General features: G+C 50.0%; 6 protein-coding genes and 1 long non-coding RNA gene across 13 annotated transcripts in view; 3 read left to right on the top strand and 4 right to left on the bottom strand.

Moving 5' to 3' along the window:
• Positions 1-69,106, top strand: part of Casz1 (castor zinc finger 1) — a 117,043-nt gene extending 47,937 nt beyond the window's left edge. The window contains exons 1-20 of one of the 4 annotated variants that reach the window (XM_048350218.1): positions 18,063-18,235; positions 18,684-18,722; positions 37,117-37,173; positions 45,988-46,482; positions 49,540-50,374; positions 51,159-51,227; positions 52,597-52,687; positions 53,263-53,427; positions 54,405-54,577; positions 55,004-55,836; positions 57,840-57,975; positions 58,232-58,295; positions 59,364-59,518; positions 59,605-59,727; positions 60,543-60,881; positions 62,335-62,533; positions 63,405-63,576; positions 65,309-65,460; positions 65,579-65,720; positions 67,795-69,106. In XM_048350218.1, the coding sequence (XP_048206175.1) occupies positions 18,187-18,235; positions 18,684-18,722; positions 37,117-37,173; positions 45,988-46,482; positions 49,540-50,374; positions 51,159-51,227; positions 52,597-52,687; positions 53,263-53,427; positions 54,405-54,577; positions 55,004-55,836; positions 57,840-57,975; positions 58,232-58,295; positions 59,364-59,518; positions 59,605-59,727; positions 60,543-60,881; positions 62,335-62,533; positions 63,405-63,576; positions 65,309-65,460; positions 65,579-65,720; positions 67,795-68,975 (5,469 nt within the window). In that variant the 5' untranslated portion in view covers positions 18,063-18,186 and the 3' untranslated portion in view covers positions 68,976-69,106. Of the gene's footprint in view, positions 1-6,430; positions 6,483-12,780; positions 13,293-18,062; positions 18,236-18,683; positions 18,723-37,116; positions 37,174-45,987; positions 46,483-49,539; positions 50,375-51,158; positions 51,228-52,596; positions 52,688-53,262; positions 53,428-54,404; positions 54,578-55,003; positions 55,837-57,839; positions 57,976-58,231; positions 58,296-59,363; positions 59,519-59,604; positions 59,728-60,542; positions 60,882-62,334; positions 62,534-63,404; positions 63,577-65,308; positions 65,461-65,578; positions 65,721-67,794 lie in introns of those variants that run through there. The other 3 variants (XM_048350220.1, XM_048350221.1, XM_048350219.1) reach the window with 3 other exon arrangements.
• A 7,056-nt stretch (positions 69,107-76,162) lies between these two features.
• On the bottom strand, positions 76,163-225,172 carry Pex14 (peroxisomal biogenesis factor 14). Of its 4 annotated transcripts, none has more exons than XM_048350213.1 (10): positions 225,062-225,172; positions 207,855-207,902; positions 167,261-167,366; positions 164,219-164,303; positions 104,025-104,153; positions 86,430-86,515; positions 82,269-82,371; positions 81,109-81,206; positions 78,138-78,229; positions 76,163-77,267 (listed from the first exon to the last, which is right to left on the bottom strand). In XM_048350213.1, exons 2-10 carry the CDS (start codon positions 207,875-207,877, stop codon positions 76,811-76,813), a joined length of 1,179 nt encoding a protein of 392 aa, XP_048206170.1. In that variant the 5' UTR covers positions 207,878-207,902; positions 225,062-225,172; the 3' UTR covers positions 76,163-76,810. The 4 variants fall into 4 exon arrangements, with proteins under 4 accessions (XP_048206170.1, XP_048206171.1, XP_048206172.1 ...); XM_048350214.1 differs by lacking the exon at positions 225,062-225,172 and adding an exon at positions 224,459-224,532; XM_048350215.1 differs by lacking the exon at positions 167,261-167,366.
• On the top strand, positions 193,313-196,852 carry LOC125354565. The gene is made up of 3 exons (XR_007211504.1): positions 193,313-193,323; positions 193,865-193,872; positions 196,629-196,852. It is a non-coding gene; the product is annotated as an uncharacterized LOC125354565 (long non-coding RNA).
• Positions 225,173-226,969: 1,797 nt separating the features above from the next.
• Dffa (DNA fragmentation factor subunit alpha) lies at positions 226,970-237,953 on the top strand. The gene is made up of 6 exons (XM_048350217.1): positions 226,970-227,185; positions 229,992-230,153; positions 233,191-233,333; positions 234,623-234,812; positions 234,994-235,145; positions 236,227-237,953. Exons 1-6 carry the CDS (start codon positions 227,050-227,052, stop codon positions 236,437-236,439), a joined length of 996 nt encoding a protein of 331 aa, XP_048206174.1. The 5' UTR covers positions 226,970-227,049; the 3' UTR covers positions 236,440-237,953.
• Positions 237,954-247,146: 9,193 nt separating this feature from the next.
• Cort (cortistatin) lies at positions 247,147-248,879 on the bottom strand. Its single transcript, XM_048350212.1, has 2 exons — positions 248,578-248,879; positions 247,147-247,446 (listed from the first exon to the last, which is right to left on the bottom strand). The coding sequence occupies exon 2, from the start codon at positions 247,441-247,443 to the stop codon at positions 247,213-247,215; it is 231 nt and encodes a 76-aa protein (XP_048206169.1). The 5' UTR covers positions 247,444-247,446; positions 248,578-248,879; the 3' UTR covers positions 247,147-247,212.
• A 3,854-nt stretch (positions 248,880-252,733) lies between these two features.
• Positions 252,734-266,116, bottom strand: Cenps (centromere protein S). Its single transcript, XM_048350211.1, has 5 exons — positions 265,952-266,116; positions 259,603-259,726; positions 258,497-258,530; positions 255,806-255,872; positions 252,734-253,644 (listed from the first exon to the last, which is right to left on the bottom strand). Exons 1-5 carry the CDS (start codon positions 266,000-266,002, stop codon positions 253,507-253,509), a joined length of 414 nt encoding a protein of 137 aa, XP_048206168.1. The 5' UTR covers positions 266,003-266,116; the 3' UTR covers positions 252,734-253,506.
• A 5,362-nt stretch (positions 266,117-271,478) lies between these two features.
• On the bottom strand, positions 271,479-282,836 carry Pgd (phosphogluconate dehydrogenase). The gene is made up of 13 exons (XM_048350210.1): positions 282,752-282,836; positions 282,333-282,408; positions 281,216-281,395; positions 278,790-278,855; positions 278,426-278,544; positions 276,459-276,528; positions 275,009-275,143; positions 274,404-274,593; positions 273,739-273,869; positions 273,323-273,456; positions 272,423-272,522; positions 272,218-272,340; positions 271,479-272,132 (listed from the first exon to the last, which is right to left on the bottom strand). Exons 1-13 carry the CDS (start codon positions 282,757-282,759, stop codon positions 272,013-272,015), a joined length of 1,452 nt encoding a protein of 483 aa, XP_048206167.1. The 5' UTR covers positions 282,760-282,836; the 3' UTR covers positions 271,479-272,012.
• Positions 282,837-283,742: the final 906 nt, after the last annotated feature.

Below are 283,742 nucleotides of genomic sequence, written 5' to 3'. Positions count from 1 at the left end.
CGAGAAAAGGGAGCCCACCGGCCCACTAACTCCAACCTGTCTTCTTGAGGACAGAACAGGTTCGCCCAGGAAGATCTGAAGCGGCTGTGTGGCAGAGCCACTGGGAAATGGTGGCCTGTCTTTCTCCAGATGAATCCCAGGGAAGGCAGGGAGCCCCGCTCTTTGCCTAGGGCCTGGAGAGGAGGAGGCAGGGCCTCAATCACCCTCAAGTCCCTAGCCAGACATGGGAACCCTCCGCAGACCTGAACTCCAGGGCCCTCCCTCTGGACCCCAGACAGGAATTTGAAAATTCTGCCTCCATTCAGTCTGGAGGCCTGCTCCTACTCCTGGCCCTGGACAGCCCCACCACCTGCCCCTCCCTGCCTCGGGCCTGAGGCTGTCTTCCCAGTGTGGGGACCGGCTGCCCGCCTCTGTCCGGAGCTGGCACCTGCGGGTCTGCGGCGAGCTTGCGGCCCTCATTGTCCTCCTAACCACTGTGTAAAGATTTCAAGCTTCCTTTGACCTTTCTGTTTTGCCTGGTTATGCTGCGGTGTCCCACTGACACCAGTCCCCTGCCGTTTGACGGAGGGAGGCGGGGGACAGAAGGGGGACCGTCCCCTGCCTGTGGCCTTTCTCTCCCCAAGCCCTCCTCCCCTGTGGCACTTTGTATTTTCTTTCTTTTTCCCCCCTCTGTGTCTGTCTGTCTGTCTGCCTGTCTGCCTATCTGTCTCTCATTCACACGCACACACACACACACTCTCTCTCTCTCTCTTTTACTCTTTTAACATGGTTTTCCTAAAAAGTTTTTTAATCAATCAAATTTGAGGCAGAAAATAGGTTTTGTCACGCCTGGTCCCGGGATAGTGTGACTCTCACTCAGGTTCCTGACAGCTCTTCAATGGAGGAAGGAGGCCAAACAGAATATTTCTCCGTGAAAGTGCCCGTTTCCATGACACCGCCCCCTTGTTGTCTGTGCTGCCCCCCACCCCTCCTCAAACTACCCAGCTGACATAGCCCCAACCCCTGTGAAAGGCCTGGCCAAGGAGAGGGTGTGAGAGGATGGGAGGCGGCCCAGGGCAGCCTGGGCTAGGGGGTGGGGAGCCCGGCGACCCGACAGCTGCCCTGAGCCTCTGTGGCCTGAGAGGGCTGGGAGAAGGTAGGATCGTAGATGGGACGGGGGCTGGGAGAAGGTAGGGTCGTAGACGGGACAGGGGGCTGGGAGAAGGTAGGATCGTAGACGGGACAGACGGCTGGGAGAAGGTAGGATCGTAGACGGGACAGACAGCTGGGAGAAGGTAGGATCGTAGACGGGACGGGGGCTGGGAGAAGGTAGGGTCATAGACGGGACAGGGGGCTGGGAGAAGGTAGGATCGTAGACAAGACAGACAGCTGGGAGAAGGTAGGATTGTAGACGGGACAGGGGACTGGGAGAAGGTAGGGTCGTAGATGGAAGAGAGGGCTGGGAGAAGGTAGGGTCGAAGACGGGACGGGGGCTGGGAGAAGGTAGGGTCGTAGACAAGACAGATGGCTGGGAGAAGGTAGGGTCGAAGACGGGACGGGGGCTGGGAGAAGGTAGGGTCGTAGACGGGACAGACGGCTGGGAGAAGGTAGGGTCGAAGACGGGACGAGTTCTAGGAGAAGGTAGGATCGTAGACAAGACAGACGGCTGGGAGAAGGTAGGGTCGAAAACGGGACGAGTTCTAGGAGAAGGTAGGGTCGAAGACAAGACAGACGGCTGGGAGAAGGTACGGTCGAAAACGGGACGAGGGCTGGGAGAAGGTAGGATCGTAGATGGGACAGACGGCTGGGAGAAGGTAGGATTGTAGACGGGACAGATGGCTGGGCGAAGGTAGGGTCGTAGACGGGACAGGGGGCTGGGAGAAGGTAGGATCGTAGACGGGACAGATGGCTGGGCGAAGGTAGGGTCGTAGACAGGACAGGGGGCTGGGAGAAGGTAGGATCGTAGACGGGACAGACAGCTGGGAGAAGGTAGGATCGTAGACGGGACAGACGGCTGGGAGAAGGTAGGATCGTAGACGGGACGGGGGCTGGGAGAAGGTAGGGTTGTAGATGGGACGGGGGCTGGGAGAAGGTAGGGTCGTAGGCAGGAGGCGGCCTGTTCTGCAGAGTCAGAGCCTTCGTGTTTAGGGAGCATTTGGGCTGTGGAGAGGGGCTCCTGAGTCCAGCCCCGCTCCAGCCAGAGGGGTTTGTGCATGGACTCTAGAGCTTCAGGTCCTGGAACGCTGGCCCCGGAGCCTGTACAGCCTTCACTGTCCTCTCTCTGCCTTCCTGGTCTTTCCCCTCACTCCTGGGCTTTGTCCTTGCCTTCCTTCCGAGCCTCCTCCGACTCCAAAATCTCTGGTTCCCTCCACTCAGCCCCTTGCAGGCCTTCAGAGTCTTCCCTCCTGCTCCTACCTCCCTCTTCCTCCATCCGGTCCTGGTCTTTCACCCTCTCCTCTTCCCTACTCTTCTCACTCTGTTTTATAATTAATGATTAGTTTTAATTGGTTTGCTTAGGCAGCCTGACAGCAAATTAACAGAAACCAACCAAGGCTGCTGCCAGGCTTGGGTGGGAGACCACTGCACTTCACTCTGGCCAGGGGGAGGGAGGGCAAGGCTGACCTACAGACGCACTTCCTGGCCAGGGGGCTGGGCGGGCTCCAGGGAGGCCACGCCTCACCTGGGCAGGCGCGGCAGTTCCAGGGGAAGGAGGCAGCCCTGGAGGCCTCGCTTGGCCAACGTTCCATGTGCTTTTGCTCTTACTCACCTCAGTCTCCTTTGCGCCATGTTTTCACACCAGTGGCCTAGGCCTATAATCTTAGCTTAGGAGGCTGAGATTTGAGAATTGCAGTTCCAAGCCAGTCCCAATTAACTACCAAAAAAAAGCGCCAGAGTGGAGCTGTGGCTCTATTGGTAGGATGCTAGCCTTGGGGACAAAAAGCTCAAAGACAGCACTCAGGCCCTCAGTTCAAGTCCCAGGACCAGCTGCTCCCCCCCACCCCCCGAAAAAAAAAAAGAAACTAGGTTGGGTAGAAGGTGAGAAGGGCTTCTGCTTTTAATCTAGGGCAGGGTTTGCTTTTGTTTGTTTGTTTTCTTAACTTTTTTTTGGTCTTTTCTGGGGATCTAACCCAGGACAGTTCCCTTGCTAAGCAAGCACTTTGCCACTGAGCTACAGGCCAGCCCAGGATTTGCTTTTGAAACCACTGTCCATACTTACGCTATGGCTTGTGGGGTTGGCAGCTTGACTTCTCTGGGGCCAAAGATTCAATTCTTTCACATGGACAGAGAAGAGGCCATGAGGCTACTGTGAGCTCTGCTGCCTGCCAAGAGTCAGCCCATGAGAGCCTAAAGCTACCGGACCTGGCCCTGCTTCTAATTTGCCGTATGCCTCTGGACAGAGCCCTCAACTTTCCAGCCTCAGCTATCTGGTCAGAGTAGTTAGGATTAAGAACATTGCGTGGATGGATGGATAAATGGATGGATAGATAAATGGATGGATGGGCGTATATGTATGGATGGATAGGTAGGTGTATATGAGAGTGGATAGATGAATAGATGGTGGATGGATGGATGGATGGATGGATAAATGGGTGGATGGGTATATATGGATTGGTGGATAGATGGGTATATATGAGAATGGATAGATGGTACATGGATGGATGAATAAATGGATGGATGGGTGTATATGTATGCATGGATATATGAGAGTAGATGGATGGATGGATGATAGATGGATGAATAGATGACGGGTGGATGGATGGTGGATGAATGGGTGGATAGATGGATGGATGGATGAATGGATGGATAAATGCGTGGATGGATGGTGGATGAATGGGTGGATAGATGGATGGATAGATAGGTGGATGAATGGATGTGAGAGTAGACGGATGATGATGGATGCGTGGAAGGGAGGGTGGAAGGAATGGATAGATGTGAATGGGGATGGATGGGTGGGTGGATGGGTAGATAGATAGATGGATAGGGGAGAGGGGAGTGATGGATGGATAGATGGCAGAATGGGTATGCTGAGATCTCTTGGACATTTTCTTCCATGACCTCTGAGCATATTCTTTTTCTCTTAGCCTAGAAGGATTTCGATTAGCCTCAGCCTTCTCTAGGGTAAGACCTCCATCCTGGGTTTTTCTAGCTGCTGTATACCACCCCGCAGTCTGACAGAATCCTTCCATGATGGTGTCGACTTTCTCCTTCTCTGCTCATCTGTGGGTGTGCTGTTCACTCACTGGCAGTGTCAGGCACAGGGAGGAGCAAAGACAGGAAAAGATGATGTCCAGGAGGAAAAGAGAACCGGCGAACTGGAAACCCAGAATACACCCAGAGTCCTAGATACCCCCAAGAGACAATGTCCATGCCGCCATCGGCCCAGCCCCCTGCCCCAGACAGGTGCGGGATGGGCCTGCAGGGCTGGCACGTCCAGGAGACCCGGATGTGCGCGTCCCCGCCCCTCCCCCGCCCTCCCCCAGCCCCAACCAACTCTTAGAAAGTTTCCTCCCGATTGTTCTGTGTGATCAGATCTGCAAGTTGCTCTCTAAGCTTCTTGTCACATTTTGACTTAATGAAGTGCAACTGCTGAGGGATTTGGGTTCAGCGCTCCGGTCTCCCGCGCTCCCTTGTTGTCAGAAAACAGGGGTGGTTGGGGACGGCAACACCGCACTGCAAGTCGTTATCATTCCGGTCAGTCTGTTTAACACAAAATTAAACAAAGAACTAATTAGTGCCTCATGAATTAATAAATGCACAGTTGCCGGGGAGGATGGGAGGGGAGAAAAAGGTGGTAGAAGAGAGATATTGGAGTTGTGGAGTTGGGGGGCTTTGGGGGTTCAAGGGAGGCTGGCCCATCCGCCTTGACAGATCTCAGGCAGGAGAACTTAGGATGGACAGGATTTAGAGGAGACTTCCGGCCGGAACACGAGCCCTGCCAGCCGAGCCCGCCCAGCACCTCCCAGAGGACACTTAGGGGTCTCCACGCTGGGCCCCAAGGCCTAGACCACGGTCATTGTACTTCGCCCCGTTGCCTCTCTCCCCAACTCTGTCTCTGACTCGCCAGGCCTCTGCCTGCCTTTCCCACCTCTGCACAGACTCCCCTTTTTCCCCCCTCTACTGCCCCCTATCTCAGTTGCCCACCTCCAGTGCCCCCTGTCCAGGCTGTCGGATGCCCCACGGGGCAGCTTTCCCCAAACCACTGGGTGTTTGGGCCTCGGCCCTTTCGAAACCTGCATCTGGCAAGGTGAACTCTGCCCCGGTGGGTGCCCTGTGCCCAGCAGCCCGGCACAGGCGGCACACGCTGGCAGAGAGCAGAGCCTTCCTTAAGAGGGCATGTCAGGTACAATTAGCATGATGTGTCTAAGTACGTCCTGGGAACGGGAGAGCAGGGCGGTGGGACTGGGTGGCATTCCGGAAGCCCTGTACAAGGTCACCTCATTTCTCCCAATCCCCCCAATCTGATTTGGGGATTACATGGCCTAAGGAAATTGGTGTTATTCTTCTTGCATCATTGATAAGCCACAAATGAGAGAGAGAGAGAGAGAGAGAGAGAGAGAGAGAGAGAGAGAGAGAGAGAGAGAGAGAGAGGCAAACGGAACAAGCAGCAACCCTTCCCGGAGCAGGACAGTGCTGAGGTTGGCGTACAGAGCCTGGCCCAGGCAAAGGCATCCAGGGCCAGTTGGGCAGGCAGAAGGCTCCATGTGTCTTTCCTCAACCAAGTCTGTTCCATTTGAACTTGGCTCCCTAAACTCCTGCTCCGGTAGAGGGGTCAGCCCGAAAGCCAGGCTAAGTTGTATGTTGGACAAAGGCCCTCCGTGTTGTTGAGAGATCCCTTGCCCCACGTGGACCCCCCCGTGGGGGCTGGCATGACCCCAAGTGGAAGGTCCTGTCCACAGCATGTTGCTATGGACCTGGGCCTCCTGGTGCTACTCTGCTCTTGCCTCTCCCATATGTCCTTGCTATAGGTAACAGCAGGGAGTCCATCATTTTTACTTTCAGGAGCCAGGAGACAAGAATAAAAGAGTGGTTGACACTATATTCTGTCGTTGTCCGCGGGCCTCCCCGCTCAGTCACTGTAGCTTCACAGCAGCCTGGGGGCCCATAACCGGTGCCTCCTCCCATCACCCCCTCCCGCAGCCCCACCTGCGTCTCTGCCTCCACGGAGGAGTTTGTGAAGCACGGTCTGTGCCTGGGTAGGGGTCTCCTGAGGGCTGTCCTTCCCTCCATTCAGTCCCTGCTACTTTGTGAATTTGCCAACTCTGGCACCGAAATGGGCCGCAACCGGGACTCACTGAGCACGCCCGAACCACTGGGCCCCTCTAGTTGTCCCTGGGTGATTCGCCCTACTGCCCATAGGTGACAGGGAGTCCTGAGACACACACAGAGATTGGGGGTGAGGGAGACCATCGGCTTCCTCTGCAAATCCTAACAGGCTCCTTTCTTTCCCCAGGATGAAGTGACAGCCCAGCTGGGTTCAAAGCACCTGCAGGACCTGCTATAAGGTAAGTCACTGATCTTATGCGTCCCCCCCCCCCATAGTAACCATTGGCCTGACAGACATGTCCCTTTGGGCTGGGTTCAGTCGCAAAGTTGGGGAACAGGAGCCATGCCACCCATTGCAACTGGACATGACCAATCTTGCATGGTTCTTTGTGGGGTTGTTTCTGTCTGTGTGTGTGTGTGCGTGCGCGCTTGCGCTACTCCTGGGGCTTGAACTCAAGGCCCAGGTGCTGTCCCTGAGCTTTTGTGACTCAAGGCTAGCACTCTCCCATTTGAGTCACAGCTCCCTTTCCGGCTTTTTGGGTGATGAGGGGGTTGGGTCTCACGGACTTTCCTGCCCAGCCTGGCTTCGAACCGCAATGCTCAGATCTCAGCGTCCCGAGTAGCTAGGATGGCGGGCGTGAGCCACGGGAGGCCTGGTTCGGGCTTTCTCCAGCTGGCCATGCGCTGGGGATGTGTGGATTGCACTTGGGGCAAGGCAGGCGCCCCAGGCCGTGCAGGGTGGTTGGGCGCGGTGGTGCCTGGGCTCAGGCTGCCTGGAGGACCACGCGGCTCTTTGCAGGCTGGTTCCCTTTGGCTCTCCTAGAAGCTCCGCTTCGTGCCCCGCAGGGAGAAGCCAGTGGGCTCTGGAACCCTCTCTGCCTTCTCTGGTTGAGACGGTGCCTCTAAGGCCGTGTCTTCCTTCATCACTGAGGGGAAGGGGCCGCCATGTCCTGTCTTGCCCAGGCCTTCCCAGAGGCTGGGCCCATGAGGCTGTCACAGTCCTCCCGGTGGCTCGAGGAACCACAGGGCCACCGGGCCTCGGCCCCAGGCAGTGCCGTGTCAGAGGTGACCGGTGGAACGCCAGTGTTATGTAAATAGAGGGGCCTGCCTGGCGGGCGAGCTGGCTGGCGGCAGCCATCCATCATCCCGGCTCTCGGCGGGGCAGGGCACAGACAAGGCACCGTGCGCTTGGCTCCAAACCTGTTTGTTTTCCCTTTGTCTCTTGTATTCCGAGAGGCCTCGGCTGAACGGGCTCCGGGTTTTGTCCCGTTGCCCTCCTCGCGCTAGGGAAGATGGGGGGAAGGGAGGAGAGTCCCCGGCTCCCACCGCGGCATCCCTTTCGGACTTCAAAGGCTCCCCCAGCATTGTCTGCGACGGCGGGCAGTGGCCCTGAAAACGTGATCAGAGGCGGCCCGGTGTAGGGCAGGCCCGGCCTGCGCCCTGCGCTCTTGCTGGGGCGCATGGATTCCTCCCTTTGCTGCCAGCACCACCCTGGTTACAGCACCAACTCCCGGGTCCTCCCTGGCCGGCCTTTCTCTTCCCAGACCCCTTCTCGCTCCCTTGGAGCTGCTCCTTCCAGGCCCTTCCCACTCTCTGAGACAAACTCGCGCGTCTGTCTGGAAGGGCTTTCCAGGGTCCTGAGAGCTGGAACTTGGCTCCCCACACCCGGCCTTGCTCTCGGCCTTCGCTTTGTCCATGCGCTGCACCCCAATCTTGTTCCACCCCCATCCGGAGACAACAGCGTAGGGCAGGCGTCCTAGTCCTCAAAGTCAGTTCCAGGGGCTTTGATTTTCCCGAGCAGTCCTGGGAAAACTATTGCTCCTAGCTTACCTTTAGCCACACGCCGCCCCCCCCCCCCCGCCACCTTTTAATAAAGTTTTACTAGAAGCCATCATACCACCCGCACACTGGCAGCTCACACCTGTCTGTCCTCCTAGCCACTCAGGAGGCTGAGATCTCAGGAACCATGGTTCAAAACCAATCCTGGCAGGAAAGTGGTGTGAGACTCTTATCTCCAATGAGCCCGCAAAAAGCCGGGAGTAGAGAGGGGGTACGGCTCAAGGGGCAGAGCACCAACCTGGAGAGGAAAAAGCCAAGTGAAAATAGGAGGCCCTGAGTTCAAGCCCCCGTGTCGGCACAAAAGAAAAGGAAAGGAAAGGAAAGGAAAAGAAAAGAAACAACCGTGTTCATTCGTTTTCATATTGTCAGTGGCAGAGCAGCGTGGCTACCTCGGAAACTGATCAACAAAGCAGAAACTATTGATTATCTGGTTCTTCACAGAAAACGTTGGCTGGCCCCGGCCTGGGAAGGTGTCTGTCCTCATTCCCCCCTCTCCCAGCGCCCCCCCCCCACGTGTGGGTGTGCAGTTCTCCAGTAGGACGTGTCTGTGCCTGGGTCCTCAGTGGGATTGTGGAAGGGACCCCGGCTCTTATCTAGGAGCCCCATGACGTGACATGGCAGGCCTCGTGAAGCCCCGGTATGTGGGGGTGCCCCATGCCTCCTCTCCTCGGGGCCCCATGCTCTGCTCAGACCCTTCTTCCTGGAAGTCCCGGCGCTTCTCTTCTGCCCGCTCCTACCCTCAGCCTCCCTGTGTGTTTCTATTGCCTTTAACTTCCGATCTACAATTCCTTTTTGCCAAGAAATGGCGTCCTGGGATGGGGATATGGCTTAGTGGTAGAGCGCTTGCCTTGCATGCATGAAGCCCTGGGTTCGATTCCCCAGCACCACATACACAGAAAAAGCCAGAAGTGGCGCTGTGGCTCAAGTGGTAGAGTGCTAGCCTTGAGCAAAAAGAAGCCAGGGACAGTGCTCAGGCCCTGAGTTCAAGGCCCAGTATTGGCAAAAAAGAAAGAAAAAAGAAAAGAGAAATGGGATCCTGCTTTGCTGCCAAGATGCAAAGGTAGAAAGAGTGTAGGGTCCCTCGCTGATTCCAGGGTCCCGTGGAAGAAGATCAAGCCCCCGGGGCATGGACTGGGCAGTGCTGGGCTTCTCACTCCTGTTGCTGAGCCCCCGTGAGGCACCCCAGCCTCTCCAAGGGCTGTCTTCTCCATCTGTAATACGGGGTCCTGCCTGCCCCGTGCTGCAGGCCATGGCACGGAGGACCTGGGGTGCTGGGGGGGGCAGACGGGGAGGCGAGGGGGGAGCCTGGGGGGCCATGCTGCGGTTCTGGCTGAGAAGGTTCTGGAGGTCACTCCAAGAGCACTTGCTCTGTCTGGAGGCCCCTGGTGTGGCATCACGGCTGGGGGACGGATCTGGGAGCCGGACTCCAGTCCCTAGAGGAAAAGCAGACAGGGAGGGGGGAGGAAAAGAGAGAAGTCTGCAGCTCGGCTCACTGGCCGCCCTCTCCTGCCGGCTCTGCCACCGTCCAGATGCCGGGCCTCTGGCCATCTCTTCTCCCCTTCAGACCTCCTCTCCGCACCCCGGAAGTTTCTCTTTCTCCTGGCCTTCCCACCGCCCATGTCACCACCACCACCACCCCCAGAACTCAGGCTCCCTCTCTCTTCCTTTCCCTCTCTCTCTCTCTCTCTCCTTTTCATCTACTCGGAAGGCTTTACTTTACTTCCTTGTCACCCTAATTGATTGCATTAACCTTTCAGCGTATTGGATTTCCCCGGCATCGTGCAGAGAGCCCTGTGCAATATGCTTATAATCTGAGCCATAATGGACAGTTTGCAGTCAACAAGCCCCTTCTCCCCTAGGCCCCGTTGACATCTCTCTTGCCCAGGCCATGCTGGCCACTTCCCTGGCTGGCAGGGGAAGGGCAGCACCATGGAGCCGGGAGGAAGTGACCACACACTTGGACCTGCTGATGTGTTTCCCTGCCTCTCCCCTCCCTCCCTCCTGCCTCTGGCCTTGCATCTCCCTTTCCAAGCTCCTTGGCCCAGTGCCTGCCAGGCCTTGGGTCCTTGTGAGTCCTCTTGGCTTGGCTTTCTACTCCTGGGGATGGTGAATAAGTAGCTGCTGGGGCGGGCTCGGAGTTGGTGAATGAGAACTCCTTATCCTACGCAGACGGCTCTCAGAGCAGACTGTCCCCGAGAGGAGAGATCTCGGGTCTACACTGGCGTTTGAGGCGATGGAAAGGGCTCCGCGGACTTTCTGGAAGCTGGGCCACTCCTGGGAAAGATGTGGACGCACAAGGAAGACAAGGGGGAAGATAGAAAGGACAGTCAGGGCTGGCTGGGAGTGAGCCAAGCAGCAGGACTTCCCCTCACGAGCGAGGACACAGCCCCCGCCTCCTGTGCTCAGGTCAGCTTCGTGGGATTTCAGTTGTTGGTGGGCCATGTCGCAGGGTCTTCACCGAGCGATGACAGAGGAAATAAAGCAGTAAACCAGGAGAGCCCCCCCCCCCCCGCCTCAGGCAGGAGACCAGTGGAAGACATGGAGGGAGGGAAGGAGGAGGGAAGGAGAGGATTTGGTAGGACCGGCCTCCTCGATGGGCACTGCTAGGCCAGCAGTAGGCCGAAGAGCCAGCCCCAGGCCAGCATCCTGGTCCTGGGAGCTCAGCCCCAGGCTCAGTCCAGGCCCCCCGTCAGTCCTGACCACAGCCTCGGCCCAGGAGCCTGATAGACGGAGGCGTCACTCACGATGAGACAGGATGTCAGGTTGAATACATTAGTGTCAGGCTGGAGGAGCGGGACGGAAGCTCCCATTAGCCCTGGTGGTACTTCCTCTCTCCCACTCGGTCCTCCCCCCGAGTCCGCGCCCCGTCATCGTCTTCTGCCGACCACCCCCACCTCCTTCTATCACTCCATCACTCCAAAGGGCATGCTTTGGCACCAGAGGGCTGGACCTTGGTCCTTCCCATCCTCTCCCAAGGATTTTGGGGTGGGAAGAGGGCACGGTAGCGAGAAGCCAAGCAGCGAATTAAAGTTTGTGATTGTCAGTGTCAGAAGATGCTAAATAACCCTGTAACTAGTATGAAGGTGAATTCACGGTCTGCTGCACACGGAGAATATGAATGTCTGTGAGACGGGCAAGTGCGCTGCCCGGGAGGCCGCCTGCCACGGTGGGCAGCCTCCTCTCCAGGGACTGGAGGGAGGCGGGAGGAGGCCGTGCCCTCTCCCACCCCTGCCAGGGAGCAGCTGCCCAAGAGCCCCCACCAGGCCCTTGGGGGCAGCTGAGCAGCTTGACAACCTGCCGGCCCTAGCCAGGGGCCCAAGGAGGCGTTTGTAAGCTTGACTAGTGTGTGCCCACGGATCCCAGCTCAGGCTTGCTGTTGACGGACAGCGGGTCCTTTATTGAGCACTTACCTTGTGCCAGGTCCTGTGCCCGCCCCACAACGCCACACAGTCAGGGTTGTGATGAGTCCTCCCTTTTCTCCTCCCTTCCCACCTTTTTTTCCCCCATCACCACTTGGTTGAAATGTCACTCACATACCGAAAGATTCACCCTTTTAAAAACACACCGCTTAGTGTCATTTAGTGTATTCATGAGGTTGTGTTAGCCATTGCCACTATCATTTGTGAGTGTGTGTGTGTGTGTGCGTGCGCGTGCGTGTGTGCAGGTACAGGGGCTCGAACTCTGGGCCTGGGTGCTGTCCCTGAGCTTTGGTCACTCAAGGCTGGTGCTCTACCATCCACTTCTGACTTTTGGGTATTTAATTGGAGATAGGTTGCCTCACAGACTCCCCTGCCAGGGCTGACTTCGAACCACAATTCTCAGATCTTAGCCTCCTAAAAGAAACTCAAGACCCCTCGCCACCCTACTCCTTACAAACCTAAGCCCCCCACTCATGTAGGTGGGAGGCTCTGAGAGTGTGGGTGGCTTGGAGATGATGGAGCTGGGGTTGGAATCCAGATGGAGCGACTCTAGAGCCAGTGCTCTTGTGAGGGATTTTTCAGTGTCCTGGTTGCACACACACACACACACACACACACACACACACACACACACGCCCCACTCCCTAGCACGCGTTTCTGACGGTTTGGGCTTGGGTCTGTACATGCCCCATCCAGACATCATAGCCCAGGCAGCAACATGCACCTCTCCTCTCCCCAGGTACGCTGGCGACTGCAGAAGAGCTTTCCACACACCTCTTTCAGAACAGCCCCCTCCCGCCCGGCCCCGCCCCCGGCCCCGCCCCCGGCCCCGCCCCCCTGCCCACCTCCACAGCCAGGCTCTCACTCTCGGGAGGCTGGCTTGGCACAGGAACTGGTAGCAACCAGACAGCCCAAGTAGCCAATGAGGCTCAGGTGGTTTGGGAGTTTTAAAAATGAGAAATCCCCATGTCTTGTGATAATTGTAAGTGTAATGAAGTGCCAACACAACATTCCAGAACAGTCCCTGCCCAAGTCAGGGCCAGGGGCAGGGCTGTACCCACAGAGCAGGCCCCCAGCCCCTTCCCTGTGTCCTGCCCATCCTAGGGGCCCCCTTCGGTTTCCCTCCTGCTCTCTCTGGCTTCTCTTCTGCTGTTTCTCACCCTTTTTTTGTCCCACCTGCCTTTTTCTTCTCTCACACCCCAAAACAAGAAAGAAAGAAAGAAAGAAAGAAAGAAAGAAAGAAAGAAAGAAAGAAAGAAAGAAAGAAAGAAAGAAAGAAAGAAAGAAAGAGAAAGAGAGAGCCAGCTTTGTCACACAAGCTCTTGCATTTGCAAAATTTAGGAATTAATGTGAAACTGTCACTGCTTCTGATAAGAGATAAATACGAAGACCAGAGACAAAGGGAAAAGTAGACAAGAGAATGACTCTGTTGGGTTGAGTGTGGGTTTTTTTTTTCCTCCTTCTTCTCTCCCTCTAAAGCGGAGGATCCGGCCGGGCCAGTTTGGATATTTATTAAGAAAAAGCCAAAGATAATTAACTTTTTTGTTTTTGTTTTGTTTGCGGGTGCCTCCCCTACTGGCACTCCTGGCTGCCTGGCAGATCAGACTTGCTCGCTGCGCCCTGGGTGCTGGGCTGCCGGCAGCTCTGTGCTGACTGCCCTGGGCCTGCCGGGGCCGTCGGCCGCCCTCCCCCCACCCCCTGGCTGGGGTCTTAGACCCTGAGCCACCTTATGCCACCACCGATGCCACTTCCCCAGGCTCTCCTGGCTCACAGAACACCCTTTAGAAGCGGGTAAGTGGTATGGGGGGGAGGGGCTACCGTTGGGATTTGGGCTAGCTCTTCCCTGGGTAGGGGGGGCACTTAAGTGTGACTCCCCAAGGGGGCCAGCGGGGACCAGCAGACTCCTTCTGGCCTGTTGAGGGTGGCTAGCTTCCCAGGGGCAGGAAAGGGCTGGACGCATAGGGTGAGGCCTGATTTGAGCCATGCCCATGCCACTCTTACCCCGGGAGTCTGGTCCTCTGCCAGGACCTATGGTTCCTGCGAATGCCTTGAAGAAGACTGTGGGCGACGGAACCCTCCTGTGCTATCTGTTTACTCGCAATACCTGGCTCCTGTCGTTCCCATCTCTGATCCAGCCTGGGCTATCAGATCCTGGCTGATTGGTCGGAGAGCTGGGGCCCGGGCAAGTTGCTGGCTACATCTACCCAGCTGCCCTGGAACTACATGGAGTCCTGATGCCAAGCGGTGGCCTGAGCCCAAGCCTAGCTCACGGGCCAAGAAGATGGCCCTGAGAATTAGAGACCTCCTAGGAGCAAGGCAAGAGCCGAGGGCCACGGAGAAGCCGGGTCAGCCAGGAGAAGGAGAAAGGCTCGCGGGCCCACGCTGGTCCTGGGTAGGGGCCCAGACTGCCCCTTGTTAGGCTGGTACGCCATAGTCCCTCCCCTGCCCACTCCCTCTTCTCGGTACCCTGGCTTCATCCCAGCTGGGCAAGGAGACAGCCATTGAAAGGTCCCTCCAGGTGAGAAAGCTGCTTTGGAACTGGACAGAGGAAGACATTTTTCAAGGATTTTTGCTGGCCCTTTTTTTTTTTTCTCTGAAATATAAGGATGTGCAATTTTTTTTGGTTTCAATTTAGCATTGGAGAATTTTATAATTTAGTAATTAAAATCTCTGATAGGCTTTAGAAATTGCGGCTAATTGAATTTAATGGGAAGATGATTTTCAATTTTATTTGATTACCGGGACCCCTGGCATCGGTATTTATGGGAAAAAAATGGGAAATGTGCTGTGTGGGCTAAGATGGCATAATTGAATTAGGGATAATCGGATTTCTCCGTCATGAATTTCACTATAATTTTCCTATAATTTTCCATTAGATATCTAGTTTACAAATATTCACAAAGAAATGAAGCTCTTTCGGAATGGAGATTGCTGGCTAACAGGATTATGGGCCGAGCGTGCGGCCGTGCCAGCCCCGGTCCTGCCATAATGCAATCCCTGTGTCTGCCTTACACTTAGCGCGGCCTCGGCTCCTCTCTCCGCCACCCGCTCTGCTGCTCCTTCCTCCTCCGTTTCCTCCTCATCCTCCATTGCCCCCTGTTCTGACACCCGCCTGTCTGTGGCGCATGATCTTGGCTGCATGCAAGCCATGGCGCTTCAGCGCTGCCCTCTTGTGTGCCCCCCCCGCCCCCACCCCCTAACACTTCCGGTCCATCCACACGGCTCACTGCCGTGCTTTCTGACACCCTCTTCCATCATCAGCCTCAGGAGCACACTCGCACACAAACACGCGGGCTCCCTCGCAGGTGCGAACATGCTTGTTCTCATGCACACGCAGTCCTCTGGCCAAGGCTTCTGTACCCTGGCCCAGTCGCTGCAGAGGGAACCAGTTTATTGGGATCCTGGGGTGGGGTGCAAGAACAAAAGGAGCTTTGTTCGAGTTTATGTGAAAGTTACCAATTCAAAAACGAGAACAGATAAAGCATGAGATACCTGGTGTGTAAACAGGTTGGTGAGTTAGAAGGCCTGGGGCTCGGGAGGGAGAGGGAGTGAGTGGGCACACTGCGGGTGCAGAAAGACGGGAGCCAGGGTGGCAGTTTGCCTGGGGAGAGGGGGTGACCCTGTGGGATCGCCGGGTGGGTAGGATTGCTAGGGGTGTCCCTGCTCTACTTTTTTTTTTTTTGCTTGAGGTGGGTGTCCTAGCAGGAGCAGAAAGCTCGAAGCCAGGGCCTAGAGTCCAGGAGGAACTCTCGTAGAGCATTGGGTGTTCCATTCGCTGAGCCGGGCACCAATGGCTTCGTGGTGGCCTGGCCTCTGCACCTCAGAGGTCTCTCGCATCCGGGTCACGGAGGCAAACGTGGGTCTTCATCCTAATTGATTCTTGAGCTCCAGCTCTCTCCCCTTGCGGTGAGCGCATAAGCAGAGGCAGAGAGAGGAAGAGAGCTGGGGATCTTCCATCGCCAGCCTGACGCCTCAGCCCTCTGCCTAGGCCTCAAATGCCAAGTTGGCCTGAGTTTGGTTTTTTTTGCCTCCTTGATCTGTTCACTTCCACCGAAGGCGTCCTGCTTGGGGACAGGGCCTGCTCTGCCTACGGTGGCTGAGGGTGGCCACGGCTCTCCAGGCTGCCCACAGGGTGCTACCAAGGGTGGCAGCATGATTGCACCTCTAGCTGGCTCTGGTGCACTGTCTTCTCCCAGCTTTCTCCAACCTGTCCTGTCAGCCATTCCTCCCCAGCCCGTACTCACTCGAGACCAGAAGTTATTGGGTAGCCAATCCAGTTGGCCCTACTGGGAAATGGAAGGAAAGATGCTCTCTCTCTCGTCTTCCCAGACCCTCCTCAGAGGTCAGCGCTGCCCAACACCAAGCCAGCCAGAATCGGTGTAGGTCCACTAGGCAGGGAGTTCCTCATCTGTGCAGATATCTTCAAATGCACTCAGATACCACCCATCTGTCCCTGGCATCGGGCTTCCTTCTAGAAACCTAGTGGCCTAGAAGGGAGGCAGAGGCTCCGATCTTGGGTGTGGGATCGCTTTACAAGGCAAATCTGAAGAGAGCAGAGTCTTGCTTTGGGGAGTCCTGGGTGGCAGCGTCCACAGCAGGCCTGTGCTCTAGAGGATCTCTGGGTGTAGATGTGCCCCTCCAAGGGCCCGTGGAGGCCTAAGGGGGAGACGGTGGATTGGTTTAAGGACCCGTGTTCCCTTGTTCAGGGCTTTAACCTCAGTGAATCTGGGCCTCTCCAGCTGCTGTTTGAGCCTAGGAATGGGAATGGTCTGCAGGGTGCGTGGAAGCCAGGAATGGGGGTGGGGAGGGGGCTGCCAAAAAGGCAGCGGGGAAGGAGATGGAAAGAGGGAACGAGGCTACGTTCTTTGTGAGGCCATTTAGAACTCAAGAACAATTTGAAACAGAAAAAGAAGGAGAAAGTAGGAGAAAGAGTAGATTGTTAACTCCATTGACGTCTTTGCCCCAAGGCCTCCTTGGGCCCCTCCCTTTGCAAAATAGAAATATTGCAAAAATAGGCCAGCGCCATTTTGCGGAATGCTTCCCAGACCAGGGAGAGCCTGGCCCTGCTCTCCCTCCCCGCCAAGGCAGGGCGGCCTCTTCTGAAACTGGGGAGAAGGACGGAAGGGAGAGAAGAAGGCAGGGGGAGAGAGGGCTGGGGACGGTGGCACCACAAAACTTAGTTGGTCCTGCTCCCCACAAGGCGCTCTTCTCGAGCCCTTCCAGGCCAGATGGCTAACTCGGGCCATTAACATTTATGGCTACAGCAGGGCCTTCAGGGATGGTGGTGAGGAACCGCGGAGAGGCCCATCAAAGCATCTCCGGGAGGAACAGTGTTTGGTCCAGCCGCAGGCTGGCAGGGGCTGGAAATGAGGTCCCACGTCAGAGGGGCCAGGGCCCTTCCCTGGGACCCCGGGGAAGCAAGTGGCGGGGCGCTGGGTCCCTGGCAGCGGCCCCAAGGGCCCCGGTGGAGGGAGGCAACGCTGGCCGGGATGGGTGGATGGGGAAAAGGCGGGAGGAAGGGGCGCGTCGGGCAGTGCCGGTGGCCCCCACCCCACCTTCGGGCTGGAGCAGGAGGGGGAAAACCCGGGGCCCAGGGTCGTGGTCTCCCGGAGGGAGGAGCGCCCCAGGGCAGGCGTGGAAGGGCGCCCAGGCCCATTTGAAAGGCAACCCCAAAGCCAAGCGATGGGAAGCCCAGAGCGGGTGCCCGGGCGCGCGCGCGCGGGAGCGGGAGCGGGGGCGCGCGCTCTCCCCGGAGCGCGTGGCCGGCGCGGGGGTGCGCGCGCCGGGGAGCGCCCGGCGGACGAGCGACTCTCCCGGACACGCCCAGCCCCGCCGGCCCGGGGACGCCTTTCTTCCTCCAGCTCCCAGTGACAGCGGCGAAAGGACGGGCGCGGGTGGGGCGTGGGGGAAGGAGGCGAACGCTCCCTCGATACCCGCCGAGTCCCGACAGCGCCCTGCCGCGCGTGGGCTCTCACCCGCGCCTGCCCGCACCCGCCCGCGCGGAAAAAAAAAGTTTGCGGGTGCGGGCGGGTGGGCGCGCGGGCGCGCGCGCGCGAGCTGGCGGGGCGACCGTCGGTCCGCGCTCGCGGAGCCGGAGCGGCGCGGGCGAGTGTGCGCGCTCCCCACGGCCGCCCCCCCCCCTCCCCGCCCCCGCGAGCGGCCGGCGCGTGCCCGAGCGCCGTCCCCGCGCCCTCCCCGCCCCCCCCCCGGGCCCAGTCCCCGCCTCTCTCCTCCTGAAGTCAAAGGTTGGGGGGGGGGAGTGACGGAGCCAGTAAGGAGGCCGCCCGGCCGCGCGCGCCCCCGGCGTGTGAGCCTCCCCGGGGCCGCGCGGCGCGCTCCGGGTGCGGCGCGTGCGCGCGCCCATTCACCTCCAGCCCCGCGGGCCGGGCCGGGCGTGCGTGCGTGCGGGCGGGCGGGCGGGCGCGCGGGCGCGCGGGCGGGCCGAGTCTGATCTTTCACCTGCCGGAGCGGCGCGGGCCCGGCGAGGGGCGGGGCCGAGGCCGCCCTGCCAATCACCTCGGCGCCTGGCAGCGCCCCGGCCGCTCCCGCCCGCCCGCCCGCCCGCCCGCTCCCTCCTGCCAAACTGTTACCCTGAGTGTTACCGTCAGGAGCAATGACATCAGGGTTTTAAAACAACTTGTTATTCGGGGAGTAATCAGTTGCAATTAGGCATTAATTAAGTATTATGAAAGTTGATTATTTAAGTGAATTCGGCTTTCGACTCTCCGACTATGGTGAGTACTGGGAGCGGGCGGGGAGGGCCGGGCCGGGCGAGCACGGCGACCCCCCCCCTCCCCCGGGCGGAGTGGCGGGGCCGGGGCCGGGGCCCGGGGCCGGGGGCGGGGGGGCGGGGGGGCCGGGAGCTCGGCCTCGCCAGCCCCGCCGGGTCCCCCGGGCCGCCGGGTGGATCGCGGCCGCCCGCCGCGCTCGGAGCTCGGAGCTGCGGGGCGCGTGCGGGCCGGCCGGAGCGTGAGAGCGGGCGGGCGGGCGCGAGGCGCCGAGCAAACTTTCCGGGTCCGATCGGGGCCCGGGCCGGCCCGCGCCCCGCTAGCCCGGGATGCGCCGGGCCGGCCGGGGGGCGGGGGGGGACAGCGGGCCGGCGGGGCCCGGGAGCCGGCCCGACACTGAACACCCCTCTCTTCTCTCCCCTTCTCCCGCTCGGCGTGCTGCTCCTCCTCGAAGAGTTTGGGACCAAGGAGCGCAGGATGGATCTCGGAGCAGGTACGGCCGGTGGGCGCCCGCGGAGGCCCTTTCGCTTTTCTTTCGGCTCTTTCGCGGAAGTTATTCTTCGTAGCCCAATGAGCGGGCGGCGGAGCGGGGTGGGGGTGCGGGCCGGCGCCGGGGAGTCGGTCGGGCCGCTCGGGGCTGCGGGCCGTCCCCGGGGCCCGCCTTCCCGGCTTGGCTTTCTGGATGGCGATAGTGTGATTATTTGCTACTTGCTTAGTGACTGTGACTAATTTGATACTTGTCATTATGAAAGAACTGAGAGAGGACTAGGAGCTGGGGGGGCAGAGAGAGAGAGAGAGAGGACTTAGGGGGTTCTGCTGGGGGTTTTTGTTCTCCTGTTTGTTTAATATATATATGTGTATATATATATATATATATATATATATGTATGTTTTTCCCCTTGCAAAGATCTCTGTGTGTCTAAGCTACGGGGTGTGTGTTTTTATTTTTATTTCTTTTAGTGGGGGGTGGTGGTTTAGTTTTTGAAACAGCGTCCTGTTGGGAAAGGTGGTTAGTCTGGTTTCGGGGCGACTGTCTCAAGGTAAAGGAATTTAATTTATTTGGGACAAGGCTGTGTCGGATGATCAAGCTGCTTATTATGGCTAATGAGTGTTTTTCACCTGAGAATCTGTGGGCTGAGGCTGCTGTTATCAGTTCAAAGTGAGGGGCCCAGGACTCTCTCCCAGTCCCCTTGTTAGCCCCCACCCTGGGAGGTGCTGATGGATCAGACCTAAATTTAGGCTTGTGAGTTTGGGGAATCTGGTAAGAAGCTGTTGGTCAAGCTCCAGATAGCACACGGCTGGCCTGTGGGGCAGACTCCGTCCTGAGAATTTGGTATCTTACTAGTTTTGGTCTAATTTTATTCAAGAGTTCCCTGGAAGTGAGTTGAGTGAGGCTTGCTTTAAGGCTCTCCTTGGGCTTCCTCCAGCCCTCTTTTATTAAAACCTAAGTTTTGACCAGGACCCCTCGCATCTTCAGGGGTCAAAACCATCTCCCTTCTTCCTACAAGACACAAACTGGTTGCTAACTCATCAAAACAGACCTCCATCTGTCTCGCTTAGGAGAATGAAGGACGGTGAGAATGGCCTGTGTTAGAGTTGGTCTTAGAACTGTTCCTGATAGGTCCAACTTCATGGTGAATTCAGGAGCTGACCCTCTGACCCTCCGAGGTCAAAGGAAAGACCGAAAGGTCAGGAGGGGCAGTAGATGTGGGCAGTGTGGGAAAGATGGCATGGTGGCTGGCTCTAGGAAAGGGTGTGTGATCTAAGGGATGGGACAGGACTTCCAGAGTTCTGACTCTGTCCTGACAGGTGTGATCTTGGCTAATGACATCTGGAGGTCCTCAAGACCTCCATGCCCAGGTAGAGTGTGACACCCCCTGCTGGGCAAAGTGTTGAAGGTATCTGAGGCCGCCCTGCCCTCCCCCCACCCCCGCCCTCCCCGCCCACAGAGAACAGACCCGCCCCTCTCACTAATCAGGTGTCTCATCGCCTCCCTCTCAGACCCCACCCCCTTTCTTCAGAAAGGAGGCCCCCACCCATCCCCGCCAAGAAGCAGACCTCAGATGGGCCAGGAGTTGGGCACCACCCCCTGCCTTGCCTGGAGCTGGCAAACCTGCTTGTGGGCGGGCACAAGGGACCCAGGTATTACTCAGCTGGAAAGCAGGCCCTCCTGTTTTCCTCCTAGCCAGGGAGCCAATTGGAGCTGGCACCCTTCCTCCTGCCATGCCAGTCCCTCCCAGGCCACCGCCGCCGTGGGTCACAACGCCACAGCTCTTCTGGGAGGGGTCCTGAGTGCCTGGCAGGAAGCACGGGACAGAGCCTCCTGTGGCATGTCTTGGGGCCCTAGGAAGACTGACTGTTCCCAGCACTCCAGGGAGCATCTTTGGAAACTTTTCCTAGAAGCCAGAAGGGCCCTGGAGGTTAGTGGAGCGGCCACTCCCACTCCCAGTGGGACCCACGCCTGGACTCTGGCCATGCCGAGAAGGGAGGTCCAGGATGTCAACGTTCTGTTTCCTAGAGAAGGCATCTGGTAATACTGTCTGCCTCTTCTCTGAACTTGGAAGTTTCACTTAATCTCAGCACTTCAGAAGAAAAGCACTTTTTTCGCACTTCTAAAAAAAAAAAAAAAGGGAAGCAGATGGGGACTCAGATCTGTCTCCCCCAAGCCTGACTCTAGGGCAATTCAGTGCCCATCTGCGGGACCTAGGGACGTCTCCCTTGACCTCCCGAGCCCACAGGGGACACAGCCAGGCCCCGAGCCAGGCGCAGTGTGGGGCTCTCTTCCTTTGGGGACAGCCCAGGGACGGCTTTGGCTGTCAGCACAGTTTGAGGCTGGAGACACAGGCCCCCAAAAGGTTGCCAGCCCCAGGGACCGCCAACAAGTACTAGATCAGGCTCGTGCCTGACGGTCCTCCAGCTCCGGACACATGGCCTGTCCCAAAGCACTCTGGTCACAAGTAAATCAGTGGCAGGAGGATCCTTCTCTGGAGGGGACCCAGAACCTCAAGACCTTCAAGACCGTGTGGACCCCTTTTCCTTCACCACAGTTCAGCCAAGGGCTGGATCAATCTGGACGTCTTTAGCAATAAAAAATGCCGATGTCGTCCTAATTCACCAGGCCCCGAGATGACAGCAAATTTACATTTTTTAATTAAACTAGCAGCCAGTTTTTATGAGAGGGGGTTGGGTTATGCAAATCAAATGGTTGTGTACGGAAGATTAGGAGAGTTTGGGAATAAATTCCACAAATGCTAATAAAAAAAAAAAAGGAGGAGAGCAAGGGAGGGAGCAGAGAGAGGAAGAGAGGACATAGTTCCATTAGGCCCTTTTAGAGTGATTTCCCTTGGGGAGGGAGCCGGGGGGAGGGGAGCAGGAAGCTTTCAGACACAGGTAAATCCATCCTGCAGTTGGGAAGCTCCCTAAGAGTACACTCCCCCCAACACACACACACACACACACACACACACACACACACACAGAGCTGATTCCTGGGCCTGAACACACTGGGAGCCAGGATCCACATAGCTATAAAGCAACCGTTGCCCTTGATGATCTGGGATCTGTTTGTAATGCCCCCTCTCCCAGGGGAAGCTTGACGTGAGGAGCTGTCCCAGTACAGGATCCAAGGCAGGCCTCCCCCGGGGAAAGGGCCAGATAGACAGGGCAAGTTCAAAGACATGACTCTGTGTGTGTGAGTATGTGCGTGCGTGTGTGTGCGCGCACGCGCGTGTGTGCACGCATGCGCAGGTGCGCGCGTACCACCCACACATGGCTGTAGCCACATCATCTGGGAAAGTTGGATGTCATACTTTGAGTCAGGCCTGTTCCTTTATCCTACTGAAGCCCCAAGCAGAGATTCTCTTGTGTCATAGCAGAAGCCCCTGCCCACGGCATATTGGCTCAGCCTTCCACGGTGAGAAGGCCAGAAAGGGTGGGGTTAGAGAGCTGGCCAAGTAGGCTCCTTAGCCTGGTTCTTGGAGTGGAGTTTCCTGGTAGCACAGGCAAAAGGAGAAAGGCCGCAGACTTTCCTCAGGTGATGTCCAACCCCAGGAAGTAAAGAGTCCGGCTTCCCTAGCTCAGCCACTGTGGCCCGAGTGTTTGCACACCTGCCTTCACACCCGAAGAACCTCTGTGAGATGAGACTGCCAGGAGAGGTTTTTGGAACCCTCACTTGCTTTGGTTCTCCTCAACCCAGCCTGCCGCAGGAATGGAGAAAGATCTTGTGTGTTTCTGGACCATAGGATTTCGGGGGCTTGGCGGTAGTGCAAGACGGCCCTTGTGCTTTTCCTGCCTTCAGATTGCACTTGGCCAGAGGTACCCACTAAACCAGTCTAAGCTTGGCCCGGTCCCTGCAGCCAAGCCGGGCACCGGTTTTGCCAGTCTGCTCCAGGGGGTAAGTGCATTGGTGCCATCTTGGCAGAAAGGAGCTTTCGGAGCCCAGGGCGCCATGGGCTGTCTTGGAAATAGTGAGTTTCCTGGTACCATCCAGACAGGCCGGCTGTGCACTGGGCAGTGACCCTGGTAGAGACTTGCACGTCTGAGGACTTTCAAGATCTTTTGTTGTTTGCTCGGTGGTGGGGCTTGAACTCAAGTCCTCTTTGAACCACAGCGCCACTTCCAGTTTTCTGGTAGTTCATGGGAGATAAGAGTCTGACAGACTTTCCTTCCCCGGGCTGGCTTCAAACCGTGATCCTCACTCAGATCAGCCTCCTGAGTAGCGAAGGTTCCAGGCGTGAGCCCACAGGCACTTGGCTCTTTGAGATCTTTGACTGTCCCGTTCCTAACTTGACTTGGTTCAGTGAGGCCGGTGCCAGGAGAAGGGTCACAGGGCAGACAGGACGACGTCACTGGGACCATCTCCTTGACAGGAAGTGTGTTGAGACGGATCTCTGGACAGCGGGGGGGGGGGGGGGTCTTGCGCCCCGATCTTGTTAGAAGACAGCAAAATGCAGGCTGACAGGCCCTTCTTGTGCTGTGGGGGGCAGAGGCAGTGTCCCTAGGGAGATCCCCCCCAGGCCCTGTTCCCATAGGAGGAACCGGTGTGTGTAGGGGGTGGGGGGACCCATGAACTCTCCAGGAGAGGCGCAGTGGAGAGAGGCTTTTCCTGGCCTCCTCAGCTCTGCTGACGCTCCCCACCCCCACGGGGAATCTGGCTGCGTTGCAGCTTGGGTTTTTATGATGGAAAAATAAAATAAATGGAGGCACCTTTGGAGGGCTGAGTCACAGCACCAGTATCTCCTCATTAACGCGGCTGCCCCTGGCTCAAGTCCCTGCCCACTGCCAGGGCCGTGGTTGGGTGGGGCTCCCGAAGGCTCTTGGCCTGACGGCTCCTCTCCCTGATCCACAGGCCACCCCACTGCGTTTCTGGGGGTCAGCCGTTTCTCCAGGCCTGAGGCTGGGCATCTCACTCTGCCCTTTCTGAACTGGGGTTCAGACCTTGACTACCCTGGCTTCTACCACCATTGACGCCTCCTCCTCTTCTTCCTCTTCTCCTTCCTCCTCCTCCCCTCCTCCTCTTTTATTCTCCTCCTCTTCTCCCTCCTCCTGTCCTCCTCTCTCTTCTTTTGCTTCTCCTTCTTCCTTTCCCCACTTTTCTTCTTCCTCCTGCTCCTCCTCTTCTCTGCTCCTCTTTTACTCTCTCTCCTCTTCCCCTTCTCCTTTCCTCGTCTCCTTCCTTCTCTTCCTCCTTTCTTTCCCCACCATTCCTCCCCCTCCTTTTCTTTTCTCTCTCTCTCTCTCTCTCCTTCCTTCCTTCTTTCTTCCTTCCTTTCTTCCCTCTTTTTCTTTGTTGTTGGTCATGGGGCTTGAACTCAAGGCCTGAGCATTATCCCTGAGCTCTTTCGCTCATGGCTAGCACTCTACCATTTTGAGCCACAGGCCAACTTTTGGTTTTCGGGTGGTTCATTGGAGATAAGAATCTCATAGACTTTCCTGCCCGAGCTGGCTTTGGACCGTGATCCTCAGATCTCAGCCTCCTGAGTAGCTGGGATGACAGGCGTGAGCCACCAGTGCCCAGCAGTCTTGCTCTTTTTCCTTAAGTTGCTCTGTAATGATGATCACCAGTACGGCCCGTGTTGCGGTGGCTGGGCCTGGGTCCGGCACGTGTCGGAAGGCTGAGGAGCAGAAGGACCTGTGGGTGGTGGGGGGAGGAGCCCATGGTCCTGTCAGGTGCTTGGGAAAGGCTGCAGCCCAGGGGCCAGTGTGCACCTCTGTCTGGCTGACCCACACCTCATACTTGGGGCTCTCAGGATGTACACACCCCATCATGGAAGAGCCCCTGGGCAGATGGCGGGGTTGCAACCCAGCGAGCCTCGGATGGGTTTGGAGGCGCAGACACTCAGGCTGCCTGGACACCCCCTCCCCTACGAGTTTGCAGGCCTGCCCCGTGGAGGAGTGAGCTGTGAGACACAGCCGCTGGGCCAGGGAACAGGGTGGCAAGGGACAGGGACACCCCACCCCCCCCCTTGCCTGGTCCTCCCCACTCCTGCAGAGAGCAGCATTGTGTGCCCACTTTGGGGTGTTTTTCTTGGCCACCCAGCTTCTGCAGGCTGACCTTTCTTATGCCCTCCTTTCTTGATGCCCCCCCCTCACCCCACTCGCCATCTTGCCAGCTTCATACCCCGGAAAGAGATAAGAGGCTGGCCAGAGCCCCCTGCTCTGCAGATCTGGGGTGCCCAGTGCCTCACTGGCTGATGGCCCCCGTCTCCCGGGACCTTGTTCTCGTCCACTCCTTCTCCTAATGGTGACCATTAGGCATGACCATTAGCCATGCCAGCGTCTTCTCCCAGGCCCGGGATGGGCACACCTTCCCGCTGTAAGTGCCAGTGCGGGGCTCCGGTGCCTGCTTGGCTTCTGAGTGGAGTAGAAGGAGAGAAGCAGGAAATGTCTTGGCATCTCGGGAACTTTCTAGAGGTTGATTCATAGGAAGGAGGAAGGCCGGTATCAAGGTTGGCGAGCGTCGGCAAGGAGGCCTAAGGACTAAGATAGGAGTTGCATGGTTGAATGGGAATCCCAGCCGCTTCTATCCTTGACCACGGCTCAAAGCAGGGAAGGCCTGAAGCATGATGGGTCAGGCCGCTATCCCGGGGGACAGCAGGGAAGTAGCCGGTGGGGGGGGGGGGGTCTGGGCCCCTCTTCTCCTTCCTCCCTTGCCCCACCTCCACTCCTGCATAGTAGATTCCTCTAGGCCAGGACTACTCCTGCTGGGCAGCCAGTGCAGTGAGGTCCTAAGAGGCCTCACGCACTCAGGCTGAGTCCATGGTCCTGGGCTGGGCCCAGACCTCCAGGGTTGCAGACCTTCGCTCAGCCTGAGATGTTCGGGCGGCTCCTGCTAAGAACAGATCCTTCAGGTCCCTCGAAGGTCTCTTCCAGCAATGGTGCCCTCGCTAGGGTCCCTTCCTCCAGCCTGCTCCTTGGCTTCTGGCCTCAGGCCAGAGCACTGCCTGAGAAGTGCATCTTCTCTCCCACTTCCATCCCGTCCTAGATCCCTCTACCAGCGCCTTCCTCCCTGCCGCCTGTGTTCACCGAGAGTCCGAGGCCAGGTCAGGCCAGGAGGCCTGGTCAACCACAGGAGAATGGGCAGGGTGATCGAGGCCCTGCCCAGCAGGGGGCGCCCTCTCTACCTGCCCCAGTCCTCTCAGGGGCCTGGTCCTGTGGGCCAGTCCTGGTCCAAGTCTTCTGGTCCTTGGGGGGGGAGGGGGGGTACCCTCCCCACCCCACCCCCAGGTTCCTTGGCTGAGTTTGTTTTGCCAGGGTGACCTGTTTAATCATCTCATTTTCTGGTGGCCGTTTATTCCTCGTTTCCACGGTTACGGCCCCATTAAGGGGAGAAGCAATAAGGCAGCGAGTCAAACAGGTAATAAAAACATTAAAGCCCATGTGCACCGGGAGAGGACGGTGCGGGGGAGGGGGCTCAGTGAGGTGAGACGGCCCACCCGCGGAGGTGTGGGCCCCAGCCCGCCTTGTCCTCTGGAGGTCTCAGGAAGACTGTGCCCCAAGACCCAGTACTCAGCCTTGGGTCCCCTGGGCAACAGGCTGCACGGTGGCGGGAAACCAGGACGCAGCGAAGTGAAAGGGACAATGACCCAAACTCCCCCAGGACTGTCCCCAGCTGCTGGCGTGACCTGCGCCCCGGCCCCGCCGCGCCCTTCCTGGGTGGGGGTAGGGGGTGATTTCTGACATTGTTTTGAGCTCTAGATTCTTTTTTTTTTTTTCTTTTCTGCCAACTTTATCAGAAAGCATATTTGTGGTGAGTGCTGCTCACAGGGCCAGTCTGGTGAGTAAATACTCCTGGCGTGGACGCCCCGTGACCTTGAGAAGGAAGAGTAAGGCAGTAGGAGCCAAGGGCATTTGGGGAGAAGAGGGCCCAGGGGCTCCTGTAAGGGGTCAGCCGGGAAGGGGGGGGCGGGGAGGGCCGGCGCCCGGCCCACGCAGAATGACACATAACTGAGGCTAGGTACGTGACCTGCCCTTGGCCAGTTACTGGCCCGTTTCCCCGAGGGCTCCCTTCCCTCCATAGGTAGACACTGGAAAGCAACAAGGAAGGTTCCTGGGCATCCCTTCCACTGCTGTCCTCTCCCCTCCCTTCCTGGGGGCTTCCTGCCCCCAGGGGCCACAGAGAGAGCCCCACCATAGCTGGAGGAGGAACACCAGGAAAAGCCACTGCTCAGAACACACCGAGGGCCCCGAACGGCGCCTGGGGCCCGTGGGCCGGGCAGGCGCTCTCCTTTCTTTTCTTCTTCTTTTCTCTTCCACACTGATCTCTCACAAGCACACGGAGGCCTCTGTTTGATTATTAATTTCGAAGTCGACTCTGACTCAAGAGGGGAGAGAGAAGGTATGGGGCATGGGGGAAACCCTTTTGGCTGGGAGCTGTGCCCTGGGAATGGGGCCTAGATGAGTTAATATTCCGATCAAACAATTAAAAATAGAAAAAGCTCCCGGGGCCCCAGCTGCCAGGGCTCTCGGCAACTGTCACCAGCGGGTTCAGGGGGCAGGCGGTGCTGGAAGGAGCCTTTCCACACACAGCACGTGTCAGAGGCTGCAGTGGGCACTGCTCGGCCTGGGCTGGGACTGGGCTTGGCTTGGGGCTCCTCCAGCCCGCCCCCCCCCGGCCAAGCTCCCCTGCCGCCCTCTCCCCCAGGAGCAGAACCTGCGCAGCTTCAGGGCTGCCCTTCTCTCCACCCCCCCACACCCCCAGGCTAGCGCTCTGGTGAAGTCATCACCAGATGCCTTGGTAATTGCTTTAAGAATCCAACTTAAAATAAGATGAAAACTTATATTCCTGGGTAAGGAGGAGTAATTTCCCATCTAATAGTGGATTAATGGAAGGATTATAGCAAGGAAGGCCTGGTGCGGGGGGGAGGGGGGAGGGGTTGCTCATCTGATAAATCCAAAGTCTCTCTCAAGACCTGGAGGCTCCCTGACGGCCAGGCCAGACCCCACTGTGCGGGCCTCTTGGGCTGCACCATGGCTGTTCAGGTTGAGGACAGGGTCCCTCTCCATGATGGGAACCAGCGTTTCAAAACCGCAGTGGGAGAGGTCAGGTCTGACTTCACTCCCATGGGCATGAACAGGCCCCTGTCATCAGTTTCCCCAAGAAGGAGGGACCTCCGGGGCAAGTGCCATACAGACTCTGGGCAGGCTCCACAGGTCGGAACTGTGTGCTCCGAAACACGCACAGGGCTGGACAGACCCACATCCCATTCCACCTGGTCCTGCGTGAGGCTGGCAGGAGGCGGGGGGGCTGCTTGGCATGATCGTTTCCTCAAGTCCCTGACGGCAGGACCCCATCCGGAACTCACTACGTCCAGGCCAGGAGGGGTGACTCCGAACAGGGGTGGTGGAGAATGGCCAGCCCCCTCCCCAAGGCCTGCTCCAGAGACTGGCCGGGCTCAGCTAGATGCACCGCACCTCCCAGGCCTGCCGGGACGCTGCCCGCAAACCAGGGGGCTGGAGCACTGGAAAAGGGCTTGTCCTGTGACTCCACCCCTTTTAACACCGAGTCATGGCTGGGGTGGAGCCTGGAGAGGACAGAAACCACATAAACAGCCCCCACCACACACCCCAGCCTACCCAGTACTGTGTGTGCGCGCGAACAAGTCCTGGGGCTTGAGCTCCAGGCCCAAGGGCTGTCCCTTCGCTTCTTTGTTCAATGTTAGCGCTCTGCCACTTGAGCCACAGCTCTGCTTCCAGCGTTTTGATGGTTCCTTGGAGATAAGACCCTCACCGGCTTCCCGGCCCAGGCTGGCTTTGCACAGTGATCCTCAGATGTCAGCCTCCTGAGGAGTTGGGATTACAAGTGTGAGCCACTGGTGCTGGGCTGGCACTTTCCTTTTGCGAGGTGGAGAGGATGCCAGACCTAGCACCCCATCTCTCTCTCCTCATCAGCTTCCTTGGACTTTCCCTGTCACGGGCGGGCAGGGCTGGGGTGGTGGCTCCGTGGTAGAACACCTTCCTCGAATGTGCAAGGCCCTGGGTTCCATCCCCAGTCCAGGACGGGGGGTGGGGAAACGCCCACATGTGAGGAGACGTGGGGTTTCCCTGCCGGGGGACCATTCCACGTCGCAGTGTTGCGTGGAGGATGGCATTTGCTGTGTGCCACCCAGCCCTGGTCCCAAACCTCTCTGGGCCCCACGGATGTCCCACCTGTCATGGCGGACACTTCCCTGGGTCTTCTGTTCAGTGTGTGCCGCGCTTTTGCAGGAAAGCTGCAAGTTCTGCGTGCCCCCGTGGTAGCTGAGCTCTGCAGACGGGGGCGGGGTAGCGGGGGGGGGGTACTGGGTGGGACCTACTGACCTTGGAAGTGAGTGGACCAGGCCAGGCACATGTGGAAGCCGTAGAAATGAACGGTGTTCTTTCTCCTAGGAGACAGGTGTGCAGATGCACGTTTGTGGAGGGTGGGGTGGCTCACTGGGAGACTAGCATGGAGGGGGGGTCTCCCCCTGGTGGGCCTTGCTTCTGACTGCTATCAGACAGATGTCCCCTCCCCCCAGGGGAGCCCCAGCTGAAGTGGATTCTGAGAGGACCCCATTTCTTTCCCAGAGTTGACCTCCCACCGGTTTCCGAGTGAGGGAACCGCCTCGTGTTCTTGGGGAGACTTGGTGGGACTTAAGAGGCTCCCCCCACCCGTGTCCCGCCCCCACCTGTCTCTGGATCAGAGGAAGGAGTTATGGAGCCGCAGAGCTGAGAATTTCCAGTCTAAACAACCCAGGAAAGCGTGGCCCCGGGGAGGGAGGCAAGCCAGCCCCACAGATGGGGGTTCGGGCCGCTTTCCATGGTAGCTGGTGTATGGCCGTTGCTGTTGGAGCAGAAACATCCACATGGGTGAACTGCGAGCCCTGCTTTATTGAGCTGTTCTTCGCCCCGGCTGGGGCAGTGGGTAGGATGACCGTAGAGGACAGGAGACGGTTGCCAGCCTGGAGCGGCTTCCCTAGCCGTGCCAAATACCCCAGCCCCAGGCAGTGAGGCCCTGGCCCTCTCTGGCCGGCCTGATGGCAAGGCTCACTTGGGGTGTGGGGAGCGGGAGAGCTCCCCCGGAGGCCGTGGATGTGGCGGAAGCGAGATCCTGCCTGGGCGGCTGGGAGCAGGGCTCTGAGCTCTGAGAAGGAGCCAGGGATGTTTTCTGTTTCCGGGTCCCTCGGGGGCCCAGGGGCAGATTGAGACAGGCTCCTTGCAGGGAAGGTGTTAACAAACAGCAGGTGATTAAACATGACAAGCGGTGACATTTCTGTTCAGGGTTCTCAGTCCCGGCAAAGCCAAGAATGAAGCTATAAACCCTGACATTTTGTGTTATGCACTGAGAGTTTTTTAATAGACCTCGTTCCCTCTTCCCCAGTCAACTTCGCTCCCTCTTCGCCTCCCCCATCTCATCCGCTGTCCCGGGGAGCCCCCTCCCCCCTCCTCCCACCTGGCCTTCAAGGGCCTCTCTGGGCCTCCCAGGCCCCCCCCCCCACCTCATCCCCTGACCCCTCTGTAGCCACCGGCCTGGTGGATGCTGCCCTCTGTCCGTTTCTTTGCTTGGCTTTTTCCTGTTGCTCTTCTGTAGCCCCCCTCCTTCCTCCACGCGCTCACCTCCTTTTTTTGGGCCCTGATCTCACAGCCTGTCCCAGTTGTCTGGGACAGCAGGTGGCTGTCCCGGTGCCCTCTTTGTGCTTAGAACATTTCCAGACAGACTTGAGAAGCGGGTGTAAGGGAGATTGTGGGGGATTGGTGTGGGATTTTCTCCCATCTTTTCTCTCTCTCTCTCTCTCTCTCTCTCTCTCTCTCTCTCTCTCTCTCTCTCTCTCTCGATCCCCTTTTCTCCTTTTTTGGGACAAGGACAGGAGGTAGAGGGAGAGGATTGTTCTTCCCTGCTAAGAGTTGCTGGATTTGTTCAGAAAGGAACTGGCCAGCAACAGTTGTTCCTCCCGCAGTGAGAAGCTGGAACAACTGGGGCCTCCTTTGTTCTTGGGGCAGAGCCTGCGAAGGGCATTTGGAGGTGAGCCTGGGGCTCGAGAGGGCAGGAGACCCACGAGGAGGGGTGTGTGTGTCTGTGCCAGGAGTCCCTGCCTGGCAGCCAGGGTTGGTTCCTAGAGCTCTGCAGAGTTTAGTGCCGAAGTCAGGCCCCCGCAGAGCAGGTCCCCCGCTCTGGCCTTGTGAACTCAAGAAGCACTTAGTTTTCTCTGTTCATTCAGTAAATATTTACGGAGCCAGACACTGCACTGAACAGTGTCTGTTCCATAGATCTCACCGTCTAGGGAGATGGCAGGATCGTGAGCACTACAGCAAAACTACAGGCAAAAGCAAGGCCCAGGGAGAGAGGGGGGGGGGGGGAAGGGCGGGTCCGGAGAACTCCCCTGAGGCAGTGACGCTGTAGCTGGACCCTAGGAGATGTGTAGGCAGGGGAAGCAGGTGCTACCCCCTAGGTCTGCCTGGCGTGGAGTAGGGTTCGGGCAGTGTCACCCTACAGTGGGTGCCTTTTGACCTCAGGGACTCCCAACTTGCTCACCCCGCCGCCCCTGACTCTGGAGAGGCCCCAGGAGGTCAGACAGCCCATGGATTGGGGCCACCACTGCCTTTCCCACTTCCCAGTCCCTTGCAGATGACTCACGGCTGAGGGGGCAGGAGAGGGGCCAGGCCTCGTGGAGGGCATGGTGCAGAAGGGGCAGGAGCTAACAGAGCATCACGTCTGCAGTTTCCTCCTGGCCTCTCCACCTGGGGACCTCAGGGCTCGATGGGATGGGATGGCTGGACCCCAGGAGCCTGCCCTCTGTGCTCCGTGGTGTGGGAAACTCTTGGTGCTGGGTGTCATCCCCCTTAGACCCCTGAGACCTCCAGGCATTCTCCCGGCTCCTCGGGTTCAGAGAGGAGAGTACCAGTAGGGCTCAAGCTATCGTTGAGAGATGCAGCCATACCAGGAGAAGGGTTGGATCCACCTCTTAGAGAGCCAGGGCCAGCGAGGAGGCTGCCGACTGGCCCAGGGCCTGCCTGGAGGCAGCCAGGTGCAGCTCCTCCTCCACCTGAAACTCTCCTCACACCCAGTGGGTGACTCCAGCCAAAGCCAGGGGGAGCAGCCATAGACCGGGTGTCCGGAAGGTTCTCACCTGCTGCTCTCTCAGCCTCTGCCCAGGAGTCAGGGCCACCAGATCATTCTGCCGAGGGAGGAACCAGGTTGCCTTAAAAGCAGTGTCGAGGGCCTAGGGAAGACTTCCGCCAGCACTCCCCTTCCCCATCCACCCTACCCTGCCATTCTGCCAAACTTGGCCTGGGTCCCTTAATGCTACTACCCCTGTCACCCACTTCCCAGAGTCCAGCTGGACCCCCCGAAGAGCAGAGAGGCTCAGCTTTCCTCCCTTATTTGGCCACTGGATGCAGAGATGGGGGGCAGGAGAGCATGCTGAAAGGGGAGGGGAGGGGAGTCCCAGAGCCTGGACTTGGCCTGCTGCCCCTCAAGGGTCCTAGCCAGGTTTTACTGTAATCCCTACATCCTGTTGCAGATCCTTAATCAGCTGGAGCCCAGGTTGGGCTGGACCCTGCGGTGACACTCAGGGCTGTAGCATGGAAAACCCGAAGTGGAGTTTCCGGAGCTGGGGTCGGGACTACGAGGATGAGGCAGGTGGAGGGGAGGAGAAGGGCGCCAGTGTCGTAGTACAGGATGTGGACAGAGCCCAGACCCACCACCCACCCGACCAGGCTGGGGGTGGAGGAGCAGCTGCTGCAGGCTGGGAACCAAGTCAGTGGGGGGAGGCCCCTGCAGGCCCCTCGGAGAACACTAGTGTGTGTGGGGGGGGGGGGGGCTGCCCGGTGGCCGTCCATGATCCTGAGACAGCTGGCTGAGACAGCAGGCAGGGACTCCAGCCTGGAATCAGCAGAGGCAGCCCTGGGTGACCCACCAAACTTCAGTGTGCCCGCCATGCCCGGAGCGCTGCTTCCCACGGAGGGGTGGGGACGGAGGGCTCGGGACACGGCGGGGGGGGGGGGGGGGGCGGTCCAGGATCCAGGCAGCCAGGCCTGAGGAGACCTCAGAGCGGCCGCTCTGGCTCCGAGCTCCATGTCCACCGGCAGCCCCTTACTTGAGTCCACCTTGGTGACAAGTTAAGAGACGGAGGGAGAGCAGGGCACCCCACCTGAACCCCAGGTCCCCTCCGCGTAGGGTCTGGTGGTGGAGGAGAAGGAGAGGAAATGCCTAGGCCAGGGATAGGCAGAGCGCGGAAGCCGGGAGCGAGCTGGCCGGCTGCGGACGGGCAGACGGGCGTCTGTCCTGCCAGGGGCCCCGGCTGGCTCTGCAGACAGCCTCTTTTCTATATGGAAATGAAGAATTTAGGCTAATGGAGCTCAACCATCTCTAATTTTGCGATGGCAGGAGGATTTTGATTGAAAGTAATTAAGCAAGCTAGCTGTAAAATTAATTAAAGCAAAAGGGGGGGATTTTTTATTGGATTGGATAGCGATATAGCGTCTGTCAGGCGGGGGACGGATGGGGGTGACCTGAATCCTCTGCCCTCCCCCCTCCCACCCGGGACGTTTATGTCACTTTAATCTCCTTACAGCGGCTGCTGTGCATTTGTTTGAAATAATCAAGGAAATATGGTCAGAAATTGTCAGCTTTCAGATCTAATTTACCTGACGGTCCCTGCGCGAGCCTGTGCGGCCTGGGGAGTGAGCGCGGGCGGGCGGGCGGGCGGGCGGGCGGGTGGGGGAGCCGGGTGGGCTCCGAGCACCCCCCGGGCCCGGGCGCCTCGGAGGGGGGAGGACTGGGCTGTCCGGCCCCAGGAGGCCCCTCCCTGGGCTTTGCCCCTTCTTGGAACAGACCCTCTGCTCCCCCCCCCCCCACCCACCCACCTGCTGCCTCTTCCTCCATGCAAACCAGCTTTAAGGTTTAGGGAATATAGGATTAGAGAGGTGATTGTAATTCCTTATTCCAGATGGCTGACGACTGCTAAACCCCTCCACCAGGGCCAGAGTTTTAAAAATACTCCTAAATTAGTCCCCTCATGTCCTCCTGGCTGGCCTCCGCAAGAGGATTGGAAAGATGGGCTGTGGGGGAGGGGGGGTGCAGGCCCGCCACCTGCCGCCCTTCCCACCTCTTCTGGGACTGTGCTGTCCAGGGCTTCTCGGTCCCAGGCCCTGGTCCCCGCCACAGGAAGGGCACTCTTGCCACCTCGCGGTCCCCCCCCCAACACCATGGGTAAACGGGCCCCTAGAGCCAACCGCTGCTTGCATTTCCCTCAGAGATCTGGGGTACCCTGCCTCCCAGAGGCTCTGAGCTCTTGGGGTCCTTGCCCAGGTGGGCTGGTGTGTGGCTTGAACCCTCCCGAGCTGGAGCCCTGGCAGGGTCTCCTTTAAGCAGCATTGGGTGGTGACTTGGCCTGCTGAGGCGGGGGGGGGGTTCCACAATTGCCTGCTGGGGGCCGTGCTCCCTAGAAGGCCTCTGTCAGGCCTGCTCTTGGTGCCACCCAGATACTCTCTTGTCCTCCTCCTCCTGCCCTCGGAGGGTGCCAGCGCGCTCCGGGTCAGGGTGACTTCAGTCGGCTCCTCTAGCAGCAAAGGACTCTGAGCCAGGGCAGCATCACCTGCCCCCCATCCTGAGCTTTCTGTCATCTCCCTCCACTCTCCCCCCCTCCCCGCTCCCTCCACCTGGGGAAGGAGAGGTGCCGGGGAGGAAACCCCAAAGCACTCTGCCCGGGGAACAAGGAGGAAGGCTGCTGGCTCTCGTGCAGTTCCTCAGAGCTCTCGTTTCTGTGCCTAGAACCCAGGCCCTGCACCCCCCTCCTGTCTGTACCCTCAGGACCCCTGGTAAGAGGCAGTGGCATGGTGGGATGCCCCCGGAGCCCAACCAGAGACAGAGGTCCTGTTCTTTACACCCATCAGCCGCCCAGGACCCAGACCCCACGAGACCGCGGGTTAGAGAAGGTCTCCGGTCTCAACCCAACGGTCATCACCGCACACAGCTGCTCCCGCCAGCCTCCGTCACGGAGGAACCGGCCCAGCGGCCTGCACCAGGGCCCGGGGGGGCCCCGGGTGCTGGTCCAGGGTAGGAGGCACAGTGGAGGAAGTCCTCTGCGGAAAGCACCCTGAGGCAGGTGACTGCGTCCCAGAGGAGATGGAGGAGCTCCGAGCGGGGAGGCAAGGCCGCGCCTCGCTGTTTCTCCGGGAAGTCCACTCTACATCTACAGTGACCCTCCTTGGAGGAGAGGAATGGGGACGGGCAAGGCCCACCAGGGGTGCTGGGGTTGCAAGGGCAGCGGCCAGCCTTCCGCAACAGAGCCTACATGGGTGCTAGCCTAGGGGGTCTAAGCCAGAGGGACGCTTAGGTACCTGGAAGTCAAGGGCTGCCCAGCAGGGCCTTCATGTCCACTGCCCGGCCAAGCCCCACCCCGGAGGGGGCCGGTACAGCCTGAAAGGTGCCGGCTTCTCCTCTTCCCCGGTCCCCAGGCTTCGAGGACAAAAGCGTGAAGATGGCCTCTCCCCAGAACCGACACGTCTCTCTGCCTCCCCTTAGCATCGTGGGGGTACCTTCATATCTGAGTCCCGGATGGAACTTGGGGGACAAGGGGACGCACGATGGACGATAAGGGGCCAGGCCCTTCTAACCCCAGGGTGCTCTGTTGTTGTTTGTTTGTTTGTTTGTTGACCGGCTCCCAGGCCTAGCTCTCTGCATGGCTTGGTGAATAAGGACTTCCCTCGTGCGGTGCAGTGCGGTCTGTCGTGGTGCGGGCTTCCGCCTGGCCTACTTCCTTGGGCGTTGGCCGTGCTCTCCCTTTCTGAGAGACCTGGCCCCTGTTAGGCCGGCTGATCCTCCCCCCCCCCCCCCCCGCCCACCCTACCCCTAGGACAGAGAGAAGAAAGCCTTCTCCTGAGTTCTACCTCATGCTTAATAAGGTCTGGTAGATTTGCGAGAGCTAGGGAAGGAAGTTGGGGGAAGCAGCTCCCCCACCTAGGAAGGAAGCCAGAGGAACAGGGGTGCAGCCTCAGGAACCACTCACAGTCAGTGCCAGGCACGTGGCCACCCCCCCACCCCCAGGTCCCTGCTGGTGCTGGCTGGAAATGCCGGTAGCCAGGCTGGGCTGGCCCGTCACCAGCTTCTGGCCACACCATGGCTCCCCACCTGCTCCTTGGTACGTCCTGGCTTCTCCCCTGCGCCTACCGTGTGCACCCCACCACCCCAGGCCCGTCGCTTCTTCCCTCCAGCCCGGCCTCAGTTTCTCACGGTCTCCCTGGCCCAACTCTGGCCCGGGCTCCGTCCCCCCTGGCTTCACAAGTCGCATTTTGCTGCCAGCGCAGGGCACTGAAAAACTGCTGGCACTGCCAAAAACCCTGTGTGCGCTATGACTCCCCAAACATCCCTTTATTTTTATTGTTCTGTTAATTACTGTTTAAACTTTAATAAGTCACTTCGTCAGGAGGGGGGACCTGCCGTGAGCTTTTCTGTGCAAACACGGGGCCTGGAGTGACTCGGGTGTAATATAACCCTTTATGCGATGTGGGAATGTTTAGATTGTAACAGAAACTTGTTATTTTAATGACAGTTGGGGGGAATCTGAGCTCTGGAAGGGGGAGAGGTGGGCGCTCCCCCTCTATCCCCACGGAGGGCTTTGGGGTGGCCTGGCTCTGCCAGGGCTGCCCCTGTGCTTGCTGTGAGGGTCCAGCAAGCTGCGGGCACCCCGAGCTGGCCAAGCGGGAGGAGAAAGTTGGGTTTCGGTGGCTGGGCCTGCAGGAGGGTTTTCCGATGTCAGGGCAGAGACAGGCGAGCCACGCAGGGCTGGACCGTAAGCCCGGCTGCCCCTGAAGTTGCCAAGGAGTGGGCTCCGGCACGGTCACCACCAAGCGAGCCTCGTGCCGGGTGTCCTGCGCTCTGCAGGGCCGAGTCCCTCCCTGCCGCACGCTCTGGACCAACGAGGACACAGGTCCCGGGCAGAGGAACCTGCTTAGGGTGGCAGATCCGAAGCGGAGCGGGGCCTCTGGTGTCGGCGGATGGTATTTGGAAGTTCCCGAGGCGCAGGTGCCGAGGGTGGACTCAGAAAGACGCCATCCCACGGAGGCCGGGGGCCGGGCCTCGGCCTCCACTCCGCGATCTCGGATTGTTCTTGTCGGCCGGTGGGGGGACGTGAAGTCTGAGCGCAGGGGCACCCGCCATCTTTCCCTCCAGGCCCGTCTCTGTCTCTGAGGAAGTTGGAGACTTGAGCCCAAGGCAGGGATGATAGTAGCTCCTGCCTTAGTTTCCCCAGGGACATTTGTGCCCCAGACTTACTTCCGGAGTGGGGGTATCTGGAGTGGGCATTGTGCTGTCGGAGTCTGTGGGCCCCCCCACTTGCCAAGACACTTTGGGGCCCGTCTTCTTGCTTTGTCTTCCACTTGGAAAAAATCTGTCCGGCTGGCCACACAGCCAAACTTCTGCTCTGTCCCAGGCCCTGGAGTGGCAGCAAACAAAGGAACCCCACATTGTACTGAAGGGCCCATGCCAGGTTGGTGAAGGAGCCTCAAAGGAAGGACCAGACTGAGGGGGTCCCCGCTGCTGTCCAGTCACTCTGGCCTTGCATTGTGGGAAAGCTCCGCTCTCTGGATTCCTCCCATGGAGAGCACCACAGAGAAGCCTGCCTTGCGGGGGCTGGGGCGGGGGGTGGCTCTCCAGGGTTCAGGGCCCTGGTGCCCTCAAGCTGGAGGAAGAACCCCCCCCCCCCCAGATGGTGGTGGCGGAGTGGGCGACGAATCGCTGAGGTTTTCCTTTTCCGAGCAGCGCGTTTCCCTAAATTGTCTTTGACTGCGTGCATGGGTAATGAAAGTTTATGCCCTTGTTAGAAGGACAGGCGGCCAGTTCCAGTTAGAACTGGGGCTGTCTCCCCGCCAGCCCCCCCCGCCCCCTCCCCAGCAGGAGAGAGAGAGAGAGAGAGAGTGTGTCCATGCACACACTCAGAGAGCCTTCCGAGCGTACACGTGTGCACCCATGCCCCTCCCCCCCCCCACGGATAGAAAGCTGTTAGGGGAAGGGAGAGGAGGTGGGGGGGGGGAAGGAAAAAAATTTCCATATTTGTGTAAGTTGCTTTAAAAGCATTTTATCATGTCATAAAAAAGGGAAAGTACTCTCAGAAATTGATCCTCCCCGCCAGCCCATTGGACAGAAGGACGTTGGGATGTTAATGGCCATCCTGCTCCGGGGTGGCTTATTAAAAAATTTATACATAAATGCTTAAAATTGCATAAATTATTTAAAAAAAACCAACAAAGTAAGCAATTTGAATTCCCTCTTTTCCTCCCCTTCTCTCGGTCCCCGCTTCCCCAGCCTCTCCTGGGGTGGGGGGGGCCTCCCCGACCCCCCCCCCTCCAGGTGCTTGTCTCCTCCTTGGGGCGCTCCCCCTCGGTTTCCCTGTCGGTCCCCCCTGGACGCCCTGCCCTGCCCTCCTCCGTGGGGTTTTCCCTGCCTCACCCACAAATTAATGAAATAGCCAGCCCACCGCCAAACACTCACATGCACACGCGCTAATAAAAACACCACTAATAATGCCCCAAATCGTGAAATTAAATATTAAGGCCGAAGGAGGCGGCCGAGGAGCGGAGCCGCCGCCGCCGCCGCCGAAGTTGGAGCTGATGAGTGTGTCTCTCGCAGGCGTGGAATGTCACCCACACATCCCGGAGACTGGAGTGGGGAGTTTTATGATGGTTTTTCATTGATTTGTTTCCCCAGCGCAGCTGCCGACCTCTATTGAGGGACAAACATAATCAGCACTGACGCAAATTAGATGGTTATTCGTTTTGAAAATTGACAGAAAAACAATAAAAAAGATGAAATGCTCCCAAATCAATAGATATAATGAAATTCAAATAATCCGAGAGATGAGGTCTCCATGGCAACTGATAATGTGGAAAAGAAAACAATTTAATAAAGGACAGACACACTTTGAAAACAGATTGGGCCCGGGGAGGGGGGCGGGCGGCGGGCGGAGGGCTGGAGCGCGGGCGGCGAGTGAAGGATCACTGTCCGTCCCAAGGACACCCGCCATAATTAAGCGAGGCTTTCGGCCCCAGAAAGTGCAGATTCAGGTTTTAATACACAAAATTATTTCAGGAGCAGTGAATCGGAAAGTCGTTTGTAATGACCTTCCTGAGAGGCCCGGGCGCGGGGCATGTTGGAGGCTGGGCGGCCGGGCCCGGCTGAGTTATGGCATATTTGTGTTTTTATAGTGCGGAGGGGAGGGGGCGGGAGGGGGGAGGGGGGAGAAGGTTAAACAGTATTTACAGCTCAGTTGTTTTCAGAGAGGAAAGAGAAATAGAGTTCATAAGGAGATGCAGCGGGCGGGCGGGCGAGCCAGGAGGCCTCCGGGCAGTGGGGCCGGGGAGCTGGACCCCGGAGGGTCTCCCCCAAGTAGGCTTGCCTCGCCCACATCTACCTCCTCCGGAGGACCCGACGGATGTCAGGAGCGGCCGCCCCTCCCTCCCCCCTCCCCCCACCCCCGCCTCGGTGGCTGGTGCTCGTGGCTCCGCCAGGCCTTCTACGCAGCCGTGAGGCCTCTCTGGGGACTGCGGGGTAGACGCCCACCTGCCCCCCTCCCCCTCCCCCTGCAGCCGGTCACCTATTAAGATGGTGCCTTGGGCACTGTGGGTGAGGAACCCAAATGAGCAGGTGGGGCCACTCAGGTCCCCCGTGAGTGGCCTCCTACTTTATTCTTTCCGCCTCCCTGCGCCTCCGACGGCCTGTCTTGAGCAGGCAGAAAGGAAAAGCGTGGTTCTGGCTTGCAGAATTAAGGGAGCCACGCAGCAGACGAGCTGACCCCCATCGCAGGCCCCCCCAGAGCCACTCACGTGGGGCAGAGCAGCGTGGGTACTGAGAGCCCAGCCCTGGGGAGTCCGGGCTCCCCCTGAGACCCCCCATCGGCCTCTGTGCCCTCGCTGGCTAGGTTCTGTTACCGTGACCTCATACAGCATTTGTTTCTGGACCACTCTCCACGCATGCGTGTGAATGCGATTGTGCAGGTACAGCGCTGTCCGAGTGTGTGTGTGTGTGCGCGCGCGCACAAGCATGCGTGCAGTTTATGTGTGTTTGCTCGGGGTGGGGTGGGGGTGTGTTTTAAATCTCCCCTGGGTGGTAGCTCTCTTTCTTCTCCCCTTCCTGTTTGGCTGTGACCTGGGGGAGATTGATAGCCAGCCCGGGCCGTGGATGGTAGCAGTTCCTCTGATTTATAGAGTTACTTACGCTAAGTGAGGCCACTTAGACGCGTCTGGATAGTAAACCTTTTAACTGAACTAAAAAATCATAATAAATAAATAAACAAAGGGGGGCAAGCTAGGGCCCAGCCACCGAGCCCCACCCATTCATCCCCCCTGGCGTGGAGCTGTTGAGGACCGGGGAGTAGCACCCAACTTTTGCTCCCTTGAAGACCCAGGGGTTCGTCCGTTTTGAGCTGCAGATGAGAGGACGCTCGGGAGGGAAGGACACCCCTGCTGGGCTGGAGGAGCAAGGGGCTGTTGAGATGGGGGGGAGGGGGCGGGAGGAGGGGCCCGGGGAGGCTCCTGTCTGCAGACTTGTTGCTGAGGTGGCCCCGGTGTTCCTGATGATGTCCTCCCCGCACCCCCCGTGGCGGGAGGGTATTTAACTCAGGACCCTGCTGGACAGTCACTCCACCGCTTGGGTCCTGCCTCTAGTCCTTTCACTTTCGTTTGTTTTTTCAGATAGGGTCTCAAGCTAACTTTAGCCAGGTTGCCCTCCGACATCAGTCCTCCGGCCTCTGCCTCCCGAGTTGCTGGGATTGTAGGGGGTGAGCCATGGTGCTTATCGGTTTTGTTGTAGGTTGTGGGGCTTGAACTCGGGGCCTGGGCGCTGTCCCTGAGCCTCTTGGTGCTCAAGGCTGGCACTCGATCACGTGAGCCACAGCGCCACTTCTGGCTTTTGAGTGGTTAATTGGAGACAAGAGTCTCATGGGGACTTCTCTGCCCACACTGCCTTTGAACCACAATCCTCAGATCTCAGGCTCCTGGATAGCGAGGATTATGTGCCCAGCTGGTGCTTATCTTTGTAATGCCGTGTGTGTGTGTGTGTGTGTGTGTGTGTGTGTGTGTGTGTGTGTATGACTGTGTCTATGTCTATGTGCTAGTCCTAGACTCAAGGTCTGGCACTGTCTGAGCTTTTGTGCTCAAGGCTACCACTGTACCACTTGAGCCACAGAGCCACTTCCAGCTTTTGGGTGGCTAGTTGGAGATAGAGTCTCACAGACTTTGCCTGGGGTGGCTTTGAACCTCAATCCTCAGATCTCAGCCTCCTGAGTAGCTAGGATTACAGGTGTGAGCCACCGGTGCCCAACTTCTCTGTAATGACTTTCAACCATTCATTCCCCCATTGGAACTGAACAGCCCATAATGTAAGAACTAGAGTAATGTAGGATGCAGAGCTGCTCAGCCCCTAATATCGGGGCTTGACCTCAGGGCCCACGAACTGTCCCTCAGCTTTTTTGCTCAAGACAGAGACTCTACTGAACCCTCAGTTCCATTTCTGGCTTTTTGCTGGTTAATTGGAGATAAGATTCTCACGGACTTCCTGCCAGGACTGGCTTTGAACCCTGATCCTCAGATCTCAGCCTCCTGAGTAGCTAGGATGACAGCTGTGAGCCATTGTGCTGCCCAATCCCCACAGTCTCGGGGTTGGGCTCCGGGCCTGACCCGTAGAAGGTGCCCGGCGAGCTGTGAAGCTGAAGTTGAAGGTAGCAGTGGAAACTCGTAGCAGCATGCCTGCCCTGAGATGCCGAGATAGCTGGCGCGCAGTCTGTGGGAAGGCGCGTGAGGTGCAGGCCGTGGACATCTGAGCCACTGACGGGGTGACTGAGCGTGTTTGTCGCCTCTGCTGTCTCGTCTGGAAACAGAACAGCCCATGGGGGGCTAGTTCATAGCCGGCAAGGTGGCTGCAAGGGCCCAGCAGAGGCGAGGTGTTCAGGAGATGGTCGCTGCCGGTTGGCCCCAGACGCCACAGGCTAGGGCAGCCACCAGAGTGGCCCAGTAGTGCCCATGGCCACCTGGGCCGCCGGCAAGCAGGACCCCAGCACAGCGCCAACCCCGGGGGGCTGGCTCCTGGCCCCTGCCTTCCCACCTCCTGATATACAGCGGGCATTAGGCTGCCCAAAGGGGATTCTGCATCCTTAGGAAGAAATATGTCCTCATTTTTCTTAAACACCGTTTCCACTGAGTGAAATGTTTAGAAGGGACGCGCAGGGAGAACTTTATTTCCTACCAGGGAGTTCAGAGCCACCAAGCAGAGCCCATAAAGCACCCGGAGCCTGGTAGCTGACAGGCAGTCCGGCCCTGAAACGCATTACTCATGGATGGGGAGGGGTTTCCAGGCTTGCCAGGGCCCCTGGGGCTGCACCCCCCCCCCCCCCCCCCGCAGGACAAGCAACTCCCAGACCCAGGGCCAGGGACTGTGACCTCTAAGCCTCTCTCCTCCCCTTGAGCCTGGGCTCCCTGTAGGAGAAGGCCTGGCTTTGAGCAGGTGAGAAAGGAACAGTTCTAGCTTCTTCCAGCCCGTCACCTCCCAGATCAGAGAGATTAGGGGACACGGGGCCCAGGTGCAGTTCTAGAAGCACTCCCCCCGCCCCCTCCCCCCGTTTCTCACCCAGAACTGGCAGGAGCCCTGGCCTGGCCAGCCTTCGGTGGGAGTGATGAGATTCATGCCATACCGGGCCCTTCTCCCAAGGCCCTCCCTTCATTCGATTTCTGAAGCTGGCTGATTTGAATATTTATAAATATCAGTAAATTATTTATTGTAGCAATCTGCTGCACCATTTTACCCATCACAGTTAACACTTTAGGGGGCTCTGTGGTATGGGAACAGGAAGTCGAGATGTGGGAAGGCAGGAGGCCCTGCGGGGAGGCCTGGGACCTCCCGAAAGCCTGGATGGGGACCGGGCCGGCCCCAGCCTGGGAGGGCAGCGGCAGGATCAGCTTCCTCCTCTGGAAAATGGGGGGCCATCATGGCACCTGCTCTTCTGCGTTCTCATGACTCCACCCCGACTGCCTCTGGGGGCGTGTTCAGTTTGGAGCCCTGGGAGGGAAGCTTCAGAACCTGGGCACCCGGCGGGGGGGGGGGGGGGGGAGGTGGAGGAACCACTTGCTGGGGGAGGGGGAGGGCCCTGAGGACAGCCTTAGGCCTTGGACCTGAGGCTGCCTGGCCTGGGTGTGTTGAGCCAGAGGTGGCACCACATCTGCATGTTGGAGCCCCTGCCAGGGCTCAGCTGCCTTTTCTCCGCCCCTGGCTTGCCAGGCTCTGTGCCTGGCCCAGAAAGGCACCTCTCACCTTGCAGCCTGCAGCCCTCCAGGGGGCCAAGGCTGGCGTAGGCCTGGAGCCGGTCGAGTCCGGCCGGGCGCTCAGGGGCCTGGCCGGGGCTTGCGCTTTGCCATCTCCCAGCGTCCGCCCCAGAGCCACTGGGACCAGAGACGGAGGCCACCAGGCGTGGAGTGGGCTGCTCTAGACCCATCCGGCTGTGCCTCCCCGCCCTCCCCCCTCCCCCCAGTCTGCCTGTCCCTGGGTGAGCGGTAGCGGGAGTCCCCTGCCTTCCCATCGTCCAGCCCAAGCCTGCCTCCCGGGCAGTATTGTTCCCAGAGGAAGTGTCCAGTGTAAATAGAGCAGCGGGCAGGCTGGTGGCGGGAAGGAGATGAAAGGGGCAGTGACAGGCCCGGGGACGGATGGCTTCCTCCCATTGAGGCCTGGACACGGCGTTTATGTTTTAGGGAAGAAAGTCAGGGGAATGTTTACATGGACAGGAGTCTGGGGTCAGGCCGTGGGGGTGGGCAGTCTGTGGGTCCCAGGGCCTTCCTTGATGGAGGGGGCCGCAGCGAGGGTCCGTGGGGCAGGCAACAGCTGAGCCCTTCGCCTCAGACGTACCCCGCTTTCCCACCGCCCCAGCCCCGCACGTGTTGGCACTTTACCACCATCACTCTTGCCTCTGCCCCCCCCCCCCCGTGTCCCCGGCCACCTCCGCCCTTGGGATCCGCAGGGGAGTCAGAGGGAGGGCAACATCTGGAAGGCAGGTGGGCTGGGGCCGAGCAGCAGCTGGAGGGCAGGTGTAGGGGGAGTTGGCAGGAGCCAAGGGGCCTAGGGTTGGGGGTGGGCCCCGGGTGCACAGCTGTGGCACAGCTGGTGTGGAGGGGGGGGTGCCAGGCGGGGACTCGGCAGGCACACGGCCGAGACCAGGGGAGGGCGGGCTGGGCTGGGTGGGTTCGGGAGGCTCCAGGATGGGCGGGGGCCGGGGAGGGGGTGTCACCAGCAGCAAGTGCAGCCCGGGGAGCTTCTGCTTCCCTCTTCCTTGGGATAAATATTTATAGATTCATTTGCCGTCTGCCATACACACTTGGCTGCTTACCTCCTGGTAAAAATAGTGTAGGTGTCCCCTCCCCCACTCCTGCCCTGCCCTTCCCCATCCAGGACGGGGGCCGGAGCGGGGCCTGCCGGCTGGTTCAGGTTGACCGGGGTGGGGTGATGGCCAGGGGCCCGCTGTCAGTGCCGAAGGAGACGGGCAAACTCGGCAACGCCTTGGAGCTGAGGACGGTCCTGAGTGGAATGGAAAGCCAGCATAGGCCGGGGCTCGGTCCCGGAGCCAGGGCCCCAGGGCTGGGCGGACCCCTCTGTGGCCGCGAGCCCGGCCAGGCATGGCCACGCATCTCACCCGTGGACGACAAGGCGAGATCTGGAGCAGGGACGGTTATCTGCGTGCAAGAGTCCCGTCCACGGGTGGCCCGGGGCCTCCGGGAAGCACCGCCGTGGCCCGTCTGTGGCCGTGGGTTTCCGTGGCGTTCGCTCCATCGTAGAGCAGTGCCTTCGGGTCACAGAGCTGAGCAGCGGGTCTGAGTCTCCTCTCCCATACGGAGCTGCCCATTTCCCTGGTAAGGGGTGTGCGAAGCATGGTTTGTGGGGGCTCGCACATACACAAAGGAATGAGCTGAACCCCTTCACCTGGCTACCTCCCTGTGCTCCCTAAATGGATAGATGGACAGACGACAGATGGACAGCTAGTGGATTACATGTGCTTGTGTCCACTCTTGTTGGCCTTCCTGGCTTTGTGTCCCCGGGCCCCTGTGTGCCCTGACTGGGCAGAGTGCAGGCTAAGGGGTCACCACACAGGGTCCCCCCCCGCCCCCCGCCAAAACGTTCTGATGCTCTGTGGCCACCCCGGCAGGGATTAGGGACTGTACCTAAGTGATCCCAACGTGTCCTGGTGTGGGCTCCCCTGAGTGGGGAGGTGGCTTCTCAGGAGTGGCCAGGCCTTCCGGGCTTGAGGAGCTGGCCGACACAGGAAGTCCTGGGAGGGGGGGCGGGGCCTCCGTGAGGAGCTCTGTGCTTGGATGGCGCTTGCTGGGGCTGAGAGAAAGGGAGCTGCCATAGGAAAATGGCCAGCAAGGCTGGGGGGTGGGGTGGGGAGGGGGCGTGGAGGTCTTTTGGACATCCTGAGTGGCTGGGGGCCGAGGAGCAGGGCTCTGCTGTCCACAAGCAGAGGTTGGGGTGTGTGGGGCCCAGGGACTTGACCTGGCAGAGGCATGCCAGAGGATGCCATGCTCAGGTGGACGGATGCCAGCCGGGAGCTGCCGGGTCGGCAAGGCAGGTTTGGCACAGGCGGGAAGCTGGCTGCGGTGGAGTCCTCCCGAGGGAGCTGTGGTAGGGGGAACCCCTGGCAGGGGGGGCTGAGGGGCCCCGCACCGCGGCAACGCAGCACCGTCCCCGCCAGCCTTGCCCCGCGCCCTCCGCCCTCCGCCCTCCGCCCTCCACAGTTTCCCATGGCTCTCGTGTGTTTGGATGTGCCGCCCCTTCTACGGGGCTATTTTAGGGCCAAACAAGCCCAGGAAATGGTTCTTGGAACCAGGTGCTAGAAAGACTTGGATTCGATGAGCCATTCATTCATTTGTTCATTCATCCATTCATTTTAAACCACCTCCTGCATGCCAGGCACTGTACGAGGCTCTGAGGATCAAGTGGCTCTGGAGCCTTGCCGGCCTTCCCAGCCCGGTGGGGGAGACCAGGCTAGGCCAGGGGAGACCAGGCTAGGCCAGGGGAGACCAGGCTAGGCCAGGGGAGACCAGGCTAGGCCAGGAGAGACCAGGCTAGGCCAGGGGAGACCAGGCTAGGCCAGGGGAGACCAGGCTAGGCCAGGCGGTCTCAGAACACTTTGATGGAACCGGGATTGGTAGATGATAGGATGATAGGATATGATCCGGTGTGCTACGGGGAGACCTGTGGCTTGCGGGGCGAGGACCCGTGTTCTACCGCGCGGGCCTCTCACCGCCATGTTCCCTCCCACCCCTTGCAGCTGAAGGCACCCGGTGCACAGACCCGCCCGCAGGCAAGCCGGCCATGGCGGCCAAGCGCAAGGGCGGTTTGAAACTCAACGCCATCTGCGCCAAGCTGAGCCGGCAGGTGGTGGTGGAGAGGGGAGCCGAGGCCGGGGGCCCCCAGGCCGAAGGCAGCCCCCTGCGGCCTCGGGACAAGGAGCGCAGCGGCGGCCCCGAGTCCGGGGGGGCCCGAGCCCCCCGCAGCGAAGAGGACAAGAGGCGGGCTGTGATCGAGAAGTGGGTCAACGGGGAGTACAGCGAGGAGCCGGCGCCCACCCCCGTGCTGGGGCGCCTGGCCCGCGAGGGCCTGGAGCTGCCGCCCGAGGGCGTCTACATGGTCCAGCCCCAAGGCTGCAGTGACGAAGAAGACCACGCGCACGAGCCCGGCAAGGGCGGCGCGGGCCCCGAGGACAAGGGCCCGGATGGACCGGCCTCGAAGGACGAGGCGGGCTCCGGCGGCAAGCAGGCCGCGGGTGAGTGACCGGCTTCACGTCTGGGGGGGAGGGGGGGTGAAGATGGGGAAAAGGCACGGCACCCCGGGAAAGCCCAGAAGGGGCGCTGTGTCCGGGGAACGTGCCCGCTTCCCGCTCCAGATGCCCCTCATCCGACCCGCAGTCGGAGGGCGGAGGATCAGAGACAAAGGCTGGAGGCACAGGGGGGCGGGCGGCTGCGTGGACGGAGGATGGACAGACCGAGGGCAGTTGGTGATTGGTGGCGCACACCTGCAGAGTGACCAGCCTGTCAAGGGGCCCTAATCCCTGGCTGCAGGAGCGGGGAGCCGTGGGTAGGTTTGGGGCCGCGTGCACTGCACCACGTGAGCACTCTGGGGTGCCCCCGGGGCGTCGTCTCCCCCCCCCCCACCGCCTTCCCTGTGGCCCCCGCTGCCCCTGGCAGGGTGAGGAGGCCGGTCCAGCCTAGCCAGCAGATTCCCTTACACCCCGCTGCGCAGACCCGCTCCTCTGGCTGCCCTCTCCCGCGAGATGGCCGAGGCCCAGCTTCCCCAGCGTCCGCTTGACCTCGAGATGCAGAACTGCCTGGCGCGCTTTCTATTCTGGGGCGGGCGGGCCTGGGGTTCTCCATGAGGAGCCCCGGACCTGGGCCGTGGCTCTACTCCACAGACTCCTTGCAGGCTTCTCCTGGAGCCCGGGCCCCTCCCCTGCCCGCTCCCCAGTCCCCTTCCCCCTGCAGCGAGGGGCGCATCTCCTCCCTGTGCGGGGAGCCCTGCGCAGCCACATAATTATGCATATAAGATATAAACAGAGCTGTTTAATTATCCTTCGCCACATCAGTGACAGAGTAATTAACAAACATTGCAAGATCAATGAGGAAAAGTGTGACCTTCAGTTTCCTCTGATAGGAAAAGCCCTTGCCGCTGCCAGACACAAGGTGATTGTGCGGGGCCTGAGCGAGGAGAGGGACGGGGAGCAGGCCCGCGGTCCCCCTCGCCTCCGCACGCGCTCACGCCCGCTCTGCTCCCGGCCGGGAGGCAGGGGAGTCGCCTCACCTCCCGGCAGGACGCGGGGTTCGGACAGCCCATGGCCTCCCGGCCAGCCTCGGGGAGAGCCCCGGCTGCCCACCACCAGCGTGGCTCTCCCCGGGGCCACCTCCCCCACGCCCGGGGGCTCAGGAAGGCCTGGGGGGCTCTGGACCCCCTCCCTGCTCCAAGCTGCCTGCCCTTCAGAGCCTTCTGTTTCTCTGCCATATATAGTGAGGGCTCAGCTGCCTCCAGCTATTTTTAGCCCCTCTCCCTGGTCCCCGAGCCACTGCCTCCAGCAGTCAGCGGAGCCCACTCCCCGCCAGGCCGGGCCCCCGACCTGGGCGGCTGGGGCGCAGCCCCGCACGGACCCGACGTCCCGCAGCTCCTGGAGTCACTCTGCCCAGCCCGGGGCCTGAGAGCTGCCTGTGACTGACCTGTCCTCAGTAAGGCCCCAGTGCCCCCCAGAAACGTCTCCTCCCACCCCCCGGAGCTTAGAGCCCCTTCTCCATTCGTGCAGGCTCTGTTCTGACAGGTCCCACCATGTTCCTGTAGACCCCGAGACTCCCAGACCCAACAGGCTTGGGTGTGGTCAGTAGAGAGGGGTCCTATCTGGCTTCCCCTAGCTGCTAAGACCCCTCAGCCCCCATTCTGCACCCAGATGGGTAGACCCACACTTTGGGAGAGGTTGCATGGGTGCCGGGGTCTGTGTGGGTCTCTGTGTGTGCAGAGCATAAGAATCAAGAGGCCAGGCACCGGTGGCTCCCGCCTGTCATCCTAACTGCTTCGGAGGCGGAGATCTGAGGACCACGATTGGAAACCAGCTTGGGCAAGGAAGTCTATGAGACTTTTTTTTGTCAATTGTGGGGCTTGGATTTGTAGCCTGGGCACTGTCTCTGCGCTCATTTTACTCAAGGCTAGCATTTGAGCGATGGATCCCCTTCTGGTTTTCTGGTGGTTCGTTGGAGATAAGGATCTCACGGACTTTCCCGTTCCATCAGGCTTAGAACCGCAGCCCTCAGATCTCAGCCTCCCCAGGAGCTAGGAAGACAGGCGTGAACCGCTGCGCCCAGCCACCACGAAACTCCCATCTCCAGTTAACCACAGAAAGCTGGACGTAGAGCTGTGGCTCAATGGGTAGGGTGCTGGCCTTGAGCCCCAAAAGCTCGGGGACAGTGCCCAGGCCTACAACTCAAGCCCCAGAAATGCCCTCCCCCCTGCAGGTGTTGTTTGCGAGTGGACGCGTGTGACTGTGTCCGTGGGGGGGGGGGGTGTCACTACGGGAGGTCACCCCAGGGGCAGGGCGCCCTGTGTGCGGGCTGTGGGGAAGAAGGAGGCTCACCCCTAGGCCTGCTGCCCCGGACCCATCAGAGCCGGGCAGGCCTGCTGGCCCTGGTCCTTACCCTCCCGTGAGCCCTCTGTGCGCGCCGAGGGGCGGCGGCGTGGCCGGGCACTGGGGCTGGTGGGTGGGCACCGTCCCCGCCCTGCTCAGCACTGATGCGGGGGGTCATGGCTCCAGGAGCCGTGTGAAGGAGGCCACGTCCTGTCATGGCTCAGGCAAGCCCCATCTGCTCAAGAGGTCCTCCAGGTAGGACCACCTTGTCGTACCCAGAGCATTTATTTCTCCCCGCCGGCGGGCCGGCCCAGGGCCACGGCCCCCACCCGCCAAGGTAGGCCGGGATCCGGCCTTACTTCCAGTAAAATGACTTCTCTCTCATATTAGGCCAAGGCAAGAGAGCGGAGACATTTATGAAACTTTGTTTAATGTACTGAAAAGCCATCGGCCAGAACATTTAGGAAATTGATTTTCCTGGCATTGATGAACTCGTTTTATTTTACCCCAGTATTAATTACTTTTTTTTAAAACAAATTAATTTAAGAGTCGTAAAACCTAACAAGTGAGCCAAACGTCCATAGATCATGTCCTGCTCCGCCCCCTCCCCACACCGGTCTCCTCCCCCCATGGGAGGGGTCCCCTGTGGGGGGGGGGCTCCTGCCCCTCTCCTGCTTCCCTCCCCCCAGAGGTGACCTGCCCCCCCCCGCCCCTCCCCCGCAGGAGAGGCCTCCTCGCTGCGGGACTACGCGGCCTCCACCATGACGGAGTTCCTGGGCATGTTTGGCTATGACGACCAGAACACCAGGGACGAGCTGGCCAGGAAGATCAGCTTCGAGAAGCTCCAGGCGGGCTCCACCCCCGAGGCCGCCGCCTCGTCCGCGTTGCCCACCGCCGAGGACAGCCTGGGCAAGCGCGCCCGGTTCTCCAAGTACGAGGAGTACATCCGCAAGCTCAAGGCCGGCGAGCAGCTCTCCTGGCCGGCCCACGGCACCAAGGCCGAGGACCGGGTGGGCAAAGAGGGGCTGGGCCCCCTGCCTGGCCTGCGGCTCCCCCCCAACACCGCCCACCTGGAGACCAAAGCCACCATCCTGCCCCTGCCTTCCCCCGGCAGCGTCCAGATGCAGAGCCTGGTGGCCCGCGCTTCCAAGTACGACTTCTTCATCCAGAAGCTGAAGACGGGCGAGAACCTGCGGCCCCAGAACGGGAGCACCTACAAGAAGCCGTCCAAGTACGACCTGGAGAACGTCAAGTACCTGCACCTCTTCAAGCCCGGGGAGGGCAGCCCCGACATGGGCGGCGCCATCGCCTTCAAGACCGGCAAGGTGGGGCGGCCCTCGAAATACGACGTCCGGGGCATCCAGAAGCCGGGCCCTGCCAAGGTGCCACCCACCCCCAGCCTGGTTCCTGCACCCGTCGCCAGCATGCCCAGCACCCCCAGTGCCCCAGGGCCCGGGCCCGAGGCGCCCGCCTCCCTGTCCTTCAACACTCCCGAATACCTGAAGTCGACCTTCTCCAAAACAGACTCCATCACCACGGGGACCGTCTCCACTGTCAAGTAAGCCCCCCTCCACCCCGTTCTCTGCCACCTGAGCCTGGGGACAGGACTGGGCAGAGAGGCAGAGAGGCCTGCCCCCTTCCCCGTGAAGCCCACGGCAGTGGGTACACCCACTCAGGCCAGCTTGGCCTCCCATCCTGTACACACACACACACACACACACACACACCCTCCTGTGCACTCTACATCTCCCATGTACCCTCACTTGCTGGCACACACCCAGACACATGGGCTTCCTCTGACTGCTGCAGGCCGTGGTGGGCCCGCACTGCCCCACCCTGGCCACCACGCCAGTGGTCCCGGCTTTGGGATCAGAGCCTGGACCACTGAGGAGGCAGGAAGAAGCAGCTAGAAGGCTGGAGGAGGTGCATAGGTCCTTTCAGCCATAACCCAGGGATTGAGGACTAGCCTGGACAGAAAAATGATGGGTCACACGGAGCGAATGACGTCCTTCCGTCCTCTGCGAGCCCCCACTGACCTGGGAAGGCCCCTGCGCTCGGTGCATGCTGGGGGCCAGGCCCCAGTTCCTGAGACTTCCTGCCCAGGTGGCCTGTTGGCCTGGCTGAGCCTCTGGCCTCACCTTCTCTGGGTCACCCGGTCCTCATCAGAGTTGGCCTCACTGAGCTTCTGCCAGACTTCTACCAAGAGACTTTCTCAGTCCCGTCCTGAGCCTGTGGCAGAACCCAGGAGAGGAGTGCCCGGGCGGGGAGCTGCCCACCAGCCGCCCCTGGGACCCGAGGCCACCCCCGTCCACTAATCAGCTGTGCCCTGTGTGTCTCACCAGGAACGGATTGCCCACAGATAAACCAGCTGTCACCGAAGATGTAAACATTTACCAGAAATATATTGCCAGGTAGGCCCCTGGGGAGGAGACTGTGGAGAGAAGGCGGGGGAGCCAGGAACATCCAGGGCGCGGGACGGGGCGGGCTGTGCCGCCCCCCCCCCCCAGGGCCCACGTAGTCCTTAAATAGCCTTGTCCCCAGGTAGGGCTAGGGGACCAGGGGCTCAACGGCAGGGCCTGGCCGCAGGTGAGTGCAGGCCCGCTCCGTGGCCGCCCCGGGTTCCGACCCACACGGGGCGGGGATGGAGGATGGCCACTGCGGAGCAGTGAGCGGGGAGAGGCCGTTGCCCTTGACGTGGCCCACTGGGCCCCCCTAAGAGGAGCCCTGGTGCCCCTCGACTCCAGATCCACTCTTGCCCATCCCAAAGGCAGTGGAACTGGCCAGTGAGGACCCTCAACAACCCCCCCCACACCAGGCCCCCCAAGGCTGGGGCCCCACTGGGGCCCACGGCCTGGCAGCAGTGCTTCCCGTGTCCCTCCGTGTCTCCGCCCCGTCGCCCCTCTGTCTTCCCCGCTCCGCTCGCCCCGTCCGCTCTTGATGATTATTACCACCGTCGTTATTAGCGGGGCCTTAGCAGATGGTCCTTTTGGCAGCTTCCGCTTAAATATTTATTTGTGAGTAGTTCTCCCCATCCAGTGGGCTTCTTCCCATCTCCCGAAACCCCAGCATCCACCGAGGGGACCTGAGTGAAGCCCCGCCCCCGCCCGCCCCACCCCTGCTGCCGGGGGGCCGCTCTCAGAGCCCCCCGCCCAGGGAAGGTGGCACGGAACCCCAGCCAGCGGCAGCAGGGCGGGGGGCGGGGCTGGGGGGGGCTGGGGGGCGGGGGGCTCCTGGCTGTGCACTTGGCTGCAGAGTGAGCTCCTACCATGGGAAGCCAAACAGATGCTCTGCTTTAAAAATTCATAACTCTGGACTGTTTCAAGTGTCAGGAAAAGCCCAGCACAGAGAGAGCCCTTTAACACTTCTCAGCAGCAGAGCCCTGGCGGGTGCAGCCGGGGTCTCCGCCCGAGCCAGGCCCGGGCCGAGGGTGGGTGGGCGGGACCGGGTCAGGCTGCCGCCCGCAGAAGCGCCCGGTCTTTGGTCGGGCCCTCCTCTGGCTCGTGGTTCGGGGCCTGCCCCACTTTCCTTACCCACCTGGGTGCCAGGCCTGTCTCACCTGGCACCCTGTGCCAGGCCGAGGCTGGCAGGCGGCTGGGATTCCTGACAAGCCTGGTGCTTGGCCCTGCTGCCCCCAGGCCTCTACCGCTCCCCCCGTCTCCCCCGTTCTCCCCACCCCCACCCCCGGGCTCTCTGGGCCCCGCAGTACAGGGAGGCCGCTCAGGCCTGGGCCCTAGCGGAGAGGCCTTCCACGGCTGACCCGTCCTGCGCTCCTCCCTCCAGGTTCTCTGGCAGCCAGCACTGCGGCCACATCCACTGCGCCTACCAGTACCGCGAGCACTACCACTGCCTAGACCCCGAGTGCAACTACCAGGTAGGAGCCACGCCCGCCTGTCCACCCAGGGCCACCTTAGCTTCACTGAGCAGGTGGGGCGCACAGGCCGGCCCCCAGCCCCCCACATCCCCAGATCCAGCCCGTGCCTGGTGCCCGCCCCTCACCGGGAGTCCGGCGGGGACCAGCGGCCGTGCCCATCAGCCGGTGCCCCGTGCTCACGGACTCTCCCTGCTCCTCCCAGGCTGCCGATGCCGGGCAGGGCTGGTGAATTGGCGGTGCTGGGCAGGCTGCACAGGCTTGTTCTGTTTGGCCAGCTCAGCCCACATGGCCACCCTGGGGTGTTTGTCACCCATCGGAGCCCTTGACATAGGCGCCGGGGACTGCGCACCTTGTGTGCCCCCAGGGGAGGGTACTGTTGGGGAGCCAGGGGGAGGCTAGAGGGTGTCTCTGAGCCCTCCAGCTCATTCCTGCCCGTGGCCAGTGTGTGGGAAGCGACCAGGCAGTCTGGACTGCCCTGGCCCCGTCGGGGGTTATTTATAGGGCGACCTGAGGGCCTTGGGGCCAGCCCTGGCCCGGTCAGGGGCTCTTGCCAACCCAGCGCTCCCTCCTGGCAGAGGTTCACGAGTAAGCAGGACGTCATCCGGCACTACAACATGCACAAGAAGCGCGACAACTCCCTGCAGCACGGGTTCATGCGCTTCAGCCCGCTGGACGACTGCAGCGTCTACTACCACGGCTGCCACCTCAACGGGAAGAGCACCCACTACCACTGCATGCAGGTGACCTGCCGGGGGCCCCGCCCCCCGCCCCGCCCCCCGCCCCGCCCCCCGCCACGCCACGCCCATGACACGCCCCAGCCCCGCCCCTGTCCCGCCCCCAGCCCAGCCACGCCCCAGCCCCGCCCCAGCCCTGCCCCGCCCCGACCCCGCCCCGCCCCGCCCCGCCCCGCACGCGGGCAGGGGCCACACTCAGAGGCCCCGATGGGGGCCGGGGCCGGTGGCCAGCGTGGGGGCCTTCCCTGTGGCCATACTTGGTGCGGGGGGGTGGAATTCAGTGAGCTGTTTATACAGACCGACATTTTTCAGGCTTTAGCACCCAGAGCGGCATCGCGAACGATTCCTGGGGCGGTTTTTGTTTAATTCTTTGTTTTAATGCCACACCGAGTCTGGGCTTTTTCAAGGTGTCAGGCCCGAGGGAGCGACTCGGGGCTGCACATAGCAGCCCGCGCCTCCTCCGTATCTGTCAGGGGTTGTTATGGGCTCTGTGAGACAACCTGGCCCAGGAGCGGGGGGCCCCTCCACCCCCCCACCCTCCGCCCCCCACCCTCCGGGCCTGAGATGGTGCAGACGCTGGCACAGCCCAGCCCCCCCCCCCCCCCCCCCGCGCTCGGGGCCACTGCTTTTTTTACTCAATATGGCAACGTTGTCGGCCTGGCCCGGCGTCGGTGGGCGGGAGGGCCCGGTGCCCAGGAGCCATCCGCTGGGCAAAGCCCGGAATGAAAGGTGGGCACCGGGGTCCGGGCCGTCCACCCCTGGGAGGTTGTAGAGGTGCGGCTGCCGCCTGCGCCGCCCACCCCACGCCACGCGGCGTGGCTCCCTCTCGAGAGCCTGGAAGTGAGTCGAGGTCCGAGGGTGGAGAGCCCACCCCGCCCCGCCCCGCGCACAGGTCATTCGAGGGGCTCCGCTCCCCCAGCCGCACCCCGCCGCGCAGGCCGGGCGTGGCTCCCGCCCCCTGACGGCCGTCCTGGCTTGCCTAGGTGGGCTGCAACAAGGTGTACACGAGCACCTCCGACGTGATGACCCACGAGAACTTCCACAAGAAGAACACGCAGCTCATCAACGACGGTTTCCAGCGCTTCCGGGCCACCGAGGACTGCGGCACCGCCGACTGCCAGTTCTACGGGCAGAAGACCACGCACTTCCATTGCCGGTGAGGGGCTGGCCCGGGCCGCCGAGACTCCCGGGGGGGGGGGGGGGCTCGTCCACGGGGCAGCCGGAGTCCGGCTCCACCTGGGGAAAAAGGACAAGGTCGGGAATGGCGGAGGGGCTCGGTCTCCGGCCCGGGTCTCCCGTCTGTTCCTCCCGGGGTTTGTAAGTGTGCCCGTACTGAGGCTTGAACTCAGGGCCCGAATGCTGTCTCCTAGCATTTTGAGCCAAGATGGGCGCTGTACCCCTTGGGTCACAGTTCCGCTTCCAGCGTTGTGGGGGTTCGTGGGTCGTAAGTAGAGCCTCACAGAGTTGGCTTTGAGCCATGATCCTCAGACCTCGGTTTCCTGAGCAGCTGGGGTTACAGGCGGGCAGGGCTTCCCCCAAGTCCCGCGAGGCCCGGGGTTCAGGCTCCCCGTGTTCCGCGCAGGCGCCCCGGCTGCACGTTCACCTTCAAGAACAAGTGTGACATCGAGAAGCACAAGAGCTACCACATCAAGGACGACGCGTACGCCAAGGACGGCTTCAAGAAGTTCTACAAGTACGAGGAGTGCAAGTACGAGGGCTGCGTGTACAGCAAGGCCACCAACCACTTCCACTGCATCCGCGCCGGCTGCGGCTTCACCTTCACCTCCACCAGCCAGATGACCTCGCACAAGCGCAAGCACGAGCGCCGGCACATCCGCTCCTCCGGCTCGCTGGGGCTGCCGGCCTCGCTGCTGGGCGCCAAGGACACGGAGCACGAGGAGTCCAGCAACGACGACCTCGTCGACTTCTCCGCCCTGAGCAGCAAGAACTCCAGCCTGAGCGCCTCCCCCACCAGCCAGCAGTCCTCCGCCTCCCTGGCCGCCCCCGAGGCCGCGCCCAGCGCCACCAAGCCGCCCGGCGGCAAGATGGCCGGCGGGCTGCTGCCCCAGGGCCTGCCCGGTTCCATCCCCCTGGCGCTGGCCCTCTCCAACTCAGGCCTGCCCACCGCCGCGCCCTACTTCCCCCTCCTTCCCGGCCGGGGGAGCGCCTCGCTGCCCGTGGGTGCCCCCGGCCTGCTGGGGGCCGTGTCGTCCGGGGCGCCGGCCTCGGCCGCTCCCGACCCGCCGGCGCTGGTGGCCTCCGGAGCTGGAGACTCGGCCTCCGGAGCCGCCACCTCTGTCCCGGTGCCCCCTGCCTCCATCATGGAGAGGATTTCTGCAAGCAAAGGCCTCATCTCACCCATGATGGCCAGACTAGCTGCGGCCGCCCTCAAGCCCTCTGCCACCTTTGACCCAGGTGAGCAGGCCGGGCCCGGCCCAGGAAGGCAGCGCCTTCCGGACCCAGCAGGCTCCCGTGCTCAGGCGGAGCAGGACAGGGCCGGGCTGGGAAGAGTGGGTGCCCGGCCCCTGCCCCCTCACCCCTGCCCTCCAGTACCCCCTCTTGGCCCGATCTCTGTCTCCATTCTGTTTGTTTCCTCTCTGGGGCCCAGCAAGCCCGTTCCTCTGCTTCTCCACCGGGAGAGCCGGCCACTGCTCCTGCCCCCTGGGTATCTCTGTGTCCTGCTGGCTCCCTATCTGCCCAACACTCGTGTCACTCATGAGCCCCAAGGACAGCTGTTCTAGAACCTTCTTTCCTCGGGTCTTCGTCAGCTGACCTGGAAGGGGAGGAGTCTAGCCTGGTGGCAGGGTGACTGCCCGGACACCTGCACACCGGGCAGCCCTCCCAGGCTGAGGGACGCTTCTCCCCAGTAGAGTGTGTGTGTGTGTGTGTGTGTGTGTGTGTGTGTGTGTGTGTGTGGTGTATTAGTTAATTGGAGACCAGAGTCACTGGTTTTTCCACTCAGACTGGCTTTGAACTGCCATCCTCAGATCTGGCCTCCTGAGCAGCTAGGAGCGCGGGGAAGGGGCCTGGTGCGGCTGTCCTCGGGCATCCACCCCTGTCCACAGGCTGCCCCGTCGGGCAGCGCAGGCCGGAGCCGCGGGCTCACCGCTGGCGGCCGTGCCGGCCACCGCGCGGGCCGCCCTCCTCCCTCCCTTCCTTCCTCCGTCCCTTCCTCTCTTCCTGTTTCCCCCACTCCTCCCCTTCTGTGCCCTCCACAGAGCCCGTCGTGTGATCCGAGTCCAGCTCACGTCTGGGTGGGGGCTCGCCCCATTCGTCCGCGCACGCGTTCATTCAACAAGCGTGGGTGCTTACACAGAGCAGCTGGCGGGGGGCTGGCGGGGGGGGGCTGGCACGGAGCCAGGCGCTGGGGACACGGCAAGAGGCCCACACTGTCCTGGGCAGCACGGCTGTGTGGCCAGGGCCCTGCGCACACCTCCCCTCCCCCCGCCCCCCCCACCTGGGTGCTGGCGCCGCCCAGGGGTCCCGTATCCCCGGGGACCCGGAGGGTAAATGACCAGAGGCACTCGGGGCCCGCGCGGCCCTTTCCACTCCCTGCGCGACGGGGGCCACCCTGAGTTTAGCCACCGGACGGCCGACTACTTTCTTTTCCTTATGGAGGAAAACAACAAAAAATCTCCTTTCTCCAAAAGAAAGGTCAAGGGGGGAGGGAAGCCATTTTTCCTTTATTTTTAATAAAATGCCACTTTCTGTCTGTGAAGCCGCCCGCTCCGCTGTAGCGCCTTGGGGCAGATTAATATTTCAGTCACTTGGGGATTGTGGGCCAAGGCTTGGTGGACATCCCCCCCCAACCCCGTCAGCGGCTTCCCCCCTCCGCCCCGCTCAGCCTCCCGCGGCCTGTCGGTGCCCAGCTCCCCGCCCGCCCGGCCCGAGCCCCTTGCCCGGACGGCTTGACGGGCGAGGTCACACAGTTTGAACCGCCCTGATTGGCCGTCAGCCCCGATAGTCCTGACACAGCAGATGCCCTCCCCGGGCATGCTCAGAGCGGGCAGGGCCGTCGCCCGGGCAACAGCGGGCCGGGGACCGCGGAGAGGCCGCTCCCAGTCCAGATCTGCCACTTCCCCTCAACATTAACAGAGTCTTTAATAAAAGCTTAAGCGGCAGCCCCACAAATCGACTGTGACAGTCGGTGGAGAAGATGAAGGGTGCCCGCCCCCCCGCCCCGGCCCCCTCCCCAGCCTCCCCGCCCTCCTCCCGCAGGAGGCCCCGAGCCGGGACAACTTTGACATAATTTTGCAATAATTATCACTTAAAGAATTGCCACACAGGGCACCGCGTCGCAAAGCATCACGTCAGCGCGGAGAACTGCTGACCAGCAGCCAGGCCTCCCCCGGGGGGGGGCCCCTGCCCACCCCTCTGCAGGGGAGGCGCCTCTGAACCCCATCTTCCCTCCCCTGCAGGAAGCGGGCAGCAGGTGCCCCCCGCCAGGTTCCCCCAGGCCCAGGTGAAGCAGGAACCCGGTGAGAGCGCGGGCACCCCAGGCCCCCACGAAGCCTCCCAAGATCACAGTCTAGACCTGACTGTGAAGGAGTCCAGGTGAGGAGAGGCTGCTGCAGAGCCAGACCGCCCCCCCCCCGGCCCAGGAGGCCCCCCTCCCCAGAGGAGGCCTCAGAGAGGAGGCCCGCCACCCGCCACCGCACCCTCCACGCAGGCCCCCCGGCGAGGCCTGGTCGCCCGGCTCAGGCGGCTGCGGCGGGCAGGGTCAGAGCCGGGGCCCGGCGGCTGGGCGGGGCGCATCTCTGGGCCCGGCCCGCAGATGTCTAAGCCGAGTCCCTTGGTTTGTGTGTTCTAGTAATGAATCAAATGGCCACGCAGTCCCGGCAAATTCATCTCTTTTATCCTCGCTTATGAATAAGGTAAGAACCATCCATCACACGCCTTCCATTCCCCCACCCAGAGAAATTAAAGCTGTGCTGGGGGTGGGGGATGTGTTTGTTTTTTAATGTTTTCCCTCTAATAAGATGAGTTTGTACCATTTAAATTTTGAGGCCATTTTTCATCGAATATAATTTCAGAGCCACTGCTTACAAATTAATTTAATGAACTGGCTGAAGAAATATATTCCAGCCTCTGACACCTTTTTTTTTTTTTCCCCTCCCTTCGGATGGAGGACTCCAAAAGCTTTTCTAGAACCCTCTAACTTTTCTCACCCTTCGTTATTAATGTTATTTATTTATTTTATATATTTTTGTGTGTTTAAGAAGGATGGGGAGTGGGGGGGGGTCCCAAAGTGGGTGAAAAGCATCAAGTCCCACTTTTCAGATTGAGTAATGGTCTCGGACGCCTTCCAGAGAGCTTGCTCCAGAATATTTATTTTAAATAATGCAGGGTCTTTGTAAATTATACATCATCTCAAATATATTTTTCCCCCTTCACATGATAAATTTGACTGCAGCAAGATTAATTTGGTTACTCTACACAAGTGACTGCATTGAAGAGGGAGCCGGGCCCGGGCTGCACCGCCCGGGGTGGGTGGGACGCGGCCGGCCTCGCCGTCCTTTCCCCTCTGCCGCCCTCTGCCCCCGGCACCACCTCATTCCTCCCCCGGGAACCTGTGCCACCCACTCCTCCTCCCTCCATGCGTCTCTCCCCCCCCCTCCTTTGTATGCCTCCTCTTGTTCTGAAGGAATTCATCGGGGTTCCCCCTCCCCTCCTCCTCCTCCTCCTCCTGCTGCTGCTGCTGCACGTCTTTTGAAAATCTCTGGCAGGAAAATAACCAGGGAGCCGCAAAGTCTGGGGAGAGATGGGTCGCAGTGTCCCCCGAGTGGCGGCTTCCGCTTGACGGATGGATGTAGCAGCCGGGCCGTGGAGGAGCCCGGGAGGGAGGCCCTGCGCCTCCTGGGGAGATGGGGAGACCGGGAGCCCCCCTTCCCTCCGAGCCGGGCAGGGTCAGGGCCCCGCAGTCACCGCCTCTGTCCGCACAGATGTCTCAGGCCAACCCCAGCCTCGGCAGCCTGCTGAGCATCAAGGCGGACGCGGAGGGGAGCCCCGCGGCCGAGCCCTCGCCCTTCCTGGGCAAGGCGGTGAAGACGCTGGTTCAGGACAAGCTCTCCGAGCCCTGGAAGGTGTACCTGCGCAGGTGAGGCGCGCGGAGGGGCGGGACTGGGGCCCGTGGGCCCGGCCGCCGCCCAAGGCTCCTGGGTAACCGGACGGCCCCTCTGCTAGGTTCGGCACCAAGGACTTCTGCGACGCCCAGTGTGACTTCCTCCACAAGGCCCATTTCCACTGCGTGGTGGAGGAGTGTGGCGCGCTCTTCAGCACCTTGGATGGGGCCATCAAACATGCAAAGTGAGTGAGGTGTGGGGGGGGGGGGCTCCCCGGGACACTGACCCAGAGCCCTTCGTGCCCGGCCCCTGGCCGGCTCTTCAGTCAGGCCCTGGCTAGTCAGAAGTGCTGCCCAGAAAGGTTTGGCCTGGCCTCCTGTGAGCATGCTCAGTGCCAGCTCGCACCTCACCCCCTGCGCATGCCCCATCTCGAGGCCCTGAGCACCAGATGGGGGGGTGGGGTGGGCATCAGCTCTGCCCCTGCAGAGCCCTGCTGGCGAGGCGAGACTCCAACTCAGGGCCAGGACCCTGCGTGACGGCCTTTCCAACTGCGCCTCGTCATCTTCAGATTCCCTTTGACCTAAAAACAATGCGGCGCGTTGGCCAGTCACGCGGAGGCCAGGGCCAGCCCCGATGCTGCTGGTAATTGAACTCAGGACTTGTAAACATCGAAAGCAGATCGTTCCTCGCTAAGCGTTGCTCCCCAGCCGCGGGTCCACACAAACGCCTGCTGACCGTCCGGTCCTACCTAGGAAGCCTTAGAGAGGCTCCTCAGCCACGGCCTGCCCACCCGCTCGCTCCGTCCGGGGAGGGCTGGGGACGGACACGGCTCACACCAGGAAGATGGAGCCAGGGCCCGCGCCAGACCCAAGTTCAGAGCCGGTGTCCCTCTGCCCCGGTAGAAGGTCATGGCAGAACTGAAGCCCATGCTGGGCACGGGGAAGGGCCGCTCCACCCCGAGCTGGGGATGGGGCCTCTCCCCCCCCACCCCGACCCCACGCGCGGCCGGGGAGAGCCGACCCACTGCCCCCCTGAGCCGCCCTCTCGTGCCTCCCGCAGCTTCCACTTCCGGACCGAGGGAGGAGCAGCCAAAGGATCCTCCGAGGCCTCCTTCCCAGCCTCGGCCGCCGAGACCAAGCCGCCCTTGGCCCCCTCGTCCCCCCCGGCGCCCCCCGGCACCGCGGTCCCCGGGCCCTCCCTGGAGGGGCCCTCCCCCAGCCCGGCCTCGGTGCCCTCCACCCCCACCCTGCTCGCCTGGAAGCAGCTGGCTTCCACCATACCCCAGATGCCTCAGATCCCCGCGTCAGTGCCTCACCTGCCCGCTTCGCCCCTGGCGACGACGTCTCTAGAGAGCGCCAAGCCCCAGGTCAAACCCGGGTTCCTGCAGTTCCAGGACAAGTGAGTCCCTCCCTGAGCCGCCCCCCGCCCCTGCGTCTCGGGAGGGGTGTGCCGGGCGGCCCAGGCCCCGCTCCTCGCCCTGCACTCAGGCCGGCGCGGCCGCTCCCCAGGCCGCGTCCTTCTAGCCAAAGAAGCTGCCGCTAGAGCCCCTCAGCCTGTTCCTGAGCAGCCGCGGGGGGCGGCGGGGGCTTTGGGGATCCCTCGAGGACTGGCTGCGGAGGGCTGGGAGGGCGGGTCCTCGGGGCGCTAGCTGGTCAGGCCAGGGGGCCGTGCGGGCCCCCGCGTGGCTGGTGGCCTCCGTGGCGCATGCCCGGGCCGAGTAGGACGCAGAAGCCATGAGTGGGAGCGAGGGGCCAGGCCCCCCCCCAGGCCCACACCCGCCTGCACGGTGGGCAGAGCCCCCACCCCCCGCCCCCGGGGTGGGGAGGGACCTTCCTCACCCGATGGTGGTGGCTCCTTGCGGCGAGAACGGTGACTTTGTATCGTAATGTGTGCGGCTTCCTGTTCTCAATAAAAGTAATAAATTGAATTATTTATACCGCCTGAGTAGCAGCTGTCCTCCCTCTCTGAGCACCTGGGGCCGGGCCCACGGCATGGAGGGGACCAGGGCTCCTCCCTGCCCCTCCCCTTCCTCTCTTCCCCTTCTCTGAGCGGCAGCCACCTTAGTTTCCCAGATCTGCTCCGTGTTCCCACTGCGAGTCCACTCTTGGGGACCACAGCGGTGCTCGGCGGAGCCAGAGGCTCGCGCCCCACACCCCCCGGCAGCCCCGGAGGCCACCGGGCCGGGGCCGTGCGCTCGCTGGCCCTCTGCCTCCGCAGGAGCTGGGCCCCGCGTTCCCCCAACTGCCACCCGCTCCCTCCGCCCCTGTGGCTCATGGCTCCCCCTGAATGGGTGGGCACTGCAGGCCCCGGCTGACCTTGGGGAGCCCCGACAGCTGTGAGCCTCAGCAGGACCTGACAGGGGGCACATGTTCCCACTTGCTGAGGCTCCGTGGTAGCCAAGCTTCCTGGTAGGGCTGCCCACCCATCTGCAGCCTGTCAGTCAGCCACATCCAAGGCGGTGCCACGCCATGCCAGCTAGGCCCTCACTGGTCCCCTGCCAGGCCTGGCTGGCAGCACCATCCTTTATTTTCCTATCCAAGAAGTTATTGCAGCCATCCTTATCTGTAATCCCGAGGTGTGGCATTGGAAACTACATGTCCCGGCATGCAATGCTCTGCGCACCCTGCCTATGGCCACCCCGGGTGTACCAGGCAGAGCGGAAAGGAGGGAGGGATGCATGCTGGGATCTGTAGTCTTTGGCTGAATCATCCTGTTGCGCAGGAGGGCAGCCTAGGGCGTTCCTCTGGGTTGCACCAGTCGTGACTGAGGAAGGAACCCCAACACAAGCAGTCGGGACAAGGGGGGAGGGATTGGGATGCCAATGACCTTCTGGGCTGTGGTTTCCTTCTAGCGATCCTTGCCTCACCACCGACTGCAAGTACGCCAACAAGTTCCACTTCCACTGTCTCTTCGGGAACTGCAAGTACGTCTGCAAAACCTCGGGCAAGGCCGAGTCCCACTGCCTGGACCACATCAACCCCAACAACAGCCTGGTGAACGTCCGAGACCAGTTTGCTTACTACTCCTTGCAGTGTCTCTGTCCCAACCAGGTCAGTGCGGGCAGGCGGGCGGGCGGGCGGGCGAGCTGGCCAGCGGCGGGGCAGGGGCGGCTCCGGGCCCAGGATGAACTTCTCCTGGCAAACACTCTGCTTTTCACACCCTTTTGAAGTTGGCCTTCACCAGACTCTGAAAAGGACACTGTCCGTCCCGGGCCCCGGAAGGCCTCCATCAGGGGTCCAGAGTGTGGCCAAGGGGGTGAGGTCTGTCGTTTCAGACCTAATCCCCAGGGACAACTAAATGCTATGCAGACACCGCACTTGACTTCATTCCTGCCCATCCTGGAATTAGCTGGCTCCCTCTCTCTAGAGGCCTAGAATTTTTAAATGGACTCATTGAGTAGATAAAGAGACAGCATTATCCGGGCCAAGAAAGGGCAGATCAGGCTCCGTTTAAAAGCCTACCCTCAAGACTGGCAGGGACGGCCTGAGGAGTTGGATCTGAGGCCTGGGTGGGCAGGAGAAACTGCTAGAGATCGATTACTGATGTCTCCCTACATCTGGGCCTACAAGGAAGCCGGCTAGACAGGATTAGTGATGTCTGCCTAAACCTGGGCATGCGGAGGGGAGCTGGGATAGATTCGTAATGTCTACCTAGATCATCCAGGAGAGTGTAGTAAGATAAATTAGTGATGTCTGCTCTGGATGTGGCGCATTCTCTGGTTAGGGATTGCAGGTTTGCCAGGTAGAATAGTTTAGTGAAGTGACCAAAGGGACAGACAGCGTTTTGCCCTGTGAAAGGTCTCTCCATGACTGTGTTTTCTGGATGTGAGCATGAAGAACGCACGTGCAAAGGGCCTAGTCCGGGACAGGTAGGAACGCACCGAAGCCGCTGCCTGTCCTGACCTTCCGTCTTCTCCTGCAGCACTGTGAGTTCCGGATGCGCGGGCACTACCACTGTCTCCGGACCGGCTGCTACTTCGTGACCAACATCACCACCAAACTGCCATGGCACATAAAGAAGCACGAGAAGGCAGAGCGGCGGGCGGCCAACGGGTTCAAATACTTCACCAAGCGCGAGGAGTGCGGCAGACTAGGTACCAGAGGCCGGGGCCGGGGCGGGGCTCCTAGCAGGTGGCGGGACTGAGACTCTGGCCCCTGGGGACTTGGTGGCCTGGGCCACCTCCGTAGGATCAGATTCAGTGTAAAGGCCTACCCCCAAAGCTGGTGGGGGCTGCCTGAGGAGTTGTAGCTGAGATCCAGGGCTCACCACCCCCTCCCTCCTCCCAGCCCCAACTCCTGCCTTTCATGCAGCTCTGTGCTTAAGGTACCACAGATGCCACATGCCACAAAGATGCCACAGAGGGCCAAGTGGTAAGGCATCAAAACCCAAACAGCCCAGGACAGAGGTGGGGCAGGCATTCCTCTTGCCCCTCCATGACAGGGCCCCAGAACCCCACTGCTGGCATCCAGGGCTCCAGTGTTTGCAATTTCCTTTCCTTCTCAAAGGGCAGCCAGGTTAGCTCTTCAGAGTTACCCAGAGATCCCCCGTCCTGGGATTTCTTTCCAGGGCTTTAACTCGAGGTTCTGTCTGACTGGAGCCACAGGTTATTCATTCGTGGGTCCGTGTGGCCGTTCGTGCACCGAGGATTGGGCCTGGTGCTGGCAGTTGGAGGAGGGGTACCACAGACATGTGGGGCTCTGCAAGAGCCCTTGCGACGGGAGACCCAGGAAGGCGATGACCAGGGGTGTGGGAAGAAGAGGCCACCGAGCCCTCTGAGCTTGGCGGCGGCTGGGAGCTGAGGTCCCACGGGGAGCAGAGCCTCCTGTCCACCCCCTGGCCCGAGCTGCTGGGGGTGTCCAGGGGGTCAGCACGCAGAGGCAGAGCGGTCCCCGGGCCCGGGAGCGGAGCCACGTGTGTGTGGGCCTGCCCAGATGGGGCAGGAGTCTCCCGAGGCGGAGGCGTGGCGGGCGGCGGAGGCGTCAACCCGCAGCTGCCGCCCGTGGCACCCTGGCCCTTCGTAGGCACGGGGTGACTTTCTCCAAGACGACGGCCAGAAAAGAAAGGAAACAAACTTTTCCTTCAAGTATTAGTTCAAAAAGGAGCCGCAGCCCGGAGAGGCCTGGTAACCCCGGCAACCGCTGTCCACGCCCGGGGCCCTGCTGCTCCTGGGCTCGGTTTACAGCTGTCAGGGGATCTGGAGTTCCCATTATTTACTCAACTTTGGGTGTTTTGAGTGGTAGCTGGGGCCAAACAAAGCTGGGGGATGACACAGGACACCTGGGCAGCTTGCTGCCGCGGCAACGGGCAGGCCCTCACCTGCCCTGGCCGATGCGGTTCCAGCCCCGCCCGCTCTGTTTGTTCTCAGCCCAAAGCAAAGCAGAGGTGGGGGGTGGGGAGGGGGGGGGCAGAAGCCAGCCAGCCCATCATCTAAACAAGGTCTGGGGCACAGGCAGCAACCTTAGTGCCCCACGGCAGGCCGACACAGATGGAGGTGGCCGGCCTGGTGGACAGGGCCCGGGAGAGAGGCCCCTGGCTCTGGAGCTGTGTGGGGACCCAGGACGGGGCCGGCCTGCTGCTGTGCTAGGCCAGAAGGAAGGCCCAGATTCGGAAAGCTCAGTGAGAGCACCCAGGCCCTGAGTTCGAGCCCCAATACTGGTATGCACCAAAAATGCACCTCAGGAAAAAATTCCCTTTGCCCAAGTTGCAGGCCAGTTGTCCGTGGGCCATCTCTCCCTTCCCCCGTGCCCAGAACAGTGCCCGGCACCCACTGGGTGCCGTTAGCCCTGGGCAGCTGGGGGCTCACGCCGGTGGGGCCGTGTCCACAGGCTGCAAGTACAACCAGGTGAATAGCCACTTCCACTGCATCCGGGAAGGCTGCCAGTTCTCCTTCCTCCTCAAGCACCAGATGACCTCCCATGCCCGGAAGCACATGCGGAGGATGCTGGGGAAGAACTTCGACCGCGTGCCTCCCTCCCAGGTGAGACGGCAGAGCGGGCCCCCGGGGGGCGCCTGGCCCCGCCCCATCCGTGCTCCCCCACACGCAGGGCAGCCCAAACCCCCGGGCCTCCGCCTTAGGGACTCCCACTTCCTTTCAGGGCCCCCCCAGCCTGATGGATGTGGAGACCGACGAGGGCATGGACTATACGGGCTGCAGCCCGGGCGCCGCGTCCTCCGAGTCCTCCACCATGGACCGCAGCTGCTCCAGCACCCCCGTGGGCAACGAGAGCACGGCGGCAGGTGAGCGCCGGAAGCTCGCGGTCAGTGACCTCCGAGGACAGGGGGACGCGGGTCACTGAGGCCGCTTCCTGCCACGGCCACCTCCCCAGGCCCCGCCCCTCACTGCAGAGGCCGCTGGGCCGGGCGCAGGGGCGCAGGGGCGCAGGCCTCCCGTAGCAGCCCTGCTTCCAGCCTCCCCCCGGGCCCCGGGGGCCTCTGCCCGCTAGCCTAGCGCCTGGCCGGCCCCCAGGCCCTCTGCCCACACTGCCCCCCCCCCACCGCTGGCCTGGCTGCTCCGGCCCGGCCCCTCCTCCCTCTTCCTCGTGGCTCCTCTCTCTGCTCATCTGTCCACATATTTTCATATCATACTTGCTTCTGCCATCAGATTTCTCATTTTGGTTCTTTTTGTTTGTTTTTTGGTTTCCTTTTTTTTGTTTTTCTGCTTTTCTCCACCCTCTCCAGGCTGCCCGGCTCCTCCTCCTCTTCCTCTTCCTCCTCCTGCTGCTGCTGGTGACGAGGCGGCTGCCTGCGGGGCTCTGCAGCCCCCCCTGACTCCATCCTTCCCCCCGCCGGTGATCCGGCCGCCCCTCCCCCCCCTCCCATGCCTCCTCTCTCCGTCCTGTCTCTCATACTCTCTGCTCAGTGCCACTCTCGGAGCCAGCCGGGGCCTGGCCCACCCCGTCAGCAGCCCGCCCAGCTTCCCGCCCGCCACTGCCACTCCAACTCCAGTCAAAAGTGACGTCCCCCTAGTTCAGGACGCCGCAGGTAATTCACACAGGGGGACCTCACTGAGCCCCTGGTCTGTGGCCGGCAGAGCCAAGGACAGGGCCACCCCTCACCCGTGACAGCGGAGCACCTGTGAAGCGGAGCCCTGGCCCCAGGGCTGCTCCCTGGCGCTGCCTCAGGCCCCAGCATGGCATCCGAGGCTTCCCCTCTTGCCAGGTTCCTGCTGGGCGCCCCGAGGCGGTGCCCCCCTCCTCGGCCAGGGCACAGCCTGTTTCTGCTGCTCTCAGGAGCCTATGAGCCCTGCCCGCCTTTGGAGGCCTGAGGAGGGAAGGCAAAGCCCCGTGGCTCAAGCAGTGGTCACCCCCTGTCCCGCCCCCCAATGTCTAGCACCCCGCTAGGACTCAGTGCCCCCGTCTCTGGGGTGTGGTTTTCACCCCGGCTCTCTCATCACTCATTCCTGCCTTGCATTCTGACTGAGCACAAGCACTGTGCCAGGCCCCAGGTGTTAGGACCCCCGCTTGTGTGGAATTTAGCCCACCCACAGGCCCTGCCCCGGCCCACTCCATGTGCCTAGGAGGGCTGAGTTTGTCCCCCATGGGGCAGTAGTCGCTTGGAGGGCAGAGGGGGGCCATGCGTTCTGGTCCAGCTCGGGGAGGCCAGCGGCCAGCCACACGGAGAAGCCCGGAGGATGGCCAGCCCGGGAGCAGGCTGGGGGATGCTGGGACCAGCCGCCTCGCCCGCCCCAGGGCCCATGCAGCCAGCAGGAGGTGGGCTTAGCCCCCCCCAACCCCCCAACGATGTAGGGACTGCAGGCGCCTCCGGGGAAGGGGTAGGGAAGCAGTCGCCTTCATGACCAACACAGACCCCGTCCCCAGCCCAGCCCGGGTTGCAATCCTGGTCCAAGAAGCAGGGACCAGAGCATCTTTGTGCCGTGTAGCTTCCGGCGGCTCCTCAGGCCCACTAGAGGCGGAAACCCCCAACAGTGGCAGCTTCTGGTAGCAAGGCTGCCCTGCTCCTCTGGGCCGGGAGGTGCAGGTCCGCGTGGCCCCGAGGCCCTGCACACAGGCGGCCACCAGGGGCAGGTGGGCCGGTGGGGGGGGCGCCGCCTGGCCCTCATTAGCGGTGCCCCGCCACGGTGCCCTGGCCAGGCTCCAACTTGGGTAATTGGGCTCTCGACCTAGATTCCCCGCTTCAGCTCGGATCAGCGCGGGGATGCGGCCTCCCTTCCCACCCAGACGGGGCCCGCAGGCCGGGCCAGGAAGGGAAGCCCAGGGCCTGCTGCTCCGCGCGTGGTGGGGGTAGGGGGGGGCCGCGGGGGAGGCAGAGGCCCACGCCGACCCCCCCCCCCACCGTGTCCCTCCTCCCCCAGGGAACACCATCTCCATGCCCGCCGCCTCGGGGGCCAAGAAGCGGTTCTGGATCATCGAGGACATGTCCCCCTTCGGCAAGCGGCGGAAGACGGCGTCGTCGCGCAAGATGCTGGACGAGGGCATGATGCTGGAGGGCTTCCGGCGCTTCGACCTCTACGAGGACTGCAAGGACGCGGCGTGCCAGTTCTCGCTCAAGGTCACGCACTACCACTGCACGCGCGAGAACTGCGGCTACAAGTTCTGCGGGCGCACGCACATGTACAAGCACGCGCAGCACCACGACCGCGTGGACAACCTGGTGCTGGACGACTTCAAGCGCTTCAAGGCGTCGCTCAGCTGCCACTTCGCCGACTGCCCGTTCTCGGGGAGCAGCACGCACTTCCACTGCCTGCGCTGCCGCTTCCGCTGCACCGACAGCACCAAGGTGACGGCGCACCGCAAGCACCACGGCAAGCAGGACGTGATCAGCGCCGCCGGCTTCCGCCAGTTCAGCTCGAGCGCCGACTGCGCCGTGCCCGACTGCAAGTACAAGCTCAAGTGCTCGCACTTCCACTGCACGCACCCGGGCTGCCGCCACACCGTGGTGGGCATGTCGCAGATGGACTCGCACAAGCGCAAGCACGACAAGCAGGAGCGCGGGGAGCCGCCCGCCGCCGCCGCCGCCCCCGCCGCCGCCGAGCACGCGCACGGCCTGGACGGCGGCGCGCTCCCGCGGCCCGAGCCCGGGGCCTCGCTGCTCTTCCTGCACACGGCGGCCGCCGGCCTGGGCCTGGCGCTGGGCGACGCCACCGCCGCCGCCGCCGCCGCCGCGCCCAACGCCGGGGACCCCGGCCCGCCCGGCCCCGCCCCCGGCCCGCCCCGCGACGGCCCCGCCGCCACCACGGCCGCCAACGCCGCCGCCGCCGCCCCGGGCACGGAGTCCTCGCAGGACGACGACGACCTGGACGAGCTGGAGCTGCCCGAGGAGGAGGCCGAGGACGACGACGACGAGGACGACGACGACGACGACGAGGACGACGACGACGAGGACGACGACGAGGACCTGCGCACCGACTCGGAGGAGTCGCTGCCCGAGGTGGCGGCCGCGGCCGTGGCGGGCGAGGCGGGCGCGCGGACCCCGGCGGCGCTGGCGGCCCTGGGCGGCCCCGGCCCCGCGCCCGCCGCCGCCTCCTCGCCGTAGCCGCCCGCCCGCGCGCGCACGCGCCCCCCCCCCCCCCCGCCCCGGGCCCGCCCCGCCGGTGCTTCCGGACCCCCGAGTCCGTCTCAGGACCGAGGCGGGGCCCCCTCCCCCCTGGTGCTCCGGGCCGCCCGCGCCCTCTCGCCCCGCCGGAAGCCGGAACGCGGGCTGCGCTGCGGCGCCCGCCCGGGGCCGCGGGTCTTCAGGGAATCAGCAGGTGCTCTCGGCCGCGCGGGCGCCGGGGGAGCCCCCCCCCCAGGCTCGGGGCGGGCGGCACGCGCAGGGACGTCGAGGAGATCGGTCCCCTGGAACCGGCCCCTCCCCGCCCGCCGCCGCCGCGGGGCGCGCGCGGGGTCCCCGCCACCACCCCCCGTGGGGCGCGCGGGAAGGACGCGACGGTGGGGGGCGTTCGCTGTCGGGAATGGGGGGAAGAGTACGAGCTGTACAGTATTGTTCCTGTAGAGGCGATTGCGACTCCACGTAGAACAAAAAGGAAGCGGGCGCGAGGGGCGCGGAGGGCGCGAGAGGCGCGGAGGGCGCGAGAGGCGCGGAGGGCGCCATCCCCATCCCCGCGCGCGCACCCGCACCCGCACCCGCACCGGCGGAGGGAGGGGAGCTGCGAGCCCAGCTGTTAACTTGAATTCTGGGGCGCGAGGAAGGGAGGACTAGGGCTGCCACCCCCCCTCCAGCCTCCGCCATTTCTCTCACTGGTTTCGCGTGTGGCGTTAGGGTTCCCCCTCCCTCCCCTCCCCCCTCCGCCCCCCCTTGCTTCAGTTTGTTTCCTCCTTGTTTGGGATGTTTCCGTGCGGGTGAGGCCGCCCCAGAGACGAGGGCTCCCCTTCCTGGGGTGGGGGGGGCGGTGAAGCCATCCCAGCCCTGCGCCCCCTCACCCACCCCTGCCCCGGGCGTGGCTGCTGCGGTCCCCAGGGGGAGCCCCCCCCCCCCGGGCTGGAGGTGGAGGGCGTCCAGGGGGAGCCTGTCCCCACGGGGCGGGGGGGGGGGGGCAATGGCTTTTTCTTTTTTCCTTTTCTGTGTGTGTGTGAGTGTGCGTGCGTGCGTGTGCGTGCGTGTGCATGTGTCGGCTGCTCACAGCCAGCAAGCCAGGCCCGTCTGCACTGGAGAGGGAGCGGGAGAGGAGCGGTCCGATGGTGCGCACCGGATTCACCGGGAACTCCATCGAGTCCTCCAGCCCCGCCAGAGCCCCGCCAGCGAGCTCTGCCCAGACTCTGCCCGGCCACGGAGCCCCGCCTCTGGGGAAGGAGTTTTGTAAAGGAAAACAAACATTTTTCAATGTAGCAAAATCAAACAACAACAACAAAAAAAAAAGAAAGAAAAGAAAAAAGAAGATGCGACAACAGTGCGAAGTCTAGCCTTTTGTAACCTCCATATTGCACACTAGGACTATAAGCCATTGCTAGCTAGCTCATTTTGAATTTTAACGTGTAATTTTTGTTTTATTTTCTTTCTGTGGGGAAAACGATGCTTGATCCACCAATGCTCTTTTTAATGTTTTATAACTATGTATGTGTATATATATAAATATGAAATAATATGTATGCACATATGTGTGTATATATCTATATGTATATACATATATAGATATATAGAGATATATAGAGGTTTTGAGACAAAAATGCAGAACGTGAAACCGAACTGAACAGCGTGTGCTCTGATTACTTGAATCTGGTCTCCTCGGCACCTGGTTATTAAGAACTGAATATTTTTCCACTTGAATTTAGTGCTATTAGAAATTTAATATATGTGTTTTATTTATTTGATTTTCCTTTTTTTTTTTTTTTGCATGACTGATGCAAGGTTTGACATTTTCACTCAATAAAAACTGGAAAAAAAGTCCATCAAGTTATCTTTTATTTTTAAAATCACCACCAAGCGGCTGGCAGGGACCCAGATGCGGGGTTGGCTCAGACGGGGGGGGGGGGGGGGGCGCTGACTTGTGTGCCAGCCGGGGGAGAGGGGAGGGAATTGGTCACCTTCAAAAAAGGGAGGAGGGGGACAGGCCAGTTTTGCCCCAGGCATCAGGCCAGCGTCTCCCATGGGTTTCTAGGGCCTGGAGTGGAGCCGTAGGCCCTGCCCTGCCCGGCCGGGAAAGGCGGCCTCAGTCCCCCCAACACGGACTGAACCTTGCCTGAAGCCCAGGAACCCTCGGGCAGGGCCAGCTGGCACCCAAGCCTCGGGGCTCCCCAGGACTCCTGAAGCGAGCGTGCTGCCAGGGCTACAGGACAGTCACTTGGCAGGCCATCCTCCTGCCCCTCCCTGGCTCCTTCCTCCTTCCTGCAGGGACCTGCCCGGGCTGAGAACAGTGCGTACCCGGATCCGATCCGGATGCTGGCGGGGCTCCTGCCCAGAGAACATGGTGGCAGAGCCCGAGGGGCCAATTCCCGGGTCGACAGCCTCCAGGCCAGGCCCCAAGCTGCTGGCTCCGGTGGCATCCTAGCTGGGGCGCCCTTAGCAGCAGCTATGGGGTTTGGGAAAGGGCTTGGGCTGCCTCTGTTTACCCCACATGTCCGACCTGGGGCCACTCTTCATTAGCCCGTCACCAGCAGCATCTTGCCAGCCCTGCCCTGGGCTGGGCTGAGGTGCGAGGAGGGCGGCGCCCACTCTGGGCCGCGCCGGCTGGCCACGCCCCTGCTGTGGGGAATGGCACCCACTGCCCCAGCGCTGGCCCTGGGACCACAGCAGACGCGCCCCTCCCTCCCTCCCTCCCTCCCTCCCTCCCTCCCTCCCTCGGCACCAGGCTGGGTGTCATCTCCCACTGCCACGCCTCGGCCGCGGCCCCGCCCTCTCTGCGTTCCTCCTGGAACGGGGCCCACAAGCTATTTACATAAATATGTTCGTAACAGACATGAAAATATATACTTTTTTGGTCTTATTAAAATGTTCAAGTTAGAACTCGCCTATTGTTTGTGGATATCTCAATTCGGTTAAATAAAACAGTGAGTAATTTATGGGATAAAACACAAGTTCAACAAATTAAAACCATGAGTGGAGGGAGCTTCACAGGGCCTGCTGGGCCCCGCAGCCTCCCTTGGGGCCTGACGGGAGGCGGGGAGCCAAGCCGGGACCTCGGACGGGGGGGGGGGGGACTGGGGGGGCACAGGACTCGCTCGGCACTGGAGGGCGGGCAGGGGGACATCTCAGGAGCAGCTCCTTGGCTCCTGGGCCGAGGGGAAGAAGGGTAGGGTAGGACGTGGGGCAGGTGGCTGACCTGACGGCACCCCCCCACACACACACGTGCACACACGTGCACACCCATGCACACACACTACTCCCTTCTCTCCGGCCCCCAGGGCTTTTAGCTTGAACGGATCTCGGTAATGTGACAGGAGATGGCCGCGCTGGGGGCAGGGCCCAGTCAAGACGCTCAGTCTCAGGGGAATAGGCTGCCCCCCACCCCCGGGCAAAGAGCGACCGTCATGCACCGCCTCGCCACCCCGTAGTCAGGAGGGAGCCCACGGCTGTGGGGGGCACCCACCCCAGGGAAGGGCGTGGGGGAGCAGCTCCCAGCGGCATGGTGGACTTGGTCGGAAAGGCAGTAAAACATGTTCTCACTGTGGGGTTTAATGAGCTGCGGTGGGGTGACGCTCCTACACCCGAACGGGGGCAAATGCAAGCGTGCTCCGCTCCGTGGCTGTCCGCTCCTCAGGCGGAGCCGTGCGCCCCCAGGACCCCCACCCTCGGGAGGGGGGCAGGGGGGGTACATCCAAGGCACTGAGCCAGGTGCGCCGCCCGCCCGCCCTCATGGAAGGGGGAGCGGGCCGCCCAGGGAGCCGTGGGCCAGGGCCTGGACACAGGTGGGAAAGGAAGTGTTGCCTCCCAAGCCCAGGTCAGGCCTCAAGATGGGGGGCCCCAACACCCCCGGAATCCCAGAACCATGCCAGGAGCAAAAAGGCCCCCGTGACACCCTTGACGCCCCCGGGAAGGCCACAGCCCCGCGTGGCAAGCAGAGGGCAGCCCCCCACACCAGAGCGGGAACCCACCACCCGCAGCCCCTCAGTCCTGCCCGGCCTGCAGAGGCCGGCTTCCACACCCTGGGTCTCGAGGCGCCCCGGAAGCGGCAGTGCCAGGAGACGGCCCTTCCCGGGCCACGTGGTTTGGTTTACTGGTCAGCTGCAGAAACCACGACATCCACCGAGTGGGCCTCTTCCTCTGTGGACACTGCAGGACGGTCACGACGCAAGGCCGGCTGGCCCGTGTGACTCAGTCCTAGCTCACGAGACGCGTGGGAATGACGTCCACACGGCTTGCTGTGCGTTACGCATCTTCAACACGCAGTGGATTATGGGGCCATAACTCATCCTAAAGGATCAGCGTAGCTTAAAACCATGGACGGATCTGTCAGTGTGTGTGTGTGTGTGTGTGTGTGTGTGTGTGTACCACGTGAGCCACAAGTCCACTCTTGGGTGGTTGAGAGAAGAATCGTGTGGACTTCCCTGCCCAGGCCGGCCTCAACCTACGATCCTCAGGGCTCAGCCTCCTGGGTAGCCAGGGCTGCAGGTGTGAGCCAGCAGGGCCTGGCTCTTTTGAGGCAGGCTCTTATTGTGACGCCCAGGCTGGCCCTGAATCCGTGCCTCAAGCAATTCCATCAGAGCTGCCGGAGTGGCTGGGACTGAAGACATGTACCACCACACCTGACATCCCTGTCACTTTAAAGAAAGTTCACCCAGCACTTGCCGTAGAGGAAGGAAAGTCTCCAGGCATCTCCTTATAAAGTTATAATAATCTCATCTCTTCTAGAACACGAACGCTTAAGCTCGCTGAACTGAATCATTAAGGCTTGTTTCATGTCACAGGTAAAGTGACCCCAAAATATTGGCTGGAATTTCCGTCTGGCCTGGGCTGTGCGGGCAGGAGTGGGGCGGGTGGGACCTCGTGAGGGGAGGGTGTGGCGCATGCACGCGGGCCGGCTCAGGCCGGGACGAGGGTCATGGCTTCCTGTCCCCAGGGCCCCGGAGGTGTCTGCTCATTGCACCCCGTGGCGAGGGACACCCGGGCCAAGCAAAGAGGGCAAGAAAAGCGGCCGCCTGTGGGGAGGGAGGACCAGGCCTTTGCCAGAGGGGGGCTTGGCGGGTGTGGGGTCCCCGCAGGTCCTTCAGCTGACGGGTCACAGAGCACAGGTGTGTGTGTGTGTGTATGTGTGTGTGTGCGCTTGTCCTGCGGCTTGAACTCAGGGCCTGGGGGCTGCCCCTGAGCTCTTCTTAGGTTGTGGGGCTTGAACTCGGGGCCCGGGCACTGTCTCGGAGCTTTTCTGCTCAAGGCTAGCACTGTCTCTCTCGGCCTTTTGCTGGGTAACTGGAGACCCGAATCTCATGAGCTTCCTGCCGGCGCTGGCCGCAGAGCGTGATCCTCCCGAGTAACGAGGATCGCGGTTGTGAGCCACGGGGCCTGGCGTTGTTGGGGAGCAGAGCCGGGGTGGGAGCGCGCCCGGCTGGAGGCAGAGGGGCAGAGGCGGCGTGCCCCGTGCCCGCCGGGACTGACCGGGAGCGTGCGGCATCTGGGCAGCCCCGTCTGACCTAGGCGCCCCCTTTCTCAGCCCAGGGCTCCGAATGGGAGCCGCCCGTTCCACAGGGAGCACCTGCACGCTGCTGTCCCCCATCCGCCTGGGGTGACCCAAGTGCCAGCGAGGGCCCCTGCCCAAGGTAGACCCAACAAGCCAGCAGGCACTGGGGAGACCTGCCTGGGGTGGAGGGAGGCCCCCCAGGAAAGCCAGGGCAGCCGCGCTGGGGCACCGGGGCACGTTCCTTCCTACAGGACACTTTATAAAAAGACATTGTAATTGAGTTTAATAACGTCCTCCCCTTCCAGCAAGGGCCTGACAGGCGCTGCCTGCTGCTCACTTCTGCCCCATTCCAAATATTTTTACCTTATTTGGATGAAATGCATTATTTTTCTAATGAAAGGCTTTTTTTCACAGGGCCGTTTGCGCTCGTGCGGCGCTGCCTTTATTAGGCAGCGCTGGCGTTTTGGGGAGGGGTTTCCTCTCCCCGCAGGCTCGCCAGGCGCGCGGCCTCCGGCTCCGGCGGGACCGCGGGGCCCGGGGCCCATCTCGCCTCGGCCGCCCCGGCCTGCCGCCTTCCAGGTGGGGGCCCCGTGGCTCCTCTCGTAGGGGGCATGGGGATGGAAGGCCCGGCCACCCCACCCCACCCCACCCCTCCCCTCTGGCTTCATCCCTGCCGCAGGCATCTTCCCGACCTCAGAAGTCACAGCAAGGACAAAGGTCACTGAGCCGGAGGAGGCTGTGATCCCGGAAACACATTCCAGACCCAGGTGTCCCGTCTGCCACAGAGGGGGACCCCCCCGCCCCCCTCCCCCAAGGCTAGCCGGGGTGGGGCGCGGCCCGCCCTCTGCTGGTCCACCTTGGGCCTGCCTGCCGCCCACAAGGGCTCGAGGCCCGGCTGGTGGCCCCCAGGAGCTGAGGCGCGGGCCTTCCTGGGGAGACGGCGATGCAGGGGTGCTCTCACCTGGGCTCTGCTCATCCCGGGGAGCACGTGGTGCGTGGACAGACCTGAGCAGGGCCATGGGAGGCGGCGAGCGTGGGGCACGACCCTGCCGAACCCCACCAGCTGGGACAAGAGCTCCAGGCCTGTGCTGCCCAGAGGCCCGGTGGGCAGCGGGCTGGGGAGGGGGGGGCACCCCAGCCACACTGGAGGCTCCTCCTTGCTCCCCGACATCAATGGCGAAGGTGGCCCCGGTGTGTGGGCCGCAGGAGGCAGCGTGACCCCTGCAGGGCTCCACCTTTGGGTGACCACGGCTGGGTGCTCTTCCCCAGGCCACCTGTCCACGCGAGGCAGGGCGGCGCGGGGCCCCCGGGCCCCCGAGGGAGCCTCTCCTGGCTCGGGTTTGCGCCCCGTGCTGAGAGGAGGTGAAGGGGAGGCAGGGAGGGTGTGAGCAGAGACAAGAGAGGAGACGGCTCCCGGGGAATGCGCGTCCATTTAAGGAAGGAGGCTCATCAGCTCCGCACGCGCCAGGTCTATATACAGCAGGGAGGTCCCTCCGCCGCCCCGGGAATGTCGCCCTCCACACACCCGGGCGGGGGGCAGGGCTGGAGCGGGGAGGGCGGGCAGCCAGGCCGGGCCCTGGGGGTCCTCCTCTGGGAGCCGCGTGTGGAGGCTTGGCTGAACCCCAGCGCGGGGCACGGGGCACTAACAGCAGACAGGGGCCAGAGGCAGGAGTTAAATAGTGGCAACTCGTATTTATTACAATTATATACAGTCATAATCTATACATGATCACACGAATGAACATGTGGTTTTCGGTGGGAAGAGCAGGCGTGGCTGTTGGTCAGCAAGGCCCTGCGGGCTGGTCGGGGCGAGGGGCCGGGGCGAGCGCGGCGTGCCTTCGAGTGTGGACGGGCAGAGCACGGGGGCGGGGTGGGGGCAGGCGCCCGAGGGAGCATCGGTCAGGCCGGGGGGGGGGGGGCAGCCGGGCCCCCCAACAGGCCCTGGAGAGGGACAGGGGCCCAGGCTCTGCCTTTTGAGAACAGGGCGAAGAAGGGGGTGCAGGCCAGGTCCCGGGGATGGGATGGGGACAGCAGGGACCAGAGGACAGCAGCTCCTCCCCCAGGAGGCCATGCACGATGTCACATTTGACACACGCGCACACACACACGCACACACGCGCACACACTCGCACACACACACTGGACAGGAGGCCCACCGGGGAGGAGCGGGGCGAGTGGAGAGCTGGGGTGAGGAGAGGCAGGTGCGGGCTGGGGCTGGGGGACGGGCACGTGGCCCCCGATGCTGCCACGGCTGGAGGCGGCTCAGCCCCTCAGGGCCAGAGGAAGAGGCGGGGCCGGGCGCTGGAGAGGCGGCGGCGCCCTAGTCCCGCTCGTTCTCGTTACTGGCGCCCTCCGGCCGCCGCAGCTTCTCTACCTGCTCGTTGATCTGCCCGTCCCCACCTCGCCGGTCCTCCCTTTGCACCCCCAAGACATCCTCCTCATCCACGTGGCTCACGTCGTCATCCTCCTCGTCCTCCTCGTCCTCCTTGTCCTCCCTCTTCTCCTCCTCCCCCTGCACCTCCATCCTCACCTGGCCCTTCACATCCACCACCCCCTCGCCTTCCTCCTGGGGGCCCAGCAGGTGGTAGGCGGCCGTGGAGCCCTCGGGGCTGTGGCTCTCCTTCCCGGGGGAGGAGGCGGAGGACTCGTTGCTGACCGGTGAAATGTCGCTGCTGCTGTGGTGGTTCACGGCGGCGGGGCTGGAGGGGGAGGGCGACTTGACCGGGATCTGCCAGGACGGGATCTTCGGCGCTGACGGGGACGGGGGGAACTGTCTCCTGGCGGGGGAAGGAGCCAGCAGGCATTGGCGACAGCACCCAGCTCTCCCTCCTGACCCCAGGGCTGCCTCCCTCCCTTCAGAACAGCCCTGAGCTATGCCCGGCCTCCTGCCAGGGGCTGGGGCCTGTCCCTCCTCCCCCGGCCCTGTCCGCCTCCGTCCGTGGCTAGAGCAGAAGGCGATGTAGCTAGGGGCTCAAAACACCTGCGCCTCCATCAAACCTGCCCATGGCCTGAGCAGATGGGGCCATGGGGAGCCCCGGCCGCAGCCAGCCCAGGAGGGGTTGGGAGGTAGGGTCTGTGGAGCCATGGCTCAGAGGTGGTGCTCTCCAAACGCTGGGCCCTCTGCCGCAGCCATAAGGACAAGCCTAGCTCCTGACCTGGGCTGCCACTGTCCTCCACGGCCTGGCCCTGGAGACAGCCACCTACCTCACAACCACAGCCGGCATCCTTCACCACAGACTAACTCAAGTAAATTCAGCTTGCCATTTTCTTGGCTTCAGTATCACCTGACGACCTGTATCTGTCTCTTTAGCCGGAAGCAAGGCTAGGGGCTTTTTGGTGGTCAATTAGAGATAGAAGACTCATAGACTTTCCTGCCAGGGCTGGCTTTGACCTTCAACCCTCAGGTGGCAGCCTCCTGAGTAGCTAGGATTACAGGTATGAGCCACCAGCGCCAGGCTTAGGCAGTTATCTCTTGGATGGGAAAAAGGGGAGCTTTATCCTAATGTCCGTGCGACCCTTGGGTGATCCCTGAACTCAGCCACGCTTCAGAAGCTACAACCTGCCCACAACTGCTAGCCCGGCCCAGGAGAGCCCGCAGGCGGCTCAGCCCAGAGCTGGCGGGTGGAGCCCAGAGCCTTCTTTCCTACCGGTTTAAAAGAAGTGCCTTCAAGGAGTTGATTTCCGACTTGAGTTCATTGATATTCTGCGACTCCAGGATCCAATTGGTAGATGTGGTGGCCTGAAAGTGGAAACACAGGGCGCGGGTGAGAGAGGGCCACCACACAGCACATGCGGGTGGACTGCGGCCTGGGAGGACCCTGCGGGAGGCAGTGGCCACCTGCTCTGCCTCCCGGGGTGCGTCTGCTTGTGAGGACACCCCTAAGACAAACAGTCTTAGGGGTGTTTTTTAGGTGGCACTGTGGTATCCTGTGCATATAAAATTTTATTTTATTTTATTTATTTTTTGGCCAGTCCTGGGCCTTGGACTCAGGGCCTGAGCACTGTCCCTGGCTTCTTCCCGCTCAAGGCTAGCACTCTGCCACTTGAGCCACAGCACCCCTTCTGGCCGTTTTCTGTATATGTGGTGCTGGGGAATCGAACCTAGGGCCTCGTGTATCCGAGGCAGGCACTCTTGCCACTAGGCTATATCCCCAGCCCTAAAATTTTAAAAAAAGCAAATAAGAGACACAGAGGCGTGCTTGCTCTGATAAGTGACCATAGCACCTCTGGACCAATTGTACCCTAGGCGCCCCCAGCCCCCGGCCGTCTCCCCACCACACACAGACGTGAATGGAGGCTGACAGGATGCAGCTGTCTGAACACCAGTGGATTCCCAAACCTGGAAGGCCCTCTGGGTGCTGGATGCCAGGGGGCCAGGGGCACCAGAGCGCCTGCCCATTCCACAGCTCTGACTTCTGCAAGTCTAGATGGCGACTTTGCCCCATAATGCACTCCCAAGCTGCTCCTTGATGCTCTGCCGCCCAGCGACTCCTCAGAGCCATGAAGGCTGCCTCCCAACACCACCGCAATCTCAACAGCCACCGTGAGCCACCCTCTTCTGTCCATCCTCTGAGATGGCCAGAGCGGACCAGCGAGGGAGCTGCTCTGGGTCCTGACCTTGATCTCCTACCCAGAGAAGGCCCAGGACAGACACACCACTGATGGCATCCCCCAAATAAGCGAGGGTGCCAGGCCTCACTCCTGGCAAACCCCATCAGGGCAGAGGGACAGAGCTGGGTCCAAAGAGCAGTCCCCAGGTAGAACTGCTGCTAGCTGGGCTGCGCGTGGCATGGGTTCCAGACACACAGCCTGGTGAGTTCAAGTGTGAGCTTGAAAGGCCCGGCCAGGCTCTCGCTTCCCCCTGACCCCACTGTGGGTCTCTCTGGTACAAGGTGGGGCTCACTGCGGGCTGGCCTAGCAAGAACACAGCCCGTGGACACACCATAGTCATAGATCCTGCCCGGGGGGCCTCAGGTCTCGGAAAGAAACCCGGGCGGTCCCCAGGGGAGCAGGCACACACCCTCACACAATCCCCCTGGGGCCCCCACTCCAGACCACCAGACAGGGAGGGCCCTGGAGCCACTGTTCTGGCTTCTCCGAGACCTTGAAAGCTACAGCAGTCCATTAACAAGGGAGCAATTTCCACTCACTGGCCTACAAAGGACTCAGATTTCCAAAGGCATATGGTACCAGATGCCAGGATTTAGAAATAAAATCTGACATCTGGGGCTTTTTAGCCAGTCTCTTTAAAAAACAGTTGTAGAAAACTCACAGCCTTCAGTTTTATGTAGGTTTTTTAATTACTTAAAGCTCTTCTTTTTAATTTTTTACAGTGCTCCAGTAGGAGTTTGGAAGGCAGATATAAAAACTAACATTACAGCTGAGAAAACACAGTTCTGAGTCTTTGCTTTATGGGGTAACCCAAGTCCTCACACGTGGACTTGGAGGCCAGGCCGGCGCTGCGCTTTGGTCGGGAGAACGGGGCGGGGCGAGGGGCGGGGCCTGGGGAAAAGAAGCGCCCAGGCCAGGGCAGCAACTGCCACCAACCAGCCCCCTCCTCCCGTGCAACATGTGGTCTTCATCTGGCAGGGCCTGGAAACAGTTTTCCAATTTCCGGAATGGCTGCTGGCCACGGGCAGGCCACAGATCCAAAAGATAACAGAGGGCGGTGGGGGCCGCAGCCGCCTGAAGGGAGCCCACAGTGGCTGCAGCCAGCAGCACCTCCCAGACAGCTGAGCAGGAACTGAGGATGTGCCTACACAGCGTGGCTAACAGGGAGGGAGCTCCCGGGGACCCTCATCACAGGAGCCCCCAGACTCCACTGGGAACAGACAGCAGTTTTTTTGTTTTGCACTCCGGCAGGCACTCGGGTGGCTTCCCCTGGAGAGCAGCTCTGGGAGGACCCTTCAGAGGCGGCTATAGGGCCACCCAGCCTCAGCGGTGAGGCCATCACACTCCGGCCCCCAGAGCCCAGGGCTTGCGATCGTGGGTGCTGGCTGGCTGGAGCCAGGCACCCTGTAAAGGACATGAAAGCCCTCTGAAGGAGGTTCCACATGGCCCCATTTCACAAAGGAGGAAGACTCCGAGAGGCGGAGTAATGTGCACAGCTAGCAAATGCGAGAGCAAGGCCTTTAATCCAGGTACACTGATCCTATGACCTGACAGAGAAGAATGCTTCCGCCTGGGGCTTAGAGGATTCTGATTGGCTCCAGTTCTTTGACATCACCTGAGCCTGAAAGCCTGGGTTTAGGGAACCTGCCCATGTCACGGGGGCCAGGCATGCTGGTAAAGTGGCTTCACCCTTCTGTTTCCTGGACTCCTCCTTGGCAAGGAAGGCTGGGTCCTGCAACTTAACTTCCGAGCACAGACTGTCCCACCGCGCCAGCCTCCAGAGCCGCAGGGGCGGGGCTGCCCTTAGCGGCCCACCGGCAGAGGGGGGCAACAGCGAGCACGGTGACTCCTCCCTCCTGTGTGGGACAGCTGCCGCCCCTGGGGTGTCAGGCCGGGACACTGGGTGGCAGAACGACAGAAGAGAGCACATGGGCACCAGAGGACCAGGGCTTAGTGCTGTGCAGGCCACCCCTGGGCCTGGAGATCCAGGGGTTCAAAGATGAGTACCTTAGCGGTGGCCAGCTCATGGGCCAGCTCCTGGACCTTCTGCTGCTGCTGCCTCAGCAGCTCCTGGACAGAGGCCAGCGTCGTCTGTACCTGAGTCACTGGGGAAGAGAGCGTGGCATCTAGTTAGGCTCGTGTCCCTGGCTCCCTCCTCAGCCCACACACCTATGAGCCAGCCGCGTTCCTGCTACGTCTAATTTATCTGCAGGCCCCCACCCCTGCCCTGCAACCCAGACAATTTATCTGTGCCCTGGGTAATTCACCTGCACTGTATCTCACCTCTAGTACTTCTACTTCATCTTTCTATTGTGTGGTTGTCCGTGGTCAACAGTATATCCGTCCAAAACCTCTCCCCTCTAATTAAGCCTGGCTGGGACGTGCCGGCTCTCCCAGCCCCTACGACGCTGGCATCATTCACTGCCGGGGCCCCGCCACGTCCTTGGGGATGGAGGACAGCCCCGATCCCGGAAGGCTTGCTGAGCCCCACACTGTCATAGGACCCCTGAGGCTGCGATCACCAAGGCGGCTCCTAGGAGCAGCTGCATTGGGAAGAACACACTTGGAAAGGTGTGCCCAGGACAGGTGGCTCTCTGGCCTGCCTCTAAGTTTCAGACTCAGAGCCTCCACCCAGTAAACAAGTTTCTGAAGGACGAAAGCCACCTCTGGCGCGACAGGTCTCAGCTAATCTGGGCCATCACTGGGGCAGCGGGTAATGAACGCCAGCCCCGTGGAGTCGATAACAGAGGGGGTGGCCGGGGTGCTGGGAGCCACAGTAATTACAGACTCTCTTGACCCTGAGTTGGATTCTTCGAGGGAAGGGGGAAAAAAATCACTGAAAACCCCCCTGAAAACCTCATAGAAGCAGAAATTAAAAATGAACTTTACAGCCCTTAGAAAGGCTGTCATTTTATTCCCCTTATTAATATTCTGAGGTTGGGAGCCTTTCCGTAAAAACATAATTAATTGAGGCCGCGCCGACAGTAAACAAGCAATTTCAAATTAAACCGAAATGACGGCGGCTTCATTTGCAAATGTGAACAGATTCTCGGAGCAGATAAATGAAGTCACCACATAAAGTGGAGACGGAGGGGAAAGGGAGGGGCGCGAAGGGGCTTCGAGGAGAAGGCTTTGAGGGGTGACTTGATGGAGTCATTAATCTTTACCTGTCTGGGCCACGCTGCCACTCAGCTCCGAGAGGCTCGTCGCCATCCTCTCCAGCTGCTTCCTGTCCTCCCGGCCGCCCAGGATGAGGGGCAGCAGGTACTTCTGCAAGAAGCGGACGGGTGAGGATGGCCACGCTTGCTTCTCCTCCATCAGTTTCTCAAATCCCGCCTCTCAACTTGCCCTTGGTCCTCCCCGGGGTCTGGAAACCCCAGCAGAGCCCGTAAGTGAAAAGGATGCTTGAAAAAGTTTACGAGACTGAGACTAAGGCCGTGTGAAAATTCTGCCTAAATAAGGACAAGAGCCAAACAGGAACAGAGACAGGAAAACCAGGTCCCCCCTGCAATGTGCTGAGGGGGGTGGACACCTAGGGCCTTGCACAAGCTAGACAAGGGTTCTACACTGAGCTACACTCCCAGCCCACGGAAAACATGTTCATTCTTTCATGTCCTTTTTTTTTTTTTAGCAATGTTATAATACTTCTATGACAACACTTTTTAATTCTACTTTAAAAGTTATAAGGCCAGGCGCCAGAGGCTCACACCTATAATCGTAGCTACTTAGGAGGCTGAGATCTAAGGATTATAGTTCAAAGCCAGCCTGGGCAGCAAGTCCTAGTCCTTGAGATTCTTACCTGTAATTAGCTACAAAACAAAAAGCCAGAAGCGGACCTGAAGCTCAAGTGGTAGAGGGCTAGCCTTGAGCAAAACGCCTCAGGGACAGCGCCGAAGCCTGAGTTCAAATCCCAGGACTAGCTCTGTTTAAGATAAATTTGTAGGGGCTGGGGATATAGCCTAGTGGCAAGAGTGCCTGCCTCGGATACACGAGGCCCTAGGTTCGATTCCCCAGCACCACATATACAGAAAACGGCCAGAAGCGGCGCTGTGGCTCAAGTGGCAGAGTGCTAGCCTTGAGCGGGAAGAAGCCAGGGACAGTGCTCAGGCCCTGAGTCCAAGGCCCAGGACTGGCCAAAAAAAAAAAAAAAAAATAAAAAAAAAAGATAAATTTGTAGATGGATATACAAGAAAGATGCCTCCAAGAAGGGGCAGAGGGAGCTTTTCATTGCATACTTTGGGAGGGGGGAGGAGTTGGTTGTGGGGTTTGAACTCAAGGCCTGGGCACTGTCCAGTGAGCAATCTACCACTTTAAGCCACAGTGCCACTTCCAGTTTCCTGGTGGTTAATTGGAGATAAGAGTCTCACAAACTTTCCTGCCTGGGCTGGCTTTGAACCACGATCCTTAGATCTCAGTGCCCAGCTTATTGCATACTTTTCTGAATCAAATTGTTTTAAACCTGTGAATGAAACAAATTGCTTCACTCATTCAGGAACAAATAACTAAAATTATGTAAACAAAGCTTACTCAGGAAACTAAAGGAAAATCCACCACAGACTTCTGGGACCCTTGCATGTTTCTTCTGAGGGAATCCTTGGCCTTTAAACTAAGCCTGATTGCCTAGCATGCAGGAAGCCCTGAGTTCATTTCCTCAGTACCACATAAAAACAGAAAAAGCCGGAAGTGGTGCTGTGGCTCAAGTGATAGACTGTTAGCCTTGAACAAAAGAAGCTCAAGGACAGTGGCCAGGGTCTGAGTTCAAGCCCCAGGACTGGCAAAACTAAAAACATAACCAAAAAACCTAAGCCTGAAGGAGCACACGTCTCTTTCACAGATCCAGCACGACCCAGCAGCACCGCCTTCACCCAAGTGAAGGGCAACTGTGGTTCTTACTCTATTTGGGCCTCAGGTAGGAAAAAAGAAGCCTCTCCATTAAGGACTCTGTATTGGGGAAGGAAAAGGTCTCTCACAAGGGGTTTGTGGGAGAATTCATTTCAAGAGTGACTCCTAAGTGAAGATCATCATTTAGCATATGTATAGAAGCATTTTCTATTTTGCAAAGTGCCTTTCAGCCACGCTGTGAGTTATTACCCACAACTGAGCTGAAACTCATCAAATGTGCCCTGACGTTTCAGGTGGAAAATTTGCTGAGGATAAAAGCAGAGAGATTCTCCTATGTATGAACTACTTCGAAGTCCACTTCTGAGGTCATGAACAACAGGGAAGTAGTACTTTTACTCCTCTACACACACATGTAAACAAGTCCTGAAACCAGGGCCTCACTTGTTGGGCTTACCTGTTGACTGGTGCTCTTACCACTTGAGCCACACCCGGAAGCCTGCTTTTTGAGGGTTATTTTGGAGATGGACTCTCATGGACTTCTCTGCCTGGATTGCCTTTGAACCTCATTCCTCCAGATCTGTCTTCTGACCATCTAGCATTATAGGAGTGAGCCCTCTGAGTCAGGCCACTTAAATCTTGTGTCACCAAGGTGGCTGACATTTCAATGTTTCTTATTTTTTAAAAGCTAGGCGAGGGCTGGGACTATGGCCTAATGGTAGAGTGCTTGCCTCGTACACATGAAGCCCTGGGTTCGATTCCTCAGCACCCCATATATAGAAAAAGCCAGAAGGGGCACGGAGGCTCAAGTGGTAGAGTGCTAGCTTTGAGCAAAAGAAAAAGAAGAAGAAGAAGCCAGGGACAGTGCTCAGGCCCTGAGTCCCAAGTCCCAGGACTGGCAAAAAAAAAAAAAAAAAAAAGTCAGGCAAGTGGCCACAGCACTGTGAAAATGGAGGGAGCCTGCCTCCTGCTCCCTGCGGGTCCCAGGGTGGTCCTGCATGTCACCGATGGCCAAGTCTGCTCTAGGAATGTTGCTTGTGACTTATCCTGGTGCCTCTCCTTGCCTTGGGATTTGTCTACACACAAGGCACAGGGAGACATCAGCTCAGAGGGAGCCGTCCCACGCCTCAGGACATTTCACATCTGGATTTCTGCATGCAAATTTCCAACTCCAACAGACTCTGCTGCACCTATCATTGACATTTGTATTAAGTCAAAAACTAAAGAATCCTACAGGGCCTAAATATTGTGACAACAAGCCTAGGATTTCACTGGGGTCCTTTAAAAAAGCGACTATAAGGCAGAGGCGTGGGTGGCCTCAGAAGAGAAAGTGTGTTCTCTCTAGGGGGAGCACATCTGGATCTGAGACCCACCCTGGCTGTGCATCTTGTTTCTTCAAATCAAGGCTGAGCCTTTCCACGGGTAGCAAGGGAGTAAATCTTCGCTGGTGTCTACAGCTCTGCAGAGAGCTCGACCTCTGCTCCTGAGGGCTGACTCCTGCCGCCCAGGGGAAACCCCACGTTTATGCAGCTGCTTACACTCCACACAAGACAAGAAGCACATCCTGCACATGTCATCAGCTCTCCGACCGGCTTGAACACTAAGGAGGGACTAGGGCATCTCCAGCACTTCCCACAGCTCTCTGCACTCTCCTCTTGGATCCCCATGACTTCCCAAGGCTCTTCACTATGAGTGGGTTTCTGCTGCTCACCAGAATGCATGTAATTCACCTGTCCCAGAAAGTAGCTTCCTGCTCCCCGACCCTGCCTCCACAGTACTCAAACTCACAGCAGCCTGCAGTAGAGCAAAAGCACATACCTTTTTTTTTGGGGGGGGGGGGGTGGATCAATTGTGGGGCTTTTTTGCTCAAGGCTAGTTAGTGCTCTACCACATGAGCCCAAGCTCCACTTTTGATTTTCTGGTGGTTAACTGGAGATAAGAGTCTCACAGACTTTCCTGCCTGGGCTGGCTTTGAACCGTGACCCTCAGATCACAGCCTCCTGAGTATCTAGGATTACAGACATGAGCCACCAGTGTTGGGCTTAAAAGCATGCCTTCATGCCACTGGAAGTTGAGCCCTCCCGAGTAGGGGGCCATCTGTTTTCCCTCATTTTATAGATGTGAACGGGGTGCCTGTGGTCACACATTTTACTCAGGGACAGAGCAGGATTCAAACAGGCAGCTGGTTCACACGCTCTTAAGCACGAGTTTACACACACCACTCACTATGTGCCAAGCTCTGTTCTAAGTAGGTGGACTATACGGCTCGGGCCTCAAAGTCACCTGTTGGTGATGCCAGGGTGGGTGTCTGCAGGGACTGTGGGGCTGTGCCTGACACATCCCTCCTGTACTCTCAACCTCTGCCCCAGGGCTGAGCACCCACTGAGGAGTAGCAGCTCCGTGCAGATAAACCAAGAACCAGGGAAAGCAGGACGAATGGCAAAAGGGTAACAGAGATCAGCCTCTGCCTCCCTGGGAAGATAACTGACCTTGTAGAGCTGGTGAAAGCCAAATGCAATTCCTGCCATGATGATGGCCAAGGCACCATAATCTCGCCATCGGGAGCCTCCAGAGCCTGATGGTAGGAGAAGAAAAAAGTTAGGAGGGTCCCCCAGAGCCTTTCTCTAGGGACAGGTGAGCATGTGCCTCACAGTGGACGGGGACATACACTGCAGGCTTGGGATGGAGTGTACTGATCAAATTTCTTCTCCTTTAAGAAACTAACATGGTGGTGGCTCTGAAGCAAGCTGGAGGTGAGAGGCCACCCAGGGAGGAAGTCTGGAGGCTCCTGCAAAGGTCATGATGGCGAAGAGGGCCTAGGCCAGACCAGAGGCCAAAGGAGGGAGGGAGTGGAGAGATGCCTTGGAAAAGCTCTCTGCTGTTAAGGAAATGGAATCCAAGTCCCGAATCTTTGCATACAAGCTGGACGCTGGCCCGGAGCTCAGGACCAGCACCTGTGAGGTTTCCCTCCCTCTTATCCGTGGCTTTGCTTCTGTAGGTCAACTTATCACATATGAGAAAACGTTAAACGGAAAATCCAGAAATAAAAAATTCATAAGTTAAAATTTTAACTTTGTCAGCATTCCCATCCTGGGTAGCATGATGAAATCTTGACCCTGCAGGACCCGAACCACCCTCTGTCCAGTGGAGCAAGGTATACATGCCACCCGCTGAGGAGACACTGGGTAGCCTTCTTGGTTCTGGGGTCCACGGTCAGTATCACAGTGCTTGTGTCTATGTGATCCCCACCTCATTTAATAATGGCCCCAAAGACCAAGGGCAGGGATGTCAGCAATGTGGACATTCCAGAGAAGAGCCCTAAGTGCTTCCCTTACGTGAAAGTTTTCAGTATGGAAAGAAAGAAATTCTACGCCGAGGTTGCTAAGATCAGAACACAGTAAACTAGTTTGAGAGTGTGCATTCACATTAACTTTTACTAAAGCATATTGTTATAATTGTGCTATTTTAATTATTGGTTATTATTACCGATCTTGCTGCGCTCATTTATAAATTTGTATCATAGCTATACATGGGGAAAGCAGTACACACAGGCTCCGTACTGTCACTTCAGGAATCCTCTTGGGCTTGGGATGCATCCCCACAGATAATGGACACCAGAATAATAAAGTCCCCACAATTCAAATGAAATGGCTGCAAAGAGTCCCCTCCCCTACTTTGCAGCCTCATATGTGGCACCCATTGTCCCCAGGCCTCTGGAACTGGTCACCAGCCTCTTGCCTCCTCTCAGGATCTGCTGCGATACCAGGCCCAGGCCACAGTCCTCAGGATGCTCTGTGGCACAGCCACCCAACAGCTGGGGAACAAACAAGGTGCACAGTGCCTATGGAAAGCTTTCCAGAAGGAACCTGACGGGTGCTTCTGTGGAAAAGCTGAGTTCAGGAGAAAGGTGAGGAAGAGAGGCCAAACACATTCCAGGAACCTCCAGAAGAATCACTTCAACTTGCTGAGCCAGGCCTCACTGGTTCAGGAACACCTGAGCTGTCCCCTTCATTACCCCTCCCACAGGTCTGCAAGTTCACCCAGGAATTTGACCTGAAGGAGGAGGGGAGCGGGATGGTTCTTTCAGCTCAGCGCAGGATGAGGCTGCTGGTATGCAGCCAGCTATGGGGGTCCAAGTCACAAAGACCTCCAAGTGGGCAAGGAGTACCCCCTCCTCCCCGGGCTGCTGAACAGGCGCTCTCAGGAGACACAGGAGTCAGCTAGTCTCTCCTCAGCCATAACAGCCCCTTGTGTCCCCCAATCTGTGCACTCCACACACAATTCCCCGACACAGCCAAAACTGTAATCAATATACGGCCTCCCTCAGCCCTCAACACCTAGCTTTTTGTTCTTTAAACAAAATCTTAAGCAGGCAACACACACATATAGTTTAAACATCAAACAGCAGAAGTCAGACTGCCAACAAGGCAGTCACTGTTAATAGTTTCATTTTTATTCTTCCAGAGAAATCATATGAACATATAAAGCAACACAGATGTGGTCTTAGTTTCCTTTTCTTCTTCTCTATATCCGAATTTTGCTTTTCATAGCTGTCTAGTATTTCACTTAACCTACTCTCTTCCAATGGAATTTAGCTCATTTCCAATCTGTATCACACAGAGCTATTATAAAACAACCATGCACACACATAGGTATGGGGTCCCTTGCAGGCTATCTGCAAGCCTAAGAATTCCTAGAGGCCTCCTCAGGGTTCCTCCAGCCAGGACTTGGTACCTGCTTCCCCCATCACTCTGACATAATGTGTTAATCACAAGTACAGTTACCAGGAAAATGGTATCTTACACTGCTGGCTCTCACCTGTACCGATCCATTTTGAGCAAGGACTAAGTCCTTGTTGTCCATCGGTATTTTCTTTTCAATGAGTATTTCACATTCTCACCTTTCTACTTGATTTTCTTTCTGACAGTATCATGGTTTAAACTCAGAGCCTAGTGCTTGCTAGGCAAATGCTCTATTACTTAAGTCATGGCCTCACCCTTAACTTGATTTTTTTTCCTTAGCATTTTTGAGAAACTTTGGGTTTTTGTTTTGTTCTGTTTTTGTGGTGCTGAGGATCAAATCCAGGGCCTTATGCTAGGCAATACGCTATCACTGAGTCACGCTCACTTTTTGAAGACTTTGTGTGTGTGTGCCAGTCTGGGGCTTAAACTTGGGGCCTGGACAATGTCCCTAAGCTTTTTTGCTCAAAGCTAGCACTTTGTCACTTAAGACACAGCTCTTCTTCTGGCTTTTTGGTAGTTAACTGAAAAAAAGATACTCATAGAGCTGGGTGCTAGTGGCTTATACCTGTAATCCTAACTACTCAGTAGGCAGAGATCTGAGGATTGTGGTTCAAAGCCAGACCAGGAAGGAAAGTCTGTGAGACTCTTACCTCCAATTAATCATCAGAAAACCTGAAGTGGCACTGTGGCTCAAGTGGTAGAGCTCTAACCTTGAGCTGAAAAGCTCAGGGACAGCGCCCAGGCCCAGGGTTCAAGCTCCACAACCAATGACAACAACAACTAAGAAGAGTCTTACAGACTTTCCTGCTTGGGCTGGCTTCCTATCATGATCCTCAGATCTCAGCTTCCAGAGTAGCTAGGATTATAGGCATGAGCCACCAGAGCCTGGCTGGAGACTTTTTAAAATGTATCAGGGACATTAGCCCTCTGTAACATGAATCGTAAACACATTCTTGTAATTTTTTGCTTTGGGTTCCAGTTATGGTCTTCGGTGGCCTGCAGACATTTTTTTTGTGTTTGCATTTACCAATCTGTTCTGTGGGGTTGTGTTAGAAACGATCCCGCTGCTCCCTTCCTTGCCTATGCCATGACCCTACCCAGCGAGACAGCGAGGTGTTCACATCTAATAAACCAGATGGCAGAGGGGAAACACTGCTTGGCCCTGCTGCAGACATCCTCAGACCTCAGGACATAGGGCTCTGAGTCCCTCAAGGCCCTTCTCGTGTCTGCCTTTCTCTTTTTGTGTGCAAGATGCAAAATCCAAAATCTTGTGCAAGCTCATTTTGAGGAGGAAAATGTGAAGATCAAGTAACCTTGCCCTGGTGGGAGGGTCATGTGCAGATGTCCTTGGACCACACCTGAGCGTCCCTCCACGAAGACCAACCAGACCAGCCGCTCAGAGAACACCTTCACATGGTTCCCTTATTCGGTGGACCACACCTACCACAGATTCTCAAATACTCGCTGAATACCTTACGAGAAAGCAATTGTAACTGAGCTAAAAACCAGACTGCCCCCAAGTTTTTGTAAAAATGTATTTACCACCCTCAAGAAGCAGTCTTCTCCCGTGGGGTTCTGACCTGCTGAGGCCAGGCAGACAACACAGCTCAGGGATCCGGGACCCAGAACCCTGTGCAGCTGCCCACCTGCCATACTCTGCCCTTCCCCAGCCCAAGAAACACCTGTGGTTCTCCGCCTGCCCACCCTTCACCCCGCACCACTGCTCTGTTCCTGCCAGGCTCGCGTTAAGAACATTTTATTGCCCCCTGGTTTTCATTATTAATGAAAAGGGACCAGAATGATCTTTCCTAAAGTTCAGAGAGTCTATAAAGACAAGAAGCTGAAATGCCATTTTACTCGTTTTGGAGATGTGTGATACAATTCTGTCTTGTGGCAAAATGAAGAGAGAGGAAAACTCAAGACAGAAATGCCTCTTATCCACTGTGCAGCTACTAAGGGTGACAGATCAGGGTGACTGAGAACTGTGCTGGTCCTCCTGAAGTGATTCACACCCTCAGCCCCACCAGGCTAGACTCCTGCCCCTGCCTGCTCCCGGGCCACAGAGGAGCTAAAGCAGTGGTCCTGGGACAGTGGACTGTCCTATCACCAACTGTGCTCCCACATAGCCAAGGGCACAGCACAGTGGGTCATGAAAGTGGGATGAATGAGTAGCCTTTTGTTGGAGGGGGGAGACGGGGTTTGCCTGTGAAATCTAGGCTGACCTCAAACTTGAGATCCTCCTGCCTCAGCCTCCCAAGTGCTAGCAGGTATGGTAAATGCCTGTGATCCCAACCGAGGCAGACGTATTGTACAGTTTGAGACCAGTTTAGGCTATACAGCATAATTATTTTTTAAACAACAACAGCTGACCAGTCTTTCTGTCCTGTCACTGGCTGGCCAGGAAGACCAGGCAGCCAAGAAGCAAGGACAGAGAGTTCAGGACCACATCTCCAATCAGCAGTCCCACAGAACAGACCTCTTGACAGTAGGTAACAGGGTTCTGTGAGTCCCAGAGAAGACAGACGACAACATTTCTATTTCACTCTGATTCAGACTGTCTCTAGCACTTCCCTGATGAGATCAACCAACACCACATCTCTGGTGTCTTCATGGAGGACAAAGGAGAGCTGACACAACAGTATTTCTAGGGTTGTTATGCTGTAGGCAGTGGCAAGGTCAGCAGACAAACTGCTGGGAGAAAAGGCAGGGCTCTTCAATACTCACCACCACCTTCCAGGCCTTCTGACGGCTACATGAGCCAGCCTGTGCCCCAAGAGGCTCGGGCACAGGGGAGCTGGGGTCAGGAGGCTGCATTCAAACCACTCCTTCGCTATTCACCAAACACCAGCAAAGCCAACAGTGCTTAGCTCTAGTCACATCTCCACCAATCAAGAAATTCTTAGCACACGAAAACAGACAAAATTGGGTAGGAACACACTAGATATGTTCCCCACAATGTTGAGCTCGAAGCACAAAGCCACAGTCTTACCAACACACAGAAATTCCAGAACCCAGTAAAGGTTCAATAGCAGCACGGTGCTGGCTGAGGAGACAGCCCACTCCAGGGATGTAGGGGTCCCCTACCCTTGGGGAGGTGGGCAGTTTAAACAAGGGGCAGGGCAATGGCAGACACTGAAAAGGCACTGCACCCCCCCTGCTCACTCCACACAAGGTACACTTTGCTTCTCAACGTAGCCCACCAGCTTCTCCCAGAAGCTACCCTGGAAATGAAGTGACCGGACAGGCTCACTCACAGTGGGGTCTGAGACGGAGCCAGTCCACAAATCAGTGACTCCTGCAGCGTGGGTTTGCCGGGGCAAGTGTATGGGGACCAGATGAAGGTACTGTAACCAGGCAGAAGCAGGCCAGCCACAGTGTGGGCACACTGAAGCACATGGCTGTGGACAGCCAGCAGTGGGCAGAAAAATAAATGAGCCTTGAGGGCAGAAACCAGAAGTGCAACCTCGCTGCTCTAGGAACAAGCACCTGGGCAGCCCAGTATCAGTCATGTTTGAAAATACAGAGCCTGGCTTTAAAAGGTACATCCTGTGAAAGACAATCCTTTCCATTTCTCATTGGCTGGGATGCTACAGGCCTTCGCCTCTTCAGGGGGGAAGGATGCTAAGCAGTATATCTCTTCATATCACCAGATTTTAAAATAGGACGCTCTGAAGTCAAGTATGGTGGCACACACCTGCAGCCCCAGCTAAATCAGAGTCTGACCAAAAAGGATCACTTGAGACCAGAAGTTCAAGGCCAGCTTGAACAATATAGAGAGATCTTCTATCAAAAAATAAAGATAGGGGCTGGGAATGTGGCTTCGTAGTAGAGTGCTTGCCTAGCATGCATGAAGCCCTGGGTATACTTCCTCATACCACATAAACAGAAAAAGCCCAAAGTGGAGCTGTGGCTCAAGTGGTAGAGCGCTAGTCTTGAACAAAAGAAGCTCAGGGACAGTGCCCAGATCCTGAGTTCAAGCCCCAGGTCTGGCAAAAAATAAATAAGTAAAAATAAAAATGGGTTGGGGATGTGGTTCAGTGATAGGGCACATGCTTATTAGCATGCATGAAATTCTGGATTTGATCCCAACCACAACAACAACAAAAAAGCTCTAGGGTTGAAGCTTGAAGCCACACTAGGCAGAAAAGTTCACAGAACCCCTTCTCAATGAAGAGCTGGGTATAGTGGCATACACCTGTTACGCTAGCTACAACAGGAAGCCTAATATAGGTAGATCATACCCAGATGTCCATCCAGGCATCTGCCTAGCAAGTGTGAGGCCCAGAGTTCAAAAACAAATCACACCTAGTTATTCAGGAGGGCTGAGATCTTGTTCAGAGCCAGGCAGGCAGGCAAAATCACTAGACTCTTTTATTTCCAATTAACCAACAAAAAACTAGAAGAGGAGGGCTGGGAATGTGGCCTAGTGGTAGAGTGCTTGCCTAGCATGCATGAAGCCCTCCCTGGGTTCCATTCCTCAGCACCACATAAACAGAAAAAGCCAGAAGTGGTGCTGTGGCTCAAGGGGTAGAGCACTAGCCTTGTGCAAAAAGAAGCCAGGGAAAGTGCTCAGGTCCTGAGTTCAAACGCCAGGACTAGCAAAAAACAAAACAAAACAAAACAACAACAACAAAAAACAAACAAACAGAAAAAGAGGGGTGGCTCCAGTTGTAGAGAAGCAGCCATGAGTGGAAAAAAAAATCGACAAGAGTGTGAAGTGCTCTAAGTTCATGCCCTAGTACCAGGAAGAGAGGAAGGGAGGAAGAAGGAAGGCACCCGGGCTCATATTCACAGTCCTAACTATGTGAGAGGCTGAAATGGAGAGGATCACACTTTGAGGCTGGCCAAGCAGAAAAGGTCCAGAGACCCCTTCTTAATGGAGAGCTGAGTATGGTGGTGAATGCTTATCATCCTAGCTACTTGGGAAGATCTACAGGTCAGCCTGAGCAGAAAAGCCTGTAAGATTGCATTTCAACCGAAGAAGCTCAGTGTGGTGGAATGCACCTGTTGTCCCAAGCTATGGTGGGAGCAAAAAAAATATGAAGACTGAGGCCCAGGAGCTGGGAAACAGTGGCTCATTCAGGTAAGCCTAGCTACTCAAGAGGCTGAGATCCAGAGAATTGTGGTTTGAAGCCAGTCAGGGCAGAAAAAGTCTATCAGACTCAATCTCCAAAATAACCAGCTAGGACTGCCAAAAGAGTAAAACAGTGAAAAAATGGGCTGGAGGCATGACTGAACAGTAAACAGTTGCCTAGCAGCAAGCATAAGTCCCTTAGTTCAAATGGCAGTACCTCGAAAAGAAAATTAAAAAAACAAGTTATATACTGGAAAAAAAAAAACCTGCCACGCCTATTCCTGATAAAGAACTTATAACTACAATATAGAAAGTTCTGACAATTTAGCAATAATAAAAATTTTTAAAAAGATGGTGGCCCAGCACTAGTGGCTCACAGCTTTAATCTTCGCCCCTTAGAAGGCTGAGATCTGAGGATCACAGTCTGAAGCCAGCTCGAGCAGGAAAATCCACGAGACTCAACTTCAAATTAACTACAAAAAAGACCCCCAAAAACCCGGAAGTGGAGCTGTGGTTCAAGAGGTAGAGCACTAGCCTTGAGCAAAAAGAAGCTTAGGGACAGCATCTAGGCCTTGAGTTCAAGCCCCAGGACCAGTGCAAAGCAAAACAAACAAAAACCCCAAAGACCCAAGATGGTTTTTAAATGGGAAGAAAGGAAGAAAAAGATACATGAATGACCACTAAGAACATGAACACATACCTGGCACCATTAATCATTAGGAACATGCAAATTAAAAGTACAATGAGGATCTATTATATGTACACTAAAATAGCTAAGCTTTAAAAAGTGAGAATAGCAAATTTTGGCAAGAATATAGAGCAACTAAGGCTCTCACAAATCACTGTAAGGAATGCAAATTGATGCAACCATTCTGGAGAACAGTTTGACAATAGCTTATAAAGTTAAACACATGCCTACCAGGTGACTCAACCAGCCTAGGCACAGGTATCATTAATCCAAGAGCAATGGGAGGTGATGCACACACAAAGATGTGTATGTGAATGTGCACTGCAGCTTTACTGTACCAGCCACCAACTAGGACAACCACATGACCAGTGGATAGGCAAACTGGTCCCCAAACAGGGAATAATAGAGGTCAGCCAACTGGCCTGCTGGACACCTCCCACTTCAGCCTGCTTTTACACAGCTTCAGCTAAAAACTTCTGAGGGACTGTGGTGTAGAGAGAGGGAGCAGACAGTGAAGGTCGGGGAGGGGGATTCAAATATGGGACAAGACACATACAACTGACAACATCAGAAAAAGTCTGCTGACCCCTGGAGTACAACTTTAGATGTATAGCTCAACAGGGATCACTCTCTAAAGAGATTTATGGTAAGAAACTAATGCTGTATGATTCCATTCATGTGAAATTTGCTAAAAGGCAGTGCTGTGGTGATAGAGCATGGGTTGGTCGTTAATAGGAACCAGAAGCAGAGGGGGGAAAGGGTGGAGATAAAGGGCACAAAGTAATAAAAATTTTCTGTATTTGTGATTGCTGCGTGAATTAGAGTTAGAACTCAATTTGTACAACTCCTCAAATTGTATGCTTAAAACTGATGAATGTTATTATATGTAAGCTATACTTCAAAAATATGATTAGAAAGAAAATAATTAAGAGTCCTGAAAAAAGAACAACTATATCCAGCAATTTTCTTCTTAGATCTCTACCCCAAGTGGAATGAAAACACATGCCCACATAAGACTCACACAAAAATGTTCCTGGCATTATTCATGTTAGCCAGATAGAAATGGATGGAGGGTGTCTCAGTGGTAGGGCAGAGCACTTGTCCAGCATGTACAAAGTCCTAAGTTTGATTCCCAGTACTAACAAAACAAAAAACACAGGAGAACTGAACTTCTAAATTCCCAGATTGGGGACCGGATGGCGAAAATGAGGCACACACACACCTGAACACAATGGAGCAATAGGAAGCATGTCACAGCATGGAGGGAACCCCAAATTATGATGTTAAGAAAAAGAAACCACACACCAGGGGATCACTACTCTATGATTCCATTTGCCTGAAATATTCAGAAAAGGCAAATTTACAGCGATGGAAAGTAGATGAGTGGTTGCTTGGGGCTAGCAGTGGGAACAGGGATTAATAGTAAATGGGCCCAAAGGATCTTCCTGGATGCTGAAAGTGCTCTAGGCTGATTTATGGTAATGGTTGTACCACTCCGGAAAGTTACTAAAAATCATTGAATTGTACATTTGAAATGGATGTGTTTCACACTATGTAAAAATACATCAACAGCTTTGCATGTTTTAAAAAATAATTTTTAAATATGAGGAGTTGTGAATATATGGTCAGCTGATGTTTTATAAAGAGACAAGTAATTCAAGAAGTGCTGGTACAGCAGGATATCTACTCAGAGAAAAATGAACCTTGACTGTCACCTCACACCATACAGAAAAATTAACTATGAGACATTAACACAGACCTAAACATAAAAACTAACAAACACTAAAGGATGAGGGATGTAGCTCAAGGGTAGCACACTTGTCTAGCTTGTATTGAGGCTCTGGGTTTGATCCCCAGCACTTCAAAAACCAACAAACAATACCCAGAACTCACACTGTTGGTGGGAAGGTAAAACTGTGCAACTACTATGGAGAACAATTTTGACGTTTCTTATAAAGTTAAAATATACACTTAACATATAAATAAACCAACAATTCTCCCAGGCATTCAACAAAGAGAAATAAAAGCATACAAAGAAATACACACAGATGTTCACAAGTTTTATTCATAATTACTCCAAACTGGAGACCGCCCAAAGTTTATCCATCAACGAGTGAGTGGATAAAGGAGTGGTACAATGGATACCACTCATTGATAAAGAGAAGGGAACTTGGCATATGCACAGTAGTGGGTCACTCTCAACAACATTATGCCGGAGAAAGTAACCAGACACTAAAGAGCATACCATATGATTCCATTTATACAAAACTCTGGGAAAGAGACATCTAATAGTAGTGAGAGAAAGCAGACCAGTGGTTTGTTCTACAAGCAAGATGGGGTGGAATGACCGGAAATGGGGCACAAGGGAACCTTTTGGGGTATTGGAAATGTTTTAGAATATGCTGATGATTACATGGAAATTCACACTTGTCAAAACTCAAATGGTACAATTACAATGGATATATTTTGTTTTATTTATAAATTAAGTCTCAAGAAAGCTGACTCCAAAAAATAAAAATAAAAAAGTCTCCTCAGTATTTTAAAAGTAGACAAGAATGCAAGAAGAAATGGTTGAGAACAATGGCCAGCATATGGTGCTAAAGTCTCTTAAACCTGCCTAATTTACCTGCGAAAACTCTACACACTGTGGCTAGCCATGGGATCCTCCTTGGTCTCAATGTAGAACTATGTGGAGTTTAGTGTTCGTCATATTGGATAAGAAGACACAACCAACAAAACAAAATCAAAACAAGAAAAACCAACAACAACAACAAAAAAGAAGACACAACCCCAGCAGACGAAGGGCACTGTTCCTCAGCTTCTCTTACAAACAGGCCTATCTGTGTAACTAAGTTCCAGCCAACGAAGAAAAAGCGAAAGGGATGGGGGCCATTCCGGAAGGCCTCCTTAGAAGGCAGCATGGCCTTCTCCTTCCTGCGGGTGGAATGGCAGGTGGGACAGCTGGACCACAAGATGAATGAAGAGCACAGAACTTCTATAGTTTGGATGGCCTACTATTATGTATCAGAGAACATTTTGTTTGTTTTTTCCTATTTTCTTGCCTTAACTGTTTAGGACCCATCCCCTCCAAAAAGTCTTTCTGTAAGACCATGCTGGAGTTTCCTTGGTTCCTAAATTCTGAAATGGAACAATCTCAACATTACCTCCATTCTACATCCAACAGTGGCCTCCTAAAGGCAGGCGGGATCCCCACTTCCCCCTCAGCCCGCACAGGCTCAGCACCACTGGGCCACCAGGGCAGCTGTCCAAGAAAATGCTGTTACAGGCAGCTTCTTTTCAGTTCTCAATCATATTCCTATCGCCATCTATGCAGTCCACAAATACTTCTAGAATACCTGCTAAGTCTGAGCCTCAGGCCCTTGGGTTTAAAAAAAAAGCCTCCAAACTCATAGTTTAATAAGGGAAGATATTGAAACAAACGTTTAAGTGTGATGTGGTGGAGAAAAAGCCTAGGTCCTGGTCAGAATTAGTCCTTGGAAAAATGCCCTGGAGTTGTTGATAGCTGACTCTGACCTTGAAGAAAGCAATGCGATGTCAGGCAAAGAAGACAAGAAGAGCAACACTGACTCAGGCCAGCACAGCCCAGGTGTCTGACAGAAGATACAAATTAATTTTAATACCAGTCTAAGAATAATATAGTCAGATAGGCAATACAGCTACAGAAATGACCAGATGACACATTTGCAAGTTGAGCCCCACTGTTCTTTCTGTTGTTCTCTGTCCAAGTGATGGCCTGGCTCTCCCTGATCATCTCTCTGACCCCCACCCATGCTCCAGTTACCCTGAGCTGCCCAGAGCTCCTTTAGGTCATCGCATATTTCCATGTCTATATGTCTTGACCATTCCTACCCTGAACCAGACATCCCCAGGTCCAGTTAAATATCTGCTCCCTGCAGCTTCCCTTCATCTCTTCTGCACCACCCTCCTCCCTGTCCCTGTCTCCCAGGCAAATCTAAGCTTCTTACCTGCCTTTGCACAGGAGGGGAGAGTGATTAGGCCTTGTCCCATAGTTCAGATCTTAAATATTCCCAGGGGCACAGGTTTTAGAGGTTTGTTCCCAAGGGAAGTGCTATTAGGACGTAGTGGATCTTGAAGAGGTGGGAGGTCTTTGGGTCACTGTGAGTGTGCCCACCAAGAGAAGAGCAGGGACTCGGCCTCTTCTTCTCTCTCACTTGCACTACCTCACCATCACATGAGCAGTTTTGCTCTGCCATGTGTTCCCCACCAAAAGCCCACAAGGATCAGCCCAAGCAATAACTGCCTGAAACTTCTAATCTGTGAGCAAAACTGTCGGGGTCTCTAGCTCCCCACGCTCTCCTGACCTGCCTGAGAGATGGGGAAACACGCCCCGACCGGGCAAGCCAAGAAGAGGAAAGGGTCGATCGACCTCCCGCACCCAGCCCTCCCTCACTGGAGGACAGACAGCCCAGGAGCTAAGTCAGTGCAAAGTCTCGTTTATTGAGGTAGATCCTTCTATTAAATAAGGCACAGGAGCCAATCAGGTCAAAGATCAGCAGGAAGGAGAGGCGTGTACGTGCACCTATCTAGGGACTGTGAGGGGCGGCCTAAGCTGTCCGTCAAGGGTAGAGGGCCGAGGGACCAATCCTAAGAGGCGGCCTATTTTACGTCACAGCCCACAGGACCACCTCAGGTGCCATCTTGGCCACACATGGTCCCAAGGCTGGGAGGTGGTGCCAGCTAGAACTGCCTTTCTGGCATAATAGCCACACATGACCCTGGGGCTGGCAGGGCCAGCTAATTGCCTCTTTCTGATGTAACATGCCCCGGCATGTCCCACACAAAACGAAACCTTTTATCTTTGTAGGTTGATTGTCTCAAGTATTAATTACAGTAATGGTACACTGATACATTCTGTTAATTTTTGCATCCTAGAAGTATAACACAGTGCCTGGCACACAGTACACATTCAATAATGAATGCTTGCTCAGTGAATTCAGATACTACACAGGGCTATAAAAGAAGCAAACCTAAGCCAGCCATCAGTGGCTCATGCCTATAATCCTAGCTACTCAGGAGGCTGAGATCTGAGGCGCCAAGTTCAAAGCCAGCCCAGGTAGGAAAGTCCGTGAGATTTTATCTCCAATAAACTACTCAGAAAAAGCCAGAAGTAGAGCTGTGGCTCAAGTGGGAAAGTGCTCACTTTAAGTAAAAGCCAGAACTGGCAAAAAAAAAAAAAAAAAAAAAGGGCAGAAAAGAAAAAACAAATCTAGTCTTTGTAGGTATCCTAATCAAATGATTCAAACATTTCACAGCCTCAGACATCTGTATCCTATCTTAAGAGGTGGCAAATGAAGCTACAGGTCAGTCTTTGATTTGTTTATCAGAAATACAGGGAGCAAAAGGTGGATCAACTCAGCACAAGTCAATGAATCAAGTGTTTTGCAGGACCCTGTATGTAGGACCTCATGAGGCCCATACAAACTTGCCCATTGATTCCTGACTCAAGAATCAAAACAAAAAGAAACCAGAAAGAGAAACAGAATGCCAAATCTCCTCTCCGATCCCAGCTTGGCTTTTCTTGTGCTCTACCCGATTTTCTCTAAGGCCCTGGAACACTGGTTTATTCTCACACCAGGTGACACCAACCTTCTTCACTTGGGTGTCAACCTCCTGCCATCTTCACAAAGCTGCCTGACTTCCCAAGCCCACATTAATTCTTCTCTTTTCTGTAATCTTGTGGAATTTTTTTGTCTATATAATTAATTTTGGCATTAAGTCACGGTGTCTTATATTATTATCTTTTTCTTTCTTTGAGATCGTGTTTTAAATCTCTCACATGATACGCACTGAGTATCCAGTAGGTACTTTACAAACACCGAGGAGCTAAACTGTCCCCGTCTGGGAGATCTCCATCATCCTCATTGCCACTGACATTTTCTAACGTCCCAAGGTCAACACATTCACATGGGAGCAGAGGTACCAAGAGGCACCAGCAGCAGATCCAGGGAAAGAAAGGCCTACCAGAGGTCCCCAGATAAAGATCTGTGGCACGTTCTCCCAGAGGTGGTCTTAAAAGGCAGCCCTCCCCTGACACAGAAGCATTTGGGGCTACGCCTAGGGAATCCCATTTTCTAGGACTGGGCTCAGAGATGAAATGTCCTTAAGAAGTCAAGAATGGGCGGGAAGGGCTGCTAGGGATCTAGATGTAAAATCAGCAGGAACACACATGAACAGAGGCCATAAATCCCACCCAGACACAGACAATGCCTCGGTGATAAGCATGCAGATTGCACACCTAGTTCAGAAACTCCCCTGAGTTTGCTTGTAATTAAGGGGGTTAGAGAGGTAAAAAAAATATATAAACCCAATTAATCATTTAAATATTTAAAGTCAGATTTTCCCCTCACTCCAGGATTAGTATATTTCATAGCGCCAGCAGCCGACAGCCCTGGTTTTTACTGGGGTTCATTTTAGAGCGTGTTTAAACTAGTCAGATTGAGTGATGCTTCTAGCAACTAATCGCATGTCAAATAAAAGATATTTTATGTAATAAATTACCGCTACAAGTAATTCAAATGTCATTTATCAGTTTTATTATCAGTCAGGCAAAGTCTTGTTTCTCTATATTAATCAAAATCAAGCCTCCCCCCCCCCTTTTTTTTTCTGAGCAGTTTTGACACCTCTTGGCAAAAGTACAGAAGTGAAGAGGCAGAGTCACCCCCGGAGTTGAAAGAAGCAATGTAATGGTACGAGAAGTAACAACTGAAAACTTCAGGCACTGAAAATTACCATTACCACTGTTTTTATATCACTGTCAAAGAAGGAAGAAGTCTGTCTCTAAGAAGATATATTTTATTTTTAGGGCCCAGTGACTCAAAGACACCTCCTACCTAAATACCTAAAAACATGTAATGCTTTTTTACAGAGCAGGCTGGACATGGGGGTGATTTAAATGATTCAGAAGCCCATTCTTTTGCCTCAGAGAAAGAGAGAAAAAGAGAGTGTGTTAACCCTTTGTGCCTCCAGAAAGCAGGCAAATGCATGCCATTTTAGGCCAACTCTGTGACCAACCAAAACAATTTGTTCTCAGCAAGAAGTTTCCAAGTAGCCAAGAGACCTGTTTGGTATTAAGTCATGGGAGGAAACAGCTGGAACAGAACAGATGTGCATCTTAGAAAATTGTACACCCAGCTGCCACTGCCTATCCTCAACAAATCCCATTAAACGGCTGGGCTCAGGGACACAACTAAGGGAAGTGTGGAGACCGGTTAAAAAGAAACACATAAAGGAGGGTTAGAGCCCAGAAAACACAATGTTCTGCAAGAGTGCTGGCCAGGAAGGAGAAAAGAGACTTCTACTCACACTGGCAGGGACTGAGCTTGGAGCTCAAACCCCAAACTCACTTGCCATGGAGGCTCAGCTCCTGGGATCTCACAAATCTCCATGCCAAGGGGTCACGCAGGCCCCAATAGATGAGACCCATGGGTACATGTGCCCTGGCCTTACTCAGCCTTATCCAAAAAGCAAAAGGGGACTTCTAAGCATGATCTGTAACACACAAAGCGGAGTCTAACCCGTTGCCTGGCTCCTCGCCAGTCCAGAGAGAAGACCTGTTAGGGCCATATCTGCCCTGTGGAATTGTCTGCCCAGCAGCAGGGGGCTGGATGAGAGCAACACTAAAGTGAGAAGAAGGTCACTCCAGATGCTGCGTTCAGGGATCAGAACAGACCTACCATTTAAAAATATGCCCTATGTGCCAGGCACTGGTGGCTCATGCCTGTGATCCTAGCTCTTCAGGAGGCTGAGATCAGAGGATCCCAGTTTGAAGCCAGCCACAAAAGAAAAATCCTTGAGAAAAAAAAAGCCTTGGAAGTAGGAGGGAGAAACTGAGGGAGAGCAAAGGAAGGAGTGGCATTGTCCAAAAAGAATTGTCCCCATTATCTGATTTATGAAATGGTAACCCCTCTCTCTATACAACACTTCCAAAAAGCCAGAAGTGGAGCTGTGGTGCAAGTGGTACAGCACTAGCCTTGAGCAAAAAGAATCAGGGATAGTGCCCAGGCCTTGAGTTCAAGCCCCAGTACTGGAAAAATAGGTAGATAGATAGACACCCCTTAAAAACCAAAATCTGACACTGATTTTCAAGTAATTTTTAAACCTTCTGAGATAGACAATTAAAGTGACAACTATAGAAAAGACATTTTAAAAGGTAACAGAGCCAATTGTTAAGTTACATTAGAGAAATAGAATTGAGCTATTTTCCATAGCTTTGGAGTCAATTTTAACACATAAAATTTTAACATTTTATACTTTTTATAAGTGACTTAAAGATGAGACTCAAATGTGTACATTTATTGATATACTTACCACAGAAACTTTCATTTAAAAACAAAGACCCTCAATAATCATGTTCTCATGTAAAAATTCAAAGCAACATTCAAAAGGACCTTTATAATTCAATCCAAAAGTCTGTGCCAGGGCTGGGGATATGGCCTAGTGGCAAGAGAGCTTGCCTCGTATACATGAGGCCCTGGGTTCAATTCCCCAGCACCACATATACAGAAAACGGCCAGAAGTGGCGCTGTGGCTCAAGTGGCAGAGTGCTAGCCTTGAGCAAAAGGAAGCCAGGGACAGTGCTCAGGCCCTGAGTTCAAGGCCCAGGACTGGCCAAAAAAACAAACAAACAAACAAACAAAAGTCTGTGCCATATTGACAGTACGTTAATAAATATGTTACTATGTACACGGAAGGGAAGGCTGCCTGAAGCCTACAAATATTAACTAAAAAAATCATATTTATTTATTTATTTATTTATTTATTTTTTATTTTTTGGCCAGTCCTGGGCCTTGGACTCAGGGCCTGAGCACTGTCCCTGGCTTCTTTTTGCTCAAGGCTAGCACTCTGCCACTTGAGCCACAGTGCCACTTCTGGCCGTTTTCTGTATATGTGGTGCTGGGGAATCGAACCCAGGGCTTCATGTATACGAGGCAAGCACTCTTGCCACTAGGCCATATCCCCAGCCCAAAAAATCATATTTTGATGAGCAAAGGACAGTGCACTCACAGCACACACTCAGACTGTCACTCAGGAAATGGTAGCATCCAAAGTCACAGGTACAAGATGGGAAATAAAGCCAAGAGTCTTCTGTTTATTGTATATAACCAAAATACTTGAGGCAACACAATCAACTTATTTATTCTGATTCTTGGGAGAAACCCGGCTTCCCCCAGTTTGCTGAGGCTGGGAGCTACAAAACACTCCTCTTGCCAGGTGCTGGTGGTGTGTGCCTATAATCCTAGCTACTTAGGAGAGTGAGATCACAGTTCAAAGCCATCCCAGCCAGGCAAGTCTGTGACTCTTATCTCCAGTTAACCAACAAAAAGCCAGAAGTGGCGCTGTGGCTCAACTGTTAGAGTGTCAGCCTTGAGCAAAAAAGCTTAAGGACAGTGCCCAGGTCCTGGGTTCAGGCTGTAGTACTGGTGTGCAAATGTGTACACACACACACACACACACACACACACACACACACACCCTAACACCTCAACCATAGACCTGAATCCCAGGCACAGTTTAACAGGATTTGGAGTGGGTGACTTACTGTATAGCTGCGGTGTGAGGTGAGGGGGCTGAACAGGAACCACCTGTGTGACAGGGCCCAAGGACGAAGGCTCATCAGCAGCAGTGCCCGACTGCTGGAAAGCCAGATCAATCTCTTCATCTGTCAGCCCTGGAGAGAAGAGCACAGAACTCACATAAGCACCTGTCCACAAGGCAAGAGCATTTTCCTTGAGAAAAGGCCTTTGTGGCCTAGGAGTGCCTGGCATCCTAGGAAGTTGCCTCCTCAATTTCGGATTCTCCGGAACCTCTCTCAGTTGCAATTTAACCTTAAGCGACAGAATATTAGCCTCAACTCTGCTTCCAAATGTGGCTCATTCAATTTCCTTAATTTATCCTTGAGTTTATTGCTGCTTTTGAAGTCGCTCAGTTCTGCAATTCTCCATTCTTCCCCCGAAAACAGATACCATCAACTGCAAATGTGGCTCATTTTAATCTGTAATGGTGTTAAAAAAAAGAGGGGAAAAAACTAACAATAATGCATGAAAACAGACAGGGAAACAAAAAACTAATTATTGGGTGAGACGACTAATTAGTCTAGATCGTTTCCGAAGACGGGAATAATTTGCTTTATTTTATGACAAATGCAGAAATAAAAAGAAAAATCAGGACTGACTGTGATTAGTATGAATGGGATATAGAATGTAAAGAAGAAAATAAAACAAGAAGGCAGATCAAAACAAGGCCAGGCCCAAACTTTCAGATGATTATTGCTCTAGCCTATCACAGGCTGCCTAGATCGCCTTTGGCTAGTTTTTCTTTTCCCTTTTTTAAATCTTCCTGACACTCAAAACCATTCCACCCAGGGGACAGCAGAAAATCACAGGGCGCCATCTGCAGTGCCTCTAAGATGTGGAGAGGATTTGCCTATGGAGGGAGGGAAGCCCCCGTTTCCAGTGGATTCACAGCTGGGATATTTTCAATGGGTCCGCGGCTGCCTGGAGACCTTGACTCTTGAGTAGAAGGCAAGGGCATCAACCAAACCATTGAACAGGAACACAGCGTGGCACCCAGACAGGAGAGAAACTTTTCCCATGGGGCCCACTCGGGCAGTAACTGCATGTATAAAAGCGCTCTACCACCGTGAGTGGGAAACGCAGGAGGAGGTCACTGCTGATCTGCAGAAGACCACTTGGGCTGGCCAGTGTTGTTCCGGGAATCCCAATATCCAGGCGAGCCGCAACACAGAGCTTTTAAACTAGAGCCGAGAGCTTTTCCACATCTGGTCAGCAGCTCTCCATTAGAGGCCCACAGCATGGTATACTTGCCCCTGGGGGTAGATGAAGTACAAGGCGGTTCTGAGGATCAGCATCTTCAAAGCGTGGTGCCTTGCACTCTGTGCCTAGGGGCTAATAGATGGTGTACATTAATGCTTTAGAGCACAGCTCTGCCCTGCACCAGATTGGCCTGACTTGACTGCAGCCATCCCTCAAAGTTTTCATGCCCTACCGCATCCGGTCAAGGGAGTGCCTGAACTACTCAAAATGACCCTGGGCCCTTTTTCCTCTTCTCAAACGGAGTGCTTACGGTCTGTCCTCATTTAGAATAGCAGGTCGTCCCCTCTTCCCGCCTGTTCACAGCATGGCGGGGCTAGACAAGGGCAGGCAAGGCCATGCCACTGCCGGTCGGGTAGCACTTGATAGCCAGGTTGAGGGGCAGATGAAACGGTGCCAAAAACATCACCGACCCAAGCCTCCTACCTTTCAAATACAAGAACTGAAGGTGAGTGGACTGGAACTGGACAGCTTGCTGCAAAGGGTTTGCTTTTTCCAACATTTTCCCCTCAGACAAAACAGACAGGCAAGAACAGAGGACACACTTCCTTGGAGCCTGTACCTCGTGTATTCCAGGCTGCAAGCACCGCAGATCGCTCTTCCTAAATAGGAAGGGGCATTCCTCTCTGAGCAATGGGAGGGGGTGTGTGTGTGAGAAGACATTGTTTTAACCAGTTCGCAATCAGCCGCTAAAGTAAGAGGCAGCATCTGCGATGTCAGCACAGGCTGCTGGTCACTGGTACACGACAGAATTCTATAAACCTGGTGGGTCCTGTGCCTTGTCAGCCGCTGGCTGCAAATGAGGATAATTTTCCCAAAAGGAGCATTCAGTTGCATTCTCATTTTCCCCTTTGGCTCTTTCAAATATAAACAAGTACGATAATGTTTAACGCTAGGGAAATATACAGTAAGTTAGAGGCAGTGCTGCAGCCCTAAGAGCTGGAGCTGGTTAAAGGAACAGGACTCCCTCCCCACTGCTCTGCCCTCCGGCCCTAAGCTTTTAGGAAGCCTATTTTCCTAATAAAACATGTTCCTTGCATTACCGCTGCGGAGCCCACCAGTGAGGCCACGGTTTAAAGGGCATCGGCACTTCCTCCCAAGCTCTTGTTTTTCACAGACCTTATCGTTTGATGCTCTAAATTTACACGGGCTGAAATTCCAGTATCCCTAGTTCTCTGAGAGAGTTGGGGGTTTGATCTGGGAACAGTTAATGAGTCACGTTTCTTAAAAAAAAAATTTTTTTTAAACAATCTCACCAGATAAGATATAATTTTAGAGCTGAAATTTTATCCCAGTCTTTCCCTTCATTCAGTAGATTAAAATACTTGAGATCCAAGGAAGGTGAAAACTCTGCCCCAAATCATTCTTGTCCTCAAGAATTGGATGCTGGTGACAATCTACTACCAGCCTGGTGACTTGTCACGATGCCAGGGTTACAAAGCACCAGATGACAAGACTCAAAACCTGCACTTTAATTCTTCAGTCTTGTCAAAGGTCAAGGAAGGATTAGGTAAGAGTCAATAACTAGTTTGGGACTATACGGAAACCACACAGGAACTTAATCCCTTGGTCCTATCTGACAACTAGAGAACTTTCTGAACACCAGTGTATCCTCTTCCTCATCCTATTCCATGACCCCAAATCGAATGCTGACACTGGTGCCCACGCGTCTCTGAGTGTTCTTTTTGTCTGAAGTGTTCCCAGGTTAGGCAGGGCTGATACTCTTCAGGACTCGTACACGACTCAGGGAGCTCAGCTGGGACTCAGGAGACTGAACAGGGGTCATCTCTCTCTGGAGATCACAACTAGCTGTCTGCCCTGGTAGCAGCTTTTGGCACAGAGACCACCCTTCTTTGTAATAAGGTGCTGCCACAGGCCTCATACATAAGACATCCAGGTGCCCTAGTCTCATCTTTCTCCTTTCCACACTGAGATAAACAATGCAGATCTTTGATTGAGACCTTGCAGAATCCAAAAGGTTAAAAGGAATAATAAAGGAAACTGCCAATTGTAAGTGAATTATATTTGGCTCTGAAAGCTGAGGCAGAGGCTATATTATAAAAGGCATCTCTTTGCGTTGTTTACCATCACCCTGACTAATGCAGACCTTTTTTTTTTGTTTTAAATAATCTCATGCAAATTAGACACACACACTTCCTTCCAGTTGATTGCTATCTGCAAGGAATAATCTAACCGCGAGGGACTGAGCAGTGGCTGAGCGGAACAGAGATGGGAGAAGCGGGCTTCACTGTCCTGTGTGCGGCACGGAAAGCTTCTCCCTCTTCCATCTGCCTTACTACTTCCTTCGGCTGCTGCCTTTGGAAGAATTAGTCCATTTTAATAAAGCTTAAAATTTTCTCTTAGTTGGGATGTCATTCTGCATTATCTGATAATGCACATTAAATGTACTAAGCATTTAGATGTTATTCCACTAACTTCCTTATGCCACTTGGTGACTTTCAAGAGTTCCTACCCATCCACCCCCTAATCTACAGTAATGATAATTAAGATATATTACCGAGAGAATAATTCTTTAAAAAATTCCCCCTCGCTCTCCAACTTTAGCCAAGAGAAGGAGGGAACGACAGGAGCACTTGTCTGGGAAAGCAGGAAGAGCAGGTCACCGTGCCACCCTCTGCCGATGCCACTGCCTGATGCGCAAACCTGAGAGCTTTCAATTCACACTCTCCTGGGCTGAATGAAGAGCTCAAGCACCCAGGATCTAGATAGGTTTCCTGTCCCCTCAATTCTCCACTTTCGAAAGTGACCAGGCACTCAGCACTCTATGGCAGCTATCTGTTTCCCCAGCAGCACAGGGCCATATATCTTCTCCAGTACTTTCTTCAGGGTGGGCTGCTTTTAACAGAACAGAACAAGCGAGGGACATCCTAAGGATCAATAAAGCTTACTTTTCTGCCACTAGCACTGAATACCCCAGGGCAGCCATACCTGCCTATTTTTATCCTCCAGAATATAAACCTTTTTTAATTTTTTTTCTAAAGGTTTCTGTGAAAATGCAGACCAAACAAAGTCCAACTGGTAGACAGTGAACTGAGTGGTCCCTCGCTACCCTTTCCCGTGACTCAGGCTGACTTGGCACCAGAAAGAACTGTCTTTTTCTGTAGAACTGTCCTTTCAGAACGCCAACACTGTCCCCAGAGACCACTGGGGCTCTGCCCTAGGCCTAGCCCTGTGCAGGTGAAGCAGAAAGACAGATGATACAAGACAGCAGTGTTCTCTGAATTTTTCAGGTATAATAAAAGGAAGGAAAGGCCAGGAATGGATTGAACATAAGCAACTTCCCGCCCGTGCCGAATTTTATAATAAAGCTGTAGAGATAGACAGGGACAAGGGCACAGCCCCAGGGGCCACGGCAAGCATGGCCAGCAGGGAAGGGATGGGAACTCCATCACCCCTCTATTTCCCAGACTTAGGTGAATCCTCGGAGACCCTGGGAGACTGAACTGGGGTCACCTCTCACAGAACACAACTAGTTCTCTGCCTTGGCACTCAGAGAGGAGATGAGGCAGAGAAGACAGCTGGCTGAAGATACTCCCAAATTAAAAGAAAAATCAACTCTCTCAGAAAGAGGTTCGAGGAAGGGGAAGGGAAAAAGTATTTTTATTTTATTAACATTTTGTTGGAACCGTAGAGTACAATAAGGACTCTCGGAGCCTCTAAAAGTCGTTGGATGACCTGTAGACCCCTATTTCCCAGTGCCTTGTATAAAATTGAATTTTTTAAACATAAATTACACGTAATGACGACACTGTAAAAACTAACAGTAATGGAAAGCTGTGCTGTATTTCATTAGCCTGTATTATTCCGTGCCACCTGATCCAGCCGGGCCTTGTTTATGAGTTAGTGTGCGAGCAGATGCCGATGGAAGCATTTGCTTCGACCTTGCTCTTCTCATTGGGGCATGAAATTACGACGGCAGCACCTTGATATTACAGCCATAAATACAGTAAACTGCAAATTTAAGCCAACGGCTCCTATTGTCTCTGAACATAAAGCTGATCGGTATTTATTTAAAAGGAGAACAAAAAAAATATTATATATCACCTTGTTTATGGGGCCGCCCCCACCCACTTTCTTATCCCCTTCCCCAGCACCCCCAACCTGTCTAATTCACTTGGTTAAAATATTAAGCAAATAAGCCAAACACTTTCTTCTCCACTGATTAACTACTCTCAAACAAAGAAAACACTTTTTGAGAAAACTAGTTTCAAATATCATTAGCCAGAATGAAGGAGTCTTTATACAAACTGAGCTGATGGGGCTAAGGTGGCAGGCTCCCACTATCATGATATTGGCACGTAAACTCAAGAACAAGACTTGAAATGTTCCCCTCTTCTTGAATGAGCAAAGTTCAAACAACAGGAGAAAAAGTTGCTGATGATGCCCTGAAACAGAATGTCCTCTCTGTATCCTTCTAAAAATCATTAGGTAGAAATGCTATTTTCAAAAAGCAGCAAAACACTGCCTCCTGCCACCTAAGGAAAGAAGGAAAGAAAGAAAGAAAGATACGTAACCACGAAAATAACTCTCATCTCGGCACAGGGCACTGACGCACCTCTCATTAAAACTTGCACCAATCCCCTCCCTATACCAGTGAACCATAAAGACAATATATCCTTTAAATACATTAAATGTGGACAAAAAATAAACACAAAGACAAAAGGACACTGGATATCACCCAGCCATGTCTCCTAGTATAAATCACTGAGTAAAAAGCTAGTGCACAGTGTATATCACTGCCAGCTTAAAGACTGAGGGGCCCGGCAGGCCTGCGGCCTCCAAGCCTAAAGAGAAGGCAGAGCTACTGTCCTCATGTCTGAACAGCGTCTGCACCCTCGGACACAGAGAAGGGGATGTGAAGTCACTGCCATATCCCAATGAACACAAGAACTTCACGGCCAAGCTCAGAAGTCACTACTGGAGCATTCAGAGGCCCATCTCAGCAGTGAGCTAAATGCCAGTTTGGGGGAGCAGTTTGATTCCAAAGCAGGGAGGCCCTAGGGTCAAAGGACCTGGTGCCAAGTCAGGGAAGATTGCAAGTTTCTGTACATTTGCTTTTGACAAGTTATTTCACAAGGCAACGCACTCCCTTGGAGCCCTAAATTATGCCAGTCGCACCAAGCACTGAGCTTCGCTCCTTCCACATAAGGAGGAAACTTCCCTATAAAATTTATTGAGCTTCTCTGGGGAGTAGTATAACTGGTGAACAAGACAGAAGTGAGCTCCCCTCTGTGTAGCACAAATTGAGATCTCTCATAGGAAAGACTGGGAGGGGTTCCAATCAGCAGCTACAATGTCTATTTTTAGATCTAAAGTCTAAAGGTTGTTTTTTTCCCCCTTCCTTTCCTTTTAATCCCTCTCTGGTAAATTAAAGACAAAAACAAAAGAGGGGTTACTTTCCATATCTGATCATCAATTCTACTGGATTACACACAGCTGCCAGTCACAAACAGCCTTCTCTAACCCAGCAGGTCTTCAGCAACAGGCTGAGAGCCAGCCGCACAGCACAGGGAATAGGCCCTAGGCAAATGATGCTTCTCAGTGCTACTTACATGCCAGAAGTGGGGCGAGCCAAACGTATGTTTGTACTTGTGTGGAAAGGCTAAACCGGTAAACAGTGTTTTTGAGTGTGTGTGTGTGTGTATGTGAGTGTGTGTGTGTGTGTGTGTGTGTGTGTGTTGCCAGGGCATTGACTATGCTACTAGGCAAGCGTTCTATCACTTGAGCTACATCCCCAGCCCTTGGTTGTCTGTGTTTTGAGACCAGGGTCTCACCACCACCTTTTCTTGGCCTTGATCTTTTTGCCGCTGCTTCCACAGTAGCTGAGATCATAAGCATTTACCATTATGCACTACATGCAAAAAAAAATTAAATTCTGCTCCAGTTTCAGAAGATTCAGTGAACGTTTTAAAAATTCATCTTTACAAATTCAGAACTGAAAGAAAAGTCGGAGTTTATCTGGTCTACCTCCCTTTTTTGGGGGGGGGAGGAGATATTCACTTGCTGATTTTTTTTTTTAAAGGACATTTGCTGGATACCAGTGGCTCAGGACTCTGAGATCTGAGGATCATGGTTCAAAGCCAGCCCAGATAGGAAAGTCCATGAGACTCTTATCTCCAATTAACCACAAAAAAAGCCAAAAGTGGAGCTGAGTCAAGTGGTAGAGCACTAGCCTTGAGCACAAAGTAACTCTGTGACAGCACCCAGGCCCAGAGTTCAAGCCCCAGGACTGGCCCCAACAAGTAAACAAATAGCACCAATGAGGACAACGATTTGCCCCAGAGGCAGAATCGAATGCCCACCTGGAGTTCTGTGAGCAGGCACCCTGGTAAGCCTATACTTCTGCCACCTGACACAGCAAACACATTTTCAGCAAGTGAAAAAGAAGAAGAAAAACAACAACAAAAGTAGATGGAACACGGTGGGCCTCTGAGTTGTTGAAGGGCACCCACCCAGTGAGAGGAGACAGGGTATGCAGTGCTGAGATATACCCTGCATATTCTAGCAGGCTAGAAGGAAGGGTTTTGAACATTTTCACCATAAAGAGAAGAATGATTGAGAAGAGGGTATATTATATCCTGATTTCAGCATTACACAATGTACACATGTCTCAAAATGTTACACACATCTATAACTTTTTTCCATGTATAACATAAAAGGAAATTTAAATAAAATAAAGGTATAAGTTATTTTTAAAGAACATGTGCTTACACACAAACAAATATATGTAGTTGTGTACAAAAGGAGACAAGTAGCTAGGCACAGTGATTGAAGGCAGACTTTCACCTTATAGATTTATATATATATTTTTTTTCTTCTTTTTTTAGTGCTGGTCTTAGGGCTTGAACTCAGCACCTGGTTGATGTCCCTGAGCTCTTTTGCTGAAAGCTAGTGCTCTACCACTTAAGCACAGCTCTACTTCTGGCTTTTTGGGTAGTTAACTGGAGAGTCTTGTAGACTTTTTTTGTCCAGACTGGCTTTGAAACATGGCCCTCAAATCTCAGCCTCCTGAGCGAGGATTACAAGTGTGAGCCACTGAGGCCTGCTTAGACTTGTAAATTTTGTTTCTTGCTAACAATTAAAAAAAAATTAAGGGGGAAGAGATAAAAACTATGACCCTGAATAAAATCACTTAGAACAGTTATCCTTATTTTCAGAAAGAGCAAAATAATGACCAATGTACCAAGCTGTGCCCAGGAGCTGCGATGAGAAGGCCACACACAATTTCTAGTCTTACTTAACCCATTGTGGCTGCAACCACGGCAATCAAGTACATGGTGACTTTTTTTTTTTAATGTGTTTTGAAAAGGCAGACATCTGTTCTATTCTGACACATCCTGGCTGCCCAAATGTTTCTTTCAGCTCTAAATATTTGCTTCACCAATGGAAATGTTTCCATCACTGCAACAAAACAAACACTTGCTTGGGGATAGGAGGGACCGTACACATTTCTTATGCTCTTTGACTTGGGAAATAATTTCTCTGTGAGACACAAATCAAGGTAGAGTTTTTGTTCCTTAAAGAAAACCTTGTCCGAGACTTCATGCACCAGGGCAGTCTTCAGGCATGCAGCTAGAATGCTACAAATGTTCCTTCAGGGGTTTCTTTTACATCTTGAATCTTGCATCTGTGATAAGAGGGTTCATTATTTGGTATTCAACATACTTTCTAACGTTTTAAACTGCCAAGTAGTTATCAGCATTTTTTAAAGTCCTCATATTCATCTAATATTAACACATTAAAACATGCTGTGTCCCAATATGACACAGGTCAGGGCATGTCACCACCTATTCACAGAGTTCAAGTGGATGTGGCATTGGTTGTTATGGGCAACACTATTACTTTAACTGTGGTACTCAATCAAACCCATAAACATTGGGTGCTTATTTTGCTAGGCAATGAGAGAAAGAAAGGGCTAAGACTTCATCCATTCTGTCTCCTTTACATCCCTTGCCTTAATTTCTTATTTTGGATGAGTTTTCTTTCTTTTTAAGAAATTCTTTGGTCGGTTGTGAGTCTTGAACTCAAGGCCTAGGCAATGTGTCTGAGCTTTTCTGCTCAAGGCTAGTACTCTACCACTTAGAGCCACAGCACCACTTCTGGTTTTCTGGTGGTTAATCTAAAAAGTGAAGATGCGCCCTGTTTTCCAATGGGCACCTTCTAAGTACCCTGCTGGGGCTTTTCTTCCATATTTCTTGGCACCCATCTACAAGGCCCACCATGTTGTCTAGTGTCCAACCAAAGATCTGCTTCCATACGAATGGAAATGAGACTCTGATGGACTTGTGAAAAACAATGCATTAGACCCTTCTAAGAAATGTTTTACCTTTATTTATAAGTTACATTTAAAAGGTACATTCTCAATGCATAAATTCTAAAGAGACCAAGTAGACAGTGAAATGTAGCCTTCCTTCCCACTGCTGTCACCTGGTCACCCAGATACAGCCTCCAAGGGTAACCAGAGCTCCTGGTTTCTTATGCATAAAGCACATATATATGTGTGTATATGTGAGTGGGTATCATTTCTATAATGATAATACAATGCCATTTTAAACCTTGCCATTTTAATTAAGATTAGTAGGGTCTTAAAGAATATTCCATATTTGTATCTGTAGAGCTCTCTCATTCTATTTAACAGTAATATAGTTGGCATTCCTTTTGTGTGTGTTGTACTGGGGACTGAACTTAGGGCCTCATACACACTTGCTGGGCAGGTTCTCTACCATTTGAGTCATGTCTCCAGCCCTGGCATTCCATTATATGGTTGCACTATCATTTATTTCACTAGTCTCCCATTAAATATTTGCTTTTACAAATAAGACAACAAAATGTCGATTTATACATGTACAACTTCCTTAGGAACATATGCAGATATGAGCAATTTTTACTTTGTGATGTGTTGACAAGCGGTCCTCCTCGGAGGCTGGTCCTCTTAACTTTACTAAGTCTTGCCAGAGTATGGGCCGGGCTCCCACAGCTGGCCTACTCGAAGCTATCAAACTTTTCATCTTTGCCTTTCTTAAAAAAGGTCTCATTGCTGGGCACTAGTGCCTCACGCCTATAATCCTGGTGATTTAGGAAGCTGAGATCTGAGGATTGTGGTTCAAAGCCAGCCCAGCAAGAAAGCCTGTGAGGCTGAACCCCTCCCCCCACCAAGCCCTGAGTTCAAGCCCCCAGGACTGGCCAAAAAAAAGCAAAGCTCATTGTAGTTTTAAGTAAACTTTTATTGGCATGGTATTTAATAATACATAAAAGTGTGAAAATACCCGCAAGATCAACAGAGTAACAGCTCAGATCTTCTCCCAGTCACTGGCTCACCTCTAATAACACAGATTCAGTGAGCTTGTAAAGCTCAAAAGCTGAGCTTTATAGCAACAGAACAATGGAAAGCATTCCCTCATAAAGGGCTCCTTTTGCTCAATATTTTGCTATGAGTACCATCCATGTTGCTGCATGTAGACAGTTCCTGCAGCCCACCTGCTGTATAGTATTCTCCTAGTAAACAAGTGAACCACAGTTAGGGTCATGCCTATAATCCTAGCTGCTCAAGAGGCTGAAATCAGGATTGCAGTTGGATGCCAAGCTAGGCAACAAGTTTGAGAAAACCTCTGTTAGCCAATAAAAGGCTGGGCATGGTGTTGCACACCTGCCATCCTAGCTCTGTGGAAAAGTGTAAATAGGTGATCAAGATCCAGGCTAGTCTGGGCAAAAAATAATGACAGCCAACTCTAAAATCTACTAATGTAGAATGGTAGAATGCCTGCCTAGCAAGTCCAAGGCCCTGAGTTGAAGCCCTAGTTCTATGAGGGATGGGGGTGTAAGAGGAGGAAGGCTCCAGAGTAAGAGAAAGAAGGAAACAAGGAAGAGGAGGAAAAGGAGGAAGAGAAAGAGACAGGAAGGAAGAGGGGGAAAAGGAAGAGAAAGAAGAGGAGGAACAGGAGGGAAGGGTGAACAGGAGGAGGATAAAGAGGAGAAGAAAAATAGCTGCCACCACCATCATTACCACGATTTATTTATTTCTAGTTCTGGATACCATGAATGGTACTGCTGCCAACACTGCTATACATTCATACACATGTTCTAGAAGGATGTATTATAAAGTATGTAACTAGCAGCTTTGACAGATTCTGCCAATAGTTTCTAAGTAGTTAGACCAGTTGATTCCCTCCCCTCAACAATGGAGGAGAGTTGTAGTTGTGTATTTATGCAAGTTCTCAGTCCTTTCTCAGAATTATGGTGATTCTAGTAGGTATGATTTTAATTTGTATTTCTCTGGTCACTAATGAAGTTGGCAGCTTTTGTTATTCTTACTCTCTTTGTCAGGTGTGGTGTTCTACGTCAATACAGAAAATCTGTTATGTGTTGTTAGACTCTTGACTGTGTTTGTACTATCAATTTTGAGAAGGGTGTTTAAAACAACCCATTACAACAGATTTGCAGTTCAGTCCATCTGTGCTCGATGTATAGTGAAGTTGTGTTGTTAGTTCTGTACACACTTAGAAATGTTAATTGCCCTGGTGATTAGCCACTTTTTCATTTTTCTGAAATTTGTCTCTTGACTCCATTTTAAAATTTACCATTTACTAGTTGGATTAGGATTTGCATGACCTATCTTTTTTACTTTTTTTACTTTTTTTTGGGGAGGAGAGGGTGGGTTGTCGGTCCTGGAGCTTGAACTCAGGGTCTCCTGGGTGCTGCCCCTGAGCTTTATTTTTTTTGCTCAAGGCCAGTGTTATACCACTTGAGCCACAGCTCCACTTTTGACTTTTTGCTAGTTAACTGGAGATAGTCTCACAGACTTTTCTTTTCTACAAGGGCTGCCTTCGAACCACGATCCTCAGACTTCAGCCTCCTGGTAGCTAGGATTCTAGGGCTGAGCCACTGGTGCCTAGCTACTTACTTTTTTGTTTTGTTTTTTGCCAGTTCTGGGACTTGAACTCAGGGCCTGATCACTGTATCACTGTTCTTGGCTTCTTTTTGTTCAAGGCTAGCACTCTACCACCTGAGCCACAGCACTTCTCTCTCTCTCTCTCTCTCTCTCTCTGTCTCTCTCTCTCTCCCCCTCTCCCTCTCTCTGGCCAGCTGGATCTTGTATCTTCTATCTTAAACCTTATTTTCTTTTTTACCTCTTTAATGCCCTCTCTTTTCTTGCCTTCTTTTTAATTCAGTTTTTCTATTAGTATCTCTCCTAAGGTAGTTTATGAGGAGTTTCTCTACTGTATTTATTATCTTTCCTTTTCTGTTTATTACATAGTTTAGGGCGGATACTTTGCCATCTGATCTCTTCAAATTTTCACTCCAGAATTCTAACAATGGACCTTGTCAATAGTAATAATTAGTGGGTATCTGTTAATGGAAAAGCATCACTTTTTGAAAATGAAGAGGGTCCTAGGCTAAAAAGTTTGAGAACCAATGTCCTACCTATCACAATATATCCTTGACTTACAGTAGTTTCATAGAAATGAGAGATTTACCTCTTCTCCAACAATCGTAGCACCTTCCTTCCATCTTCCTTTTGTGTACTAATACTTTAAATGTAGGCTAAAACTCACAAGGTGACATCTGATACTACTAGTTTTATTTACATACATGTGACCTTTCCTTTTTTTTTTTTAAAGTAAAAAGATGAATTTATTGGGGAAGTAAAGAGTAAACTGACTGGCCAGGGTTGTGGCCGGACTCAGGAGCTGAAACTGTGACTGTAAAAAGTGGGCTGGCCGGCTGGGGGTCGGGTATAAAGGCAAATACCACATGGTCAAGCCTGCCACACGCAGGTGGCCAATGAGGTTACAACACTTACAGAGTATGCCATGTGCCCTTTCCTTTCATCTTTACCCCTCGCTGTATACTTGTGTTTCCATGTAGGATCATTTTTGTTCAGTACAGCTAAATTATGTTTTTATCTGGCACTATATGTATTTTTCCTCACTTAAAAATGTCCTATTGTGAAATAATTTCAGATATAGAGAAGTTGCAAGCACAGTACAAAGAATTATCATATATTTTTCACTCGGTTCTTCAAATGTTAAATTTATCACATTTGCTTTATTATTCTTTATCAATCTATATGACTGTCCTTAAACTGTTTACATTTCAGACACAATAAACCTTTCTTTCTAAATGTTTCAACGTATATTTCCTGATTCAAGGGTTGGGGGTGTTCACACTCAACATAATCACAATATAATTACCAAAACCAAAAGTTAACACTATTAAATCTTAATAGTTGCTCATATCTCTCTTCTGAATTTGGTTCATCTTACCTATTTGTCTATCTGATGTTTCCACTTAGATGTCTAATAGACAATACAAATTTAGTATGTCTTAGTACTGAGCTCTTAATCTGACCCCACCAAACTTGTCTGTTCCTAGTTAATGGCAATTCTGTACTTCTACACAAGCTCAAAAACTTTGAAGTCATCCTTGATTTCTACTTCTTCTTTGCAAATGAGAATATTCTGTGGGATTTACTTTCTGAGGACTTCTTACCTGAACCTGGCTCCCTGTTTCCAGCTTGCCCTCCTATTCTCACTCCACACAGCTGCATTCAGGGTGATTCTATTAAAGCTTCAGAGTCTATCACTCCTCTGCCTATAACTCTGATGACTTATCAATGTGTCCAAAGAAAATTCGAAGTCCTTGGAGGGGTCCACACTGCCGAACAGCCTCGCGTGCTACGCTAGTGCTATATGACGACCTGGCTTCTTGGTGCCCAGCCTGCCTACTGCATACTAGCCTCTTTCTTGTTCCTGCAATTTGCTAAGCACGAATTTGGTGGTTGTTCCTTTTTCATAGAACTCTTCCTCTTAAAAATCTCCATGGTGGGGGCTGGGGATATAGCCTAGTGGCAAGAGTGCCTGCCTCGGATACACGAGGCCCTAGGTTCGATTCCCCAGCACCACATATACAGAAAATGGCCAGAAGCGGCGCTGTGGCTCAAGTGGCAGAGTGCTAGCCTTGAGCGGGAAGAAGCCAGGGACAGTGCTCAGGCCCTGAGTCCAAGGCCCAGGACTGGCAAAAAAAAAAAAAAAAAAAAAAAAAAAAAAATCTCCATGGTGCTGGGCACTGGTGGCTCACATTTGTAATCCTAGCTACTCAAGAGGCTGAGATCTGAGGCTCATGGTTCAAAGCCACCCCAGTCAATAAAGTCCATGAGACTCGTCTCCAATAAACCTCCCAAAAACCAGAAGTGACACTATGGCTCAATGTGATAGAGCACTAGCCTTGAACAGACGATCTCAAGGACAGCACTCAAGCCCTGAGTTCAAGCCCCACACCAACAAAAACAAAACCCAAAAAAACTCCATGGCTTGCTTTCTGTGTTCAAAATTTTGCTCAAAATGTTACCTCAGAGGGGCCTTTCCAGACCTTTCCATTTAGAATTCTAAGAACTCTCTACTGCTCTTACTCTACTTCCATTATGTCTACCTTTTATTCTAATTATTACCATTTCTCTTCCTCCCTGTCCTTGAAACCTAAGCATTTCTTCACAGGCAGGGATCCGAGCTACTTTACTCACTATGATCCCTGAACTAACAATATTTATTTTACTGGCACTAGGTGTTGAATAAAAATGTGTAGAAAGAACAAAGAAATGAAAACCTAAAATGTGCATATAAATTGTAATGCTGCTTTGATTAGGAGGTCAGTGAAGGCCTGGAGAAAACCTAGAGTCCCAACTTCTCCATCTCTTCTTTGCCCTGGAACATATCTGTAGAATTTCCAAGGATCCCCAGAGAAAGGGATAAAAACTATTGCCAAAATTCACTGGCACACCACCCCTACACAAGTTTATTTCTCAGTACCTAACACAGCCTGTACTATGAAGCTGTCAGACAACAGATCTGTAACGGATGCCCTACCCATCAGCGTAGCTTCCTTCTAGCCCTACCTGGAGCATACAGTTCTCTAGGGGTTCTCCTTCTACCACATGAACTTTTTTTGCAGCAATTACTATCTATAAAATATCCCTCTGGGTGTTAAATATAGATTGCTTTGTAAAATCTCTTTTTTAAAAGATGAGTTTCTAAGGATTTTAATATTGTTGAACTTCTACTACCTGTTTTAATAATCACCATATTCCTAAAATATTCATGTCTATTCATTGTGGGCATTTGCTGAGTTATCTGTTCAATGTGTGAATAAAAATAAAACATACTGAGGTTTAACAAATTACAGACTTTTAATGACTATAAGGTGTATTTTTAGTTTTTTGTTTTGTTTTGTTTTGTTTGGCCAGTCCTGGGCCTTGGACTCAGGGCCTGAGCACTGTCCCTGGCTTCTTTTTGCTCAAGGCTAGCACTCTGCCACTTGAGCCACAGTGCCACTTCTGGCCGTTTTCTTTTTTTTTTTTTTTTTTTTTTTTTTTTTTTCAATTTTTTTTTTTTATTTTATTTTATTTTTTTTATTATCAATTGAACATAAATTTTTTTTTTTTACAAGGTGCTGTGCAAAGAGGGTGCAGTTACATAGTAGGGCATTGTGTACATTTCTTGTGATATCTTACAACCTGTTTTCCCATCCCTTGTCTAGGTCAGGTAGACCCATATGCAGTATACAATGTATCAAGCACATATACAGTGTTCACAGACTTGGTCTCTACTGTCTCTCCATCTCCCTTTGTTAACAGTCATATATCAGGGAGATCATGCCCCTTTGTTTTCTGTGTTCTAGGCTTGTCTCACTCAACATTATTTGTTCGAGTTCTGACCATTTCCCTGCAAATAACAATATTTCACCATTCCTAATCGCTATGTAGTATTCCATTGTGTATAAGTACCATATTTTTTGGATCCATTCATCTGTGGAGGGGCATCTGGGTTGTTTCCAAATTTTGGCTATTGTGAATTGTGCTGCGATAAACATGGAAGTACAAATGTCCTTTTGATATCTTGGGTTTTGCTGTTTAGGATAGATGCCTAGGAGTGGTATGGCTGGGTCATAGGGTAGGTCTATATTGAGCTTTTTGAGAAACCTCCATACTGTTCTCCAAAGTGGCTGTACTAATTTGCACTCCCACCAACAATGGAGAAGGGTTCCTCTTTCCCCACATCCCCTCCAGCATTTGTTGTTTCCTGAGTTCAGAGTATAGGCCATTCTAACTGGGGTGAGGTGGTATCTCAGGGTTGTTTTTATTTGCATTTCCTTTACTAGCAGGGATGTTGAGCATTTCCTCATGTGTTTCTTTGCCATTTTTATATCTTCTCTTGTGAAGTCTCTCTTTAGCTCTTTTGCCCATTTCCTAATAGGTTTATTGGGCTTGGAGGGGCTTAGTTTTTTGAGTTCTCTGTAGATGACAGATATCAGGCCTTTGTCTGTTGCTGTGCTGGTAAATATCCTTTCCCATATCGTTGGCTGTCTTTCTATTTTGGTGGCTATGACCTTAGCTGTGCAGAAACTTTTTAATTTGTAGTAGTCCCATTTGTTGAGTCTTTCCCCTATTTGTTGTGCGCCTGGGACTCTATTCAGGAAGTTCCTTCCTGTGCCTATAAGTTCTAGTGTCTTTCCTACTCTGTCCTTCAGTAGTTTCAAGGATTCAGGTCTGATGTTGAGGTCCTTGATCCATTTTGAGTTGATCTTGGTGCATGGTGATAGGCTTGGGTCTACTTTGAGTTTTCTGCATATGGCTGCCCAGTTCTCCCAGCACCAGTAGTTGAAGAGGCTATGTTTATTCCATTGTATGTCTTTAGCTCCTTTGTCGAATATCAGTTGGCTGTAAGAGTGCGGTTTTATTTCTGGGTCTTCAATTCTAATCCACTGGTCTTCCGATCTGTTTTTATACCAATACCATGCTGTCTGGCCGTTTTCTATATATGTGGTGCTGGGGAATTGAACCCAAGGCTTCATGTATACAAGGCAAGCACTCTTGCCACTAGGCCATATTCCCAGCCCCTGTAGTATATATTTTTTTTTTTTTGGCCAGTCTTAGGCCATGAACTCAGGGCCTGAGCACTGTCCCTGGCTTCTTTTTTGCTCAAGGCTAGCACTCTGCCACTTGAGCCACAGCGCCACTTCTGGCCATTTTCTGTATATGTGGTGCTGAGGAATGGAACCCAGGGCCTCATGTATACGAGGCAAGCACTCTTGCCACTAGGCCATATTCCCAGCCCCCCCCCCGTAGTATTTTTTGACAATATCCCACATACTTTTTTTTTTTTTATGTTTTAGCCCATGTAATAAGGCAGGAAATAAGATTTAAATGTCTATGAGTTGAAAAGATTTTTTTTAATTATAGGCAGTATCATTATATATCTAGGAAAATCAATTCAATCATAAACAAGTTCAATGAGATGGCCAAATATGTAGCATGTTTTGGTACAAAGTGCTTAACCACCAAAAATAAAAATAAATTCCTCTAACAGTAGTCATGAGAAACATAAATTACCATAATTTTAAAGAATGTTGATCCAATATAAAGAATCTTGTGAAGAAATACAGAGACCAAAATAAATGGAACAACTCTTTCAAATTAATTTACATTAATTTCTTTGCATTTTAAAATAGAAGTGGCTCATGCCCGTAACCCCAGCTATTTAAGAGGTTGAGATCCAAGGGTTGAGGTTCAAAGATACCCCAAGCAGGAGAATCTATCAGACTCATCACCAGTTAACCACAAAAAGCTAGAAGTAGTGGTAGAATGCTATTCTTGAGCAAAAAAAAAAGCTCATGAACAGCATCCAGGCCAAGTTCAAGACCCAGGACAGGCTCACGTGCGCACACACACGTGGTTCTTGTGGAGATTATAAAATGCATCCTTAAACTATCAATCTACTCTGAATTAATAATATACTATGTGACCTAGCAAGAATCCTACTACGACACATAGTTATATGTTTTATTATTTTTATTATGTATATCAATAACACATCTCAAGAACTTAAATAATTCCATTTCATGCTCATCTGTATTTTGTGGTATTATTGTTGTGTACATTATATATACTATGCACTTGTGACATAAAGCTAGTAATACATTTTGTTGTTATTGCTTTAGCCAAATGATTTTGGCAGAATTTAAGAATCAAAGTTAAAGTTTATTTTTATAATAATTATCCACCTACTTTAAATCCAGGCCCAGGACTCTTTAATCTTTCCTGGAAATCCAAATTTCCACTTGGTATTTTCTTCACAGAATGAAGCTATTACACTGATGTCTACTAAATGCATGACTGACTGCTGATGACAACTTCTCTCAGCTTTTGGCTTTAAATGTCTTTATTTGTTCATGATTTTTTAATTGAATACAGAAATTGAGGTGGCCAATTTTCTCCTTTCAGCATTTTGAGCACATCATTCCATCGTCTAGTAGGCTACATGGTTTCTGATTGTAAGTCAGCTATAATTCTCATCAGCGTTCCCTTTAGGATTCTACAGTTTGACAATGACATGCTCAGATGTGTGTTTTTGTTTGTTTGTTTTTAACTAATCCTTTTTTCAAGGGTGGAAGGTAGAGTGCTTGCTAGCAAGTGCAGAGCCCTGGGTTCAATCCTCAGAACCACTACTACCACCCCAACCACTGGTTTATGGCCAACATTTGTTCCTTTCTCTCCCTCTTCTTTTGGGGTCTGTAATAACCCTGTTCATCAGCTTGATTTTTCCCAAGGGTGTTCAAAGCTCCCATTCTTTTTTTGTTTTTTTCAAATTTCTTTTCTCCTTTGTACTTGGATTTAGATGAGTTGGTCACTAGTCCTTTCTTTGGTTATGGTCAATCTACTATTAACTCATCCAGTGAGATTTCAACACTAGTTTTTGTTTTCCAGTTTTAGGATTTGTTTCTTTGTTTTACAATTTCTATGTCATTTCTGCAGTTGTCTTCACCTTTTCATTCATGTTTTTCACATGAAATACTCAAGTGTTTTTCATAGTTGGCTAAAGTTCTTGTTACTCTGTAAGTTTAGTAATATTACTTTAGTAAGGGCCACAGGTTTCCATTTCCTCCTGTGCCTAGTAATTTTTCATTTCCTACCTGACCCCATGAATGGGAGCTTGCAGAAGCTGTGGGTTCTGTTTTCTTCTGAAGAAAGGAGCTTTGTTCTAGCAGGAAGGTAAATCACCAGCAGATCACCTTGAATGGTTCAGGTTCAGTTTTATACTTTATTTCTTTGTCACCCTTAGTCCTAGGGAAAAATGTCACAGTCCAAGGAAGCAGTATTCTGCTCCTCAGGATTGGCCCTTCTGGGGTTTCAAAGGGAAGTCCAAGCTGTTATCAGCCCCCAACAGCTTGACAAGTCTTAAACTCCAAAATCTGCCTCTTCAACAGCCAGTAGCAGCTGAGATCTTGCTGGGGTCCTTGACACGTCCTGTGCCTAGGCAGTTCAGGAGTTAGCCTAGCACTTGAAGGGTGTTTGTAAGCAGAGTTTGGAGTTCCCGCTTGCATTGTTTTCTCCTTTCTGGAATTCCCATCCTCAAGTTCTAGCCACTCTGATAGTCTCAAAACCCACCCTCTAGTTCTTCAAACCAATAAAACACAGCTTTCTGAGTTCTATTTGCTAACCCCTCATGGGACTAAGGAATGCCTTAAGAAAAAAGTCATATAAGCCTGCTGTTACAGCTCATGCCTGTAACCCCAAATATGCAGGAGGAGCAGGTAGGAAGATAAAAGCTTACAATCCTATGGCGGGGTGGTGGGGGGAAACTAAAGCAAGAAGACTGGAGGCATGACTCAGGCAGTACAGCACCCAGCAAGTATAATGCCCTGAATTCAAACCTCCACTATCATCAGAAAAAATAAATAAATGAAAGTGGCTCTCCTAGATTATTTCTTTCAATAATCTCACATGCTTTCTGTTTGCTTCTGGTGGCTTTTCAGTGCTTTCAAACAATGTTCAAAAATATTTTTCCAAGATATGCTTTACTGATGGGAATTTTATTGTGATACAGGTCAATCATCAATTACTGAAAGGCAGAACAATTTTGGAAGAATGATGAAGTGAACCCTGTTCTTGTATATATTAAAACTGATAATAAAGACACAGAAATTAAAGCACTGAGGCTCTTGTGTAAGAGTGTATAGGTCAATAAAGACAGCAGATACCTCTGAAAAACTTTGTTCTACATTGAGCTTTCGTATGTAATAAAGGAAGCATAACAGATAGACAGGGAAAGGAAGGATTTACTCATGAAAGGACATCCTTGGAAGCTTCACTTCAAACTACTTCAGAAATTTTACATCAAAGAGTTAAAAATAAAAATATAAATCATTATAAATGGTAACCCCTCAGTACACCATCTTAATAATAACAATAAAATTATATTTTAAAAAAAGACAGGGTTGGAAGTATGGTCCAGTGGTAGAATGCTCACTCGTATACACAAAGCCCTGGGTTTGATTCCTCAGCACCACATATATAGAAAAGGCCAGAAGTGGCGCTGTGGCTCAAGTGGTAGCGTGCTAGCCTTGAGCAAAAAGAAGCCAGGGACAGTGCTCAGGCCCTGAGTTCAAGCCCCAAGACTGACAAAAACATAAATCATAAACCTAAAATAAAATGAGTGTCTAACTTATCACTAGTTCACTGGGTATGGACAAACCACTTACTCTTTCTTAGTTTCTTAATTTCCAGAAGATGGGGGAAAAAAGTCCTAGCCCACCTAGTTTGTGATTTAATAAAAATAAGAACACTTAGCTCACAATCAGCCCTCGGTAACTATTAGCTGTTACTGTAATAATAGTTACTATTATTTTATTATTATTTAATCATTATGGGGAGGGAATCTCATACTTTAAAAATAATACAGGAAAATTAGAAGACTGATAGCTAGGATTATGTGAAAGTAACAATTCTATATATTAAAAAATTTAAAAGGCAAGGAAGGAAGGGAAAAATGTTTGCAAACATGACAAGGAATTAATATTCTTAATATATAAAGGTCATTTAAAAGTTACTAAGTAAAACATTAACACCCCATAGGAAATAGACCAAGTAAACAATGGCAAAGCTGAACTGCTGTTCCTCAAGTAAAGGCAGTGCAGGCACCTTCTCTTTGAAGTGCCTGTGGCCATGCAGCAGTAAACATTGTTCCATTCTTCCTCCATGAGCAACAACTGCTCTATCATGTTTGAAAACTATCACCAAGAACTCAGTTCTAAGTCAGTGAGGCTGTGGGTCAATACTTCCCCATTCCAGGAATCGGTGGTAAGAGAGTACCAGACCATGCTATTCACTATGCTTTTCTAATGCTTTTAAATAAACTAACATGAAAGCAAGAAAATAAATTAAGAATTCATCTCAAGAAGCCAGAAGCACATGAAAAGAAATCCAAACATGGTAGGTGGGGAGAATTTTGCAGGGGAATTTTTTGTTTTGTTTCTAATTTTTTTTCATTAGCTTACTCTAGTTGTATGAGGGGGGGTGGGGAGTTGACTCTTCCATCCATGCATACATGTATCTCAATCAAGCTCAGCCTACAGAGCTCCCTTATACCTCACTCCTTCTACCACACTCATCCTCATTCACCCACGCTTTCCCACCCATCACCCCCAACACATTACAGTGTTCTACATTTCCAAGTAGCCAAATTTTTCTCATAAGAAAAAAAATTTGATTAAAAGTTTTTATTGTAGCCAGGCACCAGTGGCTCACACCTGTAATCCTAGCTACTCAGGAGGCTGGGAGGTGAGGATCACAGTTCAATGCCAGCCCAAGCAGGAAAGTCCATGAGATCTTATCTCCAATTAACCACCAGAAAACCAGAAGTGGCGCTGTAGCTAAAGTGCTAGCCTTGCACAAAAGAGCTCAAGGACAGCACCCAGTCTCTGAGTTCAAGCCCCAACCAAACCTCTCCCTCCCCGCCGCCCCCCAAAGTCTCATGGACTTTCCTGCCTGGGCTGGCTTCAAACAGCCACCCTCAGATCTCAGCCTTCTGTGCAGCTAAAATTATAGACCTGAGCCACCAGTGCTTGGCTTCTTTTTAATAGTTAAATCTTGAATTTCTACTCTACTTGATGTTATTGACATTTCTGTGTCTTTTGCTTGCATTTATTTGCCCACAAATTTCACCCATCACTTGCTCTCCATTTTTCTATGTTTTTCTTTTTCAGGTGTGTCTCCTATTTATGCACAAAATTGGCCTACATAGTTTACAACGATGGGATGTGCTTTCTAACAAGATTTCTTAAATCCCATGGATACACATTGTGTCTGCTACCTCTTCTTTTGTCATTTTCTCCTTTCCTGACCTTTGCTGCTCTGGTCACCTTTCCCCCATCTTTGAATGCAGCTGAAAAGTTATAAACTCTACTTTCTTCTAACATAGCAATGTTAGCCCTAATTTTTAAAAATTAAGATAATATACACAATTAAATATATGAAGCACACCAATCTTAAGCATCCAGCCTGGAGGATTTGTTCACATGCACACACTTATGTGGCAACTACTCAGGAGAGCCAGAGCACTCTGCAGGACTCCATAAGGCAGCCCCTTCCTGGCCCCACCCCTCAGAGGTAAGCACAGTCAGGGAACTATGGGCATCAACAGCAATTGTGTTTGTTCCTAAGCTTCATAAAAATGAATGTGTGCATATACACACAAACAGACTAAAGGACAGTACGCTCATGGGAGGAATCCAATGGTGTAACTCTTTTAAACAACTAATGAACCCCAACTGAGATTATAGGCATCAACCATCAGTGTGTGGTTTACTCTGGGTCTTAATTTTAGTCATTGTAGAGGGTGTACAATGATGAATTCGGATGGGTAAAGGACACCTTGCAGGTGAATGACATAGGACATCTATGCTTGTTAATTTTGAAGTGTTCTTTAATAAAATACTTAAGTCATTTGCTCACTATTAAAAATTAAGGGGCTGGGAATATGGCCTAGTGGTAGAGTGCTTGCCTTGTATACATGAAGCCCTCTGTTCAATTCCTCAGCACTACATGTATAGAAAAAGCCAGAAGGGGTGCTGTGGCTCAAATGGTAGAGTGCTAACCTTGAGCAAAAAGAAGCCAGGGACAATGCTCAGGCCCTGAGTCCAAGCCCAAGGACTGGCCAAAAAATAAATAAATAAATAAATAAATAAATAAGTTATTTGGGTGGGTGTGGTATACGAGGCAAGCACTCTTGCCACTAGGCCATATCCCCAGCAGGGTGGGTGTGGTAGCTCATACCTATAATCCCAGCTACTTGGGCAGAGATCAGAAGAATCAGGTTTGAGGCCAGCCTAGGCAAAAGATTAGTGAGACAACCCCCCCCCCCCAACTCATTCTAATTAGCCAGGTGATTCTTGCTTATAAACTAGGCTAAGAACTAAAAATTGCGGCCTGAGGCTACCCCAAGCCAAAACAAACAAGTAAACAAACAACAAAAACTGCAGGCCACTACTTGAAAAATAACTAAAAGAAAAACAATTATTTGGCTTTTTATTGTGTTTGTTCTCTAAATATTCCAGACACAAGACCTCAGTCAGCTAACCATATTATAAAATTCTTCTTCCAGTGTACAGCTTGTCCTTTGGCCTTCTTATTGTTACCTTTCTGTGAACAGATTTCCAATGATGTAGCGATTTCTTTTTGTGACAGAATTAGGAGATCTGTCTAGCCCCAGGTCATGGAGCTAGGCTCTGTGTTTCTCCAGAAGCTTTACAGATTTACTTTCCTCATTTGGGTCTATCATAAGGCAAGGGTCAGGGTTCACTTTCTCAAACAGGTATCTGATTACTCCAGCAATGTTTTTCAGAGCAGTAGCACATCTATTAATTTATTTAGCCATCACTGCAACCGGAGCACTCACCAGCAGCTCACTGAGCCTAGCACTGCCCAGTGGGCACCTTGGTAAACAGAGCAGATCTCATTTGTGTCCTCAGGGAAGCCGGTGCACATGTGAAAACAAGGTGTTTCCATCAGTCCTTAATTTCAGAAAATTCTTGATCACGAACTGTGCTCACTATCTTGAGACAGTCCCTGCCACTTACGAGCCCTCAGTGAGCCGAGAGCTGCATGTCCTACTGCCACTTCTACATACAGCCCACAAACGAGGATGCTTGGCAAAGATCAAGAGCTAATCACACCCTTCACTACGTTTCTCATTATACATATTCAGAAACTTAAAAATAATATTTTAAATTGTGGTTAAATACACATAACATCACTGATGCCATTTTAATACGCACAGTTCAGTGGTATTAAGTACATCCCCAATACTGTACCACCATCCCCCATCACCAGACTCTTCCATCTCAAACCCAGTCCTGTTTCCCCAAACACCTGGCAAACACCATTTCACTGTCTTTGAAAATACTTTTTAAAAAAATACAAAAAAAATAAAAGAGCCAAAAAAGGAAAAATCCCTACCATGCACAAGCAATTAGTTTAAATATTTAGAGCAAAAAATAGAATCACATGCAGGGAGCTGGTAAATCCTAGCATCTCAGGAGGCTGAGAGCTAAAGATCTGAGCCGTGAGCGCTAGATGTAAGTGAGCAAAAAAGCTAAGAGACAGTACCCAAGCCCAGGACACACTCACACTCGCGCTCCCCCTCCCCCTTCCCCTCTCTCTGTCTAAGCCCAAAAGAATATGAAGGTAGATTACAAAAAAGAATACAAAAGGAAGATTACAGACACTTTCAGATGTGCTGGATTGCTGGACCTAATGTTTATCTCCCATGCACACTTTCTCAGGAAGCCACTGCAGGATCTGTTCCACCAGGCACCCAAAGATGAAAAGCAAAGAACACATGGAAGCCAGAGAACAGGGGCAGCAATGAAAGGACACCTAGAGCCAGGGCTGCAGCAGCCCTGGGAAACAAATAGTGCAGCCTGGAACAAGAGCTACAGGGCCCAGTAATCAGACCTGGGAGTTGGTGACAGGATGTGTGCTTTACAGATCCATCAGAGTTGGAGGTTTAAGTATTGATTAAAAAACAACCAACCAGGACTGGGAATATGGCCTAGTGGAGGGAGTGCTTGCCTCATATACATGAAGCCCTGGGTTCAATTCCCCAGCACCATATATACAGAAAATGGCCAGAAGTGGCGCTGTGGCTCAAGTGGCAGAGAGCTAGCCTTGAGCAAAAAGAAGCCAGGGACAGTGCTCAGGCCATGAGTCCAAGACCCAGGACTGGCAAAAAAGAAAGAAAACAACCAACCAATCTGTCCTCTACCCCCAAACGAAGCTCATTACTAACTCTACGAAAAGTAAGATATTTACAAGGGAGAAAGTATAATCACCACATGGCTCGTTTTGTGAAAAGTATGTACGTATTGTCCATGATTATTATAATTAGTGTCCACGATTTTACTAAAGTTTGAATAACAGTTTATTACTGTTATATTTCGAATTTGATATTCACAATGTTAGCAATGCTCAGTATTTAATGAATCAGATAGTGGTAAAATAAACCGGATCTCTATGCTCTTCTTCAATGTTTCCAAATACTCTCAAACATGGTGTAAGAGAAGGCAGGAACCCAATGAAATTCATATTTATTAGCTAGTTCTGCTGGCTGCTCCACAAAGCAATGACACAAAGAATCCAGTGAACATTTTGTTTGTTTGTTTGTTTTGGTCAGTTGTGGGACTTGAACTCTGGGCCTGGGCTCTACCACTTGATCCATAGCACCACTTCCGGTTTTCTCGTGGTTAACTGGAGATAACAGTCTCACGAACTTTCCTGCCCAGGCTGGCTTTGAACCGTGATCCTCTGATATCAGCCTCCTGAGTAGGTAGGATTACAGATGTAAGCCACCAGCGCCTGGTTCCAGTGAACTTTAAAAAAAAAATATACCGGGCTGGGGATATAGCCTAGTGGCAAGAGTGCCTGCCTCGGATACACGAGGCCCTAGGTTCGATTCCCCAGCACCACATATACAGAAAAAATGGCCAGAAGCGGCGCTGTGGCTCAAGAGGCAGAGTGCTAGCCTTGAGCGGGAAGAAGCCAGGGACAGTGCTCAGGCCCTGAGTCTAAGGCCCAGGACTGGCCAAAAAATATATATATATATATATACCACACTGACAAGAATGGATGCCAACAATACAATAACTGACTTTTATATTTTACTATACTAAGAGATCAAAAGATAATAAAGCTATGATTATTTCTACAAGTAACAAAAGACATCTGATATAATACAACACTCTTTCCTAGTGAAAACATTTAGTGGATGAACATGAATATTTCCTTAACATGACTGAGGGTGAGCGGCACCTCTGTATGTGTTATCACCACTTCCTGAGGCTGGCCTGGACTTCATGAAAAAGGATGTGAAAGATGTGCATACCATATATGGCAACATCACAATGTACAATGAATACATGCTAATAAAATACTAAAATGGGGAAGGGGAGATAAATAAAACAATAAAGATAGATTTTTAAAGTAAAATATGTAAAAAAAAAAAAAGCACATTATTTAAAGCTACAAAACGGCTAATTATGTTCATCATCATCAGTTTCACTTATTACTGTCCTGGAGGTATTATTGGCTGATGCAACTGGGAAGAAATAAATACAAGACAATACAAAAGGTAAAAGTACTCTCTCCAGATTGCTATGAATTAACCTACTCTAAAAAATTTAAGCATTTGGCTAGGTGTCTACATTCAAAATTAACATGTTATCTTTGCCTTCAAATTAAAAAGCTAGAGAGAAAGCGTAATGAAAGGGAAGATTCTATTCAAAGAATCAACAGGTGCCAGGGATATAGCTGTGTAACAGAGCGTTTGTCTTCCACAGAGAGGCAACCCCAGCACTAGGGGGATGGGGGGAACAAGAGGAGAATAGAAAAAACAAACTATCAGGACATAAATTTTAAAACAAATGTGCAGAGTCTACAAAGAGATACTGGGGACACTAAAGAAAATAGAATAAGTGAAATGACTTGTCTTTTTTCTTCTAGGAAGTGTCAATATTACAAGCATGTCATCTATCCTAAATTAATCTATAAATTTAATGTCATTCTAATTTTTAAGACATGAATAGTCTTTATTTTTCTTTTTCAGCTGGCCAACCTAATTTTATAAATCATATAGAAAGTAATAAACATGAAATGCCAAGAAAATTCTGAATAATTAAAAAGATGAGAAGGGCAGATTAATTCCAGCACATAATAAAACACATCAAGCAGTGTGACACTGAGCACAGAGAGACACAGCAAATGAATGGAGCGGGTCAAAAGAGAATACAAAGTCATCCCAAGATCAAGCTTCTCTGCAAGTCAATGGAGGACAGCCAACTGCTGGAGTATGAGCCACAGCCAGGGCTGAGATGGTCTCTGAGCCAAGATGGCCTTTATATTTTTAAATAGGGGAAGGCTTGTGACACATGAAAACTCCGTTTCAGTAGCTGGAATAGTTTTCTTTCTCTTCAGCTTACACATGATCTAAGGACACTTCCAGGCAACACCAGCAGTACTGAACTTGGGTGCAAAGCCAAACACATTCACTACCTGGCTCTCTAAGGTATTTGTTCACCTTTATAACAACTGATGCTGGACTATTTTTATTAGCTGAGGAAAAACAAAGTTGAGTCCTTACATTCCATATACCAAAACGTTCCTAGTTACTGAACCCTGAGGTACAAATTACATAAGAAATGATTTATAAATCAAAGCATCACACACAAAGATCACATGAATTTCAGACTAATAGCATATGTCTAACATATATTCCAAGACATATAAATCAATTCCAAATAATAATCACTTTATCCTAAGAAGCAATAAAAACAAGGAGCAAAAACAGGAACAAAAATGGCTCTGAGGGGCTGGGGATATAGCCTAGTGGCAAGAGTGCCTGCCTCGGATATACGAGGCCCTAGGTTCGATTCCCCAGCACCACATATACAGAAAACGGCCAGAAGCGGCGCTGTGGCTCAAGTGGCAGAGTGCTAGCCTTGAGCGGGAAGAAGCCAGGGACAGTGCTCAGGCCCTGAGTCCAAGGCCCAGGACTGGCCAAAAAAAAAGGCTCTGAAATTCATCAAATCAAAACAACATTGAGGGGCTGGGAATGTGGGTTAGTGGTAGAGTGCTTGCCTAGCATGCATGCAGCCCTGGGTTCAATTCCTCAGCACCACACACACAGAAAAAGCTGGAAGAGGCACTGTGGCTCAAGTGGTAGAGTGCTACCTTTGAGCAAAAATAAAAGAAGCTCAGGGTTGCCCCTGAGTTCAAGCCCCACGACTGGCCATAAAAAATAAAAAAAACAACATTGAGAGGCTGAGCACAAGGTTCACACCTGTAACTCTAGCTACTCAAGAGTCTGAGATCTTGACTAGCGTGGTTTGAAGCCAGCCTGGATAGGAAAGTCCATAAGACTCTTATCTCCAATTAACCACCAAAAATCCAAAAGTGGAGCTGTGGCTCAAGTGGTAGAAAACCTTTAGCAGTTCAGGCCTAGGACTGACACACACACACACACAAAAATAACAAAACAGAACAGGTTTTCTGCTCATAACTGAAATAGAGTAGCTTGTACAAGTCCAGTATATTGCAGGGAACTACTGAAAAACAAAACTATCTTAAGGCACTGGGGAGCTGCCAAGGCAACCAAGACTTGAGAGTCCAGGACCCCAGAGAGAAGGGAACTGCAGAAAGGTGAGTATCCTGCAAAGTGCTGTCAGAGACAGGACTTGCATCCGAGGGCTAAACAATGAGATCGTGTCTCCAAAATAAATGAATAAATTACTGAGTAAATGAATGAAAAAGAAGGAAGGAAAGGGAGGAACAGAGGAAGAGAATATAGTCTTGTTTTCATTTGTTTTATGTTTCTGTTTCCTTTTTATTTTATTTTTTGCCACAGAACAGTAGGTAGACAAAAAGTAAAGCTCATCCCATCATACTTCAAATTCTCAATTGGTGCCACAGAGAGACATAACTAAAGCATACAAATGTACCAGAAGACCCAGGCTTACTTAGAAACTCAGCAACACATTTGGATGCCAGTGGCTCACACCTGTAGCCCTACCTATCTACTTGGGAGGTAGAGATTGAGAGGACTGAATTTTGAGGCCAGCCCAGGTGGAAAAGTTCACAAAACCCTAGTTCAAGCCATTGCTAGGTACAGTGGTATGGGTCTGTCATTTCCAACTAAGTGGGAGGCTGAAGCTGGAAGATTGTAGTTCCAGACCTGCCTGAACAGAAAAGTCCAAAAGATTCCGTCTTCATGTAGAGGTGGTGCATGACTGTGGTCTCAACCATTATGAGAATCCTACATGAAGTAAATTCAGGTGTATGCCCAATGGGTGAGCAAGGCTCTATCCAAAAAATGATTAGTGAAGCCAGGCGCTTGTGATTCATGTCTCTAATCCTAGCTACTCAGGAGGCTGAAATCTGAGGATCACAGTTCACAGCCAGCCTGGACAGGAAAGTCCGTGAGACTCCTCTCTCCAATTAATCAACAGAAAACCAGAAGTGCACTGTGGCTCAAAGAGGTAGAGCCCTAGCCTTGAGCAGAAGAGCTCAGAGACAGTGCCCCGAGTTCAAGCCCCATGACTGACAAAAAAAAAAAAATCAGTGAGAAACAGGAGGTACAGCTCAAGTAGTAGAGTGCCATCTAGCAAGTGCAAAGCCCTGAGTTTAAAACCCAGAACTGCCAAATAATCAACTTGATTTGACCCAGACTTTGACTAGACCACGGTCATATGATCCCATTTTACCCAAACATGAAATAAACAAGAGAAAATAGCTCTTCTAGCTTCTCAATTACACATGAGTGTCATTTAATTTTTTAAAAATTATAAAACATACAAGGAAATAGTACCAAAAGAAAAATAGAGCAATAAAAGCAAACTCATTGATAATCCAGTTGTTATAGCTATAAAAGCCTATTTTTTTTTTAAGAGTTGGTCAATCTGTTCAAGAAAACAGGTGTGGCTCCACAGGCCTATAATAAAATCCCAGCACTGGGTATAGGTCATGAGGGTAGGCGGGAGGTTCTTGATCCAGCCTGTTTTAACCTCTTTCTATAAATTAACTAGCTAACTGATAAGTTCAAGAAAAGAAGTGGCAAATAGGAATTTCCTTTAAAGAAATGTGTTATACTCATTCATGTATTTAATTTATTTTTGTGCTGGACCTGCAGCTTGACCTCAGGGCCTGAGTGTTATCTCTGAGCTTTTTTGCTCAAGGCTAGAGCCCTACCACTTGAACCACAGCTCTACTTCTTGGAAGTACATTTTAGATAAGAGTCTCATAAACTTTCCTGCCCAGGCTGTTCAAAACATGATCCTCAGATCTCAGCCTCCTGAGTAGCTATGATTACAGGTGTGAGCCACCAGCATCCAGTAGAAAATTCTATTTTAAAGGAGTCAAATGAAAACACTTCAAATGCAAAATGCAAAAACTGAGAGTAAAGGTTTAACTCTGGTGCTTAACAGCACCCAGACACAGCAGAAGAGAAGAGATTAGTAAACTTAAAGAAGGGTCAGTAGACAGAAAGAAAAAAGAACAAATACCAAATAGAGCATAAAAGAAAACCTAAAAAAAAAATCTAATAATTAGAGTCCAAGAAGGGGAAGGAAATAAAAGCAACACAGAACAGTAAAGACGCAATAATCAGTAATTTTATAAAACGTAACAAAAGCAATTGAGCTAGCTGTTAAACGCTTCCATGAAACTTAAGTAATTTGAATGAAAATAACTTTAGGAATCTTACATTGTAAAACTACTTAAAAAAACAACAACAAACTAGCCTGGCACTGATGGCTCACTCTGTAATCCTAGCTATTCAGGAGGCTGAGTTCTGAGGCTCTTCTTTCCAAGTCAGCCCAAGAAGGAAAATCCAGGAGATTCTTATCTCCAATTAACCAGCAAAAAGCCAGAAGCAGAGCTATACATGGTTCTAGTGGTAGAGTACCAACCTTAAATTAAAAAGGACAGAGCCTGGGCCTTGAATACACATGTATACACACACACATACACACACACGCACGCACGCAAGAAAACAACCACACACACACACACACACACAAACTCTGAGAGAAAAATCTTAAAAGCAGACAGAAGATAAAGACATATCTTCAGAGAAATAATAACAAGGACTAAGGTTTGGCTCAAGTAGCAAGAGTTCTAACTCAAAACAGAAAAAAAAAAAAGGCAGAAACAAGACTGACAGATCACAATGGACTCCAGAAAATAGTAAAACAACATCTTTGCTAAAACAACATCCAGAAAACATTGCCAATCTAGAGTCGTCTTCCAGCAAGAACATATTTCAAAAGTGAAAGGATTGGCAAGTCACCATTCAGTAATTCCTGCAATTAAATAACTGATGTGAAAATTCAACAATCTTTGTTAACCATTTATTTTGTTAAGAATCATTAAGGAAAGCTAACAACAGTGGGAGGGAAATATAATATTTACACAGTCTCAAAGTATCTCTCCCCCAAAATACTAATTATACAGGGAAGCTATAACTTTACAGTAGAAAAACCCAGTAACCAATAGATCAGGGTGAAATCACCAGCAGTCCTCTTCCTCCTGTTTGTTGTTACAAGGCTGAGAAAGTCATGGGGATTGCTGCTTTGGCATCCTTATCAAAAATGCATAGACAAAACCTAGTCATGAGGAAACATCAGACAAATCCAAACTAAGGCACAGTGCACAAAACTGCCGGATATCCTACAAGAAAGTCAAGGTCACAAAAGACAAAGGCTGAGGTACACAGGTCTAAGTCAAAGTAGCCAGAAAGATAAGACAAGCACACACAGCTCATGGCCCTGGGCTGGACTGTGGACCAGAAGCATTTTTTTTCTTTCACTATAAAGAACATTATTAGGAGAACTGATTAAATCTGAACAAGGGCTACAGATAATAAGACTGAATCAAGTTATTGTCCTGATTTTGGTTCACACCTACTGTACATGTGTGTATGTATGTGAGAGATAAAGTAAATGTTAACATTTTAGAAATCTAGGCAAAAGGCATGTGGAAATTTCTTGTACTGTTTTTTGTTTCTTTAAAAATAATGCCGGGTGCTGGTCGCCCATACTTGTAATCCTACTGACTCAGGAGGCTGAGAGCTAAGGATCACGCTTCAAAGCCAGCCTGGACAGGAAAGTCTGTGAGATTATCTCCAATAATCTACTAAGAAAAGCCAGAAGTGGCACTGTGGCTCATGAGGTAGAACTCTAGCCTTGAGCAAAAGCTTAGGGACTGAGCTCAGGCCTTGAGTTCAAGCCTTAGGACAGATCAAAAAAAAGTATTGAAACATCTCTTTGTTTTGTTTTGTTTTGTTTGTTTGTTGTTTTAGTTCCAATCCTTGGGCTTAAATTCAGGGCTTAGACACTGTTCCTGAGCTTCTTTTGTTCAAAGCTAGTGTTCTACCACTTGAACCACAGTGCCACTTCTGGCTTTTGGGGGTAATCAGTTATAGATAAGAGTCTCACACACTTTCCTGCCTGGACTGGAATTAAACCATGATCCTCAGATCTCAGCCTCCTGAGTAGTTGGGATTACAGGTATGAGCTACTCATACCCAGCCTGAAAGGTCTTTAAAAAAACAATAGTTTATTAATTTAGAGAGAGAGAGAGAGAGAGAGAGAGAGAGAGAGAGAGAGAGAGAGAGAGAGAGAGAGAACATAACTCTACTCATTCACACACAGTCAGACTCAAGGAGGACACCAGTAGGGGAGGAATCCAAAGGCATAACTCTTTTGAACATGCCCAACACTATTTATCAAAACAAATTCCAAGAAATAGAAACATGGGTTATTTATGCTGTTGATGGGGATGTTAGTATTTGTATGTGCTTCTGTTTTGTTTGTTTTCTTTTCTGATTCTTAGAGGGACAAGGCAGTGAGGAAGGGTGGATAAATGCAATCACAGTATTCAGCAGATACTATGTGGGAATGAACTATGCCATTTGTTTTTTTGGGCAGTCCTGGGCCTTGGACTCAGGGCCTGAGCACTGTCCCTGGCTTCCTTTTGCTCAAGGCTAGCACTCTGCCACTTGAGCCACAGTGCCACTTCTGGCCGTTTTCTGTATATGTGGTGCTGGGGAATTGAACCCAGGGCCTCATGTATATGAGGCAAGTGCTCTTGCCACTAGGCCATATCCCCAGCCCTGAACTATGCCATTTGGGGGCAGGGCCAGGAGGGGGAAAGTGAAGGAAGGGGTAACACTGTCCATAAGAGAAACATACACACTGCCTGAACTGTGAAACAGTAGCCCCTCTGTATAACACCTTCATAACGATAAAATTATATTTTTAAGGCTGGGAATGTGGCTTAGTGGTAGCATGCTTGCCTAGCATGCATGAAGCCCTGGGTTCAATTCCTCAGGACCACATAAACGGAAAAGGCCGGAAGTGGCGCTGTGGCTCAAGTGGTAGAGTGCTAGCCTGGAGCAAAAAGAAGCTCAGGGACAGTGCCCAGGCCCTGAGTTCAAGTCCCAGGTCTGGCAAAAATTTAAAAATAATAATTTTTTTAAAAAAGAGAGATGTTCATCTCAGACAAAAAGAGAAAATTCATCACTAGTCTCCTCCCCCCATTTAGTGAAATGCTAAAGAAATTCTTTACACAGAAGGACAATAAACCCAGATGGAAACATGGGTATGAAGAAAATTTTAACAAAAGAAAAAAGAACTACTGAGTGTGTAAAACAATAATGCCTTGCAAGATAAAAGTCTGTAGACGCCACGATTTTCAGCCCCCAGAACACCAAGGCAGGCAAAGGGAAGTGATTTCTAAAGTGTTGGCAAGCAGTGCCCTCATTCACACGGACACAGGAGGTAAGGGTGTGTGCGGCCCTCCCAGGCAGCCATGCGCTAAGAAAGCACCAGGCACTCCAGAGAACGCTTGTCAGTGAGTATGATACACACCGATACTCTACGTTACAAGTCAAAATGGAGAAGTTTTAAAACACTGAGTCATTTGAAAATAGCAACAAAAAATGTGAACATGTCAATAAAAATAACAGTTAACCAAATAAAGAAAAACTCCAAAAAAGTAAAATGAGAAGAGTGGCATCATTAACTTTTCTGCAAATCTTTCATGTCTGGTTTAAGACAGGACAACTAGGTTCTCACGAATATCTATTCCTGTTTCAGTCAGTTGAGATATATTACTTTGGCCGAAACAAATGAAGAAATTACAGCCTAGCAGGAACATGAAGTGGAAGGAAGTATTTTCATAGCTTTTACAGATCGCTGTGGCTATTTTTTTTCCTATACCAAAACTCAACAAATGGTAGTTTCCAAGGATTAGTTTACACGGTGGAAGCTGAAATCTTACAACAAACTCTCACACCCTGCTACGTTCTGAATGGATATCTGGTATGCCTTGCATTCTGAATGGTATTTTGTTCATGCAGTCGTTAGGAAAATATCAAGGTTCACTAAGATATGCAGATCTTCTAAATGTTGGCATATTTCTTACACAATATTTAAAAAGCAATATTTAGCACCACTGATCTTTCAACGAGTCTTTAAGTATCTGGGAGCTGCCTAATTCACAGCGTAGATAAACATTTTCCAAAATTCAAACCTCATTTGAAAGTGTATGCATAGATGGACTCATTCACTCATTCACTCATTCATTCATTCAGAGACAGTGTCTTGCTATGTTGCCTAAACTGGCTTCAAACTTCTGGACTCCAGGGATCCTCCCATCTCAGAATCCCAAGCAGCTAGGACTATATGCTTGAACCATTGTACAGGGAGGGCTTCAAATTCTATTACTGACAACAAACATGGCAACAGGTTTCCCTGAAATGACACGCTTGTTTTGTTCCTTTTTCTGAGAAAGGTCTGCCAGACACTGAAATCTGAATTATCATCTTTTCTAAGTCGCCTATTCAAGACGGTACTCCAGGAAAAAGGCAGCTGCTTCCGCTTAGAACTCAAGAAAAGCACCACTTTGTCACACAGCCCAATGCTTCCTGCACACTTCCTCTCTTGTCATACAGCTCAAACATCAAGAAGATGTGGACAACAGATGAGATTTAATGTTAGTCATTTTTACTCCTCCATCAGAGACAACTCTTAAGTGAGCGGCCAGCACAGCAGAGAGCACATGAAGCAGAGGGGCTGGGCAGTTTACCTGCCGCTAGTCAGCACATCACTACAGATAGCAGGAATATTATCTGGCCCAGATAATAGTTTTACCTTTCAGATCCAAAAGAGATGTGTGTGAATGTGGAGTGGGGGTTCCCAAGGCTCCTCAGACCACATTTTAAAAGCTGCTCAACTAATCTAAGGACAAAAAAGAACTGCAAAGAAACTTGAACTTTATTCAGTAGGGCTTGAACTCAGGGCCTTGGTGCTCAAGGCTAGTGCTCTACCATACTGAGCCACTGTGCCACTTCCAATTTTCTGGTGGTTAATTGGAGACAAGAGTTTCACACACTTTCCTGCCTGGGCTGGCTTCAAACCACGATCCTCAGATCCCAGCCTCCTGAGTAGCTAGGATTACAGACATGAGCCACCAGTGCCTGGCGGTGAATAATTTTGAAATACATTCTAATACTGTGTATGAAAACAGCATAAGGAACTTCAGTGAAAGCTGTTATCAATGGAGAAAAGGGGAAAGCAATAGAGAAGGTTATTCTGAACAAAACACAATATATGCACATCTGAAATACAATGAAACCACTTGATATAATTAATAGATGCTAAAAAAAAAGAAAAGAAAGAAGGGTGACAGGAAAGTAAACCAGGCTGGAGGGGGGGTGAGGTGCCAGTGGGAGGAGGGAGGGCTAGCAAGGAGTGTAGATAAGGATGAATATGGACCGGTAGTTTACTTGCATGTATGAAAATGAAACAGTAAAACTGTTAAAATTGTTTTAAGAAGGGGAATGGAGGGATTAGAAACATAGCTCAGTTGGTAAAGCACCAGCCAATGAGCAAAAGTGGTGGCTAGTACTGAGTTCCAGTCCCAGTCTCAGACATAGAAAAAAAGAAGAGGAATGGAATGGGGAAGTGTGACAAAGGGCAGCGGCGGGGGGACGGGGTTGATCAGAATACTTTGCATGCATGTGTGGAAATGTCCCTTGCACAAATAACACAAGCTAATAAAAATGTATGTGGGAAAAAATAAAAAATGAGTTAAACGGCAAAATAAAAAATAAGCACAGCAAAAAAGGGCTGCAGGCACAACTAAAGTGGAAAAGCACCAGTTTAATTAATCAAGTGTGAAGTCCTGAGTTCAAACTCTAAGATTGCACTCCCCCAAAAAGATAAGCCTATCAATTTCAGAACCAAGGTTTTCATTGTAAGATCTAAGTATAAATTAAGAAAAGCCGGGCTGGGAATATGGCCTAGTGGCAAGAGTGCTTGCCTTGTATACAGAAAGCCCTGGGTTCGATTCCCCAGCACCACATATATAGAAAACGGCCAGAAGTGGCGCTGTAGCTCAAGTGGCAGAGTGCTAGCCTGAGCAAAAAGAAGCCAGGGACTGTGCTCAGGCCCTGAGTCCAAGCCCAGGACTGGCATGCATAAATAAATAAATAAATAAATAAATAAATAAATAAATAAATAAATAAATATAAGAAAAGCCAATACAACCTTATGTTAAACCTGAACTGCATGTATATGCACATATACACACATATCATGTGAATAATAGAAATAGAACTCTGCGGACCTGGGTCTGGGTGCATGCACTACCCACAGCAGCCTGACCAGCGTCCACATCCTCACTTCTAGTTATCTTTCTACTGAAAGCAATCTGGAAGCACAGGTAATTTAAGGGGCACCTGAGATACTTGTGCAAAAAAAGCAAAGGATCTAACCTGAATAGGTATACACTGATCAAACTTGGAACAATATAAACATAAAAAAAAATGAATGACACCAGACACTGGTGGTTCATGCCTGTAATCCTAGCTACTCAGGAGGCTGAGATCTGAGGATCGTGGTTCAAAGCCAGCCCAGACAAGAAAGTCTCTTGTGAGACTCTTATCTCCAACTAACCACCAGAAAACCAGAAATGGAGCTGTGGCTTAAAGTGGTAGAGCCCTAGCCTTGAGCAAAACAGCTCAAAGACAGCACCCAGGACTGAGTTCGAGCCCCAAGGCCAACAAAAACAAATAATAAAATAAATGACAATGACACTGGGTATAAATGGTAGTCAAATAAAAGTGTGATAGAGAAAGATTACAGAAGAACATTTGATAATATGCATGAGAAATAATCAGAAAATCACTATTTTTGGTACAGGTACTAGGGGTTGAGCTCAGGGCCTGGGCACTGTCATTGGGCTTTTTGTTGGGGGGGGGGGGACGCTCAAGGCTAGCACTCTACTGCTTGAGACACAGCTCTACCATTTCCCACACTTTGGTAATTAGTTGGAGATAACAATCTCATGGACGTTCCTGCCTGGGCTGGCTTCGAACTATCATCCTCAGATCTCAGCCTCCTGAGTAGCTAGGATTATAGATGTGAACCATCAGCACCTGGCAGAAAGTCAATTTTTTAAATCCCAAAGATACAGTCAGTTAAAGCAAAGATCTCTAGTGGATGCGAAAGTCATTGAGTGAAAGGTCGTTGAGTAACAAGATAACACGATCTCAAAGAAGCACTTCTTAGATTACTTGTTAATTAGAAAAAGGAAAGTGTACCTTTAAAATGGAGAGATCTGGCAGTCACCTCATGAACCAAATGATCAAATTAGCATCACTAATAGAAAAATCTGACATTTCTTTCCTTCTAATGTGATAAATAATAAGCACATAACATTACATATTAAGTGTTCTTGCCAAAAATGTTTCATCTCAATCTTATAAAGAGGAAATGAGACAAATTCAGAATACTCAATAGACCAACTGATCTGATTTCTTCAAAAACAGTCAATGACAAGTGAAACAAGAAAAGACAGGAGGGCAGTTCTGGATTACAAGATAAAGCAGTGATATGCTCTGCATGACCCTGGTCGTCCCCTGGAATGGGCTACAAAAGAAATTTGGGGGCAATTAAAAAATTAAATATAGAATATATATCAGATGATTTTTATGGAATTAGCACTAATTTTCTTCTGTGTGATAATGTAAGTGTGATTATGTGGAGAACATCCTTATTTGAGGAGATATGTGCTGAAGTAATTAGAGCTGAAGTGTCATAATATCTACAACCTCCTTTTAAATGGTCACCAAAAGAGATGGTGTGTGTGTGTGTGTGTGTGTGTGTGTGTGTGTGCATGCGTACATGCACACGCTAGTGTAGGTACACGTAGAGAGAAAAAGAAACAGATAAAGCAAATGTAGTAAAAACAGCAGTGGATTTGGGGATAAGAGGAAGAAGGCCAGGTGCCAGTGGCCACATCTGTAATCCTAGCTACTCAGGAGAATGAGGCCCAAAGGATTATGGTTTAAAGTCAGAGTGAGAAGAAAAGTCTTGGAGGCTCTCCAGTTAACCAGCAAAATGCTGGACTAAAGGTATGACTCAAGTAGTAGAATACCTGCCGCAAGCAATAAAGCTGAGTGAGAATGTGATACACTGCCTTCAAAGCTTGGTACAAGACACTCACTAGATAAAAGTTGTCTGGGTATTCATGCACTAGTCAGTCTTTCTGTAATTTGAAAGTATTCAATATAAAAAAGATTGGGGAGGGGGAGGCAGGTTGGAATACAGGCTGCCGGGACTTGAACAGCTAAGCAACAAAACCTATCCAGTCTCTGTGCAAAGAAGAGAGTTGACAACAAAGCTAGAATGTCACTGTTTGGAGCCAACACAGCATGAACAGAGGAAAAAAAAACTACCTGGGCCAGAGTGAACTAAGTGACCCACTATCCCTCCATTGCCTTCACCTGTCGCTGGCCTGAGGAGACAAAAGCTGCTGTTGGCAGGTGTCCTCTGGGAAAGAGAGGCCTCCAGGACTGCAGAACAAATAATCATCTGATGCCCCACAGGGTCGTGTTTTATTGACTCTCTTACTTGGACTTGACACTGCTGCTTCCAAGAAGGGATGTGGTGGTGCTGGCGGACTGCGGGAGCTGACTGTGAACCCCAAGTCACTTCAAAGTGCCCTCAGTGGCAATGCCTTTGTTCACACTGAGGTCTAAGTCACCTGAACTTGCCAAGTAACTTCGGGAGTTGTTTCTATTGCCCTTCAGCTTTTCTGCTTGAAAACAGAAATTTTTCTAATAGAAGGCAGTTATGAGCATGACGAAAAATTTTGGCCAAAGAGTAAATAGTTGCCATAACGGGTAAGAACAAAACTAAACCAAACTCAAGAGTCTCTTGAAGAGCAAGAACTTTGAAATGTCTAAGGGTCATTATGACTTATTTCTTTCATATTCCTATGGCTTTCATCTCTAAGTAAGTACTCTGGAGATAAGGAGTAGAATTATACTTATTTATTACTTTGAGCATCTGTATTTAACTAATACTGTTCTGGAACGTAGCGTCAAAATAATAATAAAATAAATCTTGGGAGTTAAAATGTCACTGAAAAAAAAATCTAAGACTGGGAGCTTGGAATATGGCCTAGTGGTAGAGTGCTTGCCTCCCATACATGAAGCCCTGGGTTCTACATTCCTCAGCACCACATATATAGAAAACGGCCAGAAGTGTCGCTGTGGCGCAAGTGGCAAAGTGCTAGCCTTGAGCAAAAAGAAGCCAGGGACAGTGCTCAGGCCCTGAGTCCAAGGCCCAGGACTGGCAAAAAAAAAAAAAAAAAAAAAAAAAATCTAAGAGTGAGCAGTGAGCTTGGTCAAGTGATAGGTGCCTGCCTAGCAGCATGCAGCCCTGTGCTCACAGACTAGAAATCTACTCATTACCCAACTCATGTAACTGTAATCATTCTGTATACCACCTCTATAATAATAAAGTAAGTTATTTAAAAAAAAAGAAAAAAGAGAAAATGAAACCAGTAAAAGCAATTAGGACCACAAAAAGAATATAAGGTAATTTACAAAATACAGAAGGGTTGGAGGCATGGCTCAGTGGTAGAGCGCTAGCCAATAAGTGAAAGCATCAGGTCCCAAGTTCAAGTCCTGGTCTCGGACCTAAAAATAAATACAGAAAGCAATAGCTTTCTTAAATATTAATGAAGAACATTTTGAAAAACATAGTAAAAATAAACATCTAAAAACAACAAAGAGTACTAGCCCTGAGCAAAAAAGCTCAAGGACAGCTGGACATGGGTAGCTCACACCTATAATCCTAGCTTCTCTGGAGGTTGAGATTTGAGGACAGTGATTCAAAGTCAGCCTAGGCAGAAAAGTCCGAGAGACTATAATCTCCAATTAACTGCTAAAAAAACAGAAGTAGAGCTGTGGCTCAAGTGGTAGAACACTAGCTTTGAGCACAAAAGCTCAGGAACAACACCAGGCTCAGAGTTCAAGCCCCAGGCCCAGGAAGCGGGGGGGGGGGGGGGGGGGAGGGGGGGGAGTCAAGCAGAGTGCCCAATTTGAACCTCAGGACTGGCATGCGCACACGCACACTAGTTCTGATTAAAGCAAACATGTAGGACCTAGGCAATAGGCAATAACTTGCTAAAACCAGGGAAGAATATATTTCACATGAAACGTGGTTCACATTTGTGGATGGAAAAAAAACTGCGTACTGCAAAGATGTCAATTCTTTCTACAGTAATTTCCAGGCTGAATGTAATTATAATCAAAACTCCAAAGAGATTTTTTGATTGGCAGAGGATGGGGGAAGGGTGGGACCAAGAGGAAGAGACATGATAAATTCTAAAATGCCTTCAGAATACAGCAAGGGTCAGAAAGCCAGAAAGAGTCTAAGAATAATAATAAAAGAGTACAACTTATGCTAACAAATACAAGAAGTAACAAATCTATAATAATAAAAACACTTTAGTATTAGCATAACGACAGACAGGTATATCAGTGAATGAGAAGAGACTGTCCCTGACCACACATCAGTATATTTAAGAATTTAGTATATCACAAAGTGACACAGCAAATGAGTGAGGGAAGAAATAAATTGTTCAATAAATGGTGCTGGAACAATCAGGTTGGTTGCCAGGAAAAATAAAGTTATATTCCCTGTTGTTCAGCTAACAACAAAACAAATTCCATAAAAGAAAACTAAATCCATAAAAGAAAAAAGGAGACACATATTTTATGCTCTTGTGGTATGGGGAAGGGTTTACTATGCTTTTAACAAAACAAGAAACCATGAATCTGGAAGCGTAAAACTCGTGCTGGAAAGCTCTGGTCCACTAGTGTGGTAAAAACCTTTTTAAGGACAGTTTAGTGGTGCATATTAAAATGAAAACAAATCCATTTTCTTTAAGCCAGGATTAGCAACTCTAAGGTTTTTACCCTAAAAAGGCAATCACAAATGTAATACCTATTTCTCAAGGATATTTAAAGAAGGGTTGTTGTAAATGGTGAAATATGAAAATAATCTAGATGTCCATCAAAGGGGCTGGTCAGAATAAATTATGGCGCATATTCCCAGCAGAACACCAAGCAGTTATTAAAATTGATGGTAGAAGAAGGAAGGGGAAGGAAGACAATGGGGGAGTAGTGAGAGGAGGTGAATACGATCATACACACATGTATGAAAATGTCATGATTAAATCCATTATTTGTACAGTTAATATATGCTAACGAAAATGAGTGGGGAAAGGGGTGGTAGAGGTCCATCTTCACAGGCCAAGGTATAATCTAGGCATAGTATCAGCAGAAGAAAAGACAGAAGAGAAGACAAAACCCAGGTTGATTCAACAAATGACTTTAAGACACACCCCAACAGATTCTAAGGAAGCCAAAGAGAGCTCTAACCAGCTTCCAGATTTGCACCCTCCCTGGGGCCCCAGTTAAGATTCTTCCAGATACCTCAGTACCTCTGTCCATAAAATGTGGATAAAAACACTGTTACCCCACCGCTGGGCCCCAGTGCTCAGAGTGTGATGTTGAACTGAGTTAGTACATTACACTATTTCCATCAAGCTCATCAGCTCTTTAAACAAGTTTTGCTGAAATGTCCCAAAGACAAGGAAGCCTGGTAATAATGAAGCTGTGGTAACATCCCAGTAACCTTCTCTTCCACTCCCCAACCCCAACCCCCACTCCATTCCCGCCATCAGCTGCAGTGCTGGCGGCAAGGCCAAGCCAGGGTTTCATCAGCACTCCCCAGGGATGAGGTCATCACACGCTGAGCATATCTAGCCCTCCTGGGGGACGATTATCACACTGTCCCAGCATCCCTGGGGCTTCTTATTAGTATAATAGAAACCTTTCATGCTCACATGAAGACCCACAGACTGTAAGCCTAAAATGAACCTGCATGTAGAGGCCCCCCACATTTGGTCCCTAAGGAGGGGGACAGGGACCCATGTGCATGGTTCCTTCTGCCACATATACCAGCCCAACTTGTGGAATTCTAGCTGTTACGCTCTGGGATGTCTAAGGAGAAGTGGAGTGGCTTCCACAGAGCAGAGCACAAGCGGTACCATCAACACCAGCCAGGAACACAGGACAAGGTGACACTGCTGAAGGGTGTCACCAATCCTGTTGTTTCACCTAAGTCTGAGCATGGTCTCATGGCAGAGGAGGAACTGCCAATGGTAGTGAAGGCTGGAGGGGCACTGCAGAGAAAGTCCTCGGCAGCAGCCTCTAGCCTCCAAGCTGTCTCTTTTGCCCGGCTCTCTGGCTCACAGGTGCCAGCCCAGTAAGATGCCATGCTTTAGCCTGTGCAGCCTGGGCCAAGTATAACCTCCCAAGTCACTCTGCTTTCTTCCTGCTTAATTCCTGGGTCTCATTCCCTATGTATCATCCTGTCTCTCAAATCTATTCCTGTGGGTCCCAGAGGGCCAGACTGAAGCAAGTTCTCTCTATATGATGCAACACCCAGCCACAGGTGAGGCCCGGACTCCTCTGAAAACCTAATGAACGGGCAACAGCAGCTCATGTGCTTCTTGACAGCACACAGGTGCTGAGAAATATCCCCCTGGGTGTTCTGGGTAAACACAGGCACCCGGCCCCTCACCCTCACAAATGCACATGCGCGCAAGCACATACAACGCGCACACGCGCACACACACACACACACACACACATAGCACCTCACACCTCTGCTGAGCCTCTGCTTCACACCTCAAAAACAAATTGCTTAACCATTCTCTTCCCCCAAGGGTTAAGCTTCTTGGCTTGCCTTTCACATATGCAGAACATTTGATAGGTTTAAATACTGCTGTTTAATTACTGTAATGAGAGGTGCTTTTTTAGGGTTTCTGCAAACATTCAGTTTTCCCTCTCATTTTACACTGAAAATCATTTTTAACAAGTTCATCTCCATAATTTCTGCCATCCTTCCTCTCCTCAATATATAAGAAAGCAAGCTCTCCAGGTCAACGTTCCAAAGAGTTACCAGAGGTGAATGGATAACAACACCAGATGTTCATTTAAATCATTCTCTTCAAAATTTTAAATATTAGTAAAAAAAAAAAAAAACAAAAACACAAAAAACAACAGGAGCTGTCAAAGTCCACCATGGTGGACCACTGTGACTCCTAGACAGAAATGGTCACTGAGATAGTGACTGGAAGTTAGCTCTGCAGGTCATTTGGGGATCCGAGGAAACAGCTCCACAGAGGCTGGAAGCAGCTTCAAAACAGCTCCAAATCCAGAGGGAGTCTGTTTACATGGAAAGGCTGGACAAAGCAGAATAAACAAGATGCCTACAAAGAAGAAATTTGCTTTCAAGCTCTACCTTATTTTTACAAGTGTACAACCTACATGCTTTTCAATACTGAAAGGTATAATTTACCATAAAAAGAGCCCCATGTTTAAGACTAGACTTTTCAAGTGGACACGGCTGCATAAGCACCTATGGGCCACAGTGCTGGAGAGTAAAACCAAGTAGCAGCCTACAGTTGGATTTCGCAGGACCACCAAAAGAGGAGGAGCTGGGGCTGGGAATATGGCCTAGTGGTAAAGTGCTCACCTTGTATACATGAAGCTCTGGGTTCGATTCCTCAGTACCACATGTATAGAAAAAGCCGGAATTGGCGCTGTGGCTCAAGTGGTAGAGAGCTAGCTTTGAGCAAAAAGAAGCCAGGGACAGTGCTCAGGCCCCGAGTTCAAGCCCCAGGACTGGCAAAAAAAAAAAAAAAAAAAAGAGGAGGAGCCTAAAATGAAAAATGCTTCTCTCCATTCTCTAAAGGTAACCTGACTGCACAGTGCTTTGGGACATCTCAGGAAGTCAGTTATTGGAAACATCGTCCTTTTCATCCTCATTCCCTTTGGAGGAGGCCTAGGGCCTCAGCACCACACATTTTTACTCTGTGATTCCGTCAATTGAAAGACAAAGGTACCAACCAAGAAGCACTTCTGCTTCCAAAAACAAAACAAAACCAAGACACATACAAGATCAGATAACTGCCACACTGCCTGATATGCAGAGAGGACCTAAAACTTGTTAAAAGCCTGATTTTTAGGGCAAGAAAATAAGTGGAAACACACACAAACAAGACACAGGGCAGGCTGGAGAAGAGCACAAGAGTGGATGACAAGGGAAAGAGGGAACTTTCTGGAAGTTGAGTTTTCAGTGGAAGGGGGAGTCATTGCTTCCGAGGGCCACAGTTCGATGTAATGGGACTCTTACAGGACAGAAGTACCTGGCAAGGGAGCAGTGACAAGGCTTATCTCGGAGAAATCATTTCCAGATAAAATAACACTTGCTTCCCAAATGCCATCCATCTTCTCTTTCTTCTAAGAGCCTCAAATTTCAGTGAGGCCACTTAGCTAGGGCCATGGGAAGTCATCCCGTGCGAGCAGCTGAGAGCCAGGAGGCCCTGCATGGTCAGTGAGCACAGGAGAGTAACAGGGCTCCCTCTTCTTCTCCACTGCTCCATCCTCACAATTGCCTCCAACACCCCATGGTCCCCACTCCTGACTGAGAGGGCTCTGAAGCATGAAATTGTCACTAACATTACTACTCTCACGAACTATCGAGATGATTTCCCCCACATCCACATTACTGCATTAGTAAACAAGGTCTTAACAATCTGGTTTCTTGCATCAGACTCAGCTCCCATAGCATCCTCTGCATGGACTCAAATCACCACCTGCTCCAAACCCTAAAGACAATTCATACTCCCACAGAGCTTCCAAAGGCATGGTCTCCCTCTGATGGACCCTTTGAACTATTACCTATCAACTGGTCACTCCCCAAGCTAGGCCCCCACTTTGCATGCTCACAGAGCCCCCCCCCCCCCCGCCCCGTGACTTTCTGTTTCCATAGTCTCAAAACTCACTCAATTGGGCTGGGAATATGGCCTAGTGGTGAGAGCGCTTGCCTCGTATTCATGAAGCCCTGGGTTCAATTCCCCAGCACCACATATACAGAAAACGGCCAGAAGTGGAGCTGTGGCTCAATTGACAGAGTGCTAGCCTTGAGCAAGAAGAAGCCAGGGACAGTGCTCAGGCCCTGAGTTCAAGGCCCAGGACTGGCAAAAAAGAAAAATGATTGAAAAAAAACAACTCAATTGGAAATAAGAGTCCTTATTTTTGTCATCTTGTATAATTCTGGGGCAAGAGAAAAGGGGCATTTGATAAATAACCAGTGGATGAATGAACAGATCATTTTCCCACTGAATCCTAGTGCTTCAGAGTGCTAAGTAAACTGTGTGGGAAGTAGAAGGTTCCACAAACACATGCACAGATAGCAGATGTAAGAAGAGGAGAGCAGACACAGAGCAAATGATTCTGAAAAGCAGGTACATTTAAAACAGTTTATGATTCATTTATGTATGCCTAAGTTGTGTTTCTGTTAGACTACTGTTAAAATTACTTTGCATCCCTGGTACCACACTGGTTGGCAGGGAAGCAAGAGCTACAGAGACATAAAGAAAACAGTGTTTTTAAGATGAAAGTTTTTGCTATGAATCATTCACAAGTGAGCTGCAGAGAGCTGACTGAACCTGTGTACTCTCGGCTCTCTGTGAAATCCTTTTAAACAAATACCTACCATTTCCCCAAAACAAATAGAGCAATTATGGGAAAGCCTTGTTAGTGTTCAGGCAGCATCAGTGATGCACGCGCCTGCCCTGGACCCACCTCCATCTCACTAATCCTGAGCCCAGTCTGCACGGCTGGGGCAAGGCGTCCTAATGCGCCGCCTTGGCGCTCTGTGTAATGGCACCAGGGCTAATGGAGATGAGCTCCGCTGCGTGGAGGTTCGACTCCTGAGGATGGATCTTAAAGGTGAGGCACAGCAGCTCAGGAGAAAGTCGATTTAATTTGTTTAACATTATAAAAGGGACATTTCCACATGGACAGCAAGGACATGAATATCATGTGTGTACGGCAGAATTATAAACGCATTTTTGGCGAAATTCAATAAAGCTGATTCTACTGCATAAGGTCAGCAATTTACTATAAAAAATGATATGATTGCAATTTTTAATATAACCCATGTATTTGCTGCAAGATGCTCTGGAAGATTGTGTAATGTAACCATTCGACCTTTCCGCAGAGCAGAGATCACCCTATTCACCCTTCATTGTCCTGATAAAAGCATCGGACTGAAAAACAAAGTCAACAGCATTTACTTAACAGAAAATGCTTTTCAAGTCCAAGACTGCCTCTTCTCATGGAAGTGGGCATAAGAAAGCCCACAGAAGTAAATACAACCACAATTAAACTCATCTTCTATTCACGATACTAAGTAGTGACGTATGTATGTAAGGAAATGAACAGAAGAAATAACTAACCTCTATGACAATTCTGGATCTCAGTGCTAATGTGATTCCTCAAGGACAGAACTCTAGTGCAGACTACACACTGAAATTTGACAGCTCAGTTGCGATAAGGCCTGCTCCTCTCAGGGACTCCCCCAAGTCCCTGAGCCCATGCACAGGAAGAGGCTAGCATGAAGGCTAATTGAGCAAATACAGCTTTTAAGCTGTAACAGAAAGTGCCTATGCCAGTAGCCCTTGCACAATCTGTACCATATCGTCTCAGACTCGCTTACAAGTCACAATAGCTGTGCTACTCGAGGCTTCTACTGTCCACTGCCAGTTCTCCCAGCATCCACAAGGCACTCCAGCTCAGCAGCACTGGGCAGGCAGGGGGCAAGGGACAGTTGGTGAATATAGCGGAGCTTCGTTAAGGGATGGCTTGAGAAAATTCCACAATGAGGTATATAAGACTTCAGTTTAACTGTTTCCAGAGACACTACGAAATGTCACTATCATTTTCATTTCCCACTATAATCCCCCATGGGTTCTGGGATCAAATCAAGCTTCTCTCCTGCCCTGGAGTCTTTGAGCATACTGTCCCATCGGCCCAGAAGCCCGCTCTTCACGTGCACACTTCAAATTCTTCTGGTTTCAGCATCCTTCCCAGTGCACACCTACCCCACCCTCTCCATTATTCTCCTCTTGCTAGTCTCTAATTATTTTACTTATTTATTCACATTTCCAGAGGAAGCTGTGTCCACACCAGACCTCGGTCTGTTCTACTTACCAGGGTCGGCACGGTGCCTTGTGAAATATACGCATTCAATAAATACTTGTCAGCTGGCAGATGGATGGATAGAATGTAAAAATCTTTCCAAATCAGGTACTAAGATCTTCCAAAGAATTATGCTATTTTTGTTATTTCTATTTTAGAACTTAGTTCTCTTCTTTTCAGGGCCATTTAAAGGAGAGCTTTTGATTGGAAAAAATAAGCAAATATCATAAATCACGGAGCTTCATATTTATTCTCTTTCAATTACATTCTGTGCAAATTATCTCCGATTGGAAGTTAAACAGATTTCCTAACAACCTCTTCTTCAAACTCAACCTGCATTCTTTCAGCCAAGACCCCAAATTTTCAATTAGAATAATTTAATTCACAATTCCATTTGTAACTCACAAAGCTGGGGAGGGAATGGCTTTGTTCTTCTTTAGCTTCCTACATTGCTAGTGGTAAAATATTTTTCTTGTCAGTCCAGAGTATTAATACAGCTTAAAGCTAAGAACAGAATAGAAGAGAGTCCCATTTCTATGCACTTTAGATTTCCTGAAAAGATGACATTTACGTGGTTGTGATATTTAATTTATCACAGAGGGTCATGTTGTTTTTTCCCTGAAATACCATGATATGGTAAACTTCAACTTTATGAATGAAAGCCTTTCTAATCATTTAGCAAACTAAACACTGTACAAAATTTAAAGACCACCATCTTACTAAAGACAATCTACTCAACAATCTAATTACAGAAAGATTACTTTAAAGGCTTTAAAACTAAAAAGAATAATCAACAGTAAGAGATGAGAGCATTCCCAAGTCCTGTGTCAGGCCAGGAGATGAGCTCTGAGAAGATGGGCTCCTATCAGAATGATTTAGAAACTAAACATACTTTTAAACTTGGAAGTTTAAAGCAGGGAAAACTACTATACTAGAAGGTTTCAACTCCCAGAGCAACATACATATAAGCCTACATGCCCCATCACTCTATTTAGCTTATCACATTTACTTACCTCAAAAATAGAAAGGAAATAGAAACACTGGGAGAGCAAGTGGGGTGGTATATATCTGTAATCCCAGCTACTAGGGAGACTGAAGCAGGAAGATCACAAGTTTGAGCCTGCTTGAACTACAAAGTGAATTCAGGGCCAGCCTCAGCAACTTAGTGAGACACTCACCATTTAAAACAAAAGCCAAAAAAATGGGGCGGGGGGGGGGGGAATAATGGCCCTGGGGATATAATCCAGAGGTGGTAGAGCACATATGTGCAAGGCCCTGGGTTCTATCCCTAGTTGGAAAGGAAGGAAGGAAGAAAAGAAGGAAGGAAGGAAGGAAGGAAGGAAGGAAGGAAGGAAGGAAGGAAGGAAGGAAGGAAGGAAGGAAGGAAGGAAGGAAGGAAGGAAGGAGGAAGCTGAGCACTGGTACTCATAACTGTAATCCTAGCTATGCAGCACCAGACAGACAATTCCAAGAGATTACTCAGCAAAGAGACAAAGGAGATATGTGGCTCAAGTGGTAGAGTACTAGCCTTGAGCAAAAATGCTAAGCAAGACTTCCTGAGTTCAAGCCCCAGGACTGGTACCAAAAAAAAAGAAAAGAAAAAGAAAAAGAGGAGGAGTGAGAACAGAGGTGGGAGGAGAAAGAAAAGTAGGAAAAACTGGAGAGTGACCAACTGAGTACGCTCACAGGAAAAAAAACAACAACACTTGTACATATATGCCCCAACAGATGACCTTATTTTTATAATGCACAGGCATGAAAATGTTGAATATAACAATGAATTACTCAATTAATGAATATTATCCAAAGATTTTTTTCTAAATTGTCTTCAAATCTTTCTAATTATAGTCCAATCAACATAAAGTATTTTTCAGTAAAGATTGTCTTATGGTGTACTTCATGTTAAACTTCATAAATCCTTACTTCCAAAATTGCCCAATACTTCCTCCCAATAACCCTACATGTTTGTTGTATAGTCCCTTTAGGCAAACCTCCCTGTCTACCCTTTGTGTGACTCTCCTTACAAATCTCCACTCAGACCCCTTGGCAGCTGGAGCTCGAGAGGAAGGTCCTGCCTATGGAGGTGCACCCACACTCACAGTGCTTTGGAAAGTCTGTCTCCACTGCTTTCCTGATGGGGGAGACACCTGCAGATGGGCAAGCAAGCTCTTGGAAACGCTAAGGCTTCCTACTGTAATGAACAGTCTCCAGCCTCCAGCAAGGATAGGGGGAAGGGGTCAAAGGTGTTTTGTTTTTGCCAGTCTTGGGGCTTGAACTCAAGGCCTGGGCACTGTCCCTGAGCTTCTTTTGCTCAAGGCTAGCAATCTATCTACCACTTGAGCCAAATGAAACCCAGGGCTTCATGCATTCTAGAAAAGCACTTTACTGCTAAGCCACATTCCCAGCCCCAAAGGTAAATGTAACAGGCAAAAGCCAAGTTCACACTCCAAGGTCCGGTCACTGTTTTTATAGGTGCCAGAAGACACCAGTGGTAGTAAAGAGTGACTTCCTGGTCCTTGGATCATAACCACAGTGTGTGCTCCTCAATGAAACAGCTCCACTGGCAGCCTCCCCTGACACCTCAATAGCACCTTTGTTCTAGAAATTCTTCATTTCTGCAGGATTAGCCTTGACAGCCCTTTCAGTAAGTGTGTAAGTTCTGCCTTACTAAATCCATATGTGCTCAAAAATTCTGGAGAATTTTAGTGCACAAATTGTTACAATACAACTAATGTACTGTGGGCTCTCTCTCTCTACTTCCCCTCGCCTGGGGGGGGGGAAGGGGCTTGTCCGCCCCTTCCTGGGTGGTCCATTATCACTCATGAGGGAGCGATGGCCACAGGTAGCCTCGGTGGCGTGTGGTCACAGGGTGCCCCAAAACCGCCAAGAACAACACAGATGCATAGGCCCCTGGAGAAAAACCTCTAGGGCTTCTGTTTATTCAAATGAGGAGCCTCCCAGATATACCCCAAAGGCGGGCACAAGAGAGGGGCCCCTGATTGGTCCCAAGGAGCTGTCCCTCAAATGATGTCAGGAGACTTCCTTTGTTGGCAGAGGTCCAGCCCCCTATGGATGGGCCCCCTGGGGTAACCCTCCGCCATAGCACACGTGCTAGCCCCAGGGACAGGGGCTTCTCTTCCTGTTAAAGACAGGAAGGGGAGGGACAGGACGAGGTCAGCTGTGGCCCCTTAAAGGTGCAGCTGACCCCAACAATGTACCTTTCAGGGTAAACTGCATTTTGTTTTAGTTTTGGAGGGGCAGTATTGGGATTTGAACTCAGGGTCTTGTACTTGCAAGGCAAATGTTCTCCCATCTGAACCACACTTCCAGATAGATACTTCCAAATAGTATCCCACACTTTTCACCTGGGTCAGTCTCAGACCTCAGTCCTCCTACCTGCACCACCCATATAGCCAGGAGCACAGACATGCACTGCCACATGGGCTCCTTCTTGAGATAAAGCCTCATCAACTTTTTTACCCAGGCTGGCATCAAACCACAATCTAACTATCCCAACCTTCCAAGTAGCTGGATTACAGGTATGTGCTACCATACCTGGCTTCAAGTTTATCATTTTAGCACAGCAATACAGTAGACTATCTAAGGTAATTCCCCCTTCTATGAGGAATCAGTTCTAAGACTCCCCAGTGTTTACCTGACCCTCAGTAGATAGTACTCTACATATGTGGTTTTTTCCTGTGATAAAGTTTAGCTTATAAGCTAATTAGGTATAGTGAGCCAGGTGCTGGTGGCTCACACCTGTAATACTAGCTACTCTGGAGGCTGAGATCTGAGGATTGCGGTTCAAAGCCAGCCCAGGCAAGAAAGTCTATGAGATTCTTACCTCCAATTAAATCACAGAAAAGGCCAGAAGTGGCACTGTGGCTCAAGTGGTAGAGTACTACCCTTGAACAAAAAGCTCAGGGACAGCACCCAGGCCCAGAGTTCAAGCCTCAGGACCAGCAAAAAAATAAAAATAAAGCATAATGAGACATTAACAATAATATGGTAGAACAATTATAATGATTTTCTATAATAAAAATTAAGTTACACGTTATAATTTATCTCTCTCTCTCCTTCCCTCTACCCTGAAAAAATATCTGTTATGCACGCTCACTCTTCATGTGATAACTGAGATGGAACATTGTTGTGGAAGGACATGAGGCAAGGCAAGGTCACTATTAGGTATGGCAATGCTGACTACCTGGATACAAGATAAAGAGACTGTGTGTCTGGAACCTGCGATGGCTGCTAAGTGACTCACAGTGTGTGGGACATACAGAGTGGATCCACCAGACAAGGAATGATTCACATCCCAGGAAAGATGGAGTAGAAAGGGTCGATTATTCATCATGCTACTCAGAATGGTACATATCATTTTCGTTTTCTTTTTGTCTTGTTTGTTCATTTACATATCTTTGGGAGGGCAAGGGAAGAACAGGAATGGGGGGGCAAAGGGTAAACAAATGCAACAGTGGGACTCACCAGATGCTATGTTGAAAATAAACTATACAACTTGGGGGTGGGAATGGGAGGGGAAAACTGGGAGAGAGTGAGAGAAGGAGTGACACTGCCCAAAAAAGAAATGTACTCTTTACCTGACTTATGTAACTGAAACCCCTCTGTACATCACCTTTATAATAAATTTTTTTCTTTTTTTTTTTTTAAGCCAGTCCTGGGGCTTGAACTCAGGGCCTGAGCACTGTCCCTGGCTTCTTTTTGCTCAAGGCTAGCACTCTGCCACTTGAGCCACAGCGCCACTTCTGGCCTTTTCTATATATGTGGTGCTGAGGAATGGAACCCAGGGCTTCATGTACACGAGGCAAGCACTCTACCACTAGGCCATATTCCCAGCCCTTGTGTACCATTCTTTAAAAAAAATTAGGGGCTGGGAATATGGCCTAGTGGTAGAGCACTTGCCTCGTATACATGAAGCCTTGGGTTCCATTCCCCAGCATCACATATATAGAAAAGGCCAGAAGTGGCGCTGTGGCTCAAGTGGCAGAGTGCTAGCCTTGAGCAAAAAGAAGCCAGGGACAGTGCTCAGGCCCTGAGTTCAAGCCCCAGGACTGGCAAAAACAAACAAACAATCAAACAAAAAGAATGGTGCACAAAAACTTATAAAATTTTATTCATAGAAATTTTCCACTTAATGTTTTTATTCTGCAGTTGACCGTACATAACTGAAACCAGGGAGAAAAACTGCAGGCAAGTGAGGAAATACTAGCTATGGCTCTAGCCTTTCATCCTAGCCACTTGGAAGGCTGAGGCCTGAGGAATGTGATTTGAAGCCAGCCTGGACAAGAAAGTCCATGAGACACTTATCTCCAATTAACCAGCAGAAAGAAAAGCTGAAGGCAGAGATGTGGATCAAGTAGTAGACCACCAGCCTGGAGCAAAAAAGCCAAGTAAGAGCTCAAGGCTCTGAGTTCAAGCCCCAGTACCAGCACACACACACATACACACAAATATACAGATCGTTGTTATCATCAATTAAGCCCTCACTTTAAGGGTAGGTACTTTTCATAATATTTTCATTTAATTCTGGTAAGAATCTTTTACAGCAACTACCCTAAACACAACTTCACAGATAAAGATACTGAAACACAGTGAGCTTAAGTATTATTTGCAATTCCACACAGATAGAAAGCAGCGAGGCTGGGGTGTGAACGGAGGCGGTCTTACTCTTGCCTCCCAGGCCAAGGTATTCAAGCATGACTGTTCAGCCTCTCTGAAGACTGCTGCCACACGGTTGTACCAGTGGGGAGTTTGACACCTGTATCTTCTGATATTCTGGATTTTCTAGGCTCAGAATGCTGGCTATACTCATGCCTGATTAGTGAGAACATAAAATGGCAGTTTGCAAGTTTCTGAAAAAGTTAAAAAACATACCTACCTCCTGCTCCAGTCTGTCTAGTTCTAGGTGTCTACCCAGGAGCTTTATACATCCTACAAAGACTTGATGTCCACAAGCTTAAAAACTAGTTTTAAAAAGTATAATTGCTGCACCCAACAGAATACTATGCAACCAAAGAAAAGAACAAAACAAATCTGCAGGTCAGCGTGGGATGATGGTCAAGATACAAAGCCAAGTACAAAGGCAAAGAGTAAAACCCACTCTAAGTGTTAGTGTTTCTGTGAGGAGAGTAACACATACTGACATGCTTTTATATGGCTAGATTATCTCTGTAATGATACATAAGGAAGTTAGCAATATCCTCTGGGAAAGAAAATGGAGCAAAGAACAGGAAGGAGAAAATGAGGAGACTTTTCTTTTCCTACTGTATAACGTACTTGACTGTTTGGATTTCTAAAAAAAAGTGGCCTAATTTTCCAAAAAGCAATTTTTTTAAAAAAAAGGTTAATAACACTAAAGACACATGACAGTGTCACATTTATCATTTGGTTTTTCTTTATAGCATCTTGCAGACACATAAATTTAAGAATCAGGCTTTATTTTCAGGGAAGAACAACAAAGTAACTGGGTAAATCCGAAAAGAGCTCTCCATAATCAAGCTGCTCTGTGCCAACCCCTCCCAAGACCCAGCCTTCTGGGGTACTGACTGCTATCCGCTCCCCTGAATGGAGAAGCTACAGCGCGTCCATGTGCAGCATTCAGCTGAGCTTGCTGCTGTGTGGCTCATCCTGGATGCTGAGAGAAATCTGTGGAGTTCAAGACAAGTTTGGATAACAAGGAGAGCGAGAAAATTGATGGGGGGGAACCAGTCAGTGTGATGAATAGGCTGGTCCAGAACAGCAGGTGACGGATATGCAGATGCAAGACTGGCAGGGAGGGAAGATGGTCCACGCACAACAGATGGATAGAGATGCTCAATCATCCTCAGGAGTGAGCACACGGCCCTGTCTGCTCCAGTCCTGGCTCCTCACTCACCTGCAGGGCACAGCCCCCACTCCCAGAGGCTCTGCTCACTGGCCCTACACAGGCAGGAGAAGGGTACGAAGAGCAGGAGGTGGAACAGAAATGTCACTCTACAACAGGCTAGACTTGGAAGACAATTGCTAATGGCTGTTTCTCACTTTGCCATCTTTTTCCAGCTTCCAAAGGCCCATTTATCTCGGTGGCCCATACTCCTGAGGACAGCTTTCACTCTTGGGGTGACCTGTTTGATCAGGACTGAGGATCTCTCACAAGAAGTACAGTATAAAACCAGCCAGTCCCAAACTGGAACCACTAGCAACCCAACTCCTGGCCTGCTCTCCCTTGATATTTTTTCATCACAGTCAGTGACAGAGAATTCAATCAAACTGATCAAGTTTGTGATGGAATAGAACCCCAGAAGTAGGGAGGAGTACTTTATTCCTCCAGTAATCTAGGAGTAACATAGAGGTAAAAATAAGAAGAAAAACTACCAGGTGCTGGTGGCTCATGCCTGTAACCCTAGCTACTCAGAAGACTGAGATCTGAGGATCATGGTTCAAAGCCAGCCCAGGCAAGAAAGGCCATGAGACCCTTATCTCCAATTAATCACCAGAAAACAGGAAGTGACCCTGTGATTCAAAGTGACAGAGTACTAGCCTTAAGCAGAAGAGGGACAGCACCCTGAGTTCAAGCCCCATGACCAACAGGAGAGAGAGAGAGAGAGAGAGAGAGAGAGAAATAAGAAAAAACATTTAATTAGGGCTGGGAGTGTAGCTCAGTGGAAGACCACATGCCTGACACTCACAAGGTCCCAGGTTTGATCTCCAGCACTCCTCCAAAAGAAAGAAAAAGGAGAAAAAATTAATAAAGACCTCACTCAAATCTAGTCTTTTCTCAGAAAAGAACATCTTTTTTTAAAAAGTTGTATTATATACTGGGTTCATACTCCAACACAGTGAGGAATCTGAATCTTAATACCACCATCCATGTCTCCCAAATGAAGACTCGCAAGGGCCAGACGACTCCTCCCCACAGGGCCAACACTTCTTCCAGCTCAGCTGCAGGAATTCGGGGAGGAGGAAATGGCTGCAGTGAAGCAAGGGATGGCGGCTGGCAAGATGTCTGCCCCCTGCCCCACACTATCTGCCGGACCCCAGCCCCAGCTCTAGGAACAAAAGCTTTGTACAAAAGACTCTGGCTTCACGAAGACACATTAAAGAATTAATTATAAGTAAAGCTGAAGGAGAAAATTAATTTTAGAAACACAAGAGGTTACTTTTTTCCTGGAGATGGGGGAGGAAATAGTTATTTTCGTTTTCATCCTGGGGGCACAAGCTGGGAGCTGTCCAGTCGATAACCTGGCCATCAGAACAAGGTTTGTAATTAAAAGGTCAGTGACCTGGAAAGCCAGGGCCCCACTCCCAGAGCTTCTCAGTAATGACGGAGCTATTAAATTAAGACTGTTATGAAATCAATGCTAAAAAAGCTTTCATGGTAACGAGATTCCATTCAAGGACATGCAAACTACCTCATGAACTGGACGTAAATGATAAAAAAAAAAAAAGAAAAGTAATAAAAGAGAGTTAAATTGAAATCTGTGTAAGAATTTACTTCCCCTTAAAATTAACTCCAGTGAGAGAAGCCCTTCACCTCTAGCCCACAACCAAGGTTGAGACCATAGGGTAGATTTCTTCCTCAAGTTCATTTCCAACCAGGAGGCAGTTTAGCTACTGGAGGTTGGTTTCCAGGAACAGAAGAAAGATAGGATCTAGATTCACATTTTAGAATGAAAAAGTATAGTAGCACATTTTACTTGCTTAGTTTCCTCCTCCACCCCAGGACTACTTTATTAAATGAAATGGGGTGGGAAGCCCTTTATGTGCATACTCTAGAATGACATAATAAGGAAACAGATCAGCCAACAGCATCCTGGCCCTACTAAGCAGGATTAGGCAGAAAAGCAAATGATGTTCACTTTTTCTAGAAGCATGGTCTCTGGCAGGTATGTCAGGGTAGTCCAAAGACAGTGTCACCACCCCCCATCCCTCCTTTTCCCCATTAACAGGCTTCACTACTTTTGCCCGCCTTGCATACAGTAGCCAAGCATAGCTGGAAGCAAACTGCTGTTTGCACTTTGTGGCTGGATAGGGTGTCAGATCGACATAAAGTTACTGGCAACAAATTCCAAGCCCTGAGCTTTTCGGACTGATTCTACTGCTCTTTTTAAGTTACCCTGGCCTCCTGGATTGCAGCCTGCTTACAGCTCCAGATATGCTACCTTCCTGGCAAGAAAGGCTTCTATATATAGACCACTTGTATGAGGGCCTAAGCCCCGCACAGTCCAATTACCGCTATGTGGGGCTGACTGTGCAGTGACTTGTCATTTGCAGAATCCAGTAGCTGAAAGGAAAAACAGAAGCATCCATTCTAATAACCTGGAAGTAAACAGCTGATTTTCCCTTTCATAAAAAAAAAAAGTTCCAATAGAAGAAATGCGGTAAATTATACAAAATGGCAGTAGAAACTTCAAAAAAATGATAAATGATTCTAATAACTTCATGATTTTCATTAATGACTCCATATGCAGACTTTAAAGCATTGAAAAGCGATCTCAAAACAAGAAACCAAAACTCAAACAAGACAGACTTCTGTGAACCAAGGTTCTTCCACCCCTAGCCCCAAGCCATGTCCCACTGTCCCCCACCAGATAGCTTAACACTTAACCTGTCAGGAACACAGGCCGATACAGCCCTGCTTGGGCTGTGGTTTCACAATAAAATAAATTCAGTTGATGTGCCCAAAGTAACCCTCATTTTCCACGGAACTGACATGTACTACAGGGACCTCAATTTCTTTATTAAATATTAAATAATATTAAAAGGAAAAAAAAACAAAATTGGATTTGCCTTTTCAGGAAAGAGATGTTTATTAAAAAAAGAAAGAAAGAAAGAAAGGAGAAGAAAGTCAAAATTATAATTCAAGTCAGTGCTCCACTGCAATTCCCTGAAGTGACATTTGCTAGGAAAAGCTGAGGCTACATACAGTAGCTGGGAGCTCTTCCAAAGCCAGCGCCCCAAGCCCAGCAACGACTCTGCAGGGAGACAGGGAGTGAAGATGCCAGAGCCTCGGTCCCTCTCGCCCTGATGACCAGCAAAGCCAACTCTCTTCCCCTTCCACTACTACAGTTAGGGACAGGAAAGCTCCTCCCACTTCCCCATCAGAGATCCTGCCAAGCTATGCTGATCATGTGAGCCTGACCAAACCAAGAAACAGCGGAAATTAAAAAAGTGAAGTTTAAATCTGTAAAGGGGATCTTCTTCCCCAGATGCTGATCAAACCTTGGAATTCTCTGCCCAGAAAAGGTCCTGCCAGAACTTACTCTATTGGGATTCAACACGGAAATGGGTAATTATGGACTGAAGCAGCATTTTAGAGGATAATGGAGATGGGTGATTAGCTTCAGTGATTCCAGGCTTAAGTACAGGGTAAACTTGTGTGGTTCTCTTTAGAGCAAAAGAAGGTAGGATAGCATCTCATGGTTCTGAATGCCCACAATCCTAAAAACTCTAACCTTAATTAGGGGTCCACCCCACCAACAAATATTCATCTCCTTACTCACATGCTGACCTCTCAGACACATCCACATGGTTATTCCACACCATAGGGATAACCCTCACCCCCATGTCATCAGAGTTATCTTTCACAGGCATTCAACACACCATGAACTTCACTTTTCCATGTGTCCACTACCTTCCCCACCATTAGAACTGAAGATGGGCGAGGCCAGGATTTTTCTGTCCTGTTCTGATCTCAGCAAATCCCCAGTAGGGAGAATAGAGTATCTCACTCTTAGGTGAACTGATTAATCAATCAGTTGGGCTTTAAAAAAAAAAAAAGGCAACAAATAATGATTGCACAAAACAGTTTCTTCTCTATAGTAATTAGGAGCCAAGTGACTCAAAAGACACACACTCTCTCTTTCTCTCTCTCTCTATGTATATGCATGTCTCTCTTTTCCCTTCTCTCTGTCTCTTCTCTTCCTCTCCCAGTCAGGGATTTATTAAAATTAAACAGATTAGATGGAGCTCCTGATACTAAAACTGCTCAGCAAAGCCTGCGGTGGGGAAGTGCCGAGCAAACACCAGAGACATTTGTCTCTAAATTGCTCTAAATACCTTCTGCAAATGAAATTCTAACCCAGCTGCGTTTGAGAGAAAATGAGGACTAGCTGGTCATTGTCGGTGGAGAAGAAGATCAGACAGTTATAATATTGCACAATATACTGGGCTAAGGATCTCTCAGCAACCATAGATTTTGTCTCAGGTTACCCCGGGTAATCGGCTCAGCTTTTAGGCTCAGCTTTCCCCAGCTTCAATGCTTTGATGAGAGAGCTGAAATCCCTAAGCTTTTATGATTAATTACTCCCCATAGGTACACATATTTCAAGGAAAAACTCTTTTATGGCATGATGCTTGCAGAGTGGAGAGGCCAGCCAACACACTCCAAATTTTAATAATCTCTTAATGATGGGGGGCGAGAATGATGCAGCCAGCCAGCAAGCATGAAGCGCCCCTCACCAACTCTGTCCAAGGAACTCGGCCTTGGGGGGGCAGCAGCTAAACAGCTGCCTGTGAATGAAATATTTGGGCTCATTCAAGCCTGGGACACAATCGAGCAAGTGACAAAACAGTCCAGCAGGACCACTTAAGTAAGATGTCACAAAAGAACTCTAGGAAATGCCACCAAAATATGACATGTTCTATTCCATCCAAAAATGACTGAAACACCAAGATTCTGAGGTCAAGGTTTCAGTTGTATGTGGGCACATACATGTCAGCAGTGAAACTTGAACTAAAGGCCTCACTCTCTTGCTTCGTTGGTTTTTTTTTTCCCATTCAAGGTTGACACTCTACCATTTGAACTACAGCACTACTTCCAAGACTTCAGCTTTAAAAAGAAACAAGTTATGTTTTCAGGGAAAGCAAGCTGACTTCCCTCACCCCTCATGTTACATAAAAGCCTTTAAACAACTTCCTAGATTTCTAGAAAATTAAATGTTCCACAAATGAAAAGTGTAGTTTCTTTTCTGTTTAGCTAGTTGGTTTTATTCCACACACATGATAAAAGAAAATATCCCAAATTCCAAAAGAACCAGAATAGATTCTATCAGCTTCAGACAATATTGAATTTGTCAGGATTCATTTTATCCCTGTTATGAAATACCATAAAAACAGTAGTTTACCACTTCAATCCGTAAATCACACTGGCCCAGGCTTGACCTCATCCTGACCTTGGTTATTCATCTTGTTTCCCCTGTCCATCACTCCTTTCTTCCTCATTCTTTACTGAAGCAGCCAGGCTCCTAGTCCAAAGCAGGTCATTCTACAGCCAGGGTCACTGACAGGAGAATGAACAACCAGAAAGGAGAAGTCCTTCACAGGCTTAGTCAATGGACCAATTTTGCTACTGTATGCTGCCTTTACCATGATGCCCTTGGCCTCTTATCTAATGCATGATTGTTCTAATTATGTAATCTCTCAGCTCCACTGTTAGGAAAGAAACCTGCATTTCCCTTGGGGGTGGTCACCTCAACCTGCCTCCTACCATACACAATCCTTGATGCAAGCAGTATGTGCAATTTCATGCTAGATTTCCACCTGCCCCAGCCCCTCCACAGGCCACTCCACACAGCCACGGAAACTCATACCTTTCTTCTTAAGAAATGCTCTCCTGGTTGCAAGCGGACTCTGACGGACCCGGGAATTCTGTAGAAACTTCACTGCTGTGGCAATCTGGTGGGCAAGATCAAACAGAGTAGAAGAGCAACTTCATAATCTAATAATAATCAGGATGAAAAATACTAAAAATTCCTAGAATTTACAGAACAAATGCGCTCTAATGATCAGATGAATAATTAGCTATACTTCAACTTAAAGTGCAAGGTTGGGTTGTTTCCCTCTCTTCATTGACTTCCTGTATCTGAGTCAATCAAATGTAATCTCCTCAGCCCCGCTTTCCAGATCTCACCTCCCCTAATTGAGCAGCTCCCCACACACACACTTTTTTTCAGTGTTAGACTAGTACCTATAACCTTGCACATCCTAGCCAAGCATTCAGCCACCGAACTATATCCCAAATCCTTGTTTTTCAGGACAAGGTCTCACTATGTAGCCCAGGCTAGCCTCAAACTCACGATCCTCTTGCATCCCACTCTCAGGTGCTGCCTGGTGTTCAAGCTGCCCCTTTAGCCATGCTCACCCAGTTACTACCTGGAGATGCATGCCCTCTTGCCTTCTCACCACTGTCTATACACTACACACACACACACACACACACACACACACACACACACACACACACACACACACACACACACACAGCACAGTCCTTTTATAGACTGTTAGGACTTCTTAGAGCCTTCCCCAAATAAGCAAGCCATCTCTGATCTCCCTTTTCTCTTAAATTCTTCAGTGCTATAGTGTGTACCATATAATGGAAAACATAATTACAATGTCTTCTCATGTTCAGGCTGCATCCCCAACTATACTGCCATACTGCAAGCAATTGAGGGAAAGCGACTGTACCCCCTGTACAGAGAGACTGGCATAGTATCAAGCACACAGAAGACAGAGGGGCTTGTATAAGAGGGATACAGGTGGCCAAAAACACTGTCCCTCCTGTGCAGTAAGTAGAGCTGAATTCAAAGGGCAAAGTTCTGGGTTTCTTGGCTAAAAGCTGACAGACTGAAAGATTACCTACCAACCTCTGGAAATGAATATTCTTTAATGAAATCTTCATATCTACAAATAAGCTGAGTAGGGGATGGAAGAGAAACTGCTGAAGACATTAACCTCCCCATCACTCAGCACACGCAGGGCATGTGCTTACATGCTACCTGCTATCCACAGCAGACACTGGTCCTACAGGAGGGAAGCACCGGTCTGCCCTAGGTAGGAAAGGGGCTGTTTTAAATGACTGGCACTGTTCATGTCATCAAAACCAAAAGAACAGGGGTGGGATGGAGCTCAGTGGCAAAGTGCTTGCCTAGTAAGTGCAATGTCATGGGTTCAATCTCTAATACCAACAGAAAAGAAAAGACAAAAAAAAATCAAAAGAATGATATGGTTTCCTGTTATAGGTAACGTCAATAGGCATTGCAGTTTACTTACAAGTTGTTGAAAGGAAACATTTCTCAGGGGCCAGATATAAGGAAATTTTCTAGGATCCTTAAACTAAGGGCAATAGTTGTACCAAGATTCACACAGAAAGTGCTGGGGCTATAAATAAAATTCAACCTAAAAATCATTTCCCTCCCCATATTTTATTTTGTTTTTTTGCCAGTCCTGGGGCTTAAACTCAGGGCCTGAGCACTGTCCCTGGCTTCTTTTGGCTCAAGGCTAGCACTCTACCACTTGAGCCACAGCGCCACTTCTGGCCATTTTCTGTACATGTGGTGCTGGGGAACCGAACCCTGGGCTTCATGTATAGGAGGCAAGCACTCCTGCCACTAGGCCATATTCCCAGCCCCCTCCCCATATTTTATATGAACTTAATCCTGAGGCTAGACAGGCTTTTACAGAAGGAAAGCTGTCAAGGCAAATCAGAAAGAAAAAGAAAGCCCTGGAAGCTCCTTTATTCTCACTATAATCTTAGACATACCCTAGGCTTTCCCCTCACTGGTAAGCTCAGGGTCCTAACCTTCCAGATCTGGGTCTGTCACCCAGGACATACGCTGGTGATCCCCAAGAGCTAGGCCCGCTCCCCATGAGTGACAATAGTCACCTCAACACTGCAAACAGGACTGATCATCACCTTGGGCTACAGTGACAATAAACCAGTTTGAGGGAATGTAGGAGCCTCTATAACCCCAAAACTGCATACCCACCCTCTTGCCCCTCAACCAGCTCATCTCAGGTTGTACTAAAAATCAAGAAAAGGGGCTGGGGATATGGCCTAGTGGCAAGAGCGCTTGCCTCGTATACATGAAGCCCTCAGTTCGATTCCCCAGCACCACATATACAGAAAATGGCCAGAAGTGGCGCTGCAGCTCAAGTGGCAGAGGGCTAGCCTTGAGCAAAAAGAAGCCAGGGACAGTGCTCAGGCCCTGAGTCCAAGGCCCAGGACTGGCAAAAAAAAATAAATAAAAATAAAAATAAATAAATAAATAAAAAGCAAGAAAAGTCTAACAACAGAAGGAAGCAAAGAAAGAAACAAGGAATAAAAGGAGGTCTGGTATGATGGTTCATGCCTGTTATCCCAGTTACTCCAGAGATAGAGAGAGGCAAGAGGATCTCAAGTTCAAAGCCACTCTGAGCAAAAAAGCAGCAAGACCTTGTTGTCTCAAAAGCAAAAAAAAAAAAAAAACCCAACAAAAGAAAAAAAATGGCTGAAGGCACAGTATAAGTGACAGAGCACTTTTGAATTCTCAGTATAAAAAGAAAAATAAAGACAGAAAGAAGGGAGGGAGGGCAGAAGGGAAAGGAAAAGAAAAGGAAACATGCAGAGGAGGGAAAGAGAAGATAGTAGGACAAGAAGAAACAAAAGAAAAGTGGCAAGGAAAAAGAGAAGATAGAATGTAGGCGGGAGGAAGAAAACAAAGCTCGAGCTCTAGAAAATGAAGGGACAGGTACACATCACAGACCCTATGGGGTCAACATCAATCTGCACAGCTAAGAAGGCTCAGGATAATTGTTCATCATGTGGAGAAAAAAAAACAACACACATGAAAATGACAGTACTGGTATCATACAGCAGTCTCTGCAGCTGTGATACATGTACCAGGTACCAGAGGAAATGTGGATGGCCATGTAGGTCTTGGGCAGGAGATGAGAACAGCACATCTCCTACCACTTACCCTGTAAAACAGAAACCTTCTTTGCATCCTCCAAAATTTCCCGTGACAGAGAAAGAAAACAGAACCCCACCACTAAAACGCCCAGGTTTCCCCTTGCTTTTTTAATATAGTCCTTGGTATATGCATTTCTGGTCAGAGAGCAAAGTTCTGATGGGTTTAATGGTGCACTCAATGCAGTGCTTGGCGCATTCCATCAATTTTTTTTTTAAAAATTGCATCTCTTATTTCTTTAAATACATTAATCAGCCTAGTGTAGGCAAAACGGATCCATCGGACAATGCAATAAACATGAATTATCATCTATCCAACACGCATAATGGCTTAAAAATACATAATAGCAGGTGTAGTTTAAATGATTAGTTATTACACCTGTGGTGGGTCTGATTCAATTGGGAAAAATCATCTTTAATAGGTTAAAAGGTTTAGATCACCATGCTTTCCTTAAAGTGGCTGCAGAGAGGGGATGATGGAGTGCTCTGTCATTAGTAATTCATTTAAGAAAAACATGGGGGATATAGCAAAGAACAGCATAAACGAGCGAATCCAATTTAAACATCAGGTAAAGTAGAAAACACCTTTTAAAAAAGCAAGATAAATGAATTTGGGAGGGAGATGAAATTGACGTATTTATTTTAACGGGAATTTGACAAAGTCCCGGCACACTTCAAACTTGCAAAAATATGAACAATTTCTTTTAAAGTTTCCATTCACTAATTTCAAGCCATATAAAATAATACTGCCAAACACCTACGTAAAGTGTTCTTGGGGCTTGTTTATGTTCCTCCCGATCTTTGTCTGAAAATGCAGTCGACAGGCAAATCACATATTTAACAGCATCAGTATCACAACACTAGATGCAAAGATAGAAAGCACCCAAGCTAATAGCCTCAAGATAATGTGCAGAATAAGAAAGATAACCAAGAAAGCAGCAACATGCAAGTGTGAGCACATGAAAATCTTTCTCCTCTTTTCACTAATTATTTCCTAGCTACTCTTCACTCTTCTCCTCTCTCCCCATAAGACACTGGCCTTACAATAGAGGGGTGGGCAGGGGTAAGGCCTGAACAATCTAGAATTTTATAGCCCCATGATTCATAGTCATTGGTAAAAGATTTCCCCAAACTCCTCACCCATAATGCAGAGATCTTCGCCCACTGAATAACTGACAGGGTGCTCAGTTTAGGCCTATTGCTAGACACTTTTCATTAACTTCATGAAGCAATTCAACTGACTTTCCTCTGCAGAGGTTCAAAACACACACACACACACACACACACACACACACACACACACCACTTTCGTTGGATTCCATGATGGGGGGCCTGCAGCCTGTCCTGTATTATCGTTTGATTTTCTAATTAGAAGATGAATGTGACTATTCATGGGTTTTATTTGTGCCCAACTAAATTACATAAATTCAGGCCAAATCTTCCGCCTCAATGTCAAAGATGTAAAACGGAGCCGGGAACTTTACTGCACTTGTTGTGGGAGTGCAGCAAGCCAGGGAAAATTCTGGCATACAGTTCCTGCTGCCACTGCCGAGACAAGTGCTGTGGAGCCCACAATAAATATGGAATCGGCTCTCCTCTCCCCCTCCCTGACACTGATTGAATTCTTAATGAGTACACCTAGACTTATCAATAGTTTAACAAAATAAGGATAACAAAGTCAAAAAAAAAAAAAGCCAAGTTTCACTCTTCCCAAGTCCTCCAGACCTATCATGTAACCTTCTACCCCCCCCCCCAAAAAAAAAAAACAACCCCGCCACCACCTATGCCATAATTTTAGGAAATTTGATAATCTTCACTGTTTATCTCTTTGAAGGTAGCCAAAAAACTGAGGTGTAAAAGAGAAGAGCAAATTCTTGTCTTTGCAGAATTGTAACAATGGCTATGCAGAAATCTCTGCCAGCAATTTGGGGGGGGGGGAAGGTGGGGAGACTTCGGGTCACAAAACACCTTAGGATCCAAGACGATTGGCCAATTGAGAGAGATTTGTGTTTGAGACCTGGATTTGTTACCATATAAATCAGTGGAGTACAGCACACTCAGGGGTTATCTGCTGCGAACTGCGCGCTGTTAAATGCACTGTGTGGGGTAAGTAATCCCTGGTGGGAAGAATCCAGGTTCCTGACAGTCTCCACTGAAGAGATGCCTCCTATGTGTTTTCCATTCTCCTACAAAAGACCTGCACATTGTAATCTTCGGAGCGAGCACACACTCTATTTTCTGCTCAGGGGGGACGGGAGAACAGAGCCTGGGCTTTGAGGAAGCCTTAGTACTTTGCACCTGACATGTAAACCTGATGCATTGTCTCCAGTGACACTTATTTGGAATGCCACCAACTCCGGCACTCCTGTGTACTACACAGACATCTATCTCCTAAAATGTGAGCATTCATTAGCCATTTTAAAATATTAAAAATATTCAAAAATTAATGACAATAACAACCAAAGCCAAATCCCTTTTAACCCAAAGAGAGCACAAGTAGAGGGCAGAGGAAATGACCAATGTGGAGACCCAAAACTCCACTCAGGCAATACGCCGCTTCCGTGCACTGCTCAGAAGATTAAATTGCCTGCGAAAGGTTCCTCTGCTCTGGCTCTAGAGTAGATACCCAGAATCCTGTTAACAAGCCTTAGACCAAAGCCAACTCCAGTTTTAACGCAGGCTGTCTTTAAAAGCCAGGCAGTGCGGAGAAGGAGAGAACCCTCTTGAAGCAGAAATGTTACGTTTTAGTAAGAAATCAGTACTGTCAGGAGTTCCTTGACAAATATGGTCATCGGTGGCACAAGAAAATAGTTGCAAAGCAGCTGTTAATCAGAGAAACACATCGTAGAACGCTGATGCTAGCACTCGTGAAAAAATGCAACGGGCTAATTATGAAGCTATATATCTCACTAAAGAGGCCGTGTTCCTTGAGATTCCAGGCAAAGCACTCTTAGATCCAGGGTCCTAGGACAACATAATTCTGGTTTTCTATGTCCAGATGCCTCTCTGACCCACCAATCACAATCCCAGGGCTCTCTGTTCTTTCTCAGCCTTACATGCTCTTTCTAGAAAGGGCACAGGCTAAGGAGAGAACCAAGCAGGGGCAATCACAAGTCACATCCCAAGATGCTGCAGGAACCCATCGAAAAGGTGACAGGTATTAAAACAGAGTCTTTAAAAAAAAAAAATCTATGTATGAGCATGCAAAAGGAAAGAAATGTCAGAATGGAGACTCAAGTGTGGCAGGGGGGGCAGATGTGTGAGAACTTCAACGGAGGAGAGCTGTCCAGACAACCAAAACAAAAAGAATAAAAAGCAACAGCAAAAACGAGAAAAAGAGACAATTGTGTTGGAAAGCTCAAAGGGAGCTTCCGGAGCGCTGCTCTCAGATCATGAAATTCAACTCAGGGAAACCCAGGGTCCCTGAGCCCGGTGAGAAAAGTTAGTATGCAGAGGGAAGGCTCGGTCAGCCAAAATTCAATATGATCCTTGCAAGGACAAGGAGGTTCAGGCTCCCCGAAAACAGACCAGGAGGGGGAGGTGCGCCAAGGCACACTCAAGCAAAACCACTAGAATGGCAAGAGGGGGATAACCTTGAGGTGGACAAGCCGCTCAGGCAGCCGAAGCACAGAGCCAAAGTGCCCCCTAGCCGGAGCCTGCGGAGGCGCAGGCCAGAGGCGGCCGCTCGCTAACTCACACAGCCCAAATGAAGTGTTTTCACTCAGGGAAAATGAAATGTTTTGCAAGATGAAACAGAATGAAAATTGAGGTTTTAGGTAATTACTAGTTGGCATTTACATATCACGGGCTGGTTCAACACCTATTCATTTTCCTCTTTTATTTTCAATTTTTTAAAATGGCTCATTAAAAACGAACAGATGACAGTGACAGGAATTTTTTTTTGGGGGGGTTACTCTTTCCCCTTCTCTGAGGGTTACAATATCAAGAGGTACTTTGTGGCTACAATGAGCACACAAATGTGCACGCACATGCATGTACACACACTTGTATGTTCTGTTTACATTAATCAGGGGAAAGAGAAAGATATGTCCACAAAAGCTAGACCAAGACCAAAAATAAAAGATGGTGAGTTGCACTTGAGCTGGCCCTGCACCTGGGGGGATGGGGAGCTGGCAAGTCATTTGGCACTCAAGAAGTTAAAGGAAACAGACTCTCTTTCTATTGGAATTTCCTGGTTTTGGTCATTGTGTCCTTCCCATTGTTGATCTGGGTTACAACCCTCTATTAATTAAGCTTGTGAGCCCTAATTTCCTTTGTTTTACTTTTCTCTGTCCTTTTGTTTTTCACATTAAAGAAACAAAATACCTTTGTTTGAAACGCACAGTAGACATGATAGCACAGAATATATTTTAGGTCTTACTGGATAAATCTGTATTTAGGGAATTCTAAAGCATGCATTATTGACCCTATTCTCTCTTAAAACATGTTGATATATGAAGTAAATGCCTTTATGAAAAGTGGCAACTTTACATGTACAAAAATTACCCTTCAAAGTGAAATATCTCTGCCATCTATTTTTTTTTTCTTGGCCCTAGTTAAAAACATTGCATGGACGGCTTGCTGGAGTGTCATTGTTTTGATATTTTATTGAAGTAGTTCTGCCAGAAATGTATGTAGAAATAAAGAGCATCTTAAACCACCATGCACTATTTAATATCAAGCGATGGTGAGCTGAGCTGGAAGGGTGACTTTGGAGAAGATTTCCTGCCCAGCTCAGAACTGTGGGTGCCAACTTACAGCCCAGAGAGAGCTGGTGCGTGGAACTACGATGCCTGGGAGACAGAGCTGCCGGCTCCAGGCTCCGCTGTGCCTCCGCCGCAGAAGGAGGTGGAGACACACATGCGTGCTGTCGGAAATGAAAACCTTTGCTTCTGGGTTGAGAAGATCAAAGTTCCTTTTTAGGAAAGGTTGAGCAGGAAAAGGATTTTCTCCTTCAGGGAGAAAGAAAAGCAAATTTAAATGCCTTGTCCCCATGCATCCCCACTTGAATTTAGACAGCAGCCCCTCTAATTTTTGATGCAACCAACAAAGCAGTTACCCAAAGAGGGGAGAAAAAAAGGATGACATTTGCCTTTTCCTTGGCTTTGAAATCCAACTGGCAGCAGATTGTTTGAAGTCCTGTTTAGAGAAGAAACTGTAATAGCCTCCATACTGAAAAGAGGAGGAAAATGCCATTATACACGGATCACGGTAGCACTGACCTCAGCAGAGGAGGCAAACGAGCTGGTTGAAAGCTGGAGGTGCAGCCAGCATGCCAGAAACAGAAATAAAGCATTTATGTGCCAGAATCGAGTGGCAAGAATTGGGTGCTTGGTCCCAAGAGGCACCTAGAAAAGACCAGGAGCTCAGTTTAGTTTCTTAATAGTATCTTCCAATGGCTCTGTGACTGCTCCTTCTTAAAATCAGGGAAACCTAGTTTTAAGTTTTCAGTAATACTAATTTGCCTGCACTGTTAAGGAGGTGGAAGCAGAGAATACCGGGCTTGGGCTTTGTGTTGCAAAATTAATGAAGGTGTCAAGCTGTTGAGTTGAATCACTCCAAAGGAATGTAATGACTCAATGTCCAAGATGCTCCCTGGGAGAACTGTGAGCTCACACGGTGACAGCGGCTGGTGACTCCAACGCTAAAAATATGTAGCACACAGTCTCAGGACCTTCCTAATGATAGCCTCTACTTCCTAGGCTTTTCCTCTCCACCAATGGCTGAATTTTATGCCTTCTTTAAGGACTTCCTCTCCACTCAGGACTTCCAGGTACTCAGCAAATGGAACACACTGGTTCAGTTCCCACTTCTTCTGAAGCACAGGCCAAGGCACTGAGGAAGCTCCAGGCATGCACAACTTAATGTGGGATGATAGGATGAAGACAAAGAATAGTTGCATCTTAGACAGAGGGCAGCAAACTTAAGCATGAAGTCATCACTAGGGCTATTCATTGACTAGAAAGCAGGTCTCCTCTCCAAGGCTTGGTACCTTCTGCTCATAGGGCAAGATGGGATCCTAAATTCCGGGGAAGATAAGCTCTGAACCAAGAAATTCTGACTACCACCATTTGTATATGGCATAAAAGTAAAACCTTTAAAAAAAAAAAAAAAAAGACAGAATGTCACTATACAGCCTAAGCTAACCTTGGGTTCATGATCCTCCTGCCTCAACTGCCTGAGTGTATACCACCACACTCAGATAAACTAATACCTTTGTGGAATCATAATCACTAACTGACACACATCAGATATTCCATAAGAAAAGTAGAGGAAGACTAAATACTATTAATTAAAAAACAAAACAACAACAACAACAAAAAACGGGGTTGGGAATATGGCCTAGTGGCCAGAGTGCTTGCCTCGTATACAGGAAGCCCTGGGTTCAATTCCCCAGCACCACATATATAGAAAAGGCCAGAAGTGGCGTTGTGGCTCAAGTGCCAGAGTGCTAGCCTTGAGCAAAAAGAAGCCAGGGACAGTGCTCAGGCCCTGAGTTCAAGGCCCAGGACTGGCAAAAAAAAAAAAAAAAAAACCCTCATAGCCTAGAAAAAGTTCAAATCCAAAAGAAAGAAAGAAAGAATTTGAAGTGCCAAATGTGGGTAGCTAAATATCATCTACCAGAAGACGTAAATGATTCAGATATGCCATTGCCATAAGACTATCAAATCTTAATTCATGCTATTATTTTATATTATTATACTACTTTTTTCCTCAAGAGGAAAAAAAGCAGAAGTTTAGGCTTCAAAAGTATGATCATAATAGAATAAGCTGGAAGGTTTAACACTTTTCAAACTGACAGTAAAAGGTCTGGGATTGGAAACTGTTGGCTATTCAAATGGTGAATGCAATCAGCTCAGATCAAAGGATAGTTCCCCTCCCCAGCAAGCATACATAACCAAACAGGGTTCCCTGCCAGGACAAGGTAATCAACAGAACCAACGCTGGCCACAGGTAACATATAAGAAACACATGGTGGGCTGGGAATGTGGCTTAGTGGTAGAGTGCTTGCCTTGCATGCACAAAGCCCTGGGTTCGATTCCTCAGCACCACAGAAACAGAAAAGGCCAGAAGTGGCACTGTGGCTCAAGTGCCAGAGTGCTAGCCTTGAGCAAAAAGAAGCCAGGGACAGTGGTCAGGCCCTGAGTTCAAGCCCCAGGACTGGCAAGAGACAGAGACAATGATGGCCAGGTTTTATTTTCTGAGAACAGGGTCCTTAATATAGGTCCCATCCTCTGTAGGCAACTTGAGAAGTTATATCACCAGGAGAGGTGACTCAAGCCTGTAATACCAGCTACTTGAGAAGGAGAGACCAGGAGTCCAGAATTGGAAGTTAATCCAAGCAAAGTTAATTGATTAAGACTTCCATCTTGGGAAGGGAAAGGGAATATCAAAATCGAGAGACAAAGGATAAAAAGACAAACGACTCCAAAAGCAATACTTACAAAACCATTTGGTGTAAACTAACTGAACTTATGGGGGGGAGAGCGAAAGGGGGAGGGGGAGGGCGGAAATGAGGGAGGAGGTAATAAATTGCACAAGAAATGTACCCACTGCCTTATGTATGAAACTATAACCCCTCTGTATATCACTTTGACAATAAATAAGTAATTGTTTTTAAATAAATAAATAAAGCTTAAAAAAAAAAGACTTCCATGTTAATCAGCAAATTGGGTGAAGCCCAGTGCCAGTGGCTCACCCCTGTAATCCGAGCTACTCAGGAGGCTGAGATCTGAGGAATGCAGTTCAAAGCCAGCCCAGGCAGGAAAGTCTGTGAGACTCTTATGTCCAATTAACCACCAGAAAATGGGAAGTGGTGCTATGGCTCAAGTGGTAGAGCACCAGTCTTGAGCTTCAAGCTCAGGGACAGTGCCCAGGCCTGGAGTTCAAGCCCGATGATCGAACAAAATGAATGAATGATAAGTTGGGTATAGTGGTGCACGCCTGTGACCCCAGAAACTTGGGAGGCACAAAGAATCTTGGTTAAAGCCAGCCCCAGATAAAAAAGCAAGACCTTACCTGAAAAATAACTACAAGTAAAAATACAGTTATTATATTCAATGTATATATGTGAAAATGGCATCAGGTAACTTGAAAGATGGGTAGGATGATGGAAGGAGTGACACTGATCAAGATGTATTGCACTTATAAACTGATTTGTTGAATTAAAACCCTTTGCACAACTACTTAAATAAGAAAAAAGTAGGAAAAAATAGGGCTGGGGCATGGCAGAGATGGAGCATCTGCTTAGCAAAGTTCTCTGATGCCAATGAGGAAAGCAATGTACTATTTTTGTCTTTCAGAGGCACTGAAATAAGGACTGAGAAGGACAGAGAAGTATCACAATGTACATCTTTAGTACCAAGGTACAAATCTGTGGGGGAGGGAGGAAACTTTCAGTCAAGAGGTATTAGTTCAGCAGTTACTCTGATAAAAACCTCAATTTAGAAATTTTCAGCTCAGCAAGGAAATTCGTAACACACAGAAATAGTCTTCATGGTTTTGAACCATTCAGCAACCTTTCACTGAACATCATTAAGCACTGCTATTATTAATAACCACAGCTACCAAGAAACAAAGACTCATTTTAAGCCAGATACTGGTGGTTCATGCCTATTATCCTAGCTACTCAGGAGACTGAGCTGTAAGGACTACAGTTCAAAACCAGCCAGGGCAAGAAAATCCATGAGACTCTTGTCTTCAATTAATCACCAAAAAGCAAGAAGTGGAGCTGGGGCTCAAGTTACAGAGGAGAGGGCTAACCTTGAGCACAAAAGCTGAGGGATAGCACCCACGCCCTGAGTTCAAGCCCCAGGAGCAGAACAAACACAAACAAAAAAAGATTCTATAAGTGCCTATGAGGAACTAGAGTTAACTTGTCTTAGAGACAATGGGAGGTGAAGTCATTATGCTTATCTGATGCTCTCCACACCAAGCCTGGTGGTGAATCAGGAGACACCAAGTAAGCATATAATATACTCAAAATTAATGCTCAATTCTCACCACTAAGCAAATTTGTTCTATCAAACACCTTCCTCTTCCTCTAAACCAATGGTAACTTGTTTCAAATTCCTTCTGTTATCCAAAACGTTAGGAGCTGCTATCCTCTTTAATCCTCTGCACTCTGCTCATAGGGCAACAAGACACTTAGAATTTACAAAAATCCCTAAATGTCCTGAGTTTAGCAGAAGCTTCGTGAATCACTGCCATGGCTTTTCTGCTTGTTGTCCTTCCTCTCTCTTCTTGCCTGTTTAAACACATGGACACAGAGTTATTAACTTTTACAGGAAAGACAAATAAAATAATGTCAAAGCAAGAACGCAGTGATGTCAGGCTGCAGCTAGCACCACTCATCTGTGGGAATCTGATTAGCGCTCGAGTGGCAGAGCTACCTGGAAAAGTGCTCACAATCAAATAAAAAAATGATACCAAAACATTAACCTGATGGCTAAAAACTCCACATTTAAACAGTTAAAGTAATAAAGGAGCTTTTATTGAGTATTTTTTATATTTCATTATGCCCCAAATTGACGAGGACTCCCGGATACATTTTCTAGACTTTTGGTTCCTCAAATCAAATGCTCTCTTGAATTTTTTTTTTTTAACTAAAAGGAAGCAGCATTTCTTGTAAATTTGAGTGAAAGGATTAAAGCTTCTTCTACAATATCGACATTAGCCTTGAGTACAAACACAGCCAAAGGCTGTCACAAACAGAAAGCTTTTGGAGTTTATACACTCTAATTCTGAACCTACTCATAAGCCAGCAGAGACTTTTTTTCTGGTATCTTCTTTTCAAGCTTATACAAATAGTAACATTTCTCACTTGTACATATTTTGCTCACAATTAGTAGAGAACAGAATTGATGGGGTGGCAAGAGAAAAAGCAAGCTAGATCTCAAGAAACCTGAATGCTAGATCCAATCCCAACACCAATGTGTCATCAAACCTAGTCTTTCAAATCCTAGCCTGGTGTCTCCCATTCCTTCATTTCTTTAACAGATGACCTTCAAGTCATCTTTAACACCTTAAGAGGGGTTAAAAGGTAACCTTTAGGATCTGCTCACCATGCCATTTTACAATTTCTAAGTCAATTTCACTAGGTGGCCTGTGTTATCGAGGCCAGGAGTATGAGCTTATTTCAAGTAAGGACAAGACTCAATAAAAAAAAAAAAAGAGAGAAAATCGGGGGCTGGGGATATAGCCTAGTGGCAAGAGTGCCTGCCTCGGATACACGAGGCCCTAGGTTCGATTCCCCAGCACCACATATACAGAAAACGGCCAGAAGCGGCGCTGTGGCTCAAGTGGCAGAGTGCTAGCCTTGAGCGGGAAGAAGCCAGGGACAGTGCTCAGGCCCTGAGTCCAAGGCCCAGGACTGGCCAAAAAAAAAAAAAAAAAGAGAGAAAATCAACAGAGGAGGAGAGAGGAAAAAGGAGAAGAAACCAGTGTCCCCACACACACACACACGGTATTATAAATTCCATATATTTTACATATAACAAAGCTTTACTCACACTGCATATTATTCATTTAGTTAGCTGGCATCCAAATCAGAAAAAATTAAAGGTGAAAATGGGAAAGGAGAAACTAGCCTGCTAACCTAGGGTCACTTATAGAATAAAGACGCAACAGCAAAAGGGAAAGGAAGGGGGGAAAAGCCTAACAGCAAATATCAAGAGAGAAGCATCTATGAAAAGCAAACAAAAATTCAAAAAGCCTATTAGTCTAGGGTCATTTAGCACTGGTGGAGTCACAAATATACAACATATGTGTGTCGTTCAACAGGTTTAGAAAACAGCTATGCTTACACAATATAATATTTGCATCTAAAATGATGGATCAAGGAGGTGGATAGAGGCAAGGTAGAATGCTACCCAATGAATAAAAGTGTCAGGTACTGAGTTCAAGTCCTGATCTCAGAACAAAAAAAAAAGTGGTATTGAGTCATCAGGATTAAATTATACTCTAGAACTAAATTATATCCTAGATATTCTGCTAATTAAGGAAGAAAATACATAATGCATTTTGTATCATCCTCAGCAAAAAGTTTTAAGGATTTGTTTTGGTTTTGTTATTTTTAGATGGATATATTGATGGCCCTTAGAGTATAGCTATCCAGAATGAACCATTCCAGGGATTCCAGAGACAATGGTTTTCATATATTGAATAAGAAGAGTTTCATTCAAGTTAGATGATGAATCAGAAAGGCAAAGATTAAATAGGGAGTAGCTACTGAGCATGCGCCAGGTTCTCACAGCACAACAGGCACTTACAAAATAAAAAAGAACAAGCAAAGATGCTGCTTTTGCTGCCATAATCTAGGACAAGGAAACAAGCCAAAAGCAATCTGAGACCACCTGGCCCTTACTCATGCCTGAGAACTCCTCCTTCCAACAAGCATGACAAATGATCAGCCAGCATATACTTGAGTACCCCCAGCCAGCAGGAAACTCACTTTGTCATTCCCTTAAGAGACCGTACACACATTTTCAGAAGCCTTCCTTAAAGCAAGCCAGCCTGCCTGCTTTCCTGTTTTCCTTCCTTCCTTCCATCATCATTTATTTGTTATTTTAAGATAGGGGCCTCACTATGTCACTATGTCACCCAGGCTGACCTCAAACTTTTGATCCTTCTGCCTCCACCTGAGTGCTGGGATTACAGGCAGGTGTTACCATGTGCCCAGCCTGTAAGTCTTTCTTTAAACTGAAGTCTACTTTCCTGAACCTTCTATCCATTGGATTTGCTATCTGTAGGAGAACAATACTAACAGATCCATTTTTTGCAACACTAGGTGAGGGAAAATGCTTTTTCCTACTCTGCTTAGTAACGAACGTAGTGTGAACACTGGTCTCGCTGTACAACAGTTTCATGAATTCTGCTCTTTAGCTTGATAAGAGCAGCTTTGCCCTTTCTAGGAGAGCCAAAGCTACACCTGTAATGTCAGGATGCATTAGCAATAATAAAGGCCACAGTAATGCAAGAGACGACTTCATACACACGTCATTTCTGAATGGCTAAATTCAATCAAACATGGCAGCACTTCCTACAACATTCTGATCACTGGGGCTAGCACAAGTGACGTGGGCCCATTTACTGGAAGCTGCTGGAAACAGAAAGTGAGTGCTCTACTCTGAGAGTGTAATGGACAAGGTTTTTACCAGCCCATAAGTGGCTTGGCATCCTTCTTTCCCAAGAATTACCTAGAAATTCATTTAACATCTAAAGACTGCAAATGAAACAGCAGAGGTTAAAAGTACATAAAGAAGGAAAGGGAATTATATTCTTTGCCTCACCTTAAGCACAAGTGTTTCTTATGGAGAGGAAAATAAACCCCCAGAAGGTAGCCATCATGAATAAAAGACCTGGGGCTGGGAATATGGCCTAGTGACAAGAGTGCTTGACTCATATACATGAAGCCCTGGGTTCGATTCCCCAGCACCACATATATAGAAAACGGCCAGAAGTGGCGCTGTGGCTTAAGTGGTAGAGTGCTGCTAGCCTTGAGCAAAGAGAAGCCAGGGACAGTGCTCAGGCCCTGAGTCCAAGGCCCAAGACTGGCAAAAAAAGAAAAAAAAAGAAGAAGAATAAAACACCTGGACATAATTCTAACTCAACCACCACCTTCTCTGGTTTCTTTCAGAGTTACCCACCTTTCCTGTTTTGGCTTCCTCATCTGTAAAATGGAACTAGTACTGCTTAGAGTCACCAAAGTGTTACAAGGAATAATTAGTCCGTATTTATATAGTACTTTTCATCTTCAAAGTAGAATTATTAGACTATAAAGTAGAGTAGATGTGGTTTGAAAACTCTTTTTAAGACATAAAATAAGGCAGGCAAGCAAAATCAGAGATGCAAATCGGCTGACATCATCTAGCAGCAGCAGAACTCTGCCTCCACATGCACCCCTTCTGCCTAATCTGTATTTGTATGTGGAGACAAAGCTATCACAACATTGTATTAGGAAAGATGAGAGAAGGCAGAAAGGAAAGGGAAAAGGTGAAAGAGAAGGTTAGAAGGGAAGGCAGAAGATATAAAAGGGAAGGGCTGTAACAAGAGAAAAATAAAGGAAAATGAGGGAACAAAAACACCAAGAAGTAAAGAAAGGGCAAATTGTATCTTCTAGAAGAGCAAAAACAGAGAGGAAGGGGGGAAAAAGAGGAAATGGAAAAGAAAACTTCATTAAGGGAACATTTTTCCTGCTTTCAAAGAAAAAAAAGAAGGCTAAAAGTAAAAGTTACAAATTTTTAATTTAACAAAAAAAAAATCAAGAGAGGAAAACAAAGAAAAGGGGATAGATAGGGAAAGAGAGCACAAAGCTTTCAAGAGAATGTCTGGAAACCAGAAGGCTGGCAGAGAAATCATTAGCAAGTCCACAGTGCGACTACAGTGATACTGTGTGGATCAATTCATTTAACGCTGCCCTGTACATTTACAGAAAAGTACCTCTGATATAATAAAGGCTCATAAACACGCAGAAATTGGGTTAGACCCGTTTCGAATTCCTGCCAAACAATGGTTCAGAAAAATGAAGCTCTATTTTAATTAGCTGGATTCACGAGTGATTTGATAACAGCAGATGCTGTCTGGATGCTTTCAGCTTGATGGGCTCCACATACATGAACTTAGAGTGGTTTTGATGCAATTAGGTATTTCTTTCTGCTCCAACATGCCAGGCCCAAGGACTTGAGCCTATGTGTACCCAGACATGAGACTATATTTATCTGCATGTTAATATTTCAAATCATGAAGAGGAGAAAAGTGACCACATGAGATACCAAGAAAAGTAGTGAGAGTCACTGGTGGGTAGAAAGGAATATTCACACAAATGAACGCTTCTTTCCACTGGGAAAAGGAAAGTTGGCCACAGAGAAAAAGCCACACAGAGCATTGCTGGTATAGAAACACTCACTGCCTGAGCTGAATGGCTCACACTGAACGGCTCACAGACTGCACACTTCCAGTTTTGCAATTGCAGCCCAGGGTTACACAGAGGAGCCTGACCAGAACCAAGTGGCCTTCAAGAAATGTTCTATGGGATAGGAGTGGTATTCATGATCATAACCCTGAAAATCCAAGGATTTTCATCAGGTGTCTTCAAGCCAGATACCTCTCTAGCTCCACTCTCTTCCAAAGAGCATTTTGTAGGGCTGGGAGTGTGGCTTAGTGGTAGAGTGCTTGCCTAGCATACATGAAATCCTGGGTTTGATTCCTCAGCACCACATAAGCAGAAAAAGCCAGAAGTAGCACTGTAGCTCAAGTGGTAGAGTGCTAACCTTGAGCAAAAAGAAGCCAGGGACAGTGCTCAGGCCCTGAGTCCAAGCTCCAAGACTGGCCAAAAAAAAAAAAAAAAAAAAGAACATTTTGTTTGCTTTTCCCAAAGCACTCTCTGCTGCCTTCATGACCACTTAGTACAGCACCACCCATGGCACAGAGCGGCTCAAGGAGCAGCAGAGAGCTCGGCAGCTTCCAGCCTTGGGACATGCCTAATAGAAGGGCCTGATCAGTTAATTATCTGTCAGTTTGTCACGGCTGGGCTGAGAAGGAGAGTACTGGGGAAAGGGGGGCTGGGGAAAGCTCTCTTCTCAGTAGCATGCCACTCTTGCTGAAACCTTCAGTTAGGCTTGCAAAATCATGTCCTGTCCTGCCCTGCCCCCACCCCCCCCACCCCACCCCCAATCCCCCGGTTGGAGAACATGTAATACAGAGCATGGAAAAGAGGATGGGGAGTTTGGCTGGCTCCCTCTGGCACTACTGCAGTAGCAAGGGAAAACACACGCACACATCCCACTTTCTCCCACTGAGGACAAAGCGGACATAAGGACCTTCACACCATCTCCCCTTCGCTGGCGCTAACAAGCTGAGCACTGTAAATCAAGGATGAAATCCCTGTGCCAGGAAGTGACAGAGAGCCATTTCTTACGCAAAGAGCCCAAAGATGCGGCCGGCTTGGGAATCAGCATTTCAGGGCAAAGGTTTGGAAAGCAGGAAGCACTGTGGTGCCAAGTGAAGGAAAAACACATATTTATTATATTCAGTAGGCCTCCTTCTTCAAAAGTTATTTATTTCACAAAACCAATCTGCTAAATAGAAGTTTCAGCTTAATTGAATCACAATCTGCATACTGTAAATGTATGAAGTGAGTCTTTGGGATTTTTTTTTTGTTCTATTCCATAGTTTATGGTTTTACAAGTAGATTCCTCAATATATACATAGACAAAAATATAGAAAGAGTACAGAGGATTGTCCTTTAAAATATATGCTTCTTTCAGCCCCTTAAGAGAGGACCCAGGCTATGAAAGGATGATGCTTACAATATCCCAAAGGACATGAGATCAGGAAAGCAGAAGAGAGATTTCTGAAGCATAAGGAGGGTATGAGCTCTGCTCCTTATTGTGCAGTGTTTAGTCACTCAGACCTTTGGGGCATACCTCCACCCACCACTATTTCACTTTTTCCTTCTTGGAGGAGGTTGTCCACATCCCAAAGTAGCTATAGTTAATTAATTAACAGATACAAATGGCTCTGGATCAAAATAAAGGATTTTAACAATAAGTAAAAAGGTCCATTATAAATCACACAGAAACTTCTCTTTAAGGAGAGGGACAGCACCAAAGTGAGAGAGAGAGAGAGAGAGAGAGAGAGAAATGAAAAAGAAAAAGGACAGGTCAGGACTTCTTGTAATGATTTGAGAATTTCTGGGTTCAATAAAAAAGTGACCTATGACAGAGGAAGAGAATTGCTCTACAAGGATACAGGGAAACAAAGTAGAGAAAAAGATTCTTGGGTCCCACAGAGTGTGGACACCTGTAATCCCAACTATTCAGGAGGCTGAGGCAGGAAGTTCACAAGTTCAAGGGCAGCTTGGATTGTATAGTAAGACTCTGTTTCCCAAAAATAAAATTTTAAGAAATTTTCTAGAATCCAACATCTACCTAAAACTTATCTCCCAAAACAATGTTCAATTTGTGGTTTTGTTTTCTGCTCCCCTTGCTCATTTCAAGAAAGAATTTTTTAAGTTAAAATAATGCATGCCAGCCAGACCCCGGGTGGCTCACGCCTGGAATCCTAGATACTCAGGAGGCTGAGATATGAGGATGGAGGGTCAAAGCCAGCCCAGGCAAGAAAGTCCAGGAGACTCTTATCTCCAATCAACCAAAAGAAAACCGGAAGTGGCTCAACTGGTAAAGCGCTAGCCCTGAGCTAAAGAGCTCAGGGACAGCCCCCAGGCCCAGAGTTCAAGCCCCATGACCAAAAACAACAACAAAAATGCATGATGCTGGGTACACAGTGGCTCACATCTGTAAACCTGGCTACTTGGGAGGCTGAGATCTAAGGATCCAAGTTTGAAGCCAGCCCAGGCAGGGAAGTCTATGAGACTCTTATCTCCAATAAACCACCAAAAAAGCCAGAAGTGGAGCTGTGACTCAAGGGGTAGAGCACTAGCCTTAAATGGAAAAAGTTAAGGCCCAGGCCCTGAGTTCAAGCCTGAGTACAACACACACACACACACACACACACACACACACACACACAAATGAATACCTAAGACTTAAAGACAGGCTGTGTGTTCAGAAAACTAAGCATCTTGTAGTTGTTTATGGCTACATTGTTCTGTCCTCCATGTACTCTGACTATGCCAACCTCTCAGTTAGTGTAGTCAAGAAAAATAATCACAATTTCACCCTCCCATTAATAATAATTATAATTAATAATAATAGGAAGAATAAATATAAATTTAAAGGGGAATTCTGCCAAAGCCTAAATCTCCCAAATCTGGTTCAGCCACATTCTTGCCTATAACCTGTACTTCTCAGTGCCTCCCTACATTTTTCAAAATGCAGCTGCACAGACCTCTTAAAATTCAGATTTCTAGCACCTCTAATTACAGGCCTCTCGAGCCAGGCTCCTTTAATTAATGAACCTGACTCCTCTCTCTTCAAAGAAAATCTGCATACACAATATGTCACAGGGGTGAGTTGACCCCTCATCAGTGATATCTGATCACTGCTGGGCGGCAGCTAGCACTTTGTACCCCAAGTAGAAGTGGCAGTGCCTCCACCCCCCACACACACACCACGCGCACACACCCTGCCTCCTCTGTCCAGTTCCACATGTCCTAATCTGGCTCAAGCCAACTGTGCGGTTAAGACCATAAAACACTTCTTGGAACTTAAAGGAAGAGAAAAGAAGCTTTCTGGGTGTGACCGGCAAAACTCAAAGATAATTTGGCTCTCCCTGATTCCATCTCGTTCTCCTCTCTGCCCAGATGAGTGTGGAATAAAAGCAGGAGAGGATGCCACTGGCCATAGCTGGGCAGACCACAGAAGGAGTAGGCCTGCACTTTGAAAAGAAGCCACATAACAGGCCTGAAACTGATAGTCGTCCCGAGACTGAAATAAAACTGGCTAGAAAGGCTCTGCTACCAAACTGGTGCAAGAGGTCCTGAGTTCAATACCTAGTCCTGCCAAGGGGGAAAAAATTACCTAGAAGCCAGGTGACAGTGGCTCATGGCATAATCCTAGCTCCTCAGGAGGCTGAGATTTGAAGATCATGGTTCAAAGCTAGCCAAGGCAGAAAAAGTCTGTGAGACTCTGATCTACAATTAACTAGCAAAATACCAGAAGTAAAGCTGTGGCTCAAGCGGCAGAGTGGCAGCCTTGAGGTTTAGGCAAGACCAGGAGCACATCCCAAGGACTACACAGTGACCTCTAGATCCGTCCTCCAGCAGCTCTTACCTATACTCCATACTACCCCTTTCTTAATCAATACCCAACTACCAGATTCAAAAGCACTGCTTTGTTTCTGGGTGCCCTGGTCAACATCACCTGGCCTGTTTACAACTGTTGCCCACACCACTTCAGCCTATGGCAGCCTTCCTGAAAGTGGTTATAAGCTGGTATGTAACCATGGTAGCTGGGAAAGCAGTCTCTCTTTGGTCACAGCAAAGACTGTTAACATCTGAAAAGTCAGAGATACCAGAACAGACAAGTTTTGGGTCAAATCAAGACACTACTAGGTAAAGTTTCAGGTAGGAGATCTGAGTGGCCATAAAAGACTCCATAGATTCATCAATAATGAGAACAGGTTTTCTACTGTCCCTACCATCTGATAACCATATTTCAAGGGGTCCCACAGCAAACCCTGAAGGACAACATTTGCTCTATTTATGAAATAAACATACCTCTTTTTTGGGGGGGGAGGGATCCAAGACCTGGACTCAAACTCAGTATCTGGCTCACTGGCTAGCGCTCTACCACCTGAGCCACACCTCTAACCACTAAATAAACACCTTTCATACAAAGAGAAAGTTATTGGAATACATATCCACTAACAATGCCCTTTTTGCAGTTTTCCTAGTTTCTTGCTTGATTCAGGCTATAAAACTAGGCTAAGAAACTACCAAGGTTATTTCATAGTATAGATGTCAAAATCTGAATTAGACCATTTAGTACTCTGCCAGAAAAATGGATTTCAATGTTTTTGGTGTTTCTGCAACTGTGAATACAATTTTAGAAAAAAAGGGGGGGAAATAATCACCTCAATATATCTAACAGTTAAAAACTCAAATCGAATCAAGGTATGATCAATGATCACTAAGTCTATATACAGCACCTGACCTGTTTCCTAACATGGCCACCTGTTTTGTCCATTGCCCAGAAGCTAACACAGGCTATCATTTCTGTGTTAGAGTGGCAGCAGGTTGCAACATGGACCTGCCCTGAGACACAGCAGACTGGTTATGAGAAGCAACCACTTCCTTGTTCAAATCACAAACAGCTAGAGATGGCTGAAAAATTTTTTAATTTGGTTTGGTTTTCCAATCAAAACATCCACAAAATTCATTGTTCTTTGAAAGGGAAACATTTAATTTTCTAACAAACAAGCAGAAGCATAGGACTATAGAACTCAGAATTGAGAATGCAGGGTGGGATGTGCAAAGGCAGCTGGAAGAAGCTGAGATCAGGGATGTCCAGGGATTCTTGGCACAGGAGGCCACACCAGCGGGCCAGGCACTCTCTTTCCAGGGTGCCTCAAGGGGAAATCACCCATCGATCCTAGGACACACACGTTCTAGGACCAATCCCTTACCTCAGAACAGCCTCAGCCTCAAATTCCTGCCTGCGCTTTAATGTTTAAATTATTAAATGCATTAATGTATTTACATTATTCAAGTCTTATGTGCATTTTTCTAAGATAATTTATGTATAAGAGTTTGAATGTCCATGACTGTTAATGTCTACAACCCTTCCTGTTCATTATTGATTCTGGAAGGAAAAAAAAAAAGTCCGAGTTTTAATGCCTTATTTTTAATGTATTAAGAGTCTGAATAAGTGCATTCTCTTTTTTCTTTTGTAATTTCATAATTTAAGTAGTGCATTTATTAAACTGACACAGTATGAATTGTGGTGAAACCTGGCACGGCTCCACGCTGCCGAGCAGCCCGCTCCTCTGCTCCCGTGCGACCAGGCAGCAGCCTGCGCTCTCGGCGTGCATGCTCTGCCCGCTCGCTCTCCAAGCTCTTACCCCTCCATGAGGACCAGCAGCAGGGGAGGGGCAGATACTTGCCCAATTGATGCTTCTGCAAGGAGGTTTTCTCCCTCCTTTTTTCAAGTTCTTGTCCAAATAGGTTCTCCTTGTTACCCAAGTTTCCAGAAAGCTTCTGAGCTGCCTTAAGGGGAATTATTGTGTTGCTCATCAGAAGTCTTCATCTGGATGCACTGGGGGTTATATTCAAACAGAGCTCGCAATCAGCACACAATTTTCAAGAACAATAAACATGCTGGAAGCTTAACAGCAAAAACAAGCAAACAAAACAACTACATTTTTAAAAAGGAGCTTGAGCATCTCAGACAATATCTCCAAGTTAGGCAGAAAAACTTGTTTCTTTTGAAATTCAGCTTCCCCAACAGAAAAATCCCTTTCAACTATAGCCAGTAGAGCGACAGTGACACCCAACGGCCTATTAGTTTAATCCCAACTGAGTGCTCCCCTGAGAGTCACCTTAGAGAGGGTCTCAGGCTCAGAGTTCCTTTGTGAACAGGAAAGCTCAAAGGAAAATCAGTTGCCAGCTATTCATCATGAAGCTGATCACTAATGGATAAATGGGCCGCTGATCACGGACCACACACACTAGGTATAATTTCACACGTGTGCGCATTGGGACTGAGGGGTGAGCACATGTGCATGTGTGAGCATGCACGTATGCATGCATGTACACATGCATGTGCACACACACACACACAGGTGTAAAACACATAGACCAAGCAGTGTACAAACCAAACTGGAATGGGAGAGAGGAAACCAGAAATTTACCATACACAGACACACACACACAGTATGCATGTATATGTTATTTTATATATTTTCCTTGTCATTTTTTTTTTCTGCTTTCTTGTTTCGACCTTTTCTTTCCTCTTCTTCTTTTCCTTTTTGGCTACTCATTTCCATTCTTTAACTGTTACAATTTATATCAGCATATAATGTTAAATAATTACAGGGAGCGGAGCTCACTCTAGTGAGGATATAAACGCGCTGTGGGAATCTACAGATTTAAACAAATAACACTCACAGCAGGGGGTGAGCGGATGAATTAGCATTAATATCCTGCCTGGGAGATCCCAGTGCACTGGTACTGCTTAAATACAGATCTTTTCTGTAACAGTCAATATGACAGCTCCCGGCAATACGGCCCCTTTTCCCTATCCCAGTCAATATAGCAGCCAGTGAAAATAGAAACGTCCCTATAGCAATCAATATAGCAGCCAGCTAAAATAAACCCTTCCCTTTTAAGGGCTATATAATAGTCAGCTAAATGGAAGAATTGGCACCCCTGCTGGATAGCTCAGCATAGAAGCCAAGGAATGTACAGGCCTCGAGCAGCTCCTGGAAGAGGCCCTGTCTGGGAAGGGAGGCAATACCCATAGGTAGGGAATCAAAAGGGAGATTGCAAGGCTCGCTTGGCAAGCTGCTCCACGGCCCTAGGAGTAATTACCCATGTCATAAGCAGGTGACAGGGCCACCTCTCACTGAGGTTTAATTAAAATGGCGAGAAAGTTTAGAATCCTTGTTCAAACTGTCAGCTAGAACAGGGGAACATCCACCCTCAGGGGCGAATAAAAGTATCTTGATTCAAATGCCTCTACCCTTTTCCCATCTTAGCCTCCAAAGGTAAGTACAAAGCTAACAGCTTCTGTTTTTCTATTTTTCAGCATCAAGACAGTGATGGTATTCAAATCAGATGTCCAGTTTAGTGAGTGAAAAATACAGCATTCAATGTCAAATGCTATCCAGAGTATGTGTGGGGTGTCCATGTCCCATTTTTAAAACTCTGGGTTATTAGCTGGCATTAGTGTGGCTCATGCCTATATTCCTAACTACTCAGGGGGCTAAAACCTGAGGTTCACGGTTCAAAGCCAGCTTGGGCAGGAAAGTCTGTGAGACTCTTATTCCCAATTAACCATCAAAAAGCCATCAATAGAGCTGTGCCGCAAATGGTAGAGTGCTAGCCTTGAGCAAAAAAGCTCAGGAATAGCCTTCAGACCTTGAGTTCAAACCCCAGGACCAGCACAAAACAAAACAACAATCATTAACATTTTTTTTTAAACCTACCTCTCAGCTACCAATTTATTCAATTCGGTCATGATGGCAACATATTTTCCCCCATTTATATCACATCTTGTAGGTGATAGAAATAAAGTTTTGCTACAATAAAATTCAGGCGATGACTCCCCTGAAGGCCAATGTAGATCAAAGGACTTTAGGAAAGGATAAAGAGGACAAGGAACATTTGGTAAGGGAGTTTGCCATGTATCTGAAGTAACCGGTGTGTTTCTTTTTTTCTTTAGAACTATCTACTTCTAAAATTAGTTCAGCTGGATTTAAGTATTTGACAAATGTAGAATAGAACCACTGACACCAGTGCAGGTTTCCAACTAACATACCTAAAGTTAATGCTGGGATTCTGTTATGCTCCAAAGCAGATGCACATCAGGGACCCACCCACCTTCATTAAAATTCAACAATCTGTCTACCATCCTTTGGGCAAATCCACGGGAGGATCCCTGTTTCCCTGGCCAGGTGTTATAACACCCAATGATGCTCACGTCATCAATCAAATGATTTACTCAAGTGCTGGGGTGGGTGTCAGGAAAAAAGATTCTACAAGTTCTGGTTGAGAATACTAGCCTTTAAAAATTTTAGATCTAGGGCTGGAAATGTGGCTCAAGTGGTAGGACATCTGTCTAGTAGGATTGATACCCTGAGTTCAAACCTCAACATAACCAAAAGAAAAAAAAAACAAAAACAGATTCCTCCCCACCCCGCCCCCCCACTTAAGAGTAAGAACACCTGCTCTTTACTTCAGGAATTCCAGTTAAATAATATCATCAGACTGAAACTTGATCAAGGTGGTCACATATGTCATGGTGACACATTTAATGAGGTCTTACAGTCAGGCCCACAGAAGTTAATAGTTCCCACAACCTTTAAAAGTCCTTAGTCACCAGGTATCAATGGCTCATGCCTGTAATCCTAGTTACTCAAGAGGCTGAGATCTGAGGATTGTGGTTTGAAGCCAGGAAAGACCAAGACTCTTATCTTCAATAAACTACTCAGAAAAAGCTGGAAGTGGAACTGTGGCTCCAGTGGAAGAATGCTAGCCTTGAGCAAAATGAAGCTCCGGGACATAGCCCCAAGCCCAGAGTTCAAGCCCCAGCACTGGTTAAAAAAAGAAAAAGCCCCTCAGTCCTCAGAAGTCACAAGTAATACAGTCCATAAAAGACATAAGTAGGAGCTGGGAATATGGCCTAGTGGCAAGAGTGCTTGACTCATATATGTGAAGCCCTGGGTTCGATTCCCCAGCACCACATATATAGAAAACAGCTAGAAGTGGTGCTGTGGCTCAAGTGGCAGAGTGCTAACCTTGAGCAAAAAGAAGCCAGGGACAGTGCTCAGGCCATGAGTCCAAGGCCCAGGACTGCCAAAAAAAAGTAGATTTAGGGCTGGGTGCCAGTGGCTCAAGCCTATAATCCTAGCTACTCAGTAGACTGAGACCTGAAAAGAGTCAGCCTGAGCAAAAAAGTCCATTAGACAGACACTTATTTCCCATTAACCAGCAAAATGCCAGAAGTGGAGGTGTGGCTCAAATGGTAGAGTGCCAGCCTACTAGCAATGGGCAGAAAAGGCTAAGCAAGAGCTCAAGGTCCTGAGTTCAAGGCCCAGTACCAGGGGAAAACAAAAAGTCATAGGTTCCACAATTTATAGAAGTCATAGATCTAAGGAAGACTCTGTTCCTAAAGAGTCCGAGTACTCTTAGTCCTCCTGTGATCAAGGAAGCTGTTCAATGAAGGAAAAGTATATGTGGGAGAGACTGGGGATGCCCCCAGTATTTTGCAAAATGTAGTTCCATAAAAAGTGAGTTACTGTTACGATTTGACATGGCACTTAGATTCTACTGATAAATCCAGTGAGTGTTTTATAAACTTTGACATGCCTGGATAGTTCCATTTCTGAACCATACACAAAAATTTAAGGGCATACACTCTTAATCAGATAGCTGGAGAGAATGCATCATGATGTCAGCAAAAACTCCATCAACTACAGATGCCATTATAGTCATCAAAGGCTGAGGGGGCAGGAAGGAAGGGAGGGACAGGGAAAGAGAGAGTAACGAAAGAGAAAATAATTCAAAGGGGGAAGTAAAACATAAGAGAGATAACACGAGGTACAAAAAAAAATACAAAAACCTCACGGGCATTTACAGTTTAAAGCTTTCAGGGCATTTTATGAAATGACAGTTGCAATAAAACAAATAGAATGGTGAGTCATCTGGTTTCCAACTTGAGTCAAAAGCGGCTGTTTCTAGACAAACTGAAAGAAAAGCAGCTCTGCTGCCTGCATATTTAACGATGCCTATCGGTGCACCACAGCTACAGAACAGGATGTGGACAGAAAGAACAAGGAGGTGGGAGTGAGTGTTGTCTTTACTGGTCCCAGTGTCACTGCAAATAAAGACTGTCAAGATTTAAACCATAATAATGGAAAGGCTATAAAGGTCTCTGTTATAATGTTTCCTCCAATGTTCCCTTTCATAAAATGCCCTCTTTATGTTGCCTATGTGGCAATGATCCATCAAACATTGGTGTATGTGGGCCTCAGTGGGAATGTCGCACCCTAGGCTCCTAGCAGAAAGCCAGGCGGCAACTGTGTAAGTCCAGCCCTTTGGCTCATCATCCTCAGTGTGGTGAGTGAACATGCACACTCACTTGCTCCACAAATGTGTACTGAGTGCCTGCTTTCCACAGGAGCTAAGCAACACTGCGTGCACCCACCCCCACAGAAGGCTTCGCGATGTACCCAGGTACAAACGTATTCCGCTTGGATATACGGCCATACAACACCAGGGCTCCCTTCCCACCTCAGCACCTAAAAGTCTTCCTTACACCAGTATTCAGCACCCCACTAGGTGCTAGTGTCTCACACCTGTAATCCTAGCTACTCAAGAGGCTGAGATCTGAGGATTGAGGTTCAAAGCCAACCTGGGTAAGAAAGTCCAGGGGACTCTTATCTCCAATTAACCACCAGAAAACTGAAGTGGTGCTATGGCGCAAGTGGTAAAGCACTAGTCTTGAGCTGAAGAGCTCAGGGACAGGGTGCGGGCCCAGAGTTCAAGCCTCATGACAAAACCAAAAAAACAAACAACAACAAAAAAAACCACCACTACAAATATTTAGCACCCCAAGAGTGAACTAGGGCTTTTCCTCCCTCATGCCAGAGCAAAGTAGATATGGTAGGATGCAAATCAGATAAGGGCTCAAAGAGGGGACTCAACTGGGCACTGTTAAAGGTCCCTTTACTTGTACTTAGCAGACCAAAAATGCGCATAAGACCACTGATTTCAAGAGAATTATCTGCTGCCTACTCCTACAAACATTCTACCACCAGGAAACCACAAAGTCAGGAGCAGGGCTAGCCTAGTGTGTGCAAGATCCAGGGTTCAATTCTCAGCAAACTCCTTTTACCTGCCCCCCACCTCTAAGTAGAAACAATACCTCCCTGCAAATTAGTACTTCATATACCCAAATTTTAACACATGACAAAGAAGTATGAAGCAAGACAGATGAGGGTTCGGATGCTAGAACTGCATAGGATAAAATGGGGTGGACATCTATAAATCAGGGACACTGTGTGGGGCAATTAGAGAAGCCAAGAACAGAATTAGAAAAGGACCGGTCTAGTCGAGCCTGACTCAGTGACAGATAAAGAATGATAGCTCACGTTTGCTAGGTGCGCAGCCAATGCCAACCACAAACCACCACCAGGCTGCCTTCCCTGTTGATCTATAATTGGTGAGCCTGTGATGGAGCTACCAATTATCTTTAGGCCCCTGTATTTAGTTCACAGACAAAGGGAAGCAGGAGCAACCAGTTAGTAATGAGTAAGTTATGGACACGAAAATACATTTGTATTTTACAGAGCTGCTTCAGCAGGAAAAGCCACTTGGAAAATAAAAAGTGAAAGAATAAAATAAGCTACAGAAACTCAATTTTCTTCTCTCTTCCTCCCAAAGCCACACTTAGGATAAAATGAGGTTTGTTCAGGTTAATCCTTATGAGGTAAGAAAAAAATGATTAAATACATTAAAAAAATCAATTGTACACTAAACCAAATCCAGGAACTGCAAAAACAAACACCGCAGCTTTCCTCCAACTGGTATTAGCTCTGCCAGTCTGGTCAGCAGGGGATACCCCTCACCTGAAGGAGAGAAGCCAAAGGATGGGGTGAGGGGAGGTGTCTCACTAGAAATAAAGTTATTTCTAGACATTACAAAGGGAGAAATAAAATGTCTTAAAAATGGAGCTCTGGAGATTGAAATCCTTGAAAATCCAATCGAAATAACTAATGATAATGATAACACTTGATAAACAGAAGTTATAAGCTACTTCACTGTCAAAGAACACACTACTGCTTCTAGTTATTTCTTCTGCTCATTAACAGAGTCTATTAGCCAGCATCTTTCAGAGGGACAGCAGAGAGAGCTTGGAAATGAGGTTGTGGCACACAGCCACTCCGTGTAGGAACTCCTACCCTTCTTCAGTGCCCTGCAATCCTTAGAACAAAGCCTAACAGAATGCAAAGTCACAAAAAAGTGGCACCAGTCACTGCCCTTCTTACAGTAGTCAGAACTGAGAATTCCTAGCTAATCCTAAATAAACCCCCCAGGGCTAAAGGGTGCTGGCCCATTTTGCTTTTCCGTGAGTACTAAAACCATCCGGGTCTCCTGGCAAGCAACCTCTCCCCTTTCCAGAACTCACTTCAGCTACATAGCTGGAAGGCTCTGAGGGCAGGAAAGAGCAAGGTGTGCTTTCTTTCTGGGTGATAGATATCCTTTGGTCTTGGGGCCCAAAGCCTAAACCATTGGCAAACCCAGTGTTCCCCTCAATGTGCTTCTATAAAAGTTATTAGGAATTGCAGAGAAAGCCATGAGCCTGGCTTGATTGGGGAATGCTGACAGAAGAACAAGTAGCCATCCATATGACAGTGGTATTCCCAACAGAATGAGATGAGCCAGCCTATGGGGGAAGTTTAGAAACCTCTTAACACTGCTGGAGAAGGTTATAAATGTCTGGCAGTTGGCAACAGTAAGATCTGACTTTCTTAAAGGTATCTATAATCTCTTATCTTCAAAGCAGGTGAACTTTGCTGGCCTTAACTCTGACAATGAGGAATGTCTGGCTGCTGAGGGGAACACAGATAAAGGATTACCTAAGGGACAAAGAAAATAGAGAGAGGATCCTCTACTTAGGTGGATTCCGGTGACTCCCTGAAGATCTTTAAGAGTCAGAGTGAAAAGCAAATTGCTCACTTGTCCAGCCTTCTTCATTCTGCCAGCAGGAGATGGAATAACAGGCAGTTGCTGCCCCCTAGAAGCTACCAGGGACATAGCACCTTCTATTGAGACATCAGACGAAAAGATCCTATTATCTCCCTAGGTCCTATAACCTGTCATTACTGAGGTACATGGGTGCAGACGCCTCCTCCAAGCCCGAGGAGGCGCACATCACCTGTGATAAATTAATAGGTGCCTTTCCAACAGCTAGAATGCACACAAAAGACTCCAACCAGGGAGAGCACAGTAAGGCAACAGCTCCACAGAGCAACCTCTGATCACAAAGGCCCTTGCCAGAGCGGCAGTCTATCTTGTGCAGTGACACCTCCCCAGGCCAGTACCATCTACAGTGAGATCAATGCCACACCCAGACCTGTGCTCCCCGTCTGCCGAAGTACAGCAGTACAGATCTGGCCTTTGAAATTCCTGTACTGCCACTCCCTGGCTTCTAGAAGTCTGACTGGCCTCAGTTTCCTCACTGTATAATGAGGATATGGAGTCTTCTCACCACAAATGTGTGAGCCTCAAACAAGATAAAGAAACCAGCAGCACAGTTAGCAATTATAGCTGCTCTCCTGACCTATGGGATCAGAGCTAATAACTGCTCAGTTAATGGAAAAATTAGTTAAAATGGGGAATGATTAAAAATGGAGCCTACTCTACATACCTTCAGCATTTTATATGAAATGAAATCCTATAAATGTACAGTCATTCACTAATCTTTTGATGTAGAGCCAAGACCTTTTCTTTGAGTGTGGGCCACAGAACTAAGTTCCCAGACGTCTTTTTTGCATAAACAGCGCCCAGACATAATGTACCCACATTTCTAAAGCAAAGTGAAAACTTTGATTCTTTCAAAGTAGAGAATCCTAGATTTTTATCAACGTGTCCCAATATTTAACTGTCATCTCACTCACACTTAATTTGATGGGAATCTTTTTAGATCACATTTACCAAACACTTAATTTCATTTTTACAGAAAATAGTTTTCACATTAATTTTCATAGAACACATTAGACTTGTGGACTCCTCTTCACATTTATATTTCACCTGTATATATCATGTTTAATAAAGTGATCTAGTTCAAGAACACACATGCTAGGGACACGGAACAGCTGTGACCTCTCAGTGAGAGGACAGTACAGCTGCACCATGCTGCTTTATCACCAGAGCCACGGCCTGGCCGAGAGGCCCCCACGTGCTGCATGGAGTCCCTTGGGAACAGCAGTACATCTAGCACTAGCTCCTAACACAGTTAAGAAATATATGTCAGCCGGGCACCAGTGGCTCACACCTGTAATCCTGGCTACTCGAGAGGCTGAGATCTGAGGACCATAGTTAAAAGACAGGCCGGGGAAAAAAGTCTGTGAGACTCTTATCCCCAGTTAACTACCACAAAACTGGAAGTAGCACTCACAGTGGTAGAGCTGTAGCAAAAGAGCTCAGGGACAGCACCCAGATCCCAAGTTCAAGCCCCACAATCGACCCCCCCACCACCAATAAAAAAAAAAGTGGAAAAAAAAGTGACATTCCACATCATTTCACAAGAGCTTTAAAACTGCTTGAAATACACACAGGACAAAAGGACAGAACAGAGGAGAAAATATAGGAAAAAGATAAAAAGCTATTTAATAAATGTTTATTCCCCTTCTCTACAAAAATCCACTTGGAATGAAGTATGATAAAACTAAAACACACAAATAACCAACTTGCAGGCTGGATTGTGTTAGCAGTTCTGTGTTACTACAAGGCTGGAAAAAGTGGCCCTGGCCCCAAAGACCCTTCTTGCTGTGGGTCTGGCTAGGCCACAGCTGACACCAAAAGAGAGAGATCCTCTGGCAGACACTCAGGGTGGAGGGAGTGATTGCTGACGGGAGCACCATTCCACAGACTCTGCACAGACAGGGAGCCAGGACCCAGGGTGGCTGCAGAGGCAAGAGGTCACAAAGATGGCAGCACGTCTTCTCTTCGACAGGGTAATTTATCACCACACGTGTCCCACTGGGGGCCATGTGTTAGCTTCTCTCTGCCTCCAACTGACAGGGAGTGCCCCCAGATAGATTTACCTCAAGAATCACTCAGTGTCCGCCTCATCTCTAGACTGCTCGGACAAACTCATAATGGCAGAGCGAAGATTTGTGGAGCAACAAGCATAAATCTTGGTTATAACTACAAACCATAAAAGAAAGGAGAGCTGGGAGGGAAGAAGGAAGGACAGAGAATACGTCCTTCTCCCAAGCACCACTTTATCTTCCTGCGGCTTTGCACAGAACACAATGGGGATTAACTACAAGATCGTATTTTTCAAACCCAAATCAGTCTACATGGTTTGACAATGGGCTCAAAATGTTTTAAATTGGAATTATCCTAGAAAATGGAATGCATACAGCATGGCATTCAGGACTGTTCAAACCAGGCCCTGAAAGGCTATGCCCAGGCTGGCCACATGGAATATTCATCCTTGAGGTCACACACACTGAGAGACACCTTCTGATGAAAACCCTTTTAATTTTAGGGACACTCCTCTGCCCTTACAAAAGCTGTAGATCCCATCTTCAATAATGTTTAGTATAGCAGCTGAGAAACTAAAATTAGGTCTCCTGGAGAAAAGGGAACAAAGACTTCCTTTGGAAAAAGTGACATAGGGACAAGATGAAAGACGAAACCTCCCAAACAGTGTGCTCTGAAAAACATACACAAGCACCCAGTCCCTTGGTTCCTACTCCTCCAAAACAAGGATGCTGCCTAGTTATCTATCCACTAGACAGACAGGGCCTCTGATTACAGGAAATCTAGCAAATACAAAGTATTACTATGAAAGCCAGGAACCAGAGCATAAACAAAGGGGAAGAACTATTTCAAATTCCATTTCTTTAATTATGACTCCAAAGAGTCTTGATTCATCTAATAATTATTTGTAAAAGGATACCTCCAAACTGAAAAAAAAAACACCTCTTCATTTACCTGAAAAGAGGAAACAACTTAAAGGGCACCACCTAGTCTTTTCCATAAACCTTCTCAGACTATAATAGGAAGGATGGAGTAAGAAGAGGCAGTAATTTCAACATCAGCCAGCGGCCTAGAGATTATGTATGTAGCCACCCAGAAATGGAATGAGGCTTTTCTCCAGTCCATCCATTTCAACATTTAGATCTAACCAGTTTTCCTCCATAGATGCAGCAGAGCAGGTGGGATGCTCAAGTGCCCTGCCAACCAGGAATTGGTGTGCATTGAAATTAAAAGTTTAAAAGGAAGCATTGGAAGTTAAAAAGATAACAGTTTTATATTGCTGATGAAAGTGGGGAAAGAGAAAAGTGCTCAAGTTTCAAGCCAGGTGCCCTGGATCTAGTCACATAATGACATCCTTACCCTCAGCAAGGAGCCCCCCATTCTTAAGTTATCCATATATGACTTTAGTTCCCAAGGTTCTCATCAGCAATTGTGAGGAGTGTGACCCAGGAAAATGCTGAACAGTTTAAGCACCACAATCTGCAGGTGATTCTTTTTCACTTTTAGTGGTGGTGCGGATCAAACCTAGGGCCTCGTGCATGTTTGGCAAGCACTCTATCAAATGAGCTATGTCACAGGTCTCGGATTTACTTTTAAAAAGTAAAAGTAAAAAGAGTTAAAGAGCAGATGCTGAGTATCGTATGCTCACGCCTATGATCCTAGCTACTCAGGAGGCTGAGATCTGAGGATTGAGGTTCAAAGCTACCTTGGGCAGACAAACTTGAGAGAATCCTACGCCCAAGTGATGGCATGGCTCAAATGGTACTACCCTAGTCATGAACAGAAAAAGCCAAGCAAGAAAGTAAGGTCCTAAATTAAGGCCTCAGTACCAGCAGAAAATAATAATAAAATAAAATAAAATAAAAAATAAGAGATGGAATCCTGACAGAGTAGTATGTACCTGTAATCCCAACTACTCAAGAGTTGAAGGAAAGAGGGTCATAAGTTCAAGGTCAGCCTGTGCAACAAAGTGAGACCCTGTTTTATATATATAAGCAAACAAAAATAGATTTTGGATTATCCCAACTCACTTGTACCCTCTCAGAAATCTCTGGGCAAGAAATTTAGGTATGCCAATAGTTCACCACTGTAATCCTAGCTACTCAAGTGGCTGAGATTTGAGGATCACAGTTCCAAGCCAGTCCAGGAAGAAAAGACTCTTATCTCTACCAAATTACAAAAAAAAAAGCAGCAAGTGAAGCTAAAGCTCAAATGATAAATTAGCCCAGGGACAGAACTCAAGCCCAGAGTTCAAGTCCCAGGGGACACGGACACACACACACACACACACACACACACACACACACACACACACACACTAGGTACAAATGTACCTAGCTTAAACACTGACACACTAAACAGAAATCAGGCAATAGTATTTAATAATTTAAAATTTTGTTTGTGCTGGGGACTGATGGCTCACGTGTGTAATCCTAGCTACTCCGGAGGCTGAGATCTAAGAATTGCAGTTCAAAGCCAGTATAGGCAGGAAAGTCCATGAGACTCTTATCTCCAATTAACCTCTGGAAAACCAGAAGTGGCGCTGTGGCTCAAGTTGTAGAGCACTAGCCTTGAGCTGAAGAACTCAGGGACAGTGTCCACACCCAGAGTTCAAGCCCCACAACCAAAAAAATAAAATAAAGTTTTGCTATATTTATTTTTTTCCTGAAAAAAAAAAAACCAATTTCCTAAAATCCCTAAATGGCCGCATTCATTACTCATATCTTGTAAAGCACTTTCATAAACACAATGTCAAAAACAATTTTATTTTCCCATATTTTGAATTTTACAAAATACATGTGATATATATGCTTTATATACATACATATATACATACACGAGTATACACGAAGAAATCTACTGAGCAGCCAGGCACCCGTCGCTAATGCCTGTAATCCTAACTACTCTGGAGGCTGAGATCTCAGGATCACGGTTCAAAGCCAACTCCAACAGGAAAGTCCATGAGACTCTTATCTTCAACAAACTACTCAGAAAAAGCCAGAAGTGGTACTGTGGCTCAAGCGGTAGGGTGCTAGCCTTGAGCACTAAGAAGCTCAGGGACAGAGTCTAGGACCTGAGTTCAAGCCCTGGGACTGGCAAAAGGAAGGGAGGGAGGGAGGGAGGGAGGGAGGGAGGGAGGGAGGGAGTATGGAAATGTATTAAACGTGTGTATGTCATCCTCTAGAAATGTTGGGGGAAAATTGAGAACCACCTATGCACAATCAGCATGCCAGCAAGTACTCCAAGGAATTATAACCACAAAAGTTACAAGAGATGCAAGTACTGGGAAGATAGTGCCAGAAATACACCTAGAGACCTTTAGGACATAGGCACCTAGCCATAACCTTTTTTTTTTTTGCCAGCCCTGGGCCTTGAACTCAGGGCCTGAGCACTGTCCCTGGCTTCTTTTTGCTCAAGGTTAGCACTCTGACACTTGAGCCACAGTGCCACTTCTGTCTGTTTTCTATATATGTGGTGCTGAGGAATTGAACCCAGGGCTTCATGTATACAAGGCAAGCACTCTTGTCACTAGGCCATATTCCCAGCCCTGCCATAACTATTCTTACAATGCTGGCTGTCTGAATTTATCAACATATTTACTAATGACTTTTAGCTGGGCACTAGGGACTCCTACCTATTATGCTGTAATTCTAGCTACTTGGGAGGCTGAGAACAGAAGAACTGCAGTTTGAGGACAACCCTGGCAGAAAAGCTCATGAGACCCCTTCTCAGTGCATAGTGAGGTGGGATAGTATACCCCTTTCATTCTAAGTTACACGGGAGGTTGAGTTTGAGAGGATCACAGTTCCAGGCCAGTTCTGGCAGAAAAGTCTATACGACTCAATCTCAAGAGAAAGAAACTGGGTGTGGTGGTATGTTCCTATCCTCCCAGAGAAGACTAAAATACACAGATCTCAGCCCTGGCATGAAAAGGGGCAGGGAGTTAGATCCTATCTCAAGCTGGTGTTAGTGGTTCACGCCTGTAATCCTAGCTACTCAGGAGGCTGAGATCTGAAAGTTGAGGTTTGAAGCCAGCCTAGGCAGAAAAGTCCATGAGACTCTTTTATCTCCAATAAGCCACCTAAAAAACAGAAGTGGAGCTATGGTTCAAGTAGTAGAGTACTATTCTTGAGTGAAAAAGCTCAAAGACAGTGCCCAGGTCCTGAGTTCAAGTCCCACATCTGACAGAAAAAAAATCCAATGCAAGAAAATGGGGGGGAGGGTGCTAAAAGCATGTCTCAATGGTAGAGTGCCTGCCTAGCAATCAGAAGGCCCTGAATTCAAACTCCAGTACCACTACCACCAAAAAAAAAAAAAAAGATAAATGAATGGCCAGGCTCCACTTAAATGACTTACAAACCAAATAGAAAACCCTTAGGCATTCCAGTTATAAGGCAGTTGAACTTCTCTAGAAATAAGTTCCAGTACTGTCCTAACCTCAGAGAAACCTGAGGCTAAAGGATATATAAGAGCAAAACTACTGAGACAGCTGCATTTGCAACTGCAGATAATCTAAACTTGAAAGGATCCAGCATACTTAAAAATATTAACTTACAGGGCTGGGAATATGGCCTAGTGGCAAGAGTACTTGCCTCCTATACATGAAGCTCGGGGTTCAATTCCTCAGCACTACATATATAGAAAAGGCCAGAAGTGGCGCTGTGTCTCAAGTGGCAGAGTGCTAGCCTTGAGTAAAAAGAAGCCAGGGACAGTGCTCAGGCCCTGAGTCCAAGCCCCAGGACTGGCAAAAAACAAAACAAACAAAAAAACTTACCTAAACACTAGCTCACAACTGTAAGGAGTCATCTCAGAAGATGAGATCTGAAGATCAAGGTTGAAAGCCAGCACAGGCAGAAACGTGTGGGATTCTTAGCTCCAATTAACCACCACAAAAATCAGAAGTGGAGCTGTGGCTCAAGTAGTAGAGTGCTAACCTTGAACGCAAAAATGTTCAAGGATAGTGCCCAGGCCCTGAGTTCAAGCCCCAGAACCAAATAAATAAATGAAAATAAATTATATACAGATACACACACACATACACATGGACACGGATATAGACATTGACACACAGAAAAGCTGGCAGAGTACAAATCACCATCATCATTTTAAAAAATACATTGTATTGAGTTTGGGATTATGTTGGAGGGAGATTATAGGAGACCAAGGCAGAAAGGAAAACAAAAGCAGAAGCAGGGGGCTGGGAATATGGCCTAGTGGCAAGAATGCTTGCCTCCTATACATGAAGCCCTGGGTTCGATTCCCTAGCACCACATATATAGAAAACGGCCAGAAGTGGCACTGTGGCTCAAGTGGTAGAGTGCTAGCCTTAAGCACAAAGAAGCCAGGGACAGTGCTCAGGTCCTCAGTCCAAGGCCCAGGACTGGGGGAAAAAAAAAATACAAAGAACAGAAAACAATACAAAAGCAGAAGCAGGGTGGGCCAGGGTATGCCTATAATCTCAGCAGAGACAGGAGAATCAAAAGTTCCAAGGCCAGGGCAGATTATATAGCCAGTTCAACACCAGCCAGTGCTATGGAGCAAGACTCTAAAAGAGGGGAAAGGAAGGTGGCTTAGTGGTAGAGTGCCTGCCTAGCATGCATGAAGCCCTGGGTTTAATTCCTCAGTACCAATAAAAAAAGCCAGAAAAGGTCACAGAAAAAGCCAGAAGTGGGACTCAAGTGGTAGAGTGCTAGCCTTGAGCAAAAGAAGCTCAGGGACAGTGTCAGGCCCTTAGACAGGGCACCGGTGGCTCAAGCGTATAATCCTAGCTACTCAGGAGGCTGAGATCTGAAAATCATGCATGGTTCAAAGCCATCCAGGACAGGAAAGCCCACGTGAGACTCTTATCACCATTAACCACCAGAAAACCAGAAGTGGCGCTGTGACTCAAGTGGTAGAGCACTAGCCTTGAGCTGAAGAGCTCAGGGAGAGTGCCCAGGGGGAGTTCAAGCGCAACCAAAAAAAAAAAAAAAAAAAAAGAGGGGATGGGGGGGGTTAAAGGGCAAAGGAAAAAGAAGGAAAAGGAAGAGGAGAGAGGCAATGAGGGAAAGGGAGAGAAAGGGAAGGAGGGAAGAAAAGAGGGGAAAATAGAGAAGCAACGGGGAGAAGAACCAATACCTACAAGTTAGAAGAAAAGAGAATGACAGGAGACTCTGCCATTAGAGACAACTTGGTGTCAATGAGAAAAAAGCTGAAATTCTAGTTAAGCCAAAACCTCTATGTACTATGTAAAGTGAGTGAGGAACTGTATTACTGAATATTGAGAAACTGAGTTGAAACAAATGAGTTGACATGTAAGTGAAACCTTTACTTATTGCTTCCTTCAAATAACCAGAAAGCATGACTAAGAGATGACTTAACTCCAGCTTCAGTTTCCAAGGAAGACTAGAATTGAGTTACCCCATGGCAACAACTGTCCACCCACTCTTTTGTATTTTTTATTCCTTTTATTTTGTAATGCTGGGAATTGAACGTAGGGCCTCTGCACATGCCAGGCATGCACCATTGAGCTCTATCAACAATTCATCAATTCATTCTGGCATTCTTTTCTCTCCTTCCCTCCTCTCTCTCTTTCTTTTTTTGAGATAGGGTCTCACTCTGTGGCCCAGGCTGTTTTTCAGCCCCAAATCCTCTTTCCTAAGTGCTGGAATTATAGGTGTGTACCACCACACCCACACACCAGGTGGGGACTGGATCTTGCCAGGGCAGCACAAGGAACCAGATAAGGCTCTGTGTATGCTCCAGGATAGGCATGCATGCACAACCAGAAAGCCAGTTGAGTGGGGAAGTCACTCAAGTTTTTCTACAGGTCTGGGAGAAGCTGAAGGTCAGCCCTCTGGAGTGCTATCAGAAGGACTTCCCTAGGGAAACAAAGTCCCTGAAGAGACTATAAATTGGAAAGGGTAATTCATAATTTTAACTTTAGCCAAGAGTTTTGTCATAACAATTGGAGAATTTCAAAGCAAATTAACCAAATTTCTCAAGCCAGTCTGTCCCTCGTTCCACAGCACTAAGGAGACCAGGCAGGATGTTATAGTGTAACTAACCCACTCACCAACACAGTCAGGTGGCTGGTCGGGTTTCATGTGGGGGCAGCAGGACTGGGGGGAAGACTGAAGGGGCCACAGAGGGAAATAAGCAAGGGCACTACTGGACTAGACTCAAGCCAGTAGATGGCTATAAACATCATGTGCCACTTAGAAACTATAAAACTGTACTTCTCACCACTAGATCACACATGGTTTTTTACCATCCAGAGAAGACAGGAATAAAAATCAAGCCTTCTTCCACCCTATAGCAAAGAAGGCAAAAGAACAGTGCAGATGCCTAAACATATCAAGGTAGTAAGGTCAGCTGTACAGCACCACACTGCCCCATTCAACCATGGGCCTCCTCCCGCACGCTAAGACCCATCTCTCACTTTTTTACTAAGGAGAAAAATTACTTCTCATTCTAGAACAAAGAATAAGGTTATTTGTTGTTCTTTTGTTTTGTTTTTTGCCAATCCTGGGGCTTGAACTCAGGGCCTGAGCACTGTCCCTGGTTTCTTTTTGCTCAAGGCTAGCACTCTACCACTTGAGCCACAGCGACACTTCTGGCTTTTTCTGTTTATGTGGTGCTGAGTAATCGAACTCAGGGCTTCATGCATACAAGGCAAGCACTCTACCGCTAAGCCATATCCTCAGCCCAAGAATAAGGTTTGTTTAGTCCAAAGTGCAGACAACAGGAAGCTTCGGAATTTTGTAAGCTGGTGGCTTATACATGTAATCCTAACTACTCAGGAGACTCAAATCTAAGGATCAAGGTTCAATGCCAGCCTGGGCAGAGAAGTCTATGAAATTCTTATCTCCAATTAACCAGTAAAAAGCTATAAGTAAAGGTGTGGCTCAAGTGGTAAAGTGCCAGCCCTGAGCAAAATACCCAAGCTTTGAGGGTATGAGTCCTTGGTTTCAAGCCCCACAATCAGCACGCGCGCTCAATCTCTCTCTCTCTTTCTCTCTCTCTCTCTCATAATAATAAGTTAAAAATAAAATAATTGCCAGGCGCCCATGGCTCACACCTGTAATCCTAGCTACTCAGGAAGCTGAGATCTGAGGATCGTGGTTCAAAGCCAGCCCAAGTAGGAAAGTCCATGAGAGACTCTTATCTCCAATTAACCACCAGAAAATCTGAAGTGGTGCTGTGGCTCAAGTGGTAGAGTGCTACTAGCCTTGAGCTGAAGAGCTCAGGGACAGCGCCCAGGCCCAAGTTCAAGCCTCATGACTAACAACAACCACAAAAAAATTTTTTTAAATAATTTACCAACACAGTATTCTCTATTCCTCAAGCTTCAAGAGTCACAACAACCATCCCTAAGTCCCCTCCCAGCACCTTCTTCGTTCTCTGGTTCCTTGCTAGGCAAATCCACCCCAAATTATATCCAATTCTGTGCTGCTTTGTAATATTATCTACAGTCTCACACTGTTTGCTAATTGCTTCATGTGTGCAAATGCCTTTTCTTTCAAAAACAAAATATAGGGATCACTTGAGACACAAGTTTTAGTTGCTACAATCGTCTGTTTCCCAATCCTTAAACCTGAGCTGAGCAGAACTCTAGGAGACAGCCCACAGGAGTGACCTGAAGACTCCTCTCCCAGAGGGGGCTGAGCACCATGCTCTGAAACCACAGCCCAAGGCCTGACACCCCATCAGGACTCCACCACAGCAGCCTCGGGCTCTTCCCCTACACCCTCAGCCTGCTTCATGGGCCTTCAGCAGGCTTCTTGGCCCGACACCCTCCCCCTGCCACTCCCAAGAGAAAGAAGTTGTCACACAAGACCATACAACTCGGCTGGTGCCCTCATTTAATCAGGCTGCTGCAAATGGTTGGCCAGAAGCAATAAGGGCATGACTGAGAGACTGTGGGAGTTTAATATAAAAAAAATTAATATTAAAAAAAAAAGAGGAGGGGAAGGAGAAAGGGTCTACCTTTTAATAGGGCCCTAATTACCCAACTCACAGGATCAGCCCAAATGAGATGGGAGTTTATTTCGGGTTTTTTTTAATTATTGTTTTTTTATATATATATAAATTGCTGCTATGTGTTTTCTTTCCTCTGAGCAATTATGCAGCAAGTACGTAAAGAGGAGAAAAAATATTAATTAAATATAAGGTAATTGTAGAGTTGGCCTGGAGAGAATGAGTCTGAACTCTGGACGATCGCAGACTACGAGGGTTTGAAGACTGCTCAGGGCCTCCCAGAAAAGAAAGAAATAAAAATACAAGCAGCCAACAAGCAGATGCACAGTGCAGCAAGAAAAAAGCCATGTGCAAAACCCTAACCGAGCACAGGGCCTGCTGGGTCCCCAATGCCCAGAAGCCAGCAAGCAGGCCGACAGTCAGGGCTCCTGAAGAGTTCCCCCAACCGGGCTCCAACTGGCCACTCTTCCAGTGGCCAACAGTTAGGCTAGCAGAGACAAATTCCAAAGAAGACTAGGGAGGACTCTCCTGTTCAGTTCAGCTGAAATCAAAACTTCAGGCTGAGGGGCTCAGAGACTCACCCTGGGGAACAAACACTAACTTCCCAAGTAGAGGCAGGCAAAGCCAAAGGCCCCACTGGCTTTCGCTCTAAAGGAGAGCCAAGGCATCACGAAAAGGGGGAAAACAAGAGCAGTGAGGGGGAGCTGAGATGTGAGTCTGCACCTAGTGACAGGGATTAATGCCAATGACAGTACCACTTGCTTGTAACAGCCCCACACTCTTGGCCTGTCTGCAGCTCAATTGGCTCCATCTCACCCTCTGCCTACAAAAAGCCTTAGAACACCCCAGACCTGGGGCCTGTTCATACCAGCTAAGTGCCTCATATCACCTCTAACTCTGCTGGGAGAAGGGTGAAGCAAACAGGTGAGACTGCAAGAGCTACTAAAACAAAGCCAAGGGGGTACATCCTGTGCCTGCCAGTACCCTTCACACAGAGAAAATTGGCTCTGGATCCAGCCCGTACAGAACCCATCCTGTGACCCACATTTAATGCCAAACAGAACAAAAATGTGGCGGGCAGAAAGGACTCCGGCTCAGACCACCACAGCCAAAGAAAGCATTTTGGAAAGAAAATTATCTACAATACTCAGCAGGCTTCTTCCCTATCGCAGTCTAAGAAGATACTATCAGCAATGCCTATCACAAGCCTAATTACTCACCAGGCAAAACCAGAATCCCTTCCCTTACCTGTTCCTTAAAGGCTACCTGAGATGCCCTCGCCCTGAGGAACAGAGTAGCTACTTTACACAATCAAAAAATAATCTAGGCACAAGTGGCTCACACCTGTAACCCTAGCTATTCAGGAGATCCAGAGGACTAAGGTCTGAAGCTAGTCCAGGAAGAAAAGTCCATAAGACTCTATCTCCAATCAACCAGCAAAAAGCTAGGCTTAGAAGCATGGCTCAAGAGGCAGAGCACCAGCCAAGCAAACATGAGGCTCTGAGTTCAAATCTCAGTACCAGGGAAAAAAAAAGATGAGGGGGCTGGGGATATGGCCTAGTGGCAAGAGTGCTTGCCTCGTATACATGAGGCCCTGGGTTCAATTCCCCAGCACCACATATACAAAAAATGGCCAGAAGTGGCGCTGTGGCTCAAGTGGCAGAGTGCTGGCCTTGAGAGAGAAAAGAAGCCAGGGACAGTGCTCAGGCCCTGAGTCCAAGCCCCAGGACTGACAAAAAAAGAAAAAAAGAGAAAAAAAAAAGATGAAAAAGGAACCTAAGACAGGTAACAGTGACTTATGCATATAATCCTAGCTACTTGAGAGCCTTGGAGGATCATAGTTCCAGATCAGCCCAGGCAGCAAAGTTCATGAGACAATCCCCCCTTCTCAAAGGACAGCAGAATGTGGCAGCATATACCTGTTAACCTAGCTGGGACAGACAAGTCAGGAAGCACCTTAAGTAGGCATATAAGCCAGGGGAGGAAACAAGACCGTATGTGAAAAGTGAGCAGTGTAGCCCACATTGGTGACTCATATCTGCAATCATAGCTACTCAGGGGACTGAGCTCTGAGGCTATAGGTTCAAAACCAGCATAGGCAGACACATCTTCAAGATTATCTCTAATTAACCAGCAACAAACTAGAAATGTTGGTTTGTCTCAAGTGGTAGAGCACTATCCTTGAGCAAAAAAGCTAAGCCCCTGAGTTCAAGCCATAGTGTTAGCACCAAAAAATTTACAAAGTTAATAGTGCAAAAGGAACTAGAGGTAAGGTGTGGCTCAGGGGAAGATTGCCTGCCCAGCAAGTGTGAGGCTTTAAATCAAACCATAGTACTGCCAAAAAAGATAAAGGAAAAAAAAGCAATCTTGTTGTGCCTAGCAGCCTCATTCTAAGTATGCCCCCCAAAGTTCAGACATCTCACTAGTTACTACCATCAGCAAAAGAGCGGCCACATAAAGTGGGTGCTTCCAGTTCCAGAAAAGACCAGGTTGTAGCAACAAAGAGGTCTTGCTAATCTCTGTGCGCTAGGAGAGGAACCAAGCCCCTCACAGGAAGTCTCCATCGAACACCCATGTTGGGGGAGACCCTTCTGTGAGGCGGTAAGACTGCGTTAGACTCACATGCTATTCAATCACCAGCACTCACCAGCGGCTCTCGGGGCACCACATTCTCACTTCCTGGAGTAGAGCTTGGCTGAAAAAGAAAAGCAGAAACAAAAATAAGGTCACAGTGCCACCCAATGGGCATAGGCAAGCTATGCTCAAGCAATGCACACCAACGCCTCTAGCACCTACTCCTCATTAGCCCTACAAAACTTCAGTGTTACTATGGGATACCTGTGATAAGCAGCCTGAAAATACAAATATGTCCAGAAACATAAAGATATTACTTCTAGGTCTACTGTCACAGCCCCTGAATAACAGAACTTGATTTTGCTAGAAAGGACACAGATCAATGGCTGAGCAGGAGGAGCTGGGCACCATCATAAAATCTATGGAAACAGCCAAGTCCAGAGGTAAAGTTAAGGAGAAAGCATGCATAATTTTATTTATTTGTTTGTTTGTTTGTTTGTTTGTTTGCCTCCTTCCCTGCAGGAGTTGATGAGGAAAAGCAGCAGCGCAAAAGTGGAGAACTAGCAGCAGCCACAGGGGGGCACCAGTTATCCACACTCAGGCTTTTCCCTGGGCATTATTGGAGTAAAGGACACTAGTTCTTAAGTATGCCACCACAGACACCTCCCCACAATGGAACAGAAAATCCCAGCCTTAAATCCTTTATGGAGATAAGCTAATGACAGACTGTAGATTGAACAGACCAAACCTACAGGCAGGCACACAGGCAGCACTGGGGGACTGGCCTGACTCCAGCCTGTTCTCTTCCAGGGATCACCACACCTTGACTAAGCTGCCCAAAATTTAGAGAACAAGAGACACAGTGATAGCGACAGCTCTGAAGTAATGCGCAAATCTACACAAGAATAAAACAAGCCAAGTATGGGGACACACATCTATATAATCCCAGCACTTGGGAGGCTGAGACAGGAAGACCCATAGACTTTGTTGTTGTTTTGCCAGTCCTGGAGCTTGAAGTCAGGGCCTGGGCACTGTCCCTGAGCTTCTTTTGCTCAAGGCTAGCACGCTACCATTAGAGCCACAGCACCACTTCTGGGTTTTTCTCTGTTTATGTGGTACTGAGGAATAGAACCCAGGGCTTCATGCATGCTAGGCAAGCACTCTACCACTAAGCCACATTCCCAGCCTGGAAGATCCAGAGTTTGAGGCCAGCTTGGGCTATTGAGATCGTGACTCAGAAATCCAAAGACTCAGTGGTAGTGCGCCTGCATTCACAAGGCCTTGGATTTGATCTCCAGTACCACAAAGTGAGGAGGTAAACAAGGAGATGGAGGGAAAAAAAACCAAGCACCTTGAGTGAGCTGTGTTTTACTGTTTGTGTTCAACTCAATTGCCAATTATCTGCAGATAATACCCAGACAAATGCAACTAAAGTGAATGTCCCAGGAGCCAGCCGCCAGCCTCCGGCCTCCACGCTCCTCTCAGACAGTTCAGATGGCTAGCTAGGACTCAGGACAAGAATCCCACTCACAGAAGGCTCCCAGGGATCCCCTCACTCCTGGCTGTCACCACACAACAGGTATATGGCACTGTGAATAGGATTCTGCTGGACAAAGCACCCTGGATCTTCTGTCCCAACAGTGCCCCATCCCCCATCCTAGGATGAGGTCGGCTTAGAGAACCTGAGCAAGCTTCCCCTTCCTTCCTGCCTCGTCCTCCCAGGGCTCCACATATCAGGAGCTCACATAGTTAAGATTCCCAGGCCACATCCCTCTGAGCCCTGCCTCCCACTGCCATACGCCTTCCCTTGGATGGTCACGTCCCACAGCAGACCCCGCCCCCCCGCCACAGGTGTCCTCTTCTGGTGCTGCATGACTAAGCCAAGTGGCACAAATTTCACCAATCTACACAAACTAGAATCCAAAAGGCCTTCAAGAGTCTTTCTTCCCTCATGCCCCAGTTAAACCATTATCCTGTCTTCCCAATATTTCCTCCTACATCTCTTTCTATCCTTCCTTCCTTCTTCCTTCCTTCCATGCTTCCTCCTCTTTTCTTCTTTTTCTTCCTTCGTTCCTTTGCAAGATATTTTTTATGACGATACTGAGATGTGAACTCAGGGCCTTGCACTCTCATTGGGCTTTTTCAATCAAGGCTGACGCTCTACCACTTGAGCCACACCTTCACTTCAAGTTCTTGGTAGTTAACTGGTGATAAAATTCTCAGACTCTTCTGCCCAAGCTGGCTTAAAATCTTAAATCCTTAGATCTTAGTTTCGTGAACAGCTAGGATTACAGGTGTGAGCCACCAGCACTCAGCACAATACTGGGGTTTGAACTCAGGACCTCAAACTTGCTCCACTGGTACTCTTCCACTAGAGTGACATCTCTAGTCTTGCTTTTTGCTGGTTATTTTGGAGATTGGTCTCGCAGGCTTTTACTGCCCTGGTTCAGTGACCCTCTGGATCTCTGCCTCCTGGGTAGCTATATTATAGGCATGAGTTACAGGTGGCCAGCTCATCCCTCCTCTTCTATCCATCTCTACAACCATCACGTTGATTCAAGGTTCCAAAATCTCTTGCGTGGACCATGGCAACAGTCTTCTAATGAGCTTGCCCACATCTATACTGGCTCACTTCCAATACATTTCCACAATATAGACTATCATTACCAAAAGACAGTTGGATCACCCCTTCCCTGGTCCACTCATCCACCCTGGAAGTAATAACATCTTAAAGGGTTTCTCACTGCTCTGTCTGAGAAGACAGAAAGAACGCCTCAATAGGCCATATCTCAGATTTCACATGACCACCTTTTTCCACAAGAGATATAATGATTGCCAGGTATGAATAGCTCATACCTGTAATCGGAGCTACTCAGGAGGATGAGATCTGAGGATAGAGGTTCCAAACCAGCATGGGTAGGAAAGCCCCTGAGACTCTCCAATTAACCACCAAAAAGTCTGAAGCAAAGCTGTGGCTCAAGCTGGAGAACACCAGCCTTTGATCAAAAAAGCCGAGTGAGAATGTGAAGCCCCGAATTCAAGCCTCAGTATTGGCACAAAAAATTTATAAATAAGTAAGCAAATAAAACAATTGAGCAGAACCAAAATTTTACACTTGTATGATCATCTGAATGATGGGTTATTCTAATCACATGGCAGAAACTGTGTGTGCCCTATCATATGCTGGGAGTCTAGGACAGCCAGGCACAGACCAGGTCTTCTATAAATATTTGCAGCATTAATGAATGAGCACAAAGAAGAAAACAAGGGTCTCACTCATTATCACATAGTGTATGTGTTAAAGTTCACTGTCATCCTGAGGACTTCCTGTAATCCACATGGCAGATACTACCACTGAAGGCTAACACATATTTTATTTAGGTCTTCATTTATCCTCACAGTGAGTGCACAAAATACTGCTGCTAAGGAAACTGAGGCAAGGGAGATGAAATAACTTGCCCATGGTGACTCAGCTAGCAAGTCATGTTAATCGAAATAATCACTTTGGTTTACAGATCCCACTGCATTATAGGCAGCTCTAGTGAACCCTCAAAATAGCAATGTAGGCTATTTGATCAGACAAAGTAAGTACTGAGGAAGACTCAGGTGTCCTTCTGGGATACAACCAGCTTTGAATTCATGCAGCCCAGGCTGGGATGCTGTCCGCACATGCCTAGCATTCACAAGGGTTCAGTTCCCAATATCAGAAAGAAAGAAAAATCAGTTCATCTCTTCCACAGTTAATATTTGCCAAAGGGACAAACTTTGAACGGCATACTATGCCAACTAGGTCTGTGTTACTTAACCTTTAACATCTTTCTAAACCCTGCATTGTGTAAACGTGTCCTATTAAAAACAAAAATTACACTGCCAGACACTGGTGGTTCGCACCTGTATTCCTAGCTAGCCTCCCTTGTCCTTCTGAACCTGAGCCTGTGGTGACCACTGTAGACACAGAGTCCTCAAACTGTCCAGGGCAAGTGAAGCATGTAAGCAGTACTGCGGGTGCCCATCTGCACAAAGGAACTAAAACAACAACACCCTTCAAATTCCCCAAAGCTTGGCTTCCCAGAGCCTTTGGAGCCTGACATACCAGACCCAGAGCGCTGAGCTCAATGTTAAGACACTAAAGAGGAGCCAGCATTTCCCAAGCTCTGTGTCAACATTCAGGTTGTTTCAGATCATTCAAAAGGTTATCAGTATGTTTACTGCCACACTATTCACAGTAGCCACATAAGAAAACAGCCCAGATGCCCCACAATAGATAAGTAGATCCAAAAAATTGTGGTGCCTATACATAATGGAATTTTACACAGCCATTAGGAAGAATAAAATTATGACATTTGCAGGAAATGGATGGAACTAGAACAAATCATGAGGTAAACCAAGCTCAGAGAGACAGAGCATGTTCTCTCTGATATGCAAAAATCAGATCTAAAATACACTGGGCATGACAAATTATATAGGATTCTAGACACTCACACACAGTGAGACCAAAAGAAGATACTCTTAGGAGAGAAACACAAAGGCACAATCCCTATGTACCTCTTTATACTTATATAAAATTAAATACAGATACACAGATATACATATTTAGGAACAAACTTCAAAATGTCTTTTTTTAATTTTACCTTTTCATGATTCTGTCTTCTTTACGTATGGTGTTCTCTGCATGTATATCTTGTATATCTTGGGAGGGGCACAGAACTCAAGGGAAAATGGGTAACAAAGTATAGCCACTGGACACTGATGAAAGTGAACTATACAACTTGTAGGTGAAGACAGGAGGGAAGAACTGGGTATGAGTGAGGGAATGGAAGACACTGTGAAATGAAATGTACTCATTACCTGATACATAAAATTGTAATCCCTCTGTATATCACCTTTAAAATAACAATAATTATTTTAAGTTATCAATTTGAGCCAGGCACTGGTGGTTCATGCCTGTAATCCTAGCTACTCAGGAGGCGGAGAGCTGAGAATTAAGGTTCAAAGCCAGCAGGGGCAGGAAAGTCAGTGAGACTTTTTTTTTTTTTTTTTTGGCCAGTCCTGGGCCTTGGACTCAGGGCCTGAGCACTGTCCCTGGCTTCTTTATGCTCAAGGCTAGCACTCTGCCACTTGAGCCACAGCACCACGTCTGGCTGTTTTCTATATATGTGGTGCTGGGGAATTGAACCCAGGGCTTCATGTATACGAGTCAAGCACTCTACCACTACTAGGCCATGTTCCCAGCCCCTCAGTGAGATTCTTATCTCCAATTAACCACCAAACATCAGGAGTGGTTCTGTGACTCAAGTGGTAGAGTACTACAGCTTGAGCTAAAAAGAGCTCAGGGACAGCACCCAGGCCCAGAGTTCAAGCCACATGACTGACCAAAAAAAAAAAAAAAGGTATGAGTTTAAACTAATCTAACTGCATTCTCGATGATTCTCCAGTTCATAATGGACTTTCCTCTTATATATGGATCTCACATAGCTCAGATTCACAGATATACCTCACCATGTTCTGCTTGTTCTTTCATGTAGATAGGGTCTTGCCTGCTTTTTTTTTCCACTTTATTTGCCCAAGGTGGCTTCTAACAGCCAACCTCTTATCTCTGCTTCCAAAATAACTCAGATTATAGGTATGAGCCACCACACACAGGTTTCCCACTAGACTTTAAACTTTTTGCAGACAGTCATTTTACCATCTTATTGAAGTCTGTACCCTTAGCACCTAAGATAGAATACCTTTGGTACTCAATAAATATAAGTGTAACCCAGGCTGGCCTCAAATGAACTTCCTGCTTCAGTTGGAATTACAAGCATATACCACTACAATATAACTTGTTTTTTTTTTAATTGAAACTATTGAAACAAAGGAACCAAGCAGAGAACCAATGCAGTGTCTTTCCCTGGAACGTCACACAAACTTGACCTATTCCTTTTCAGGGGACAGAGAAAGGGTGTGTGTGTGTGTGAGTGAGAGAGAGAGAGAGAGAGAGAGAGAGAATGCTCACATATAAGTGTGCCGGTACTGGAACTTGAACTCAGGTCCTAGATACTGTCCCTTAGCTTTTTCCACTCAAGAACTGGCACTCTACCATTTGAACCACAGCTTCACTTCCAGCTTTGGGGTGGTTAGTTGGAGATAAGATGTAAGCCACTGGCACCGGGCCTACTTAGCATTTTTGCTCAAGACTGACACCTTACCACTTGAGCCACAGCTCCATTTCTAGCTTTTGGGTGGTTAACTGGAAATAAAAGTCTCATGGAGGGGGGCTGGTGATATGGCCTAGTGGCAAGAGTGCTTGCCTCGTATACATGAGGCCCTGGGTTCAATTCCCCAGCACCACATATACAGAAAATGGCCAGAAGTGGTACTGTGGCTCAAGTGGCAGAGTGCTAGCCTTGAGCAAAAAGAAGCTAAGGACAATGCCCAGGCCCTGAGTTCAAGCCTCAGATCTGGCAAAAAAAGGAAGAAAAGAAGGAAGGAAGGAAAGAGAAGGAGAGGAAGATGAGAAAGGAGGAAGGAAGAATAAGAGGAAGAGGGAGGAAGTAGGAAGAAGAAAGAGAAAGAGGAGGAAAAGAGCACAGTGGCTCACACCTACAATCCTAGCTACTCAGGAGATAGAGATCAGGACAGCAGTGTAAAGCCACCTTAGCATAAAGTCAACAGACCCTATCTCAAACAATTTTTTTAAGGCTGAGCACTGTGGTACATGTTGGTTATCTTAACTATACAAAAAGTATAAATAGGAGGATCAAGGTTTAAGCCAATCCAGGCAAAAAATACAAAGCCCTATCTCAAAAATAACCAAACCAAAAACAGGTTAGGGCCATGGTTCAAGTGAAATAGCACCTACCTAACTAACAAGTACAAGGCTATAACTTCAAACCCCACTACTGTTTAAAATAAAAGTAAAACTTAGAAGCCACCAACTTAGATGTATTAAAAAGAAGACTCCACAGCAATCCTATTCCATATCCTTAGAGACCAGAATGGGGAACGGAAGCAGAAAGGGAAGGAAATAAAAGACAGATTGTTTTTAAAAAAATCGTCAGGGCTGGGGGCATTGTTCAAGTGATACAGCACATGCTGGAAAGTACTAGGCTCCAGTTCAATCCCATACCACAAATAAATAAATAAATAAATAAATACACACACACACACACACACACACACACACACACACACACACCCTCAAAAAAAGGACCACAGAGTTACACAGGATGTGCCAGAGACAAGGGGTCCCCACTCCTGGTATGAGAAGAGGCACTGATTGGAGGAGATAATAAATACATGTCATGTCTCTATCAAAATCAACCATGGACGCCCTGCTCCTATCTGCCGTGGAGTAGTGGGGAGTAGATTCGCCCTCCCACTGTAAGCAATGTGAAAACTAAGCACATTACTCAAGCCAGCCTCTGCTGTGGTCACTAGACAGCATGAAGCACAGGGCTGTGAGCCCAGCACAACAGTACAGATGACCTGAGCCCGAGATTCACTCTGGCTGCCTGCCAGGACAGGGGGATAGTTCACACTAGTAAGAGGGAGGTGCTATCCCCAGCACAGCCTGGCTGCCTCACTGGGTTGTGGAGTCAGAGGTCAGAGTTCAGAGAGGCTAAGGCAGGTGAAAGTTGCAGAACAGAGTTCCCCTGAGGAAGAACTATGTACAAAGAGAGTTCCAGAAATCTGCTTGGCTCCCTTGAAGCTAGATACTTGAGATTTGTACATGCATACAGTGAGATTCCACAAGGGGGAAAAAAGAAAAAAAAAAAAAAAAAACTGAGTGGAACAGTTCCCAAAGCCACAGGGCTCATGGGTCCTGGGCAGCGGAGGGGAAGTGTCCTCCCTGCTCACTCACTGACCCTAATAAGGAGTCAAAGGATTCCTAGAGCAAACGTCACCCTGCATCACTAGCAAAGTTTAAAAGCAGGACTTGAAAGAATCCTAAGTCACCTGAGAACAAAGGTCAATATTCTCTAAAGATCACAAATCCATCCAGGCATGGGGGTACATGCTGTAATCCGGGAATTTAAAAGGCTAGGGCAGGAGTGCTATTTCAAGGCCATTCTGGGATACATAATGAGATCTTGTCCTAAAAAAAAAAATCTGAGGCAGGCACCAGTGGCTCATATTTGTAATCCTAACTACTCAGGAGACTGAGATCTAAGGATCAATGCTCAAAGTCAGCCAAGGTAGAAAAGCCACAAGACTCTTTATCTCCAATAAACTACCAAAAAGACAGAAGTGAAAATGAGGCTCAAGTGGTAGAGCACTACCCTTGAGGAAAAAACAAACAAACAAACAAACAAAAAACACACAGAGGGGCTGGGAATATGGTACCTAGTGGTAAAGTGCTCATCTCATATACATGAAGCCCTAGGTTCGATTCCTCAGCAACACATATATAGAAAAAGTCGAAAGTGGCGCTGTGGCTCAATTGGCAGAGTGCTAGCCTTGAGCAAAAAGAAGCCAGGGACAGTGCTCAGGCCCTGAGTTCAAGACCCAAGAAAGGCAAAAAAAAAAATCAAGTACTAAAACTGAGGAAAAATAATAGAATTTGCATAGATGAAAAGTATGATATATAAAGTAAAATTTTCACTGAATGAATATAATAGCAGATTGTTTGTTACAGGAAAAAAAGAGCAGTTGAAGACATCAAAAGAAGCCAACCTAGGCTGAGCCAGGAGAATCAGAGCGTGAGGCCAGCCTAGGCAAAGTTAGTGAGGCCTATCTCAAAACACAAACTATACCGCTGGGCACTGGGGGCTCATGCCTATAATCTTAGCTTCTCAAGAGACTGAGATTTGAAACTAGCCTGAGCAACAAAGTCCATAAGACTCTTATCTCCAATAAGGTACTTAAAATAAGCCAGAAGTGGGGCTGGGGATATGGCCTAGTGGCGAGAGAGCTTGCCTTGTATACATGAGGCCCTGGGTTCAATTCCCCAGCACCACATATACAGAAAACGGCCAGAAGTGGCGCTGTGGCTCAAGTGGAAGAGTACTAGCCTTGAGCAAAAAGGAAGCCAGGGACAGTGCTCAGGGACAGTGCTCAGGCCCTGATTCCAAGGCCCAGGACTGGCCAAAAAAATAAAAATAAAAATAAGCCAGAAGTGAGCTATAGCTCGAGTGGTAAAGCACTAGCCTTGATCATAGAAACTCAGGGACAGTACCCAGGCCCTGAGTTCAAGTCCCAAGACTGGCCAAAAAAAAAAAAAAAGAAAAAGCCACGTAACTGTTCCACCAAATGGCCAAGCATTACCCTACTGAAGACAAGCCTAGAAAGCTATTGAGCCCATCAAAGAACGCTAACTCGCTAATTTGAGTCCCAGGACTATCTTGGTCATTCTTATGAGACCACAGACAGGGCAGTGGATGGCTTTCTGAAACACTTTTCCTCAATCAAGCTGTTCTATACAATGCATCAGAAATCTGTCATCACCATCTCCACAAAAATTGATATTGGGGGCTGGGGATATAGCCTAGTGGCAAGAGTGCCTGCCTCGGATACACGAGGCCCTAGGTTCGATTCCCCAGCACCACATATACAGAAAACGGCCAGAAGCGGCGCTGTGGCTCAAGTGGCAGAGTGCTAGCCTTGAGCGGGAAGAAGCCAGGGACAGTGCTCAGGCCCTGAGTCCAAGGCCCAGGACTGGCCAAAAAAAAAAAGAAAAAAATTGATATTGGCAACATGAAAATCCCTAACACCTCACTACTGCTCTAAGCAGCAGCTGTGGAAGCTAGGACATTAGGATGGTGAGCTCATCCATAGGCAGAACAAAAAAAAAAAATTGGACTACAGAGACATGCAATCCATTTCTGCTCTAGAAGAAAGGAAAAAAACCAAAAAGGAAACAATACCACATGGCAACTTGGATCTGCACCAAAGATGAATGCCAGAAATGCTAAACATGTTGGTAAATATAGCAGTTTTTTATATCTCAACATGTACCCTGTATCCAATTCATGATTCTTCTGCCTCAGTCTTTCAAGCACTGGGATTACATGTGTGTATCACCACTCCAGTCTTAAAAGGCATTTTCAATATGTGTGTATACACATGTATGTACATTTACATGTCTATTTTAAGATAATTATCATGTACTGTTGAATTTATAATGTGTTTAAAGTAAAATCTGTAACACTGAGAGTATAGTTGAGGAGAGAAGGAAGGGAAATAGAAGCATACTGCTGCCTGATTTTTACTTGGTTGTGAATTCATAGACTGTGGAAATTTAAAGCTTCATACAGTAAACATAAGAGCATTCACTAATCTAACAAAACTTAATAGTAAAAATAAACCAAAAGTAGGAAAAATGAAATTCTAAAAAGCAACTCAGGCCAAAAGAAGACAAGAAAATAACAACAAAGAATAGATGAGCTAGGCACTGGTGGCTCATATCTGTAATCCTAAATCCTCAAGAGTCTGAGATTTGAGGATGACAGTTTGAAGTCAGCCTGGGCAGGGAAATACGTGAGATTCTTATCTCCAATTAACCACCAAAAAGCAGGAAGGAGGTGGAGCTGTAGCTCTAGTGGTAGAGTGCCAGCCCTGTGCACAAAAGCTCAAGGATAGCACCCAGGCCACAAAAAGAAGGAAGAGAAAAAGGGAGGGAGGGAGGGAATCTTTTCAACAGATGATATTGAAACAACTGATACCACACAGGGGGAAAAAGCCTCAACACAAAATCTGGTTAAAGATGCTCAACATCAGTTGTCACACACTTGTAAATGAGAGTCACAACGCCAGTCCACTCAATACTCACAAGAACAGCTAAAATCAAACAACAGACAATACCAAATGTTGAGGAGTATATGGCAGCTAGGAATGTGACACTAGGAATCTGATCACAGATTCCTGGTGGGAATAAAAAACAGACCAACTTTGCAAAAGCACTTCATATAGAGATAAACATGGCAGGACGCTGACATCTCACATCTGTGATCTTAGCTACTTAGGAGGCTGAGATTTGAACATTGCAATTCAAAGCAAGGCTGGGAATGTGGCTTAGTGGTAGAGTTTTTGCCTAGCTGCATGAAGCCCTGGGTTCAATTCCTCAGTACCATATAAATAGAAAAAGCTGGAAGTGGTGCTGTGGCTCAAATGGTAGAGTGCTAGCTTTGAGCAAAAGAAGCTCAGGGACAGTGCCCTGAGTTCAAGCCCCAGGACTGGCAAAAATATAAATTAAAAAATGAAATAAAGCTAAACACATACTTGCCACATGATCCAGCAAGTCTGCTCATATTTAGAAAAATGAAAATATGTCCTTATAATCACTTATACATGAATATTTGTAGTAGCCTCAAACAAGAACCAAGCTCATGAGGAACAGACCCAAAGATGACACCCATGGTCTCTAGCACCTGGTATCTGTACCCCTGTCACTCCCTTCCCTAGATTCTCCTTAGAAGAATCTGTGACTGTGTAGAGCAGATAACAGGATGTAATTAAATCAACATGAGCATGATACCTGATTGCAATTATCTATTTTGCTGGCTTCAAGGAGCAAGTGGCTTTGAGGAGCAAGTGGCATTGAGGAGCACATGAGAAGTCCATAAGACCAAAAACTGACAGTATCCCTAGTCCATGAAGAACTCAACTCTAGGAATCAGCTAGGAAGCCAACCACTGCACTGCTGAGGCCTCAATGAGACCAACAACCCCCACAGACACTTTGCCTAAGCCTGGTGCGACTCAGCTAACCTGTACCCAGACTCTTTTTTTTTTTTTTTTTTTTGGCCAGTCCTGGGCCTTGGACTCAGGGCCTGAGCACTGTCCCTGGCTTCTTCCAGCTCAAGGCTAGCACTCTGCCACTTGAGCCACAGCGCCGCTTCTGGCCGTTTTCTGTATATGTGGTGCTGGGGAATCGAACTTAGGGCCTCGTGTATCCGAGGCAGGCACTCTTGCCACTAGGCTATATCCCCAGCCCCTGTACCCAGACTCTTGATCCACAGAAACTATGCGGTAATAAATATGTGTTACTTTGTTTTATTGGTCAGTTGTGGGGCATGAACTCAGGGCCTGGGCGCTGTCCCTGAGCCTCTTGGTGCTCAAGGCTTATGCTCCACCCACTTGAGACACAACCCCACTTCCAGTTTTCTGTTAATTAATTGGAGAGAAGAGTCTCATGGAGCTGGGCACTAGTGGCTCACGCCTGTCATCCTAGCTACTCAGGAGGCTGACATATGAGGAATGCGGTTCAAAGCCAGGATGAGCAGGAAAGTCCATGAGACTCTTAGCTCCAATTAATCACCAGAAAACCAGAAGTGGAGCAGTGGCTCTCAGCGGTAGTGTGCTAACCTTGAGCTGAAGAGCTCAAGGACAGTCAGTGCCCAGGTCCAGAGTTCAAGCTCCACGACAAACCACAAAAAAAAGAAAGAAGGGGGCTGGGGATATGGCCTAGTGGCAAGAGAGCTTGCCTCGTATACATGAGGCCCTGGGTTCGATTCCCCAGCACCACATATACAGAAAACGGCCAGAAGTGGCGCTGTGGCTCAAGTGACAGAGTGCTAGCCTTGAGCAAAAGGAAGCCAGGGACAGTGCTCAGGCCCTGAGTCCAAGGCCCAGGATTGGCCAAAAAAAAAGAAAGAAAGAAAGAAGGAAGGAAGGAAAGAACGAAAGAAAGAAAGAAAGAAAGAAAGAAGTCTCTTGGGCTTTCCTGCCCGGGATGGCTGGCTTCAAGCTTTGATCCTCAAATCTCAGCCTTCTGAGTAGCTAGGATTATACGTGCAAGCCACTGGTACCCAGTATATGTGTTACTTTTAAGCTGCTAAATATATGGCAATAATATAGAGCAATAGAAATCTATGTCCAGCAACTAATGAATAGATCAGCAAATTAGGTATAGCCACATAGTGAAACACTGCTCAGTAATAAGGAAGAAATTAATTACTACCGATCCACACAACGTGGATAAATTTCACAAGCATTATTCTGAACAAGAGATATGTAAAAGAATATCTATCTTATAAGTTAATTCCCATGAAACTCTAGGAAAAACAAATATACTCTAGAGTGATGGAGAAAAATTGATCTTTCCAGGCACAAAGGCAGGGTTTGCTAGAATATTTATGGATACAGTCATATCATAATTTGTCAAAACTCATTAAACTGACCACAACGCACCTATTGGAATTCCACAACAAACTTAAGGCCAGACATTATCACTCAAGAAGATATTAAATCTAAATTTAAAAAATAGGGCTGGGGATATAGCCTAGTGGCAAGAGTGCCTGCCTCGGATACACGAGGCCCTAGGTTCGATTCCCCAGCACCACATATACAGAAAATGGCCAGAAGCGGCGCTGTGGCTCAAGTGGCAAAGTGCTAGCCTTGAGCGGGAAGAAGCCAGGGACAGTGCTCAGGCCCTGAGTCCAAGGCCCAGGACTGGCCAAAAAAAAAAAAAAAAAAATATATATATATATATATATATATATATATATATATATATGACTAGTTAGGAAATTACCTTTATAATGGAGAAATGTGAAAGCCAATGGCTTAACCAAGTAATCAGACTTCCCTCAAGACACAGAAAAGGTATCATCACAGGTCTGCAGATACAAGTCACTGAGACAGACAAAATGTGATCAGGCACCAGTGGCTCACACCTGTAATCCTAGCTACTCAGAAGGCTGAGATCTGAAGGATGGAAGTTTGAAGCCAGCGCAGGCAGAAAAGTCCCCTAGATACTCTTATCTCCAATTAACCACTCAAAATACAGGAAGTGGAGCTGTGGCTCAAAGTGGAACAGGATAGCCTAGAGCCAAAGAGCTCAGAGATAGAGCTCAGGCCCTGAGTTCAAAGCCCCACAACTGACTAAAAAGGCCAGGCAGACATACCTGAGAGAGGTGGGAGAGAATAATGAAAAGAGTGACATTGCTCAAGATGCACTGTATTCATAAACTGCTAAGTCAAATGGCAAGACCTTTGTACAACTACTTACAGATTTTTTTAAATAGGGGGTGGGGGGAATAAGAATGTGGCTTAGTGGTAGAGTGCTTGCCTAGCATGCTTGAAGCTCTGGGTTGGATTCCTCAGCACCACATAAAAAGAAAAAGCCGGAAGTGGCACTGTGGCTCAAGTGGTAGAGTGCTAGCCTTCAGCAAAAAGAAGCCAGGGACAGTGCTCAGGCCCTGAGTTCAAGGTCCAGGACTGACATACACATACACAAAAAAAAGCCAAGCTGGGCTCTAGTGGCTCACACCTGTAATCCTACCTACTCTAGATCTGAGGAGCAGGTTCAAAGCCAGCTGGGCAGGAAGTAGAGCTGTGGCTCAAAATGGTAGAATGCTAGCCTTGAGCAAAAAAAGCTCCCCAGGCCCTTTGACCGGAAAAAAAAAAAAAAAAAGTCAGACACACATAAAGTTCAAAAACAGATCAAATTAATCTTGAATAAACTGAGTTCAGATAGGATCAGCCTTTAGGGAGTTAGGATACATACAGATAGGAGAGATATCGAAATAGGATAAGGTGTTTTTGAGGTATTGTAATATCTGATTATGTCTCATGATGTTACACAACCCAAGGCCTTGTGCATGCTAGCAAAATGCCTGATTTGATGTCTTTTTTCTCTTCTTCTTTTCTTGCTTTCTCTTCTTCCTCCCTCCCTTCTTTTGTTTCCCTTCCTTCCTTTCTCTTTTCTTCTTCTTTTTTTTTTTTTCGCCAGTCCTGGGTCTTGGGACTCAGGGCCTGAGCACTGTCCCTGGCTTCTTTTTGCTCAAGGCTGGCACTCTAGCTCTCAAGCCACAGAGCCACTTCTGGCTTCTTTCTATATATGGTGGTACTGGGGAATCGAACCCAGGGCTTCATGCATGTGAGGCAAGCACTCTACCACTAGGCCACATTCCCAGTCCTCTCTTCTTTCTTTCAAGACAGGGTTCCCCTACAAAGCTCAGGCTGGCCTGCAACTTGCTTAAGTAGCCTATGCTGGCCTCTAATTCACTATCCTCCTGGCTCTGCCACCCTGAGTGCTGAGGTTACAGGTGTGCATCACCACACTCAGAAACAGTCTGATCTCTTAATATGCTTATTGATTAAAGACATGTATTTACTTTGTGAAAACTTCCCAAGCCATATACACAGTTTGTGTATTCTTCAATATATGTGAAAACTACAGTAAAAAGTTCAGGAAAAAAAATTGTGCTGGTCTTGGGGCTGGAATTCAGGTCCTTAGTGCTGGTTCCTGAGCAAATTTTTTGCTCAAGGCTAACACTCTACTTTTTGAACCACAATTCCAGTCTGACTCCACTTTGGTGGTAAGTTTGAGAATCTTATAGATTTTCTTGCCCTGGCTGTCTCCGAACCACAATCCTCAGAACTCAGCCTTCTGAAATAGGACTGCAGGTGTGAGCCACCAGCACTCTGGGTGCGGGAGGGGGAGGTAGGGGAGGGGAACCTAGATTAAAACAAAACTAAAGAGAAAAACCAATAGAATCTGTTTCTTGACTGAACCCTAAATTTAGGAATGAATTAGAATGTTGATTATATATTAAATAACATACTTCCTCAATATTAAAGTTCATGTGTGACAATGGTATATAGCGGTTATGGAGAATAATCTTACTCCTATGAAAGACAAATATTCTAGGATGAAATTTTCTAAGATCTGTATAAATATACACATATTTATACTTTTACATAGATAAGTCTCTAAGACAAAGAGAATTGCTTCACTTAAATGCAAATTAGCCTGGTATAGCCAGGCACATCTGTATCCAGAATGCTGACACAGGAGGATCCAGAGTCCCAGACCCCGCTTGGCAACTAGAGAGATCCAGTCTCAAAAAAAAAGTCGATTTGCAACTCATTGTTAGACAGCTAAAGAACCTGGCATGAAGAGTTGAAGTTTTTCTTTCTCCAGGCTGCCAGAGCATTCTGGTGCAATCTCAACTCTATCAGATTTGGAAAGGAGGGGAGAGGGGAAGCAGGACTAAAAAACAAACAAACAAATGTTACTTCCAGAACCCAAGGAATCCCTGTAGCACAATGGCTCCAAGGGGCAAGACTTTCAGCGTGTCTCACAGCACTGGCGAAATGCATGTCCTACCTTCAACACCAGCCTATGGCATTCTCAACACAGAACAGTTCAGAGAAAGCCAGACCATGAGAAGGCTGGGTATTTCGGCAACCTAAGTGGGATCAGGCAAGAAAAAAAGACCCTCTCTTCTCAGACACCCCAATCTCCAGAACCTGCGGCAGTGAGAAGGCTAGAGTAGGTGCCTGGTGTTTCTGATGCTGTACAGAGCAGACATCTTCCTGAACTGCTCACTGACGCTGGAAGACACCTTGAAGTGCTCCAACTCCTTAAGTGCGATTCCTGTAATAGGTTCATCACGAAGACGACGGTAAGAATCGTTAGGCACTCAGTATTCATTCCTAGGCCTAGGAGAGAAGTGAAGTGAACGGCGAAAACTCTGAAAGGTGCTTCGGGCGATGCTGGGTGAATGATGTCGGCCCAGGCTGGACCGTCATTGATTGATGGATGGATGGATTGATTCTCTAGGTCTAATCCTAACTCGAAGGTGGCTGTCTGAGGAGATGGACTCCCGCGGATCTGGGATCGAGCCCAGGCGTGCACACCGGACCTCGTGGCGCCCTCCCCGAGGCAGGACTCGGCCACCTCGGCAGGCACCGAGCTGGAGGAGTTCCGAACGCCGCCTCCGCCCGGGCACGGCGGGCGGGTCCTCGCCCCAAGCTGGCGGTTCGCTCCTTGGCATTTCGGACCCTCCAACTTTGGCGAGGGAGGCGCCGGGGGGCCGAAGGCCGGAGAGGCCGGCGACGGGCCGCTCCGGGAGCTGAGGCGAGGGGCGTGGGGAGGGGGGGTCCCTGACCGAGCCGGGCCCCTTGAGGGCCCGCGGGTCACGACCCGGCCGCCCACCCGGAGCCCGGACGGGGTCGGGCCCGCTACGAGGGGCCGCCGGGGCCGCCCGCCCGCCCGCCCGCCGCCTCTCCTCAGAGCCGGGGACCTCGCGGGAGTCCCGCCACCGTCCCCGCAAACTCAAGCCGGCGCCGAGGGCCGGGCGGAGAGAAGCGGGCGGCGGGGGGGGGGGGGGAGTGGGGGGGAGGCGCGGCCGAGCGCCCCCCACGGTAGGGGTCCCCGGAGGAGGGGGCCGGACGGTGGGGGACCGCGAGAGGGGCGGGGTCCGGGCGGGGACAGGCCGGGGCCCCGAGGCTCCGAGCGCCCGGGGCCCGCTCCAGGGTGGCCCGCCGTCCGCCGGGCGCCCCCCCTCCACCTGGGGACCCCGCCGCCGCCGGCGCCGCCGCCGCCGCCGAGCCGTTCAACTCCCCTTACCTGGTTCGGCTGCTCTGCCTGCTCCGAGGACGCCATCTTCCTGAGGCCTAACTAATCAACCGCCGCAAGGCGCGATTCCTCCCCCAGCGCCCTCGCTCCCGCTCGGCGGCCCAGACCAAAGCAGAAAGAAGGGAGCGGGTCGATGGGGGACGGGCTTGGGGCGCCGAGGGCGGGACCTCGCCCCCCGCCCCGCCAGGTCCAGAGTTGGCGCCCTTCACCTTTCACCTCCTTGTGTGGATTAGTATTAGTCAACGTCTGCCCCGCCCCGTAGTGGGCCCTAAGTAATAAATGCGTGCGGTAATGAACGAATGTGAAGAAGCGTGGGAGTTCATGTTTAGCCGTCCAGCAACAGTCAAGGGCATTTGCCGGGAACTTCAGTGCGCTGGAATGAAACCCGTCCGAGGCCATTTGTTTACAAGGCCATTTGTTGTTTCAAATTTCTTTTCTTGCAAAGCCAGGACAGGGAGATGGAACACTAGGGAAATAACTGATTGGCCAACTTCAGATTACTTCAGGTTACTTCAGGGGTAAGAATTGAGACAGAGGGAATGCCATGACCCTCCTGCCAACTGAAAGTGGCCTGATTGAAGAATTTGGCTGTCACTAGTCCTGATTTCTTACAAACAGATGAGTTCGGTTTGGTGATGAGGAACTTTTATCTAAGGGCCCACTCCACCGCTCCTCCTCCCTCACACCTTTGCTGGAGAGCAAACCAGGAGCCTTGCACATGCTAGGCACGGTCTGTCTTCCAGCAATCCCACAGAAAGAACGTGGTATAAAACAATAGCCTAGGGCTAGGACTGTGGCTTAGCGGTAGAGCGCTTGCCTAGCTATTCGTGAAGCCCTGGGTTCGATTCCTCAGCACCGCATAAACAGAACAAGTCTGAAGTGGCGCTGTGGCTCAAGTGGCAGAGTGCTAGCCTTGAGTAAAAAGAAGCCAGGGACGGTGCTCAGGCCCTGAGTTCAAGCTCCAGGACTGGCAAAAAAAAAAAAAAATAGCCTATTGTATTTTTTATTTGAGTCTATTTATATATTTACACATTTTCTTTCAAGATCCCAACACAATTTACACAGGTACAGTGGGAAATAAAATAACAGCAGAAACCTGATGCTACCTTCCCCCCCCTTCGGTTATGTTATTGTGTTTTCAGCAAGATTGAAAACTACACTCTTCAATTTCTAAAACCGATTTCCATCAAATCAGCCTGAAATTTGGGACATTTTACAGATCTCTTCAGGTCGGAAAGAGTCACAACACAGTGACAAACTTTTATTTAAGTATTAAAAGCACGCATGTGCATATCTGTACTTAAAGATGCTCTACAAACTCAGGGCGTACACCTAAGTGTGTGCTTCATTATGCAAAATAAATAAATCCCCATGTCACTCATTTCTGAGTGTGCAATTCGACTCCTAAATACGGGTTAAAAGCAGGGCTGAGTGGGCTGGGGATATGGCCTAGTGGCAAGAGAGCTTGCCTCGTATACATGAGGCCCTGGGTTCGATTCCCCAGCACCACATATACAGAAAACGGCCAGAAGTGGTGCTGTGGCTCAAGTGGCAAGAGTGCTAGCCTTGAGCAAAAGGAAGCCAGGGACAGTGCTCAGGCCCTGAGTCCAAGGCCCAGGACTGGCAAAAAAAAAATTTAAAAAAAAAAAAAAAAAAGCAGGGCTGAGATGTGGTCCAGGGGTAGTGCGTAAACTTAGTATGCATGGCACTGAGTTCCGCGGCGCAACACCCCATGATAAAGCAGAACAAGCACCCCCAAACTCCGGCGCGGATGTCTCCCAGCTCCGACCAGGACTCCCGTCAAGGGCCAGGGCCGCACGTGATTAGCGGCAACTGGAACTACATTTCCCGGCGTGCCTTGGTCTTACGCATGATTTGCTGAGAAGAAAACTACAACTCCCGGCAGGCCACGGGAGGGAGGGAAGGCAGGAGGGCCGCTCCCAGCTCGGCGCTATTTCCCGGAGTTCCACCTTGAGGGGATGGAGGCGTCTCGGGGCTCCGGCTCCCCGGATCCCGGCGAGCTCCGGTCTCTAAAGCCATGTCTGCTGCGTCGCAACCACAGCCGCGAACAGCACGGCGTAGCAGCCTCCTGCCTGGAGGAACTACGGAGCAAAGGTTGGCACGGGACGGGACGGGACCGGGACTTGAACTCAAGGCCGGGGTGAGGATGAACCTGTCCGGCGAGGCCTAGGCGGGGGAGGATAGACGGGGAAGGGGACGTGGGGCCTCCTGGGGCTCGGTTGGAGTCCTGCGACAGACCTAGCCGAAGCGGATAGACCGCGTGATTGGCAGGATTCGGGCACTTTAACTGAACCTCGGGTGAGATTAGCAATACGGAGATGTAGACGAGACGCACCGTGCGAGTCAACACTGGTTCCGGTGAGTGCCTTGCTGGAAATAATTCGGATTTGGGTTCAAACGGAGCTTAATGTATTCCTGCCACTCTGATTAATGAAGGTTGGCCCCAGGGCGAGCCCTGCCCATAATCAGAGAGCCCGTGGAGTCCTGATGTTCTGAGCCTGCCCCCACCCATACTGCTTGACCTTGCACTTCATTAACCACCTCATCAGCCAAGTGGGTATATTTCCAACCCTGCTCCAAAGAGTTGTTGAGATTTCCAAATGACATAATGTATTCAAATGATCTGTTAACTAGCCTGTAGCAACAAATTATGTATCCAAAGAAGTTCTGCAGGCTTAACCATGTGACACCAGCCACATGCATTTGTGTTAGAACTGGCCATGTTTCCCCTGTCACCAAGCCACAACAGATGCCTTATAGGTGACACGAGGCCTAGGAGTGACCTAAGCACTCTAAATGGTTTGGTGACATGGATTTTGCCACATCAGTGCTATGTATTGTTTCCTGGCATTGAGTTACTTCCATTTTAGTGCTCCTCAGTGCATTGGCTGGATGTCCTTGGCACAGGTTTGTGTTCTCTGCAGCTGGGTCTATAGGAAGCTAGCTGTTCTATTTTGAGTGACAGCATTGCTGAAGTATATTTGTAGTCTCATAATCCAGGCTTGTTAGTCTTTAGGCATTACTATCATTCAATGGGATGGTACACCCAACCTTGGAGAAAGCTTCTTGCTCAGTAATAGTAAAAATGAAAACATACTGTGGTCAAATGTGGTGGCTCATACCCATAATCCCAGCACTCTGAAGGTTGAAGCAGAAGGATCTCAAAATGTTTTTAAGACCAGTGCTGTGCACTGGTGGCTTAAGCTAGTAATCCAACCTACTCAGGAGGATGAGTGGTAAGCATCACTGTTAGAAGCCAGCCTGGTTAGACAGATCTAAGAGATAAGAGACTCTTATCTCAACCGGCAAAAAGTTGGAAGTTGAGGTATGGCTGAGGTAGTAAAACAGCCTTGAACAGTGAAGTGAAGAAAAACATCGAAGCTTTGAGTTCAAGCCCCAGTACCAACACACACACAAAGTTTGAGAACAGCCTGAGATACATATAGGCCCTGTCTCAAAAAGGGGGGGGGGGGCTGGGAATGTGGCCTAGTGGTAGAGTGCTTGCCTAGCATACAAGAAGCCCTGGGTTCAATTCCTCAGCAACACATATACAGAAAAAGCCAGAGTGGCACTGTGGCTCAAGTGGTAGAATGCTAGCCTTGAGCAAAAAGAAGCCAGGACAGTGCTCAGGCACTGAGTTTAAGCCCCAGGACGGCAGAAGAAGAAAAAAAAAGTGAGGCCTGCCAACAGTGGCTCACACCTATAATCCTAGCTACTCAGGAGCCTGAAATCTGAGGATTACAGTTCAAAGTCAGCCCAGGTAGGAAAGTCAATGAGACTCTTACCTCCAATGAACCACCAGAAAACCAGAAGTGAAGCTGTGGCTCAAAGTGGTAGAGCACTAGCTTTGAGCTAAAGAGCTCAGCGACAGCACCCCCATGACTGACCAAAAAAAAAAAAGGCAAGAGTCAAGCACCTAGCCACTCAGGAGGCTGAAATCTAAGGACCACGGTTTGAAGAAGCCAGCCGGGCCAATGAAGTCCTTGAGACTCTTACCTCCAGTTAACTACCACAAAAGCCAGAAGTAGAGCAGTGGCTCAAATAGTAAAGCACTAGCCTTGTGCACAAAAAACTGAGGTACAACACCCAGACTATGAGTTCAACTGCCAGGACTGGCCAAAAAAAAAGTTAGAGAGTAAGCTGATAACATAGTAAAGCCCACTAAATATTGATTGAAAAAGACAATGTAATTGGGTGAAGTTTAGCAAAGTACATTGTATGTGTCTATGGAAATACTACAGTGAAACCCCTTTGTGCAATTAAAAAAATAAAATGAAAAGATCCTAATCTTGAAGCATCTGCATCTTAGATTTTCCTGTGGTCTAGAACTGGTGGAAGGAAAAGAACATTCCTCTCCTCCCTCTCTCTCTCTGTCTCTGACTCTACCTCTTCCCCCACCCATATTGACACTGAAAAGCCAGTCACTAGTGGCTCATTCCTGTAACCCTAGCTACTCAAGAGGCTGAGATCTGAGGATTGCCGTTTGAGCCATCCAGGTAGAAAAGTCTGTGATACCCTTATCTCCACTAAACTACCAAAAAAGCCAGAAGTGGACCTGTAGCTCAAGTGGTAGAGTACTAGTCTTGAGCAAAAGAAGCTTAGAGACAGTGCCTAGACCCTGAATTCAAGCCCTAGGACTGTCACAAAAAAGGGGGGGAGGGTAGGGAATCATAATACCTGTGTTATAGGAGTGCTTCTTTATATGAAAAGCATTTAGAACAGTACTAGGCATATGTAAATGTTATATTAGTGCTCATAGTTATATAGCTGTTACCATAGTAGTTATTAGTAACCAGGAATTTTATGCAACTCTGGGGGGCAAGCATATTTAGACTACTAGAACAGGTAAAATACAAATATATACAGATATACTTAGTGCTGCATATTTTTCTCTTCTTAGCCTGTGACATTCTGGCCATTGATAAGACGCTGGCACCAATCACCCTGGTCCTGGCGGAGGATGGCACCATCGTGGATGATGACGATTACTTCCTTTGTCTTCCTTCCAATACCAAGTTTGTGGCTTTGGCCTGTAATGAGAAATGGACATACAACAATTCAGGTAACAAAAGTGGCCATATACACTACATCTACCATGGTTTTTATTTTGTTTTGCTTTTACCAATCCTGGGGCTTAAACTCTGAGCTCAGGCACTGTTTCTTAGCTTCTTGTGCTCAAGGCTACCACTCTATCACTTAAACCACAGTACCACGTCTAGCTTTTTCTGAGTAGTTTATTGAAGATAAGAGTCTCATGGGCTTTCCTGCCTGGGTTGCCTTCAAAGTGCAATCCTCAGATCTCAGCCTCCTTAGTAGCTAGGATTATAGGCCTGAGCCACTGCACCCGACCCATGATTTACTTATTTTTTATTTTATTTTTGGCCAGTCCTGGGGCTTGAAGTCAGGGCCTGAGCACTGTCTCTGGCTTCTTTTTGCTCACGGCTAGCACTCTGCCACTTGAGCCACAGCACCACTTCTGGCCTTTTCTGTATATGTGGTGCTGAGGAATCAAACCTAGGGCTTCATGTATACAAGGCGAGCACTCTTGCCACTAGGCCACATTCCCAGCCCCCCATGATTTATTTTTTTAATGACTATACTAATTTATATTTTCACCACAGTGTGTAAGGATTCCTTTTTCTTCACATTGTCTTCATCACTAGTTTTCTTTCTTTCTTTCTTTTTCTTTTTTTTTTTTTTTTTTTTTTTTTTGTCAGTCCTGGGTCTTGGACTGAGGGCCTGAGCACTGTCCCTGGCTTCTTTCTGCTCCAGGCTAGCACTCTACCACTTGAGCCACAGCGCCACTTCTGGCTTTTTCTATATATGTGGCACTGGGAAATCGAACCCAGGGCTTCATGTATATGAGGCAAGCACTCTACCACTAGGCCATGTTCCCAGCCCTTCTTTTTCTTTTTTCTTTTTCTTCCCCAGTACTGGGGCTTGAATCCTGGGCCTTATGCCCTTGCTTAGCTTTTTCACTCAAGGCTAGCTCTCTACCAGTTGAGCCATACTTCTACTTGTGGTATTTTGCTGGTTAATTATAGATGTCTGTGGGATTTTTCTCCTCAGGCTGGCTTTGAACTGTGGTCCTCAGATCTCAGCCTCCTGAATAGTGAAGATTACAGGCAACTATCTTTCATTTTTTGATAGGAGCCATTGAAGTGCTGTGGTATCTCATTGTGGTTTTAATTTACATTCCCTGAGCATTATTGATCTCATGATTCATTTTGCTGTACCAGCAACTACCTAGTTATTGTGTGTGGTTGTCAAAGTACTTATACAATAAATGTTCACCTGAGCACCTTCTATGTGCCAGACACAGAACTAAGACCAGGGGATAAAGATGAATGAGACATGGTTCTCAACTAACTTCAAGACTAACAGCAACTGAAATGCAGAAATCAATATGATAGGTTGGAATCAGGCTGCTGGGGCCTGAAGCTTGGCTCTTCCATTTTACTAGACACATGACCTGGGCGAATTCCATGACCTCTTACTTCCTTAATGTCATAATTACTAGCTGAGTGCCAGTGGCTCACACCTATAATCCCTGTCTACTCATGAGGCTGAGATTTGAGGATTGCAATTCTGAGAATTGTAATTTGAAGCCAGCCTGAGCAAAAAAGTCCGGGAGACTCTTATTTCCCATAGACTACTCAGAAAAAGCTGGAAATGGCACCATGGCTCAAGTGGAAAAGAGCTAGCTTTGTGCACAAAGAGATTCAGGGACAGTGCCCATGCCCGTAGTCCAAGCCCCAGCACCAGCAAAAACAATTTTAAAAAAAATTATAGAACCTGTCTCCTAGTATTATTGTAAGGCTGATATAATATATCAAGCCGGGTTTCAATGGTGCTATTAACATTAGGGCCCAGAAAATGTTGTTGTGGAGAGGCTGCTGTGGACTTTGTAGAGCCTTTAGCAACACCCTGGTCTCTCACCTCTCCATGCCAGTGCTAACCTCTGCCTCAGCCGTGACAAACAAGAATGTCTCCAGGGGGGCTGGGAATGTGGCTTGGACGTAGAGAGCTTGCCTAGCATGCATGAAGCCCTGGGTTCCATTCCTCAGTACCACATACACAGAAAAAGCTGGGAGTGGTGCTGTGACTCACATGGTAGAGTGCTAGCCATGAGCAAAAGAAGCTCAGGGACAGTGCCCAGGCCCTGAGTTCAAGCCCCAGGACTGGCAAAAAAGAATGTCTCCAGCCTTTGTCCAACATGTCATTATTAGTAATTTTCAACTAATCTTAACTGGCACACGGTAGGGATTCAAGACATATCATTTATCACTATCATCATCATCATCATCATCATCATCACTAGAGATTCAGAGTCAACTGATACTGGTGATGAAAGATCCAAGAACTAAAGGAATATCTTCAAGGAAGTCCATTTGTGTGCCTCTGAGTTAAGGATATTGCCCTTCAGCAATGGCTGTACCAGCCACCATTGTATGAGACCAAGGGCAGCAAACAGCGGCTTGCTGCAGTGGAGGATGGGCCAATACCATGCCCAGGAGATGTACAGAAACAGCACACCCTTAGCCGGGCGGTAATGGCTCGTGCCTCTCATCCTAGCTACTCAGGTCAAGATCTGAGCCAGCCCAGGCAGAAAAGTTCATGAGACTCTTTTCCCCAATTAACCAGCAAAAAGTCAGACATGGAAGTGTGGCTCAAGTGGCAAAGTGCCAGCCTTGACTGAAAAAACCCAAGTGATATCGTGAGGCCCTGAATTCAAGCCCCAGTACTGGTGCGTGTGCACGCACGCGCACACACACACACACAGAAAATACTCACACACAAAGACTAAGCAAAAGGTTGGTGCAAGATTTTGGGTCCAGGCATTTGGGGTTGTGTCTTTTTCTCATCGAAGAATATAGAGCAGTTACACAGAAATAAACAAATCAGAAGAAGGAAAATTACAGCCTAGCTGGGACTTGGTTTTCCTGTGGGTCCTTGAGAAGAAGAAGCTTCACTCCCGGTGCAAAGGTCCCGAGTGGTCTGGAAGGAAGCCCTCGTGCTCCAGAAGTGTGTGTGTGTCAGCAAAGGAGACAGGGACGGTGCTTGAACTTACAGTGGCCGGCATTCTTGTTCCTTGTCAGATGGTGGCACGGCATGGATTTCCCAGGAGTCTTTTGATGTAGATGAAACAGACAGTGGGGCCGGAGTGCAGTGGAAGAACCTGGCCAGGCAGCTGAAGGAAGATCTGTCCAGCATCATCCTGCTGTCTGAAGAGGACCTCCAAGTAAGCCCTCCGCTACCGAGCCACCGGCCAGCCTTGGCCACCAGCCTTGCAGGCATCCTACCAGTGCTTCATTTTTACTCATTTTTGCAGTGCTCAATTTGAATGGAGGCCTTGTGCACTTTAGGCAAGTGCTTCGCCCCCAGTATTTGTTTTTGTTTTTCGTGCCAGTACTGAGTTTGAACTCAAGTCCTGGGGCCTGGCCCTTAGCGTTTTTGCCCACAGCTGACACTCTACCACTTGAGTCACAGCTCCACTTCAGCTTTTTGATGGTTAATCAGAGATAAAGAGTCTCACAGACTTTCCTGGCTGGCTTTGCGCTGTGATCCTCATATCTCAGCCTACTGAATAACAAGGATTGCAGGTGTGAGCCACAGGTGCCTGGCCCCTTTGCTCAATAGTTCTTTGTGTGTGTGTGTGTGCCAGTCCTAGGGCTTGAAGGAAGGGCCTTGGGGTTTTGTGCTCAAGACTAGTGCTCTACTCTACCACTCAAGCCACAGATCCATTTCTGGTTTTCTGGTGGGTAACTGGAGATAAGACTCTCATGGACTTTCCTGCCTGCCTCCTGAGTAGCTAGGATGAGCCACCAGCTCCCTGCTTTAGAGTACATTTTTACTTGTTTATTTGTTTTGTTTTTGTTGCCAGTCCTGGGGCGTGGACTCAAGGCCTGAGCACTGTCCCTGGCTTCTTTTTGCTCAAGGCTAGCACTCTACCACTTGAGCCACAGCGCCACTTCTGGCTTTTTCTATATATGTGGTGCTGGGGAATTAAACCCAGGGCCTCATGTATACGAGGCAAGCACTCTACCACTAGGCCATATTCCCAGCCCTAGGTGTGTGTGTTTATGTATAGCTTCGCAAACAAATTGGGGTTTGTTTGGGGGTGTTTTTTTTTTTGCCAGTACCAGTGCTTGAATGTAGGGCCCCAAGCTCTCAGCTTTCTTGTTCACAGTTCCTGCTCTTACCACTTGAATCATACCTTTGGTTTGGCAATTTTGCTGGGTTTTCACCGGTTAATACAGTCTTGATGTCTTTTCTGCCCAGGCTGGCTTCTAACCAGGGTCTTCTAATATCTGTAGTTAGAATTCCAGATGTGAGCCACTGGTGTCTGGCTGCTGTTTTTCTTAACAAAGCATCAAGGCATCATTTTCCCGTGTTGGAATAATCCTGGCCGAGTTGAGTGCCTGTGCCGGGGTCCTCAGCCTGCCCTAGCCAGTCACCGAGCAGAGGAGATGAGTTCTGAGTGCATGCGTTTGAGAGGCAAGCTCCATGTTTCGAGTCTTGTTTTCGCAGGTGCTCATCGACGTGCCGTGTTCAGACCTGGCTCAGGAACTTGGCCAAAGTTGTGGCACTGTGCAAGGTCTCCAGAACACACTCCAGCAGGTGCTCGACCAGAGAGAGGAAGCCCGCCAGTCCCGGCAGCTTCTGGAGCTTTACCTCCAGGCTTTGGAGAAGGAGGGTGGCATCCTGTCCAAGCAAAAAGGTAGGGCTCCCACTGTGGCGGCTGGGGGTGGGCGTGGGCACTCAGAAAATTCAGGAGCCCTCCCTCCAGAGGAGACGGCGGGGCAGCCAAAGCCCTTGCAGTGCCATTTCCTTCTTTCCTGCCCGATTGTGGGGCCGTGGGGCTTTGCAGCGTGCTGATCTCTGCTCTGTCTGCCTTGCAGAGTCCAAAGCAGCCTTCGGCGAAGAGGTGGACACCGTGGACACGGGCATTGACCGAGAGATCGCCTCCAAAATCGCCCTGACTAGCCAGATCCTTACCACCCTGAAGGAGAAGCCTGCTCCAGAGCTGAGTTTATCTAGTCAGGATTTGGAGGTGGGCGAGAAGCAGGGACCCTGAGCTGCGGAGGAAGACTTGCTGTGGAGATGTGATGTGACTGCAGGGATGGGGGGCCTCCTCCCACCTCTGCAGACCCTGGAGGAGAGATGCCAGCGGGGCCTCGTGCATGCCCAGCGCACTCACTCACATCTCATTTAATCTAAATCAAAATGGCTTTTACATGAACTGGGTGCTGGTGGCTCACACCTGTAATCCTAGCTATTCAGGAGGCTGAGAGTTCAAAGCCAGCTTGGGCAGGAAAGTCCCTGACACTCTTATCTCCAACTAACCACCATAAAACCTGAAGTGGCACTGTGCCTCAAGTAGTAGAGCGCTAGCCTTGAGTCCAGGCCCATAGTTCAAGCCCCATGACCTACTAAAGGGGGTGGAGGGGAAGATGGCTTTTACAGGAAAATAGGCGTACTTCCTCAGATTATTACACCCCGCCACACCCTCCTGCCACACCGGGCGGGGAAGGCCACAAGGTGTAGGCTTCTGAGGCAACTTCTCCCAGTTGTCGGGACAAAGATGAGTAGTTAATCCCAAAGCCTGCAAAACAGCACACCAGAAGGCAGACCTAAGTTGGGGATGTGGCGCTCACTGATAGAGCACTTGCCTAGCATATGAGGAGTCTGGGTTCGATCCCTGGTACCACCAAAAATAAGCAAATAAATAGGGCTGACTGGAAGGATCATCTTGTGCTGGCTATCTTTAGACTGAGGAACTAGAAGCTTGACAATGGCGGGTGCTACCTTTAACCTTTGTCTTTGTCTCCTCCTCCCCCATCTCCCAAGTATCTCCCTATTGTAGATAGAAGGGAAGGAACTTGTATTGACTTGAACATAGCTCAGTTTCCTGTTATGTTGAATGGTTTTAAAAAGGGCCCTGGGGCGGGGGGGGAGGGGGCGCGGGGGGGGGGGGAGCAGCAGATGGCCATGTGCTATATAAGAAAGCTGGCGTGTTAATACAGATATAACATCCCCAGATGTCCCCCTGCCTTGCTTTCCTAACGAGAACCATGGCAGCTCGGGGGAGGGTACAAAAGCAGTGGTTTTCATTGGCTCTGTTCTTGCCACAGTTGGTTTCCAAGGAAGAGCCCCAAGCACTGGCTGTTGCTTTGAACTGGGACCTAAAGAAGACAGAAACTGTTCAGCAGGCCTGTAACCAGGAGCTCGCCCTGCGCCTGCAGCAGATGCAAAGCTTGCGATCTCTCCGGAATGTTTCAGCAAGGAACCATTCCCTGCCGAGGGAACCACAGAGCCCTAAACGAGCCAGACCAGACACCACGTAGCTGCCGCCAGAAACCTGCCGAGGAATACCTGCTGGCCTTGGGTTTTGCTATCAGTGAACACCTTCCACATCCTCATTATTTTGTTACTACATTCTACTCTACTCCTCCAGCTTGTTTTCCTGGCACAGGCTGGAAGGCTGGCTTATGCTCATGCCACAAAAGCAATTGTGCCTACTTTGAATGATAGGGCTGTACTAGCAGGACTGCACCTCCTAAGTACTTGTGTTCATGTTTTCTGCTTAAAAGTATTTGTCCGGGGCTAGGGATGTGGCTCAAGGGGTAGAATACAAGGCCCTAAGTTCAAACCCTAGTGCCACTACCAAAAAAAAAGTCAGGGCTGGGGGTGTGGTTCAGTAGGTAGAACATGTGCTTAGCACGCATCAGGTCTTGGATTCAATCCACAGCACCCCCAGAAAAAAGTAATGAAAAGTACTTGTGAAGGGCAGTGAAAAGAAATTGTCTTGTTTTTAAATAAGTAGTTATACAAAGGGCTTTCAGTTCCATAAATCAGGTTGAGTACAGTGCCTCTTGATCAAGTGACCCCTTCATTCGCCCCCAAAACTGTCGTACTTTGAATTCACTGTTCTTGTTCTGTAAGTAGGACAGAATTTTAGACACATATGTTAGAGATGGTGACTAGTGGCGTGTTGCTTATGGCCACAAAGTTATTTCTTAAGCTAATGAATTTTTATTTTTAAAGGCACATATTAAGTTCTGCAGGCCGTAGGGACATGGAGAGGCTGAGTCACCATTTCTAATATCTAACTCAGTATTGTGAAATTGTATGTTACCACTGTGAAACTCTTTTCCTTTTTCTAATATGTTTTATCAGCAGGGGGTATAAAACTATAAAATGGTCAGTAAAGCAATTTCCATGGGCTGTAGCTTCAAGTCTCTCTGGATAGAGCCGAGCTCTTCTGCTTTATACATAGACTTGTTCTGCAGAGCTTTGTGATCTACAATATAGTCTCCTCACAGGGCAGAGATGACTAGTTCTTGACCTACCTGACTCTTTAATGTATGCTTACAAGAAAGCAATGGTGCAGAGAGTCAACCCGTTGGCCAGTTTGTTTACATGTCTGTTTCTGGTGTTGGGGATGGAACCGCAATCCTCACACGTGCCAAGCTGGTGCTCTGCCAGAATGATACTCCAGCACTACCTTGGCCACTTAAGCAAATTGTGATGTTAAGTCCTGAGGTAAAGGCGGAATGCAGAAAACAAACAGAAGAAAAAGTGTTTCCTAGCCAGACACTCTGGCTCAAAGTGGTGGACCGCTAGCCTTGAGCAAAAAGAACTCAGGGACAGCACCCAGGCCCTGAGTTCAAGCCTATTACTGACAAAAAAAAAAAAAAAAAGGATATCCTCCTCTGCCCTACAGAGAGGGCTCAGCTCCAGTGGGCATCCTCTTACTAGGCCTTAGCCAGTGGTTCTCAAGTGTTTTCCCATTTCCCTTTTTACAGCTTATTTTGTAATGCCTCCTCAATTACCCTTAAATAAAAGCCATAGCTGATGACCTGCCTTCTCTCATGCATTCCAAAGAAGTAGATACCACCGGGCACTGGCTCACACCTGTCATCCTAGCTACTCAAGAGGCTGAGATCTGAGGATTGCAGCTCAAAGTGAACCCAGGCAGGAAAGTCCATGAGACTTACCTCCAATTAGCTACCAAAAATGGCTCTGTGGCTCAAAGTGGTAGAGTGCTAGTCTTGGGCACAAAAGCTCAGGACCAGGGGCTAGAAATGTGACTTAGTGGTTGAGTGCCCAGTATGCATAAAAGCTCTGGGTTTGATTCCCCAGCACCACATAAACAGAAAAAGTCGGAAGTGGCGCTGTGGCTCAAGTGGCAGAGTGCTAGCCTTGAACAAAAAGAAGCCAGGGACAGTGCGCAGGCCCTGAGTCCAAGCCCCAGGACTGGCGCACACAAACACACACAGAATTAAATACCTCAAGTATAATGTTTCAGAGGACAAAAATTCCTAATAAAATGGTGTGTGTGTATATGTCATTGTCTGTGTCCAAAGACATTGAAGCTTCGGGTGCTTGTACCACCATCAGGTTACCTTGATTTGACTGGCAGGCAGGCAAGATAGTGTGTTGGGATTGTCAATTCAAGTAGTACTGCCCCTGGTAATGGCCTTTCCTCCAAAAAAGTATTCTGAACAAAGTATTCCTGCCCCCCCCCTTTATTTTTTGTCAGTCCTGGGGCTTGGACTCAGGGCCTGAGCACTGTCCCTGTCTTCTTTTTGCTCAAAGCTAGCACTCTACCACTGAACCCAGGGCTTCATGTATATGAGGCAAGCACTCTTGCCACTAGGCCATATTCCCAGCCCACAGAGTATCCCTTCTATCCTTGAGTTACCTGTTAGCTGCATTCCTAGAAAATTCAGTGTACATTAAAACTACAAAAATAGCTCAGCACCTGTGGCTCACTCCTGTAATCCTAGCTACTCAGGAGGCTGAGATCTGAGGATCCCAGTTTGAAGCCAGCCCAGGCAAGAAACTGAGGCTTACCACCAATAAACTACTCAGAAAAGGCCAGAAGTAGAGCTGTGGCTCAAATGGTAGAGTGCCAGCCTTGAGTAAAAACAAGCTCAGGGATAGGACTCAGACCTTGATCAAGCCTCAGAACTGGTACCCAAATGCTGCAAAAACAAAGGTTTTTTAAGACAAATATGTTTCATGTTAAGATGATGTTGTCTGGGTGTGCTAATGCATTGCTGTAATCCTAGCACTTGAGAGTAGGTGCTGCAGCACATAGCATAGGTACTACAGGTAGACACCGCTAGTCCCAGCTACTTGGGAGGCTGGGGCGGAAGGATTGTTTGAGACTCAAAAGAAAAAGAAAATCAAGAAGTCACATAGGGGCTGGGGATATGGCCTAGTGGCGAGAGAGCTTGCCTCGTATGCATGAGGCCCTGGGTTCGATTCCCCAGCACCACATATACAGAAAACGGCCAGAAGTGGTGCTGTGGCTCAAGTGGCAGAGTGCTAGCCTTGAGCAAAAAAGCCAGGGACAGTGCTCAGGCCCTGAGTCCAAGGCCCAGGACTGGCCCAAAAAAAAAATTAAAAAAAAAAAGAAGTCACATAGGCTATGGGACAAGTCTTTGTGGTCTGTCCTGTGCATTGTAGGACAGTTAATATTCCCTGTGCACCTGCGTGATGTCAATAGCAACCTCCAGCCACTCAGACTACAAGGATTCCACACACTTCCAAAACATCCCTGGCAAGCTGTATACTAATGGTGCACCCCTATGATCCCAGCTGCTCAGGAGGTTAAAAGGATGCACATTTGAAACAAGCCTGGGCAGAAAAGTCCATGAGACTCCTAATGTCCACTTAGTCACACCAAAAAGGCAAAAATGGATATGTGGTTCCAGTGGTAAAGAACCAATCTGGAGCAGAAAAGCTAAGAGAAAGCACCCTATCCTGAGTTCAAGCCCCAGTATCAGTACACACACACACACACACACACACACACACACACACACACACACACACTCTGGAGGGGCTGGGAATGTGGCTTAGTGGTAGAGTGCTTGCCTAGCATGCATGAAGCTCTGGGTTTGATTCCTCAACACCACATAAACAGAATAAACAGAAAAGGCTAGAAGTGGCGCTGTGGCTCAAGTAGTAGAGTGCTAGCCTTGAGCAAGAGAAGCTCAGGGACAGTGCCCAGGCCCCGAGTTCAAGCCCCAGGACTGGCAAAAAGAAAAGAAAACAACCCGCCTGGAAGGGGAACACTGCAGCTGACCCTGTGCTAGGACTTAGCACATGGGAGCCTCACCACCTAACGAGGCGGCGATGCAGTGTTTTCTTGGATTTTTCCAGGGGGCAGCGGCTTGCTTCCCGCCACGCAGGCAGCGTGCAGAGGTCGCCTCTGGCTCTAGTGCTAGCACTCTTTGCTTTTAGGTCATCAACACCTCTACATCCAAGTTCATTGGTTTAGTGTTAGCAGAGCAGGAGACTGGTGCCTCCTCCAACTGGAAAGAGCCTACTCACATGGCTGCAGCCTAAAGCCAAAAGGTTCCAGCCACGCACTGGTGACTCACGCCTGTCATCCTCAGGAGGCTGAGATCTGAGGATCACAGTTCAAGGCCAGCCTGGCCAGGAAATGAACCTCTAAAAAACCAGAAGTAGAGCTGTGGCTCAAGTGCTAAGAGTGCTAGCCTTGAGCAAAAAAGCATCCAGAGCAGCATCCAGGCCCTGAGTTCAAGCCCCAGGACTATCACCAAAAATATGAAACTGATCAAGCTGCAATTTTGTATTCTTTTTTTTTGTTTTGCATTGCTTTTGAGATGAGTCTCATTTTGTTGCCCAGTCTAGTTCCAAACTCCTAGTTCAAGTGATCCTCTCACTTCAGACTCCTCAGTAATTGGATTTTTTTAAACTTTATTTATTTATTTATTTTGCTCAAGGCTAGCACTCTACCACTTGAGCCACAGCGCCACTTCTGGCCTTTTCTGTTTATGTGGTGTTGAGGAATCAAATGCAAGCACTCTACCACTAAGCCAGGAATCGAACCCAGGGCTTCATGTATTGGAGGCAAGCACTCTTGCCATTAGGCCATATCCCCAGCCCCACTCCTCAGTAATTGGGACTACCGGCACACACCACCAATCTTGGCTTACTTCCTTTATCTCTATCAGACACATTGGAGAACTCTAATTGACTGGTCTGTACTTGAAACCATCCCAATTGGATACAATGATTGTGAACGTACTTTGGGGGAAGAGGGAAGCAGAATCGAGTTTGAGACCAGCTTGGGCCAGCAAGGCCCTATTGGGAAGGTAGGGGGGAGGGGAACAGTGGGGTTTAGGATGAGACAACCTCTTCAGGCAATACACTAGGTTGTCCTTAAGGGACCACGATTGAGAGGATTAATGAAGTGCTATGAGAGAAAGAGCTCAGTAGCTAGTAAGATAGCCAGAGGAGAGTGGGCCTTTTCATTTCCCGGGGGCAGAAAGATAGGAGGTGGGGGGCCCCTATCTGTGAGTCCGTAGGGCAAAGGCCAAAGGTATAGCGAGAGTGGCAAACGCGTTAGATCACCCCAGTACCATTCAGCTCTCCTACACTGCTGTGCCTCAGACCTTCTCCAATAGAAACTTAGCAACACAGCAATATGTCTAAAAATAGGAGAGAGCCAATGGGGCCTGCCCGCTCTTCTGGTAGGAGAAAAGAATGTCAAAGAAAGCAGCTGGGACTAATGAACTCTCCATTAACCAGGCTCCATTCTTTCAACTCGAGTCAAATGTCGGTCCCCATTAGGCAATTGGCTTTGACAGAAGCTATGCTAATTACCACTTACCAACCTTTAATTTCTGGGTAAAAGCAAGGGGAAAAAAACTAATGGATTTTTCATTTTCCAGAGAGAAAAGAATAAAATAATAGTAGGTCTGCTCAAATATATATTGCATTAATTACAAGAATTAATAATGTGCCTTTTATTCATCGGATTGTTTAGCTATTTAATTTCCTAATTAACTTTCTCTTTCCCTTCAGAGTTTGTCCCCATTTTTATTTTATTTGTAGAGTTCTGCCTTAAGTTATTTGGGCTGGAGCTTATGCTAATTGTAGTTCTGAGAGCTTGGAAATCCACTCACAAAATCTCTGCACAGCTACCACCGTGAGTCTTCCACTCTGAAAACGTCCAGTGCAAGGGGAGGCTCTGTTCCCTGCGGGCATTTCCACAGTGCACACTCTAAAAAGTGACTACACTTATGCAAGGTGGTGTGTGTGTGTGTGTGTGTGTGTGTGTGTGTGTGTGTATGAGAGAGAGAGAACGGGTGCTTCAACTTAAACCCCAGAGCTCTTGCTTGGTTTATGCTGGCGTGCTACCGCTTGAATCACACCTCCACTGCCAGGTTTTTGGTGGCTAATTGGAGGCAAGGGTCTCACAGACTTTTCTGTTCAGGCTGGCTTTGAACCACAGTCCTCAAAGCTCAGTCTCCAGAGTAGCTAGGATGACAGGCATGTGTCAACAGCTCCCACTAAGGACTTCAATAAGACAAGTGTTTTTTTCTTTTTAGTCACTTACACAATTAAAGTGCACAATAAAGGCTGGAGTGTAACCTCAGTGGTAGAGTGTGTTCTCAGTGTGTGAGAAACCCTAAGTTCAAGACCTCACACCAGAAAATAAGGCAAAAAAAAAAAAGGACTTCTTACCATTATGAGAAGTTAGAAATAGGTGTTCATCCGTCCTTTCCAATTTAGAAAACAATTATTTCCCTTCTTTTCAATACCTACATGGGTTTTCCTTTTTGTTGACCAGTCCTGTGACTTGAACTCAGGGCCTGGGCACTGTTCCTGGCTTCTTTTTGCTCAAGGCTAGCACTCTACCACTTGAGCCACAGCACCACTCCCTGCTTTTTCTGTTTATGTGGTACTGAGGAATTGAGCCCAGGGCTTCATGCATGCTAGGCAAGCGCTCTACCACTAAGCCACATTCCCAGAAGGTTTTCCTTTTCTGATTTGTCAAAATGGAACTCATCTCGCTACTGAGGAAGCTGCTGGTTAAGATTCAGGGCCTCTGGCTGGGAATGTGGCTCAGCGGTAGTGCCTGCTTGCCTAGCACGCATGAAGCCCTGGGTTTGATTCCTCAGCATCACATAGACAGAAAAAGCCATAAATGGCGCTGTGGCTCAAGTGGTAGAGTGCTAGCCTCGAGCAAAAAGAAGCCAGGGACAGTGCTCAGGCCCTGAGTTCAAGCCCCAGGATTGGCAAAGAAAGAAGGAAGCAAGGAAGGGTGAGAGGGAGGAAGGAAAGGAAGGAAGGAAGGGAGGAAAGGAAGGAAGGGAGGGAGGGAGGGAGGGAGGGAGGAGAGGGAGGGAGGAAGGAAGGAAGGAAGGAAGGAAGGAAGGAAGGAAGGAAGGAAGGAAGGAAGGAAGGAAGGAAGGAAGGAAGGAGATTCAGGGCCTCCTGTCTGCAGGTGCTGCTTAAATCAGGTGGTTTCAGAATCTCCCAAGTTTCCAGGTCCAGGTTTCTGAAAACCTGTACTGCTCTGCTCTCAGCCTTGAAATCTGAGTGTTAGGAAGGACTTCCTGGAGAATGTTGATCCTACTCAATACTTGCCCTGCCATTCAGGATTTTTATTCAGGTGACAAATGGTGGAAATAACTGCAAGTGGATGAACTGAAGCTGTCCAGGTTCTGATACAACACTTCTGACTACATTTAACTACAGTGCAGTTTAACTACAGTATAGTTTAAGGCTTTGAGAATACAGTCTACCTGGACAGGGCCTTGACCCAAGTGGTAAAGCATTGACTAGTAAACTTGAGGGCCTGAGTTCAATCCCCAATACCTACAAAAGAAATAAAAACAAAAACCACAAAGGTACCCAAACCCAAATGGTGGGAAATTGCCATTTCACCCTTATTTATTAATCATGGGCATATTCATCTAGCCCAACATGGGAGCCAATGCCAGCGAACCTTTAACTAAGGTAGCTTGGACTTGATGGATTTCTTGGCAGTAGAACCTCACTATCCCCACAACCCCAACAGTCCTAGGGCTTGAACTCAGGGCCTGAGCACTGTCCCTGGCTTCTTTTTGCTCTGCCACTTGAGCCACAACGCCACTTCTGGCTTTTTCTACATATGTGGTGCTGAGGAATCAAACCCAGGGCTTCATGTATGCGAGGCAAGCACTCTTGCCACTAGGCCACATTCCCCGCCCACATCCCCAATCTTAAAGTCTGTGATGGAGGATCCCAACTGAATTTGAGAAGCAATGAATGTGTATTTCTTCTAGAAATATCTTTAAAAGACCAAGTTCTGGAGTAAGCTGGCCATTTAGGCACATAGCTTCTGCCAGTGCCCTTACCCAATTCCTGGTGTCCTGAAGCTGCTGCTCTGGGAAATGTGGACACTATTAAGTCCCTTTCATCACATTAGACCGCAATCAGCTAGTAATTAGGAATATGCACTCGGCTCTGCAGGAAGCAGAATGGAACGGTCAGCAGTCGTGCTTGGGAGTCTGCTCCCTGGTGTCTGGAGAAGAGGATAATATCCCAGACTTTAAAGTCTAATCTAGGAGGTTGAGTCCAGTCTCCCCCTGGTCCCCGCCCTGCACCCCACACCCCACTACAATATCCACTACAAAATCCTACCGCAGCAACCTCCATACCCAAAGCTCCTCGAGTGTGTGCTGGTTCCGGGACCTGAACTCAGGGCCTGGGTGCTGTCACTGAGCCTTTTTTGTTCAAGGCTGTCACACTTCCACTTCCAGCTTTCTGGTGATTTATTGGAGATAAGAGTCTCACAGACTTGCTAGCCCAAACTGGCCTTGAACCACGATCCTCAGATCTCAGCCTCCTGAGTAGCTAGAATTACAGGCGTGAGCCACTGGTGCTCGGCTCCTTACAGACTTCAAAACAAAGTTGAGCATCTACAACCTTCTCACTGGAAGGTTCCTTTAGAGTCAATGCCTCAAGAGTCATGAATCTATACACTCAAGAGAAGATTTCAATACTAGGGCAGAGAATGCAAACATGGCAGAAGTTTTTTTTTTTTTTTTTTTTTTTTTTGTTTTTTGCCAGTCCTGGGCCTTGAACTCAGGGCCTCGGCACTGTTCTTGGCTTCTTTTTGATCCAGGCTAGCACTCTGCCACTTGAGCCACAGCACCACTTCTGGCCTTTTCTATCTATGTGGTGCTGGGCAATCGAACCCAGGGCTTCATGTATACAAGGCAAGCACTCTACCACTAGGCCATATTCCCAGGCCCCAGAGGTTTTGAAAACAAGCTGGGGTTGGGGGCATGGCTTAGTTGGTAGAGCACTAGCCAATGAGCAAAAGCCATCAGGTACTGAGTTTGAGTCCTGGTTTCAGATCAAAAAAGAAAACAAGCAACTTGTTTGCTCCTAATTTAAGCAGACCAAATCCTGCTTGATGAGGGTCTGTGATGGAGGACCTGCATGGCTCTGGAATCCTCTCACTTAACCATTTTTCACTGGAAATTACGGAGGAATGAGGGAAACATGAAAATTACACACAATGTAACCCAGGCACTTGTCACTGAGCAGTCGGAATCTGAGATTAGAAGGGTCTTGACTAGAAGTCTGGGCAGGCAAGCTGCTGACACAGCTGCGAGAATCTGATTTGACACAGTACTTTCATGAGGAGACCTCTTTCCTCACAAAGCAAAACCAAAGCTGTAGTCCACAAAAAGAACTGGACCAAATTAGGTTGCTAATTAAAACTGGTACATAATAGCAAATTCCAATGTAACTTTTATAAGCCTGTCCACATGATCTCTATTTAATAGCTTATCATTTGGTTTTTTTTTTTTTTTTTGCCAGTCCTGGGCCTTGGACTCAGGGCCTGAGCACTGTCCCTGGCTTCTTTTTGCTCAAGGCTAGCACTCTGCCACTTGAGCCACAGCGCCACTTCTGGCCATTTTTTATATATGTGGTGCTGAGGAATTGAGCCCAGGACTTCATGTATAGGAGGCAAGCACTCTTGCCACTAGGCCATATTCCCAGCCCATGCTTTAAATTTTTTAGCTAAAACCACAGAAATAATTATTTTGCTCTTTGAACATGTTTAAAAAAATTTTGCTTCGAGCCTGCTATCAGTGGCTCACACCTGTAATCCTAGCTACTCAGGAGGCTGAGATCTGAGAATTACCATTCAAAGCCAGCCCAGGCAGGAAAGTCTGTGAGACTCTTACCTCTGATTAAGCACCAGAGAAGCTGGAAATGGAGTTGTGACTCAGGTGGTAGAGCACTAGACTTCAGCAGAAAAGCTCAAGGCCCTGAATGTAAACCCCAGGACTGGCAAATGCACACACACACACACACACACACACACGCACGCGCGCTTGCGAGTAATGTCTGTGGTGCTGAGGATCGACCATATGGTTTTGTGTGTTGCTAGGTAAGTGTACTGCCAGAACTACACTCCTCGTTTTAGATGTGTTAGATAATTCATATAAACAAATAGAGCCACATGTGGTGGTACATACCCATAAGCTTGGCATTCATGACGACGCAGGATAAAACTTAAATTCCACACAGCCTGGGCTATGATGTAGTGAGATACTGCTCAAGACAAACCCACCAGGTGCCAGTTGCTCACAGCTGTCATCCTAGTTACTCAGGAGGCTGAGATCTGAGGATCCTAGTTCAAAGACAGCCTGGGCATTAAAGTCCACAAGACTCTTATCTCCAATTAAGGAGCAGTGCACAGCCCCCCACCCCCACATCAAATCTTAAGAGAAAAATAAACTGAAATAAGATGCTGTTCTGAATTCTTAAGTCTGTAGCCCTTGGCTATTTTAAATCAAAGGAGGGAAGACAGGCCATCACTTCTAACACACCTTTCTTTTTTATTCTTATTATAAAGGTGATGTACAGATGTTACAGAGATGTGACAATACAGGTGTATGTTTGACTGTGCTAGTACTGGGGCTTGAACTCAAAGCCTGACACTCTTGTTTTTGTTTTTGCCAATCCTAGAGCTTGGAATCAGGGCCTGGGAGCTCTCCTCGGGCCTCTTTGCTCAAGGTTAGTGCTCTACCATTTGAGCCACACTTCCACTCCCATCTTTTTGCTGGCTAGTCAGAGAAAAGAGTCTCAGACTTTCCATCCCAGGTTGGCTTTGAAATGTGATCCTCAGATGTCAGACTACTGAGTAGCTAGGATTATAGCAAGAGATACCAGCTCAAAACTGTAAATAAAAAATGCTTCACAAATGACTTGGGAAAGGAAAGAAAGACCCCGGCTATTTAATATGCTTTATTTGGGTACATCGATGCATTTCACATGCGGGGTGGGGGTTATTTGCAGGAGGAGAAGGTCTTCCAGAAGAAATTCTTGCAGCGTGTTTTCTCCGCTTTCTCTCGGCGTGGGGGCTGGTGAAGGGGCGGGTCTTCCTGCCGCTTGGCCACCTTGCTGGCGTCCCCGCCCCCTCCGACGAGGGCCGCGGCGCCACCCTGGGCGGCCCATTCACGCCACCGTGCCAGGAAAGTCGGGAGGCTGTTTGCCTTTACTTCCGCCCCTTCCTGCATAGGCTTTTACAGAGAAGCAAATGATAGAGGAAAGAAGAGTCAACCTTTGGACTCAGCCAGCAATAAAGATGGCCAATCTGATCTCTTCCTTACCAAAGGAGAGAGACTCATTAACAATAAATCACATGTGCATTTAAAGGATGAGAAGGAGAATGCCTTAAAGAAATTACTCTAATTGGAGAAAAGGAAAAGTTGCTAATTCTCAGAGGAGGGAAAAAGCCATCATCATCTTTGCTGAGTTTCTCAATTGGAAGAGGCCAGGAAATCCATCACATTCTGGGCCCTTCCCCAAGAGCCTGACAGACAACAAAGCAACCCCGAAGGCAATGGAAGATCAGCTAATTTGACTTGCTTTCTCATCTTTAGATCCTCTTGGACATCTGCAAATTGCCCCTCAAGACAGATTGGATTGAGACGCTAAACTCTGGTCTCTTAAATTCCTTAGGAAGCTTCCTGATGACAAATGACGATCTGAAACTTATTGGGTAATTTCGGAGAAAAACCTATTTTTAATGGCCAACTTTTATGTACTTTTTTTCTTGGAACTTTTTCAAAAAGGAAAGAAGAGGAAATAAATTACCTCATGAAGTTACGAACTCTCACTATGGTAAATGTAATGATGCCAATTAGTGTGAGCTAGTGCGCGTGTAGCCGGGGCTATAAATCAAGGCTGTGTCTGCAAGGACAGGCAGGAGTGGCTCAAGTGCATCCCACAGCCGGGAGGCCTGGAGCCATCACTTAGTGTCTCAGACTAGCAGGTGCGCGGCAGGCTCCCCCGGATGCAGAGATCTGAATGGGAGGCCCGGTATCCCACACGACGGTGGCAATGCCAAGAGGAGACCATGAAGCCGGGTTGTGCGGGGCTCACGCCTGTCATCCTCAGGAGGCTGAGATCTGAGGCTCAAGGGTCGAAGCCAGCCCGGGCAGGAAAAGTCTGTGAGACTCTTAAGCGCCAATTAGCCAGCAAAAAGCTGTCAGCGCACGTGTGGTGGAGTGTCGGCCTGGAGAGAAAAGCTCGGGGATGGTACCAAGGTCCTAAGTTCAAGCCCCAGTACTGGCACACAAAAAAACCACCCAGGAGGAAGAAAGAGAGAAACCGAGGCCAGGCTGGCGAGGCAAGCAGGGGCTACTCACCACGCCGTCCGGGCCGTCGGGGGCCAGCAGCGGCCCCCTCCAGGCGAGCGGCCTCGGCTCTGCAGAGCAGCAGCAGCAGCAGCCCGCACAGGCACGGCCGCCGCCTTCCAGCTCGGGCGCCACCCATCCTGGCAGCCGCCGGCGTCTGGCGGAGGTTCGAGTCTTCTTTGGAGACGCAGGCTGCGGGGCCAGCTGTTTTTACGTCCACCCATGTTGTCACAAAGCTCCACGCCTCTCCTCACGCTCCCGCGCAGTGACGCGCGAGCAATCAGGCCCACAGAAGCATTTGGGGGCTGGATTTAGCCCCTGAATGAAAGCCTCGGGGCTGCTCCTGTGTTTACAGTGAATTTGCTCTTATTTTGGAATGCATGTGCGCTTGCTTCTGAGAAAGTTCTACTTCCTCGTAATTATGCCGAGAGCCAGCAGGAAGCCATGAGAACAAAACCAAGTGATTTAACAGAATATAAAATTAGCTTTGGATAAGGAGCTGAAAATACGAAAATCTGCCCAAATAGAAAGCATGACTGGGGGGCTGGGCATGCAGGAGGCCCTGCTTCCATTGCCAGCACCCAAAGAGGGAAACCAATGAGCCTGACACACCAGCAAGGAGGGCTCAGGAGGACACGGGGGCAGCGCCACTGGGCCCACCCAACTACAGGCAAGGCTGGGTCAGCCACGGCCCCAGCACCGCCCTGGGCCAAGCGGGCCGCCCCCCCCCCCCCCCCAAGCAGGTACAAGAAGAGCTGCGAGCTCCACCTCCACCACTCAGATCCCACAGACCCTGGCGGGTCCCAAGCCCACACGAAGGCCCAAGACCAACACTTGCATGTGTGTAGCCTTACGCACAGGCTCAGGGACAGTGTGAAGGCCCAAATTCAAGCCCCAGTATGGCACCCCCCCCCCCCAAAAAAAAGAGCCCACAAAAATGTCTGAAATTGCGAGGTGCTGCTGGCTCTCACCTGCAACCCTGGCTACTCAGGAGGCTGAGAGCTGAGGATCACGGTTTGAAGACAGCCCAGGCAGGAAAATCTCCAATAAACTACTCAGACAAAGACTGGAAGTGGTGCTGTGGCTCAAGTGGTAGAACGCTGGCCTTGAGCTAAACAGGGATATAGCACCCAGGCCCTGAGTTTAAGCCCCATGATCAGCACACATACACGCACACAAAATGCTCTAAAATTCACACAGCTGCTAAAGTTGGTAAATCAAGATACAAATTAAGATCTGCCAAGCACTGGTGGCTCACGCCCGTCATCCTAGCTACTCAGGAGGCTGAGATCTGAGGATCAGATGGAAGCCAGCCAGGGCAGGAAAGTCCATGAGACTCGTAACTCTGATTTATCACCAGAAAACCAGAAGTGGTGCTGTGGCTCAAAGTGGTAGAGTACTAGGCTTGAGCAAAAAAAAAACTTAGGAACAGTGCCCAGGCCATGAGTTCAAGCCCCAAGACTGAAAAAAACAACAAACAAACAACTATGTAAATGTACAGTATCCACTCTAACAAGATCTCACTATGTAATCCAGGCTGGTCTGGAACGCTAGATTCTCTAACATCTACCTCTGCTAGGATGATAGGCATGCATCACCATACCCAACTACTACTTTTTTTGGGGGGAGGAGGCGGAGGAACTCTGACCCTGAGTTTCTTTTACTCGGGGCTAGTGCTCTACCACTTGAGCCACAGCACCACGTCCAGCCTTTTCTGAGTAGTTTACAGGAGATAAGAGTCTCATGGGCTTCCCTGCCTGGGCTGGCTATAAACCATAATCCTCCAATCTCAGCCTCTCAAGTAGCTAGGATAACAGACTCGAGCCACCAGCACCTTGACCTTCTTTTTCTTTTTTTGCCAGTCCTTGGACTCAGGGCCTGGGCACTGTCCCTGAGCTTCTTTTGCTCATGGCTAGTGCTCTACCACTTGAGCCACAGTACCACTCCCAGCTATTTCTGTGTATGTGGTACTGAGGAACTGAACCCAGGGTGTCATGCATGTGAGGCAAGCACTCTGCCACTAAGCCACATTCCCAGCCCCAAGCTTCTTTCCCCCCACCCATCCCCAGATGAATTTTCGAACTGGCTTTTAGGGAAATAGGGAGGAAATCAGGTTTTGTTTTGTTTCGGTTTTTGCCAGTCCTGGGGCCTGAACTCAGGGCCTGAAGCACTGTCCCTGGCTTCTTTTTGCTCAAGGCTAGCACTCTGCCACTTGAGCCACAGCACCACTTCCAGCTCGCACTCTCTCTCTCTCTCTCTCTCTCTCTGTGGTGCTGAGGAATTGAACCCAGGGCTTCTTGTATACGAGGAGAACACTTTACCACTAGGCCATAGTCCCAGCCTCCAAACTTCTTTTTGATGAATTTAAAGACAGCTTAGTTTGAAACTCAAACTGCTACATAATGGTTCTTTGGCTGAATGAAGGGGAAGGATGGGAAACTGATTCATTTCTCTCTCATGGGGTGACGTGTGGAAATGGTTACTTACACGAAAGCCTGAGAGCATCAAGTAGAGGCGAATGCTTTCTCCCCAGGGCCGAGCACTTCCCTTTGAGACCTAGGATGTGATGTGTCTTTCACTGATTATGTTGGGGCATGGATGGTACAAACTCTGGCCTGTGCGCCCTGTCTCTATTCGCCACTAAATATCCAGTCCCTCTGAGTGCAGGTGCTATCGCTCCTCACCGGCAGCCGGGTGGTTTTCATTCTACCAAGTACCAGTAGCTCACACCTCTAATCCTAGCCATTCAGGAGGCTGAGACCTGCGAACCACAATTTGAAGCCGACTCAGGCGGGTAAGTCCATGAGATTGCTATTTAACCATGTTTTAAAAAGCACAGAAATGGAGGGACAAAAAGTGAACAAATGCAACAATGGTACTCACTAGACACTCTGCGGAAAATGAACTATATAACTATATAACTTATGGGTGGGACTGGGAGAGAGCGAGGGAAGTTCTAGGTGTCACTGTCCAAAAAGAAATGTACTCTTTACCTGACTTATGCAGAAACCCCTCTGCCCATCACCTTTATAATAACAATGAAAAAAAACCTTAAAAGCTGCAAGTGGAGCTATGGCTCAAGTGGTAGAGCTCCAGCCTTGAGCAAAACAGCTAAAGGACAGAGCTCAGTCCCTGAGTTCAAGCCCCATGACCAGCACCAAACAGATAAAATAGAGAGGTTGGAGGCATGGCTCAGGTGGTAGAGTGTGGAGCAATGAGCAAAAGTACCAGTTACTGAGTTCAAGTCCTGTTCTCGGTTGTGAAGATCCAATGACATTCCATGGAGCACCCATTAGAGCCGGGCACACAGAGGAGCCTGGCCAGGGCAGTGTGAACGCCAGCCCCTTTCCTGTACTCCCATCGCCCCCCGGGAACGTGTGAGAAACTCCCAACACAGAAGACGACAATCTACTCTCACAACTAAAGCACAGAACAAGTGTTTCATATAATAGCCGAGATTTTCCCCAAGCAAATCTTCTACCCAGTAGAATTATAGTTTAATTACAGAATAGACACAGAAAAGTCACATAAACAATTTCTGAAGAAAAACATCTTTTAAAAGTAACAAATAGCTGGGTGCCAAAGATTCACGCCTGTCATCCTAGCTACTCAGGAGGCTGAGACCTGAGGGTCACAGTTTGAAGCCAACCCGGGCAGGGAAGTCCAATGAGACTCTTGTCTCCAATGAATCATCAGAAAACCAGGGCTCAAAGTGGGAGAACGTTAGTTAGCCTTGAGCAAAAGAGCTCAGAGATGGCACCCAAGGCCCTAAGTTCAAGGCCCCCAACTGAATAAACAAACAACAGAGGAGCATCAGTGGCACACACCTGTAATCCTAGCTGCTCAGGGGGCTGAGATCTGAGGGTCACAGTTCAGGCAGCCCAGGCAGCAAAGTCCATGAGATTCTTATCTCCAAATAACTGCCAAAAAGTCAAAAGTGGAACTATGGCTCAAGTGGAAGAACACTAACCTTGAGGAGAAAAAAAAGGTCAGGGACAGTGCCCAGGCCCTGAGTTCTATCTAGTCTCAGGACAGATACAGATACACACACACACACACACACACACACACACACACACACACTTTTTTTTAAAGTAAGAAACACCACTTCAATATCATTTTTGATATGGCAGCCGAGGTGGTACAGATTTAAAAACACTAGTAATCAGAGCGCTAAATAGTTTTATTCACCTAGCCTACACTTCTATTTAGACTAGAAGATGTTGTATAGTCAAGAAATAACTATGATTCTGTGTGAAAAAAAAATCATGTTTAATTGCTAACACCATTTTATTAGCTGCAGTACATGGAAGTCACAGGATATAGCATTCGCATTCATGTCTTTTCCACGGGCTTGAGGAAGATATGGGATACTTTGCTCTAATCCTCCACTCTTTTAAATTAGCTTTTGAAGTTAATGGCTTACAAAATGCAGCACAAAAGCCACCTCACCAGTTTTTTTTCTTTGAAAACATTTATCCTATTGGAACTCACTTTGTGGTCGGTAGGGACATCTCTAACTCTACCCATCTCTGAGCAATTCCAAGATGAGACCTCCACTTACAGCAGACCTGATTTTGTCATCAGTGGGAAATGCAGAGGGAAGTTCCCCTTACAGAGGGAGGCATGGCAGGAACAAAATACCAAGAAAGCCAAACCACCGGCAGAGGGAGAAACAACCAATCAACAAGACCCATGGGCAAGCATCAGCCAATCAGAATAATCTCAGGTAACACCATTAAAACCTGTCCCCACCCCCACACCAGACTAGCAGCAGCAGAATCTGCCTCTTGGCCAGGCTGCCTATGTGTCCCTTAGCCATGTTCAAACAAATCTTTGCTTCTCCTGGAAAAAAAGAAAGGATTCTCTTGGCGATAGTACTCAGGGTTGCAGTAGCTCTACCTGCTGATGGCCGCCCTGTTCCAGTGCCGAGAACTAACTTCACTCTCCCTCTACCGTCTCCTCGTCTGCATGCTCCCTGGGGTTTTTGTTTCCATCCTCCAATTTCTTTTTCTTCTTTGTTTTTCGTTCTAGATTAAGCTGAGCAATCTCCTCATTTTTCTCTGTGATGTACTTCAGCTACAAGAAAACAAAGTAAGACTGTATTACTATATTTAAAGCTGGTGGGAAAACAATGAATGGACCTGGGGGAGAAATAGCCATACCCATCCTAACCATTTCTACCTAAAGAACGTGGGTGGAAAAAGGTCAGATAACCTCAGCGACTTCAGTTAAATCAGTTGCTTTTATTTTCTCTCTTGGAAAATCTATGTCTTTCCAAGAACTAGTTATCAATGTAAGAATTCCTTGAGTATTTAAAAAAGTTAAAGATGTGAAGAGTGAGGACACCTGTAACCCCAGCATTCAGGAGGCTGTGGCATGAGAATTCAAGGCCAGCCTGGGCTGCATAATGAGAGTTTGTCTCAAAAACAGAAGCTGGCCAGGGGCCGGTGGTGCACGCCTGTCATCCTAGCTACTCAGGAGGCTGAGATCTGAGGATCATGGTTTGAAGCCAGAGGGGCAGAAAAGTCCCCATGAGACTCTTACCTCCAATTAATCACTCAAAAACTGGAAGTGACACTGTGGCTTAAGTGGTAGAACTCTAGCCTTGAGCACAAGGAGGCTCAGGAACAGCACCCAGGCCCTGAGTTCAAGGCCTACAACCAACAAAAACAAACAACAAAAAAGCTGAGGGACTGGGCACGTGGCTTAGAGGTAGAGTATTTGCCTAGCATGCATGAAGCCCAGGGTTCAATTCCTCAGTACCACATAAACAAAAAAGCCAGAGGTGGTGCTGTGGCTTAAGTGGTAGAGTGCTAGCCTTGAACAAAAGACGCTCAGGGACAGTGCAGTGCACAGGCCCTGAGTTCAAGCCCCAGGACTTGTAACAATAACAATAGTAGTAAGAAGAAGAAATTAATTAATTAATTAATTAAATTAAAAGCAAGAGAGTTTGTAGCAGGCATGCCAATTGCAAATATAATGTTTAAAGTACAAGTGCATGGCGCAGGGATGGCTCACACCTATAATCATAATTGCTCAGGAGGCTAAGATCTAGAGAATGGTGGTTCAAAGCCAGTCCAGACTGGTGAGAGACTGTCTCCAAAATAACTAGCAAAAAGCTGGGTGGAGTTGTTGCTCAAGTGGTAGAGCACCAGCTTTGAGCGAAAAGGCTAAGAGATACCACCCAGGCTAAGTCCATGCCCCAGTACACACACACACACACACACACACACACACACACACACACACACAATAAGTCTATATAGGCAAGGCAAGCAGGCAAGCCTACAGGCTCAGTTACTCAGGAGATAAGGGATAACCTGAGCCCTGGAGCTCAAGGTCAGATGGGGGAAGCAAAAACAAATTCCTTATGAACTGTCAAGTGCCATGCAAACACATTCACTGAAAATCTATTTACTGAGCCCTTCCTGCATGCCAGGAATGTTCTGGAGACAGAGATGGAGCACAGTACAAAGAAACAAAGAACAGGGGCTGGGAATATGGCTTAGTGGCAAGAGAGCTTGCTTCGTATACATGAAGTCCTGGGTTCAATTCCCCAGTACCACATATATGGAAAACAGCCAGAAGTGGTGCTGTGGCTCAAGTGGCAGAGTGCTAGCCTTGAGCAAAAGGAAGCCAGGGACAGTGCTCAGGCCCAGAGTCCAAGGCCCAGGACTGGAAAAAAAAAAAAAAAAAAGAAACAAAGAACAATGCCCTAGTGTATCCTGGCTCCACCATGGACCTCAGCAACCAGCCTGCAACACCCCGGGTACCAAGTGTTTTCACCTGGGAAATAAGGACTTGGCTAAAGTAATTTGTACACTTGAAGACATGGGAAATGTGCCTTTTCCTGTACCTTCAGCCTTACAGAAACTCCTTCCACACCTGGCCCTTCAGAAGTGTGGGGTCCCAGGCAATCACCTTCACGGACCAGCCCCTAAGCACTCACATGCTGTGAATGACATTTTGAGCTATTACAAAGGAGGCCAGTTACGAAATCTAGAGATACCTGACTGGAAAAATCTCAAACTGGCTTCGCAAGATCCATCATAATGAAAAAAAAAAAAAGGAAAGAAAGAAAGAAAGATTATAAATTACAGGCGGGTCTGAATGGTTCAACCATCTCCAGTTGTTAACGCAAGGTGCCCTGGGGAATAACTTCTTGGCTCCCAGTGATTAATTGGGAATAATGTATTCTGATGGAAAAGGGGAGAGGGGAAAGAGATCCGTCTCTCACCAGTGAATTACTCCTCCTCGCTAAGAGCTTCACGTCGTCGGTGTTAATTGTGCTTCTTTTCGCGTGTCTGTGGAAAGGGCAGAAACAAGTCACCAAAATGTTTGCTAGTCTCTAAAGTTGGGATGAAATATAAAAGCCCAAGGATCTGGAAGCAGCCCATCTTTTTCGATGAAGGACATTAAGGAACGAGGACAGACATGGAGTGAGGGGATGAGGCAAGATGCCAGCGGAGGGGCGGGGGAGGGCCAGCAGTAGCCCACCTCCCCACGGGGGAGGAAAGCAGCCTGAGCTCAGCTCTTCCAAGAGCAACAGGAGAGCAAGACGCTCAGCGTGCACGTTTAGTGAGGACAAAAAAAAATCACTCTCAAAATCCAGACCTCCTCTGCTTAAAAGGACTTAAAGAGTTGAACAGAGTCTCCATGAGGCAGAGCAAAGATCCGGACAGTCATTTCTGAGGGCGTGGCAGCTTCCCGGTCCCCTGTCCCTTCCCTGCCGGCGAGGGTTCGCCACGCTCCTCTCACAATAGCTGAGGCAGAACAAACTGGAGACGGTTTCATGCTCACAACTCGGGCCTAAGTTCTCATCCCAGTCATCTTTTCTTTGCTAGGGGAAGACAATGTGAAGTAAGCTCTATGCAGTAATTTACTGCTCTGATTACATCCTTTCTGGCCATTACTAACCTCAGCCCAAAATAAGTAGGAACTTCATAAGCAGAAATAAGTAGGAATCTTTATCTCCTTAATAACTACAAAGGGGTCAGCACATACTGCTCTGCACTGAACGTGTGCCGAGCTAAAGATGAAATCACCAGAAATACTGCTCCAGTGTTCCACCAAATAATCTTATACATCCTCCTAAACGTACAGTATTATCACATGCCATTTCACAGTGATTTAAAAATCTGCTGCCATTTAAAGATAACTGTGTGTGTGTGTCTGTGTAAGTGTATATGCATATGCACACACACGCTGGTACTAGGGCTTGAACTCATCAAAACCTCTTGTTCTTGCTTAGCTTTCTCTCTCTCTCTTTTTTTTTTTTTTTGCCAATCCTGGGGCTTGACCTCAGGGCCTGGATGCTATTCTTGAGCCTCTTTGTGCTCAAGGTTAGTGCTCTACCACTTGAGCCACAGCACCTCTTCCAGCTTTTTCTGAGTAATTTATTGGTGATATGAGTCTCATGGACTCTTCTGTCTGGGCTGGCTTTGAACCACAATCCTCATATCTCAGCCTCCTGAGTAGCTAAGATTAGGCTCAAGGAGTGGAATTCAACCCCCAGTACCATCAAACACACACACACACACACACATACACACACACACACACACACACCACACACCAGAGTCATGCATGGGGGGCACACACCTGTAATACCAGTACTCAGGAGAGTGAGGCAGGAAGACCAAGAGTTTGAGGCCATCCTGGACTATATTAAAAGACCTTGTCTCAAAAGAAAAAACCAAAACTAAACCAGAGTCAAGTACAGTGGCCATGCCTGTAATCCCAGCATTTAGGATATGAAGATTGCAAGTTTGAGGGCAACCTCAAAGCTAAAGCTAAATAGCCTGTTACCATGTTATTCCTGTTGTGTGTGTGTGTGTGTGTGTGTACCAGGGACCAGACCCAAGGCCTGCCACATGCTAGGCAAGCATTCTACCACTGAGAGGTACACCTCCAACCTCTAATTTCATTTTTGTTTCTGGACTTTTTACAAAAGTATTTTAAGTTTCTCATTGATTTCCACAGCTAACACAAAGATGGCAAGTAAAGACGGCAAGTGTATTTCATGGGACGTCATGAAGGGTAACCTAAGGCTAACTGTCTGAATTAACGATGAATATGCCATCGGAGCGGCCAGCATCCCATAATGCCCCTCTGTTCTTGGCCAAGTAGATATGAAGCGGTTTTTAGGGACTGAGATATACAGGCACAGGAGAGATTTAGAGCCTGCCCTCTGAGGACCTACTGCTTTAATTCTTTCAAAATATTCATCCCAGAAACAAAGAGCTACCAGGAGCAAGGTGAAAAGTAGGGGGTGCGGGGAAGGCTGGCACCCATTGGAAGCAGTCGCAAATTATAAAGCCGTAGCCCTGTCAGGCCTTCGTCACTCCAACGGCCGCATAAAAGCAATTCGTGGCGATTGTTCCCAATTACCTGCGGTACTAATTGAAGAGAGGAGCATCAATCACCTGTAAAAGCCCCAGCTTCACGGGGTGCAATCGAGTCCCCCACTTTTCACAGCTGTGGTGATGACAGCTCCTGCCTGTCATCCACTGTGCACCTGCAGGCGATCACAGCACGCACAATGAGGCCCGAGCGTGGCAGGGCGGGCCGTTCTCACACTCACACCTGGTTTCCAAAATAAGCACACAACACACACACCACACACACACACATACACACACACACCCGCCCCCAGCACACATCCAGCGTCCCGGAGCCATTACACAGACATTTTCAACCTGGAACTGAATAATGGATTTAAAAAAAAAAATAAAACACAAAACATAAAAATACTTGGAGAATTTCAAAACCGCCCCAGACAAGTGTGAATCAACATGATTACAGCAGATGTTCGCTTCCTGCAGAATGATGAGCCGCAAAACCCTCGGAGGAAGAGCCGACGCACCAGCGGATGCGCGAGGGCAATGCACGCAGACAAGCGCGTGGCACGACCAGGCACGCCACCCACCTGGCAAACATCTCAAGGTCTTTGGCAAAAGTATCTGAAAGAGAGAGAGAAAAAGGTAATACTTCCGCTGCCCTCACCTCCACCTTACTTCAGGTGGAAGGAAAGTCAAATCTCACTTACACACTCGTAGCGTGTGAACCGGCACAGGGGTGAGCAAAGGCGCTTCGGGCAGCCCCGTGGGATGGTGACAGCGCGGAGCTTTCTCCATCATCACTGCTTCGTCTCCCGCCCACCCCCGCCACCCCTTGCCACAAGCCTTCCATTCCCTGTGACTTCACCTTTGCTTTCCAGACACTATCCTCTCTTGGAATTCTGCGTGTGAGGACATTCCTTTTCCCCAGTCAAGCGAGTGACAATGCTGTCAAACTATGGGCAATTTAAATACTTTTTTTTGGGTTTTTTTGGCCAGTCCTGGGGCTTGGACTCAGGGCCTAAGCACCGTCCCTGGCTTCTTTGTGCTCAAGGCTCACACTCTGCCACTTGAACCACAGCACCACCTCTGGCCTTTTCTATATATGTGGTGCTGAGGAATCGAACCCAGGGCTTCATGTATTTGAGGCAAGCACTCTTGCCTCTAGGCCATATTCCCAGCCCTTTTTAATTTTTTTTTTTTTTGGCCAGTCCTGGGCCTTGAACTCAGGGTCTGAGCACTGTCCCTGGCTTCTTTTTGCTCAAGGCTAGCACTCTGCCACTTGAGCCACAGCGACACTTCTGGCCATTTTCTGTTTATGTGGTACTGAGGAATCGAACCCAGGGCTTCATGCATACGAGGCAAGCACTCTTGCCACTAGGCCATATTCCCAGCCCTATGGGCAATTTAAACATGCTTTAAGGCACTGAAATAAAAAAAAAAAAAACACCCACACTGTTCCAGCCATCAGGGCAGTTGAAAACATAATAAAAATACAAGTGTTAATGCCCCAACACTAGTGTAACTGGGGGGGAGGGGAGAGAAAACCCTCCTAATTATTCTCCTAGTCACATCTCCCAGTCCTGAGAAGGGTCTCATGGCGAGTGCTCTGTGCGGGCAAGGCGGCCCCGGCCCCAGCTCACCCCAGCAGATGGAGCTTTGAGATTTATAGCAGAGGGAGACCAGGGCTTCGTACCGCACTGCCGGAAAGTCAGCTCCGAAATTGCAGCGATGGTCTGCTTGCTGAATGGCATCTCTTTGTCTAGTTCAACTTCTTTGCACAGGCAACCGACTGTATAGTGAACTGCTGCCTTTAGCCTCTGGGGGGAAAACACACAAAATACTTCAGAGGTATTGTGGGCTCTCTCGACTTCCCCTCACTTGGGGGGGGGGAAGGGGCTTGTCCGCCCCTTCCCGGGTTGGCCCTTTATCGCTCTCACGTGGGAGCGATGGCCACAGGTAGCCTCATCTCTCTCTCGACTTCCCCTCGCTTGGGGGGGGGGAAGGGGCTTGTCCGCCCCTTCCCGGGTGGTCCATGATCGCTCACGAGGGAGCGATGGCCACGGGTAGCCTCGGTGGCGTGTGGTCGCAGGGTGCCCCAAAGCCGCCAAGAATGACATGGACGCATGGGCCCCTGGAGAAAGCCATTAGGGCTTCTTGTTATTCAAATGAGGAACCCCCCAGATATACCCTAAAGGCGGGCACAAGAGAGGGGCCCCTGATTGGTCCCAAGGAGCTGTCCCTTAAGTGATGTCAGACTTCCTTCTCTTCCGGTTAAAGACAGGAAGGGGAGGGACAGGCTGAGGTCAGCTGTGGCCCCTTAAAGGTGCAGCTGACCCCAACATCTGCTACTCTTTTTTTTTTTTTTTTTTTTAGTAGGGGATGTTGTAAACACACATGTAGGCATAAGGCAAATGCTGACATAAGACATATATATAAATATATAGGGGGCCTCTTCCACAGAGGGAAGGGGTAGGTAAGGTGGCCGTCCATCTGGCTTTGTCCAGAGAAGCTGGAATCCTCAGCTGGTTTCTGCCAAGTGCAGGAAGTTGCAGACCATCAGCCCTCTTTTGGTGGTGAAGTAGAAGTAGGCTGGAGTTCTGGCATCCCTGGTAGTTCACAGTAGCTGATAATTTATACATAAGTGATTAGTAAAACATTCTTTTTATATATAAACATTGAAGGGAAGGTGTTAAACCTTTGCGCCTACTTTTTTTTTTTTTTTTTTTTTTTTTTTTTTTTTAGACATTAAGGTTGGGTGTCAAACCCTCAGCTCCTATTTCCCTGTAACGGGACTCCCTTAAACCAAACAGTAGGGAGAGAGGAGTAGAAGAAACATGGTGCAAAATTTCTTTAATTTTTGTACAAAACTGCAAGCGACACTGCCACAGCTAAATATTGCACTTCAAGAAGCGCTTATTCTCTTTAGAAGAGCAGAAGAATTGCAGTATATTCCTTGTTTTCCTGAAGAGAACAAGAAGAGACATTTCTCCAGAGCAAGTGCTCTGGGTTTTTAGTTTTCCAATCTGTAAAAGCCTTTACAAGGCTCTGGGGATTTAGTTCAGCGGGAGAGTGCAAGGTCTGGGGCTCCGTCCCCGGCTTGGGGGTGGGGGTGGGGAAACAACAACTATAGGTCAAAGAAGAGAAAAAAAACCAAGGCAGTTTGGGAGCAGACTGTGGAGTCAGCTTCCTGTAGCCACAGACTGCCACAGTCCATGCAGCTAGCACACGTCGACCTGCATCCTATAAAGCAAAGTATTAATCCTGAGTCAGGAAAATGGAGGTTTGCGCAGTTGTTCCAAGATGACTCTGGTCCCTTGATCTTAAAAGAGTTTATGAGAGCACAGGAGAGAAAGAATAACACCTTTTTTTTTTCTTTTGGCTTGGAGTTTGGTGATAAGAGTAACACCTGCCTCCAGGCTGTTTAGTGATAAGAGTCACACCTGCCTCCAGGCCCTTTACTGTGACTCCACCCACAAGCTGCAAAGAACAGTTTAACATTAAGAATTAGAGTCAGATTAGTAATCAAAAGGCAAGTAACTTTGAAACCACGTTTTACCAACACACACGGACAGACATACTGATACTTGTGCGTTTTGAAGCATGCTTAGATTTTTTTTTTTTTTTTTAAATTGGCCATGTAAGTTTTCTGGAATTCCAGTGGCAAATGGTATTATTTTGCCCATAATAGAACCACGTGGTTGATAAAAACAAAAGGAAACCTCTCCTCACTCAACAGAAACACTCACAGACTCACAGATGCATGTTGTACACTCACAATACCTCTATGCACGTTGCCACCGGCGCTAGGCTCCATGAGGCCTGCGCTTTCTGAGATCCGAACAATGCCAGGCCGTGACCCCCTGCGGCTCCCGTTGCCGCCTTGGGTCCCGCGTTCCCGGAGGCCAGCGCCCATTGCGCGTGGCTGCTCCCTACTTGGGACTTTAAAAGTCCCGGGCGGGGGCCCTGGGCTAGACTGCCGCTGCTGCCTCGCCTGGCGCCCAGAGGCGCGAAGCTGCAAGCCCATCTCCGAGGGTTGCAGAATTCTCTCAGCCCTTGGTCAGAGTGCCATTGATCCAATCCGGCCTCTTGGGACGCGGATTGATTCTGCTCTGCCCCATCGCCGTGGATGGGGGTACCACACGCTCCGGATTACTCACTCCATCCTTCCCGAAGGCTACCGACAGCTCCGATTGCTTTTCTCGTGGGCATCCTGCCCCACGTTGGGCGCCAATTTGTGGGCTCTCTCGACTTCCCCTCACTTGGGGGGGGGGGAAGGGGCTTGTCCGCCCCTTCCCGGGTTGGCCCTTTATCGCTCTCACGTGGGAGCGATGGCCACAGGTAGCCTCATCTCTCTCTCGACTTCACCTCGCTTGGGGGGGGGGAAGGGGCTTGTCCGCCCCTTCCCGGGTGGTCCATGATCGCTCACGAGGGAGCGATGGCCACGGGTAGCCTCGGTGGCGTGTGGTCGCAGGGTGCCCCAAAGCCGCCAAGAATGACATGGACGCATGGGCCCCTGGAGAAAGCCATTAGGGCTTCTTGTTATTCAAATGAGGAACCCCCCAGATATACCCTAAAGGCGGGCACAAGAGAGGGGCCCCTGATTGGTCCCAAGGAGCTGTCCCTTAAGTGATGTCAGACTTCCTTCTCTTCCGGTTAAAGACAGGAAGGGGAGGGACAGGCTGAGGTCAGCTGTGGCCCCTTAAAGGTGCAGCTGACCCCAACAGGTATGGCTACAAACAAAACATGCCATAAGAAAAAACAATTAAAACTCAGGAGAGGGTCTGCTCAGCCTAGTTCTTCTAGTACTTTCCATTTCCAGAATGGCTGAGTGACTTTTCCAGTATACGAATCAAGGGAGACCATCTGAAGTGCACCTTGTAGACATTACTTGGTAGCTAATGGTTGTGACTTAAGAATTAGGATAGCAAGCCAGTGGCTCACATCTGTAATCCTAGCTACTTAGGAGGCTGAGATCTGTGGATCAAGGTTCAAAGCCAGCCTAGGGAGGAAAGTCTGTGAGACGCTTATCTCCAATTAGCCAAAAACAAACAAAAAACACCCACCAAAATGAAAACAAACAAACAAACAAAAAAACAGAAGTGGAGCTCTCTCTGGCTCAAGTGGTAGATCACCAGCCATAGTGGAAGAAAAGGTCAGGCACAGTGCCCAAGCCCCAAATTCAGGCCTCAGTACTAGCACAAAAAAAAAAAAAAAAAAAAAAGGAAAGAGAGAATGAGAAGAGAGAGGGAGGGAAGGAGAGAAGGAGGAAAGGAAGGAAGGGAGGGAGGAAGGGAGGAAGGGAGAGGAAGGAAAATGAAAAGGAAGGGAAGGGAGAAGGAAAATGAAGAGGAAGGGAAGGGAGACATGTCAACTGGGAGAGAAGTCAAGCATGGGTGTAACTTCCCCCAGTTATCTGCCCAATTCCTGAAGAGCAACAGCCCATGCTGGGTGTCCGGGGAACATGATGACAAACCAGACAGGGACTAGGCCCTTAAGGAAGTTAATCAAGTAAAGTCAACAGGATCCCATCCCTCTATTACAAGTCCCCAGCAGCCCCAGGCTGACACATAACGAAGATCCAAAGCACAGAACACCAGGGAAGGCTGGCAGGAGCACACCTGACCCTTCTTTGCAAGTTTCTAAGTGCACCTGCGCAGCCTTCCCACTGAACCCATGTTGGCCATACTGGGGATCAAACCCAGTGCCTTGAACATAGTAATGAAGCACCTTGCCACTGAGTTCTATCACCAGCCCTGTCCCCCCCTTAATGGGGTTTGAACTCGGCCATTCGCTTGCTAGGCAAGCATGCTGCCACTTGAGCCACATCCCAGTGGCTTTACTCTACATATTTTTTCAGGAAGGGTCTCATGTGTGTCTGAAGTTAACCTTAGACCAAGATCTCCAGCATAGTTGGGACTACAGACACAAACCTCCACCCCAGGCTTATCAACAGAAATGGGATCTTGGTAACTTTTGCCTGAGCTGGCCTCAAACTTCCCGTCTCCACTTCCTGAGTTTGTTGACAAAATGCTAACAAAAGGCGAATGCAGGTGATGGTATCTGAGTGCTCCCCGCTATTCTTTCCACTTTCCTAAAGGTATGAACATCTCAGAAGGGGGAGAGGGGGAGAAGAGAGGGGCTGGGATTGTGGCTTAGTGGCAGAGCGCTTGCCTAGCATGCATGAATCCCTGCGTCCGATTCCTCAGCACCACATGTATAGAAAAAAGCCAGAAGTAGTGCTGAGGCTCAAGTGGCAGAGTGCTAGCCTTGAGCAAAAAGAAGCCAGGGGAAATGCTCAACATCCCTGCTAGTAAAGGAAATGCAAATAAAAACAACCCTGAGATACCACCTCACCCCAGTTAGAATGGCCAGTACTCTGAACTCAGGAAACAACAAATGCTGGAGGGGCTGTGGGGAAAGAGGAACCCTTCTCCATTGTTGGTGGGAGTGCAAATTAGTACAACCACTTTGGAGAACAGTATGGAGGTTTCTCAAAAAGCTCAATATAGACCTACCCTATGACCCAGCCATACCACTCCTAGGCATCTATCCTAAACAGCAAAACCCAAGATATCAAAAAGACATTTGTACTTCCATGTTTATCGCGGCACAATTCACAATAGCCAAAATATGGAAACAACCCAGATGCCCCTCCACAGACGAATGGATCCAAAAAATATGGTACTTATACACAATGGAATACTACATAGCGATTAGGAATGGTGAAATATTGTTATTCGCAGGGAAATGGTCAGAACTCGAACAAATAATGTTGAGTGAGACAAGCCTAGAACACAGAAAACAAAGGGGCATGATCTCCCTGATATATGACTTAACAAAGGGAGACGGAGAGACAGTAGAGACCAAGTCTGTGAATACTGTATATGTTCTTGATACATTGTATATTGCATATATGTCAACCTGACCTAGACAAGGGATAGAAAAACAGGTCGTAAGATATCACAAGAAATGTACACACTGCCCTACTATGTAAATGCACCCTTTTTGCACAACACCTTGTAAAAAAATTTATGTTCAATTAAAAAAAAAAAAAGAAGCCAGGGACAGTGCTCAGGCGATGAGTTCAAGCCCCGGGACTGGCAAAAAACAAACAAGCAAACCAGAATGAAGAGTGGGACAAAGAGCTGCTGAAACTCCTCTCTCGGCCAATCCCCTCTGAGGCTGCCACTCACAACACAGGAATATTCCCACCACTGTGTCCACACTAGAATCCGGCGGCAGGAACCACTGAAATCCACAGATGCCTGGATTGCATAACAAAGGCCGCTATCAAAGTCTCCAGCTGCCGTGATCTGACCACTCCACACTCCTCGGAGAGGTGGCGGTGGTTCTGACCCAAACTGTGCAAACTGCTCTGGGGCCCTCGTGAACGCAATCGCCCACGCGGAGGGTGAGCCCTGGAGGAGGCTGGCCGGCCTGGGTCTGAGTCGGTTGAGGGGCCCGGGGCTCGGCGTTTCACAGCTCTCCTTTCCACTGCGCGGCGCTCAGGGCGCCATCTGGGCTGCTTCTGTTCTGTTTTGGGGTTTTTGGGGGTCGGTCCCGTGCTTGAACTCAGGGCCTCGGTGCTGTCGCTGAGCTTGTGTGCTCTACCACTCGAGCCGCAGCTCCACCTCCAGCGTTTCTGGTGCTTACTTGGAGCTCACAGTAACAGGCTCACGGACTTTCCTGCCGGGTCTGGCTATGAACCGCGGTCCTCACATCTCAGTCCCCCCCTTCCCCCCCCCCCCGGGTAGCTAGGAGGACAGGCGTGGGCCACCGATGGTCTCCTGGTGTAGCCCACTCTGGCCTTGGAGCCGGGACCCTCCCGCCTCGGCCTCGGAAAGCTGGGTTCCTCCTTCGCAGCTTGCGCCCGGCTGTTCGTCCAATGCCAGGGGCGTTGCCATGGAAACAAGCCCCTCCCACCCCGCCCCGCCAATAGCGACCCGGGTGGAGGGGGAGGCGGGCAGGGGCTCCGGATCCCTTTCCGCTCCCATAAACTCGACGCGGCCCTCGCCTATGCCGGGCTCTCGTTTGTCCGGTACCTGCTGGTAAGAGAATCGCTGTTGCTCCTCGGCCTCCTCTCCCTCCTCCATCGCGGTGGGCGGCGCCACGCGGGAGCGCGAAGGTGGAAGGAGGAGCGCCGACAGTCAGGTTTTCCCGCCGCGGCGCTGGGCGACGGGCCGCGCGCGGGGTCAAAGCGCGAAGCTCCTCCCCCCGGCGGCCGGCGCGCGGAGGTCCCAGCGCGAAGCTCCTCCCCCTGCGGCCGGCGCGCGGCGGTCCAAGCGCGAAGCTCCTCCCCCTGTGGCCGGCGCGCGGCGGTCCAAGCGCGAAGCTCCTCCCCCTGCGGCCGGCGCGCGCCTCCTGGCGGCCGGCGGCGGCCGCCGGCGGCCGCGGCCTCTGGGCAGGCGGCCCCGCGAGGTCGCCGCGGCAGCCGGACCTGAGGCGGGTTCCCCGCCAGCCCTCCGCCGGAGCGGGGTGCGTGAAGGTACAGGACGTGCGACCACGCACAATCCCGTGGGAAGGAAGGAGGAGAACCACGAGTAGCCAGGTGGGGTGAGCCCGAAGTGTGTGGCCGGGTGTCCCGCGCGCGCCCCGCCCCGCCCGCTCCGCACGGCTCCGCTCCGGCCGCTCGCTGACGGAGGGAGGATAACGGTGCGGTGTTCCCGTGTCCCGAGAAGTGCAGTGACCCGGGAAGGGCTGACACCGCCCGAGGAGGAAATGGGCTCGTTGCCTGGCTCGGGAAACGTCACCTTTATAATACCCATTTTCAACACGTAACCCCAGCGTCCCCGGAGGCCGAGGATGGAGACTCAGAGCCGGCCTGGGCCCACCCGTCCGAGGGACGCCTCCCCACTTACCCACGGGAGGTGCGACTCGAGTGGCCGAGCACCAGCTGTGAGCAAAAGAGTCCAGCAAAGGCACCAGGATCCGAGCTCAGGACCCCCCCAAACCCCTCCGCCCCGAAATCAACCCCCCCACCAAACAACCACAGGAAACACCGAAGTTAGGGCTGGGGTTGTAGCTCATGAGTGGCTTTGGGTTCCAGTCCCAGCACAGGGGAGGGGAGAAAAAGCAAAGAAAACCAATGAAACCCTGCTGGATCTTTTTTCCATCCCAAGTTTATTCTTTTACAGCATCATCCGTACAGAGGATTTGTTTGCTGAATCAAATAGTAACATTCGAGTACTGGAAGAATATTACCTGTGTTTTGTGCTACTCACCTCGCAGTGACAACAGCCAGGATACACTGTCAAGTTTTATCTGCACTGGCGGTGTGTTCTCGGTCACTCTAGTAAGCACAGTCAACAGGTTCAATCTGTTCATTTCCAGGGTGTCAGTACTGCCACCGTGTGGGATGGGGCCATTTGATCACACGAGGCAGAATTAGAAAGACCCACAGCAAATCCATACACACAGATACATGTAAATAATGTGAGATAAGATAACAGTGAAATGGTGAGTTCAGTATTCCTTTTTGCCACGATGTAAAGCATAAATTTAACCTTTTTTTTTTTTTTGCACTGCTGAGGATTAATCTGGAGCCTCATGCTTGCTAGGCAAGCTCTCTACCACTTAGCCCTAATTTTCTTGCTTTTTGGTGTTTGACCATAGCCCCTTGAACTTGTTAGGCCACATCCCCAGCCCTTTTCTGCTTTTATTCTTTGGATAGGGCCTTGCACTTTGGAATCTGACCCTGTGCCTCTTGTGTAGCTGTGTCATAGGTACAAACCACCACACTCAGTCTGCTTGTGGAGATGGAGACCTTGCTAACTTTTTTTCTTTTCTTTTTTCTTTGGATGTCCTTAATCCCCCCAATCTCTACTTCCCAAATAGCTGGGATTATAGGCATGAGCCATTGCACCTGGCTCATCACTTAATTTATTTTAAAATAATGGCTGTGTTTGTATTTAGTTTTCAGTATTCTTGAAATTTCTTTATCCTATTAATCTGCAGGGAATGGCAGCAGTACACCCCTCATCTAGCACATAGTAAACACTGGTTTAAAATCAAAGTTGAAAAGACATCATGCTGTAACAAGTGGTTAGAGTACGCACCTCCTGTAACAGTGAGTTCTGCTGAGACCCCACCTGCCAAATGCACAGTACATCTTCTCAGTGTTGCTAGTTTAGGTTTGGACCTTAGCAGCGTCTCACTGAGGTGAACAGAGCAGGGTGCCTGAAGGGTGGGTACACAAGGCACACCCATCAGAAAATCAGGGGTCCCCTATTGAGTTTGGTAGTTTCTAAAGCATTATTGAAATCATCCAGGGGGCGGGAGGTTTATTTAGACTCTCCTTACACTTTAAGATTTCATGGGGTTTTTTGTTTCGTATGTGTGCTGGTCCTGGGGCTTGAACTCAGGGCCTAAGCACTGTCCCTGATCTTTTTTTGCTCAAGGCCGGTGTTCTACCATTTGAGTTACAGCTCCACTTCTGGCATTTTTGATAGTTCATTGGAGCCCAGAGTCTAACGGCCTTTCCTGCCCAGGTTGGCTTTGAACTGTGATCCTCGGATCTCAAGCTCCTGAGTAGTAAGGATTACAGGTATGAGCAACCAGCACCAAGTTAAGATTTTGATTCTTTATCTTGAATTGCATGTGGGTTGAGGTGGGGATGGAGAAGTGAGGAGCTGTTATAGACCTTTCTAGGCACCAACTGTCCATCTCCCCGGCCTGTCCCCTCAGCTTCTGCTTGGAACTCATCCACCTTACCTGTCGTTTGTCCAACACCACCTGTGATCTCAGCATGCAGCAGGCCAGGAGTCTGAAGACAGCCTCGGCTACATAGGGAGACCCTGTCAGTTCTAGGCTGTGCACTTTGCCTGCCTTCTCATTCTATTTTTTTTTTTTTTTTTTTTTGGCCAGTCCTGGGCCTTGGACTCAGGGCCTGAGCACTGTCCCTGGCTTCTTTTTGCTCAAGGCTAGCACTCTGTCGCTTGAGCCACAGCGCCGCTTCTGGCCGTTTTCTGTATATGTGGTGCTGGGGAATCGAACCTAGGGCCTCGTGTATCCGAGGCAGGCACTCTTGCCACTAGGCTATATCCCCAGCCCTGCCTTCTCATTCTAGAGCCATCGCTTCCCGGGTTAATGGACAGCATTGCGGTAGTGCGTGGAGTACTCGGTCTCCTAAGCCGGAGGACAAGGAGCAATGTCAGTGCGGAGCACAGATTTATTTGGCTCCATGGAGTGGCAGGCACACAGGCTGGCCACTAGATGTCGCCACTGCCCCACACCAGGAGTAAAGTCAGGGCTGCTGCCCACTTGTGATACTGTGAAGGGCAGGTGGCTTCCCGGTGAGCAGAGTACACAGAGCCATGGTATGGTGGGCTGGCTTTGTTTGACTTCCCCAGCCTCCTTCCTCCTGCAGGGTGGGTTCTGAGAGTGCAGTGTGTGGGCTCTCTCGGTGTCCAACACACTTGGGCAACACCACTCTCCCTGGGTATGGGAGTGTGTGTGCTAGAGGTGTGTGCGTGTAGTCGGAACGTGCTGGGTCCACAGACCAACAGAGCTCCTGGGGCCAGCAGCCACTGGGACCAGCGCAAAGGCCCCGACTAGGAGACTGCTGCGACTCCCCTTCCCACGGGTGGAGTCCACCATTAAGGTCTCACAAAGAAGCGTCTTCAACTTGAGCATTACTTATATTTTTTTCCTTTTCTTAAAATTTACTTTAAATTCTTTTTAATTTTATTCCTTTTTGCCATTATCTGATTTTGTTTCTTTTCTTTCTTCTTTTTTTTTTTTTTTTGCTGGTCCTAGGGCTTGAACTCAAGGCCTGGGCATTGTCCCCGAGGCTCTCTGTGCTAGCACTCTACCACTTGAGCCATAGCACCACTTCCAGCATTTTCTGTGTACATGGTCCTGAGCAATCGAACCAAGGGCTTAATGCATGCAAGGCAAGCACTCTACCACTAAGCCATATTCCCAGGCCCCATTATCTGATTTTATGTATTTTTGTGTTGTAATTTAAAAAAAAAGTTTTGGTTAGCCCCTAGACTTGAACTCAGGGCTGAAGCACTGTCCCTGAGCTTTTTTATACTTAAGGCTAGCTTGAGCCACAAGGCTCCACTGCTGGCTTTTTGTTGAGGGGGAGAAGGATGGTGGTGAACTGAAGCAAGACTTCCCTGACCAAGCTGGCTTCAGACCACAATTCTCAGATCTGATTCCTGAGTAGCTAGGATTATTGGTGTGAACCACCACCAGGGCCCCACTTTTTTTTTTTTGCCAGTCCTGGGCCTGGGCACTGTCTGTGAGCTTCTTTTTGCTCAAGGTAGCCCTCTACCACTTGAGCCACAGCGCCACTTCCAGCTTTTTCTATATATGTGGTGCTGGGGAATGGAACCCAGGGCTTCAAGTATACGAGGCAAGCACTTTACCACTAGGCCACATTCCCAGCCAAAACAAGTAACTTTTCTATTTATCTAGAAAAGGGAAAAAAAGGGGAAGCTCTACCTGGCACTTGTAATTCTAGCTTCTCCAGAGGCTGAGATCGGAGGTTCTCAGTTTGAAGCTAGCTGGGACAAAGTCCATGAGATGCTTCTCCAATTAATCACCAAAGAGCTGGAAGTAGAGGTCTGGCTCACATCATAGAGTGCCAGCCTTGAGCAGAAAAAGCCAAGCAAGAGCAAGAGGCACTGAGTTGAAGCCCAAGTACAAAAAAGAAGTGTTTCTCTGTCGCTCACATTTCCAGATGTGAGACGAAGTATTGTTTTCTGTCAAACCAAAGTATATTTGGTATGGTGTATTGGTATTTCTGGCTTTATTTTTACTGATTTACTTCAGTCATAATTTTCTGTACTGTTTTTTACTAGTTAGCCACGTTAGGGATATAAATCTTGAAAAAGTTAAAATAATAATCTGTAATTGCTAAGTGAAGTAAAGCTTTGACAGGAATTAAAGAACAGCTCCCTTTCTAACCTTGGTAATCAGCTGCACTTAGGCTGTGAGCACAAATCCTTGACGAGGAGGGGCCAGTTTGGATTGGGATGAAAGCCTAGCAAATTGCCCTGCACGGTGCCTGCCTAGCTTTGGGTGGAGCAATGGCATTGTACCCTGTCGTGCAAAACTAAATTGCCTTGACAAAACCTCGTATTGCCCTCGTGTGTCTACTCATTTCTCACAGAGGCGAGGCAGGAAGGGGCAGGTAAGCCTGGCCTGGCTAAGTCCTCACGACCTGGCAGAATGTTTGCAAGCTGATTTGGCTGGGCATGGTGGCACATGCCAGGAGGCCGAGGCAGGGAGGGAAGAGCCACACAGGCCACATAGCGACCGTCTCCAAGAATAAGGGAGTTAACGAAAAATGCTGTCTCAGGTCAGCTCTGCCCGCCTCTGTACCCGTCTGAAATAGGGGGGGGCGAACTGATGGGCACCAGCTGTGCACCCGGTCCTGCAGAGGACTTAAAATGCTGGTCTACAATAGCCCCATGGCCCAGGGCCATGAACTACCAGCCAACAAGCCAGTAGGCAGGGAAAAGCCCAAGTACAGCCCCAGAAGGAACAGAAGCGGACCGGCGGAGCCAGCGTGTAAACGCAATTCTCTAAGAGGTTTATTGTGAAGAACATGATAGACCAGGTACACGCACGGTGTTCCCATGAAGCGCCGCCCGCCACGCCCTGCCCTGCCTCTGATGTGTCTTGTGTTTTGGGGTCTCTTGTGTGGGCCGGGGGTGAGGGTGGACTGAATGACCCAGCTGGAAGGAGAGCAGCTGCGTGGAATGCACCGCACTCCATGCAGCGCAGTCCTCCCTACCCGACAGGGAGGACCTGGTGTGGCCGGGAGCTGGTGAAGGCAGCGGTGGGGCGGGGCGGGGCGAGGCAAGGCAGTCTCGTCACTGAGTGGAGGAGGGAGAAGAGCTGCAGGACCTAAGTGCAGCGTGATCAAACCCACAAAGCCTGTCCCCTCTCCGAGGAGCTGCAGCCGCGCGGAGGACAGTCACGCAGTCCCTTCCCCCCGAGGGCGGGAGGACCGTGAGGCTCTGGGGAACGTGAGGAGTCCCGTCTACCCCTTGGCTAAAAGATCTGAGCAGGAAACAGGGCAAAGGGCCCCGAGGAGTGCTGTGTGGCACACGGAATGTCCGTTCTGCGGAGGAGGGGGACAGGCGCGCCCCGTTAGGCGTTGTAGGAAGAGGACGACACGCTGCCGCCGTGGCCTGTCCAGTTGGTATGGATGAACTGTCCCGGTTTGGCCAAGAGTTCATAGGTGTGCGCCCCGAAGTAATCCCGCTGAGCCTGGACAAGAGGTGCGCTGGTTAGGGGGAGGCCGCGGCCCCACGGCCCCGGAGGCGGCCAGGCCGTGCCGCCGCCCCCTACTTACCTGGATGAGGTTGGCCGGCAGCATCTCGTGTCTGTAGCCGTCGTAGAAGGAGAGGGCGGTGGTGAAGCAGGGCATGGGAATGCCCCGCTGGACGCCGGTGCTTACCGTCCGCCGCCACGAGTCCTGGGCACGGCAAGCAGAGCCCCCGGTAAGCAGCATGGAAGGTGCCCGGGGCAGAACCCCGAGGGGGAATTCAGCTCCGTACCTGGCAGTTCTCAACAGCCGACTTGAAGAAGTCATCCAGCAGCAGGTTCTGAAGTTGGGGGTTTCGGTCAAAGGCATCCTTAATCTTGCCCAGAAAGACACTGGAATAACAGAGGGAAGAGAGGAGTGGATCTGAACCCTGGCAGTGGAGACGCGCCGGTGGAAGGATGGGCTCGTCCCCGAGAGCCACTGAAGGAAAGAAAGCTCAGGGCAACGGCGTCCTGGAGCTGCACGCAGAGTGCAGATGAGGGGCTGGGGATGCAGCTTAGCTGTAGAGTGCCTGCCTAGCACGCATGAAGCCCTGGGTTCCATTCCTCAGCACCACATACACGGAAATGGCCAGAAGTGGCACTGTGGCTCAAGTGGCAGAGTGCTAGCCTTGAGCAAAAGGAAGCCAGGGGCAGTGCTCAGGCCCCAAGTTCAAGCCCTAGGACTGGCCAAAAAAAAAGTGTAGCCAATCCACTGAGGCTCCGCCGTCCCTACCCCTGAGCCCACAGATGCACAGCGCCCCACGTGAAATGGTAATGCTGCTTACATACGACCTACACGTGTCCTAGAGATGTATGACATGCTGATGGTCTTTAATTCAGGGCCTCACTCTGGCAAGTGCTTTTATCTCTCAGGCCAAGCCATGTCCCCAGTCCCTTATGTATACCCGCAAATACCTCCAGGTGATTTATACCACCTAATAAAATAGTGACACATAAACATAGCCTTTGCATGTATTCTACACGGCATTATATAGGAAATAACCCCAGTCCCAGTATTGTTTTCAAGTATTTCCCATCTGCAGCTCTGACTCCGTGGTGCCACTCAAATGTGACTGTAGCGGGACACAGTGAGCCTCAGCCTCAGGCGGGGGGGGGGGGGGGACCCTGCCCGCCGGGGCAGCCTCACTGACCTTCTGATGATGCAGCCCCCTCTCCACATCAGGGCGATGCCACCGTAATTGAGGGTCCAACCGAATTCAGTGGCGGCCTGTCTGAGCAGCATGAAGCCTTGTGCGTATGAGATGATTTTGGAGGCATAGAGGGCCTGGAGGGGGACAGTGGAACAGCAGCGTGGTGGGTACCCGAGCAGCCGCCGGGCAGCCAGTGAGGACCTCCTTCCACCGGCCACCCCAGGGCCCCGAGTGCCGCCCCGCCCCCACTGCCTTCCCGGGGGCCAGCAACACCTGGAGCTCTGTAAAAGCGCTCACGATCCAACAGCTCAATCTCCCAGCCAGTTTCCCAGCACGGGCAAAGGCCCTCAACTATCGAGACGAGTCCGGTGAAAGGGGAGCTCGGAGGGAGGGGGAGAACGGCTACTCGCGCGCACCTTCCGGATGTCCTCCAGGAAGGACTCCTTACTGCCTTCGAACTGGACCTTCCGGGGACCCTTCAGTTTCTTGCTGGCTTCAATCCTCTCGTCCTTCAGCGATGACAAACACCGAGCAAAGACAGCTTCTCCTGCGTGGAGGCACGGAGGGAGGTGGTCAGACACGACCAGAGCTCACACGAAACCACAGGGAGAGAGCCCGGCGGAGGAGAGAGGTGGGAAATGCATGTGTTACAGACAGCCGTGCCAACCTCAGGCATTCCAGCACTGAATCTGGGCCAAAAAGAACGTGCAGTACCAGAACGGAAACTGAGAACCTCATGATCTCTTGGTTGGTGCTCTACCGCTTGAGCCCTGATTCCACTTCCAGCCTTTTGCTGGTTAACTGGTGATCAGAGTCTCACAGACTTTCCTACCTGGGCTAGCTTCAAACCTCCATCCTCCTGGGTAGCCAGGATTACAGGTATGAGCTGCTGGTGCCTTGCCAGAAAGCATTTTGTTGTTGTTGTTGGTCATGGGGCTTGAACGCAAGGCCTCCACCTTGCTAGGCTAGCGCTCTACCACTTTAGCCACGCCCCCGGCCCCATACTGTCTGGACCAATGGAGATCAGGGTCCAGGATGTCAAGATCTAAGCGGAGGGCCACGGGGCTCAGGCAGAGCTCACCAATGAGGGTGACGGGAACCCCATACTCCAGGGCAGACACAGCCGTCCACTTCCCCGTGCCCTTCTGCCCCGCGCTGTCTCTGATCTTGGGCAGCAGCTCTTGGCCGTCGCTGTCTCGGAACTTGAGAATATTAGCGGTGATTTCGATCAGGAACGAGTCTAGCTCCGTCTTGTTCCATTCCTCAAACGTCTACGTGCAGACCGAGAGAAAGCAAGGTGAGGCGGAGGGGCCTGCACGGTGCCCTCCCTCAAAGAGACAACCCGACTAATAAATGGACCAACCACTTAGAGACTTCTCGGGAGGAGAAGTGAAAATGGCCAACGGACACATGAAGAAATGTTCAGTATCTCTGGCCACAGAGGAAATGCCACTAAGACTCTTAAGGAACTTACTCATAACTTTGTGACCGGATGTCCTATTTTATGGTCCTATAAAATGACATGGGGCCATCAGGACTGTATTAGAATAGCTTCCCCTAAATTAGGCTGGAGTCCATGCAACCTCCAGTCAGCCAGGCCAACAGGAAGGAGGAAGGACGCCTGGGGCAGGCGCCCTTCATCCGAGCGCCGAGGACCCCTGCGGAAGAGGTGCGTCTGCAGCTCACCTGGGCCATCTCCTCATGCCCTAGGCCCAGCACGTCCTTCATCAAGTGGTACGCCTCGCAGATCAGCTGCATGTCACCGTACTCGATCCCGTTGTGCACCATCTTCACAAAGTGCCCGGCCCCCTCGTCCCCCACCTGCCAGGGTGAAAAGCCCCAAAGGACATCAGAGCCGCAGGCAGCGCGCCAGACAAGCCCGCCGGTCCCCGGCAATCCACCCAAAACGTAACGAACGTGGAGCAAACCCAGTACTCCTGAACTCAAACCACAATGCATCTCCCCCATTGCCCCCTACAAGCCACTCCCCGCTTCCCAGCTCCAACCCACAAGCGTAGTCTTTGTCCTGAAGTCACCTTTCTAGCAACTGTAGCTTAAGTTGGCTAATGAAGCTTGTCTTACCAGCCTACGCTATGAAGTGGGTTCCAGACCATCCCGGGCTATGGATTGAAACCCCAACTCAAAATAAACAAGATGCAAATCACTTGTCTTCTTCTCTAGACATAAATATACTGTAGTTGTTTCTAAGTTCTACTGAGAGTGAAATGGCCTCAGCACCAAGGTCTGGCCCCCTGACTTACAAGTCCAGCCATGGGTCCCACCACCACCAAGGTCTAGCTGAGACATGCCAGCAACATGGACAAAAGCAGACTTCAGCCTAATAACCGAATGATCACAAATACTCCTGCCATCAACACATTCTGCTCCTATAGACAAGTTACCCAGGAAGCCAAGTTTTCTGAAAATTGCCTAATAAGCAAAGAGATGGTCTATTCTCTCAACACCACCAAACCCAGGAGGCCCAGCTTTCCAGACTGGAGCGAAGTCAGCGGCACTGGAGCCCCGTCCCAGGCTACGGGAAAGGCTCCTCCCCACCGTGCCTGGACCTTAAGCCTTCTCACCCAGATCGCAACCCACTTTGATTTCAACACTCTTGGGCCAAGAAGTAACAACCTGGCTAAAAAAAATCTTACTTCATCTCATCTTACTTCCTCCTATTTAAGGAAACCATCTTTTGCTGGATTGAGGAAGGCAGCTATTAACACACTGACCTTTGAACAGTCAATTAAGACACAAGGACAGGTTCGGGTGGCTCAAGTAACCTGGTATCCCAGCTACAAAGAAGGCTGAGATCTAGAAGATCACAGTTCAAAGCCAGCTCAGGCAGAAAAGTCTATGACACTCGATCTCCAGAAACAGTAATCCAAAAGCTGGGCTAGAGGCATTGTTTATAGAGTAGACCACCAGCCACGCTCAAGGTCCTGAGTTCAAACCCCTTTACCAACTCCAGCCCCCCAACAACAACAACAGAAGACACTGTGACACATGGGCATGCGCTTTGGGCACCAGCAGGGTGAGAGGCTTGTGTCGCGCAGCTAACTGCTGGGACCACGCTGGGCTCTGCTCGGATGCGCACACGAGGTCAGCGGACTACCAACGGCCGCCCAGGACTTGCCCAGTCGCAGCAGGGCTCCCCGGTCCCCACTTTCGCAGCAATGCTCTGGAAGATTGTCTTGATGTGAGGCCTGTGGAAAGAAAACTTCATTCAGCTAATAAGACAGAATAGGCAGGGATCTCAGTTCAGTTCCCAGCAATACCCTGCGCCCCCCCCCCCCGCTTTTTTCTGTGCTGGGACTAGGACTTGAACCCAGGACCTGGGCACTGTCCATTAGCTTCTTTACGCAAGGCTGGCGCTCTACACCTCCACTTCCAGCTTGTTGCTGGTTAACTGGAGATAAGAGCCTCAAGGACTTTCCTGCCCAGGCCTACTTTGAACTGATATTCTCAGATCTCAGCTTCCCAAGTAGCTATGATTACAAGCATGAGCCACCAAGCCCAGCTCACCTGTGCTTCTAGTAGTCCACAGAATGGGCGCCCTACGTAAGTGTTTTTATATTTTTGAGAAGCAGACAGGTTCTCTACCTTTCTATTTTAACATACTGAAGAGAATCCGCAGACTTCTCATCAGAGAAGTCATCTAAAGAATCATCGTTCAGGGGCTGGGAAGGTGGCCCAGTGGTATTGCTTGCCTAGCATGCATGAAGCCCTGGGTTCCATTCCTCAGTACCACATACACAGAAAAGGCCAGAAATGGAGCTGTGGTTCAAGTGGTAGAGCTCTAGCTTTGCACTTCTTTAAAAGCAACTCGGGGATGGTGCCCAGACCCTGAGTTCAAGCCACAGGACGAGAAAAGGAAGAATCATCTTTCATAATAAACCCTCTTTCTTCTTTAAGTGGCCAGGTTTCATCACTCCCGCGTCCTACTGCCTAATTCTAGAATATCTGCGAGTCACACTCACTCTGAATGGCAGGTCACCCTCCCACGCCCCCTCCACAGGACCCTGCGTGGCTGTGGCTGTCTCTCCTTTCACCGCTCGTCCGCCACACATCACATATCACCCACGGTTCCAGGCCAACCTGGACCAAAGTTCCTCAGAGTCAGCGAGATGCTGGGCACAGTGACTCCTGTCTGTCACCCCAGCTACTTGAGAGGTGGGAGGCAGCAGTCAAAGCTCCCCCAGTCAAAGAGTGTGCGAGACCTCATCAGGAGAAGCTGGCCATGGCAGTGACATGAGCCGTCTCAACTGTGATGGAAATCATCGACAGAAAAAGCGACGTTCACGGCAGCCTGGGCCAAAAGGAACTGCGACAGCCACACACCAGCGGCCGTGTCAACAGAACTAACTACTCAGGAGGCGGATACCTGTAGATTGCAACTGGAAGCCAGCTGGGTAGGAAAGTCCACAAGACTCTTATCTCCACCAAACTTAACAAAGAAGCCAAAAGTGGAGCTGTGGCTCAAGTGGCAGAGTGCTAATTTTGAGCACAAAAGCTCAGGGACTGCGCCTAGTCGCTGAGTTCAAGCCCCAGAACTGGCACAAAATGAATTAATTAACAACTTAAAAAACTAGAACAAGAGGGCTGGAGACGTGACTGATGCAGTACAGTGCCGGCCTAGCAGGTGAGAAGCCCTATGTTCAAACCCCAGTACCAGCAAACAGACAACAGACCACATGCAGCTAAGAAACAGACCCAATGCCTAACGCAGTCAGTGCACCTGTAATTCTCGCTTTCAGGAGGCTGAGGTCTGAGGAAGCCTGAGCAAGAAATTACATGAGATTCTTATTTCCAAATAACCAGCAAAAAGCTAGAAGCAGAGCTTGAGTAACAACGTACCAGCCTGGAGTGAAAAAGCTAAGGCACAGTGCCCAGGTCCTGAGTTCAAACCCCAGAACTAGCACAAGCGCGTACGTACACACACATACACACACACACACACACACACACGCACGGGAGCACCTCCAGCTCCTGTACCCCACACCACAGCCCTGCGCACAGACATCAGCTCTAGCACGGCACCTGGAGGCCTGCTGGCACGCAGGCCGCCCTGGGCCGGGTGCAGGCGGTGCTGACTGTACTCACCAAGCTTCTTTGTTCCCCCCTGGCATGAGCGACGGGCCATACCGAGCCCCTTCCTCGCCACCACTGACGCCGCTCCCCACAAACAGGAGTCCCTTGGCCTTCAGGTCTCGACACCGTCTCTAAGGAACAGAAAAACAACTTCGTAATGCTTCCAAAAAATAAGCTCTTCCCCGTGAGGGATGTACATCAGATCTCCCACATCTGCCAGCAGACAACAGAGGGTTAGGAAGAACCATTCACTCAAGGTACCAAGCCCCAAAGAATCAGGACCCGGGGCAGGCCATGTGCATCACATCAACAATGTTGATACTTCCTTCTACAATGTTCTAAGGACCTGGAAGACTTTAGACTTCACAACACTCACGGTAGTATCTCGATATTCAGAATTCCCTCCATCAATGATGATGTCGCCGGCCTCCAGCAACGGCACCTGCAACCAGACACCAGCATTAGGGGGGGAAATACACCCCAGAAGGAAAATACACCCCAAGCCAGACGCCAAGGGCTCACGCCTGTCATCCTGGCTACTCGGTTCAAAGCAGCCCAGACAGAAAAGTCCGTGAGACTCTGATCTCCAATAAACCACTCAGAAAAAGCTAATGGCGGCAACTGTGGCTGCCAGGGCAGAGTGCCAGGGCGAAAAAGACAAGCAGAGCACGAGAACCTGAGTTCAAGCCCCAGAACTGTGCCAGAAAGGCAACAAAACCACCCCCACCCAGTGATTACTTAGGCTGAAGGAGAATGTCCTCGTGTTTAGGGCACAGTGTCAGTGCTGATCACGGCAGCTTAACGGCTTGCCACATGCAAAGCTGAGTGGGACTCTGTCAGCGTCCTTCCTCTCCAGGCCACTCACGGGTACAGCAGCCACTGGTTCTCCCTGTGGAACCTGCTGCTCCCCCAAGCGCTGACAGAGACCGCCGTGACTGGAGAGTTATTTCCGAATATCTACATAATTCCCACTGGTTCCCCTTCATGCAGAAACTTACTTTTTTTTTTGGTTCTACGGCTTGAACTCAGGGCCTGAGCACTGTCCCTGGCTTCTTTTTGCTCTGCCACTTGAGCCACAGCGCCGCTTCTGGCCTTTTCTGTTTATGTGGTGCTGAGGAATCAAACCCAGGGCTTCATGCATGCTAGGCAAGCACTCTACTGCTAAGCCACATTCTCAGCCCCACACTTCTGGTTTTATAGTGGTTAATTGGGGATAAGAATCTTACAGACCTTCCTGACTGGGCTGGCTTTGAACCACAATCCTGAGAGCTCAGCCTCTTGAGTAGCTGGGATTGCAAGTGCCACCAGCACCCAGCCAGAAACTTTTTCCTTCTAAGAAAGACACACTTGTGCTGGGGGTGCAGTTCAAGAGTTAGTGCTTTGGTGTCTGGGAATATGGCCTAGTGGCAAGAGTGCTTGCCTCATATACATGAAGCCCTGGGTTCGATTCCCCAGCACCACATATATAGAAAATGGCCAGAAGGGGCACTGTGGCTCAGGTGGCAGAGTGCTAGCCTTGAGCAAAAAGAAGCCAGGGACAGTGCTCAGGCCCTGAGTCCAAGGCCCACGACTGGCAAAAAAAAAAAAAAAAGAAAGAGTTAGTGCTTACCTAGTACCTTCCAGGCCCTGTGTTCTTTCTCAGTATCAAGAAAGCAAAAAGAGGGCTGGGACTATGGCCTAGTGGCAAGAGTGCTTGCTTTGTATACATGAAGCCCTGGGTTCGATTCCCCAGCACCACATATACAGAAAATGGCCAGAAGTGGCGCTGTGGCTCAAGTGGCAGAGTGCTAGCCTTGAGCAAAAAGAAGCCAGGGACAGTGCTCAGGCCCTGAGTCCAAGCCCCAGGACTGGCCAAAAAAAAAAAGAAAGCAAAAAGAAAAAAAAAGTACAATCTGATGTTGCAGAGTACATAAAAGCACCCTGAAAACTACTGCAAAACTGTATATTGCTAAGTCCAACAAATTGGAAGGAAAGAACTCAGTTTCTAAAATTCCCTGAGGGAACTCTTGTCATTCATATTAAATTACACAAGAATTGGAAAATTGCAGGAATACTGGGGTTTGGTTTTTTAAATTTGCACACTAAAGCCAGCTAAAGAATCAAGGTTCAAAGCCAGACTGGACAGACAAATCTTCAAGAGGTATTTTTAAATTAACCAGCAAAAAGCCAGAGTGGAAGTGTGGCAAAGAGGTAGAGTGCCAGCAAGAAGTAAAAATGCAGATTAAAAGCCTGGAGCCCTGAGTGCAAGCCCCAGTACTGACACAAAAATAAGTGAACAAATTTGCACACTAAGATTTCATTAGTGAATAGAACGGAACATTCACTGACTGTAAGATCTCTGGGTTGGGGATGGAGCTCAGTGGTGGAAGGTGCTCAGCAAGTAGAAAGCCTGATTCAATCCCCAGCACCAAAATAGGAGCAGAAAATGGGCTGAGGATGCTACGTAATGTCTGCCTCACAAACAAGGCCTGGGATGGGCCCCGGGTTCCGAACACGGGGGTGGAAGGTCCAGGGGAAGAAGGGAGGGGGTTCAGCCATCCTCCCACAGACAGCAAATATCAACTAAATACCAACTAAAGAGATAAAGTTATAATAAAACAATGTCAAAGGGCTCATTCATAGTTATATTCTTAACAAATTCTTAGTGGAAAGCCTTTTAGTGTCCTTAAATTACCACCCAAGGATATGCTGTTAGTGTCAATCATGTTAACCAATACTAAGACATTCAAGCAAGCACTGTCAAATGTAGAAACTGAAGTAAAATTTTCTAAAACAACCAAGAAAATGCCGCGCGGGCCTCACCAGTTTTCCAATGAAGTCATCCACAGCCTGGCCGGCCTTCACAAGGATTATGACCCGCCGGGGCTTCTTCAGCTTGGAGACCATCTCCTTCAGGGACTGTGCACCAATCACTTGGGTCCCCTTTGCCTCATTGGCCAAGAAATCATCTACTTTGGAGACTGTCCTGTTAAAAGCACACACCTAGAGGGACAAAAGGCCTGCTTAGGAGACCGAGGACCAAGCAACAAGATGAGGACCAAGCAACCGTGAAACGATGACTCAGCCCATGGGAGAGGCCCCCTCTGCCTCCTCCGTTTCCTTACCCAAGTGCTGGTTGATCCCTGTAAGGTTAAGTCACTGCCTCAGGAGGAAACAGCAGAGAACTGAGGCAAAGGCCAGCAGAACACAGCACACGGGTGCCAGGTAGAGCCTGTCCCTGCCACTAAGGCTCACAATCACACCAAAGCCCCAGCCAGTTTCCTAGGGGTTGGTCCTTTGTCCCTGACAGTGCTAAGCCACTGGAGTATTTAGAAATAGCACTTTGGGCCTGTATGGTGCCTGCAGTCCCAACAGTTAGAGGCCAGGCTGAGCAACACTGTCTGAAGGAAAAGAAAAAAAACAATTCAGAAAATGGAGACAGAGCTCAAGCACTAGAGAGTCAGCAGAGAGTGGAAAAAGTGGGGCTCCAGACCTAGCACACACAATATTTTTTGGCTGTCTCCAGCTAATACTTGATTAGGAAAATCTGTCCTCTTTCAAGATTCATCTTGACTTAAGATACTGAACCTTGCCTGGAGCCAGTGGCTTGCCAAGGTGGCTCACACCTGTAATCCTAGCTACTGAGGAGACTGAGATCTGAGGATCAGAGTTGGAAGCCAGCCCGGGCACAAGTCCCTAAAACTCTTATCTCCAATTAACCAGCAAAAAGTTTCAAGTGGGGGCTGGGAATATGGCCTAGTGGCCGGGGACAGTGCTCAGGCCCTGAGTTCAAGACCCAGGGCAGAGAGAGAGAGACACAGAGACAGAGAGACACAGAGAGACAGAGAGAGAGACCCCATGGATTGTGCGGGGATCCCTGAAACTGGGATCAATGCCCATCAAAGCCCAGTCAAAGGCAGGCCGTGTCCCCACAACTCACCACGAAGCCATGGTCATTCATGTTCAATATCAGGTTCTGGCCCATGACGGCCAGTCCGATCAGGGCGATGTCGGCTCTGGAAGGCCAGAGGGAAAACAAGGAGCGCCATCAGTGTCTCCAGGGGGCTTCAGACGGGCTGGGGGCTCCCACCCGGCCCGGCCCCATCTGCACTCGCACCCGGGGCCGGCACCCCGCCGCCCCGGGAACCCCGAGCCCTCGGCCTGCGCAGGGCGCGCGCACGCGGAGCCCCCCGGGCCGGCCGGGGTCGGGGGGCGGCGCCCCGAGCCCGCGCCGCCGAGGGCGGGCCGGGACCCGGAGGCGCGGGGCGGCGGCGCGCGCGGCGGGCGGCCCCCGGGCTGAGGGGCGCCACGGAGGGAAGCGAGCAGACACCCCAGCCCGAGGTCCCCGCGGTTACTCACTGGGCCATGGCGGCGACGAGCAGGAAGCGAGGCCAGCGGGGTCGGCGAGCGAATGAAGCGGTGCCCGGCTCCCGCTGGCCTCACCGTCCGGCTTCCCGGGGTCGGCCAATCGGAAGGAAGGGACGGGGCTCTGCTTCCCACCATTGGTTCTCTCCGGCGCCTGTTAGACCACCTGAGGGCAGACGGACAGGCCCACCGCCAAGCCAGACCAGTGGAGCGCCGAGCAGTTCGATGACCCCTCCCCCCGCCCCTTAGTGGGGAGAGGGGCGTGGGACCCGGCCAGGTGCCTCCGCCAGCCGGGACTCGGTTCCCGGGTTCGAGGCTGGAGTCCGCCGCTCCGGCCAGACGGAAGCTGCCGTTCCCTACGCCCGCGAGCCGGGAAGATGTAACTTCGGCGGGGCCGCGCTTCACAGTCTGCGGGGCGTTTTGGCCGAGTCGCGGGCTGCGCACGGCGGGGCGCCGCTGCCACGCCTCCGCTCGGGAGCGGGCCGGGCTCTCGTCCCCGGGCGTGCGGGTGCAGGCCCCGACGGCGGGTGCGTGCTGGCCGGGGCCGCGAGCGGCGCGGACTGAAGCTCGGCGGGGCGAAAGGGAGAGCCCGCGGCGTCCGCTAGGGTCCGAGCCTCCAGACTGTTAGCTTCAGAAGGGCGAGAGCGGGACGCGGGGGCGCGGGGGCCCATCCAGCCGGAGCCGGGGGCGCGGGGGGACCCTCCATCCGGAGCTGGGGGCGCCGGGGGACCCTCCAGCCGGAGCCGGAGCCGGGGGCGCGGGGGACCCTCCAGCCGGAGCCGGGGCGCGGGGAGATCCTCCAGCCGGAGCCGGAGCCGGGGGTGCGGGAGACCCTCCATCCGGAGCCGGGGCCCTGGGGGACCCTCCATCCGGAGCTGGGGGCACGGTCCGCGCGCACAGGCTGGGCATTTCCAGTGGGCAGGACAGCTGGAGTCCGGCGGGGCGGGCGGTGGACACGGTGCCGTGGGGGGGGGGGGCGCACGCA

Source organism: Perognathus longimembris, chromosome 7 (genome assembly GCF_023159225.1).
Source record: "Perognathus longimembris pacificus isolate PPM17 chromosome 7, ASM2315922v1, whole genome shotgun sequence".
Classification (NCBI taxonomy): domain Eukaryota; kingdom Metazoa; phylum Chordata; class Mammalia; order Rodentia; family Heteromyidae; genus Perognathus; species Perognathus longimembris.
Note: the sequence above shows the minus strand (reverse complement) of the source record. Positions and strands in the feature narration are given on the sequence as shown.

What these genes read in the sequence shown, in the direction of transcription:
- Pex14 (XM_048350213.1), bottom strand. Translation starts at nt 207,877, where the DNA reads ATGTGGTGCCCCGAGAGCCGCTG. An exon ending in CCTCACACCGCAGCTATACA is followed by an intron (nt 86,516 to 104,024) that starts GTAAGTCACCCA and finishes TCCTACCATCAG; the next exon opens with GCTCTGGAGGCTCCCGATGG. An exon ending in TGGCAGCGTGGCCCAGACAG is followed by an intron (nt 81,207 to 82,268) that starts GTAAAGATTAAT and finishes TCTCTTCCCCAG; the next exon opens with TGACTCAGGTACAGACGACG.
- Dffa (XM_048350217.1), top strand. Translation starts at nt 227,050, where the DNA reads ATGGAGGCGTCTCGGGGCTCCGGCTCCCCGGATCCCGGCGAGCTCCGG. An exon ending in ATGGACATACAACAATTCAG is followed by an intron (nt 230,154 to 233,190) that starts GTAACAAAAGTG and finishes GTTCCTTGTCAG; the next exon opens with ATGGTGGCACGGCATGGATT. An exon ending in TATCTAGTCAGGATTTGGAG is followed by an intron (nt 235,146 to 236,226) that starts GTGGGCGAGAAG and finishes TTCTTGCCACAG; the next exon opens with TTGGTTTCCAAGGAAGAGCC.
- Cort (XM_048350212.1), bottom strand. Translation starts at nt 247,443, where the DNA reads ATGCAGGAAGGGGCGGAAGTAAAGGCAAACAGCCTCCCGACTTTCCTG.
- Cenps (XM_048350211.1), bottom strand. Translation starts at nt 266,002, where the DNA reads ATGGAGGAGGGAGAGGAGGCCGAGGAGCAACAGCGATTCTCTTACCAG. An exon ending in GACCTTGAGATGTTTGCCAG is followed by an intron (nt 255,873 to 258,496) that starts GTGGGTGGCGTG and finishes CCCTTTCCACAG; the next exon opens with ACACGCGAAAAGAAGCACAA. An exon ending in CGAGGAGGAGTAATTCACTG is followed by an intron (nt 253,645 to 255,805) that starts GTGAGAGACGGA and finishes GTTTTCTTGTAG; the next exon opens with CTGAAGTACATCACAGAGAA.
- Pgd (XM_048350210.1), bottom strand. An exon ending in ATGACTTCATTGGAAAACTG is followed by an intron (nt 278,856 to 281,215) that starts GTGAGGCCCGCG and finishes GTCTGGTTGCAG; the next exon opens with GTGCCGTTGCTGGAGGCCGG. An exon ending in TGCCGGCCAACCTCATCCAG is followed by an intron (nt 272,133 to 272,217) that starts GTAAGTAGGGGG and finishes CCTCTTGTCCAG; the next exon opens with GCTCAGCGGGATTACTTCGG.